Source organism: Pogona vitticeps, chromosome 4 (assembly GCF_051106095.1).
Source record: "Pogona vitticeps strain Pit_001003342236 chromosome 4, PviZW2.1, whole genome shotgun sequence".
Classification (NCBI taxonomy): Eukaryota; Metazoa; Chordata; class Lepidosauria; order Squamata; family Agamidae; genus Pogona; species Pogona vitticeps.
The window spans coordinates 22,224,399-22,501,347 of NC_135786.1; the positions used below are offsets into that span (position 1 = coordinate 22,224,399).

At 41.1% G+C, this 276,949-nt stretch overlaps 1 protein-coding gene, 1 long non-coding RNA gene and 1 pseudogene across 3 annotated transcripts; 1 reads left to right on the plus strand and 2 right to left on the minus strand.

The window, feature by feature from the left end:
• The first annotated feature begins 12,452 nt into the window (after positions 1-12,452).
• KCNB1 (potassium voltage-gated channel subfamily B member 1) lies at positions 12,453-232,807 on the plus strand. 2 transcript variants are annotated; one of them, XM_078392641.1, is made up of 3 exons: positions 12,453-14,546; positions 18,107-18,967; positions 214,404-232,807. In XM_078392641.1, exons 2-3 carry the CDS (start codon positions 18,401-18,403, stop codon positions 216,432-216,434), a joined length of 2,598 nt encoding a protein of 865 aa, XP_078248767.1. In that variant the 5' UTR covers positions 12,453-14,546; positions 18,107-18,400; the 3' UTR covers positions 216,435-232,807. The 2 variants fall into 2 exon arrangements, with proteins under 2 accessions (XP_078248767.1, XP_072852968.1); XM_072996867.2 differs by having other exon boundaries at positions 18,301-18,967.
• LOC144588983 (uncharacterized) lies at positions 146,683-171,491 on the minus strand. Its single transcript, XR_013544782.1, has 2 exons — positions 168,472-171,491; positions 146,683-154,049 (listed from the first exon to the last, which is right to left on the minus strand). It is a non-coding gene; the product is annotated as an uncharacterized LOC144588983 (long non-coding RNA).
• LOC140707105 (U1 spliceosomal RNA) lies at positions 156,438-156,583 on the minus strand (annotated as a pseudogene).
• Positions 232,808-276,949: the final 44,142 nt, after the last annotated feature.

Genomic DNA, 276,949 nt, shown 5'->3' on the forward strand with positions numbered 1-276,949 from the left:
CAGCATGGCTTGCTGGTTGATCTCGGCAGGGAGGAATCCTTGAGACCAAATAGAGCATGCCATTTGTAATTAATTCTATGATTATTCCCAGGGCCATTCACAGGATAAACAGCACTATGAGTGAAGAGCATCGTCAGTGTCCCTTCATCAGTTCATTTCTTTCGGTTGAAAATATCTTACAGTGACTATGTTACAGTATTTGGTGCGGTTAACATTGTGCTTAGCCATGTTACCTCAGAATAGAGCCACGTTTTGCTGATTTTGATCTAAAATAAATGACACAAGACAGGAAACCAATGAACAAATACAATTTAAAGTTAATAGGTAGGACTTTTTCTTTGGGAGCTCATACCCAAACAGATTGAGAAAGTTGAGGGTTGTGGGGGATGAAGACACTAGGATGCAATACAATGGTCAAGTGCCAAGTCACTGAACTTCGCCCCTAGGATGAGTGCTCAGCTCATCTTCCTAAAAAAGATTACCACACATTTCCCCTCTGTCACATCCTCCTTACATGGCATGAAATGGAAAACCAGTGTTTGAAAAAAGTTACTTTTGGCATAGCTTTCCAGTTTCTTTCAAGAAACGTTGTGCTAGTTACAATCTGAAGAACCAGCTTTTTCGTGCTCTGAAATATCAGTAGAATTAAACATCATCACAATAAAAGTACGAGGCAACACACAATCATTTAGCCTGTAAAAATAATTTTAAATCCCTGGACCAAAAAAAACAAACAAAACAAAGCACCACAACTGTACCTAGTACAGAAAGGAGTTAATGCCATTGATGAATTCTGGGAGCTTTGATTTTAAAAAGTAACCTTTCAGAGTCTGAGGAAAATCTTGGTTTCCTCCCCAAGCAAACTTTTCCTACTGTACATTTTGCAATGGAAATGCTCATTTTTTTAAAAGTACTGGAAAGGTTCAGAAGAAAGTTAACCAACGTGAAGTTCAACTTTTCTGAAGAGTCAAACTGTTCTTAAGGCCTTGGTGGTTTGAGACAGAGAAGTATCGTTCAGAGGTGTTATTAAGACAACAACACAACCGATGGGGGGGAAAAACACTGTGGTCTGGACTTAATGAAACAAGTTGCAAAAAAGCCCCTGGAAAGTATATTTTCCCATGTGGACATACTTCTGACTTATTTTTTCTGTTTTGTTCATAAGATGGTACAAGCATCATTAAATATTTACCTAGAATTACAGTTTGCATTTACAGTATTACTTTTCAGCACTGGGCATTAAACTTCCCAAACCATAAGAACAATAACTCAGAAATACCAAGGGGAGGCAAATGTTATGAAAACTGGAGAGTCAGGTCTCATCTCTTAGCTGCCTTCTCTTCACCCAGCTCACAGCAACCATTATCCTACAGAAATCTAAAAGAATCACTGTAAGTCTGATTTACAGCACCATATTTATTGTGAAGCCCTTAAAGGCTAAGTTGTTAAGCCAAATGCCTTTGGGCCCTTGATGTAGTTTTGCCAAGTCCTATTTAACGGAATGGACACAGCAATCAAGATACCATGAGTTTGTTAAGCACTCACGACAATCTGTGACTCCCAGTCGCTCAATATATTTTCTATTGGAGCAGTAGCTTTTTAAAAAAGCTACCGTTTGAAAGATCTAGTATTGTTTGAACAATCCAGTTAAACTATGATCCAACAAACAACTGGATCGGTAACAGAGATCCAATAAAGGTGTTACCTAACCCAGAACTTTGCTTGTTAGAAATAGGGGTTTTTGTTTTTGTTTTTGTTTTTTAAATCCTTTTGGAAATACAACAGGGAGCCACCTAGGAGAAATTCCACTACAATGGGAAAAGGCATTATGTAATATTTAACTCAAATGAGGATTTGATCGCTTTTGACCACTAGGTTCAACTACCAATTTGGCTGTAGTTGACTTTAACCTAGCACAACCCCTAAATTCTTTCTCCTGTTTTGCTGATCTAAAGACTGACACCAGTTCTGTGTTTTTCACTATACGTATCTGAGGTTCCAACCAATGCAATTAGTCCTTCTGGATTGGGGGAGGGGGCAAGCCATTCTCTTATCTTGCAGTCTAATACCACCATGACTCTAAAATTCAATTTGCCCTTCCTAGTAGTCTGACTGCATCATGTCTGGCCCAATTTTTGCATTTGCTGCTTACATTTCTGTACTGTGTTTGGGCAATGGAAGCTCATCTTATATGTAACTTTTTATTGATCTTTTGTATGAAGGACAAGATTGGTCATTGAACGGCAGAGCTTGCAGGTTTGGGCCCTGGCATCTCTAGCTAGAAGGATCAGGTACCAAATGCTGGAGAATCTGCAGCCCTCCAGATGATGTTGGCTTCCAGCCCTCACCAATGACAGCTGTTGATAGAACTTTGATACTCCAGCAACATCTGGAGGTCTTCAAGGTCCCAGCTGCTAAGGTCTCACAGATTGGGGGAAAAAACCCCTCTGGAGAGGCATTGTCAGAGTAAACAACACCAAGGACAAATTGGCACATATTCTGGTTTGTTCTAAAGCAGCTTCCTAAATCATGTAGGCCTAAATCTAATTGTTAGTCCCAGTTGTATAGTAGGCCTGCTGAATGGTCAATCCAGCTGTTTCAATAGGTCTTCTGTACCCTGAAAGGTCAGATTCAGGCACTAAAATTTTTGTCATTGTATGTTATTTTTATCTGAATTCTGCTGGTATACAGGGACAGCCAAGTGAGGATGATAGAAATTCTAGGAGCCCAGGTAGTAAAGCAATTTCTACCACTTCAACCTGTCAGCCTTTGTGCCGTTAAGAAAATTAATTCTGCTGCCTGCCACATGAAGGGAGGTTTTACACCAACTCATATTTTACAGTATTCTATTTACATTGAGATTTTTCTTTTTTAAAAAAAAAAATAGTAGGACAGGCTTCAAACACTGCATCTTCCCAATAGAATTATAAAGTGGTACAGTCCTTCCCAGACATATGGGACTTTTCCACCCCATTTCTATCACGTTCTGTTAAATACAGAAACTATAAAGCTTAAGGTTCAGTTAAGTCCACAGGCCTAATACAACCCACAGAGACCCCCCCCATCTCATCTATGAGGTCCGTGGGCAAGACCTGCCTCTCTATTGACCCCTCCTCTTGGCTCTAGCACTGGGGCTATTCTGAAGGAAATCTCTTCTATCTCTGATTCCTACTGCTAGCAGGCATTCTTTTCCTAGCACTGATACTCTTTGACATTCCATTATCATGGTGCCACCAGAGAAAAGGCCCTCCCTTTCCTGGATTATCATTATCCCCATGTAAATGATGTCACAGCAAGAAGAGTGATAAACTTAATTCTGCCTGATTTTACGAAACTACAATTATACTGTATGTATGCATTTTATATTGATTTGGTTTTACTGGTCTTTGACTGTAATAAAGTATTCGTTATTTCATAGGCACATTGCTCTTCTTCCACATAGTTTGGGCCCATGCCATTTAGAACTTTAAAGACAAGCTACCATGCCTTATATTTGCCTCAGCACTGAATAGGCAACCAATAAATGGTTTGAATGAATGCTTTCATCCATGTGACCCAGTGTGAATTCTAGCAACAAATTGTGTAGCAGGCTGACTCTACTCACAGGAGGCACAGTGGGGAATCGAACTCCCAACCTCTACCTAAACCACTGAGCTATCCAGCTCACCCTTTTTAAGGATAGCCCCACATATAATGGGTTATAGCAACTCAACCTTGTAGATATGGATCACCTTAGTCAGCCAGGGTTGCCAGTTAGCAGCATCCTGGGAACAAGCCCCCCCTGTTCAACATCCCACTGAAATATAGGGATGGTGGTGGTGGCAACGATGGTACCCCACCTCACTGAGTTACAGTAAGAACTTAAGAAAAGGCTACTTAAATTCTCAGTACCTGTATTATGAATATAGTTAGCGTTACACATCTATGCTCAGGAAAGAGAAGTTATGCAACATACTCCTTATTTTGATGGCTCTTAGAAATGCTGATGTCTGGATTTAGATGTAGCTACAGCTAAGTCTTTTGTTACTTCCAACAATTCAGATTCCCTCTAAAGGCCAGCATAACCGCATATTTCTACATAGGATTTAGCAACACTTAAGAGCCATTAGTACTATAGATTCATCTTCATTATCAACAAAGTACAAAGTGACCCTTTCGACCTTTGCAAGGAAGAAAAACCACAATGGATTTGTGTTGAACAAGCGGGTGTTCCTGAAAATGCTGTAAAGGTATTAAATGAATGTCTAAGAAGAAGTGGGGTATAAATCCAGTCAAGCAGCCATTGCTTGGAGTACAATCCTTGGCAAGGATCCTATTGCTAGACTCTCTTGACTCAATGGAATTAAATGTTGAGTTACCTTCCAGCAATTTAGACTAATTAGTCTCTTCTCTAGCAGGAGATACCCATGCTTAGATTTAGATACCTTATGTAGCAGTAAGAGCTATGCTTACACTTAGCAGGTGTGGGAATTTCTTTCCCACAGCCATTTTTCTTGGGGCTGCAGAACGTGTCTCATATGGGATTGGGTGGGACCCTCCTATAAAACTGTGGGCAAAAGTTGGCAAACCCTTATGAACACCACCATGAATTAGTAAGCTTTTTACCTGTGCCCATCCTGTCAGGTTGTGATAAAGATAAAAATTGTGTCTGTATTTATGGGAGAATATAGTATTTAAAACTCCGTGTATACTCTTCTGAGCTGAGCTTGGAAATATTACTTCCTTTAACTACAGCTCCCAAAATAGACCCGCTAGCACAGTATAGGTGGCTGGGTTGAGGGGGATACTGGCAGGTGAAATCTAAAAAAAAAGGAATGAAGTAATGTTTCTATGCTTTGATTCTAAGCTCCTTGGAAGAAAAACGGGTACCAATTAAAGTAAACAACAATTGTTCCATAGTTATGACATTTACTTATTTGGTTTTAAGATGCAGATTTTCATTCCATTTTTATTAAAACATCGAAGATAGTTATAGACAGCAGCAACAATTTGAAAAGAATTAAAGCACAATTAAAAACAGCTTGGAGAGGCAGAGAAAAACCACTAATGTGAAAAAGAGATCAGCCTGATTTATAAACCTGGTGTAGAGCCTAGAAATCTTTCATTTTTCATGGACTGTGGTTTCCAGAACCCTCCAGCCAGCAGGGCCAGGAGCTCTCATGATGGAACAAACAAGCAGAAAGCTTCCGTGGTCACTCTGGAACACAAACAGGGAGGGAGCCAGATGGTTTATTTGACATTCCTCAGTTTGGGTGTCACAATAGAGAAGGCCCTGCCAGTTGGAGTTGGGTTTGCACAAATGGGTCTCTCCAGTTGTCCTAAGTAGAGACGGGCATCAACCAAACTACAAACTGAAAAAAACCATGAACCAGGCTGGTTCGTGGACCCTGTTTTGCTGAAATGAAATGAAGTGTTGAATTTTTTTTCCCCTCTAGCACTTCACTTTGGTTTAGCAAGGCAGATACCCTGCCTCCCTACCAGGTGCTGCTGTTTCCTCCTGTTCCTTCTCCACTGCTGCTGCGGTCTTCAAAGACATGGCCCATTTTCCCATTGGGAGCCAAGCCAGCTGCTTCTGCAGATGTGCATACCTATCAGCTGATGGGCAAGGCTTGTGCACAGAGACAGCTGGCCCAGCTCCTGGAAAGGAAGCTGGTACTCGTTTCCCTGAAGATGATGGCAGTAGAGAAAGAAGAGGAGGTGGCAGAACGAGGTAGGGAGACGACTGGGGCAGTGGGAAGGGGAAGGGGGGTGTTAGGTTCCCCTCTCCCCCAGGCATGAACCAGAAAAAAAAGGAACTATAAACTAATTTTTTTATCCCAGGTTCGTGGGTAGTTTGTGGTTCCTGGGTAGCCATGATTCAGTGTTTTCCCAGTCGGTGCTCATCTCTAGTCCTAAGTAAAAGTGGGCAGATCTGAAGTTTTTCGCAAAACAAGAAACTCTGCAAATCTGCACATCTAAGAGAAGGAGAATGTTCAGAGGGGAGGAGGCACTCTTTTAACTATCCTATTCCAAATGTTGTGAGACTGTGACTGTTATCAGGCCTGGGCAGCATAACCAAATATGAAAGAGGCTGTCAACCAATACGTTGCCCACTCCTGCTTTAAAGCAACAATCAGCACATCGAACTGAGTCCTGTTGACACACTAGCAGCCAACCAAGAAACTAGAAGTAAAGATACTTGTTCCAAAAACTTGGCTGCAATGAACATTTCTGGACTCCTTTCAAAAGCAATATGATGTATAACAAGATGTAGCAATCCAACTTTTCCATCACTAAGGCATTATGGCCAAGGCCAGGTCTGCCTTCTTCAGGAACAGGTAACTGGCATGCCAGCAAAGCTGAGAGAAGGCAGGGCTGGCCATAGCTTCCCCTTGGATGGACAACAGGACCAATTCAAGTTACTTCTCTATCCCAGGCAGGATAGCAAACTGCACCTGTACCTATTCAACCAGGTTGATGTGCATGTTACCTAAACCTAGCTTTGTTGTTTTAGCTAGGAAGCCCCACAAGTACCTCTACCTGTCCCTAAGAGTAATAGTACAGTAGTAAATAAGTCAAACCACTAACCATTTCCTGCCTTTTCATGATATTTGGCATCTGCTATCTGAAATAACCACTGCATTCCTCCTAACGGTAGGACTGGCCCTGTAACAAAATAAAGAATCAACATACAGTATTTATTAATGACTTGGATGAGGGAGTGCAAGGAATGCTAGTCAAATTTGCAGATGATACAAATTAGGCGGAATAGCTAATACTCTAGAAGATAGAAACACAATTCAAAATGACCTTGATAGGGTGGAACACTGGGCTGAAAGCAACACAATGAAATTCAACAGGGATAAGTGCAAAGTACTGCACCTTGGAAAAAGAAACCAATTGCACAGTTACAAGATGGGGGATACCTGGCTCAGCAAAACTATGAGCGACAAGGATCTTGGAATTCTCGTAGATCACAAACTAAATATGAGCCGACAGTGTGATGCGGCTACAAAAAAGACAAATGCTATTTTAGGCTGCATAAATAGAAGCATAGTTTCCAAATCCTACAAGGTCCCTGTCCCCCTCTGTTCAGCAGTGGTTAGGCCTCACTTTGAGTCTTGTGTCCACTTTTGGACACCACACTTCAACAAGGATGCTAACAAATTGGAACAAGTTCAGAGGAGGGTGACAAGAATGATCAGGGGGCTGGAAACCAAGCCTTATGAGGAAAGGCTGAAAATTTGGGCATGTTTAACCTTGAGAAAAGAAGACTGAGGGGTGATATGATCGCACTTTTCAAATACTGTACTTGAAAGGCTGTCATACAGAGAAGAGGCAAGATCTGTTCTTGATCATCCCAGAGTGCAAGGCATGCAACAATGGGCTCATGTTAAAGGAAGCCAGATTTTGGTTGAATATCTAGAAAAATATCCTAACTGTTAGAGCAGTACGACAGTGGAACTAGTTACCTCGGGAGTTGGTAAGTGCTCCAACACCAGAGGCATTCAAGAAAAAAATTAGATAATCACCTGGCAGATATGCTTTGATTGTATTCCTGCATTGAGCAGGGGGTTGGACTTGATGGCCTTGTAGGCCCCTTTCAACTTCACTTTTCTATGGTTTTATGATAGTTGCTCATATGCACTCACAAAGCCCCTTTAGGGGATTTTTACAGTGATACAAACTCTACATGTGTCTGGATGAGCATCTGAATTCATGTTGTTCATGTGGTACTGGAAAGGGGAGGTATTTGAAAAAACAAATATGTTCTAATGCTCATTGACGTGGCTTGATTTGCAGAGAAAGACAACAGGGGCAATAATTTAATCACAGTCCTTGCCAATACTGTCTTATAAATGAGTGCTTTCCCCAGTAAATCTGACTACATGGGAAATACCACATTATTTTCTCCTTTCTCACCAGCCATTATGAAATAATAGTGTGATATAAAATAGATGATTGAGGGTTGGACAATTCAGAACTAAATCTCTCGGGGCATTTTTATAATTTTCATTTCAGAAGTACTCAGATGGTTGACTTTCTGAACACAAGTCACATCAATGAGACTAAAATGGTTGGAAGCTGTGTTGGTCCATTAGGGGGAGAAAACATTCCGTGGAAATAATAAGGTAACGAATGAACCCATGGCAAAATAATGCAACAAGGAGTGGTTCTCTTTAGTTTTCCAACCATTATTGCTGGGTTTTGGCATCTCACAGGAGTATTCCATCCCATTGCCCCCCATTTTCCATGTTCCCCCAATAATCCACCAGCATACTACGACCAAGGAAACATGCTCAGGCTTCATTGTGCTTGGGATTGCTTATTGAAAGCCTGTGAATACTTCACATTTGTCTCCATCCGACTGTTGTGCATGGATTTTAGCTTTATAAAGCAAGCAGAGAATGGGATTGCTATGAAGTAGAGAGGCAAAGCCTTTTGGGTCCCGAGCAACAATGTAGTGGAGTCAGGGTGAACAAAGGCTATGGCATCATCTGCCATTTTGTTTGCTCAGTGAAGTTTACTGCCAAGCACAGGTGCACAGGAACCTTAAAACTGAATAAGGGCAGTCCCTTGCAGAATTATAGCAGTAAGAATGTATATGCCTTATTCTCCATTTGGCAGGACTTGTTCCCAGGTAGGTGGATGTGGGGTAGCAACATTGACCAAATTAGGGCAAAGAGAGGTGCAAAAATGATCTCAAGCTGCACTAAAGATAAATATTTGAGTCTTTTTAGATAGGTACACTTAAGATCGAGAAGCTAATGGGAGCTTGAGAGACCAATTCTATGCATGCTTACTTGGAAGAAAATCCAGCTGCATTAAGTGAGTAAAGGAACTGCACCAAAGTAAGTGCACATAAGGTTACATAAGTGCACATAAACATGGGTGTTATCAAGCTGTAGAGCTCAAATCTCTGAACACTTAATAATGGGGAAGATACATCTTTGGTGCTCCTCCCCACTCCCTTGAGTGAATATTCATACAGTCAAGCTCCAAGTCATCTTGAGTATAATTACACTGCTTACTGTATATAATTGCATTGTTTATTTTGGTTTGCAAAATACAGTTATATCCACATAGAAATTTGCTGAATGTGTCCCTGGTGTTAGTGCATTTTCTTCTTACTGAAAGAAAAGGCAAGAAACTGGCTGTGTCAATCCTGGATACCCATCCCAAAGTTATAACCCTGTCTCCCTTTCATTCAGGATGTGAGTGGGAAAATCTATATTTTCTCTTTATTTTCTTCCTCCTCTTCTTCCTCCTTCTCCTTATTCTTTTTCTTCATTGTCATCACCAACAAAAGCACCAGCATTTTCTATCTGCTCTATAGTTAAAAATGATCCCAACATGGCTTACAAACATCAGTAATAAGGCTGTCAGACTGAGAACAACAAAAAAGGCACATAAAGAAAAAGGGGAATTATTTTATTATTTATTTATTTGTTTGTTTGTTTGTTCGATTTTTTTTTACCCCATCCATCTAGATTTGGGAATTTACTCTGGGCAGCTTACAGAATATTAAGATTAAAAACAGCATTAAATAATGGTTGTTCTGGGTTTTTCAGGCTCTTTGGCCGTGTTCTGAAGGTTGTTCTTCCTGACGTTTCGCCAGTCTCTGTGGCCGGCATCTTCAGAGGACAGCAACCTGTGCTCTGGTGTAGTTGGCTTGGGAGCGCAATAACTTTGATCATAAGAGCTTTGATAAAGAAAACAGTATCCAAGATGGGATGAAGAAGCTATGTGCTGGGAGGGGGGAAGGTCTTGTTTTTAAAAATTCCCAGTGACGGTGCTAGTCGAATCTCTGGGGGTAGGGTGTTCCAAAGATGAGGGGCCACCACCGAGAAGGCCCAGGTTATTGTTCTCTCCTTCCGGGCCTCTCTCGGGGTTAAGCCCCTCAACCTTCGGGTCTGGCTTGATCAAATGACATGAGTAGAGCTAGGTGGGGGCAGGCGCTCTGCCAGGTATCGAAGCCAGAAACCATTTGGGGCTTTATATGTAAGCATTAGTACCTTGAAATCAATGCGGAAATGAATGGGTAACCAGTGTAAAGCCCCCAGAGTGGGGAAAATATGTTGGTGTCTTTTCACCCCAGTTAATAACCTGGGGGCCGTGTTCTGGACCATTTGTAGTGGTCACAAAGGTCTCAAAGGCAGCCCCATGCAGAGTGCATTGTAGTAGTCAAATCTTGAGACTACGAGCACATGGACCAGAGTGGTGAGCAACCCAACATCAAGATAGGAGCGCAGCTGGGCAATCTGCTGAAGATGTAAGTGGTCGGAGCAGACCACAGATGCCACCTGGGACTCCGTGGTAAGCGCTGGGTCAAGATGGACCCCTAAGCTGCAGACCACACTCTTCTTGGTGAGAGTTACCCCCCCAAAAAAGAGAGCAAGCTTCCCAAACCACTGATAGGTGGCCCACCATCAGGACCTCTCTCTTGTCCGGGTTCAACCTCAGTCCATTCTCCTGCATCCATTGCTGTACGACCCCCAGGCAGCGCTCAAGGGACGCAACGGCATCTACTGAGATGGGAAAAAGAGGAGGAAACAAGATGAAGCATCTGTTAGATAACTGTGGATAGCTCAGTTTGGTTGTCTGGCTGTGGAGCCAGAGGTTGGGTGTTCAATTCTGCACTGTGCCTCCTTGAGAGGGGCTAGACTCAATGATCCATAGAGTCCCTTCTAGCTCTGCCATTCTAAGATTATCATTACTATTATCTCATTATCTAATGGCCAGCTGAGATGGAAACAGGTTGGATTGCCCTAGAAGAATGACTGCATATTAAAGACACAGTCCACATAGAAAAATGGGATTATAAGAGAGTGGGGGTAATCATTATCATCATCTAAGCACTTTAGAGCTGGAAGGGACCCTATGGGTCATCAAGTCCAGCCCCAGTCTGTAATTCTCATTTGCTACCCTCAGTAGGGCTTTTAGTTCTTAGAATCATAGAGTAATAGAAAAGTCGTTGGAAGGGGCCTGCAAAGCCATCAGGTCCAACGCTCTGCTCAATGCAGGCATAAAAGAATTCACTGTACAAGTAACTTAAGAAAAAAAAATATTTACCTACAGTTGATATTCAGTTGCAATCAGAAGTTGTTGTTTTTTGTACCAGCCTTTGCAGGTGAATCTCTTAACAAGGGCCAGAATTAACAGGTGGTATTTTTGACCAAATGGTCTGGCAGATGACATGTTATCTTATGCTTATTATGTCCAATCAACAGGCATAGCTACAACTAGTTAAATGACAATTGACTACTCCTAGCCCTATGCAAATGGCCCTGCAAATTGTTGCGGAAATTGGTAATTCACTTTATATTAGCAGAGTATAAAATAGAAAAACACCTTCTGGAGCACAGGGGAAATGTGAAGGAGAGAATAGCAAAAATTTGCAGCTTCCACCCAGTCTTGTTTTGTTCTCACAATGAAATTAGCCCTTTGAATAAAAGAATTCACTGTACAAGTAATTTAAGAAAAAAAATTACTTACAGTTGATCTTCAGTTCCAATCAGAAGAGATTTTTTTAAAAAAGAAAGGAGATTATCCCTCAACCACATGGCTGGGAAAGATCCTGACTGCATGCAGCATGGTTAGGAGCTCAGCAGGGGTTTAAACAAACCAATGAAAGCAAGCAGAAAGGAAGAGGCGGGGTAGTGGCTCACCTCATATTGGGGGTGGGGACTTTGCTAATTGATTAGAAGGAAATGAGACAACCTTTTTAGGTCCTAAAAACCTCCCCTCCCCAGTGATACCCCATGTTACAAAGTATGCAAGATTGTTAATTCCTCCAACACAAATGGCATTTTGCCACTTGCCTGACTGCTAAATATTTGCCCTGGCTCTGGGTTACCATCTTACCTGGTTAGCTGGCTTTTACCCAGATTCCGAATCCATCCAACTCCATCCCCCCCATGTCCCCTCAACTCATCCAGACACATCTCTAGACTCCACCTAACGCAGCAGTCCCCAACTGTTTTGGGACCGCAGGCCGGCTGAGCCTCTGAGGAAGGGAGGGCATCCCCTCACCCTCATGTGGGCACTCTCTCTCTCTCTATCTCTCTCTGGCACATGCGTGAAGGGATGGGGGAGCGCTCACTCTGGCGCTGGCACGTGCATGCAAAGCAGCTGTGGGGAGGCAAGTGCCAGGGTGGGTGGGAGTTCTGTCTCCGTGGCCCAGTCTGGCTCAGGCCATGGACTGGCACCGGGCTGTGGACTGGGGGTTGATGACCTCTGACCTAATGTTTACCTGCCTCACTTTTATGACATTATAAAGCCCAGCTTCCTGACCACAAGTTTAGCCCTGAAATGACAGAGAATGAGACGCTGCAGACTTGGAAAGCCCATAAATAACATTACTCTGCATCTTAAATTCACAGTTATAGCAGTCAGGTCTTCCAGGAATTCATGTTTGAATCTTTCTCTTAAATCCTTCTGCGTGTACATGTGTCTATATGTAAGAGTGGGAGTACAGTTCAGAAAAGGATAGTCAAGTCTGTTTCTATTTTAAACCTTCATTGTATACATGATCCTTGATAGCTCCAATTTACAGGAAGCCACCTTCTTCCAAACGGGCAGACACGCTACCCTGAGGGAATAAAAGGCAGCATGAGACTGTGAGATTTTAATCATTTATCACATTAAATTTGTCTTAATTCTGTCAGTTCTTAAGGTAAAGTCCATTTTCTTTAACATTTATGGCAAGAAAAACTCTGTGGTTATTTTCGATTTAAAATAATATTCACTAAGGCTTTGTTTATTTTTAATTTTTAATTATGAACTTTATTGGTTAAGTTTTGTTTTATTTTGATTGCTAAAACAGGGAGGAGAGCCATGAGGATTTCTAAAAATCCAGAAAAGGTCCATGATGTGGACAAAACGGGAACTCCAGTTTGCTTCCGACTCGGAAAGCCTCCCTAATCACGCCATGAGAAATGGATAATAGAAGTTAAAAACAATGGTGTGCCCTCAAGTCAGTTCCAACTTAATGGTGACACTTTTTAGGGTTTTCTGGGTGTGAAGCACTGGGAAATGGTTTGCCAGTGGTTGTTTTAGAGGGGGGGCTCATTGGGAGTGAGGAATCAAACTCCTGAACCCCCACAGCCAAGGTGTTACAACAAGAGATGGGCACGGACCGAACTACAAATCTGAAGAAAAGATGAATTAGGAGGTTCCTGGCAGGGAAGCCAGTCGCTGCCTTCTGCACATGTGCCCACCTCCCAGCTAATCAGGGTGATCCGTTGGGAGGCCAGGTGCCTGGGCTCAGCAATCAGCTGAACTTGGAAGGCTGCACTGCAACAGCGCTGATGCGACAGGACAAGATAGCCCCCCACCCCACTCCAAAATCCGGCAGGAACCCAAACCAAACTGGTTTGCGGTTCGGTTTTCCAGTTCGTTAGCGGTGGTTCACAGCTAACCACAAACCACTATTTTTTTCAGATTCATACCCATCGCTACTTAACGATTCACTGAGCCTGAATACAACTGCCAGCACCTGCCCTTTCAGCACATTGCCATCGCTGGGCTTCTTCACCTTTTCTCCACCTGGTGGCCCCCCAGAGATGCTGCACTACTACCCCCCATCATCTCCAGCTGGAAAGTGTGAGACTTGTAGGCCAGCAGCTCACGGGAGCCTCACCTTGGCCCTTGGAACTCCGGGATGCGCAACAGGCATCCCCTTCCCATTATCCCCACATATGATAATGACAAAGCAGGTGATTTTTCCTCCTCGCCTCTCGCTATTTGGATTCCTCCTCCTCCTCTTTGACGCTTGCCTTCCTAGCGCGGGGCCGGGAGAGCAAAGCCTCCACCGCTGCCTGCAAGGCCGCCTCTGGGCTCGAGGTGGCGCCCTTCTCTTTTTTCCTCTTCCTTCTCCGTCCCAGTTCCAATCGTCTCCGACCCAACTCCGGGACAGGATTGCAGGGGAAAGCCGGAGGCTTGGACTGGACTTGTTGATCTTCGTTGATAAGAAGCAAAAAAGGGAGAAAGGCGAGGTCGTGGCGGGGGGTTGGAGGAGAGGGGCCCGGTTTCTTCCATGGCTGCCCGGTCTTATTATTCCGGAGGGGCCCGTTTTGGCTGATTTGAAGATGGAGCTTGGGAATTAAAAATTGACAGAGGAGAGAGAGAGAGAGAGACGCTGGAAACACTGAGCTCTCCATGCGAGGATCGTGGAGAAGAAGCGCCTTGCCAAAAAAATAAAAATTAAAAAAACCAAACCACTCAAGCCAACCAACAACACTGCTCTTCGAGAATAATCTGCAGTGTGTGTCTACCTAGGCTTTGGGAGCGTGGGTCTTCTCGGCCTCCCGTTATAACGGCGGGTGGTTCGGACATCCTGGAATTTCGTTCCTGATCTCCCCCCCCCGCGCGCCCCTCCGCCGTTGCTTGCGAGGAAGGATGCCAGCCAGCCAGCCAGCGACGCCTGCCGCCTCCTGCCGCCGCTGCCGCCGCCGCCGCCGCACGCTCGCCCGGCTCGCCCCGAGCATGAGGTAGCTGCCCAGCCGGTGCCCTCGCCTCCGCCGAGAGCCGAAGCCCGGCGTTTCTCTGGGATCGTGGAGAGCGAAGTAAGTGGCGGGGAATGAAGTGGGGGGGGGGCGCGGAGGGAGAGGGGTGGGGGGGACGGGCGGGGTGGGGTGAGGTGGGGTGGGGAGGGCGCCAAGCCAGCCCGAGATCGCCCATCGGAGAGTTCGTACGTAGCCCAAGGAGGGCAATCAGCCTCCAGAAGCTCTGACTGAATCTCCGCCGGTCGGGTTCGGGGGGGGGGGAGCGGGGAGAGGGGGGGGTTGCCCCTCGGGGTTGATCCTGTTCGAGATCCCACCAAGATCTGACCTCCACGCACACCCCACACACCCCGGAATCCTTGCCGGGAAGGAAGGGAGCAAGCACAGCCTAGAAGGCGGAGGGGAGCCGCTTCCCGTCATTTTCCCTTTCCCTGGGATCTGTCTTTCATGGCATCTTGTATAAGCAACAGTGCGAGGAAGACCGCTAAGCAGCTGCTCCTCTTGGCTGTTTTTTTTTCCCCTTTTCATTCCCCCCCCAATTATTAATATTTTAAAATTATTATTATTTGGAGGGGTTAGTTGGTTGGTTGGTTGTTATGACAACTCCTTTTAGTTATTGCTAGGTGATGGTGTGGAAAGAAATGGGGAGAATTCTGCAAAGGCCTCCCACCATCATCACCACCACCGCCACTATCACTCTGGAAAGGAAGGAAAGGCAATGATGGCTCTCGGTCTACTCAATTTGATTACAAACTAATTTTCTCTGTCTTGTCACCATAAGCACCAATACACACACACACACACTTTTCCTTTCCTCCCTATGTCTCTTCCTCCCTTACAAATTTAAAAGAAGCAGGGAACCACCCATTTGCCAATCACACAATTTTAAAGTATTAAACTAGTAACTATAAGACTACAACCTCCCATTTCACCAGAGATATTTTTGAGTCTGGTGTTCAAGTGCACAGGTACCCCTTTCAGGACTGGTTCTGCTTTCAAGCACACCACAGATACCTTTTTCTGATCAACTGTTAAGTTGAGTGATTTAGGAGATTGCCTATCCATATATGTTTCTTAAATATATTAATCACGCTGCCCCTCACACATTCTTTCACTGCATTTGTTCTTGTTGTTGTTATATGCTGTCAAGTCACATCTGACTTATAGAAGCCCTAATGTTTGAGAAGTGGTTTTACCATTTCTGCTCCCCTCATAAACTGAATCCCCTATTGATCTGATCTGATGTAATGTCTTTTTGCACAAGACCACTGCAGACTTTTTGCCCAATTCCTAGGCCACCCTAGTACATGGGAATTTAATTACCCCCAGTTGACCCTTATTTACTGAGCTTTTGTTGAAGTTTGCTCTCTTCTTTGGTGTCACCCCATTCAGGTAGGTAGGTAGGTAGGTAGGTAGGTAGGTAGGTAGGTAGGTAGGTAGGTAGGTAGGTAGGTAGGTAGGTAGGTAGGTAGGTAGGTAGGTAGGTAGGTAGATGACAGACAGACAGACAGACAGACAGACAGACAGACAGACAGACAGACAGACAGATAGATAGATAGATAGATAGATAGATAGATAGATAGATAGATAGATAGATAGATAGATAGATAGATAGATAATTTTATTCATAAACAGTCTGTCACTAGTTGCGGGGGGAGAGAACCCTCTTATTTCAACTGTACAGTAATATTTGCCCTGAATATAATTTGGTTTCATTGTTAACTTTCTCCTTGGGAAGTGGGAGAGCAATATATTTCGAATCAGGGTTTGTAACTAGTTGTTCTCATCTTAACAGTGAGTATCAGACTGTGCCCTGATATCTTTGAATTAATTGATAAACAGTGAATGGATGAGAAACAAGCATGAGGGGACTAATGTCTGCAAGTGTTCACATTTCTCCGAATAGCTGAAAACAAACTCCGGTTGTTTTTTTTAAGGGTCATTCTTAAGCCCCATGGCAGAAAAGAGCAAGGCAAAGAAAGGTAACTAAAGAATACATCAGACAAAGTATATTTTAACATTTCAGGGCAAATGGATAAAAATCAGACACTGACATTCTAGTCCTGATTGGGTTGGAACCATACTTAGCCATGCTTAGAGTAAATCCAGTGAAATCACTAATTGCTCATGCAACTGAATCGCTTCAGTCCTGAATCTCAAAGACCGAAGTAGGGCTGTTAAATGACAAGACCTTTCAGGGTTGCTATATGTTGGAAACAACTTGATGACAGATAACAGAAATTAGTTATGACGAATTTCAGTTGGTTTGCTATAAGAATGACTAAATCTAGGTCTGATTTATTCATTTCTGCTGAATTTATTTTAGAACTTTGAATTCCTAGGGACTCATGCCATAATTTACAAGGGGGAGAATACATGTGGAAGCTTGAGGTGTGGAGCTTGTTACAACATTAGAGAAATAGCTCAGGTTTTCGTCTTCATTTATGAACAGCACTGTCCCGTGCAAAGCAGATTGTGATGCTTACAACATATACTGCCCCGCAGTGCTGAAAGCATTCTCTGGAAGAATTTGATTATAGAGGCTACACATCCGCCGTCCCCCCAAATGAGCTGGGAATTCAATTTGCTGACCTCAGAAGGATGGAAGGCTGAGTCAACCTTGAGTTGGCCCCCTAGGCCCAGGATCGAACTCGGGTCTTCTGATTTCATCTTTCCCCATATACAGTTTTAGTGTCCAGAAAAGACTGATGTTTGAATCACAAAGTGAATTCCTCTCTCCCTCCCTCCTTCCCTCTGTCTGTCTGTCTCTCTCTCTCTCTCTCTCTCTCTCTCTCTCTCTGTGTGTGTGTGTATGTGTGTGTGTGTGAGAGAGAGAGAGCAAAAGACGGGGTAAGTCTGTCATATTACAGTGGCCTTAGTCTTTAAAATATAGTCTATCTTCCAGAGTATTTATAATGCTTCTTTAAAAAAAATGAACACACGTTTATGTGTTTGTACAATTGATCCATGTACCCTATAGTAAGCTGTTTAGACACAGAGGATGACCACAAATTTAAGCAAAAGTTGAGACTAGTGAAACAGAGGTGAGGAGAATTATGGACATGTATTGCTTGAAGCAGAGCAAAATAAATTAAAATGGATGGTCTCCGCATTTTGGATTTGTTAGGCTCATGCAGCTGCTATTGCAAACACAGGCCAGAAGCAGACATTAGAAACTAGAAGAGGGATATTCTTAACTAATGAAGCTGTCTGACTGTCACAGTAGCAGCTTCTGTCACCTCTAGGATTATGTAAAATGACTTGCTTTGTTTGGTGATTGGTCTTTGGGAGTTCAACATGAGATTCCTGTGCAGCATGACTTCACAAGCAAGGAAAGACTGCCTCAGTTACTTCTTTGAAACATGAATATGTTTGCAGCTCTAATTATGGGTGATCGTTAATGTGTCTTGCTGGCCGCAGCTGGCCAGGGGCTGGAAGCCAGGAGATGAGAGAATCTGTTTCAGCACTTTAGGGTGTGGACAGTTCCAAGGATCTCTTCCCCATTCAGATCTGTTCTTTGTGCACTAGAGTTGTGTTAGTCCTGTGTCAAAAAATAAATGCTAGCATCATACAACCCTTCTCCTGTCCTCAACTATCTACTTTTAGACTCTGTTCCATTTCAGCACCAAGGAACTAAACAGCGACCTGTGCTTTGACTGACAGTTTGTCGTCGCAGCTGCTCCTCCAAGCTGACTAACAGACCTGCTTGTACATCTGTCCGATTGCTTGATTAAGCAGGCCGTCCACAAAGAAAATAAGAGGCTCCTCTCTGATTCTCAGAAGTCACTGGAGCTCTTATGGATTCTTTTTCTTGCAGGCATGGAGGAAAAGGAGAACAGATGAAGAGATTCTGCTCAAAAGTGTGAGAGTGTTCCAGGAGCTGTCATCAACTCGCTCCAGCCTTACAGAGACAAGCAATGCCGGCAGGAATGAATAAGAATGGATCTCCATCTACTACCTCTTTGCCTCCAGATCCCATGGAGATTGTCAGGAGCAAGGCGTGCTCCCGAAGGGTCAAGCTTAATGTGGGGGGCTTGGCTCATGAAGTTTTATGGAGAACCTTGGACAGGTTGCCACGGACAAGGTTGGGTAAACTCAGAGATTGCAATACCCATGAATTGCTGATGGATATATGTGATGACTACAACTTAGAGGAGAATGAGTATTTCTTCGACAGACATCCGGGGGCATTTACGTCCATCTTGAACTTTTACCGCACGGGCAAGCTGCACATGATGGAGGAAATGTGTGCCTTGTCCTTCAGCCAAGAACTGGACTATTGGGGGATTGATGAGATCTATCTGGAGTCCTGCTGCCAGGCAAGATACCACCAGAAAAAGGAGCAAATGAATGAGGAGCTCAAGAGAGAAGCCGAAACAATGCGAGAGAGGGAAGGAGAGGAATTTGATAACACCTGCTGTGCAGAGAAGAGGAAAAAGCTCTGGGACCTTCTGGAAAAGCCCAATTCTTCTGTAGCGGCCAAGGTAAAACCTAGATTTTTGCCTTCCTTATCTCTCATGGTTTGGCCTTGGATAGGTTTGGTCAAAATGATGGTTGAAGAAAATTGTGTTTTAAGCTAAAGTTGTGCCCTTACAGTGTTTGTCATCAAAGGAGCTTATGGAAACGGAGCTCCTGTTCTGTTCTATAGAATCCTGGGTCATTTACATAATTAAAAGCTATGTTATTAAGGGAAAGGATCTGGACAAGTGACACCAACATTGATATATTATTCCACTTGCCATTCATTTTAAGCATGATCGTAACAATAGAAAAGGTGGTTATATTAACCAAAACATTGGATAGGAGGTATAAATATCATTAAACCCAACTAAATACCCTGAATCTTCATAGAATAAAATCCAGGGATATAAGAGGCATAAATCATGGGCTGTTTGACTGGAGCTTTGCCATATCTCCATGTTTGGGTTGCTTATACCATGAAGGAGGTTCTTTGTTTTTATTACTGGTGCAATGTAACAGATAGCAATGAATGAGCTACAGACTCTTCCTGCAGGTTTATCCTATGTAATATCATCTTCACATCTTACTGCTCTGAGGGCCTCCTACTTCAACCTTCTGGAACAGAAATTGGCATGAATTTTATTTGGCAATAGCCTTAAATAAGAGACAAGGATGTCTGCAGAGATATAGCTGAAAGATTATCTTTCATCCTATAAGTCAACCTCACAACAGACACTGGTAGTTTCCTAAATATAGGAAGTGACCTGGCAATTAGGTTTGATGCTATTTTTAATTTGTTTTTAAACGTGAAGTTTCGAGCCTTTGGGCCATATTTGAAAACTTTGATTTTGCTTTATGTGGAGTCCATAGGAATCTTCTAGAATCACAACGAGTTCCCTCAGATATTGTGTCTGTATAGATTGTGGTGGGATTCAGTAAAAATCTACATAAATATAAAATGTTTCCAGCCATTCCAATCTTCCTGTTTGATATGACTGCTAAATGCCTGCACATAATGGTTATCATTTGTGATGATTGCAGCTTTGAGGGCTATTTCTCTATATTTAGTAGTATATGGTTCTATCTTGAATTTTAAAATCTTGAACAAGCACGTTCAACAGGATATAGGACAAGTTTGCTTTGTTCTTCAGCTGAGAATTGAGAAACTGGAGATATGCGTGTGCATATCACAATCTGAGTGAGGGAATGCAAGGAAATGGATAATATGCTGATAGTCAACGAGAAGGGTACTTAGCTTGTAGGTGGAATTCCTACTTTGCATGAACATCATGGTGAGTAAAGATGTTCAGCTGCAACTCTCATCAGCCTTTGCCAGCATAGACAAGAGTTGGGTATTGTCCAACAACATCTGGTGGGCTGCGTTTTGACCCGCCCTGATGTGGAGGGTCCAAGGGTTGCTTTTTCGGCATCTCTCATTGAAAGAATCTTAAGCAGCTGTGTTATGCAAGATCTCCAGTGAAGGACCCTCAAAGTGCTGTTGACAGTCAGAATCGAGAGTCCTGGGAAATAAAGACCCAACTGTAAAAGGAAACTTCATGTGTTCAGGGGTGAAGGCATTTGTAGCAGGGTGCAGAGCGAGGGAAAGGCAAGAATGCGTCTGGCTTTGAATTTTTGAGACTTCTTGCACTATATCCTTAGAGTAAGGATACCCAAACACAGCAACATTCTCATCACATTGCTAATGAAAGGTCTGTGGTTGTAGAAACTCTTTCAAGGGTTGATCCTTTCTGGGGCATTGTTTCGATGTACTTTAAAGGCAAACATCAATTTACGGAGTCTTATACAACTGATTTAGTATGCATGTATTTTGTACTTGTACTGGTCTACAAAATATAACATGAAATAGGAGGAATGCATCTTGGGAAAATCAAGTCTCAAAAGAAATTGCCAGTGTACATGTCTGCTAATTAGGTCTTGCTAACAGCATGCCTGCAAGGATATTGGGTACAAGTAAGAAGACAATACATGTGCAACCGGTAGAATTAGAATGAGAAAGCAGAAAATGGTTACGTGTATAGAAATATATGTATAAAGGTCTCATATTAAGATAGCCCCTGCAATGTACTGGGCACCTGTTGGAGTAGGGCTCAGGAAGACCTGGGTTCAAATCCCCACTCAGACTACAAAAACTCAGTGGAGAATCATAACAGTGAACCTCTCCCTGTGTCTTAAAAAACCTATTAAGATTGCGGTCAGTCAAAAGCAATCTGATGGCATATAACAATAAATCAGTGGCTTTCAAACTGAGTTCCAAGGAACACTGGGGTCACTGAAGTATTCCTCAAGCAAAGATCAGGAATGGTAGGAATGTACCTGCTTCATGCCACTGTAGGCCATTGGCCCACACAGGTCAGTGTGTACACGAAATGGTGGAAGTTCCTCAGGGTTTCAGGCAGGAAATGTCTCCAGTTCAACCTGGAAATGTTGGAGACCAAGCCTTGGACTTTTTGTATGCAAAGCATACACTCCACCGATAAGGTATGCCCTCCCCCAAGTTTCCTTGAATAACATCTTATTCACCCTTATCAATCTTTCTTTGCATGGTACAGAAGGAGAGGTGTTATGAAGGGTTTATGTTCACGGGAAGTAGGGTGATTGTGACACCCAAATGCCTTGCACGTGCCTTGGATGAAACAAGTAAACACTGACCGTGCAGTCTTCTGCAATGTGCAGGTCTAGATGTATACTTAGCACGGGGTGCCTCTCAATATGTTCTTAGACCAAAGCTCCTCACCACTGGCCATGTTGATTGGAGCTGATCAGGCCCAGAGTCCAACAACATCTGGAGAACTACAGGTTCTCCATCCTTAGAGTCTTCTTGACAGAAAAGAGAGTTTATGGTTGTTGTTGTTGTTTGGTAGGGAGAACGTTTGAAAATCACTATCATAAACCAAACAGATGTAAAAGTGGAATTGATTGGATTGCTTTTCTACCCTTCTATTCTATGATTTGAAATGGCATATTTTACAAAATAGGTTATATATTTAAGCCTGGGCTGGATTCTACTGCATGAGCATGGGAGTGATAGTAAAAGAAACAGATCGTTTTCTTGAATTCAAGGCGGAAGGACATTATTGAAGATTGAGGGCTTTTTGATGCAATGTGTCAGGAAAAGGAATGTTGTGCACTTTTCAAAAACCAATTGCCATTTCTGTTTCTTGCAACAGACAGATCCAGGCTGCCTTTTCATATATTTCAGATGCCATGGTACTGAATGCAAATAATTTATAAGGTTATTTTGGCATGCGTCCAGGCTCCCAAAAATGTCAGCCTCCAGCTTAGGCTGTCTGTGGCATGGAATCAAAAATCCATTAGAGGCTGTTGATGTTTCATCATTTATTGTATTTGAGAAGGATGCTTCTTGCCAGAAAAGTGACTTTGGTGATTCATATGTTAAATCCAGGTTTGCCTGCTAAAGAAAACACACACACTGTGTACATGTGTTTAGCAATTCCAAGCATCTATAGCAATTTAGATTAGATGGTAAAAGAATGGTGATTTTCCATATAATATTCCATTTCTACGGTTATTACGACAGGGCTACACCCTTCATTCTTTCTATGTCTCCATAAGGGACAGAACCAGGGCAAGCCCTGCTATTAGATCAAATAGGACAGCTGCTCCCACTTGCCAGTACCATGTTAGAGTGGAGGAAACCCCAAGGCATTCCTCCTAACGCCCCCTGCCAGCCTTCTGTGTTGGGGAATATATGCCACCTGGTCTGCCCTCCATGATTTAAGCTTCTTTTCATGGGACATTATTCCATTGCCAATGATGGCACTGAACTGAGTTGCTAGTCCATTTTGCTTCTATATGCAAAATGGGTGGGGAGGATATTGTCTATTGCCTCAGGTAGAAAAATATATTTTCCTGGTCAAAGAGGAAATGTTCCCATTAACTTTCCTTGTGTTGGCAGCTTACTATTTTATATCCCATACTGAAGGGTTTGCCAATTTTAGGGGCACATTTTAAGGTGGGAAGGATTTCCCTGAAGAAGGAAAGAGGAGGTGGGGAAGCCCTGTTTAGTGAATATGAACTCTGTTCCATACATGGAAGGAAAGTTAGAACCCAGCCAGATTTTGGAAATTTCCTCTCTTTTGTTTAGTACAGAGTCTGTAAGAAAACTGGAAAACACATGTTCGAAATTCCGGATGAAATCTACCTATGTTTTTGATTCTGTAAGGGAGAAGGAACAGAAGTTAGAAGGGTTACTGTTGTGAAGCACAACAACTCCTGAAATCTCCAAGCCAGCGTGAATACTGCCATGTAAATACTACCTAGGGGTTTTGGGAATTGTAGTCCAAACTGTTACATTTCTGAGCTCTGGATCCAATTGAACTTATGCGAAAAATGTTACAGTGGTGCCTCGCTTAACGATGTTAATTCGTTCCAGCGAAATCACTGTAGAGCAAAAACATAGTCAAACAGAATGAAAAAACCATTGAAATGCATTAAAACCCGGTTAATGCGTTCCAATGGGCTGAATACCTACTCGTCCAGCGAAGATCCTCCATACGGCAGCCATTTTTTGTGCCTGTATAGCGAGGAATCTGTCCTAGAAAACAGCAGGGGGCCATTTTGAAAGCCAACGGCCATTTTGAAACCAGACAATCAGCTTGTTTGCTGATCGTCGTAAAGCGAAAAATCAGTTCCAGAAACAGGGAACCAATCAACGTGAAGCGAAATTCCCCCATTTAAAACATTGTTTTGCGATTGCAAAAGCGATCGCAAAAACATCGACGTAATGCGGATTTGTCGTAGAGCGGGGTAATCATCCAGCGGGGCACAACTGTATTTTGGTATAAACTGACCTGGCCTGAACTTCTCAGACTGATGTGAAAATTGGGATTCATCTATCTTTTGGATTTTCTCCAGGTGTTGCAATGCAGTTCTTCATAGTTTGAGTGCACCAAACTATTTTTAAAAGTCTGTTCAGAAATATGTATTTTGAATGAAACCTAGTTTAAAGATATGAACTTGAAAGGTTAAAAAAATCCACACATTGAACATGTAAATGGGACAGTTTGGATTAGTTAATGAATAAGAGATGTGAACGGGACCCTTTTCAGATCTTTTACTGAATATGCAACTAGGACTTTTTCATCATAGTGGGTAGATGCTAGAGATGAGGACAAATTTTAAAAAATGGCAATTCACTTTGATTCGTGATTCGTCAATGTTAACAACTCAATGAATATGAATATATGAATATTCTTCGATGAATTGGCAGCCTGGATTCCCTTAAGGCAAGCTAAGGGAATCCAGGTTGCTCTGTGCAAAGATGACAGCTACAGCTTCCCTATCCTAAATGAAGCTGCAGCCACCATAATTGCATGGAGCAGTCAGTCTCCCTTTTTACATGCGTGGCTGGGAGGCTGGAAGGAGACCTCAGCAGCAGCGATTAAGGTAAGGGGCTGTCGGTGTGAGTGGGGTGGGGGCTAAGGTAGGGAAAGGAAGGGGGTTGTGGGGTAGGCTGTTGGGGTGGCTGGCTGTGGGAGGGAGATGGCTGCCGATCTGTTGCCAATCAGCCGATCAGTGGTCGGTAAGCAGAATGGTGTTTTTTGTTGTATTTTTTTATTAGGAAGGGGGTGTTGGTGAGGGAGGGCCAAGGTCGGGAGAGGAAGGGGGTGGGAGGATAGGCTGTGGGGTTGGGTGGCTGTGTGGGGTGATGGCTGCCTATGCCCCACCAATCAGATGACCAGTAGGCAGAATTGGTTTTTGTTGTTTTTATTTTTAATATGAAGGACAAATAAAAATGGGTAAATATCCATCCCTTCATATTTGTGGGGGGTCTCTGGAACCCACGAATATGAAGGGACAAATATTTAACAATTTGGCTATTTTTGTCAAAAAAGCCGATCCGTTTTTATATTTATCCCAATCTCTAATAGACACATAAGAGCCATACCTCATGTCCCTCGCTCTGCCCCCTGCTACAAATGCCTCATGTCACCATTCAATTAAACGTTGTGGAGAAGGTATGAAGTGGAAAATATAAGCATGAACAACTAAATACACATAGAGTTGCCACAGTTGGTAGCTTTGCTTTATCAGGGTTCCAGGTCATAGAATCATAGAATCATGGAGATTGAGTTGGAAGAGGACAAGTAAGCCATTGAGTCCAACCCTCTACTCAATGTAAGAATCCAAACGAAAGCAAATCTGACAGATGGTTGTCCAATTTTCTGTTAACTGCCTCCAGCATTGGAGACAGGAGCTCAGTATGTGGTTCAGCCAAACACAAAATCCTATTCAGCCCTTTGTGCTCATTGTCTCCCTAACAGATTTTTGGGTGGTGTGGATGTTGGACAGTGTTTTGCATGTATTTTCACTTTCCGTCACAAATATAATGCTCCACACATAGGGCTTCACCCTGATAATTGCACTGAGTGCCTGTCCCAATATTCAGGCCATAGCAATACAACCATAGGTTAATCTACTTCCCAGAATCAGTTTGGCTCTTTTCAATGGTTGCTTTAAAAAATGGTCATGTTGAAAGGATTCCACATACTAAATTTCTCCTCTCAAATCCCATATTCATATCCATCATGCTCTCTGATACTTGTCTTGAATTATTTAGACTATCCTGCAACGGGTGAAATCATTCCCTGATATTTAGAAGGCTGAGTACTGAGCTGCGGACAAGATTGAGTAAAGTCAGCCACCTAACCCTTGACACACATAGGTGGCTCAACACTATTTGGGTCAAAATCTTGGATCAAAATAAAACAGTGCAGCAAAAAATTACAGTCCATCAACATCTGGAGCTTCACAAGTTTTCTATCCCTGATGTAAGTTAAGCCCTAGACATTCTGTAGGTAATTGTGTTAATGATATTCAGTGATGATGAGAACATTGCCAGTTGATTAGACTGTATTTGGGGCTAATTGCAACTTTAAAGTGTGTTGCTTATATACCAGCACATAAAGCGCTCGTTGGGTGCTTTATAATTTAAATACGCAAGCTGCACATTAACCACCACCCCTCCAGCAAGCTGGATACTAAATTTACCAACCTTGGAAGGATGGAAGGCTAAGTCAACTTTGAGCCAGCTACCTGGGATTGAACCTGGGTCAAGAGCAGAGTTTTGGCTGCAGTACTGCAGTTTAACCACTGCACCATGAAGTGGGGGAAGGAAACTACCATACATGGGGCAAAACCTGGGAACTTTGATTCCCAGTTATATGCTGTCACAATGAGCATTATAAAAAAAATTACTCTGTGAAGATGGGAACTGTAAACATGTAGAAAGTTGTAGAAACAGTGACCCAGTATCCCAAATAAGAGGCTGTAGTCAGGACATCATGATCTCTTTTCTGAAGAATCAAAACCAGTATCTAATAAAGTTTCAGAGAAGTCACCGTATATTATCCACATGTTATATGACTGTATCAATCACTCTTCGTTATGAAATGAAGCCTACAACTTCTCATCTACTCTTCATTAACTTAAGTATGTGTGCTTGCAATGTTAATGCATTAGATGCTGGACCTCTGTATTAAAAACACATTTATTAAAATATGTAGCCAATCTACATTATAACATGTAAACTGGCTCTCAAGATATGCATGCAGTACTAGACTATACCCTGCTAAGCCTGATGTTTTCAATTATCTTGTCTCCCCATCCCACCCCTTTTGTTGTTTGCGTTGCCCTCACAAACTGTCCCCAAGAAGCTTCTCTATGTGTGTATAAGGAACAGTGACAGTGAATATTGGCTGGATTATTTTATTTATTTATTTATTCGTTCGATTTATATTCCGCCCATCTGGTATATTCTACCACAGGGGTCAGGGAACTTTGTTACCTTTTATCCCCCCCCCAAAAAAAAATATTTATATACACCAACATTACCCCCTTCATTTGAAAGGAAGGATCTCAGTCACGCGCGGCCAGTCGAATGCCATCACAGAAGCCTCACTGCCTGTGCCCGGGCCTCCTTTTCCTCTGGCGGGTGGCTCCCGGGCAGTCGTCAAAGAGCAGCAAGTGACTTGCTCGCTGGGGGCACCCGACAGTGCCTCCCGCTCCAGCATCAGCACCGGCAGCCGCGTCAGGCCTCGGTGTCAGGGCTCCTACGGGCCTCACTGTCGAAGCACCGCAATAGCTGCCGCATGGACAGCAAGAGGCTCCACCAGGACTGGCCAGCCGGTGACGAAGGAAGCCGCATGGCCGGGTGAGCCTGACGGGCTCCTCTCAGAACAGGGCATAGGGCAGCAGCATCCCGGCACGGGGAGGCTGAGCCTGGCCCGGACTGCCGCCGTGGCCATGCCCGCCCCCCTCCACCGCAATCCACCTCTCCAGGCAATGGAAGGAGAGGCTTCTCCTGGCCGGGGCACTTTGGCCACTCGCCCCAGCCTTGCCTTCTGCCATGGCCGGTCCCGCCACTGCTGCCTCGGCTGTCGTGTGCCACCGGCTGGGGCCCGTTGCCGGCCGCCATCTGCTGTGGCTCGGTTACAGCCAGGCCGGAGAAGGGGATGGGAAGGGGGTGATCAGGCAGTCAGGGATCCCCCCTCTGGGCAGAAGAGGAGGAAAAAGAGGAGGAGGAGGGAAGGGGATTAGGATCATGTCCTCATTACCCCCAGGATTTTCATTTTTACCCCATTTGGGGTAATTTACCCCTGTTCCCTGATCACTGTTCTACCACATAATGATTATGCAATCTAATGCTCAATCAAGCCTAGGCATTAATTAGGCCAACTGAATGAAGAAAACAGCAATGATACTTGAGTCCCACCATTTTGTTTTAGATGCCCTGCTAGAAAATGATAGAAATATGCAGAAGAAATTGTATGTCCAAAAGTATCTCACTGAATGAAATACTATTTTCTAAAAACGTTAATCCCTAGACGCTTATCCAGATTGTGAGAGATGATTATGTTGTCGAGTTTAGAATCCATAGGGAAGTGAACAAATTTTGTTTCATGAGGTTATATTAGTTTTACTTAGTGGATTTTATTAAAACTTTAGTCTTGAGAAAGACTCTGTGCTTAGTTTATGTGTTGATAATCCTGGTGAAATTTATTTTTATCTCATTTGATTTACTGTCCTCATATTTACCATCTAGTTGGATTTCTGAGAGTTCTCACTGTTGTGTAAATAAGAGAAAGGCTAGTTGGTTTGAGTGTGAAAAAAATGACACAGTGAAGATAAATGTTACTTTTGTATATCCACAGGATTTAAAATATTAACAACTTTGTCACAACAGTAAACTAAGGAATCAGTGAAAGATTGGTTTTATCTATGTTCAGAGTCTTCTGAAAACTACTTTCATAAGATTTATTGTGGCTTTTGCTAACAAAAATTCTCTCATACTGATACATATTGGGGATGATGATGGTGAAGATGATTACAATTATATGCCATTCAGTCAATTCTGACTTATTGCAACACTTTCCAGGGTTTTCTAGGCACTGAGTAGTTACAAGTGGTTTACTATTCCCTTCTAGTGGTGGGCACTCTGGGGCTGTGCAGCTTGCCCCAGGCTACATAGGCTGGCACTTCTCTTACAAGGAACAGCAGGGAATTGAATTCTCTACCTCTGGCTCTGCAGCCAGTTGCTGAAATCACTGGACAGAGAATACTGATTTATAATGTAGCTATTTATTTTAATAAGACTGTAGTACTACATAGAAGATGCTTAATCTCCACTGGGTCCAGAAGGGCATTCTCTCTCTCTCTCTCTCTCTCTCTCTCTCTGAGTTCAAAGCGATACATGTTGTAGTGATGGGAGATTTTGATTATCCTGATACCTTTTGGGAGGCAAATTCTGAGAAGTATGGCCCTTTCAAGAAATTCCTGGCTTGTGTGGCTGATGATTTTCTCCTACAAAAAAAGTAGAGAAAGAAACTAGAGGACTAGTTATCCTTGACTTGATTCTAACCATTAGAGATAACTTGGTGGAGGAAGTGGCAGTAAGGGGAACTCCAGGTGAAAGTGACATGTTCTTCTAAAATTCTTGATTTCAGAGGAAACCAAAGCAGAGTGTAGCCAAACATGTATGCTGGATTTTTTTAAAAGCCAATTTTAATGAACTCAGAACAATGATCAGCAAGGTCCCAAGGCAGGAGACCTTATCAAGAAAAGGAGTCCAAGAAGTGTGGGAGCTTCTAAAAAAGGAAATTCTAAAAGTACAACTACAAAGAATCCCAACAAGAAAAAAAAGTGTGAGATAGCAAAAAAAAAAAAAAAAGGCCAGTGTGATTTCACGAAAAGCTCAGATAGGACCTGAAAACAAAAAAAAGGCACATATAGGAACTGGAAGGAAGGCCAGGCCGCAAATGAAGAGTACAGACAAATAGCGACAAATTACAGGGATGGTATTACGAAAGCAAAAGCTGAGAATGAGCTGAAGCTAGGAAGAGACACTAAAAGCAACAAAAAAATTATTCAGGTATGTGCGAAGGAAAAGACAAAGAAAAGAAACAGTGGCTCAGCTACTCAATAGGGATGGAAAAATGATAACAGAAGACAAAGAAAAAGCAGAAGTGCTCAATTCCTATTTTAGCTTAGTCTTTTTCCAAAGGACAGACTATAACCCTCCAGACAAATGTGAAGTGCAGGTGGAGGAGAGAAGACTGCCGCTGGAGATTGATAAACAAATAGTCAAAGAATATCTTACTATCTTGAATGAGTTCAAATCTCTGGGGCTGGATGAACTACATCCAAGAGTATTGAAGGAATTGGCTGAAGAACTTTCAGAACCACTGCCCATTATTTTCTTGAAATCATGGGAAATGGGTGAGGTGCCAGAAAACTGGAGGAGGGCTAATGTTCATATCTACAAAAGGGACATAAAGGAGAAACCTGGGAGCCTGACATCAATCCTATGAACAATTCTGGAACAGATTATAAAGCAGTCATTATGCAGACACCTAGAAAACAAAGCACTTATAACTAGAAACCGACATGGATTTGTCAAAAACAAATCCTGCCAGACTGATCTCATTTTTTGATCGGGTAACCTCCCTGATAGACAGAGGGAATGCTGTAGACATCATACATCTTGACTTCAGCAAAGCTTTTGACAAAGTGCTTCATGCTATTTTGATCACCAAGTTAACTAAGGGTGAGCTGGATAGAACAACTGTCAGGTGGATGCACAGCTGGCTACAGAATTGTAATTGATAATTAATGGCTTCTTTTGAAACTGGGAGGAAGTAGGGTACCGCAGGGCTGGGTACTATTCAATTTTTTTATTAATGATATGGATCAAGAGAGATAGGGAATGCTAATCAAATTTGTAGATGACACAAAATTGGGTGGAACAGCTAACACCCTGGAACACAAACAAAATTCCAAATGATCTAGATTGGCTTGAGTACTGGGCTGAAAACAACAGAATTACATTCAACAGGGATAAGTTCAAAGTACTGCGCTTAGGACAAAGAAACCAAACACAGTTACAAGGTGGAGGATACCTGGTTCAGCAATACTACGAGCAAGAAGGATCTTGGAGTCGTCAATCACAAGCTGAATGTGAGCCAAAAGTGTTATGTGGCTACAAAAAAGGCAAATGCTGTTTTAGGATGCAATAAGAAAAGTATAGTCTCCAAATCCTGTGAGGTACTAGTCCCCCACTATTCAGCACCGGTTAGGCCTCACCTAGAGTACTGGGTCCAGTTCTGGACATTGTACTTCAAGAAAAATGCCAACAAATTGGAACAAGTTCACAGGAAGGCAACAAGGATGAACAGGGGGCTGGAAACCAAGCCTTATGAGAAAAGACTGAAAGAACCGGGTGTGTTAAGCCTTGAGAAAAAAGACTGAGGGGAGATATGATAGCACTTTTCAAATACTTGAAAAGCTGTCATACAGAGGAGGGGCAAGATCTGTTCTCGATCATCCCTGTGTACAGGACTCGCAACAATGGGCTCAAATTACAGGAAGTCAGATTTCGGTTGAATATCAGGAAAAACTTCCTAACTGTTAGAGCAGTACAACAGTGGAACCAATTACCTCTGGAAGTGGTGAGTGCTCCAGCACTTGGAGGCATTCAAGAAAAATTTAGACAACCACCTGGCAGATATTCTTTGATTTGTATTCCTGCACTGAATAGGGGGTTGGACCCAATGGCCTTATAGGCCCCTTCTAACTTCATGATTCTATGATTAAAACTCCCAGAATCACATACCCAGCATGACCATCTGCCATGGTGATGTTGGGGGTTCTGTGAACTGACTAATATTTCCAATCTGTGTGTGGCAGTTAATCTAAAATGGCAGCGGAAGCTCCTGATCTCTTTCTACACAGTCTATACCAGAAGAGAAAGGAGGTGGCAACCCATATTCTTGGAAGGAGGGAAGCTAGCCTTATTTTCATAATGCTTAACGATGGTTTAATATTGCATTCAAAGACAGCCTAAGTGTTAAAGTAAAGCAGTCATTTTTCTCTGCTACACCCAATAAGGGCAGAACAGTTGTCCTACACACTATCTTGCATGCGGATTGGGCTTTCGGTGCCTTAGCACCCATGAAAGAAATATCAAAAGATCATCATCACCCAACAGCTGCTACACTAAAATAAAGCATGCTATCCATTGCTCTTGTCTAATGCATGTACAGTGGTACTTTTTGAATGGAAATTCCCAGGCAGTAGCAAAATAATAAAAAAAAACCACGATGAAGGCTAGCAACAAGAAACCTGGCCTAAAAATAGCAGCGCATGTTAATCGGGAATATTTTCTTATGCATCTTTGCAGTTGCTTTTCCCTTAAAGCTTAACACAAAAAACACTCTCCCACCTATTTATTTATACAATCTCTCTATCAGGGTAATTAAACTCAGAGGCATGAGTGAAAGATGGAACCTAGATTTCATTATGAACCAGAAAATGTTATTGCTGCTGCTGCTGGCTGAAGGTGGAGGATTGAATTGGCACAGAAAACATATGCCCAGAACATACTCATTAAAAAGAAGACATTGTTATCTGGCAGGGTTTCCCATGAGGGGTTTGTAGATCTGGGAATGTGCTCTCACTTTTCTCGAACAGGCTGGATTTGAGGAACCTTTGAAGAACATTGCATGATTTATTAGTACCACGTCCTGATTTTGTTTCGCAAGAGAAGTGCTTGTTTGGGTTGAGGCTAAACTGGGCTGATTGTGGTGGTGCATCTAATCCAGGTGAATGTTAAAAGGCAGCAATGTTAGTAAGCACTGCAGGCAGTACAGACACTGTATATATACTGTATCTACTTCCGTGCAAATCTCATAAAGCTAGAGAACTTAAATGAACTCCTCTGAACTATAGTAGAGAATCTAAAGTTGCTCATTAGACTAGAGATCCCAGGATCTGTATAATGAAGCCTCCCTCACAGGGAGAAAGGCAGCCTATAAACGAAGTATTTAAACACACACACACACACACACACACACACACACACACACACACACACACACACACACACACACACAATTTTCAGCTTTTCCGAGAATAGTAGAAATAGCTTATTTTAAAATCTACCTTTCCAATCTCTGCTACAGAAAGGCTATTTCAAAAAGCAGTTGCCCAGTCGTACGGGCACCGGTACTCCTCAACAACTTCTCTGTTCGATCTAACGCACAAACAGTCTTTCCAAGGCAGCCATCTTAATCCTCAGTCATTCAGCATATGGCTATTCTTACCCTGTCTTTCTCCTGCAATGGTCTGATTAGTCACAGCAGGTGCTGCCACTTTTAGCCACGTAAAATACCCATCATGGCACCTGTTACTATTTAAATGTACTGACACGAGAGCTCCCCTGTGTTCCAAAGTCTCTGCTAAGTTCTCCTCTGTCTACCACTTGCAATTTGTCAGGGTGCCATTTTTGTCTCTGGAAAACATGACACGGTAGCAATGTTGGCTTGAGTTTGGAAAATGCTAATTTCTCACATTTCTCATGGGGATTTCTGAGTGAGATGCAGCACTGAAAGTTCCAGCATCTGTTCTTTTTATGACAGAAGAAAGCATGGAAAGGGTGTGAATGTATAGCTTTAATTTGTTGAATCCTATATATTGCTGAATTTGCAAATAGCCAATCCCATCCAATATATTTTGGTAGCTTTCCGTGGACTGGTTCAGGTGTGCTCTCAAGTTAATATGGCATGATTTATTAAGCCAATAATAAGCTCAATATTCTTCCCTTGTACCTTCTGTCTTCTTCTCTTTTACAGGTTGACGTATTGTGGCTTGTTTAAACCATAGTTCCCTGTTACATCTGAGTTAGGTAATGTGGATTAGTTACAGTTTTCTGTCTGGGTGTGTACCAGAAGTTCTTAAGTTTGATATCCAGTCATGGTATAATCACAGTTAATGAAGCTGACATCATTCCATCTCTGAAACATCCCAAGATTTAACTGTCCTGATGAAACAGAAATTTAAGAATAATTGTATCTATGCTAGAAGAGGTCAAAAACTTAGTGAAACAAGTTATAGTTATTAGATGAGAGGACGTATTGTGGATCCTCAGAGCAAGATAAAAATAAAAGCTTTCTTCTGTTGCTTCAGTTAAGCCCTCCAGATAAGGAGAAAAGAAAAGCAAAACTAGAATTGGTTACTGAAGCTCTTAAAGCTGGCTTTCATGCATTGGGGCATGCAGATGGCTCTTATGGAGATAGGACCCCATATTTCACTCCTATCCAATAAACAGTGAATAAAGGTTCTCTGGCTTTAGCAATGAAGGAGGAAATAGACCCAAGAGAAGCAACTACATATCGAAAGAGTGGTTATTTGGACAGATGCATAAGCCTACTTGCTATCTGTCTACCCACCACACCCTCATTTGGTTACTTATAACTTGCTACAGCAGTGTTGGTTTAATTTCAGTTTCCAGCAACATGCTTGGCTTTGTTGGATTCTGCCAGTGATTAATATTTGTTGTCTATTGTAGACTTGGTGTAATTTTGGAAAGCCTCTGTTTTTATCGAATATAAGTAGTAATGAAACATATTGTGAATTTCGTTGTATGTGTATATACTTACAATGACAATAAATTATTATTATTATTAAATGCATTAAGATTAACACGAATCACAGTTGGCATGTTTTTTATTCTAAGCCACATCAGGATGAGAGATTCATCACAATGTCTTAGATCCTCAAAGTGTTTGTTGGATTTTCTGTTTCATATTTCTTTAGGTTATCAGATAATCTTAGAATTTAGATGGGACCCTGTGGATCAACAAGTCCAGCCCTTGTTAAGGAGGCACAGCAGGGAATCAAACTCGCAGCCTCTGGCTCCACAGCCAGATGCCTAAACCACTGAGCTATCCAATATTTAATTATACAGGCTACACATGGCCCCCACCCCACACACTGGGTACTCAGTTTATTGACCTTGGAAGGATGGCAGGCTGAGTGAACCTTGATCCGGCTACCTGGGACTGAACCTGGGTCGTGAGCAGAGCTTTGGCTGCAGTACTGCAGTTTAGCCACTGCATCGCAAGGCTCCATAAATTAAATTCTATGTCGTAAATTATTATGGCATATGTAAAAGCAAAGGATGGGTCAGAACCAGGCCCGAAGCACCAGAACGGAAGGGCTAAAACATAGACATCTATGTTTGTGTTGTGTTTAGACATTTCCATTTTCAAGGTTTTGTTTTGTCACACCTGCTAGATGATCAGGCCCTTTGATCAGCTGGTTTGTATCACCAGTGTCACACATGAATTCTGTAGGACATTGGATTCAATTTTTTTTTTTAAATTGCATTTGGGATTGCCGTCCAAAATTTATTCTTCTTCCAGTGGCAACTCCCAGATTCCACCCTACGCCAACAGGACAGCCATGGCCTATGCTAGTTGAGGTAGTCTGGGAGTTTTACTCCAAGTCAGATACCAAGATCGACCTTTTGGTATCTGACTATTGATATAAAAATTCAAGAACTGTGTGATGATTTTGGAAGGTAAAAAGCAGAACTCATCTGAAAGACAGTTCCAGAACGTCCTCTTCTTGTTTCTAACGTTGGATGCATCCAAGACATTCTTTTCTGTTCACGGTCACCTTAGCCCCCTCTCCTTGCCATGAGGATGGATTTCTGGTAGCTCTGCAGCATTTGCAAGGAATTGTGTTCCCCTCCCCCTGCCCAATACCAGATCTTACTTTGCTGATTAGCAAGTACACGTTGTGTTCCTGTCTATGTTTACACACACAAGGTTATTTTATAGGAGTAATTGAAACATCCTAACAATCCTACCAGATGTGAAGGAAACGTGATCAGCTCAAAGGGTTGGATCAGGCATCAGAAAGCGACTTTGTAATGTTGATTCTGCCTAGAGAAAGATCATGCCGTTTTAAGGAAAGGACATATCTGTTCATAAATCTCTGCGTGGGATGTTATTTAGTGGTCTTTGACAATCACTGTTCTCTTTCCATCACCGTTAGCTAACCCAGATTCACTGCAAATGCGAGAATCCCATAGCTGGTTTGTTTCCAGAATAGGGCACACTGCTCCCCAAAACTTTGTAGTAAAGCAGTGTTTAGTTATTACTTTTTTGGGACAACATCTTATTTGGGGGGGATTTTAAGCTGGTTTTTTTTAACTGATCGGTTTTAGGTGGATTTTCTCCCCAATAAGATGCAAAATGTTAGGAGTAATGTAAGAACTTAAAATTTAAAGATAGAGTTTTACAGTGGTAGTAGTAACAAAGTACTTGGGAAGGTTCACAAAGAATTGTATAATAAATTCCTTTTTTTAAAAAAAAATCCTAGATTTGGTTGATTAAAGTGCCATGGTTTAATGGCCAAAGACATACTTTGCATGCAGAACCGAGGGCCAGATTACAAAATTTGTCAGTACATAACAAGCTGCCTTATATTAGGCCGTCTTCCTTGACACTGATGACACTGATCACATAACTTCTTACTATTGCTGTGCTAAGGCTTATGAGATTTGTAGTCCAAAGCCACCTGGATGGCACCTACCTCTAGTCTGTACTCATTGACAGAAACTCTGCAGGATTCTTTTGCTAGCTGTCATTTCCAGCCCTACCTGAACATGTCTGGAATTGACCATGGAACATTTTGCCACTGGAAAGCTTGCAGTATCTCTCTGAGGTGCTGGAGTGCCTCGGGCAGCTCATGTCAATAATAATGGGCTAGATAGAGCAACAGCCACCTCACTCAGTATATATTAGCCTCGTGGGCTCACTGTGGGTCAAAGACAAGATCACACTGAACCTGTTATAAGAAGCAGGGACAGGTTCAGTCCCAGGACAGGTTCAGTTCATGTGTTTGTTCCAGTATGAGGTTCCTCACAAATTAGTTTGCTTGTATTTGATGGCTAGTCATTGCAGGACAAGCAGTGGCTTCGTTTGCAAGTTCACTGTGCAGACTTGACAGGTATTAAAAAGTTATATTTTTGGAGGAAATACATTTTAGTATCTTCTTTCTGTGAAGCTAGTTTCTTTTAGTTCACCTCGTTTTTATAGGCATGTTGTGCTATCTCTATTGAGCAAACAAAGCATGGGAAGAAAACCTTATCCTGTCCATAGAAAGCTACTGCTTCATGTGCTCTCCCTTCCTTGGCTGAGTTTCTGATGTCTTCCCCACTCTGTCCTGCCCATTCTCCGTTCTCCTTCCTTCATTGCAGCCAAACGTTCACTTCTAAATTGCCTTTCATGTAGACAGAGACAGCAACATAAATCCCTCCTGTAAAGGCCAGTGCTGCTCTCTCAGCAGCCCTTCATGCTTGACTTCTTTTGGGTGCGTCATTTCATGTCTGAGGTATTTGGTCAGCCTTTGCCATCCTTCACTGTGCATCTCATTAGATTCAGATGACGGGTAGTCGGATTTGGAAAGGGAGCGCTTGACTGTATAAGAAGCAGCAGAAGCTTTTGGATTGTTCTGTGTTCTGTGCCTGGGAGAGTTGGGAGATTAAGCATCATTAGCCCTGCAGGCTCTATCCAGTTAAAATGAGTCGTTTTGGGTGAAGCCTTCAGTTTTTGAAGAGACCCAACAAAGGGTGAGGAAGTATACAGAATTGTAGCCTAGCCATGGGAACACCCTGGCATCATAAACAGAGGTGAGGAAATATAGGTGAAAGTCTTTTTCTACTGATTCTTCCCCTTTTCCCTTTTGTGGAAGAGTTCACAAGAAATAGAATGGACAGGCCCAGCTCTGTCATTAGACAGAGTGAGGAAATTGTTTTAGGGGGGCGGATACTGGGTGAGCAGCATGTTCCTGGTGGTTCCTTGAATCAACTACCCTCTCTTTAAGAATGGAGCTCTGTGTATGCCACACAGCCCGCCATGCTACCATCCTCAAATGATCTCTTGCCTCAGGCACCGAGCTTTGAAAAGTTACTTTTTTTGAATGACAACCTCACCCAGTTCCTCAGCCAGCCTTCTTAGGCCAATTCTTCATTTAGCAGCATAGCACACATAGTAGCCATTATGAAAACAGGTGCTGGAACAAAGAGTTTGGTTTAATAGCTGTCGTTACAGTTGAGTTAAATAATCAGTACACAGGCAGGGCTGCATTGGCTGTTTCCTGTGTGAAAGAAATTTGAAACAGGATTTCTCATAGATGGAAGGTCATGATTGACCTGTGTTGTCCTGGGCCATTTAAGTTCACCTCCTTCTGATCTTCTTGTTCACACTGCTTGTATTACTGTAACCTTGCCAAGCACAATAGTTCTGAGTGAGAACAGAGACTTAGAGACATGGAATATTACAAGGAAAGAAACTGGGATTTAGTGTCTCATTGAGTTTTTTAAAATGTCAGCAGCTTTGGATATTATGTTATAAATAGCCACTCAGTAGAGTTACATGAATCCAGCTCAAGAGATTGAAGGTACAGCTAGATTATCGTTGGCAGTATTATGTTATGTATCTTTACTTGGAAACGAGTCTCATTAATATCAATTGGGCTTGTCCTCAAGTAAGTATAAGAACTGACTCCAGATATTTTGGTGCCTGAGGCAAATGAATAAATGAAGCTCCCACCTATTCTAAATGTAGTAACCAATGCAAAAATAAAAATAAAAAAATCCTGACTACGGATGGGACAATGTCTTCCACCACGCTGAAGGGCAGTAAACTAGCTTGAACACTATAGGATTTGCTACATTGTGCCCATGGGTCTATCCTACTACGTGTCAGTATGCATCCCCTCCATCTTCTCTAATGTGAGATGGCCATCTTGGTCACTCTGACTAATGACATGGCTGGTTCTCACAAATTGTCATAAGATTATGTCATTGAAAGATAATTTCTTCCAGCTCTTTATCGAAAGCTGCACTTTACTGGCAGTAAGTATTCACTCTTCTTTAACAAACCTACTTTTAGGTTGCAATCCTGTACATACTTACCAGGGAGTAAGTCTCATTAAACCCAGACAAATTTACTTCTAAGTAAGTGTGTTTTGCATTATGCTGCTTGCTGTCATACTTGTTTCTACCCGTTGAAGATTAGCAGAGTTTTCCGTGCAGTGTCTTCCTATTCTAATTCTGTGACAGATCTTCATTTCTTTGTTATTTTGTCAGAACCTGGTCATGCCATCAGATATTTGCTCTCTCAGGAAAAATATGCTTTTCAGACAACTGGGTTAGTAGTTATTCCTTCCCCTTTGGGCATATTGGGAATTGTAGGTCTACAAGAGGAACAGGGAAATTCTAACAGGTAATTCTCATTTGGCCATCTCATGAGAAGAGAAGACCCCCTGGAAAAGACCCTGATGTTGGGAAAGTGTGAAGGCAAGAGGAGAAGGGGACAACAGAGGATAAGATGGCTGGACAGTTTTCATCGAAGCTACCAACATGAATTTGACCAAACTCCGGGAGGCAGTGGAAGACAGGAGGGCCTGGCATGCTCTGGTCCATGGGGTCACAAAGAGTCAGACACGACTTAACGACTAAACAACAACAAATTCTCATCGCAGAAGCACAATTTCCTTAATTCATTAAGTAAAGCAAAGACAGTTAAAGTGCTATAAAACTAGGTTTGCAGTAGAGAGAGGATTCAAATCGTTAATAAGCTGGCATCCCTTTTACTTTTCCTGTACAGACTGATTGTTAGCATTGTTCTGTTGATGTTGATATTTTCATTGCAAATTGAAGGTGGATTTTGATAAAGTACAATTGTGACTGATATTTTAACTGTTGTTATTATACAGCATTACCCAGTGTGGTTTAGTGGACAGAGTGATGGATGAGGACTCATGAGACCCAGATTCAAATCCCTGTTTGGCCGTGGGAACTCACTGAGGTGGTGGAACTAGTAAAACCATTCCTTATATACCTTGAACTTACCTTGAAAGTCCTGTTAGGGATGCTGTAATTCAGCTCTGACTTAATGGCACTTAGCACGGTTGTATAGTTTATTTTCTTTTATTAGGTAAAGGTTCCCCTTGACAATTTTGTCCAGTCGTCTCCGACTCTAGGCGGTGGTGCTCATCTCTGTTTCCAACCCATAGAACTAGTGTTTGTCCGCAGACATTCCTCCGTGGCCACGTGGCCAGCATGACTAGACACGGAACGCCATTTGCCTTCCCACCGAGGTGGTACCTATTTATCTGCTCACATTTTTGCATGCTTTCGAACTGCTAGGTTTCTTTCATTAGCTGTCTACTAAATGCAAGCGTGAAACGGATTAAGAAGTCTAATGAAGAAGGATTAATTTGTAACTTTTTCCCACTTAAAGTAAATCCCTGACAGGAAAAAAAAGGAGATTATAGTCCTGGCAGGTGTTGAGAACAAACAACTTTTAAAAAAAGATCCTGATATTAAAATGGCAGATACGGTGCATTTGATGTTATCTTTGTTTTATTCAGATTTCCTCTCTGTCAGAAATGGAAGTTCTTATCAAACTTGATCTAAAGAATTTTATATCAAAGATACTGACTCAGTAACACCACAAAGCATATCTGAGTGCCTCAAAGATATAAATTTAAATAGTCCTGTCCCTCTAGTTCAGTGAGGGATGTGTTTGACCAGCTCTACCAAACCAAAATAGAAACGCACAAATGTAGCTAAATGTAGAATAGGGCATGTTTGAGAAATATCCATGCTAAGGAAACAGTATGCAAGACAAGATCAGATTGTTGAAATAAGGACGAGCAATTATCTCAGCTGTAATCCTGCTTCTTGGACAACAGTGTTACCAGAGTTATTCGTTCTAAAAAACTGACTTTATAGCTGGTAACATCATTAATGTTTTTAATGCTGAAGAGTAACATTTTCTTGTTCCTTCTAAAACATTATTTTTAGAAGAATTTTGGGCATTTCAGATCATTTTCAACTGCATTTTCAAGAGAAGTAAGAGAAGTAATTAAAATATTTTTTAAATGATACAATGCAAAAAAATGATTGTTTCAAGGAGTCATAATGTCAACAAGCTACTTCTTACAAGATTTGCTTTTTAAAAAGCAAAATTTCAGTTTCTGAGGAAGACTAAATGAATGCTGTTTTCAAGGTCAGCCCTACCATTATGAAGTAAGGCTAATGATTTAGGCAGAAGATGCTGAGGTCTGTGCCAGTGTCATCCCCAGCACTTTTTCCTGAGTTCCTATCCATTCCTATCAGAGGGCAAATCTTTGTGTACCATCTGGCCTGACCTGTGTTCCCTGAGCCAGACTCTTGCTTGTGATGGAGGACACCACCAATACTGAACTGAAGAGTGATTCAGCTGTCAGCCTGAGCAGGTTCTGTATGTACTTGGCATCCTGAAGCATCAGTCCTACTGAAATCAAAAGCCTGCCTTTTCTCGCATCCAGCAGTGGAGAGGGAAGGATGGGACGCAAGCTAGACTAGACGTCCTAGATGTTTTAGGCCCAGATCTGTTTGGTGAGTCAGAATAAAATATACATAGATGCATGATGGTGTTCGCTTCAACATCTTGAGCAGTGATGAAGCATAGAATCTAAAAGGTCAGAGTAAATGTGACATGAGAGGTAATCACTAGAGCTCCTAATGTTTTATTTTATGGGGGAAAAAAGCAGTTTTGTTATTATGGTAGTGTAGGGATTAGGGTGGTGTTTTGTGGGAATAGGGTAGAGGGGCAGAGCGAGGAGCGAGGAGCGAGAGCAGCTGAGATATTCCAGGGCTCTGGGACAGTCCTGCTGCAATGCAGCGGATCGGGACCCTCTCGCCTAGATGAGGGTAGGAAGGTTCAAGAGAGCACCTCCTGTGCCGGTAGGGATAGAAGATGCTCCCAGCTTTGACTTTCTGACTTCTATGTGGGGGGTGAGCATAGTGTCACTCTCCAGAAATTGTTACACTGTGCCTCACAGTATTCCTCCTCATTCAACATGCTGATTTTAGCTGTTGTAAGATCTGGATGGGTGCACTTTGCCCATCCCCAGTGCAGATTTTGAAATTCAGGTGCTTATCTTACAGACCCCATAAAGCGGTATCTAAGGAGCATCCTCCACAAAGCAAACAGACATGTTATCCACAAATGTGTTCTAGCAGTTTTCATACCCAGCAAAAGTTGGTGTTTTGTTAAGTGGATGGGTTTTAATTACTCATCCAAGGCGCTTTGCTGCGCCATAGGGTCTCTCAGAAGAATACATTTTGGCTGGGAAAATCCATTTTTCCCTTCAGCTACTGCAAAGATTGCACAGAAACTCAAAAGGAACAGGGAAAGCTGAGAGTTAATGATGTCATCAAGTGGCATTTTGCCTCACTTGAGCTCTGGCTTCACTACACACTGGCCCTGTATATACAGCTGCAACTTCCAAATTAGCTATCAGGTAGAACAGATCAAAACACAGAGATGATCTGGAAGATGTCAGAATTCTTAACAGCAGTATGACTGTGAAAAAAAGGGGGGGGGGACAAAAAGCAGGTCGTCCTCTATGCCTGATCCTTCTTACCAAGAAGAAGCAAATCCATGTGTTTCAGTATCCACTTAAGGAAAATAATACATTTGAACAACCCAGGACATCTGTATTTGAAAAAGATTGGCAGAGGTTCTTTTTATTTAAACATTTAATTTTGTTCTCCTGCATGTAAAATTATAAACACACGGCACATCAAGGACTTATTTGCAGGGAAGAGGGGAATAGCATCAATTCAAAAATCTCGAGGCCAGTTTAGCCCAAATGATGATTTGCATCATTAATTAGCTGCACCACCCTATAATTCTTCTGCAGATGATGAATCACATGGTCTTAAAAGTAACATAATGTAAACAAAGACTGGTTCCAAATCCTATTTGGACAAATGTATCACTTGATTATGGAGCAGAAGACCTTCTCTGGGCTTGGTGCCATGAAAGATTAATATTCAAGGCACAATGTTTTCCTTCTGGATAATGTAACTTTCTCATACATCTGTAATTTTGTGTTTGTGCTGTAAGGATGAAAGCTTGTTCTCTGTACAGCAGACAAATCTTTTCTACTGTAAACCCACAATTTTATTTCCTCCATTAGCAAGGAATAATAATTTCACCAATGTAACATTTATTGACTTTTTCATTGGTTCTTGTTTTCCCATGCAATCTCAATCTATAACATTCTTGTGCTTTGCCTCCCAACTGTAATTTGTACTAAGCTGTGGGTGTTTCCCAGCCCCCCCCCCAGTTTTATGGACTAATACACTTGGCAGATTGATCCACATTTGTCACAGTGGTGCAAACAGTGGCTTATGTTGCAGCCAAATCTGTGTTGGTTGCTTTGCATCTTCAGAAAAGCTATCTAGTATGGCATTGCCTAAGTAAAGACAGTTACAAAAAGTAGATCTATGAGAGTCGTATGCCTGCTGACACATGATTTTGCCTCATGCTACTGGATAAATTCAACTGTGGCCAAAGCCCTTCTAGAAGAAAATCACCTGCAGAAAGGCAATCATGTTTTTCCCATCTGGTTTGTCATCTGTGGCATGGGTGAGTATGTGATGACACATGGTCATTCCTGTGACCACTGAATGCAAAGGAGCATGACAAACGGATGGCTGAAGAGATGTGGTTGCTTACCCAGTCAACCTTATGCTACTGTATAAGGCAGTAGCATTCTGTCCCATACATTTAGCACATTTGTAGAGAGGTTGCTTCCTCAGGTGATGAAGGATGTCTGTCAGGGTATCTGATTTTCTTCACCTACGTATCTTGTATTTAGCATGTGTGTTCTGTTATCAGTCATTGGAAGATGTAGATGGGATTGATTTATGACTCCATCTTGGGTTCTGCTGAATCGTGGATCTCTGGGGAATTTCCAGCAATATAGCTGTGTTACTTAGTATTCTGGAACCTTAAAGACTAACAGATTTCCTTTGGCATACTTTTTTCGTGAACTCTAGACCATTTCATGAGATGAAGATACATTTAGCCTCTTTAAGATTCTTGGTTGTGTCTGTGGTGGGAGCAAAATGGGTTAATCATATAGAATATGCATTCTTCTTTGTATCTAGTTTGACCCATGAGAAAGGTCATTTGGAGTTATAGCTGATGGTGAGAAGAATCAGAGTTGGTAGCAGGCAAACCCTTAACTACTGTATGTTCCTTGTCCCTGGTCTATTCTGACTAGGAACCGCCAGCAATTAAAGACTAGGGCATATGCCTCATGTGCATTTTGCTCTATCAAGAAATTATGGACCAATTCAGGAGGCCTGCCTTTTGGCATTCTCCTCCATCAGATCATCAGCAACTTTCATCAGTCTTCTTATTTATTTATTTATTTATTTTATTTATATCCCGCCTATCTGGTCGGTTAAGACCACTCTAGGCGGTTTCAGACCAGTGAGCAAGATATTAAACAAGGTGAGGTTGGGCATTCTTGGGCCTCACTAGAGCTCTGACTGAACTTCAGGGACAAAGTGAATAAAAGTCAGGATGTTTAATCGGGTCTCTAGATCACGCCAGATGACCACTCTCATATGATGATACCAGGGAGATGATAGGCATGGCTGGTATAGTGTTGAAAATAAGGCAATTAAATAAGATCAAGTGATGAAAATGAGAGAATCCTAGGGGATGATAGCATCTATGCTAATATCTTGTGACAAAACCAACTAAGCTTTGTGAGAAATCTAAAAGACTAACACTATCCTATTTTTGTTTTGTTTTGTTTTTGCATCATGATAAACAGAACAGGTTACCATTTAGGGTGTCGGATGTAGATTTATATCCTGCACTGATTCATTCTAAATGGGATGGGCGCCGATCTCCTCACTGCAAGATAACAAGATTGGGTTTTGTTGTTTTTGTTTTTTGTTTTTTTGGTTGTTCAGTTTTAGAGAGAATGTGCCTGTTTGTGAGACCAATTTGTATCAATTGCTTTAAATGTGCAAAATTCCAAATTGTATTAGGAATTGCCTAATATGTGGCATAGATTGTTAGAAACAGAAGCATTGTACAGTGTTTGTGCATCATTCTGAGCAGTCATCCTCTCTCCTCTGTATGTGTGTGTGTGTGTGTGTGTGTGTGTTTTGCTTCTTAAAGGTAGAGATGCAAGAAATTCCGCCTAGTTTCTGCAAAGCACAGAAGGAAGGAGGAGCTCTTTTTGTTTCAGTGTGAGATTACTCATAGGTACTTGAGATTTCTCAACAGACTGTTTCAACTGTAGACAATATTTTCCCAAAATTTCCTCAAATCCTAAGAACTCTCAACATTTTTTAAAAAGTCTTATATTTATGCTATGTTATATTTTTATGCATCTCTTGCGGGGGGGGGGGGGGAGAGCTGACATGTATTTCCTGAGGCCCGGAGCCAAATAGCATAATTTACATTTTCTCCCATGCCCTTTATATAGTGTGGTTCCAGGGCATTTTATTTTTTGCAATGCTCTGCATGAGGCACTAGAGGGGAGAATGAAGTTGTAGCTGCCAATTTATTGTTGCTAGTGAATTCCTTCAGTCAAGGAAGGACCCTCCAAAGTATGCTACGTTGAAGACCTCCTCAGAAGCCAGTTTCTGCAATCTTGTTACTTAAAACATATCCTTTACCCATTGCACAGAATGAAAATTAGGAATATCAAAGGGATATAGCTGAGCAACCTGAGTCTGTGATGAGAAGGGTGCAGCTAAAGTAATTTTAGTGAGTTATCCTAATTAACAGAACACGGCTAGTGGAGATCAAGACAAAGATCATATATACTCTTCTATCCCCAATTACCATGTATCGTTGTGAAAGCTACACAGTTAAGAAAGCTGATGGGTAAAAAATTGATTTGTTTGAAATGTGATGGAGGAGAGCTTTGTGGATACTCTGGGCTGCCAGAAAAATGAACAAATCAAGCCTGAACAGGATCTCTGGAGGCAAATATTATGAAACCGAAACTATCCTACTTTGGGCATATCATGAGAAAGCAGGATTCTTTGGAAGAGACAATAATACTGGAAAAAAGTTGAAGGCAGCAGGAGAAAGGGAAAGGTTAGATAAACCGACTCTTCTAAAAAAACCCCTACAGGACTGAGTTTACAATAACTGAGCAGGACTATAGAGGACAGGACATGCTGGAGATCACACAATAGTAGGGTCACAGTAAGTCAAGAGGTGACTTGATGGCAGTAATGCCAAAACGATAGGGTAGTGATTGTTCCTGCTGTTTCAGATGCTTGGGTTTTTATTGTTTTGTGAATAAAACCATACTTAGTTCTGTTTTTTTTAAATGAAAGAAACCATTAAAAATAACTGCAGAACAACGCTAATAACAGTTTCTCCATAGCATGTCAGGATTAACTTTTCATGTGGGAAATAAAAGTTGAACCAAGTAGAATTTACCTCAGTCTGGCAACAGTGCAGTCCCAGTCGTTGTTGCTGCTGTGTGCCATTAAGTCACATCTAATTTAATGGCACTCGTGTGAGAGGTCTGTGAGAGGTTCAAGGAATAATTTCCTATTGCAAACTCCCAGTTAGTTTCCATGGCCAAGCAGTCGTTTTAACCCAGATCCCCTGTGCCTTAGTCTGATATTGTATTCGTTCCACCACAATGGGCTCTCAGCAATCTGCTCAAAAACAATTTCTATTAACTTTGATGTTTATTGGATTGCACTCTACAACACAGCACCGCATTTTGTTAAAGTTAAAGTGTTGGTCTGTGAAATTTCATGACAAGACGCTTCAAGACTCTTTGTGCGTGTTTTCCACAGAAGACTTACACTTTCCTGCAGAAGACTTGCACATATGTGGCACTGAAAATATTGAAAATGTTCCATTTTGTTAGAAAATACATAGATTTCAAATTAAGTGAAAAATATTTTTTTTTCTTGAGGTCCATATTTGGCTTCCATGTCTCAACATAAATCACTTCTGTACCCCCACTCTCAGAGGCTTTATCTCTAGGTCTCATTTCCTTTCTATGTGCTATTCTTTTTTGCTCTTTAGAAACAGCTTTGGCTGTCTGCAGACCCTTTAGGCTTTCCCAGGGTTACAGCATTCACCCAGGGGAGGAAGAATAATAATTCTCATAATTCTCTGGCTGTCAATGGGTTCATGTATTGGCTAACCACAATGAAAGGCAGGAAGAGGTTCTTTTTTGAAAAACAATTGGAGGGGGAAATAACCACTTATTTCGCCTTATATCCCAGCTCCTACAGTGGTTAGACTCTTACCCCATTTTTAATAAAAGCTCAAGAATTTGAGAATTCTTTGGGACAAAAATCGTGATGAGGTTTACCTAGCTAGACTCCTCTGAGGTGTTTTTGGATAATTGGCACTGTTGGAGGGTACTATAATAAACATGTAAAAACAAGCCCACCCACACAAATATTTTGGTATGGATTGATGCAGAACAGAGGCATGTTAATGTGGATTGTGAGGCAGAAATACTCACTTTAATTCATATGTTCCAGAGAAGAATGCATTACATCTGGATCCTAAGTTTGCCAGTTTCTCTGGCTTCTCTGAACACTCAGTGTCTTGTCAGCCCGTGTTCATTTCCAAAAGAGTAGCACAGTTTCCTATTGTTTGTCTGCATGGGACCATGGAAAAGAGCAGGGATTTAGTATAGTGCAAACAAGAAAAAGGAATGTTTACGATTTCTCTCTGAAAAGCAATGAAGCATTCCTCCCTCCCCCCCCAAAAAAAGTGGATGAAATGCCTCTTCTATCAAAACAGCCAAGACAATCCCTTTGTACTGCAGTGTCTAATTTATAACCTGTCTAAAAAGTGAGGCATTGGATATGGTTCACAACAACCAAAATCCATAGGTTTCAGTCCTTACTCAATTATTCCACAAAACATGGGGAATGTGGCGTCTAGCATCAACGGACAGCTCTCCAGGCATCTGTGTAGAAAAGCAATGCAATAATACTGCATTGATACTGGGAAGCATGGGGACTAAATTCCTGTGTTTGTGGCATTCAACATTAGGAGGTGTGGCAATGTTCTCAAAATAATCTGTCTCAATTTGGTTTATTCCAGAGTGGCTGAATTTCGATCATCATCATTTGCCATCAAGTCAACTCTGACTTAATGGCAACCCTTTTCAGGGTGTTCCATGTAGCAAATGGTAAAGTGGTTTACCATTCCCTTTTTCTGAGGGCGCCCTGGGACTGTATAGCTTGCCGTACAGACTAGTTCTACTCACAGTAGTTACAGTGGGAAATCAAACTCCCAATATCTGCTTCCACAATAAGAATGATTTCAGTCTCTTCCTACATGGGATTTCTTAAATAAGAAAGAACAGACACTTTGTTTACTTGATTTCTTGCAAACATTGGCAACTGGGAAGGGATGTGGTGGCACTGCGGGCTAAACCGCAGAAGCCTGTGCTGCAGGGTCAGAAGACCAAGCAGTCGTAAGATCGAATCCACGCGACGGAGTGAGCGCTCGTCGCTTGTCCCAGCTCCCGCCAACCTAGCGGTTTGAAAGCATGCAAATGCAAATAGATAAATAGGGACCACCTCGGTGGGAAGGTAACAGAGTGCCGTGTCTAAGTCACACTGGCCATGTGACCACAGAAGATTGTCTTCGGACAAAACGCTGGCTCTATGGCTTGGAAATGGGGATGAGCACTGCCCCCTAGAGTCGAACACGATTGGACAAAAAAATTGTCAAGGGGAATCTTTACCTTTACTTTATTGGCAACTGGGGACTCCAAATTTGGGATGCTGTGAAGCCACTTGGGGTTTTAATCTGCACTGGACCCATCCATAAATAGGTGAAGCCTGTAAGGTCCAGACAAAAACTCGGAGCAAATTCACCCCATCTCCAAAATTGGAGTCACTAGCCACCACTACTTACAGAATATCCTTCTGCTCCCACACACCTTCCCCCACATGTGTTCATACATACTTGCACCTGCATTTAGATGCATGAGGGCAAACTGAATCTTTGAAAAGCAGTACACCATAGCCACTGAAAAAGGTATTTGAGCCAAATTCAGTGACAGACAGCAGGATGCATGAGAAGCTTGTATGAGTGAATTTCTCAAGGCCGTCTGCGGCAGAGGTGTGGTGGCAGGTTATTGGGAAGGAATAGCACACAGTGCGTTAAAAGTGACCCACTTGATCTAATTATAGAACTGGCATTTGTGTTATAATTGATGCTTTCAAGTCGAGGTAGATCCACTGGACTGTGAGAATTGGAAGGAAAAAGTGAAATACGGTTGCATATGTTGTGGTTATTGAGGAAGCAACGACTTACATTAACAGTCAAGAGGAAGTGCCAAGGGCACGGATATCACAGGCATGTTTCAAGAGAGAGTCTGATTACTAGATGCCCTCCTAATGTTGTACGTTTGCCCTCTTGTTAGTCTATCCTTTTTGGCAACCTGTGCGGCTTGTACATTATTCATTTATTTATTTTGGTTTGTTTTCCCTTTCCATCTCATTTTTCAGCTTTCGGGAACTTGAAAGTCAAATGCAAAGGGAAGAGAACTTGAAAATGGCCTTCACTTTTTCAGAAATTGTAAGGTCCCTCTATCACCCTTAAAACATATAATACAATTATAATACCATGTAGGTACACTTTATAGGTTATATGACCTATAAAGCCCTACATGTCTATTTGGAGGACTTTTTCTCCCTGTATGAGCCTGACCACGTATTAAGATCATCATTAGAGCTCTTTCTACTACCAATTGATTGATGATTTGTGCTTCCTTTGGCTCTATATTTGTTCTTCATTATTTCAAATTGTGATGATTCAGTACTTATTCTAATTATTATGTATTTAATAGTGTTTTAACACTGTCATTTTATATTTTTTAAAGTTCTTTCCCTAATGATAATGGCGATAGTGTAGCATCAGGATTGAGAATAAAAACAGGATACAATGAAATAATCATCTCAGGGAGTGAATCAGCCATAGAAATGTATGACAACAACACTTGACTTAAACATTCCTGCAATAGCTGTGCATTCTGGCACCCTGACATTGCTTTTTTTTTAAATTATACCCCGCCCATCTAGACACAAGTCTACTCTGGGCGGCTAACAATAAAAATGGAATAAAAACAGTATAATAAAATAAAAAGCAACAATGGTAATATGCTCTAAGCTGGGTAATGAGGCTTTTAAAATATAGAGAGGGATAAACTGATTTACTGTAAGTATGTCAGACTGTATTGTACTGCATTATGCACATATGTTCTTCTGAAAATATAATCCGAAATGATTTAGCACTGTAATCCTGGGACTTGCTGTGGCAGCAAATAAGTATCTAGGACAGGCCATGTGAAAATACGGGGCATGGACTGCGGTGTTATACTGTTAAGTCTTGGGCAGTAGTGTACTGTAGTTGTAAATCTGGAAGTGCTGGAGCTCATCATGGCCATCTCCATTGTCAGCCTTGCCTGGGCCACTGAACGATCCTGAGAAATGGGAAGCTTCCTTGTCTCTTGCCAGTGGAGGGAAAAGAAGAGGAAGTTTTCCACTTCTAAATTGTTTAGTGATGAAAAAAGCCGTTTCAAAGTATCCACAATTTAAAAGGAATGGAAAACTTCCTTTGCATTCCTCTCCACAGGTGAGTGGCAAGAAAGCTTCCCATTTCTCTGAATTGTTAATTGGTTTCAGCAAAGAGACAGACAGCGGGCTGCTTTGGTTTGCTCCCAGCAATCACACATACTGGAACTGAACCAAAGTTAAGTAATCTATGCACACCATAAAAAAAAAGGAGCCCATGACAAGGAACCAGAATGTCGCAATCAGAGGCTGGCTAGTTCATGATGGCACTTACTTCACATAGTCACTGGGAAAGGGAGTGACTCCACTTCTCCTCACCCTGGACCAAACTGCAGAACAAATGGCTGTCTGATTGTACCCTTAGTCAAGATTGGTTAGATATAGTTCAGCACAAAATGGGATAAGGTTTTGCATCTCTGTATTTGCAGCATCCTAAGTAAAGTGTGATACTGTATATGCAATTCATCCATTTCAAGTGACTTGCTTTGACTGCTAGTTACAGAAAAGCTCTTAACAGCCATTGAAATTCTCTGTGGCATTTGTGGTTTTGTTCCCAAGCACAATTCAAAATGGTACAAGTATTAAATCATAGACTTACTGAGTTCAAAAGATCCCAGTGGTCAATTAGTTTAACCCTTTGCCAATTCTGGAAATCTACAGTTGGAATGTTCTTGAGAGACGGGCACCCAACCTCTTTTTGAAATCCTGCAACAAAGAAAAATACAGCACCCTTTGAGACAGTCATCAGGAAGTTCTTCTACATATTTAATCACCATCTCTTTTCTTCTAATTTGCATCAACTGGTTTTGAATCCCGCTCTGTGGAGCAGCACAAATTTTGATCCATCTTCTGTATGACAACCCTTTGGCCTCCTGGCTTTTAAAGTCCTCTCCAGTTTAAGCTCATAGTACCTGAAAGATCTCCTGTCTTCTTACCAGCTTGCCTTTTTCCTGAGGTTAATGTGGAAAATTGTTTTCCAAACGCCTGTGTCAAACACGAAACTGCACTGGGTCACTTTCTTGGGGGTTTGTGTGCCCCCTCTTTGCAATGTTATTTCTCAGGATTGGCCCCTGGGACCTTACATTGTTACTGTTTTGCAGGGATTGGAAGTAACTCAATAATCTTGGAATCATCATCAGCTTAGAACTGCAGAGATGGAAGGGATTGTATGGATCACCAAGTGCAGCCCCTGTCAAAGAGACACAGTGGGGAATCAAACCCCCAACCTCTGTGCCTGAACTACTGTGCTATCCAGTGAGTTACTTGGAAGGATTCCATGTTGCAAGAACTAAGGCATAGTTATGTTACACAATTGCAAATGGATAACTTCATTCCTTTTGTGATGTACAGTGGTGCCTCGCTTAACGAACGCTTCGTTTATCGACGAATTCGCTTTGTGCCCTCTAGGGGGTGTTGAAGGCAATCTTGTTGAAAAGCTCCTGACATGCCCCAAAACCCTATACAGTACCCCATTTCTCCCCCCTTCAAATAATAATTTTACAAGCTGCTATAGGTCTTTTTTCAGTTTTAAAAAATAAAGCAGGATTTTCCATTAAAGATGCATTTTAAAGGGAAAAATAGGCTGGGGAGTGCCAGAACATGATCCCCAGACCTCCTGAGTCAACCCCTATTGTAAAAGCTTCAGCAAGGTCTTGTCATAATGGGTGCAGAATTTATAATCTCTAGAGACAGTCTGTTTTTCCAGACTTGAACATCAAGAATATTCTGGGAGTTGTAATCCAAAAAGGGGACTTTTCTATGTGTAGTACTCTCTAAGCAGGCCCTTAATTACAGTGGACCCTCTACTTACGGAATTAATCTGTATTGGAACGGTGGCTGCAAGTCGAAAAGTCTGTAGGTCGAATCTCCATTGACCTACAATGCATTGATAACCGATTAATCCCATAACTGGCAGGTTTTATTCTATTTTTGTTTCATTTTGGTTTTTTTCTGGTCTGTAGGTCGATTCTCCGGCTGCAAGTCGAACCTAAATTTTGTGGCCAGAGAAATCTGTAACTCGAAAAGTCTGTAAGTCGAGCCGTCTGTAAGTCGAGGGTCCACTGTACATGGTTTGAGGAAACTGCTGCACTGACTCACTGGGTTCTTCCCAATATATCACATATGGGCTGTTTTAAAATATCAGCACTTGTTCTATCCCAGTTATTAGTGTGTGTGTGCGTGCGTTTTCTAAATGGCTGCTTTTACTACCAGGGTGCATATCTATCCATAAGAAATCCCTTCCCCTACCCCTTTCCTGCTTTGTAATCTGTAAGTCTCATTGGGTTCATTTGCATCTTCTGTCAAAAAATGTTAAAATGGCTCTTTTTGTTTCTCGGCTGTCAGACGTGCTTAAAACACTCACATGCACATATTTTAAAAGGGCATTTTTTTCTGAAAGGCAGGTGCATAAATTATGGCAAAAATGATGTCAGGCAGAAGAAAACTCTTTCGTCTGATACCCACTGACGGATTACGGAGACTGGAAAGTATGAGTCATAAGATGGTTTCTTCATTTAGACTTGGCTAATACAGTACCAGGCAGCTCTTGGAAAAATACTCTAGAGGGAATGGTTATGCTCTCTCTCTCTCTCTCTCTCCCTGTCTCCTGTATTTTCTAAAGGATCCAGCCTTTCGCCACTTTTAACGCTTGTCATAGTTTCAGTAAGGTTAAAGGGTGACCTTTCCTAATCTCTTTTTAATCTCGAAGCATTCTTGCTTTTCACAGAGCAGATAATTTGCTGCTATAAGATTGCTGGCTGGATAGCTCAGTGGTTTAGTGATCTGGCTGTGGAGCCAGAGGTTGGGAGTTTAATTCCCCACTGTGCCTCTTGGAAAAAGAGCCACTCTGTGGGGCCGTGGGCAAGCTACACAGTCCTAGGGTACTCCCAGGAAAAGGGAATGGTAAACCACTTCTGCGTCTTCTCTACCTGGGAAACCCTGAAAAGGGTTGCCATTAAGTCAAAACTGACTTGACAGTGTATGGTTATTATTATAAGGTCACATAGTTCTGCTGAAGTCGTTTGAAGCCATCTTGAGGTGATGGACCTGACTGATGGCAGGGATGGAGTAGAGCAGGGGTACCCAACCTTGGGCTTCCAGATGTTCTTGGACTTCAACTCCCAGAAATCCTGGCCAGCACAGGTGGTGGTGAAGGCTTCTGGGAGTTGTAGTCCAAGAACATCTGAAGGCCCAAGGTTGGAGACCACTGGAGTACAGAATTACCTGGTTTCTGGGCTTGCCTATTAAAGAAGCTAGTGCCCTTGAAAGCCCCAGACAACAGAATCCTTGAGGCACAGAGACCAGAGGTCAGACACATTTCTGTCACTTTAGTACAGAGATGTCTGGACTATGAATGTTACCTTTCCAATGTATTTTGCCCAATTTAACCTCCTAATGGCTCCTTAGACAAGGCTGTGATTTCCTATGTAGAAGGAGCGTCCTTTCAGTGGCAAAAAAAGGTGTAAATGTAAAAATACGTTATAACAAGAAGCATGCCTGTCACTGGGATTATTTCCGAGAAGTAAACAGTGGCTTCTTTTGCATGTTAAATTGCAGAGGCATGTATAACAAGGGGATGATGTTGCTAGGAAGAAAATGTTACATGAGCAGGAAAATTTTATTGCCATGGAGATGTGTTTGGCTTCCAGTCGCAAGTCGGAACACCTGGCAGTCATGGTCACGAATTAAGACCACAGTTCTCTTGGCTGAGGAAAATCTATTCCTGTTCTCTCTCTCGCTCTCTCTGTACATTTAAACCCTCTTTTATATTCGTAATAGGGTGGCCACTTGACACAATATCAAAAAATGTGTCCAAAAATGTGGATTTGCATAATATCCGAGTATGCTAATTAATGTGGATATGTGCAAATGTAGAAAGAATAGCTATAATTTTAGTAGAAATGTTACACCTCTCACTACGTAGGCTGAGAAATAAGTGTGCCAGCTCAATATGCTGCCCATATGCTAAATGCTGATGGGCAAAATAAGAGCCTTTATTGTTATTGTTGTTCTTTTTCTTTAAATGGGGCTTTGACCACACTATCTTCAAGCAAAGGCCTATCCCACTGATGGCAAACCCATGGCACGCATGCCACAGCTGGCACACAGAGCCCTCTCTGTTGGCACATGAGTCATAAGTCACCATAGAGAAATACTTACCTGTCCTCCGATCCTGGATTTTGGCACTCCCCTCTGCCAGTGCAATGGTCCAGCAGAAGGGTGCAATGGCGACCATTACCGGTCTAACCCCGTGGGGGATTGGAGGACTGGTAAGTATTTCTTTGTTAATACCGCCTATAGGAAAAAAACAACAGCAAGCATTTAACCCTTGCAATGGAAGAGCAGTTGTTTTTTCTAAACTGCAACTTCAGTATTCAGGTTTTAATTGCAATATTGGCACTTTGAAATAAATAAGTTGATTTTGTGTTGCAGTTTGGACACTCGGGCTCAAAAAGATTCACCATCACTGGCCTATCCTCTGCAAGTTGGGATACACAACCACCTTAGTTTTTCGAACTAATTATTTTCAGATCCCAGTGTAGCCACCCACCCTGTCCAAACATACAGGCTGCAAGACTGATGCATTTCAACAATGGAAGAGCATGTCTTTTGTAAAGTTTATGGGTCTAAATTGCCCATTCAAGACCAAAACACCATCAAATACTTTGCATTGCAATAGGGGTATGCTGTACCTGGGAAACACTGTTTCTCTTATTTCTGCTGAGTGGATTGCTGCTAAGCTCAGAATGAACTGTAAAACCAGGGGAGTGGCATGTGATGTCATAGACTCTGCTACTCAGGAGGTCCTTCAGGTCCAGTCTTCTTGAACCTGGCTCCAGTACAACTCCTATTCCTTACCAGGGAGATGTCAATGTGGCAGCAGGCTAGACATTGCTTCTACAATGTCTAGCCACTACATTAGTAGATGGAAGCCACTAGACATTGCTTCCATCTACTAATCAAGGCAGTAAACTAAAGTAATCAAGTGGTAGTAGGATACTGAAGAATTAACATGAAGCCCTGTGTTTAGCAAACACAAGGAGGGACCCAGTATAAAATATATGTATGTGGTATGCTTCTGTTCAGGGATCCAGACAACTTGTCAACCATGCCCTTTCTGTGAATACTCTTATTTGGCTGCATACATCAGTCTGTTATTTATTTATTTTATTTATTTATTTGATTTATACCCCGCCCACCTGGCCTAAAAGGCCACTCTAGGCGGCTAGCATTCTGGAGCCACAAAGTGGCTTTTAAACTTATTTCTTTCTTAGTTTGTTTTTTTTTTAAAAGGTTTTTATATACCTTGTTTGACCAGAGAAACCACCCCGCAAAATTCTGGGAAATGCAAAAAGAAAAAAAGAAAGCGGCAGAGGAAAGGTGATTGTGATTTGGTTCAAGTGCATCATTTAGGTCAGTTTGTATTTAAATGGCAAACAAACAGGTTTCTCTCCCATCTTTAGGTTCTCTGAAGCCTGAAAATGCCCCCCTCTTTTGCATGGAGCGATGAGATGCCTGATATTTGGAATCACCTGCAATAATACCATGCCCATTCTTAGCTCATTTTCCTTTCCACTTTTTCGGTGGGGAGGAGCAGATGGGGATTAATAAGTCCAAATATCGAGGAATCAGTAATGATATGGAACACAGTCTTGCAAGTTTGGTGTATCTGGAATATTCCTCAGTGTCAGAATGGGGCTTCTCTCCCCCCCCCTTTTTTTTACAGATTATTTATAGAGAAATTTTATCAGTAGATGGTGGTAAAACCACTACTTGAAGTGATTGGACTTTGCACAGCCTAGGTATGGAAGGGTTTCTCCTAGATGTTGAGTATAAGAGACAGTGTAATATAGTGGTAAAAGTGTCTGACTAGCACTGCGGAGACCTGGGTTCAAATCTCTACATGACCATGGAATCTTACTTTCGGGTGCCTGCCATCAGTAAAACCATTCTCCAGCCATACTAGGGTTACCATAAGTTGGAGTTATCTTGATCTCGTGTCACATACAAACATGCCCCATGAAGGCACCAAGCCCAATCCTCATATATTAAAATTGGGGGCAGAATATGTCATTGATTTAGTTTTGTTATTCATTCACTGTACTCTTAGCTTAATTAGTCAATTTCTCAGTGATTTTTAGTGGCTTAGGTGGCTGCTACAATAAGGACTAAGACGGAGACCTTTGGGTAGTGTGGGCGGCATATAAGTTAGATAAATAAAATATGTGGAATCTCATATTTGTGACTAAACCAAGAAATTCCTTAAGAAGTAAGGAAGAAGACGTGGGATAGATTTATTGTAAACTCTTTGCCATTTCGCCCTGCAGAAGCAGCTGTTTGCATACCAACAGAGACTTATGACTTTAGTTAAGCATTACCATTAAAAGATTGATGGACTCTGTAATTGTTCCTAGTTTCAGTTTAAATGTTTTTCTCTCTCTCTTTATATTTGATTGCGATAAACATTGTCACTTAAAGGGAGAAGGGGGAAGATACTCAAAGAGAAAGTTACAGTACAGATGAAATCAATGTGATATGAAGAATTTACATTTGTATTCATTTGTACTCCTACTATGAACACAGTGGCATTTACCCCTGAGTAGCATACATAGGAATGCTCTATAAATCTGTAACAAGGACCACCTGATTTTCAGCACAGCTGAAATCTGCTTAGAATGGTACCCTGGGCCACAGGATTGAGAAGATGCAAGGTATGCTCCATAATGTGTGATTTTTATCTGCATTAATTTGCACAGACAAATGAGAAATGTTAACTGTATTTTTTTTTCCTGATGCTATCTCACATCTTCATGTTGTTTTTCTACTGCAGTGGCAAACGTCACTGGCATGAAAATAAAGCTATCAAATGTATGTAAAATTATAACTTGTAACTTCTTCTACCTTTGTTACAGATGCAAACACTTCTTAGAGACATGTTTTAAATGGTAACCAAAAATAAGGAATTTGCTTCAGGTAGTTCCTTCCTTTTCAAAGTGGAATTCTTCCCCCCTTTTTTAAAGACAGTTCCTTCTGTTTTCTATTAATGGTCATAATCCTTTGCTTCATTCCATGAGTTTGTATCTCTGTCCACATTCACCTTCACTTTGATTGCCGTCCACATTGCTTTGCCTTTTCCCCACCTCTTAGTTTCATCTCATAGATAGCCATGTCATTTCAGCTATATTGCTATGGACTTTCATTGCCGATAAGACTATATTTCTTCTATTTATTTTTGACTCTCCTTGATGATGAGAAGACCTCAACAGGCAGGACCTTCAAGTCTTCCTGCTTCTAAGGAGCAGGAGGGAAATCCTTCTGGCTGTGCAGAGACAGATCAAAATCATTATGTGACCTCTGATAATCTCACTGCTGCTCCCCATTTCTCACTTACTATCTACTTATATTACTTGTGTATCCTGTCTTCCCTCCAATGAGCTCAAGACAACATACAAAGCTCTCTTTTTCATTCTTATCACAATCCTGTGAGATGGGTCAGGCAATGAAAGTGATGCTAACGTAAAAGCAGGTTGAATGTTTCACAGCCACGTGGGAAATTTTGAACACAGCTCTCTAAGCCCTGGTCCAACATTCTAACCACTGCACATTGGTATTCTTATTATATCTTATATTTCCTAAACCAACTCCTTTGGTTTACTTGTCCTGTTACATCATCCATCTCTTGATCTGCTTCAAGACAGTTACTCAGCCTTGAACATTATATAATTCTACCATTCTTTCAAAAAGAAAAAAAAAGCAACAACAGCTTCTTTCTTTGAAAAAAATGTTTAGAGGTATGGAGATAAATCTAACAGTCCAAAGCTTTTTTCTGGCTGAGGCAAAGGACAGACTCTCTGGCCATTGCCTTCACCATCCAGTATATGGGAGAATGTTTATCTGGAAACTTATTCAACACTGGTTACAAGATAGCCTCTTCCATTTTGCTGTTGGTCAGCACCTTCTCACACTGCTGCCTGAGTTGGCTGCCCCATTCTGCATAGTTCTTCTCCTCCTTCCCTACAAACACCAAATTGTCGAGGAAAAAGGACTGCAGGATCTATTGAAAGCAACAGCATTGTTGGTAAAGGAAGCTTGGTCTTGTGTGCTGTCCATATTGATAGTGAGTGCATAAACTGCAAAGCACTGCTTTTGTAAACCCTTCCTAGCGGCCTATTAACACGATGACAACATGATCAATAGCAACTAACACGCCCATGAGACAGAAAACTAAATTAAGCATCAGGCTGGAATTGATCCCACTATATCGTTGTAGGGCTTCAGTGGCATTTCCAAAAATCAAAGTGGAATACCAGTCGCTCTCAGGCTGGTTGATAAATTTATATGTTAACTCAGTGATTTCCAACCTTGGGTCCCCAGGTGTTCTTAGACTAAAACTCGCAGAAGCTTTCACTACTAGCTGTGCTGGCCAGGATTTCTGGGAGCTGTAGTCCAAGGACATCTGGGGACCAAAGGTTGGGAACCACGGTGCTAACTGAATGCCTTTCCTAAGCAGACACCAGTACAGTTTATCACTCTTTCTACTCTGTTCCCATTATTTATTTATTTATTTATTTATTTATTTATTTATTTATTTATTTATTTATTTATTTATTTATTTATTTATTTATTTATTTATACCCCACCTATCTAGTCATTTCGACCACTCTAGGCGGCTTACAACATAAAGGATAACAAGTTCAAGAAAAATTTATAACAATTAATTAATTAAATGATTCTGCAAAAGATGGAAAAAATACAAAATAAATTCTTCTTCTCCTCTTCACTTTTCCTCTCTGCACATTAAAAAAATGAAGAAGAGGGAACATTAATATAGAAAGATTGGTGCATTTCAAGCCACGATGGTCCTTCTTTAGGAGAAATGCCATATTTCTATTGCCAATGGAACCAAGCTTAAGGGAGTTGTGCACGTGTTCTGTTTACTAATTAATCTGTTTGAGCTAAAGAAACAGAAAGAAAAGAAAACACAACCCCATTCACTTCTAAGAACATTTTCTGCAATGCTGAAAAAATCATACCTTTCTTTGGGATGATCTTTTGGCTCTCACTGGCGAAACAAATAGTTTAAAGCATCTGCCCTCATTTGACCTCAGTCTCAGTTACCCTCACTTGCCCCCAGGAATGCCACTGAACAATCCAATTGGGCACACAGGTTAATGATGACATCACTCCATTCACTACATGATCTTTAATGGGATAGGATTAGCTATACGACTAATCCAAGGAGGCGGAAGCAGGTGGCGGGTGGATGAGGTGGGGCGAGTTGTAGCAAAGCAGCAGCAGCAGACAAAGGAAAGAAATGCACCAAATGGAATCGTAAAGCTGGATATATTGATACAGTCTAAGCATTTGGGATGAGAAATTTCTGCCTTACAAAATTTGCCCATTTAATGTATAATTTTGTCTCAGCATCCTTCAGTGGGTTGGCATTTTATACATCAGAAGACCTTGTCTTTCACCTTACTGTACAAATAGGTCCAAAGATTGTCAGTATTATATGGAAATAATCCAGAAAGGTGTGGGGGAGAGCAAATTATGCCTAAATGTTGATGGTGTCAAATATGAAGAAATTTGTGAATTTTATTTGGACAAAAAAACAGGTTTTTTAAAATCATATGTGAGAGAAATGGAAAATGTCAGATTTGCACAACTAGTTGCAAATCTTTGAGTGATGAACTCTGAAATCTGGATTTGAATCCTGTATATTTTAACTACGTTCTAAATTTGGGTTGCCCACTTATTATTTTTTTTCCAGAGAGATGATCATCTCTTTGTCTTAGTACAATTTAGCTATTCTGGGCACTGGAAATAGCTGGCTCTATTGTATTTGGCCAGTGCAAATGAGGTGCCTTTCATTTCAATTCATTTTTGAAGGATTTTCCAAATTTCATAAATTGTACAGTATATTTAAAGCAGAAATAACCCAAAGTGTAAACTTTTCGAACGTGGGAGAAAATGAAACTGGCAGAGCTTCCCACCCTTTTTCCTAGCATGCTATTGATTAGATCACTTCCCCCGCCTAAGTTTCCAAGGGAAAGAGCAATGGGAGTGGATGAAAATGTCCTTGCCACCTTTGATTTGAATGTGCCAGGTTCCTTCTATCACCAGGTTCTGAAGAAATTCAAAACAAACACTTGCGATGCCAAGCATTGTTCAGCTTAGAGACAGCTCTCTCTTCCTCATTCCCTAGAGCAGTTTTGCACAGGGTCACAGCCTTAACTATGTTGTAGTAACATGTCTGGCTCCCAGCTGAATATGGATTGTAGCCAAGCTTGGGGACAGACGCTTAAAGGTCATTGGGGCAGCCCTGGATATGGGAGTGTCAAGATAATGTCATTAAGTCACTGACCTCTTGACTGAACTAGCATTTGATCCTCTGGAATCAACATCTGTTACGTAAACGGGAAAAGTGAACTCGCAATGCGGAACTCCCTGTGACTCCTATTGTAACATTTTGTTTGTTTCCGCTTTTCTGTTGTCACTGACATTTAGGATAAGAAGGGAAGTTTTGCAAAAGCTGAGCTGCATGATCTTCAAGGACTTAATTCCTTTGTTAATTGATTTAGTACCAGCTGTATTACTAGTATAATGCACTATGAGACTAAGACCAAAAGGGATTCTATAAAAGCTATGAAATTTACTAGGGTCCTTGAGGCCACTTGGTTCACAGGGGATTGTACGTGCCTTCTTGAACTCTTAGATAAAAGGAAATATGTAAGCACAATAATTAAATTAATTAAACATGCATAGCTCAGTGAGATGGAACTCCTGGCTGAGGACCCTGGGGGTCAGGATTTCAATTCCTCACTGTGTGTTCAAGGAGAAAAGCAGGCCTGTATTTCTAGGGCAAGCTACACAGTCCCAGAATGCACTCAGAAGAAGGGAATGATAAATCATTTGTAAGTATTGTGTACATAGAAAACCCTGGGAAAGGTTACCATAAGTCAGAATTGGCCCATAGTAATTATTATATAGGGACATGGTGATGATAGGGATGTGCCACCTAGAGTGGTCGTAAATGACCAGATAGGCGGGATATAAATAGAATAAATAAATAAAATAAATGTGGTGGCACTGCGGATTAAACCGCAAAGCCTCTGGGTTGCAAGGTTGAAAGATCAGCAGTTCAAATCTACGCGATGGAGTGAGCTCCTGTTGCTTGTCCCAGCTCCTGCCAACCTAGCAGTTGGAAAGCATGTAAAAATGCGAGTAGATAAATAGGTACCACCACAGTGTGAAGGTAACAGCATTCCGTGTCTAGTCATGCTGGCCACGTGACCACGGAAACTGTCTTTGGACAAACGCTGGCTCTAAGGCTTGGAAATGGGGATGTACACCACCCCTTAGAGTTGGACATGACTAGACAAATTGTCAAGGGGAACCTTTACCTTTACCTTTAATTATTATATTATAAAGGCAATTAGCATTGTGCTGAGTACAGTATTAGTTTTTCCACCTTATTCCAGTACAATGTATAGAGTACTCGGAATGAAAAACAAGAGCAGCACTTCAATATTATTTTTCAATATAGAACATTTGACAACATGGTGTCAGCACATCTTTATGTCCCAATATGATACACTAGTGGTTCTCCACTTTTAGTTCTCCAGATGTTTTGGACTTCATCTCTCCTAGGATTGTTTCTTATTAGCCATGCTGACTGGGGCTAATGTGAACTGAAGTTCAAATCATCTGGAGATCTGAAGGTTGAAAACCAGTGCTACACACATACTTACCTAAGGCTGGGAGTAGGGGCGGGGTTCTTCTTTATTTTGGATTACAACTCCCTAACCCCCCTCAGGCAGCATGGTCACAGCAAGCTCTTCTCTCAGCCCCGTTGAAGAGACCATTTAAGAGGGCTGAGAGTTGATGTCCCTGTCCTGATGGTCAGAAAGCCCTGATACTTTGAACCTGAGAACTTTGGCTTCATCTAACATTGGCCACACCACAGTGGAATGCAGCTCCCCAAAAATCATGTCTTTAGGCTTTCAAGTGCAAAAAAACCAAAACAAAACAAAAAAAGGAAGGATAGCCTTGAAAAAAATGCATTTCTGGGTGAACAAGGTCTACTGAAGTTCTGTATTATTAGAAAGGCCTGACGCTGTGCCTGAGGCACAGTGGAATACCAAGGAACAGTGGAATACCAAAGCCACAGTGGAGGGTCCAGGTGTCTGCAGGTCGGTGTGCTAAAACTGGCAGCATTTTGCTTCCTCTCCCATATATGTCTTACTTTAATATTATATAGAAATGTGTTCCTTGCAAAGTTATATCCCAAATCGTAACAATCATTCCTATTTTCATTGGGATTTAATTTTTTTTTTAATTTTTGCAGAACCTGCATCATCCTACTGATGTAACTGAGTGTCACACTAGATGATACAATTGGCATGTCATTAGAAGCACAGTTCCATTGAGACATAAAAGACACCTACGTTATATTGGCTGTTTGGATAGCTCGAGGGTTTAGGTATCTGGCTGAGGAACCAGAGGTTGTGAGTTTGATTCACCACTGCGCTTCCAGGGAGAAGAGCCCGTCTGTGTGGTTTTGGGCAAGCTGTATAGTACCAGGACACCCCCAGAAGAAGGGAATGGTTAACGACCTCTGTGTATTCTCTACCCAGAAAATTCTGGAAAGGGTTGCCATAAGTCAGAACTGACTTGATGGCACACAACTATGATGTTGTTGATGATATTTCAGTAGGAGGTTACCTCACTCCATGTGCTGCAAAGTAGCTTGCCTTTAGTTTGGTTACTGGAAGGTAAGTGGCATATGCTCTGTCAGTGAGCTGCAGATCCTCCTTTTGTGAAATCCCAGAAAAACTTATATTGGCAACAGCGGGTTATCGGAAAACAGGTCCCAGGAAATGGTGTCCCAAAATCTCTCATGGGGGGTTCTTGTACTTCCCAGTCCAAAAAAAATGTAATAATAAATTTTCCAAGTACTGTATTGAATATAGACAATTGGAGATTCTTCTTGCTTTCTTCTGTGATACTGTCTATAGAATTCTCACCCATCAATTAACATGCCTTGTTTATGATCTCAAGCAGAATTATAATTAATATTACTGCTGCTTAAGGGACAACCTGAGGTGGGCAGGCTGTAGGAGAGAAGCAACATTTCATTGGAAGCCCCCAGAAATGCTCCTTTCTTGGCCTGTGGTCATCCACATAATCAGGGTAGAAAAATCAAACCCAGAGAGACCCTTGTTTTGCATTTCAGTTCCCATGAATTTCCCCAACATCAAAGCTATATTTTTGGACCCTATCATCATTAGCATTTCAAAGTTTCATGATCTGCCATTTCTCTCTAAAGAGCTGTGTTATGCCCTGAAGGCACTTTTGCCAAAGAGGACGAGCCCTGCAAGGACTTTGTTGGCCACATTTTTGACAGTGATGAAACTGAAAATTAATGTGAGCCAGAGCTTTTTGATCGTAAAATGCACATTTCACGCTGTATATCCTTGTGCAGAAAAAGACAGCCTATAGGATCAAGAGGCTTGGCACAACTCTCATGTAAGAATGAAAAAGGGGCACTTTTTAATTAGAAAAAAAGTTGAATGTGCAGGAAAAAAAGTGAGATGTATAGAATAAGGCAGCAATGAGAGAAACTGGATGGGAAGATTTTTTTTCCTTTCCTTCTCTAGTAACTGTAGTCCCCAAGGACATCTAAAGAAGCTGAATGGTGTGAGATCCAGAACAAATGAAAATAGATACTTTTTGGTAAACTTAAACTCAGAGTTAGAGTGAGGGTGTGGCTACACTATTGAAATTAATCAGGAGCTGAATCAGGGTTTTTGAAATCGGTTTAAAATTGCATGATAGTCACATGCTTTGGGGGTCAGATCGTACATTCCCTTGGGACAACATTTAATCTGTGTGTAACGTGAAGTATATCAGTCGAGGGGGCTACATGGGCTTTTTAAAATTAGCACTGTGGGGGCTCCAGCTTCCTGTGCTTCACCAACCCGAGGCTATGCAGTAAAATGTCTGCACCAAAAAAACCTAAAAACTAAAATAAAACCTGCATGGATGTCACTGCAGGGAGATGATCTGGTTGGTGGCACATCATCTTGGAACTTCTTTTGAGATTTTTGTTCTGGGCCCACCCATCCACCTGCTGGATGCCTCTCACAGCTACTCACTGCCTGCACTGCCACTGTCACCTCACTCCCCACATTGAAATGACGTGAGTGGAAAGGACAAAAGCCATATTCTTCTGCTGTGGTGTGATTTGATTTGATTTTTTCCAAACTGGGATAGTGCTAGATCAGTGTTACATATTTTTTTAAAAATATAACAGATTGAACTACAAGGTTACCCTTCCACCCCTCTTAATCTCCCACCTTCCTCAGCCACAAGCCAGCTCCCCAGCTGCTCCACTTCCTGGAGAACGAGAAAAAGAGCAGGCAGGCCAGAAGGAGTTAAAGTGATTTTTCTGGGTCCCTCATCATGATTTAATATTTGTTTTTATCTTTTTCAAACTGGGAAAGCACTAGATCAGTGTTACAGATGGAAAAAAATAGATCAGGCTGAGAGGTTACTTTGCAGCCCTGAAATCTGTCATCCTGAGACCCAAATACTTGACAAAGCCCACAGACACAATTTACTCCAACACAGTCGAGCACACATGCAAAATCAATTCAAAATAAATTGCATTCATAATTGAATTAAAATACACAAGCTCCTAGTGGGTGTTTAAAAATACTCATTTTCTGAACAACCAAAAATATGTTTCCCAACCCCCCCCCAAAAAAAATTCACTGGGTGTAGTGTTAACAGATATTTTCAAATTGATTTCAAGCATGCTAAACCCAACATAGATCCAGGATTATTTTGATGTCTGACTGCACCCTAAGTTACTTTTTTCAGCTACTATTTCCAGAAACCCCTATCAAGTATGGCAAGTATCTATGTGAATTTGGGGAACTATATGGGGAGGGGAAAAGTAATTTTCCCAAGTTCTGGTTAAACTGTGCTTGCTTCTGCAAGACATAACGGAGGAACAGAAAACGTGAAAGGCAGGAGATCCTGCAGGAATTTTCACTGAAGGTGGTTACATAGTAGTATGCTAGCATGATCACAAGCCACTGCAACACACACTGAAATCCTGTAGTTTCATGTAGTAAGTCACAACTAAAATAGTCCTATACAATCAATAGAACTTCGGGTTCCCATTGATTCAAATGGCCCGTCTCTAGTTGCAACTTGCTACACTAAGCACAAGATTTCAACCAAAGATTTTTAGTTTTAAAATAAGAAATAAATGTAGGATGCATGGGACTTGCGCACAGAAACTCATGCAAAAAAAGAGATAATCTCATGGAAGGAATAGCAGGAGTACTATTTAAAGTATTTTTAAACAGAGATGCAGGTATTCTTCAGAGCTGCCGGGGCCTCACTATAGGGAAAGATCTCTGGTTGTTTCCAGAGAAGCCCAGGTCTACATTTTAAAATGCTTTCTTTTCTGTTTCTTTGTTTTGTTTGCGAATGAAAGGAGCTCCTCCTTTGCACTTCTTTATAAGGAAAAAGAAAAGAAAAGAAAAACTTCCCTACCCCTGGAGTACTGGGCCAGTATCCTTCAGATTAATTACTATTCTATGGTATCTGGTCTTCGTTATTTATTCAAGTGCTCAGTAGGAATCCCTGGTATAAGGAAGAGCGTCCAGGCTGACTTGATGCAAATAAAATGACACAGCAGACCAACCAGACGTATAAATAGCCACAGCTGACTGGTAGTGGAGCATGAGAAAGAACATCTGTGTGCACGTGCGTAGTGAGGGGGGGGAACTGCCCCTCAAGAGGCAGGGTCAGCTATAGGACAAGCTAGGTTTTTAAATAGCCCTGCTGTTTCTTTTGCCATCGTTGTTCTCTCTTGCTGTCTTGCATCTCTCTTGTCATAAGGCAAAGTGCAAACTGCAAGCTCCTTCTTACAAGTACCCGAAAAATGCCCCTGCTGCAGTAGGCACTTGAGCCTGTGCAATTTAGGCTTGCAAAAGCAAGTATTCTTACAAAGAAGTAGCCCTCCTTGGTCTCACTGGGATCTCTTTATGAGTCAATGTGCCAGAGAATGGAGTGTGGCTGAAATGCTATTCCAGTTGGCATCCATCAGAATAATTACAGACCTTGCAACTTGGGATCCCTATTTTTGGTTTTAAATCATGTTTTGTTAACATTTCCAAAATAAAAGATGATCAGTGAGCACATTTGTAACTTACCTATTTGCATATATTTACATATCCTTCTAATTGTTGTTTGCGCCCCTTTTCTTTCTTTTTATTCTTTTTTTTTCTTTTTTTTTTTCTTTTTCTTTTTTTTCTTTTTTTTCTTTTTGACGATTTGTATATTGGCCTGCTGAAGGCTCCTGGTTTTGCCTCCCGTTACGGGAAACTTGGGGAAGGGATGAGAAAGATCTCAACTCACAGACCCAGGAGGACTTTGGCCATGTGAAAAGGAAGGCAGCTCAGTTCTCTGTGGTCTGTTTGTTCACATTCTGAACTCTATTCCAATATGACAATAAGCCAGGGGACCCCAGAGATACTTGTTTGTTGAGAATGAGCAGCAGCATGCTTCCAGTCACTTATTGGATCACCTCCAGAAGCAGTGAAGCAAACCATGGGCATTTGATCTAGGATTTGTTGACTGTGATGCCCAAACAGAGCAGTTGTTCATCCAACAAGCTGGAGAAAGGTACCAAGATTTCCTCCGTCTCTCGAGTGTGTTGGACCAGGAAGAAGTGAGGGGCAGGGACAAGTTAGAACAGCTTAAGAATATACTAAATATACTTTGTCTCATGCTCTTATTGGTGCATTTGCCTGGGAGTAGAGATGGGCATGAACTGCTGGTTTGGCAGTTCCGCATGGTTAGTTTGTTGGCCATACAGCTGACCCGTGGTTCTGCATCCCAACCCCTCCAATGGGCGCTCACTCAGAGGCAGTGTTGCAGCTTCCCTGTCTCATCTCCTCTGGGCGCTGCTGACGGGGTACCCACTGGAGGGAGCAGGGTGCCAAGTATTGCTGAATCAGTGATTTGTGCCCCTCTCTACCTGGGAGGTCTACCGCTGATTTAGCAAAGATAGTGAACCTGGCATTCCTTGTGGAAGTACATACCACTGTAGGAACATCAATGAAAAAAAGGAGCCTGCAATCCAAAAGGGTCAACACATGCACCTGTGTTGCAAAGACCAGTGGATTCTGACCTTTGATCACAGGGAGTGCAGCACTACATGGAACGACACTTTTTTCTTCAGGAAAAGGTATTTCTTTTGACTAGAGTTTGAAATTATTTTGATTATAGCCTCAGAAAAATATTACTTATTGAGCCAGCTCTACCATTAGGCAGCATGAGTCTGTGCCTTCTGCTCACGCAACATGGTAAGCCCTGCTGGTTTCCTCGGAGTAATGTGTCATACCTACCCACTCACAGGTGTAGATGAGAACTCAGAAAAGTCACTTTTGGACTTAACATCTCAGAATCCCCAGAATCCCTCAGGATTTTAGGCATCGTAGTCAAAAGAAATACAGTATGTTTTCCAAAGTCTTCTGTAGGTCCTTCTGCTACATTGCAGTTCATACCCGAGTGAAGGCATGGAGTGCTGGAGCTAGAAAGAGATCTGGAAATTTCTGGCCAACCGGCAGAAGAATCCTGCCATCATTTACGTCCAAGTCAGTGTACCCACAACCATTTTCAGAATGTACTTCACACTTCATAAAAGTCAATGGGAAACCTGCCCTCAATATATATCATAGCTGCACTCCAATAAAACCTGTTGAAAGTGCTTTTGGACGGCTTATTTAAACAGAAGTTTGGAAAATAGTTTGGAGTTGGTTTCAAATAGCTTAATATCTGAAGAGATCTTTAACCATTTTAAAAATAGAGGCCTTTTTCTTTCTTGTTATGCTTTGTAACCGAGATTTGAATTTCAAAGACCTTTAACAGCTAGCTCTCTCTCTTTTTTTTTCTTTAACCCTACTGCTCATTGCAGAATATCTCAAATGAAAAAGCTTATGCTTTTCATCACCAGCATTGCTGACAGGACTGCCATCTTTACAGACATAACACCTTTCAGGCTTTCTGAAGCACCCTGCTGCCACCCACATCAAACTGCATAGCAAACTCAGTGAAGACCTGACAGCATAGCTGAGCAGCTGGAGTTTCAAAGTGCTGAGCAAATGGCAGGGAAGGAATAAAGTGAGGGGTTTAGATTTATTTATTTATTTATTTATTTATTTATTTATTTATTTATTTATTTATTTATTTATTTATTTATTTATTTATTTATTTATTTATTTATTTATTTATTTATAGGGGAAAATGAGGGGAAGAGAGAGATGAAACAGATACAGAAATCACTGTACGAGCACCCAGATATGTCAATGATCTTACTATATTGCTAGCAACACTGGGTAAAAACAGTTCTCCTGCCTCCTTCTCCTCCTCCCCCACATGGCTTCTCTCTAGTTTCAGAGCTTTGTCAGTGTCTTGAGAAGTTACTTTATTGTACTGCAGTTCCCAGAATCCCCTAGCCACTATCTGCATTGGGAGTGCAGTTTGGAGACACACCGTCCCTTTCAGGCTCCTCAGCCTGGAAAAACTTGCCTGATAAAGTAAGCTCTGAGCTAGAAAGTCACATTCCACAATAAATGCTTTTTGAGCAGAATCCTATTACCAAACATGGTGAGTAATGGTTCCATGGGCCCAGTTTTGTGTGCTCACCGTTTGATCTCCAAGATGCAGTCATACAAGCTTGAGATTATGTTGTACTCGGCAACAGGGCTTCTGGAAACAGGAGGAGTAGAGAATACCAGATCAAAATGCCAGATGAAAAAGGACCACACGCACGATGAATTGTTGGGTACATAGTAAAAATGGACAGCATTTTCTTTGCTGTTTCAAGTACGTCTGTAAATTAAGAAGATGCACTTGAGTCTCTCATTTTATGTTCACTTAAGTTCAATTATTCTTTTATAGGGAATAGGCTGTTTTGATCTCAAGTATAAAGGAGACTGACAAAACGTGCACATAGGTTGACTTATGGGGAAAATGGCAAGCAAGTTCCTTTAAAGAGTGGCTGCTTTAGTTACACAGTCCTTAATCACATCATTAACATTCTAAATGCATCTGGGACATGGACAGTACGTATTGTACTTTTTGTGGACAGAGGCTTTACTTTATACTTAACAGCTGCGAACAGCACAGATCATCGACTTCATTGACATTCAATAAACCTCTCAGACACCTCTTGATTTGTCTGGGACTGTATTTCTCAGACACAGTTCTTTAATTTTGAAAGGAATATTCATTTTTTAAAAAATCAAGGAAGAGAAGCAAAGTAGCTGTGTTAGCCCATTGCAGGAAGAATGTAAGTGAACAATTTAGTGGTGCCATTTTAATACTAACAATATTTACTTGACATATACCATTGTAGAATGCAAGTCAGTTCACTACACATATCTGATTGAGGTGGGTAGCAGTGCACAAAAACATCTTTCAAGTAAAAGATTAACACATGGTTGTTGTTGTTGTTTAGTCGCTTAGTCGTGTCCGACTCTTCGTGACCCCATGGACCAGAGCACGCCAGGCCCTCCTATCTTCCACTGCCTCCCGGAGGTCTGTCAATTTCATGTTGGTTGCTTCGCAGACACTGTCCAGCCATCTCATCCTCGGTCGTCCCCTTCTCCTCTTGCCGTCATGCTTTCCTAACATCAAGGTCTTTTCCAAGGAGTCTTCTCTTCTCATCAGATGGTCAAAGTACTGGAGCCTCAGCTTCAGGATCTGTCCTTCCAGTGAGCACTCAGGGTTGATTTCCTTTAGAATTGATAGGTTTGTTCTCCTTGCAGTCCAGGGGACTCTCAAGAGCCTCCTCCAGCACCACAATTCAAAGGCATCAATTCTTCAGCAGTCTGCTTTCTTTATGGTCCAGCTCTCACATCCATACATCACAACAGGAAAAACCATAGCTTTGACTATACGGACTTTTGTTGGCAAGATGATGGTTAGAGGTGATTAAATATGGCCTTCCAGATGCTATTGGACTACAACTCCCAATATTCCTCATGATTGACCATGTTGGCTAAGGGCAACCAGGACCTGGCAGTCAACAGCACTTAAAACATAGGCTGAACAGTAGTGAGTTGTAACTAGATTAGGTCCTCTGAATCAATAGAACTTACAGAGGAGATGACTTACTGAATCCCCATTGCTTCAATGGGCTAACATTCACCGTGACATACCTTTGGATTTCAGTTATAAGACAGCTTTGAACACCATACAGGTCTTTATCACACTGTGCGGTGTCCGGCCTAATGATAACCTATATGGCTTTAAAGCTAGCATATGTTTTTGGTTTATTGATGGTACAATAAATGTATCACCTATCCTTGTGTTTGGATTTATTTGCTGACTTGCCATTTGGCGGTTGATTCAGTGGATCTGTTCTATTGGTAACCAAACAACAAATGGACAGAGGCATTTTTGTGCAGAATTTTTTGATGTCAAGGAAATGGCAAGGTAAGTCTGCTAAACAAAAACAACAGAGTTTTGTAGCACCTTAAAGCATAATGAGCTTTATTTGACAAAAGCTTTTGTCTCATGAAGCTACACTCCATGCCTAGTAAAACAGATAAGCTAACTAAGATGCCATGAGGCATCTTATTGATGGACATGTCAGCTCACCCACTGTAGTATGTACACTACATACAGAAGAGTCTTGATGTAGTCACCCACACAATCACATGGTTTCTGCTACCACTTCTCCTCTTCCTCCTCCTCCTTTCTTGAAGTGTTGTATCAGTGCAACATTGCAATGAGACTGGAAAGTGACAGAAACTGAAAGTTTCAGGAAACTGGATGTGTAGCTCTGCTCTATGAAAAAAAAATCAAATTGAACCATAGAGAATTCCCACTTTGCCTTGCCCCATTTGGGATGTATATAAAAAAAAGACCACGTAGATTGGAACTCAATCTAGGGGCATAGTTCAGAGGAGTAAAATTATGGAAGCATCTATGGAGAAAGAAAAAAAAGAGGGTCAGCTTTGGCTCAAGCATAGAGTATGCAGAAGGCGGAAAAGATAGGGGATGGGAAAGTCCTTTGAATCATTCCTAAAGAACATTTACTAGCCACTTAGATGGATAAATTGTTCAAACTTTTATCAGACACTTTCCTAAACAGCAAGGATTGTGCACAGCCTTTGACCTTCTAAGCCAAAGGTAGTTATGCAACACCGTGGACGTAATATATCTCCTGATTTTGCTGCCTGCTTTGGCAATGGGAAAGCTTGTCAAACAGGGGGACCTATCTGCCTCCATGGTTTCGATTCAGGCTGGTGAACCACAAGTTACACAGATCGGGTTGATAAGAGTATCATCTTAAGGATGGATAGCTGAAGATTTTAGAGCTTTAGAATGATACATGAATTACTTTAGCAAGTTGAGAGACAGCTTACAAGGAAGGTCACCCATTATTAACTCCATACAGCAAAAGAAGGATCCAAAGCAGAGATCAAAGCCACTTGCTTCAGGACCAGTGTTGAACGAATGGTGCCATAAAGGTTCAAACTGTGTTTGCTTTTTCACAGCCCAGTTGTTTAACTGTTTCAGTTTATTCATATTTACTCGTAGTGGGGGGTAGGAATTAATTTTGAAATAAAATAAAATGGATCTCTATGGTGTTTCATCAAGGCCAGCCATACCATTTAGCCAAAGTGATCTTCAAAGCATTTAAAAGATGGCATGGATCTCTTGTTTGGAGGTGGAGGGGATCAAGCAAAAGAGTATGTACACACACAGTTCCTGTGGTCTCAGCAATAGCTTGCAGAATACAATTCAAATGAAAATTAGTTGGATTGTGATTTCCTGACTGAGTATGTTGGAAGGAAACACTGCCCACACCATGCCACAGATTTCTCCAGCTTGACCAAGACACAGGAATTGGAGCTGAGCACTGAATCTGGACAAATCACAAATTATTAACTGAATTGGCCAGATCTGGACCAATTTATGTGATGTGTGGATCAAGGCAAATCAGATGGCACTAATTGTTTTGACCAAATCAATTTGAAATCCCGGAAGTGGCCTTCAAATGAGATTGCGGGACCTATGCACTGCCCTAATAAGAACACAGGAAACAGCCTGATAGTGAGTAAAATCATTGGTCAGCATCTATCCCAATACGGACTGTCTAAGGTTTCTGTCAGAAGTTTTTCTTAGCTCTGCTTGGAGGTCCCATGCTAATCCTGGTGGCCACCCATCCAACAGTAATCAAGCCCAATCCTGCTGAGCTTGCAGATAAATTTGTTTGCTTTACTGGTGCAATGAATGACTGTAGCCATAGCGGATTGCAGGGAGTATTGCTTCCTCCAACTTACTTCTTGCAATGTCTTTTCTTCTCTTACCAAAGAGTTACATTTTGTTATCTTAGAACAATGTACACTCTATGATTGACAGCCAAAGGACTCTGTAACAACCCAACATAGCTAGAATTCGGCAATTAGCACTTACAAATAGCATCTGAGATAAATGGTAGCTAAATGGCATGATTAAAAGCAAATTAGGCAAGGACAACAATGAAGTGTAGGGGAGGGAATTCCTGAAACCACCAGAAGACTCATATCTGTTGCAATTGAATTTGCTCTGTTGTGCCACCGAATATTGTTGGAGTGGTGACAAAAAAAGCCACATTTTCCTTCAAAAACGAAGTGCGCATGGAAGACATTTCTTTGCTTTCTACCAGAGTCATATTTCCAGGAGACCTTCAGGATGGTGCTTCTATTGTAAAACAAGGCACACATTCTCTGGACCCCTTGTTTTTAAACTGAAAACCCCACTTTTCTGGGTGGCTACTTGCCTTTTGAAGTTTATGGTATGGCAGCAAATTTGATGGATGTGAAAGATGGTGGATGAAAAAAATAGGTGGCACAGGAAGGCTCATATGTTGCCACCCCTTGCACTGAGTAGGCGAGGTATTGGAGTCTTCATTGTATCAGGAGCAATAGAGGCTGAAATCTTTTCTCTGCTAATTTTTGCAAGATGTCTGGTTTCTGAATGAATGACATCAAAAACCAATTCTGAGCCTTGCAAGATTTAGGGATCTTGTATTGATGGATTTCTGCAGAATGTTTGCATGTCCTGAGACAAGGCAAGCCTTTTGAAACAGTGACCTAACCACAAATGGTCACAGATTGAAAAGTCTCCTCTTTCCAAGCTTTGTATCTTGATATTGCAACCACATGTATGTGTATGTATGTATGCATGCAAACACACACAGAGAAAGAATCTCATGGGGACCAAGAAGAGAGAGGTAATGCAAAATCATATTTCTTATAAAACTGCTAGGAGACAATTTTCTTCCACTGTGTTTTAGGAAATAACTGCAAGAAAAGGGCATTTGCAAGGTTTCCATGGCAGCTGATTCCTGGTCTCAGAGCAGAGAGCTATGACTGGAGGTAATTAAAGCAAGAAAAATTGAGAATGAAAAATGCCTCTCTTTAAAATTTAACGTCTTTCAGATCCCAATATGTACCATTTTGGACACTGCTCCAGACTTCCATGGTGACTGACCACGATCACTCTTTATCTAAATATATATATATATATATATATATTTCCATCCAGGGGCACATCCCCATGCCATATGTACTGTACAGTATATAGTTTAAAGAATATGGAGAGAAAGCATAGCTCAGTGCTGGAGCAGCCATGTTTCAGTCTTGCAATGTCCAGTTAAAACAGGATCAGAGAGCTTGGTGATAGGGGAGAAAAATCTCTGCTCCATGATCTGTGAAACAGTTGCCAATCAGAGTGAAAAGCATGGCTAGATGGATGAAGAATATGACTGATTATAAAGGCTGCTTTCTATGTTCTTGGGCTTGTTTTTTTTCACATGGATTAGTGTGACAAGGTCCGTCTTCAGCCGGGGGGGGGGGTTGAGTAGTAAAGGTGGGGAAAAGACACGGAGGAGAGTCTATTTCTTCCGAAGTAACAGCTTTATTTAAATGTACACTCAACTCAACAGGATCAAACGGATCCTTCAACACTTCATCAGTTAACACCGTGTATCTCTTAGCTTTTATGACGGCTGGGTTCAACTCTTCCCTTACCAGGGAGCCGGGCTGAATCGTTCGCGATCCATTAGCGGTCGTAGTGTGGCACTCCGCACGGCGCATATGGTCCCACAACAGGGGTGTCGGGCCCAATCCCCCTCTGGGGGCTTCTGTTGGAACTCTGGGCCCGGGCGGATAACTCTCCTGCCCCCACCAGGGTAGCTCACCGGGAAAACTGAGACCCTCCATTCTAAGGGCTCGTATGCATGACCGCGTCCGCCTGATAGGGAAGGCTCTGGCAGCAGTCCCCCTCCCTTCTGTAGATTAGGGAAGCCTTGAGCCAGGTCTGCCTGGCCCCTCGCGTCCGTTAACCAGTCAGTCTGCACCCCTTTATTCATGCATCTTCCCAGCTCGCCTTCCCCCAACCAACTAAACTCCCGCGCGTTTGTTCCTTCCCCTTTCACCTCCTCCCACATGATCAAGTCCAGTTCAGCTCCTCCCTCATCAACCAAGCACACTTCCGTTGGTCTCCTCTGTAATTCTTCCTCACGTCCTATCTCCACTAAGATCCCCTCTGCACAACCACTCTCCTCCTTTGGGTCTTTCTCTTCTGGGGACGGCACACTCTGACTTACACCTTCACAGTTATCTACCCTGTAACACTTCCTGGCTTAGTCATATGTGTGTGCGCGTGCGCATGCATGCACACAGAGAGAGTCATTGAGGATGAGAGAGAGAGAGAGATTCATTAAGGATGATGAAAGCACTGTAAAATGCCATTTTTTCAGCATTGAAAAAGACTACATTGGCATCTTCCAGCATCTTCTCCTCTGTGAATGCACAAGTAATTATCTGCATTCCATATTTTTGGTTGTTGGTTAGTACTAACCCTGGGAGTGGTAAATCCTAGTGGATTGATGAATCAGTCTCTGGATAGTGCTTGCCTATCTTAGAATACGAGACTGCAGGAGGACAAGATAGATGGCTGCTCCTTCTTGTCTTGCATCACTTTCGGTAAACATCAAGCCAAGCTAGTGGAGGGGGAGAGGTATTCCAGAAGCAATAGTCCAGAAAACTAATTTTGCTGAGCTTCATTTCCCATATTTAAAAATAGGGTTGAGGGTTAGGGTGAAGCACAGAGAAAAGTAGCTGTCCTAAAAACACATAGCAAAGGTCTTTTGCTGGAAGAGAACAGGTAAAGAATTTCAACTTTGATGGCTTTCCTATTTCATACATGCCAGAGAGATCTTTGTAGCAAGGAAACAATTGCCTAATAACTCCCAGAAAGAGACATACTTGGTGTTTATCTTGTGACATTATAAAACATTAAATTCTACTGTGATTGAACATTGCTTTAGGACAAAACACATAAGACCTGTGAGTAAAGGGTTAATGGATGAAGCATGGAGAGAAACTGGTTTTCTAGATCTGCCCTGATGTTGTGGCCTCTCTCCATGCTTCATCCCCAGGATAATTGTGAATATCTGTCAATGGGAAGATTCTGCAAGTTTTGGTGCATATTTATGTGCTTTCATGAGTTCAGGAACTCTGCTCAAGAACCCCAGTTGCACATAAATGGTCACCTTCACAGATGCCTCTGATCTCTAGGGAGATATTAGGGTTGAAACTGATGTGACATCGGAGAGGGCATGTAATGTTAGTGGTGAGGATAGAAAAGTGAATAGGCTGCGTAAGTGACAAGCCTATTGCCAGAGTGCAGGAAAGTTACTTTTTTAGGACAACGGCTTCCAGGATCCCCCAGCGGGTGCGGTCAAGGGGATTCTGGGAGATGTGGTCCAAAGTGTGATTTTTCCACTCCATGACTCAAGCCAGGAATCAGACAACAGACCCATAATAGTATGTAAATAGACATGTCTGAATGTATTTGCAATAGAAGCCCTCCTAGCAGGGTCTTTGATTGGATCTGTTTTGCTTCCCTCCAGACTTCCTATCAAGGGAAACGTCAGCCATTCGAAGTGGTGCTAAATTATTAAGTAATTGTTTATTAAATAGGCAGCATGCATTCCATGTGCGATTCGAACTGGATGATTTAAAACAGTTTGTCTGTTCAGCTGACATCTAGCAGTCAACAGAGATTAGAGCTGAAAGGGAAAGCATCCAGCATGAGGCAGAAGCAATGGCTTACTAGTGGGTCACTGGAGCATTTTAATCCATTCATCATTTATTAAAGCAACCCTTACAGAAAACTTCTGAAAAAACCCTTGAAGTAAACTTCAGATCCCTCCCGTAGTGGCTTTCAGCAACATAAAGGTGCTTTGAATGTCAGTTTACTTAAAGGATGAGCTTGAGGCTCCAGCCAACAAAGCTGCAGTGTATCGCTTGCGGTTGGCTTACAAATGGAAGAAAATGTACATTTTGCAAGGAGAAAGGACAGATAATGCTCATAACTATTCTGTAGATTCAGGGGCTCACCATGCAAGCATAACATAGAATCTGTCTTGGAAGTCTCATTATCTTAGCTTGCAAGGACGTGGATCTCATTGTGGACAGAGAAAGCCCAGGAACACATAGATGCCCAGGTAACGGCTGAAACCAAAGCAAACAGCCAGGGTTGGGAAGGCTACTGATATCTGCTAACACTTTCCGGTGGCTATTTTCTTTCACCTGCTATTCTATCATAGTGCCTGTCCTTCACTCATTTTCATCATATCTAGAGGAAGTGCCGTAGAAACATATATTCCAAAGGCAAGGTCCATGTTGCAAAATCAACAACTGTATGTAAAATTGATATAATTTGCGGAACTGATACAACACATATCATTCTTTGATATATTTTCTCTTCCCAGCCGATAAACTGTCCCTGTCATTTTTCTCTCTGCTTGCAATCATCTTAGTTTAGAAGAATGTTTGGTTTTGAAATGACAAATCTCACTCGGTAAAATTGATCCTGTTTCATCCACCTCATCTTTCTTCCTGCAGATCTACTCTTGTTGCGGTTAATTGTTAGTGGCATATGCTGTATGCCACTGAATGCAAGTCATTAAAAGACACAACAGAAATGCGGTCTCTTTGGATTATTATTGGCATATTATTTGTCACTGACAGACATGCCCGTGTTTTCCCAATCTGCCAGTTTCCAAAACTTAACCAGAAGGAAGAAAACAATTTCTACTTGTCTTACTCAGATCAAGATACATATTTTATAATTCAATACATTTTAGAGCGTGCTTCTCTTAGAGCGGATTTCAGATTGGATAGCTTGCAAAGGTGCAAAGGTACAGAGGTTGATTACATTTTGAAAGGTATGGATCTAAGAAAATGATGAGATGAAGAGGAAATATATTTGGATTCCCAATGTTGATGTATGACTTCTTCTTGCAGATTGCATGTGTGATTCAAGCAGGACTTCCCCGCAGTACCCAAAATTTCAGAGTGAACCTGCCACATCAGATCACAGGCCACCCTATGCCTTTATAGTGTGTTACTCGCTGTTGTTGTTGTTTAGTCGTTAAATCATGCCCGACTCTTCATGACCCCATTGACCAGAGCACACCAGGCCCTCCTGTCTTCCACTGCCTCCCAGAGTTGGGTCGAATTCATGTTGGTAGCTTCGTTGACACTATCCAACCATCTCGTCCTCTGTCATCCCCTTTTCCTCTTGTCTTCACACTTTCCCAACATCAGGGGCTTTTCCAGGGAGTCTTCTCTTCTCATTAGATGGCCAAAGTACTGGAGCCTCAGCTTCAGGATCTGTCCTTCCAGTGAGCACTCAGGGTTGATTTCCTTTAGAATTGATAGGTTTGTTCTCCTTGCAGTCCAGGGGATTCTCAAGCACCTCCTCCAGCACCACAATTCAAAGGCATCAATTCTTCGGTGGTCTGCTTTCTTTATGGTCCAGCTCTCACTTCCATACATCACAACAGGAAAAACCATACCTTTGACTATTTGGACTTTTGTTGGCAAGGTGATGTCTCTGCTTTTTAAGATGCTGTCAAGATTTGTCATCCACCTGGAGTAGGAACTGGCAATGCCACTCCAGTATCTTTGCCAAGAATGCCCCATGATCAGAAACAAGAACAGGTACATTGTACAATAATAGGTACATTGTTGCAAACCATCTTTGTTATAATGCTAAATATTTGGGAATTATTTGGTCTTGAATGGGTAGTTAAGAGCTATTCACTTTACAAAAGATCCACTCTTCATTTGTTGATATGGAGAGATCCCGCGACCTGCAATTTTGGACAGAGGATAATTTTGTTGAGAGCCCTGCTTCTCAAAGATGGACCTGGTCATTCTAGCTTGGTTTGTCCCACACAACAACCTTAAAATTTCCACCTACACACACCTCCCCTTTTTCCCCATTGCATGCATCAGCTCTGTTGAATTGTAATGCAGAGTTTTAAATCTAGAAAACATTTTTCAGTTGCACTTTCAGAAAGATGATGCATTCGTTTTTTAAGTAAAGAAATACAAAGACTGAAAAAAGACTTAAATTGTATGTCAAATATTGAAATTTGAACATTAAATATGTAGATAATATTTGGGGAATAGTCAGTCATCAGAGTGTGTTTTCTGGAATCCCTAAAATAGCAAGTGGAAGCTGAAGAGCAGGAAGGACGTGGTGTCCTTCAGAGTCTTTTCTTACTGTCATGTTTCAGAAGCTTCCTGTATTGGTTGGTATGGGTGACAGACCATCTGGGCCTGTAAATCTCTCTTTGAATTCTGTCCATGGGCCATATGTCAAACAACACCAAATTCCAGCCCTGTTTGTGTGCGATTTTTCTACCCAATGGGATGAAGAGAAGCAGAAACAATTATTAAGTTTGCTATGACTCAGTAAAACAGATTTGGATCCTCTGTTTCTCCTCACCTCAGCCCCACTTACTTTATTTTCTCTCTGGGAATAAGAGATGTTTGTGGGGCTTCCTTTTGAATGGTTATGAATGTCATTCAGAGCTTTAAAAAGTTACTTTCTGACATGACAACTCCAAGCCACTCCCAGAGAAGCATGCATGGGGTTAGGACTGTAAACGATTGAAGAAAATGGAATTACAACTACTGAAACATATTTTAAAATATTGTACTTCCCTCCTAGAGTCTTCCTGGAACAACATGGGCTCTTCTATTCCAAATGTTAGTGTTTTTCCCCCTTTCTTTTTTTGACAAACTGTTTGCAGGAACCAATTTGAAAATAAAAATCAGACCAGTGAGGTTAGAGTGGCGAGACACAGAGGATCCAAATTCATGTTTTACTGAGCCACAGAAAATTTAATCCATCCGTTCCGTCTCTTCTTATCCCACTGGTTATAATAATCACATACAGACACGGTTGGAGTTTGGTGTTGCTTGACAAATGATCTATGGACAGAATTCAAAGAGAGATTTACAGGTCCAGATGGTCTGTCACCCATAACAAGCAATAACAGGAAGCTTCTGAAACATGAGAGTAAGAAAGGACTCTGAAGGACCCCCATGTTCCTCCTTCCCTCTTCCGCGTTCCCTTGCTACTTTAGGGATTCTGGGAATTGTACTCTGATAATTGACCATTTGCCACATATTCTTTGCATATTTGAAGTTTGAACTTCAGTATCTGGCATCCAATTTATGCTTTCCTTCAATTTTGTATATCTTTAAAGATGAATGCATCATCTTTCTGACAGTGCAACTGAAACTGGTTTAGCTGTGGGTTACATTTTAACAGAGCTGATATAAATGGTGGGAGAGGAGTGGGGGATAGTGCAGTGAGCAAACTCAAATACTGTATTATGGTTGCTGCATGGGATTATTATTATTAAACCAGATTGACCAGCACCACTTTTGCTAGAGGACAACAGTACAGGGCAGGCCTCTCAACAAAGTGTCCTCAGGCAATGGACCCTAGGAAGCAGCCTTACCTAACAGTGATAGCAGAAAGTTGTTGTGTTAATTTTTCTCAGTATCTCCTGTGTAGCATGTCTTTGGGGCACTGCAAGATAACAGCAGGCCCCTCTGACCAGCTTGGAACGGCAGCTTTTTCCTAATCGTAGACAACTGTACTGACTTCTGGGAAAGCTGGTAACTCTCTCAACCTATGGCTCACAGTTTTGAAAGTAGAGAATCAAGATAAAGGAATCTTAGTTTGGCCAGAAAATTATGGCAGTGTAAGTGGCTCTAATGACTGGAATAACAAACAGGATCACTGCATTCAACGGGTTCAGAATGTTGCACCCAAACTGCTGACTAGAGCTGGTGACAGGGAACATATTACTACTTTCTTGTTTCAACAACTGCATTGGCTGCCAGTCCATTTCCAGGTCAAATTCAAAGTGCTGTTTACCTTCTATAACTTGGGTCCAGGTTATTCAAAACACCATATATCTCTATATCACACCCACACCCACAAGTCTCTAAGATCTGCAGGGTAAGGTCTTCTCACTGTCCAACCACCATTGTAGGGATGTTTGCTGAGGATTCGAGAGAGGGCACTTTTGGTGGCTGCTCTCAGGCTTGTTCTCCCCCATACATGGGGCTCAGTTTCCTGTTCCCCCAATTCTTACTGTCCTTCCACTGGCAGGTGAAAACCTTAATGTTTAAACTGGCTTTTGATCTGTGAGTTCCCTGGCAAGACTGGAGTACTGTTGGAGGATGCAGTGTATCCTATTCTTATCATATGTTTTACATGTATTTTAATTTGTTTTGAACTGGTGCCGTCTTTAATACTGTATTGTTATAGATTCAATTGTATTTTAATATTCATGGTCTAATTCATTGCAGTTTTAAATATATGTACACTTTTTAAACTGTAGCACACCAGCTTGAATCCTTTCATCGGGAGAAAAGGCAGGCTATAAATAAGCAAATAAAAATAAGCCTTAGGGACCGGTGACCATAAAAGTCAGGTTCACCAAAAGTTGCAAAGCTTGTCATATTACTGAAAGAGTTGCTTGAAGACATATTATAGGAGAAAAACACAAGAAGCTGTATCTTTTTAAATTTTGTATGGTTGTTTTATCAAGGGTAAATGTTGGGCAGGATGCTGGATGGCTCAGTGAGTTAGGTATCTGGCTGCAAAGCCGGAGGTGTTGGTGGTGTTTATTTAGACTTCTATACCACCCAGTAGTGCCAGAGTGCTCTCTGGGCAGTTTCCAACATATTTATGCAAACATTTTGCCCACCAGTGAGATGGATACCCCATTTACCGACCTTGGAAAATTGGAAGGTGGAGCCAACCTTCAGCTGGCAGGCTGCACAATCCTTGGGGCACCCCCAGAAGAAGGGAATGATAAACTACTTCTGAGTATCTTCTATCTAGAAAACTTTGGAAAGGATTGCCGTAAGTCAAAATTGACTTGATGGCGCACAATTATTTATTATTGTGGGAAGGAAGAAGGTTATCGGCTGGTTGGTTCCTCCATAGATCACCATGATGTGGCCAGCATTTCTTGTGACTGTTTCTGTGCATCTTCCTAGGATAAAGTACCCTAGTTTGAAGGATCCTAGTGGGAGGAAGAAATTCATTGTGATAGACAACAGCATGAGAAACTCTGCACCTTCACATGGGGGGGGGGAATTTCCCCTTCCTCACAAGTAAAACTATTTAGTTTCAGACTCAAAGCCAGAGCAGATGGAAGTGACAACATGTTAATCTCTCCAGAGATACATTTTCAAAGTCCTCATGTTTGCAGAATCAACATGGGACTAATCACAATGCAAAAGCAAGCTAATTTGCTGTGAAAGCTCCGAAGGCTGTTTAGAGGGAATTATTCAGACATAACTTATTACTTAAGCCAGCTGTGCTTTTAATTGTGAAGGAGCCCATTTGTCTGTTTTGGCCTGAGACAAGAATGCAGAATCCACAGGCCACATAAGGTGCCCGGATGGGTGTTGTGCAACTGCCATGAGTCCCACGCTGACACAAAACTTCCTCTTTCTGCCTGTCGGTATTGTTGCATTTGTGCTGTTAATGGCAATAAAAAAGCAGCAATGCTGGTTCCTGGAGATGGGTGGAAGGTAGACCCTCTGAGAGCTCAGATGAGGGCTAGGCCATTTCACGTTGTGAGGCTTCCTCATTTTTATCTGCAGAAGATGAAAATGACTTTAATGTAAAGAACTGCACATTAAACGATTTGTTCATAGAATGCTTGACAGTCAGGTACCTTCGGCTGAGGTGAGGCCTCTCTGTGAGGTGTGGTCTGAGCCAAAGAGCCCTCCCTCCACAGGGCCTAGAGAGGAAGGTAAAGCTTCCTCTTTTCCTAAGCAATCCAGATACCATGGCAATACTGTGTTTGTGCCACTAATGTTAGCATAAAAGTAACAATGATAATCGGGGTCACTTCAAAGAAACATTGGTCTACCTTAATTCATAGTTCTAAACTTTCTCCAGGCCTTACCAGTTGGGCAATATGTAAACTTTTAAATAAACAGTCCCAAAGTAGCCTTCCTTAGCCATATGTGCATTTCTCTCTCTCTCTCCCCCTGACTAGCTGTCAGATAGTTTCCAGGTCTTGAGTTAAGACCTCGAGATGCAGGTATTCGGAGTCCATTTTCTGCTTCTCAGGTTTTAGCCATGAAATTTCAGGGTTTCAGATTTTGCTGATGTTGCTGATGACGTGATGTTGGGGCTCATCCTGGCAAATCCAGAGATGTAACAATGCATCTAAATTTATTCCTGCCCCACCTGTAATTTGAAAAGTGGTGTTGTTTCTTTCTCTTTTACCAATGCACCAGCTTCCCACTGTGCATTGTAACTTCTCATCTGCAAACGTCTCCCAACAGGTAGAGCAAAGCAGACCTTTGGCAAACGACTCCATTGACCCTGAAATACATCATTGTGTCCCCGCATTTGTCTGTCAGTCACATACCATTTGGTTACTGTCACTGAAGAGTCTGCCCCCAGGATATCACATGAGTGCATCACAGTGACATCACAAGGATGTAATGCTAAATACTAGATATTGGCCCTTCAAAAGAAATGGGCTATTGCTCAGCTGGAAACTCTTATCACCAGCTCCCAACATATACTGCCTATGGCTGCTAGTGCTGTAAAAGTTAAATTCCCTATAGCTTGACAAGAAAAGTCAGTTAAAATATTTTTGCAGCCTTAGTCCCATATCTCTGCCTTGTAAATTAATCGTCGCTCTCTTTCACACATTCTCCCTCTCCTTTTATCTTGCGAGGGTTAGAACACGGAATCCTAAGCAACCTGTTCTTCCATAGTTCCTTTTCTTAGCTTCAGGAAATCCCTCAAATTGGGTAAAGAAGACTCCTCTGTGATTCAGAACAGTACTCTGAGCCTATCTTTAGAACGAAATTATGCAGTGTTTGTATTAACAGCATCCCTGCGCATGAAATGCACAAGAGTCTTTCACGTGCACCGTGGATCCCAAGGGTATGTACTGAGGACCCTGAAACACAGTGGAATCCTTGGCTTTGTGTGTGTATGTGCCTGTGTGTGTGCCTGTGTGTGTGTGTGTGTGTGTGTGTGTGTGTGTGTGCGTGCCCGCGCATATGCGTGTGCGTGTGCATTCAAACGTGTGTGTCTGTTACGAATTTGCAGCTTATCACTGTATCTCACTATCCTCCACCTTCTTCTGCCTTCCTCCCTCAGCACCAGAGGCTCTTTGGATTGGAGCTACAGCCTGTTCTTCTCGCAGAGTCAGAGCTCTGTCCTTTTGACCAATTTCTAAAAAGGAATTATTTATGTCTCATGCATATTTCTGGGCTTGACTGCCAAAAATGGCAAGCAGCACTGGGGCGTGCTGATAGCACCAACGATGGAGCGAGAGATTCATTGCTTGTGACAGGCAAACAAACAAAAGACAAAATCGCTGTATCCTTAAAGCCCAAACCCCAATCCTTCCTACCACTTAAAAATATATCAATAAGGATCAAGAGAAGGGAAGTAAGAAAATCCTGGAAAAAGCTTATCTTCCCTATGCTGCTGGTAAAATAATCTTTGAAAGATCTCAGTATGTAGGAAATATGCTGTAATGGAGACAAATCTCCCCCAACCATTATGTGTCAGGCATGGTATCTCAGCATGTAATATGTTTGTTTAACGTCACAGAGATTAGCAGTGAGAACTGGAAAACAAAAGAGTTGCTGCCTCCATTATAGCCTGCTTTTGAGCTTACATGTTCTACTGCTAGAGACAGAAAGGGAATCAAGTTTTGGGATACATTGAGATTGTGAACTTTGTTTCATTTTTAAACAAGAATTTACTAACATTCACAGATCATATTTGGGATGGAAAGAAATTGAGCTTTTAAACATCCCAGTGTGGGAGAAAGCAAAATTAACAGATTTGTGCATGCATCCTCCTTGATGAAGTTATCTAGCCCTTTTTATATCCATTTAATTGTCAAATTCCCAGTGTGGTGTAGTGAAGTCCTAGTCCATCCATAGAATGATGGACTAGGACTCTGGAGAACAGAGTTCAAATCCCCACTTGGCTATGGAGTCTCACAAGGGGAGTGGAATGGTAAAACCATTCGTTAAATATCTAATTTACCTGGAAAACACTGTTAGGGTCACGATAGTGACAGCGGGCAGGCACATGTGCGCATTCACACGCACACAGGTGAAATTACACAATAACCAAAATCCTATTGCATAGTTACACAGGCAGAAGGGAAATGGCATAATTAACAGCAGGAGATTGCCACTAATGATTGAATCCAAACGTGGATTCCTCATTAACTGCTGGTTGGCAACAGCACTAGGAGTCCAAGTGGGGACTTGTTATTTAATGGTATTTGGCAGCTATGAGTTACACCATTTCCATTCCTCTAGCAGGAGACATAGAGGCACCCCATGGATCCCTGGTGTTAACATCTGGCATTCCCATGTCATGATTAGAAGTGAAGAAAGAAAAAGGAAAACCAAGGAAGATATTTGCTTGGCAGCGACAGAGAATGAGAGCATTTCCCTTGCCCCAGAAATGCTTCTTTGCATTTCCTGCTGCAAAGTCATTGATTAAATCATCGCAGTCTTGCGGCCGCAGCATCACTAATTTCAAATCAAGGGAAGATGAGGAGAGAGAGAGAGAGAGAGAGAGAAAAAAAAAAAGATGGAAACTGCATAGAGAAGACTAGATTCCTTGTATTGCTCTTTTAAATATGTTAGTACCCTTCTAAGGTCACTCCTCTCTCCATTCCTTTTTCGCTGCTCTAGGAAGCTACCCTGTTCACTGGTGAGTCTGGGGATAGTGAGGAAAAAAAGAGAAGCAATAAAAATAAAACAGCATCCAGGTCTGTAATTGTATTTATTTTTGTTATTGCCACTGTCCCGCAGCGCCACCACATGGGGACGTGGTGGCGCTGCGGGCTGAACCGCAGAAGCCTGTGCTGCAGGGTCAGAAGACCAAGCAGTCGTAAGATCGAATCCACGTGACGGAGTGAGCTCCCGTCGCTTGTCCCAGCTCCCGCCAACCTAGCGGTTCGAAAGCATGCAAATGCAAGTAGATAAATAGGGACCACTTCAGTGGGAAGGTAACAGCATTCCGTGTCTAAGTCGCACTGGCCATGTGACCACGGAAGATTGTCTACGGACAAACACTGGCTCTATGGCTTGGAAATGGGGATGAGCACCGCCCCCTAGAGTCAAACACGACTGGACAAAAATTGTCAAGGGGAACCTTTACCTTTACCTTTACTGTCCTGACCAAAAGCCTACACCACTCCTTTTAGTTTATCTACACCATTTAATTAATGAGCTGGCTCTGCCATTTGCATATCCCTAAATGTGGCTGGCTGGATAGCTCAATCATTTAGCTATCTAGCTGTGGAGCCAGTGGCTGGGAGTTCGATTCCCCACTGTGCCTCCTAGGAGAAGAGCCAGCTTGAGTGGTCTTGGGCAAGCTACACAGTCCCAGAGTGCCCCAGAAGAGGGGAATGGTAAACCACTTCTGTGTTGTCTCTACCTAGAAATCCCTGGAAATGGTCTCCATAAATTGGAATTGATTTGGCAGCACAGTGTTGTTGTTGTTGTTGTAATATTCTTTTCATGGACACCATGAATCACACAGAAGTCACCATGGACCTGGACTGGGTCACAGTGCTGGGTGGATTCCAGCCTCTGTGCCCTTATTTGGACACAGACCAGGTAAGGGGACCAGTGCACCTCCCTGGTTTCATACTCTGAGATCACTGTGTGCAGATAATGGAGACATAACCCTCTGCTTTTCTCTGAATGATTCCCCTTGCCCAAGAAACAGAAAGAGAGAGAATCTCCACTGGTTCCAATCATTTGAGGGGGGAGGAATCAGGAGCCTTGTCCTCAGTTATGTATCAAATAAGTCATGGTGACCTGTCCCATAGGAGTAAAGGTTATGCACGATAGGATTATAAACAAATTCAACATTAACATATCAGAGAAGCTATTTATAGAAGAACATGATCCTTGCATCAGCATTATATGCAGATTTTTGGAAAAGCTGTAAATTGCATTGGCTGGATCCTATTGCCCCATTTTATGCACGTTATGCTCCATTTTTGGATCTCATGCAAAATGATATCTAGCATCTCTTTGCACAACATGAGCCCCATTGACAACAATGGGAGTGATGTCTGAGTTGTACAACAGCAAGCTGAAAACCACAGAACATCACAAAGAATTAACACTGTCTGCTCCCAGCAATATATTACCCTGCATTGCTTGCATATATCCAAACCCAGAGTATTATTTGTTGCTGTTACTTGCCATCAAGTCACCTCTGATTTATGGTGATCCTATGAATGAGTGACCTGCAAAATGCCCTGTCATCAAGAAGCCTGCTCAGGCCTTGCATACTCAAGGTTGTGACTTCTGTGATGGAGTCAATCCATCTCATATTTGGTCTTTCTCTTCTGCTGCTGCCTTCAACTTTTCCTATCATTACTGCCTTTACCAGCGGATCTTGTCTTCTCATGATGTTCCTAAAGGATGACAGTCTCAGTTTCATCATTTTTGCTTCTAGAAAATGTTCAGGATTTATTTGATCTAGAGTCCACTTGTTTGTTGTTTTTGTGGTCCAGAGCAGTGATCCCCAACCTTGGACTACAACTCCCAGAAGCCTTCAGCAACACCTTTACTGGTCATGATTTCTGGGAGTTGAAGTCCAAGAACATCTGGAGGCCCAAGGCTGAGGACCACTGGTCCAGAGCGTCCACAGAGCTCTTATAGTTCTATTAAAAACACTGATTCTGCATTAGAAGTCATATGTTTTGAACATGACTAATTTGAGGGTTAACCCAAATCTAATGCTTCAAGGGAGAGTGTTAAAGTTAACATTTTCATAGAACTGCTTTAGCTGCTTGGAGTTATGGTTTTCAGGAACAGCAGGAACGAAGTAAATAATGAAAGACCTGGTGCTATACAGCAGGAGGAAGGGATAAATGATGGATAAGATAAAGTAGCAGTTAATTGCTATTCTAAAGAATCAACCAGCCAAGAGAAGCCAGATGTGAAGCATTGGTTGGTGATAAACATTACTCTATAGAAATACTGGCTTCCAAGATCATTTGTTGGCAGACATGAAGATGATATGCTGGGAACAAAAAAAAATAGAAATAAAAAAGGCAAAGTGACTTTCCCCTTTATGTAGATAAGCACTTGATAATCTGATGGTCTCCAGATGAACAGAGCAGTGCAAGGAATCTACTCTTCTACTTACATGTCATTAAAAATAAGGACATGCATCAGCAGTAAAGAAGGACACTGGTTTACATAAAATTGTGCATATTAATTTCTAAGTTAGGTACAAAATTGGGAAAGATTTTTTATGATTTAAACAGAATCACTTGAGTGCGAAACTGAGACCAGGAGACTATTGCTTCTGGTCAGTCTGCTGTCTGTGAATTCTTAACAGGTTTCTTCATCTACCTTCTTCTGATGCTGTCTTTAGATGAGATTTGGACTGGACAGCCCTTACAGTAGAGAACTCCTTCGAATGAAGGATTGTTCTCTGGCAGCCTTTCAAATAGAGGAGTGTCCCTGTAAAAGAGAACATGTGGCCACCTACAGATCCCATAAGATCCAATCAGATTAGCTAGTGAGCAGAGATCATGGGAACTATAATCCAAGGCATCTGAAGAGTATCAGATTTCATATATTTGCCATTAAGAAATGTAATGCATTTGTTGCCATCTTGGGAATGGAATTATAGGCAAAAACAAAATGAAACTAATAGAGCAAACACACAAGACGAAAACATGGAGGCACATTTTATTTGTATGTTTAGTTTAGGTTTACCTATGCTTGCACAGACTAACATGGCTACCTCTTCTACAACTACAACCTGAAACTTCAATAAAACTCACTCCCTCCCTCCCTCCCTCCCTCCCTCCCTCCCTCCCTCCCTTCATTCATTCATTCATTCATTCATTCATTCATTCATTCATTCATTCATTCATTCATTCATTGTATTTACATAATGCCCATTTAGTGGCAAGCCACTACTCTGGGCAATTTACAGAAGTCAGACACATACCTACAACATCAAGACCAAAAATATAAATAACAGTAAGAATAACAAAACCAAACATACATGAAGCATAACGTAACAGAACATAACATGACTCCCCTGACAGATAGCTAGCTAGCTAGCTAGCTAGATAGCTAGCTAGCTAGCTAGCTAGCTAGCTAGCTAGATAGCTAGATAGCTAGATAGCTAGATAGCTAGATAGCTAGATAGATAGATAGATAGATAGATAGATAGATAGATAGATAGATAGATAGATAGATAAAAAGCTGCACATTATGGGTTGGGAAATCTCTCCTGTGTGGGGAGGGGGAATGTTTGTCCTTGGAATAGGCAGTTAAACATTTGCACCTTAGGTGCCAGAGCTCTTTCTGCCCAGTTTGAAAACCTATGTTGGGTCAGAGTTAGTGGAGCCCCTCAAAAATAGACTTTTCAAAATGTGTGTTCAATCTTGACTTTCCTTCTGTAAATAACAACACTTGCATTACCAAAACATAGAGGAGGAGCTATCCAGCTCTGTTGGGATTCTGGGTTCTGGGACTTACAGGCCCCTTCCCCAAAATACCCTGTCAATACCCTGGTTGAATCTTAACTTTTCTTCTGTAAACAGAAGCATTCAGAATTCCCCAAACAAAAATGCATCGACTTAATTTCAGGTAAAACCTGTAGTTTAGTAAAGTTTTTGTAATTAAGGACCCATCAAAAACTGAGGTCCTAGACTGTAAAGATGCCATGTTAATCCGGTACTGATGAAGCCAGGGGCAGTATAATCTTGGGTACTCACATGGAGGGAGTAGGGATCATTTGCCTCTATATCATTTCTTTCTCTCCCAGTATCCTGTACTTTTTAAAATTCTCTGCCAAGTTTATCCCTGCTCCACACCAAGAATGATCAAGTTCTGCAGGCATGTATGCATTAAGAAAATTGGGGAAAAATGGGGGGGGGGGAGGATCACATAATTTATATTATGTGATGTTATGTTCTTTTCTTTTTTAATGCATCATTTGTTCTGCTTATGGCAACCCTAGGACAATAGAAGCAAGTTGCTGCAGAAAAAAGATATTCTTTTCTTGAACCAAGTAATATCTTATGAAGCCAATCATTCAGCTTCAGAGAGCCGAGCAAACATTGCCCATATCTTTCTATGCTTGTATGAATGCATTATTCTGCAGTCTGGTGCCTTCCAGATGCTTTGAACATCTGGAGAGTACCTGGCTGAAAGAAGTTACATTTGATGCTTCAAAAACAAACTGAGAAAGCTACAATTCTGAGACGGTTACATTCTGCGGCTTTTAGACTTATTTTCCCTCTGAAAAGTTAATTTCAGCATGCCCATATGCTTGCTGTTTTAGGATTGTTGATAAAGTGCTGTTTTTACACCCAATGGGATTCAGATCTAGCAAGACAAGGGAGTTTTGTGCCACCTAAAAGGCTTGTAAAAGAGCAGACTTTTATGGACTGCAATCCACTTTACTGTTCACCCATGGAAGTGGGCTGCAAGCCATGAACGCTTATGCCAAATAAGATGAGTTAATTTAGAAGTCTCCGTTGGTTCCTCCCCCCCCTCCGCCGCAATAAACTAGCAAGGCTCTTCACCCACTCCACCACCTTTTTTTTGCAATGGAAAGTCTATAAAAGAGTTCTTGAATTCCCAGGTTTATATATTTTATAAATGTCAAACAAGACAAATTGGCATTTACTTTTTAAATTACACTGGGTATTGACTTAGAAAACTCTATTCAGTGAGCTTCTGAATGAACAAGGTATATTTGAGGGAAAGATGCTGAAATGTCAGCTGACCCTTATCTTTCCCCTTCATTCCATCCTCCCCAACAGCCAAGCAGCTTTCAATAATAGCAGCTATTCATGTTTAATAATCGAAGGGACCCTACTTTGCCATTCATTGTATAACCTTCCCAGTGGGAAAAGAAAGAACTTTCCTGTCTTCCTACAATGCAATTATAATTGCTGATGTTGTTGTTATATGCCAAGACCGTTGCTTCTGATTTAGAGCAACTCTATCAATTAATCAGCTCCTGAAGGTCTTGTCATTGTGACAAACCCAGACCTACTGGGATCTATCACACAATTACTAAGCTGCCACCAACCATTCCCTATAATAAGTCACACAGACCAGGGATGGATTTTTAAACAACAAAAGAATAAGGTTTATTTTAAATACAAACAGGGTAAATAAAACAATCAGGTGAATAAAATAAAGTAACGTGGCTTATTCTCACACACACAAGCATACAGTTTGGTTCACCTAGAACCTTTAACTTAAAGCACAGACCCTGAACCCATCAGTTCTGGCTAACCCACAGACCCCTGAACCTTTCAGGTTGGTACTCTGACACACAGTAGTACCCTGTCAGACACACAGACTCCCACAACAGCTTCTTCTTCCCCAGCTGCTGCTTCGTCCCAACCCAGTGTCTCACAGTCTGTCTCAGCATCTACTCTTCACCACACAGGCATCACATATTTATACAGTACAGCCCCTCCTCCTGATGTCCCGCCTTCCACTCCCCATAGGATGGAACTTTCCCTCCAAACCCATGACAGACAGGTAACATCAGTGCTGTTATGTAACACCTCCCCTCTTTAAAAGTTGTTTTGTAGGGGGAAAGCTAAAAGTGCTTTTCACCAAAAAAACAACCTGCATAAAATACACAACAACATTTATACATACCATATAATACTTACATATACTTACACTCCAAGTTAACCATAGCAAATAGGCATTTCAAACATTTACCATATGCATTACATCAATTTTACCTTTATTAATACAAACCAATTTAAAACCAGGTACATTTTACTTTTTGTCATCATTATATACATATAGTCCATGTTCTTTCGCCGTCTTCAGTCTTCAGGTCTTCTTGATAAGGCGTCAGCAACACAGTTCACTGACCCTCTGACCACCTTCACTTCAAAGTCATAGTCCTGTAAGTTCAAAGCCCACCTCATAAGTTTGCTATTGTGGGTTTTCATTGTCTTTAACCATTGCAATGGTGAATGGTCAGTACACAGAACAAAATGTCTTCCCCAGATGTAAGGCTTGGCCTTCTGGATCGCGTAGACTATGGCCAAACACTCCTTCTCCACGGTTGCCAAATGTCTCTCACCTTTTTGAAGTTTCCTACTCAGGTAGGACACTGGATGCTGGTCACCATTCTCATCCTCCTGGCACAGAACTGCTCCTACCCCGCTGTTAGACGCATCGGTGTAGATGATGAACTCCCGGTCGAAGTCTGGAGCACGCAGGACAGGATAGTTGATTAACGCCTCCTTCAACCTCTGGAACGCCGCCTCACAGTCGCTGGTCCACGGGATGCGGTCATCAGTCTTCTTCCTCGTCAGATCGGTCAGCGGAGCCGCAATCTCGCTAAACCTCGGGATGAACTTTCTGTAGTAGCCCACCAACCCAAGAAATGATTTGACCTTTTTCTTGGTGTTGGGTCTAGGCCAATCACGAACAGCTTCTATTTTGGCCTCCAGGGGTTTTATCATTCCTCCCCCTACCATGTGACCCAAGTATTTTATTTCTGGGCTACCCAGCTGACACTTGCTGGCCTTTACTGTTAGCCCTGCTGCACTTAACCTCTGCAGCACTAACTCCCCTGGGTTAAAGTGCCTCTCCCTGCCTTCCTGGTCATCCCAAGCTTTCTTTCTGACCTTTTGAGCTTGCAGGGTCTCTGCTGCTAGCTCTAGGTTTCTCTTTAGGTCATTCCTTAAAGAGTCTATGTATGTCACAACGTCTTGTGGGTCATCCTGGGTGATCTGCTCCCAATTTTGTTTGATCAAATCAAGGGGCCCTTTCACCCTTCTCCCAAATAAAAGTTCAAATGGACTGAACCCGGTACTGGCTTGTGGCACTGATCGATAAGCAAACAAAAGGGATTGCAGCTTCTGGTCCCAATTGTTTGGATTCTCTGCCAAGTAAGCCCTAATCATGCGCATTAGAGTCCCATTGAACTTCTCAGTTAACCCATTACTTTCAGGATGATAGGCAGTGGTTTCCTTGTGCTTAATTCCACAGATTTGCCATAAGCGTTTCATGAGCTTTGATGTGAACGATGCTCCCAAATCTGTGATTATCTCTGAGGCAAATCCCATCCTGGACATATACCCCACCAAAGCATCGGCCACTGTGTTAGTCTCAATGTTAGTCAAGGGTATGGCTTCAGGATACCTTGTGGCATGGTCCACAATTGTTAGGATGAACCTGTTCCCCCTCTTTGTGGCCTTGGGCAAAGGTCCCACTATATCCACCCCTATGCATTTGAACGGAGTGTCAATCACAGGCAAAGGGCACAACTTTGCTTTGGTCCTGTCGCGGTTATTCCCCTGCCTTTGACACACATCACATTGTTTACAGAACTCCCTGATCTGCTTCCCTATGTCAGGCCAGTAGAAATTCTGTGTGATTCTCTGCTGTGTTTTGTTGACCCCTAAGTGTGCAGCAAACATGTCAGAGTGCCCCCTTTGTAAGATCATGGGGCGATACTTTTCAGGTACCACCAGCTGACTTCTGATCCCATCTCCCCCTTTTGAGATATTCCTCAGGGTTTCTCTATATAAAATCCCCTTTTTCTCCAGAAATCTCACTGGGGTTTCAGGTGTTAGCTGGGCGTCAGTCACCTGTTCAAAACACTTTTGGAGAGTGGCGTCTGCCTTTTGCTCCTGTCCAAATCGGCTGTCTGTGGTTAAGGTTTCCACCACAGCTTCTGAACTCCCCTCTGCTTCCGTCTCTGGCTCATCATTACCCCCCTGAACTGTCCCCGTGGTGGCTTGTGAGCGTGTAATCACTAGCACCCGTTTCACATGTTCAGCCAGGTCATTTCCCACGAGCACGGCTGCTGGCAGAGTCGGTGAAATCGCTAGCCGCCAAGCTCCCCTCCAGCCTTGAAAGTTGACAGGTACCTCTGCTACTGGCAGAGAGATTACCTGCCCCTCAATACCTGCTACCTTTATGCTCTCACTTGGGATTATAAACTCCCGGGGAATGATATCGGGATGGCACAGGGTTACCTGGGAACAAGTGTCCCGCAGCCCCCTATACTGACGGTCAAGTATTCCTACGTCCACCCCGGCTGTCTCAAACAACTGAGAATCTGTTTTTATCAGCAAGCAGCGCTTTACCTCCACAAGAGGACCATTTTCCTCAGCCTGCTCAGCATAGGTAGCTGTTCCAGACTGAGTAGCCATGGCAACCGGCTCCCTCTGTGACACTGAGCCTTGCTCTTTCTGGACACAGAACACAGCTTTTGGCTTGGTCCCACTAGAATTCTGAGGCACCATTCCTTTTAGCTGCTTTAATTTCTCACACTCTGAGATTAGATGACCCTTTCCCTGACAGAAATAGCATTTTCTGGTATATTTTGATTCTCTCTCATCTTGTTTTGGTTTTCCCTCCAAAATCTGAGGTCTTGGTTTCATGTCTGAGGGCTTCCCTTCACCATGGGCCCCTCCCCCTTGCTGGCTTTTCCCTGGTCCCTGAGAGTACTTGCTGTAGGTTTCTTTGGGTTTACCTACAGATTTCCCCTCACCCAAGGGCTTTCTTATTTGGGAGATAAAATCTGCGATCTCTGCGGCTGCTGCCACAGATTTCGGTTTCCTTTCCCTCACCTGGAATTTCAATTCCCCCTGCAGGACTGAATAGAACTGTTCCAGGGCTATCAAGTCTTTAAGCTGCTCATAGGTCTCTATTCCCTCCTGCGATAGCCATTTCTCAAGCAGCCTCACCAATTGGGCCCCCACTTGGGTAAAAGTCTGTTCTGGCTTCTTGGTAAGGGACCTGAATCTTTGTCTCAGCTGCTCTGCATTTATCCCATGTCTCGCAAACACCAGTTTTTTAAACTCTGCAAAATCTTTCATCAATTCCTCAGGCATCTCGGCATAAACCTCAGCCAGGCTACCACTGATTAAAGACCGCATGATGGTCATCTTCTCAGTTTCCCTCACTGAGAAGTCCACAAACGCTCTTTCCACTAAGGAAAAGAACACCTCAGGACAATCTCCCTTGTGGTACACAGGGAATTTCTTCAGGTCAGCCTTAGACAGTTGGCCTCCCTCAGAATCCCTATTATTATTGTTCTGGTTCATCATTTCCAGTTTTCTTAACTCATACGCCATCCTTTCTTTTTCCAGAGCAATTTTCTCTCTCTCCATTCTTTCTTCCCTCTCCATTCTCTCTCTCTCTCGCTCTAATTCAAATGCCATTTTCTCTCTCTCTAATCTTTCCTCCATTTCCCTCACCCTCAGTTCATGCTGTTGGGCTAGGATCAATTTTCTAAGTTCTGGGTTCTGCTCTCCTGTGCTGTCACCTTGCACTGAGCCAAATTCATCCTCAGAACCTTGGTCAATCTGGGGGTCTTTCACTTCACTCATGTCTGCTACTTGGCTTCGAGTCAAGGGCATACCCCCCCTCAGAACAGGCTGCTTTAAAAAGTCAAGCCTCAAAATAAAACGACCACTTTTTTTCCTTCTTGCCTCAGAACCCAGCTCTCCCTAGAGACTGCTGCTGTTCTTCAGCACTACTTGCAACAGTATCGAGTCAGAGCCTACCCCCCTCTGCTGGGCCTCTCAGCTGGCAAGCTAGCTCGCTGTTGCTACGCAGTTTTGCCTCAGCGTTTTCCCGCCAAAACTAGGCTGCCTCAGAGCACCTTAATCTAAGTCTCCCCAGTTGGCACGTTCTTCTACTAGCGCACCTCCCCGTGAGGTACACCTAGAAGATTACCTACGCGCCTCAAACTGTCCCTGACTAGACCCCCCTTGCTCTGGGCACACCTGCCAAGGCTTTGCTGGACCGCTGGACAACTGGACCAGTCGTATCCCACACGCTGGACACCAATCAATGTGACAAACCCAGACCTACTGGGATCTATCACACAATTACTAAGCTGCCACCAACCATTCCCTATAATAAGTCACACAGACCAGGGATGGATTTTTAAACAACAAAAGAATAAGGTTTATTTTAAATACAAACAGGGTAAATAAAACAATCAGGTGAATAAAATAAAGTAACGTGGCTTATTCTCACACACACAAGCATACAGTTTGGTTCACCTAGAACCTTTAACTTAAAGCACAGACCCTGAACCCATCAGTTCTGGCTAACCCACAGACCCCTGAACCTTTCAGGTTGGTACTCTGACACACAGTAGTACCCTGTCAGACACACAGACTCCCACAACAGCTTCTTCTTCCCCAGCTGCTGCTTCGTCCCAACCCAGTGTCTCACAGTCTGTCTCAGCATCTACTCTTCACCACACAGGCATCACATATTTATACAGTACAGCCCCTCCTCCTGATGTCCCGCCTTCCACTCCCCATAGGATGGAACTTTCCCTCCAAACCCATGACAGACAGGTAACATCAGTGCTGTTATGTAACAGTCATCAACAGTAGTGCTCAAATCTTGGAAACTAAGGATGGTGACTTATTGAGCCAATCCCACATTGTGTTGGGTCTTCCTCCTTTCCAGTGTGTGTCATGCTCTGCATGATTGCCTTTGCCAGTGAGTCTTGTGCTGTCATGATATGGCCAAAGTACAAGCGTCTCAGTTGAATCATTTTAGTTTCCAGTGAGATTTCAGGCTTTATTTTCTTTCTGACAGTCCATGGTGTCTGTAAAGCTATCTTCTAACACCACCATTCAAAATTAATGTTTTAATTAATCTTTTCCTCCTTTCTTTCAGTTTATAGATTATGCACTGCATTGCTCAAACTTTAAGGTAAATGGATTGGTTACAGGATAAAAAGGAGACTAAATCTCACAGTCACATATGTTCCTCACCATCCCTTCAAGGAGTTTAGGGTGGCATACCTAAGAATTGTCACATTTCAGCTTCGCAGAAGCCATGCAAACTTTTAAAAAAGGTTACGGTCTCCCACAAGGTCACCCATAGAGGATTATTCTATAGTAACCAAACGCAATGGTTCATTCTTGAAGTCTGCTCCTCTGTCTTCTGTACCACATTGAGTATCTTACAGTGGACTCCTGTTCATATCTACTTAGAAAGAAGCCTCCTTGATTTCAGGGGAATTCTTGGCCATGGAATTGCACCCTAAAAGACATTTTAAATGGTCCTGCCGTATCTGAAAATAATACCGGCAAAGTGGCTAGTTTTAGAGCTTATTTTGACATTTGGGTGATAAACGTTTTACACTGGACTCTGTTATTGGGCTTTCTTTCTGGTCCAGTGGCTCAAGACTAGAGATGGCGGTATTCGTATTCATATATGAATACAGATATCCCCACACAGGTGGAAATAATGCCGCCAGCTCCGTGGAGGCTTGCTATCGCGCTGTTCTCCGCAATGTCATCCCGCCTCCTGCCATGACTGGGTAACCGACTGTGGAAGCCTCTGCAGAGCCGGTGGCAGCAGTGAAATCATGAGTGGACAGTCCGGCTCCTTGTTATTTCCACCTGTGGGGGGATATTTGTATACGAATACCCCCATCTCTACTCAAGATATTCCCTGGGGTGTATAAGCCATGGGACTGAATTCCTCTTCTGCCTCTCTCTACTAGGCAGTCTCTAGCAGTTTATTCTCTCAGTTGTGGCTTTGCATCTGTGAAAATGATAACTAATAATATTGACTTTTTTCCCAGCGTATGAGGATAACCAAATAACATAAGGGTGCTGGAGTACATCATACAGCACTTTAATTTGAAGGACAGAAAACTGCATCAGGCACTGTGCTCCCACTGACACCATCAGGGCATGCTGAGTTTGAAATTAACTTTGAACTGAATTCAGGAGAGCCAACCTACAGTCCAATTTAGCAGATAAGAGTTTGGTCTTTTAGAATACAATTCCAGGACTGACTAGGGGACGTTGTCCATCATCGATCCCCGCAGTTCCACAGAACGTCTGTGGGTGCCGAAAGGAATATGAACCTTTACTTATCTTATTTGGAGATAAGGGTGAGAGAGTGCAATGTGCTTCTCCCCGCCAATGAGGATAGAAAGGAATTTCCTGGCACTCCCTGTGCTGATGCTTTATGCACCAATAGCCTGTTTTGTACCAAATTCAACAATTGTGTAAAGTGTGAGCATTGCCCAAGTTGCTGTTTTGTTTAATTATCTGAAGCACTGGATGGTTTGGTTGTATCATATTTAATCGTCAGCTAGCCCATCTGTGTTGCTATGTGTGTTTGTGATTTGAGGGACCTCACGGCACAGTGGTGAAACTGCAGTACTGCAGTGGGGACTCTGCTCTCGACCTGAGTTCAATCCTGGCTTGAGGTTGACTCAACCTTCTACCCTTACAAGGTTGGTAAATTGAGTACCCAGCTTGCATAGGGGAAGGGGCAATGTGTAGCCTGCATAATTAAATTGTAAACTGCTAAGAGAAGCATAGAGGTAGGAATGCTGAAGCCCTTAACCTTCTCTCTTACTAGCTGTTATTCTGGGACAAATTAGGTTGAATTAATTTCCTTTCTTGGAGTAAAAAATCTGCTCCCTGGTTTTCATTCTTTGATTAGAATATGCCTCAAACTATCAGTGAATAAGATGAATACATTCCTCCAGGTTCTAATTAATAAGGATATGCAGATCACAGTGACTCAGTTCAGCCCACAGGAACTAAAATCTATCCAGATTCTCTTTTATGTTGCTTTGGTTTGGTCCACCTCCACATTCCAAGAACATATTTATCCAAGTTATTTTTAGCATCACGAGGTAATGAGACAAATACCAGCTTACGGTTGCCACATTTAAACAGTGTGTGTGTGTGTGTGTGTGTGTGTGTGTGTGTGTGTGTGTGTGTGTGTGTGTGTGTGTGTGTGTGTGTGTGTGTGTGTGTGTGTGTGTGTGTGTGTGTGTGTGTGTGTGTGTGTGTGTTGACTCTGAAACAAATTTAAAACTGATATATAAACAGCAACTCATGGCTTGAAAGGGCTGATTTGTTGGCTTCCAAGAAACAGATCCAGGCTAGTTTCTAGACCAACGGTTCCCAACACTGGGTCTCCAAAAGTTGTCGAACTAAAACTTCCTGAAACCTTTACCCCTAGCTGTGCAGGCCAGGGTTTCTGGGACCTATAGTCTAAGAATACCTGGGTTACCCAAGGTTGGGAACCACTGCTGTACATTCACCTTGCTACTGTGTACATCTTAGCACCAATGTCATCCTTAAGTGGACTTCAGACTAGACATGGGGACAAATATAAAAATGAATGGGATATTCAACAAATATCCCTGATTCATCAGGTATTCATTGCTTTGTATTCTTGGAGTCCAGAAACCCAGACGAATACAAAGCAACAAATATTACCCTTTTATATTTGTCCCTTCATTCCCTCTCTGCTTATGTCCCTGTGGATCAGCTGTTCCTTGGGGGCATAAGCAGAGAGGGATTTTCCCTTCCAGTGGCTTGCTAAAGCCTGCCTGAAGGGAATCCCACCCCTGGGGCTGGGGGATGTCTTGGGTTTGGCTTTCCCCCTCTTTCTTTGCCCCCAGGGGGCATAGGAAGAGGGAGAAAGGGATCAAAAGGATCCCCCAGCCCAGGATGCTTAGGGTCGGGCTTTTCCCCTCTTTCTATGCCCCATGAAGGCATAGGAAGAGGGAGAGAACAAACAATGCTATCCCCCAGCCCTGCTGCCTTTGCAAAAGCAGTAGCATTGGGGAATGGCTTGGGTGGGGCTTTCCCCCTCTTTCTATCCCTCATAAGGGCATAGGAAGGGAGGGGAAGGATCAAAGCAATTCCTCAGCCTGGGATGGCTTGGGTCATGTTTGCCTATGGTGGGGCATAGAAAGAGGGGGAAAGCCCGGCTCAAGCTATCCCCCAATGCTGCTACCTTTGCAAAGGCAGCAGAGCTGGGGCGCCACTTTGATCCCTTTCCCCCTCTTCCTATGCCCCCATAGGAAGACTGTGGGGGCCAGGGTTTTTGTTGTTGTTGTTTTAGATAGCTTGATTTAGCTGACCGAATGAGTTATTCAATGCCTTCTCTTTGATTTTCTGTAACTCTCCTCCTCACCACCTTTCTCCTTCAGCTCGCCTGTTTCACCTCCATGTGCATGAATGCTGAACATCTTCACTCTATTGAAATCCGTGTTGGTGATTTTTGGGTGCAAACCATTTTTTAAAAATTGCCTTAATTTGCCTTTTTGTGGGGGCTTGATGTTGGTTGGGCAGCTGACTATCTTATGCTCACCAGTGTCTCACACAAGTTATATTTGTGGTAGCTTGTTGCACCATTGGAAGTTGCCACTATCACTGGACATCTGCCAAGTCCACACCATAACAACTGTTCCTCTGCCAGTCCCTGAATCCTCTTGGCCCTGCCACTGGCGATATTTGTGCTCATGTTTATAATTATGATTAAATTCCCTAGAGATTAATCAAGAGGTTTTAGAATGAACAAATGCTGGAAAGAACCATGTAAACATCCCATCATGTAAACCAGGGGTTCCCAGACACATATTCCAAGATGTTGTGAAGATTACAGTTCCCAGAAGCCCTAATTGTTGACCATAGTGGCAGGATGATTCTGGTAGGCCAAAAAAGTAGCATTCCCAGGATCTAATTATACTTCAGCAACATTTGGGAATCAGCTTGCTACTGGTGTAGGCTAGAGAGCAGAATTTACAGAGTGTGGGATAAAGTTATGAATACAGTGGACCTTCGACTTACAGACTGCTTGACTTACAGACTTTTCGAGTTACAGACTTCTCTGGCTGCAAAATTTAGGTTCGACTTGCAGCCGGAGAATCAACCTACAGACCAGAAAAAAAAAATGGAACAAAAACGGAACAAAAACAGCCGGTTACGGATTAATCGGTTTTCAATGCATTGTAGGTCAATGGAGACTCGACCTACAGATTTTTCGAGCTGCAGCCATCGTTCCAATACGGATTAATTCTGTAAATAGAGGGTCCACTGTTAAAGCTAATCTTGGATTGAGCAATGTCAAGCAGGGTTGTGATAGTGGCAACTCTTTGAAGCTTCACTTGTTTTATTTATTTCAAAACTCTGCATTTAGAAATGCATCATGTTTTGAACAAGGAGAGTCTGGACTCTTCTCTAAGAAGGATTAAAAGTATTTCATTAAAAATATGTTTTCATTCTTTCTTCATTTGCTCTTTACTCTAATTTTGTTTTATAAATTGTCATTGGAAGATGTATGTAATATTTTTGTATTATTTTTATTAGTTGTCTACGTCACTGGTTCTTAACCTTGGGTTACTCAGGAGTTTTGGACTGCAACTCCCAGAAGCCTTCACCACCAACTGTGCTGGCTAGGGTTTCTGGGAGTTGCAGTTCAAAAACATCCGAGTAACAAAGGTTAAGAACCACTTGTCTACGTTATTTGGAAGCCGCCTAGAGTGGTCGTATAGACCAGATGGGCGGGATACAAATCAATTAAATAAATAAATAAATAAAATAAAATAAAAATGTTTAAAAGTTGTATTCCTCTATTCTGTTGATAGGATAAAGTGACTCTAAGAGGTGTCTAATTGCAAACCAATTTGAAAGTGTGAACCTGAAGAAGGTGGTGATTGCCCTCTTTCCTATGCATTATGTCTGGAAATGTTCCACCTGGGGCTTTGGCGTCTCCCTAACAGCACTTGCTTGTCTCTTGTAAGCACAACAAGACACTAAGAGAGATAAGGTTCTGCTGGAGTGGAACAGCTGGTTTCAGATCCAAGAAATTTTCTTGGCTCCCAGTCAAGTCCTCTCTGCCAGTTTTTGAATGATGATGATAATAATAATATTGTAATAATGGTAATAAGCTGTGACTCTCTACAGGGAAATGTTAACCATTTATCCACTGTATTTATTGGATCACGCAACACCACATCCGTCATTTCAGTAAGGAAATACAGAAACATTCCTGGACTATTAATTTTATGAAGAAATGGTTGTTGCACACAAACCCACACATGCACATGCATTCATTTTATACAGATATCTGAGAGGGCGAATGTTTCAGCCGTAGGTTGAAGCTCTATTATGATAATACTGTATTTGCTTTTGGAAATGGGCTTTGGGAAATCTGGATTATAGTCTTCAGGAAAGCATAATAAAGCTTACTAGATGACCTTGGGCCTCTCGCCCTCCATCAGCTTGACCAACTTTCTTTAGGGTTGTTGTGGATTGGGAGAGCCCTGAGCTCAATTGGGATATAAATATAAATAAAGAATATATTTACGTAAATAAATGATGACCAAACATGAGTCGGTTACAGATCTTGGACAGCTTTCAAAAGTTCTTTACTTTACCAGCACAAAGAAAAGTGAGATGTACCTTTGTATGACATGAGTTTACACAATCTCTTTCTTCCTTTACTTTCTCCTCCCTCCCCACCATGGCATTGTCAGAAATAAATGTAAATATAACAGAGCATGCACATGGTTTCTTCACATATGCAACAGAACAAGACAGCAAGGGGAGACAAAAGGCAATGGAAACTATCGCTCCCATGTCCCTTCCTCATATATTTACTTTAACCCTTTATTTCAAATATATTATTCAGATATTTTCCTTGTTTGTTAGATCAGTTCAAAGGGAAGAACAGGGCTGCTCTGACTGGTGACTCACTCATAGGAAACGTGCCACTTAGACCCTCTCTTCCCCCAAATAAAATGGTGAATGTCTGTGGGATGGGGGCCTTTCCACATGTGGTATCAAGGGAAGCTCTGAGGATTGGCAGGTGACTGATTGAGCTGACTCCTAGTACCAGGCCTGATTACAACTACCCTACAAGGTGGGGGTATGCAAATTCAATGAGTCTACAAACCAATTCCCCCTCCCCGCTCCCTGGGACCCATCATAACTAAAATTATATTTGAGAGGAGTGCAATGGGAGAGGCTCCTGTTGGCTCTGGGAGCCTGTGAGCAACTCCAGTGCCAGCTTGTTTGATAGAGCGTCCTTCCTCCAGTCTCTGCTCCATAAACTCCAGACAAGAAGATCTGAAAACAACTGAATTTGTTAGAACAGGGAGGGGGTTTACAAGCAATGGATTCTACCAGTACTTTTGAGCCCTCAGGCTTAGTTAAAGGTATTGGTCAGCTAACTGGCTCAATGGTCACTTGTACTCTGCTTCCTTTCACTGGGAGATCTATATTTTCCCCAGCACTCCCGTTTTTTTTTTATCATTGGGGCAGTGGGTGACCCATCAGTTCAAACCCTAGTCCTGAGGCTTTCTGGACAATGACCTGCTTTTAGCAATGAGGATTGGTAAGCCCTCAATGAGGGCAATAATGTGGAAAGTCTCCCCCTGGAGCTCCCCAGCCCCCCAGTTCTTTCCTTCTTTTCCCAGCACAGGCATTCCCTTCGGCGTCTTCTCCGCCAGTGACAGAACTGGGTGACCATTATTCCTCCTGTATTGCACAGTGTGTTTCCCTCTGTTGCTCCAGGTGATCAATACTCCCACCACCACCACCCATAGGATGGCTTATGTGGGAGTCAGGAATATTCATATTTTTCCTTTCTACTTTAGAGACCCTCAAATGCACTAGGACCCCTCCTATATCTTATAGATATAGTTCCATTCCCCAGGGGCTTCTGAGTCTTTCTCTGGAGTCTCCTCAGCCCAATACACCTCCATGCTCCAGGCTCTGAGAGGGAAGGCCCCACTAACTGGAGCATCTTTGTCACTGTCTTCTCCAGGCCACAGAATCAAGTGCTGAGCGCATGCAGGCCACGGGTATTATTACTCCCGTGTTGCAAGTACGGGATGCTGAAGCTGAGAGAACTACAGCTTCCCATAGTAAAATCATGATTTATATTACCGGAGATTAAACCCAAGAACTTCAGAAGCCAGGAATTCCAACTTGCCTTATTTTGGCTTCTCTTAAGAAAATAAACCTGACCCATTGGAATGTGACTTATGCTTTGTTTCTGCCCAAACAGAAATTTAATGTGCATTTCTAAAGCCCAGTCTTTTCTAAAATCCTCAGGGCTCCCAAATTATCTACGGCATAGAGCCATTGTCACTAAACATTCCCTTCAAGATATAACTTGGTGGAGATATAAGATGCACAAGGGGCAAATGGAGAGCTCACTGCAGGGCTTTGCAAAGCTTGTCCATGAGCTTTGGTGCCAGATATCATCTGGGCAAGTGAGTTGTGAGTGGGTGGGTATTGTTTTTGTTTAAAGAACAGAATGGAAAGTTCATATAGTTCTTTTGGCTTGGAAACGTGGAACAAATCCATAGAGTTTACCTCAGAAATCCTCCTGGCAGAATTTCCAGCAATGACACCATAACGTCCAAGACTTAAAACTATACAGTTTTGTTAACTGCAAAACCTGAATTTTGAAGAGCCACTCCAAACTGTGTAATTGGCTGAACTGATCAGGGTTCCAGGTTAACACCCCCAAGCCCACTTCTCTCAAAAGTTATGTCAAAAGGCTGCAGAAAATTGGAATAGATTTTGATTGCAAATGACAATGGTGTTTGGGGGATGACCAGTTGAATTTACTAAAATTTTAAATTTTCTTCAGATTTCAAGGAAGTGACAGATCTGTCCTTTCTGACCCAGGGCTCTGAGGACCTTACTCTTCACGATCTGGATCTGAACCTCTTCGTATTTAAACAAAGTGCTGAAGTAAGGTGGCCACCTCTTTTATTCTGAGAGGGAATAGCGATACCTATTGAAGCTGGCAGGTGCACGTAGAGGAGAATATGATTTCACTTTCCTGTGAAGAATTTATTGAAGATCTTTCTGGTTCAGAATTCTACTTTCCATCAGTGTCTTCTTTCAGGAAGTTTATGGTGGGTCTGAAGGCAACAGCCTTGCCATTTTGTTTGCATATGACACAAGTATATGAGAAAGCTACCTCATGCACTTGACTTTGGCCTTGTATTCAAGTGCACAAACAATTGTACTTGCACTCCATGTAACATTGCAGTTTAAGAGTAGGAAGAGCCAAACAGAACTCAGCTCGTTACTTAAGTGTATGTCGCATTAAGTGTATGTTGCAATAAGTGCATTACCAGGTACAGGGATTTTTTAGGCCAGTGACTCATTCTCTACTTGCAAATTCTTTGCCACCCTAAATGAGAGGACCTAGAAATGCCACTGCTATCCTTTGAGTGCTAACATCTGCTGAGAGGATGCGACACTTATCATTTCTAAATGCTCATTCTGTGATGTATTTCCAGACAGCAGGTTAGGGACTTGTTAAAACCCAGGCAATATTGGATTTTCCCCTTCCTTGTTTGTTACAAAACCAGATGGTGCTAGATCCCTTTGGAATACACAGCATGATGTACTGCTCTTTAGATAACCTTCTGCATTCTTTATTGATATTTGCTTGATAGGCATATATATATGCCTATCAAGCAAATAAATATATATAATCTTCCTGGTATGCAAGGTAAAGTTAAAGGTTCCCCTTGACATTTTAGTCAGTCGTGTCCAACTCTAGGGGGCGGTGCTCATCCCCGTTTTCAAGCTGTAGAGCCAGCGCCTGTCCGAAGACAGTTTCCATTGTCACGTGGCCAGCTTGGCTATACATGGAATGCTGTTTGCCTTCCCACCGAGATGGTACCTATTTATCTACTCACATTTTGCATGCTTTCAAACTGCTAGGTTGGCGAGGAGCTGAGACAAAGCGACGGGAACTCACTCCGTTGCGTGGATTCGATCTTACAACTGCTGGTCTTCTGACCCTGCAGCATACAAAGGCTACTGCGGTTTAGCCCACAGCGCCACCACGTATGGTATGCAAAGTATTGAGTAAAACACAAATGTGGAAGGATCTCTGTCCAGTGTCTGACAAAGGAGCCAGAAAGCTGAGTGGTGTGTATACTAAAACTCTGCAAAATATGAATTGTAGTTTCAACCCCAAAATTAGTTCTTAAAGAATCTCAGGCTGTTTGTTAAAGGAACCGATTGAAAGCCATGGCCTAAAGCAGCAGTAGCTCATGGACCAAGCAAAGCGAGGCCATCACACCACAATTTTATCAGGCAAACGTCTTTCCCCTCTCATGGGCCACCTATTGTCTAAAGCGGAGGGAGTGGAATTATGTCACTAGTCCCATTCCAAATATCAATATGCCCATTCACCACCACCATGACCCCATACTCAAAGTCATGGAATATGGAGAAAAGAGCTCTACTTATGCAATGATCTATGATTCTATGGCTATTCCTCAGTACCAGAAAACCTAATGGGTCAGTATTCCTGTGAGACAACATCTTCTTTTTCATAACACTAAATCAAGTGTGGCAAAGTACAGGTGGCAACCAAGGCTATTTTTATGGCCACCAGCTATTCCCCAAATCCATTGTCTTGACAGAAAAAAAGTGAATTGCTGCTTCTGGGAGTGGTAGTTTATCTTTTGAATAGCCTGCAGGCCCTCCTGCACTCTTTCACACCCTCAAAATGCCCAGTTTTCAAACCCAGAAGCAGAATTCCAGACACTTCCAGCAGAGTTATAGCTAGATACATTGGTGCCCTGGGCTGCTGCCCAGTTGGTTAAGTTTGGTTCCTATGGGACTGGCATACACAGGGAAAGGGTAAAGAAATGGAGGATGAACACTTAGCGCGATAGCCATATTGTTCTGCACTGAGCTATTTTGAGTGGTTGGGTGGGTAGTTTTTTGCTTGGTTTAACATGCCCCCCCTCTCTCCCCATAGGTAGCTCATAACTCATTAAAAGTACACAACATTAGATGTCAAAAACACCATAAAATAATTATAATATGACAGCATTTTTAAAAAACACACACACAATTTAAAGCCAATTTAAAACATTTTAAACTGTTTGTGTTTCTTCCTGCCCAAGAAGCAACCATTGGAGGTAGCATACATGTTCTGCGTGGACACATTCACACTCTTCCAGCAGCAAATACCAACAGGCATACCCCTTCCAGCATACCCTTTATGCCCTATATTTCACCCCAATGGGTTAAAGCCCCACTCATCCCACCCTAGTTATGGCTCTGACTTCCAGTTTCATTTTGTATGTGCCTTCTTTGGCATTTTCGGCACCCAGTGCAATCCACAGAGTGCCATCCTTAGTAGAAGTGATTGTCAGTCAAATGGGCGGTATAGAAATTAAATAAATAAATAAAATAAAATAATAAATATTTGCCTCTGCAGGACCACGGGACCAAGAGGATGGCCTTTTACACATATTTCAAGTTCTACACAGACTTATATGCAACAGTACGGTCTTCCAGATAGCCTAGACTCCAATTGTCCCAGTCCCATATGGTAGCAGGAATCATAACAAAAAGAATACGTAAGGGCTAGGCTTTTGAGCACTGGCTGTTTCATTCATAAACAGCACTTCACTGTAGGACATTGCTAAATTTGGAGATGTGTTAAGAGATGCACTGAGTTGGGGACTATATGTAGAAACTAACCATCGTTTCCAAAGCAATTATAAAAATAAAGGCAGCTATGTTGGTCAATGAAAACAAGATAAGAACAAAACCCACAGCTGGGCAGTATCTTTATTAGGACCAACTGAACTTTCAGAGACATGTTCAAGCTCTCAGGTCTCGAGACCTCTGCATTGGACTATATGGCATTTTAAAAATTAGAAGAGGGAGAACGAAGCATGGAAGCCCCAAAATTTGGCCAGGTCTTATTATAGTCCCAGGGTTTACATTTATATTCATTCTCAAGATGGGAGATTTCAGACTGAATGAGTCACTGCACACTTCTCCATGTTTTCTATGCAGGAATCACAGACATTGTTAAACTTAATAATAGTTACTGGAATTGAGAGGAAATAGAGAGTTAGGAAATGTGGATTAATTTAAAATGTCCTGTATCTGGAATGGGATAGGAGAGTGGACAATACATGAACCAGAGGCTTGTATAAATAATGTTTGACTTTTGTTTAGGATTAATCCAATTGAGGTTCTGCCTCCAGCTCTTTCTTTCCATCCTGAACCAACTTCTATCGGTGACAAACTTCACTGTTTACAAGCATAGATATAAACTAACAGTCTTCCCTAACCGAATGCCATCCAGATGTGTTGGGCTCCATGCCCCTCATCCCTTCCATATCATGGGCTGTATACTGGGAGTTCATGAAAATTATAATCAAAAACATCTGGAGGGTATCCATTTGGGGCAGATGCCTTATAATAGAAAACTAATCTTTTATGATCATATATGCCTATCAGAATAAGAAATCTCCATCCTGGTAATTGCTTTTCCTTCCAGCTCTGTATTAAGGCAACATGCAAGGAGCAGTAGCTCTCTATTTTATCATATACCCGTTTTGTTTTGTTTTTAAATCTCCAAAGGCTTCATTAGAATCAGACTTTCAGAAATGAACACGAATGGCTATATATTTCTTCTAGAATGCTAAAAGAAAGTCTAAACAAGCCCTGTGGCATTATGGAGAATTCAGCTGCTACATTATTTACAGTAGTTTGACTCTTAAGCAGCTGCTAGTAGGAAATATTTAAGCATCAGCTATAATTTTCCACTATAATAATATTGGTAAAGGACCACCGGTGCAGAAAGATGTGATACAATATGCCACAAATGGAGAAAGAAATGAATGCTTTTTAACTTTATTTGGAGACAAGGTTTATGAGATGAGATGCAGTTATGTGTGTAAGATTGTCATTATCATTTTGTTGCTTCTTCCAGAGTTTTCCCAGCAATTTTGAATTACTTTTCTCAAAGGGCCAGTGGCATTCTTGCCTATGGGAAAGTTTATGCTCTTTTAATCTTTGATATTCTGCTTATTATGGTTCTTCTCCCTTGCCTCCCCCTTGTCAATTTGTGCTTTGGTAGAAGTTCAAGTTGTCATTGTTATACATAGAAGTAGCAAAGAATATGTGAATCAAATAGAGGTGTAATTGTGGAGTATGTGTTACAAAAACTATATCCTTAAGGAAAAAAAACACCTTCGTATTATTAACTAAGCAAAACCTACATGTTCAGCGGATGAAGGTTGCCCCATCTCCCAATAATTGTTTAATGTTTGTTAAGCTAGTGAAAACACAGGAGCCCATAAAGAAAGAAAAATGGCAATCTTCATTGGAAGTAAGTGGTGATATATTCCAGAATGGTTATGAACCACTGGAAGACCATGCAGAGGCATCTGGAGTTCTGAGGCAAAGCATTTATTTGGCTTCTCAAAGCAAGAATGGACATATTCTGAGGGCAAAAACAATTGCTCAGGGGCATGAGTATTGCCTGCAGTTACATTTTCCCTCTGGAAAAATTATCTCCATATTTATATCCTTAGACTGCTTTTAGTATGGCTTTACAGTCACATGGCTTTTGCCACTTGAAGAAGCACTGTTTCCTGTAACGGGATCAGAGTCTTGTCTAGCTTTGCCCTGGGTTGTTGGGTGATTGATCTTTGGTAGGAAGAGCATGCTTTGCATGCAGAAGGTTCTAGGTTTAGTCCCAAACATCTCCATTTGAAGGGATCAGGCATCAGGGGATATGAAGGACCTTGCCGAAGGAGAGGCTGTAACCACTCAATAAACAATGTTGAGCAAAATGGTATTCTCATAGAGATGGGTATCACATAACCACCCTGATATGTAGGACGATGCTGAGCTAAAGAAGAAACAGAAACACAGACAGGCATACAAGGCAGGCAGACCCCTGCCCCGGAACAGATTCCATTTGTCATTGGTGGAATTCTCTATGTCTGAGAACTGAAATTATTTGAATAATGGATGTTGATGGATAGTCTGGGAAGAAACAGTGTTCCCTCCTCACTTCAATTTTGCTGGCAGGAGAATGTCCTGTCTATTTGTCCTCTCATTAAGGTTCAGAACAGAATGTAGATTGCTGGCTTTAATGAATTCCAGTATTGACATCTACACTAAATTACTTTAAGCAACCTTATTGAATAGCTCTTCCAAGAATATGATCCCTGTTGAGAGAATGATTAATCTACTGAACTTCTGCCATCCCACTGGGAAGCAACAGGAACAGTGGAGTCCACTAGCCAAGGCTAGGATTTGCATTGATCTTGTTTTTGTTTTGCCTTTGCAGTCTGCATGTCTTGGAGGACTAGCACAGGCCTGAGACTGGAGACATCTCTTATGCTACCTGTTACATAACAGCACTGATGTTACCTGTCTGTCATGGGTTTGGAGGGAAAGTTCCATCCTATGGGGAGTGGAAGGCGGGACATCAGGAGGAGGGGCTGTACTGTATAAATATGTGATGCCTGTGTGGTGAAGAGGAGATGCTGAGACAGACTGTGAGACACTGGGTTGGGACGAAGCAGCAGCTGGGGAAGAAGAAGCTGTTGTGGGAGTCTGGGTGTCTGACAGGGTACTACTGTGTGTCAGAGTACCAACCTGATAAGTTCAGGTGTCTGTGGGTTAGCCAGAACTGATGGGTTCAGGGTCTGTGCTTTAAGTTAAAGGTTCTAGGTGAACCAAACTGTATGCTTGTGTGTGTGAGAATAAGCCACGTTACTTTATTTTATTCACCTGATTGTTTTATTTACCCTGTTTGTATTTAAAATAAACCTTATTCTTTTGTTGTTTAAAAATCCATCCCTGGTCTGTGTGACTTATTATAGGGAATGGTTGGTGGCAGCTTAGTAACTGTGTGATAGATCCCAGTAGGTCTGGGTTTGTCACATTGATTGGTGGCAGCGGTGGGATACGTCTGGTCCAGTTGTCCAGTGGTCCAGCAAAGCCTTGGCAAGTGTGCCCAGAGCAAGGGGGGTCTAGTCAGGGACAGTCTGAGGCGCGTAGGTAATCTTCTAGGTGTACCTCACGGGGAGGTGCACTAGTAGAAGAACGTGCCAACTGGGGAGACTTAGATTAAGGTGCTCTGAGGCAGCCTAGTTTTGGCGGGAAAAAGCTGAGGCAAAACTGCGTAGTAACAGTGATCTAGCTTGCCAGCTGAGAGGCCCAGCAGAGGGGGGTAGGCTCTGACTCGATACTGTTGCAAATTTAGTGCTGAAGAACAGCAGCAATCTCTAGGAGAGCTGGTTCTGAGGCAAGAAGGAAAAAAGTGGTCGTTTTATTTTGAGGCTTGACTTTTTAAAGCAGCCTGTTCTGAGGGGGGATTATGCCCTTGACTCGAAGCCAAGTAGCAGACATGAGTGAAGTGAAAGACCCCCAAATTGACCAAGGTTCTGAGGAGGAATTTGGCTCAGTGCAAGGTGACAGCACGGGAGAACAAAACCCAGAACTCAGAAAAATACTCCTAGCCCAACAGCATGAACTGAGGGTGAGGGAAATGGAAATCAGAAGAAAAGAAAGAGCTGAAATCTGTCAGGCAGAGGCAGATGCCAAGAAAAGGGGAATGGCCATGAGGATAAAAGAGATGGAACTGAAACACCAAATTAGACTGGTACAATTGGAATTGAAGTTCCTAAATAAGTTTATTAACAATTTATCAGGGGAAGAAATGTCAAAGAAGGAAAAGTATGAGGCTCAGGTCAGACAAAGTGAGCAAGATCTTGAAAAATATACTCAGCAAAAAGACATTTTATTCTGTGTACTGACCATTCACCATTGCAATGGTTAAAGACGATGAAAACCCACAATAGCAAACTTATGAGGTGGGCTTTGAACTTACAGGACTATGACTTTGAAGTGAAGGTGGTCAGAGGGTCAGTGAACTGTGTTGCTGACGCCTTATCAAGAAGACCTGAAGACTGAAGACGGCGAAAGAACATGGACTATATGTATATAATGAAAACAAAAAGTTAAAATGTACCTGGTTTTAAATTGGTTTGTATTAATAAAGGTAAATTGATGTAATGTATATGGTAAATGTTTAAATGCCTATTTGAAATGTTTAACTTAGAATGTAAGTAAGTATAATATGGTAGGTATAAATGTTGTTGTGTATTTTATGCAGGTTGTTTTTTTGGTGAAAAGCACTTTTAGCTTTCCCCCTACAAAACAACTTTTAAAGAGGGGAGGTGTTACATAACAGCACTGATGTTACCTGTCTGTCATGGGTTTGGAGGGAAAGTTCCATCCTATGGGGAGTGGAAGGCGGGACATCAGGAGGAGGGGCTGTACTGTATAAATATGTGATGCCTGTGTGGTGAAGAGGAGATGCTGAGACAGACTGTGAGACACTGGGTTGGGACGAAGCAGCAGCTGGGGAAGAAGAAGCTGTTGTGGGAGTCTGGGTGTCTGACAGGGTACTACTGTGTGTCAGAGTACCAACCTGATAAGTTCAGGTGTCTGTGGGTTAGCCAGAACTGATGGGTTCAGGGTCTGTGCTTTAAGTTAAAGGTTCTAGGTGAACCAAACTGTATGCTTGTGTGTGTGAGAATAAGCCACGTTACTTTATTTTATTCACCTGATTGTTTTATTTACCCTGTTTGTATTTAAAATAAACCTTATTCTTTTGTTGTTTAAAAATCCATCCCTGGTCTGTGTGACTTATTATAGGGAATGGTTGGTGGCAGCTTAGTAACTGTGTGATAGATCCATGCAGCAGCTACGTTGCACTGCAACGCCCATCATCCCTTGCCAACACAGCTGCTGGAGCCACAGCTACACTTAGAGAAAGGACTGAAGTTGACTTCAGCTGTTACCTTGTGGTGTTTTTTGTAAAGTACACATTGGTGCCATTTTAAAACTGAACCACGGGTTCTGTTCCAGCCAGTCAGGGCTAGGAGGCTCCCCAGCTACTAAGGGCACCAGGCTTGTGGCTTGTTACATGGGAAAACTGGAGTTGCTTGGAGATCCCTCCAAGGCAAGGACAGTGTCTCTGCCCAGCCCGTGCTATAGAGCAGTGGTCCCCAACCTTGGGCCTCCAGATGTTCTTGGACTTCAACTCCCAGAAATCCTGGCCAGCAGAGGTGATAGTGAAGGCATCTGGGAGTTGTAGTCCAAGAACATCTGGAGGCCCAAGGTTGGGGACCACTGCTATAGAGGCTTCCTGGCCACCTCAGTGCAGGCCAGCTGGTAACATTGTTTTTGCCTGGGTTGGGGCAGCTCCAGTGACTTGTTTTTCTCTGCATGGCAAGTGGGCAGGGCTGCTCCAATCCCCAAATCAGTAGCAGCAGGAGACCACCCACTGCTGGCCAGCTTGTGGGCCAGAGACTGTGCCACATCCTCCTTTACTGCAAAAATTCGCAGAAAATCAGGACCTGTGACACAGACTGTCATGACTGTTTTCAGATAACCCACAGTAAAAAAAAAACAACAACCCTTACTGCAGGCAACTGAAAACATGTAGTTCCAGCCTGGGCATACTGGCAGAGGATCATGGGAAATAAGACTCCACTACAAATCTGGAGGCACTAGGCTAAGGAAGGCTGCCGTAATGAAAGACCATTGCTCGCCTGAAACTGGCATCATCATTTGGTAGTGGCCTTTGTTGCAGTGAAGTGCCTTGTTTGTGGAAATGGAAAGGAAGCACAAATCATTTACCCTGAAATGCATGCCACCTAATTATGGTCTTTCAAATTCCCTTGACAAAGCCCTCAAGAAGACCATAGGAAGGATATGCAAATACCCTAAAGGAATAAGATAAAGAAACCAACACAATGTATGTTCTCAGAAGCATCAGGATGGTCACTATTGGAGATGGAACTCGACCAAGATTGTTTAGGTCTGATTTAGCCCTGTTTGTATGTAGCGGTCTAGAAACCATATCCAATGAAGAACATTCTTCTAGTCCCCCAGGTGTGGAGTAAAGATTAAGGAAGGAGATTATTGACATCATCAGGTATTTGAAGGGGTTGCCATACAGACCATAGAGCAGGGTTAGTAGTATCTGTTGTTCCAGAGGGCACGATGAAAACCAGTGGGTAGAAATTATCAGAAGGCAGATTTCAGCTAAGCATGGACATATGTCACTAAGAGGTGACTGACAGTGGGATTGTCTCCAGTAGTGTTGGCATCTCCTTTGCAATAGGCATTTAAGAAGTGGCTGGGCAAGCCTACCCATCAGAGATAATATAGCTGCATCCTGCCTTGAGCGTAGGTTTGGCTTGATGGTGTCCAAGCAGCAGAACATCATCATAAGCTTAGTTTTTGTTTGGTAACACCACGATCAATTATAGTCATTAGATATGATGTAGAAACCTTATGCAATCAAAGTAAAATAAAGTGAAACCAACCTATTAAATGTGAAATGAAATTGATGACAATTTGCTCTTTCTTTTCTTTCATATATATATATATAGCAATCATAGTTCTAACCTTTTCAGATTTTAGCCTTTTTGCTTTAGAAAGCCGTGGGCCTAGTTGATGTCAATGTAAAATGAAACTTCCCGTCCCCCCAACTTTCTCTCTAGCAGTCAGCCAAGAGATACTGGCATGCTAAAAAAAATAAAAGCTTTGTGGCACTTCAAAGCCTCTTGATTTGACTGAAAAGCTTTGAAGGAACTGGAAAGGAGACAAAGAGAGAACTTGATCTAAATATATGTTGGGGAAACTCATCAACAGACCCACCACTTTGTGTCGAAACTTTTTCCTCTGCCTTTTCTCCTTTTTTTAGCTGTAGTGCAAATCAAGCATCATTTGGGAGCAAGACTAATCAATACATATATTGTTTCCCAGAGTTCAGTGTGTGATCTTGTCTATTACAGAGGAAGACGAGTAAGTTGATGATTGATATGTAATCATATAAAAGAGCAGGTTGTTGCCAAACCTTACATGTGACCATTGTTGCTAACCAGGCCTTCTCTAATGTCTCCCCAGTGGTTGGAGAAACCAAAGGGAATTGAACTAATCATTTTGGTTCAGCCATTCTTCTTGATTAGAAAATGACATAGCCCCGAGGCAAGGCTGGAAGATGTCTGTAGCAGCAACAAAGGTATAGAGACAACCTAATTAACTCAGAAATGCATCTGTGTATTGGTGTTCCAGTAACAGCTTTGATGCTTCCCCTATAAATAGGCAGCTGAAGGTGAAATGTAGAAGTTGAGAATAAAGATATTGGCTTCCATAAAAAAAAGGGGGGGGTGATTGGAAATCCTGTGCACTTGATATCTTACAACACCGAATGTCCTTTAGAGTAGATGCCTCAGGTGATTGGTCAGTAGAACTACAAAAGCTATAAATGTTCTGGTGCCTAGGTCACTGCATTTTTGAATTATATTTGAGTGTTCTCTGACTGAAATGTCGCTGCCTGTCAAAAAATCTCAGGTGGAGTTCTCCTGTTGCCCTAGGCAATGGCCCTACAGAATTTTATTACTTATTCCAGATTTGTTCATTTGTTTCCTATTCTCTCCACCCAAGTAAGCCTGAGGCAGCTGACAAAAATAATGTGCAATAGGAAAACACATTATCTTGTGATTAAAATGTAATGGTAAAAAATAACCCAAGGAAAGATTTTAAAACTCCACTCTCCTTGGAAAGATAATTTTATCAAAGGATATTAGACAGATCTTGTGGGGCCATATTTCACAATTTGTTCTTGTTGCTCTTTTGAGATGTTTAAGATGATGACTTAGGAATGGCTCGTGGCATGTAGAAAAGTCCATCCTTGGACTAAACATAGAAATTCTGGCATGACACTTTTAATATGACAGATATGGGTCTTCAAGTATCCTGGGACCTTCCTGGGGATGTGGGACATTTTTTTAAATATAGGCACTGCTCATCCTGGCAGTCTTGGAGGAGAAGCCAAAGCTACAGACAGTTAACGATGTTCCATTTCAACAAATCAGTTATAGCTGTCTCCACAGGGGCAGGTCTTTTTTAAAGCAAAGGGGTCTTAATTGCCCATTCAAGATCAAGCCACCACAAAACACTTCACTTTACAATATATTTCAACAGAACATTGCTTTCAGGGAAAATCCCGTATCACTCCTTGCTGTTGGGAAGATTGCAGCTAAACTCAAGAGGGGACAGGAAGGCTTGATGGCTGGTGCTGACACATTCATGTACCTGTGGTTGTGACCTCAGACCCTGCATGTCCTGGCCCCACTATCTGACTACCAGAATCAAACTTAGTAACTGAGTCAGTCTTTGTTATGGGTGCCCGATGAAAAATAAAATTATTTAGCCCATTCTTGTTAACACTTCCACTAAATTCCTAAAGGTTCCAAAGAAACTGGTGCAGAAATTTTAGAATGCATTTTAAAAACCAATTATGGGAGTGGGGAGAATCCTGGTCTGTCTTACCTTGGAGGTGACCTTTTGTAGGCATCTTTCAGTCTCAAGAGACTATGGTAACATGCTCTGAACAGAGATCTTGGAACAGCATCTGGTGTGGCTGAGAAGGCCAATTCTAGAGTGACAATCCCTTCCACACTGAAGACAAATACAATTTGTCCCCTGTCCAGCCCCCTGATTTTGCTGGTTTCAGCACTGCCTCTTTGCCTCAGCCTGCTGAACAAGTGTCACTTCAAATTGGGAGAGGCCATGCTGCACCACCTGCCTTCAAGCTGTGGGATCAGATGTCAAGGTTTCCCATCTGCTGAAGTCCATTCATAAGGCCTTCAGATCCTACTTGCAGATATCCTTGTACAGCAGTTGTGGTCTCCCTCTGGGGCATTTTCCCTGCACTAATTCTCCATAAAAAGGTAAAGGTTCCCCTTGACAATTTTTGTCCAGTCGTGTTCGACTCTAGGGGACGGTGCTCATCCCCGTTTCCAAGCCATAGAGCCAGCGTTTTGTCTGAAGACAATCTTACGTGTTCACATGGCCAGTGCGACTTAGGCACAGAACGCTGTTACCTTCCCACCGAGGTGGTCCCTATTTATCTACTCGCATTTGCATGCTTTCAAACCGCTAGGTTGGCGGGAGCTGAGACAAGCAACAGGCGCGCACTCCATTGCGTGAATTCGATCTCACGACTGCTGGTCTTCTGCGGTTTAGCCTGCAGCGCCACCACGTCCCACCTCCATACAGGAGATCTTTTGGAATCTGACCGTCGGTCATTCTTACAACATGCCCAAGCCACAGTAGACGTCACTGTTTCAGTAATGTAGACAGTGGTGACTCGCTTTACGATTGCCCCGCATTACAACGAATCCACTTTACGATGATCTTTTTGCTATCGCAATTGCAATCACAAAACAATGGTCTAAATGGGGGAATTTTGCTTTGCGATGATTGGTTCCCTGCTTTGGGAACCGATTCTTCACAAAACGATGATCGTTAAACAGCTGATCAGCGGTTTCAAAATGGCCACCGGGTAAATAAAATGGCTCCCCGCTGTGTTTAGTGATGGATTACTTGCTATACAGGCAGCGAAAATGGCCGCCATATGGAGGATCTTTGCTGCACAGTGAGTTTTAAGCCCATTGGAATGCATTGAAAGGTTTTCAATGCGTTTCAATGGACTTTTTATTTTTGCTTTACGATGTTTTCGCTTAACGGTGATTTTCCTGGAACGGATTATCGCCGTTAAGTGAGGCACAACTTTATATGTAATATTGTTATCTCGTTGTGTGATAAAGCAGTGGTTCTTAACCTTTGTTACTCGGATGTTTTTGAACTGCAACTCCCAGAAACCCCAGCCAGCACAGTTGGTGGTGAAGGCTTCTGGGAGTTGTAGTACAAAACTCCTGAGTAACCCAAGGTTAAGAACCAGTGTGATAAAGTACTAATCCTGACTTAATTTGGCTTTGGTGTGGGCCCTTGTGTGTCTTTGTGTTTCAAGGCTATGTCAACAGTTTCATTTAAAGTAAACCACATATTTGGGGCCAGTAGTAAGGGTGACTAGAAGTGAGAGCTGGACCATAAAAAAGGCTGACCTCTCAAAATTTGATATTTTGAACTGTGTTGCTGGAGGAGACTCTTGAGAGTCCCCTAGACTTCAAAGAGAACAAACCTATCAATTTTAAAGGAAATCAACCCTGAGTGCTCACTGGAATGGCAGATCCTGAAGCTGAGGCTCCAGTAGTTTGGCCATCTCATGAGAAGACTCCCTGGAAAATACCCTGATACTGGGAAAGTGTGAAGGCAAGAGGAGAAGGGATGACAGAGGATGAGATAGTTGGACAGTGTCATCGAAGCAACCAACATGAATTTGACACAACTCCGGGAGGCAGTGGAAGATAGGAGGGCCTGGCGTGCTCTGGTCCATGGGGTCACGAAGAGTCGGACACGACTAAACGACTAAACAACAACAACAAAGTAAGGGTGACTATATCCTGGGCTGTGTTCTTTTTCAAAGCACAGCTTTGATTGCCACCTCTTATCGCTATTTGTGCTCCAGATGACATATTCACTTTCTCCCCTGTCCCTTGCATTTAAAAGCTGAAAGGAGAAGTGATGAAGCATGAAGTTCTAGAATTAGAGCAAATTTGTAACCTGGTTGCTCAGTGGCAAAAAGAGCCAGAACAATCAGGCAGGAATCTGGGGCAAAGAACTGGGTGCATCAGATTCTGCTTGTTTGGTTTCAGCCAGCAGTGGGTGGTTTCATAGCTGCAAAGCAGATAGGTAGTCCCGCAAGATGAACACTCCATTATGCACACAAAACATCGCAACACACACACACACACTCACCATGCAGAAATGCATGAAGCTTATATATATATAAGCTTCATGCATTTCTGCATGGTGTGTGTGTTATATATATAATCCCCATTTGAGGAGTGGATGTCTTGTGGCTTGCCAGGTTGCAGCCCATCAATACTAGCCAGCATAGTGAGAACTGGTGGAAATTCTGGTTGAACCTTTGGAGAACTGAAGTTGCCTATCCTTGTGCTAATGGGTCAGGAGCATCAGTTGAATGCTTGGTTCTGTTCAGAGTTTGGCTTGTGACTCACATTGTTCCCAGATTTGCAATGCAGCCTAGATTTCGGAGCTTTCAAGGGCTTGAAGCCATCACACAATGCCTTCAGCATTCCCACATGGAACCAAGAATGTGGATTCCAGATTCTCAGCATGCCAGTTTGACCTTTTGTGCTGACCTTGAGTAGCATCGCAAGATAGTAATCTACCACAGTGATTGGTAATTTACCACAATGATGAAGGATAAAGTTTATCTGCTTTATCCTCATCTCCCTTAGTTATTGGAGGAATGAACTAACTGAAAACAACTAAATACTTCCAAGCTTTATACAAGGGCCACAGTACACAGCACTTTCTGGCATCTATTGAAACACCAGATGGTCCTGTAACTTGCCTCTTCTTGGGTTCTTTTACAAAAGCAGCCGAGTCAGGCATCATCTATTTAAATTTCCCATAATGCCTTAGCATTGTCCTAAATCAGCTTGTTGTGGGAAATTTGAATGGTGAATCTCAGTGCTGATTCAGACTGCTGCTGCCACCAGTCATTGCTCCTGGCAGAAATGCCTACTGGAGGGGGGGGGACCAGAGGCAACTTTGACAGCCAGCCTTTTTATGAGCAAAACACATGTGAAATATAAACAATAGTAGGGAAACCCTAGTGCATTATGAGCAGTATGATACAGTGGCATACAGAGAGCCATCGTGCTATGCCAGACTGCCATACAAAAAGATCAGGCAATCACAACGGATATTGACTTCAAATATAAGGTGAACTTGGGCTCCACTCCTTAATGACCTCTGCCAGCACTAGTTCCCAGCAGTGCTTGAGGGATAATTTTGCAGCTCTGCTGAAAATCATGTGTTGTGCAAGCCATATTTTATTTTTCAAGTGGCCAGTTACTAAGAACTCTGAAGGTTAACCTTGCATTGTCCTGCTGGCCAGCAACAATTACTGCTCAATTCTCCTGTTTTCCAGCAACAAGAATAATAACACAAGAAACCTATTAAAGGACCAGCTGTGATGAGTGAATGATGTATATGTATGAGAGAGGGTTTTTTCCATTCTTTTCATCTCACCTCTAGGCCATTTAGCTTTGTCTACAGAAAGCATCTCAGTTGGCATAGCAACCATTTAAAATCTACAGTCTGGTTTTCTTTCTCTCCCTCATTTTCTCGAAACCTTTTCTCCTCTTCTGTAAACTTTATTTTCTGACTGAACTGCGTCAATGCAAAGCTCAGGTTGTTACAAAACCGTCATAGTGAGTTATCAAGTACAGTGATGTCTCGCAAGACGAATGCCTCACGGGACAAAAAACCCACAAGACAAATGGTTTTTCCGATCGCTGTGGTGCCTCGCAAGATGGCTTCTTCTATGGCTGTGCTAGACTTTTTTTTTTTTTTTAACAAGACTGATGCCTCGCAAGACGAAGTTCTATTTTTGGAACTTCAGGATCAGGGAGTAATCCCCCACCCTTCTTTAAGTTAGGGAATTCCTGCATTAGATCTCTGATCTTGCCGGGGGTGTCTCCTTCCTCCTCCGTGGCAACAGTGAACCACTCTTTAAACATTTCAAATACCTCAGAGACCCATTTAGAGTTATCAAAGGTTCACAACAAATTTATGGAACCTTATAACAATCAGCATGGAAGGATATTATCACTGAAGCCAGGTTACACACCTCAATATTTTGTAATAGGTAGAATGATAATCTAATCTAGTAAAAACATTCTGTACTATTGGAGTAAAACCCAGGAAAAGGCCGTGTGGTCCCCAAAACAATACAGATGTGGGAAGAGATGATACCTTTATTGGACCACTAAAAAATTAAAACAAAACAAAAAACAAACCGTGAGCTTTCGATGATAATTCATCTTCCTCAGGCTGTGTACCATGTTCTTGTGGGTAGCTCCAAAATTATACATTTTTATAAAAGTCCCAAAGTCTCATGGCTGCTATTGGGGGCCAGATGTAGCTTCTTAAATGGAAATAGATGTAGTCTGCAGTCTGCATACTGCACACCTGGGGTATGTGTGTGGCTTCAGTCCCCTCTTCAACTAGTGGTTTGGAATTTATCACCCATCTCTCTAAATGAAAGTCAGCCAAGCATTCTGACACCTTTCCTCTCCCCTTTCTGCCTTCTTTTGAAACTCAAAGAGTTTTTATTTGGCTAGAAAGAACAGGGTAATCAGAAGCATGGCAAGCCTCCATCAGATTTGGGATAAAAAAAATTAGTTAAACAACCAGGAACAGCCAATTTCAGCCAAATTAAAGCCAAGTCAGTAGTTTTACTTGGTGGATGTTTTCGTCAGCATGCAGTACTGCTTGTCTGGTGTCAAGAGTCCATGATGTTCAACAATGTGAAAGCTTGCTGGGTTTCTTTTGGTTGTTGTTTGTTTTAGTGGTCCAATAAAGGTATTACCTGTTCCTGAATTTAAACTATTTGAAACCACTTTGGATTCATGACTTTCCCTGCTTGGGCTTCAGATCAGGAAGAATCACCATGTCCAGGAGTTGATATTTTCCACAATGCTTCCCCAGTTCAGCTGCAGAATCCTGTTAGACTGAACGTTATCCCACTCTCCATGAATAATGTCTTCACTCCCATCTTTGGGTGAAAAAAATATCAAGAGCATCACTGCCAGCGCCTACAGTTCCTTGCCAGACTATTAATCTGTCTCTGTGTGATAAAGGTTGAGGCCAGTTCTTGGTATTTTGCTTCCCTCGATTTCTGACCAAGTGTTAAGTGTGGTGAAATTGATTTTGCTACTTGGGTTACAAGGGATTAGCTTATCATGAAGCTGTGCTTGGCCCCACTCTTTCCCCTTTGGACTCTCCCTGCTTTCACTTTGTGGCTCCAGCTTGGAAATCAGAAATGCTTAGCTGTTCTGTGAGTCATCTTGGACCTGTTTCATTGGACTCACTTCTGGTCTGCTTTATGATTACTGGCTCCCCCCCCTCCCTTCCTTCTTTTTCTGCCAGGGCTTTTGGGTCTTTAATACAGTACTGTACTTGCTTTTAACGGCATAAAGGAATTCAGTAGGTGAAACATGACACATGCTTTGTTCCTTTTCCAACAGGGCCACTCTTTTTGGTCCATGCATTCCTTCTTTATGATCCAGTGTGTCCCTTCTTCATCTACTATTCATCTACAATTTTAACCCTTGCTAAATTATACAATATGTGCATTCACATATGTTACTACTATGTATTAGCACATGCATTTATCTTGGCTTAAGTTTAGAATCTCAGTTATTTTGCCAGAGAGAATGATGCAGATTCCGGTTTTATGCTAGTTGGGGACTTAAAAAAACCCAGACCCCCTGTAAGCTCAGTGGGTTGGGATGCCTGGGTGCAGAGCTAGGGATTGGAAACTCAAATCGCCACTGTGTCTTCCAGGCAAGAGGCCAATCAAAGCACCTGGAATATGTGGGGGTTACTCGCCCTGCTGCATGTACAACAAGCTGCACCGTTCCAGAAGAAGGAGCTGGCAAGCCACTTCTGAGTCCTTTATACCTAGAAAACTCTGAGAGGGTCACCATAATTAAGAACTGACTTGATAGACATAACTATTATTAAGATAACTGCAGTGCCTTTCTCTTAGTAGTTTGGTATGGTGTGAATTCCTATAATAAAGCACTGCAATACAATTGATGTTACCAAAGGTTTCCATGTCTTGATTTTGTTAACTGGCTGGATTATTTTAGTTTCGGTAGCCAAGGAGCACATCTACGACATCTCGCTTTGGTACATATGCTCTAAAACAGGCATGTCTTCCTCTTCTCTCTCTCTTTCCCCTCTCATTCTCTTTCTAAATTGGTAAGCAGGCATAATTTCCATACTCTGGGCCTGCTGCAGAGTTAATAAAAGAGTTAGTAGAAAGAAGATGAATACAAGAAGATGGTGAAGGCACCCTCTCTGTGCCAGATTTGTTGAGTGATTCCCAGTAGGAGGTCAGCTGGAGTCTCTGTCAATAAAACATGAGCCACAGCAAAGCCATGATGAAATGGAGGTGCCGATGGGAAGCAACAGAGCAGAGTGCCTGCAAGAGCCGGAAGAGCCATCTCACAAGAGATTGCTTGTACCATCAGTTCGTTAAATTTTTATGGTCAATGCAGAAGGCTGGTGACATTTGGAGCTGGCAAGGTTGTAATTGTTCAGGCCTCTACCTTCCCCAAGCAAGGAATTATACCATGCTAATTAAAGGGTATGAGAGGACGGGGTGCTTTAAACTTATACAGAACATGATGGCCTTTCTGTTAAGAAACATCAGCTATTCTTTAAAACAGCAGGCTTTCGGCTTTCTTCTCTTACATCCCAGCTGTTCCTTGGTCAAAGAACTTGGGCCCTGCTCATAGGAAGACACACACACACCAAAAAAATAATACTTCTTTTCAAAGAGCATTTGTATGTTTATAGCCATTCTGTTTTTATCTTTATCATTTGAAGTAAGATTTCAGGGCATAAAAGTTGCAATAGTATTGTTTGGATGAAACAAATGCAAATAATTCCATTAGTATTTAAAGATTGCCACAGTCTTTGGGATGGGAAGATTCAGAGTTGGCAGATTCTTAGTAATTGGTGTGAAAACCCGGCATCCCATACCAAGGGTAGAATCAAATAGCAATATAGGATCACATTTGATTGCACTGGAAAGGTTTGCTTCATTGGGAGCAATCTCCCCTCAAACACCCCCTCCTGTGCACCCAGGAATCACTCGAATTCAGCTCCAAAAAAAAAGAGAGAGAGAGAGAGAGTAGCCCTGCAGCTGGACAAAAAGGTACAGATTGGGCTTGTTTGCAATTTCCTGAACATCATATGATCACAAAAATGTAGCTTGAGTCTAGTCTCAGATCCGGGCTGTTACGTGCAATGCAAACTTTGTACCATTTTCACTGAGCAAGTCTTTCCAAATTAGACAATCACAGGACTGTCATGAGAAGAAAAAGGAGAATGGTCACCTCTGCCACTTGAGCTCCTCTGAGAAAAGTGGGATTGAAATGCAACTAATAATTATTATATTAGAAGAAAAAATATAGTGGCTAATTGCAGCAAATTAACACGCTGCTGGAATGTATCAGAATTGTATAGACAGTTGTGTGATCAGTCAGACAACTGAGATGCACCCCAGCATCTTGACAATTAGCTGCAATTATCTGCAGCAAATTATGCAAACATGGATAGGATTTGTATTTGCAAAGGTTTCACGGCTGGGACCTAATGGTTGTTGTGGGTTTTTTAGGCTCTTTGGCCATGTTCTGAAGGTTGTTCTTCCTAACGTTTCGCCAGTCTGCGTGGCCGGCATCTTCAGAGGACAACACTCTGTGCTCTAGTGTAGTTGGCTTGGGAGTCCAGTATTTATGGCTGTGAGATAGGCTTTTGTCTTTTTCTGTAGATGGGTGATTAGTGTGTCTTGTTGCGGGTGTATTGTTGTGCTAAGGAGAAGAGATTATCTGTCACTGTGGATAGGATTCTTGACTGTTATGGGCAATGCAAAGCTTGGTGTGGGATGGGGAATGAAAGATGAGTCCATTGGCATAGTTAATTAAATAATAAAAGTTACCTTTGGAGATAATAGACCAAAGTGTGGTTTGCTCATGTTTATCAGTTTCTGCATTTAGCAATCATATCAGAATGGTCTTCAGTTGCTTCTGTAATGCATATTATAAAGTAACAATGAACCATACCATTGCTTTCTAGTTGCCATTTTTCTGTTTTGATTACCAATACAACAGCCTGCACGTATGTTCATTTTATTTCTGCTGTGATGTGGAACAACAGAAAATATTGTATAAAACATTTCTTTAAAATGGAAATAGGAAACATTTGAAGGATGTTTTGTTGTTACTATAACGTCCATAATTCCTGGGCCTATGGTGTACGAAAAAAAATTCCCATCTCTGCTGTGAAACAGCCTCTTTCTTTTCAGACAACCTAATAGCACCATTTATTTTTCTTGGAACTTCCTGCCATCAGCAGGAAGCTCATCATCCTTAGAGAAGCCACTACATTATTATGATTAAATCAGAATAAATAAATGGATGTAAAAATGCATTTATATTATATACCGCACCACAGCAAGGAAGTAAAGGAAGATAAATGAAAAATGATTGCACTGCTCCAATTTTATAGCATTGGCCTAAGATTGATAGTTCCTCTTTTGCCACTATGGCTTTTATTAATAGTGCATATTGGTCTTTCTGCATACGGTATGCAGGCGCAGTTTACTGTACATACTGAAGACCTTACAGGGAACCTAGGAAAACGTGGAATACTTTGTCCATTCTGTTTACATGATACTAGAGCATGTAATGCTGAACTTGTGACTAGTGGACCATATCAACCTTTTATTTTAGAAGATCTACAGTCTGTCATTGTCAGCCACAAAGGTACCCCCCCTTTCAGAAGGAGCTTTATGATGTCCAAGTAAGGGAGAAAAGTGTGCTATACAGAGGACAGTAGATATAGGCACCCTCTTTTTGAAACGGGTGTGGAACGTTACATTTTAAAAGGAACTCACTGAATTCATTACTTCATGGAAGCCAAGCTGCTGTTAACATTATTGTTGGTCTGCTCAGCTATCTAATTTGTTGCACTGTACATTATTAACTGGCTATGTTATCATTGTCTACAGGTAAACAAAAACAAACATAGGCAATACTCTCATATTCTCTGTAAGGGACAATGCTGATATTGCATAAATATCTGATATTTATGAAAAGAAAAAAGTACAGCAGAGAATATGACCCTTGCCACTTAGGATAAATATGGTAACAGAACGGTATAAAACCTCAAAACGTTTTGTCAAAATGCCATTAAAAGTAACTTTTAAAAATAACTGTTACTCATTGTGCATAAGAAAAGTAGGTAGTAATAACACAGCCTTCTAGTAACTTAGGTTTTGTTTACATCTCAAAAGTAATTTTATGACTACCAGTTATATTACACATGGCCCAAATTAACTAGTTACTGTAAATAAATACTTCCATGAGTTGGCCAGTCTGTATATAGATGTAAATATCCTTAAGGAGCTTTGAATTTGATACCAAGGTAGAAACCCAGCAGGCACACAGGCCACCTGATCAGAATCTCCCCAACTATGGTGAGATACAGTATTACGTATTTTGTTCTAGATTCACAACTGTACACATGCATTTGTACATATGCAAAATGTATGCAGCCACCGGCCTTCTTTTGTTGTCTTTCGGGTGGTCCATGTTCTTTTAGGGAATGTGCCAGTGTCAAGGGGAAAGAATGCAGCTCAGTCATTGGCTACTTTGCATAGAAAGTGTCCCACTACATTCTATAGCATTGCCATGTAAGGATAGGAAAGAACATGACCAAAATCCTAAGGACCCATTGCTAGTCCATAGACAACGTGGGACTAGATGGAACAATGGTCTGACCCCATATATATACTACATTCCCAGCTTACTATACTCACCAGCTAAGTACCATATTTCATGCACGCATATACCTCCCAGTTAAACAATACTGAGTTTTGTCAAAGAGAACAATGCAGATTCCTTTTAAAAGCTTGTGACTAGAGATGGGCACAAAAACGAACCACATCCCAAAAAACCCCCGATGAACTGGGCTAGTTCGTGGTTGATTTCGCAACTCTTTGCCCTTTGGAGTTTTGTTTGCTTTGAAAAAAAGGGGATTCCTGCCTGCCCCCTTCCCACTGCCTCCATCACCTCCACCTACCTGTTTCTGCCGCTACCACTGCCACAGGTGCCATTGTCAGAGATAGCAGGCCTGGCTTCCCTGCCAGGAGCCAAACCCAACCTCTGTGCATGTGCCGACGGCGGCGATGGAGGCGGAGGGGGCAGGACCAGGTAGCCCCTCCCGGGCATGAACTGGAAAATGAACCATGAACCAGTTTTCTGTTTCATGCCCACCTCTACTCCTGACATTTTATATTCAAAATATGCAGATGATTTATGCATAATTCCAGAAAGCAAGATTCCTTTTTTCCTTCTTCTTCTTCTTTTTTTTGTACAATGCTTTGTTTAAGGAGATGAAAAAGGAAGCAGTTGCTAATTGAATGCTTCTGATCATTAGATCATCTCAGAGAGTTATCTCTGAAGATACATTTTTTTTGTAGCATGTTAAATTTGATCTGGTAGAAATGACAGATTAGCCTGGCTTTCAAAAAGCAGTTTGTTTATGTAAGATATTTTGATAATTATTTTCCTGCAGAAGGATAATAACATTTAAGAAGAGCTGAAAGTGTACTTATCAGTGTACGTTATAAAAGCATTTGCAGCCCAAAGGCAGGGATGAATAGGTACATCCACTGATCTGTTCATTCATCTCCTTTCCATTGTTTCTGAGCTCTTCAAATAGAATATTAACATGCAGTGAGTACATCATATGTCCAAATAGCAGACACAATCTTAAGCCACAGATTTAGTTGTACCAAAACAACAACAACAACAACAACAACAACAACAACAACAACAACAACAACAACAACAACAACAACAACAACAACAACAACAACAACAACAACAACAACAACAACAACAACAACAAAGAATTGGGTGACTGTTGTGGGTTTTTTGGGCTCTTTGGCCGTGTTCTGAAGGTTGTTCTTCCTGACGTTTCACCAGTCTCAAAAACATGCTGATCACCATCATCACCCTATCTTCCGAAAAGGACAAAAGCTGTTCTCATAGCTATAAATGCTTAACTATACAACAAACAGCAACAGAGCATGGACTGAGTTCCTACTCCAGTCCTCTGAAGATGCCGGCCACAGAGACTGGCGAAACGTCAGGAAGAACAACCTTCAGAACACGGCCAAAGAGCCCGAAAAACCCACAACAACCATCAGATCCCGGCCGTGAAAGCCTTCGAGAATACAAAGAATTGGGTGTTAATTTAAATACTAACTAGTTATATTTGGCAGAAGCTTTTTTGGACAGCAGTTCATGTTATCAAAGGCATCCGATGTGGGCTGAAATCCATGATAGTTAATCCAAGATAGAACTTGTTAGCTATTGAGGTGCCAGAATGTATTATTTCTTGGGTTTTGCTGCAGCAAACTAGCATGGATATTTTTAACAAGCATACTTTCTATAGTATACAAGTAAGAAGAGTTCCAAGCTTAAATTAAAAAATAGGATTTAAAAATATTAAGTACTGTATATGATTAATTAGACATATTATTAGGTCCATGGAGGACCCCTTCATTTTGGAACAAATGCTGCTTATTAGTTTCATAATTAAGGCAATTCATCTTTCAGTTTCATAGCCTTCAAACTACACATTTCAAGATGGAGAGGTTGCTGTTTTAGTGCAGAAAAGTTCCATATGGTAATTTCACACTCCAGGAAGATTTTAATTCATATATTATTCAGCGTTAGCCCCATACATGCTGGTTCTAAAGAATGAGAGGCGAGAATATGTCAACCAGTGGAGACTTTTTGGAACCCAGAGTTTTGTTTTAAGGAATTTTTTCAACACCTGTGGCTCCTTGGGGTTGCCTTTTGCAACTCAACAGAAACATAAAAACTGTGGAGAGAAAGTGTACGGATGCATATCCTTGATTTAATTAGTTCCTGTGGTAATTGGTCAGGTTGGACCTTTGTTTTTGTTGTGTGGGTTACTTGCAGAGGAGCTTACCAGGTACCCACAACATCCAGACTAAAGCTATCAGGCTGGCTTTTTGTGATGGAGGGTCACTTTGGGCCTAGTTGGCAGCAAAGGAAAAGGTGAGGTTGAGGGAGTCACTTTCTCAGTTGTTTTTCTCCTGATGTGTTTCTTATGTAAACCCCTACAATCAAGGGAAGTGGATAAGCAAGGGACCTTACTGGTTTTTTGTTGTTTAGTTGTTAAGTCGTGTCTGACTCTTCGTGACCCCATGAACCAGAGCACGCCAGGCCCTCAATTTCAGAGTGTGCCCCTTTTCATACTTTTCATGTACCAGTGCTTTTGTTTTATCCAAAAGGGGAAGGCTCTTTCTGGTTTCCTATTTGTGTGTCCCCATTCCTGCTTTCTGGCATTAAAAAAAACACCAAATAACCCATAAGAGCTACTCCAAAAAAAGCAGAGGAAGGCAACAGATAATAAATTTACTCCAAAAGCAGATACCAGTAAATGAAAAATTTAAAAAAAAATCATCAGCTCTGGTTTATATTATCACATTCTTCATTATTATTATCATCAAATGTATAGAGGAAGAAATACTTCAGTCTCCACCAACAAATCCAAAAAGCAGTAAAGCACCCCCCAAAATTAGAAAAGATAAAAGAACTATATGAATTGTGCCACCCGCCTAGCACATCAGATACCTTTGGGCAGCATGATAGGCCAGAAAGCAGGCACTGTCTGTCTGTCACAGAAAGACATTCACTCACCAAAGGAACTGCAGGAACAATCATAAGGACCATCTCATCCCAAAGAAGCAAACAGAACCATCACAAAAAGCCCAGAAAAACATGGGGTTATAATTGAATAAATACACAGCAAATGAACCAAATAACAATTTTAAAAAATCAATAAAACAGGTAAATTACACCTCACAAGGGAAAAAATAGCAAAACAAAAACATTTCCATTCCCCCAAAGGAAAGAAAACAAAGAGAGAGAAAACAAGCAAATCAAGCCAGAAAATAAAGGCAAATTAAAAAAATTAAAAAAGCAAAAAGCAAATTAAAAAGAGGCAAAAAAGGAAAAGATCCAAGATGGAGACATAGGAGGCATTCCAGCAGTCAATAGCCCAAGATGGAGGGTACCAAAAACTCAGTACACAGCAATCCAACAAGGAACAAGTGAAGCAAAGAGTACTAATGATGGATTCCAGGCCCTTTTTCTAGATTCAAAATTCCTGGCTTCCACCCCACCCCACCCCAGATGTTCTGATTGGCTGCTGACAGCCCTCATTATGCTATTGGATAAAAATTTCTGAGGTAGTTTGACAGAGAAAGAAGCATCAAAAGTTATACGCAAGGGGGAACACAAAAGAAACACAGAACATTAATATACCTCTCATTTGTAAATGCAAATCATTTATGTTTGAGAGGCTGTGTTTCGGCAGTCTGTGAAAGAACATGAATTATGCTAAAGATGGTCTCGTTTGTGTTTTGGATTTTTTTTGTTTAGACATGAAAAATCCATTCCTACCCACAATGTAGAATTCTTTACTCTGGGACATTGGTGTGTGGTGTGTTTTTTTTAATTATTCTTCCCCTTCCCTTTGTGATGACAGGTTGAACCACCATTGTTGAGTTGTTCAGTTACTCTCATGTTTCTTCCTGAATAAAACTAAGAGGGGTCTGTGATGCTTTTTAGTTCCCACAATGGTTCCATCAGGGTAGAAAGGTGGAATGTAAACATTTAAATATGCAATTTGAAAAAAAAATACAAAGATGTTTAGTTTTGCTTCCCAATGCTAGACTGTTCTTTGGTCTCATGCAGAACGTCTGAGGTTAATCTACAGATCCACCCTCAAAACTATGAAGCTTCTTTTCCAGGCCTACAAAGAAAACCACTGGTCTTTTTTCTTCACTCTGCCTCCCAACTCTTCACAGCCTTGTCAATGAAGCATGTTTGTTTACAAGAGGGACAGGCATTTTTGTGGCCTATAAGACCACTCCTCACCACCTCAATGAACTCCCTTTTAGGCCAGAAAAGGCCTGTTTCTGATGTTAGAGATTTGGAAAGAGTACCTTTTCCCAAGACCTAACTTTCTGTCAGGATCACTCCCTCACCAAAAAAAGAGTACCTTTTCTAGGTCCTTCCTTCCTTCCTTCCTTCCTTCCTTCCTTCCTTCCTTCCTTCCTTCCTTCCTTCCTTCCTTCCTTCCTTCCTTCCTTCCTTGTCATGGCTATTTCTGACCCCTTTCAGGCCTGCTGTGGCCTATGGTGAGATCTGGAAGCAAGGATTTGGCCCCCACATCCACTGAGATTGCCAACCCCTGGATTGCAGCTGTCTCAGAAATACTCTCTTTCCAACCTACACCGAGTCAAACCATTGACTGACTTGCTCCATGTTGTCTAGACCAGTGGCTCCCAACCTTGGTTCCCTAAATGTTCTTGGACAATGACTACCAGAAACCCAAGCCAACACAGCTATTGGTAAAGGCTTCTGGGAGTTTTAGTCCAAAAACATGTGGGGGTAGGCACCCAAGGTTAGGAATCAGTGATATAGACTGACTGAAAGCAGTAAGATTTCAGAAAACAATCTTTCCTCTCTGCGGGTGGAGGTGATTAAACTATGGGCCTTCTGCATGCTAGTCATGTACTCTGAACATTGGCCCTCAAACAGGGTAGAGTCTCTGAAAACCTAGAGGATAGGGCTCCTTGTTCCAGAAGTTCTGGTAGTGGAAATTTTGGCACTTCATCCTAGGGAATTAGGAAAGTTGGATCTACAAATATCACTTCTCCTAGTTACCAAATATATAGAAACTGCATCTTGCTTTGCATCTGGCCCCCATACATCCCCAGCTACTCTAAACACCTCATTGGTGCCTTGCAGGATAAAATTAAATATCTGTTAAAAACAACAGTTTCCATAAAGACGTGTTTAGGGTACTGATCTGCACAAAATCATTGCATTATTCTTGAAGAAATGCTTCACTGCTGATCATGTTTAAAAGGATGATTCACAGCTGTGATCGATTAGGCCTCGTATAGAAACAAACACACTGATCTTGGGCAACAAAATTTTTAGTAGCACTATGCACTAAAATATATTTTATTTGTATATTTAAAATGGAATTGTGCAATAATAGACCTGTATAATACTCAAACATAAATCTAAAATCACAATTTTCCCCCAAATATTCTGAGTGATGCATTAGGCACATAATAATACCAATAGTGTTACAAAGCAATAAGCCTAATAGAGAAAAGCCAACATCTTGCACCATTAAACACACTGCAAAGAAATGTAGCTCCTGCTTCTTCTCCTTAAAAAGCTAATAGAGAATGGCATTGATTAACCTCACCAGGGATTCATTCTGTTACTCAAGCCTATTACAGAAAAGGTTTTAAAGCCTGAGTCCAGAACCCAAAATATACAGAGTGAGAGTAGAGGATATAAATTCTAATCTTATCTTTACATCTACAAAGGGGTGCTCTTGGTGAAATAGCTTTGTTCTAAGGCTGATGTGCAGAATGCAATATCTTTTTTTTTAAGCACTATGATGCATATGGCAGAACTTCATGTTGTATATAATTCTGTGTTTTTTACTGTGAAGAGGTGGCCTTGCTATTCCCATATCTCAAGCATCTGGAACAAATGAACAGATGTTCCATGCATCATTAAAACGTCTTCTACTACAGTAGTAGTCTCCTGGTCAGGCTCTCCATGGCCTAATCGGCAGTTTTTCCGCTGCCACTACTACTAGCTGTTTGGCCAGGGGTTTTTCCAATGTTTGGGCCTTCCTTGCATCTCAGGCAACAAGATGACATAAGATGACATCACTTTTGATCCTAATTCACCATGGCCTGTTGGAGCATGCCTTCACTTTTTCCATTGCTGCAGTATAGAATAAGCATTTCATTAAATCAGTGTTTCTTTACTACTGTGTTTCCCCCAAAATAAGATAAGGTCTTCTATTAATTTTTGTTCCAAAATGCATTAGAGCTTATTTTCAGGGGACATTTTTTTTTTCATGTACAGCAATCTACATTTATTCAAATACAGTCACTTCATCTTTTTCTGGTTGCTGCACAAGGATGGAGGGTGGGGTTTCACTTAATTGGGGCTTATTTTGGGGGTAGGGCTTATGGTAGAAGTCCAATAGATAGATAGATAGATAGATAGATAGACAGACAGACAGACAGACAGACAGACAGACAGACAGACAGACAGATAGATAGATAGATAGATAGATAGATAGATAGATAGATAGATAGATAGATAGATAGATAGATAGATAGATAGATAGATAGATAGATAGATAGATAGATAGATAGATAGATAGATAGATAGATAGATAGATAGATAGAAATACTAGGTCTTATTTTCATGGACCTGCCCATGACCCAAACTAGTATTCCTAATAAATAAACAAATCAGCCTTATTCTTAAAGGATTTGTTATCCCTGTTGTTTCCTTTTCATTTCACAAGGAAGAATGTGTTTTTAGAAGCTATTTTTGGGCTGCAGTCTAGCAACGCTGGACAAATCAGACCTGCCTGCTTCCTTTTGTGACGTATGTATGTATGTATGTATGTATGTATGTATGTATGTATGTATGTATGTATGTATGTATGTATGTATGTATGTATGTATGTATGTATGTATGTATGTATGTATGTATGTATGTATGTATGTATGTATGAGGGCTATGCCATTGGAATTTTTGGACTCCAATTCCCATCATTATCCATTCTGGGAGTTCCACCTGACAGGCCCACACATAAGATAAAGATTCCCCTTGACATTTAGTCAAGTCGTGCCTGACTCTAGGGGGCGGTGCTCATTCCCTTCCAAGCCATAGAGCCAGTGTTTGTCCGAAGACAGTTTCCGTGGTCACGTGGCCAGCGTGACTAGACATGGAATGCAGTTACCTTCCCACCGAGGTGGTACCTATTTATCTACTTGCATTTGCATGCTTTTGAACTGCTAGGTTGGTAGGAGCTGGGACAAAGCGACGGGAGCTTAGGGAGCTCACTCCGTTGCGTGGATTCAATCTTATAACTTCTGGTCTTCTGACCCTGCAGCACAGAGGCTTCTGCGGTTTAACCCACAGCGCCACCACATCCCTTAAGACACACACATACAGAGACCTAAATTTTGTTCACCTGGAGAAAGGCCGAGCTCCATGTCTTCACAGCCAGGCTTCATGGCTTACCTTTGACCTTGCTACCTGTTAAAAAAAAGAAGATGCTCTGGCACTGGCACTTTATCCAAATATGCAAGCAGTAATAAGTGTCCTCCGCATACTTTACTAGGACAGCGATCAGGAAGATTATTTTTTGGGGTTGCAACTCCAACAATCTCTTACAATCGAAAGAAGTTTTTCCATGCTCTGTTCTGGGCAATGACAGGGATTTATCCAGAGGAAAAGGAGAAGTAGAAGGTGATTGTTGCTGAGAGCAAGAAGCAGGGATGGGAACTCGAGTTGCAGGACTCACTGTTGAGTAGGACTTAAGTCACACCAGTGTCTCAATTCAGACTCAACTTGGTGGTTGGTTGGTTGGTTGGTTGGTTGGTTGGTTGGTTGGTTGGTTGGTTGGTTGGTTTTAAATGGCTCAGACTTGACTTGTGACTCATAACCCACCCACCCCTCCTTTTTTTCTGGGGGGAAAAGCTTGTTTTTAATAAGAACTCAGACTTGGGGCTTGGAACGTGTTACCAAAGACTCGGTCTCAGACTTAGACACAAAGGCTTGCCAGCATCCCTAGCAAGAAAGTTGCCCTGAGGAGGAAAGGAAGCCCATAGCAGGGTATAGTGACAAAGCTCCCTTCTCCTGAGAAAACACTGGGAAAGTATAAGAGTATCATATTACAATTTCCATGTGACAGAAATTGAAGAAAGCTAATCTTTGCCTCTAGTAGTAAATAAATAAAACAACACATTGACTGAGGACACCACACCCACCTGTTCATCTTTTTTTTATTTCTGCTTCAGAACATTGAAACTTCTGAATAGAATAGAGCTTCATGTATAGAAGTCCTCTTCTGCTTGTTTGTGGGCTAATGGTGGAAGGTTGATGTGTTGGTTTAGTTGGGCAGTGTTTGGTTCTCTCCCAATATTATACTGCTTAGACTCTTTCTTGTACAGGCAAGCAATATTCAGGATGATCATATTTGTGCTGAGCGTCTAGATTTTAAATCCAAATTTTATTTTTTCTGCAAGAGCAGCCACTAAGGAACTTCATTCTAAATGCTCAGGCATCTCTTTAAATGTTAGAGTTGAAAACCAGAGCTGTGGCCTCACTCAGGGTGCTTCTGGATGAATCTTTTATTGTGTGAATTCCCTTGTTCACTAAATGTAACAGAGAGTCCAAGTGATGTCATCCTCCATTTTTAACCCTCCTGTTTTTCCCCACAAGATACTATAAATCTTATTCCGGGTTGACGGGAGGAAAAGATTAGCTTCACAATTACCTTGTGGGCTTACCTGTTAGCACACTGTGCACCTGGGTAGGAGAAGAAAGAGGTAGGTAAATGATTGTCAATAAGAACTGTAACTAATAAGAACTCTAAAATATTTGTTTCTCTGGAAACAGGAGAATCACTTGTTCCCTCTGTTCAGTTGTCTTAGGAAGGTGATACAGTACCTCTTTTTCCCATAAAGGGAATGCAAAGCCACATTGACCTGTTGCTGCTTAGTCTATAGACTTGCCAGGTCTCAAAGCACTTCTGGTCTGCTGCCGCTTTCTCTGTTGGTTTGCTAGGTCTTTAGGCACTTTGCTGAAGTCTCAGGAAATTCCTGTGCTTCTCAGAGACTCCAGGAAGCGAGACATCTTATGGTTGAAGCAGCGTCTCCGACTCCCTTTGAACAAAAAGAAAAGACGAGAATTCATCATTAAAAATTGAAAATAATTTGCAGAGAAAGTTTCTGTCCTCTAACCTTCCTCTAACATGTTCACTTTCCATGTGCAATAAATAGTTTACAGGGAAGAAGGAATAGAAGTAAAGATAAGCAGGATAGAAACATCAAACTAGGTAAACATGCATTCTTCCCCCCCCCCCCCCAAATCACCGCTGCAGTCCTATTTGCCATTCTGAAGTGGATCCACATGCTTTTTCCAGACATTTGAATTAGTTCCTAGAACTGCTGGTTCAAGGTGCAGAATTGGAATTTCAGTTGTGACATAGATCCATATTATTAATGTTGCTAATTTCATCTGATTCCTGTCGCCACTTGTCAAGATTACAAAAGTGATGGACTGTTTTGTGCTTAATCAGTCTTGCCTATTAATAATTGATTTTTGGAAGGTGGTATTGGCAGGCAGCATCCTTGGAGGAAATGTCACTATTAACTGGGGAGTGGGGGAGAGTTTTCTTCTGGCATGGTGAAGATTACGTAGTGCATTTTCAAAGCATTTCTTCAAATCTGCACAAAAAGTAGGTCACTCCAAAGGTCCTGATTTTTCAAGAAGGAACAGCTTAGCATAATACACAATGGGTGTAATTATATAGCGGGCTGATAGAACTTCAGAGCAATTCATATTGTAAAGCACAAAAGAGAATATTTGACTGCTAGAATTTCATCTCAAAGTGCTATATTGGACACGTAATAAGCCTGACACTGGGGAGCCGTCTGTTCTGCCTTCTCCACATCTTGTGCTGCCTGCTGGGAATCAGCTGTATGATGGCTGATTCTTGTGACCAAAGAGGAAAATATGCACGTTTTAATTATTCCATATAAAGAAATGATATTATCCTGCTGTGTTGTCATTACAACAACTTGTGGCAGTAGAGTTCTGTGGCTGCACAGATCTTCCTGACCCATACTGAACATTTTCAATCTATCGGCCTTCTCAAACCTTGTACCTCCCAGTTCTTTCGGATTACAGTTATCAAGATAGCTGGAGCTAGTGGGAGTTGACATTCAAGATGTCTAAAGCAGTGGTCCCCAACCTTGGGCCTCCATATGTTCTTGGACTACAACTCCCAGAAGCCTTCACCACCACCTCTGCTGGCCAGGATTTCTGGGAGTTGAAGTCCAAGAACATCTGGAGGCCCAAGGTTGGGGACCACTGGTCTAAAGGACTCCAGGGTTAGGAGTGCTGTTATATACTCTGATTCACACTGGCTCTCACTGGGTTGAGTAGATCTGGCCAGTTCTTGAGTTCTCTTCCATTCTCTTCATTTTGGCCAGCATAGTCTGTGTCTTTTATGGACCGTAAATGCTCGTAAAGTTAGGAAGCTCAGAGCTGCCTGAGGGGCAGAGCAACAACTTGACATATCCTCAGTCTCTCCAGATTAGTTTAACAACCAATTTTAATAGACTATTTTTAGATCTTCTTTCCAACACAGTTTCAAAAATAAATGAGAACAAGGTTCTGGCACATATGTTGTTTCATCAAGTTTCCTCCAATTAATGGTGACCCTATCTCCAAAATGTCCTGTCCTCAGCCACCCTGCTCAACTCTTGCAGACTCCAGCCTGTAGTCTCTTTTAGAGAGTCAGTCCATCTCATATTTGTTCTTTCTCTTTTCCTGCTTTACCCAACATTATTGTCTATTCCATAGAATCCTTTGTTCTTATAATGTGCCCAAAGTAGGACAGCCCCAGCTTCAACATTTTTGCTTCCAGTGATAGTCCAGGCTTGATTTGATCTAAGACCCACTTTTTTGTCTTTCTGGAAATCCAGGGAATGCACCACATTTCAAAAATTTTGGAATTATTTTTTCCTGTTGGCTTTCTTAACTGTGCAGCTTTCAAACCCATACATGGTGATCAGAAATACAAAAGTGTAGATGGTCTTGGACTTAGTCTCCAATGACACATTCTTTCACATGATGACATTTTCTAGTTCCTTCGTTGTTGCCCTTCCTAGTCCCCGTCTTCTTCTGATCTCATGGCTGCATCCTCCAGTTGGATTGATGATGAACCAAGGTAAAATATACATCTTATCAATAGGTAGAGCTACAAGCCTTCCATATAGAATAATGGATCTCCACTTTATTCAGCTAAATCCAGTATCTTCCCATTGTTGCAGTTTTAGGAGAGGTATCCATGTTAGTCTGTACTAGCATCTCAAATAAAGCAAAAAAAAAAAAATTAAAATAAAGACAAAAATGTTGTGGCGCCTTAATGCCTAAACACTATATTTTAATGTGAGCTTTCATTGACAAGTCCACTTCTTCAGACCGAAGTTCACTTATGGATGACATGACTCACAGAGGGTTGGTGCTAACACATACACAGTAGCAGGACAGATGAATATACAGTGGTGGTTCCCAACCTTGGGTAACCCAGGTATTCTTGGACTGCAATTCCCAGAAATCATAGCCAGCACATCTAGTGGTGAAACCTTCTGGGAGTTTTAGTCCGAGAAAATCTGGGGACCCAAGGTAGGGAACCGTTGGTCTAGAAGCTGTAGCCTGGACCTGTTTCTTTGAAGCCAGCAAGTCAACTGTTTCAGCCATTTATAGGACCAATTTTAAATTTGATTCAGATACACACACACACACACACACACGCACACACACACGCACACACACACACACACACACACACACACACACAAAATACAAGTACCCAAAGCCTGAGCCTGAATAGATGAATTTATTTCATTTCCTCCCACGTTTGATGCTTAAGAAAAAATAATATTTAAACACCATACCACACAATGTTTTTAAGTATCATATCATATACCAAGTATATATCTCCTTTCCTAAGCAACTCTCATTCCAGGACAGCAAACAGATGGAACTAAACCTCAAATAAACAAATAAGTCATTGCTTTTCACATTACGCCACAGTTCTGCTCTAGCACTATCTGGAATCTTAATATCTATTATTTTTATAATTAGTATGGTGAATAAGTAGATATCAGCTTAAATAAAACATGTCTGGTTCAACTTTTCCCTTGTGACTTAAGATATCAGAAGACAGTTTTTCCATAATAGTCATAAACCTATTTAACATGGTCTTTGTATAAAAGGAAGTTAACCCTTTCCTATTAACTCTCCCACCTCTGGGTGTCCTATTCTAATTAACATTTATGTAATGATTTTAATACATTTTCTAAAATCTGAGCTGAAACAGACCAAAAACCTTTTTGAGACCAAACTTTGGCCCAAGTGTCACACAACAGGGCTTCTTATAGGTCTGATTCCCAACTCATTTTTAGTCCTTTTGTAGTGGTTACTGCTTTATTAAGGAGAAGATTGTATAATCTATGTATTAGTTCCTTGGCATATCGTTGATCAGGCATATCCTAATCCTGTTGTGGGATGGGAAATGGGTTAATAATAGGGTGTGTGCATTCTCTGTAACAATAGGTTTGATCCTGAAGAAGCGCTGTGGTAAAAACCTTGAGAAATCATTGTAAGGCAATGTAGAGAAAACTCATTTGTGCCAATCAATTAGGCAGCTTCACATAAATTTTTTGAATATCACATGGCAGGGTGCTGTGCCCATTTAAAACCAAAGTACAGTAGTATATGCACCACTTTGCTACATATAAGATCTCTGGCTAGCTTTGGAAAGCTCTGTGACAAAACCATCACTTCTAGAGACACTCTCCTGTAGATGCAAGAATCATGAAAATACCTATATTCCTCAGAAGAAAATAATACATTCTATAAAATGTTTTGCACTTTGGCAGATGACTTGCACTTTTTCACCTTTTTCCCCTCAGGGGATCCATCTACAAGACCAAACCATCACTCATTGTTTATATAAAAGCTCATGTGGCTCTAAGGGCTTTTAGATACATCTGCTGTCATAGCAACTAGGTTGCTTCCTCTTTCCTTAATGCACATCTTTATTTTTTTTCTTCTTTTCAAAATGTGGCTATAATTGCTAAGTGACGCTTGGAGATCAGACAGTAGAATCAGCGTTTTCCACAAGAACTTTCAGTGGAAGACCAGGAAGCTCTCTCTTTTCCTTGTCACATCACACATTTGTTTCTATACAGTGTAGAAAAAAGCAGTGTTAACCTATTTTCCACAATAGGCCAGGAGTTAGCAACTTCTTGGGGTTAAAGAGCACATTTTCTCTGCTAGCAGCCAGCCCCCTGTGGGAGTTCCTTCTGCCACAGTTTTGAGGGCTTTAGCCAAGAAATAAAAATCCTCTTGGGAGTTTGTAATCACTTATAGCTATGGAATAAAGGCTGCATCTTAGCCATGAAGATATCTTCATGAAGATGAAGGACATGACTGGGAAGGTCAAAGCTTTGTGGGAGCTGCAAGGCATTACAGGTTTAATGCTGCTCTGTTAGAAAAGGCACAGGGGACTTTCAATCTACAAGTTACAGACAATCCACATGTATTCTGCAGTGAGCTTGCCCAGTTTCTTTCCAAATTGGCATCCTCAGTCCCAGTTGATCAGAAATAAGAGCTTTTTGTTGAGAATGTTAGCATTTTTCAGTCTGCAACACTAATCAGTTGCTGATCAGAGCTAATAGCTTTTCATTGCCATGAGAAGTGACAATGCAGGGGAAAGGAGCTGGCAAAGTGGATTGGGGCACACACACCCATTGGGTCATACCATAGACTGGAGATTCCCCATGCCTGCTCGTTACAAACTGCTGAATGATTCAGTCCCACTTACTTCTGAGATTCGTCCCACAGGGGCTTCATTTTGCTTCTGACTAGACTTTTAAAGGTTTGTTCTAGTCTCTTCTGATTAGCTATATAGACACTTATCTGGCACACTATATGAAAGTAATGCTGTGTTTAATGGTCCAGCAATAGTGGCTATTAGTCATGAAATCTATATACCGTATTTTTCCATGTATAAGACACCCCATGTATAAGATTCCCCCCCTCACTTTTCTAACCCAAAATTAAGAAATCTAAGTAGGGCTTAGCAAGTATGGGGGGGAGGGTACAAAGCCACCCAGGGTAGACTATGTCTAGATGGGCGGCATATAAATGCAATAAATAAATAAATAAATAAATAAATAAATAAATAAATAAATAAATAAATAAATAAATAAATAAATAAATAAATAAATAAATAAATAAATAAATAAATAAAGCGCTGCAAGATCACTTTGATCCCTCCTTTCTCCCTTTGTGCTAAGCCCTGCAGAGCTTAGCAAAAGGAGGGGGAAAGGGATCAAAGCAATCTCGCAATTGCATGATCATTTTGATCCCTTTCCCCCTTATACAGCCACGGAATTGCTTTGATTCTTTCCCCCCTCCTTTTGTTAAGCCCCATGGGACTTAGCAAGCAGAGGGGTGAGCAGGGAGCAAAGCGATCCTGCAGCACTTTGATCCCTGTTTTCCTTTTGCTAAGGATTACCAAGTGGAGGGGAAAGCAGGGATCAAAGCCCTGCAGGAACAGTTTGATCCCTGCTTTCCCCTCCCCCTGTTTTTGTACTCTCCTCAGCTTACTTATAAGACAACCCTCAATTTTTAGTCCAAAAATTTTAGACAAAAGTATAGTCTTATACATGGAAAAATATGGTACACTGTCCAGATTTTGGAGACAGTGCCTACCAAGAGTAGGTGCTGAGAAGCAATAGCAGTGTGAATAGGGTTCTTGCTTCCATGTCTTGTCTGTGGAATCCAAGTCACATCAAACTAGCCACCAGAAAAACAAGGATATTAGTCTAGATGGGTCATTCATCTGATTTATCAGAATTTGTGTTCATACAGTATTGACGAAGATATAGAAACAGCCTTGAGGAATAAGGAAAAAACCAGTTGATCCAGCTCAGTGTCTCTGGGAGCTCAAAAACAGCAGCCCTCTTGTGTATCATCAGCAATAGTTATTCAGACTTATTCTGCACATGGAACTATGACCACTTATAGCTCCATGATAGCAAACATTATGACACTCAGTGGAAAACAGCTTCCTTGTTTCCTATCTAAATGGTGTGTTTGCTTCCATTACCCACTTCACCAATCCTTCGATAAAGGACCAAAGTCCAGATGCCAGACACCCTTTTTGTTTGTACTGGACATATGAATCCAATCAAGAAGAAAATTAAGTAGTTGTTTGCCTGGACAAACATGATGAATGTGAAGATGTACTGTAGATGTATTTGCTTTAGTGTCAGCAAAATTAAATGAACGTTTTCTTAAAATGCACATAGCTGATAGCCATAAAGATAATTATGTATACTTTTTATGATCGTTTTTGTCCATTGATGACATAATTACTCGGATATCTGTAACTGAAACATGGCTGTTTAAAAAGCCATATATAACGTCTGTCTGTCTGTCTGTCTGTCTGTCTGTCTGTCTGTCTGTCTGTCTGTCTGTCTGTCTGTCTGTCTGTCTGTCTGTCTGTCTGATTTCTGACCAGATGTAGGTAGACAGGTTTGGGCTTATTCTATGGCCAAAATTCTAATAAGCATAGTAAGTCACAATTACAGTAGACTCATTTGAATCAATTAAATTGATGGTGGAGTTCATTTACTAAATCTTCATTAATTCAATTGATCTATGCTAGTGCAATTTACTATTGTAAGCAACAAGATTTTGGCCTATATATTAATTCCAAGAAAATGGGTAATATAGTTTTAGTATTTCTAGCACAAATACAGTAGAGTGCTGCTAACAGGTTTTGCTGTCCTCTACTATAAACATAAACCTTTAGTTTAACAGTCATGGGCCTCATGACTTCAGTACAAAATAACTGATGGCAGTTTTGTGAAGATCCATAACATTTTATTCACAAGTACATAGCTTGCTCTGTCAACAAGATACCGATGGCCACAAATTCCTCTTTTCTGGTAGTAAATGGTGATTTTCTAAAGGAATATCCCAGTAAGACCAAGGCTGTACAGTGGTGCCTCGCTTAACGATGTTAATTGGTTCCAAAAAAACATCGCTATGGGAAAACATCGCTAAGCGAAACACGTTTTCCCATAGAGATGCATTGAAAACCGGTTAATCCATCCCAATGGGAACGGATTGCTGTCCTTAAGCGAAAATCCCCACAGGTAACATCGCTAAGCGAAACAATGTATCCCCCATTGGGATGCATTGAAGCCTATTCAATGCATTTCAATGGTTTTGCGATGTCTGTTTTTGCAATTTTAAGTTTGTCTTAAAAGGTTCAAAAACGGTTTTATATGCTTGGAATCATTAGTGCACCTTCTAAAACGTGTGCAAACTTAATTTGGCTTTGTTCTGACTCTTCGTTAATTTTTGGTGAATTTTTTTCCCTCCATTGAAAAGCATTGAACCCGATTTTGACAGCTGTCAAAATCGGGTTCAATGCTTTTCAATGGGGAGAAGAAAATTCACCAAAAATTAACAAAGAGTCAGAACAAAGCCAGATTAGGTTTGCACATGTTTTAGAAGGTGCACTAATGACCCAAAACATTTAAAACAGGTTTCAAACATTTTAAGACACTTTAAAAATAGCTTTTGACAGGTCTGTTTTCGCTATTTGTTAAGTGTCTTAAAATGTTTGAAACCTGTTTTAAATGTTTGGGATCGTTAATGCAAAAATTAACGAAGAGTCAGAACTTTTTAAGAAACTTTAAAAATAGTGAAAACGGAATATCGCTAAGCGAAACAGGGGACCTAAAACTGTCATCGCTAAGCGAGGCAAGGTCCCAAACATCGCTATGCAAATTTTCCCCATAGGGAACATCATTAAACGGAGCGCAAAATCACTCCAGAAACCTCATCGCTAAGCGAATACATCGTTAAACGAGGCAATCGCTAAGCGAGGCACCACTGTACAAGGATTTGAACACAGGTTCAGCCCCAACACAGTTCCTGTCCACTGTGGCATATAGAACAGTCCTGTGGAGTAGGAACCATCACTGCCCCTGCTCTACCAGGCTCATGCTGTCCAGGGCAGAAGGTGTGCGTGGTGAGGCCTTTTACTTTTCTTCTCTCTACATCTATGTTGCCTCCAAGGCTGTGTATTTTGCTTCCTCTTTCCAGTGCCACAGACAAAAAATAAAAGTTTCAGATGTAGCCTTCTCCAGTCACCCCTCACCAACACTTCTACACAATGACCCCTTTTGTGCCCTTCTTGCCCATAGACCAGTGGTCAAAGGATTTCTGCGGAATATTAACACGGAGGGAGGAATCAACAGCATGCCGATTGTCCTTCAACAGAATTTGGAAAAGTTGCTTTTCTGTATCAGAAGTCCAAAAAATTCCCAGTCAAAGCCATGCTGACTAAAGAATTTTAAAAGGTGTGGAGGAGGAAGAAGCAACTTCTCCGTGTACTGTTGGGGACACCCGTAGGAATGCATTCTAAATGCACTTGGAGTTGCCTCTCCTCTCTTATAGACTAAACGGCAGTCCTGCTGCTGCTCCCTTGGGAATGGGTCTCACAAAACACAACACGCCTTGTTTTTGAGTAAATATCCAAGAGCTTACACTGCCTGATTATAATCATATCTCCTCTTCCTCACGAAATATAACTGCTATGTAAACATGTCTAGGAGTATGCAGTTAACACACGCAGCATTCCCACTGATTGCCCTTGTTTCAAAATGGCTGAAGAGCTTATCCTTTTTCCCCTCTCTCCTTCCTTTCCCTGTGTGGAAATCCTCTTGAATCATTTGTTGTTTTAAACACAGAACAAAACATCACTTGGGCTGGCAAAGCAGTTCTTTTCTCCTCACCAGTGGCCTCGGGTTGATCCTTATTTGATGGATCAAATGCTAATGCAATACTGTGATGATGCTATTAAAAGGCCTTCACATCCCCGTTGTGTTGAACTGGAAACCCAGCTTCGTATTTGCAAAGCAGGCTCAGGAACTAATCACGTATACATCCCCTTAGATCACGCAGCAGTCACATAACCTTTATTTAAATCAGTTGGTAATGCATGACTGATCAATAATGCTGTTCAATTATTAAAGATTAAGCATGTATTAATATCCCTACGAGTAGAACCCAAGTACTGTATGTGTACTAAGGAGCCACTTCTACTATTTCCAGCTCTTCTTTCAACTGCCTCTGCATTTTATCCGTTTGTTAAAATGTTTTACTATTTGAAGTGACAGAGGTGCCAATAGAACAAAAAACATAGGCAGCCCTACCATTAATCAAGGTGAAAGAGATTCTGAGGGTGCACAGAGGACAAAACTGTTTATGCCTCTTTGTGCTCTTTCGGGGGGGGGGTGCCTCTTCTGTTTTCATTTTTTGTGCATGTGTCTTTTCATTTTACGTGAAAGGCAAAGCCTTTTGGGGTCATTTGCTTCATGGTTTTTCTGGCATTTAAAAACTACTTTGAAAAAAGTAGAAAGTCAATTATTCCATTTCAAAAGCAAGCATCAATACAACCACACAGACCAGTGACATACTGGCATAGTCATGAAACCCATTGCCCTGGCCTAGAGATGGGGATGAATATAAAAATGGATCAGCTTTTTCAATGAAAATAGCCAATTCGTTAAATATTTGTTGATCTGTATTTGTCAAATTTTAAGCCGTTTTTCAATTTTTCCCCCATTTTTATTCATCCTTTGTAAATTAAAAAACCAAACAAAACCATTCTGCCTACCAGCCGCCAATCACCCACCTCCCACAGCCTACACCCGCACCCCCTTCCTCTCTCTACCTTAGGCAGGCTAAGAGAATCCAGGCTGCCCTTTGCAAAGATGGCAGCTGCAGCTTCTCTATCCTAAATTAAGCAGCAGCCACCATCTTTGCAAAGGGCAGCCAGTCTCCCTTTTTTACATGCTGTGGCTGTGGAGACCAGATGGAGACCTTGGTGGCAGCAGTAGTGATTATGGTAAGGGGGTGTTGGCATGGGTGGGGAGGTGGGGGATGGAGGGGAGGGGGTGGCGTGGCAGTGGAGGGGTGCGGTGGCAGCAGGGTGGAGGGGAAGGGGTGTGTTTTTAAAAATAACTCCCCCTCCACAGTAATCATGGGGGCACCTTCGACTCACCAAAATGGTGAGTCGTCCCCATCTCTACTCTGGCCCACCCACACCCTACATAAACAAGCAAAATAGTTCCTTAAACCCCCACCAAAATATACACCATTAACAGAATAAATACAGGGTAAATTACACAGTTTTTGTGTATGTCATTTAGGAAAAGAAGCATTCTGCCACTATGTCAGGCCAAAACAAAATTTAAAAAATAAAGATGACATTGTGGCACCCTAAAGACTAAATGCTAAACAGTATTTTTATGTGAACTTTCATGGACAAGTTCACTAGTTACTCATCCAGAATACTGTTAAAACCAATTACAGCCCAAATTGAACTAACTATGATGGGTAACTGAAAGAGTACATAGAGGTGCTCATTTTGAAATTGCTATTTCCCGTATTCAGAACTTCATCATTGGTATTCCCAAACTAAAAGCTTGACGACATGTTGTAATACTCCTGTTTTTGAGTTTAGCACACTAGAAATTGATTTAAAATATCCAACTATATGACATACTGCTAAGTGAGCATTTTGTAGGGGAGGAAAGTGGGTCTTTTTTTAAAAAAAACACCATAGATATTTACATTTATTTTGGCCACACCTTTCAAAATAGATTGTAGGTTTTTTCCTATCTGTTTCTACTTTAGTGCTGCATCAATCTATTGCTGTGCCAGTTCAAAAGTTATATTTTAAAAATTAAATATTAAAAAACATGAGGAAACTAGGGAAGGCTGCTGATGCTGTCACCCCCACAGCTGTGCTAAAATGCATACATTTTTCTCCCCCAACCTCCTCTGGTGCAGTGGTGAAAGAAGCCCTAAAGCTGCCTCCTCTGACATGGAGTGTGGGTTGCTTTGTGATGATGATGATCACTGTCTTAGAACTGGAGAGCTGGAATGGACACAATGGATCATCAAGTCCAGCCCCTGTCTAGGAGGCGCAGTGGGGGACTGAACTCCCAACCTCTGGCTCCACAGCCAGACACCTAAACCAGTGAAGTATTTGTGTCTTGCGGGAATGGGCTCTCCTCCGCTCATCTCCCTGGATTGATGCCCCTTCCTGCAAACTCCCCTGCACTGGAACATGGGACTGCATCCCTTCCACTTGGCTTCACAGAGTTCTTATCAGATGAAGAAAGCCAACTTCCATGAGGACGCACACATCAGCACAAAACCACAAATGGTTGAACCAGCTTGCAATTTAAATCAACAGTGTAGTCACACCCTAAGTCATGCCACGTGTACTAGTGCTAAGCTAAAGTTGCCCTGTGGTGTTTTTTGGAAGATACTGTCAACTGGTCAAAAATGCAAGCAAACAAGAGCATTACTTGCAGAGGGAAGCAAAATATATTAATTTTTAGGACCAGGGGTTTGAAGTTCCATTCAAGTGACCTTATGTATTTATTTCAGTTACATTTTGTCTCATCTTTCTTCCAGTGTGTTTAATGTAGCAAACACGGCTCTCCTCCATTCTGTATGCACAACAACTTTGTGAGTATGATGTCTCTCTGACAATGCGCAGCTGTCTAGATCTTACTCAGGGAGCTTCTTGGCTAAGTGGGAACTAGATTTCTGATCCTCCAGAACCCAGACGTGTATTTGAACCACTGTTCCATAGTGGCTCTCACTAACTGCCTTTCGTTTTCAAGTAAGGCTAAACTAGATGATATGTTGCATTCACGAAGGCTTTCACGGCCGGGATCTAATGGTTGTTGTGGGTTTTTTGGTGAAACATCAGGAAGAACAACCTTCAGAACATGGCCAAAGAGCCTGAAAAACCCACAACAACCATTAGATGATATGTTCATCACATTTTTAAAAGATGAGCTCCCCCCCGCCCATGGTAAAACAGATCTCCAGTGGTTGTAGTATGTGATTGTACTAACCTGCATGTGCCTTTAGTTGGCTTTGTTTTGTGATTGTTCATTGGAAAATAAACACAAGCTTAATTTGTAAGTCTGCTGGGGCACATATCTCTCAGTAAATCCCATTGTACAAAGGAAATGTTCATCAGAGGGAAAACGTATTCCCCTTAACATCTAATCTCATCCTGTAATATTGTTGTCATAGCCTCAGCTGGCAGTAGAACTGCAATCTGCAACCCAGCAGGATTTCTGTGTGTTTCTCTGGATTGATATTAGAAGCCTCCCCCATCTCCATCACTGTTATTGGGCAGGGTTCAATCCAATATTAATGCAGTCTGGATGGAAATAAACTCTGAATATTTTACTTTTTATTGAACTTGCCTTATCAGTGACCAGAAGAGTTGAAGATGGTACTTTGTATTTCCATATTGGATTGGATTGCATTGGATTTTAGGGAGATTAGAAGGAAAATCTCTGAAAGAAAACTTGAATCTAAATTTCTGATCCTATACATCTGTACTGGCCGCACAAAGAACAGCAGCTTCCTGTACCTGACAATTAGGTACAGAGACTAACTGAGGTAAAATTAATGTTGGGATGCCTGAGGCAGGAAAGTAAAAATTTTGTCAGTTACTGATACATCTGGATCCAATCAAGTTTGCTACAAATGCAAGGCTTCAGGGCCAGGAATACCGGTGAGATAAGAAACTCAGGTAACAAGGGATGGACTTCACAGAGGGACAAATGGAACTGATCACAGTGGTACAGTATCAGGGTTTTCTTATTGTTGTTACTAACAGAAATGGGAATGAACTAGCACAGAACATGAGCCTCGTGGCACAGTGGTTAAAACGCTGTACTGCAGCTAAAACTGTGCTCATGACCTGGGGTTCAAATCCCAGGTAGCCGGTTCAAGGTTGACTCAGCCTTCCATCCTTCCGAGGTCGGTAAAATGAGTACCCAGCTTGCTGGGGGGGCAATGTGTAGCCTGTACAGTATAATTAAAATTGTAAACCGCCCGGAGAGTGCTTGTAGCGCTATGGGGCAGTATATAAGTCCAATAAATAAATAAATATAAATAAATAAGTGCAATTTCTGGAGTGGGGAGATGAGAGTAGATAATTTAAGTTGTTGCTGTTGCTGTTGTGTGCCATCAAGCCGCCTCCGACTCATGACAACCTTATGAATGAGCCATCTGCAAAATGTCCGTCTTCAACAGACTGTTCAGCTCTTGTAAATTCAAGCCTGTGGTACCTGGAGTCAGCCCATCTTGTATTTGTTCTTTGCCTTTTTGTGCTGCCTTCCGCCTTTCCCAACATTATCGGCTTTTCCAGAAAATCCTTTGAAAATCCTTTCAACATTTTTGCCTCGAGAGATTGTTCAAGCTTGATTTGATCTAGGACTCACTTGTGTGTCTATCTGGTAGTTCAGGGTATCTGCAAAGCTCTCTTCCAGCTCCACATTTCAGAGAAATCACTCTTTTTTTTCCTGTCAGCTTTCTTAGCTGGCCAGCTTTCACACCCATATATGGTGATCAGAAATACAAGAGTGTGGATTATCTTAGTGTTGGTCTCCAATGTCACATCATTACACTTCATGATATTTTCTAATTCCTTCATTGCTGTTCTTCCTGGTGTGAGTCCTCTTCTGATTTCTTGGCTGCAGTCTCCATTTGGATTGATGATTGAACCACAGAATACAAAATCTCTAACTATTTCAGTTTCTTCATTGTCAGTGCTAAAGTTGTGTAGTTCTTCTGTAATCATGACTTTGGTCTTAACATTCAGATGCAATCCTGCTTTGTCACTTTCTTCTTTCACTTTTCCTAAAAGCAATTTCAAGTTATTACTGATTTGTGCCAGTAAGATGGTATCATCTATACATCTTAAATTATTGATGTTTCGTCCACCAGTTTTTCACTCCTCCTTCACCTGAATCTCATCTAGCTTTCCATATGATATGTTATGCATTCATACTGAACACATAACAGATAAGGGGGGGACCCATTACCTCAGAGTAAGCCCAATGAGTGATACCACTTAGTCTTATTATAAAATAATAATGTATATAATTGCACTATGAGACTATATTCCTGTGCGCAATTATTTGAGAACACATCTTGTTTGAACTCATTGGAACTTGCTTCAGAGTGTATATGGATAGGAACAGACTACCTGTATACTAATTCATAGCTGGAGGTGTGGCTAGAATACGGAACATAAAAGAGATCAACAAGATAATCCAAGATGCACAAAAATTATTACCAAGACAACATTTAGGTGGCATATTGACCAACTGTCTTTCAGTTTGAAGCTCCTTTTCCTTTTACACCTTTTGTTGTGTTCATGCTTTATTCAGCTTCAATTCCAGTGCTGAAATTAGCCCAGATCCTATTGCTTGATAGCTTTAATTACATGGCTAAAGAACTCCTTGTAGAACTAAGTGATCTAAATTAATTATAGGATTGCTAAATTATGCAACATGTTTGCAAAGGCCTGTTTGGAATTTACCTCCATTTATATTCTAGCATCATGGTGGGAATTTTCTTGAATATCTGTTATATTTCTCCAGCACTTTCTGCCAAATCAATTTTGTAGGGAGTGGGAGGTATATGATTTATGGATCCATTTATCCAAAGTCAGGTATGAAACAGAAGATAAAGGGAAAGCACACTGCATTTGCTGTAGCTTGATAAAAGCAAGTACACCAGTTCTAGCTCCAGTGTTGCTGCTAATACTAATGTTAAGCATTGACAATGAGGTACGAGATATAAATTGTCCTAAAGGTACACGAGCATTGAACTATAAGAGTACTAGGTCTACACATCTTTATTTATTTATTTGTATCAGAGTGTTGCACAATTTAAAATTATAAACATACATGAGATATAGGTAAAAATTGTTAGGATAACTAGACTGTTTATACAAACGAAGATGTAGTAAATTTACAGTGCAACACTTCTGGAAGTGAAAGATTGGCCAGTTGTATGTCATTACCCTGGGGACACCGGAGTGTATGCAAAATGCTTTTCCACTCTTCATGGAGGCTCCTTCTATGTTCCCCAGGTTCACATACGTAAGTTCAATTCTCACTGTTGGAGATGGGTCCATAAGTGGACACTCACAATAACAGTCTAAGCTAGGATACATCAGAAATATGTTTAGTACTTAGTGATCACTGAATTATGAAAAGAGATGTACACTTCACAGAGGTTTTAGGAAACGTGGGATGAACCAAATAGGGGTTTATGGACTGCAAATACTGTCATCAGAGTGGCTTTTCTTACAACATTTCTGCAAAGCATGGAAGGCATCTATATATGACAGGTGAAACAGGATTGCCTTGCAGAAGGAGGGAAATTGTGTAGGGTGAATATCCTTGACTTCTGATACACTTGCATGAACAAGTACATATGAAGGTAATTGCCCAGTGGACCCAATTCCTGTTTTAAGAAGTCTTGCTACAAAATGTTCTGCTGTGTCAGTGGTACCCCCATCATACATACAGTACCTGATATTGGCATCCAGACCATAATTAGCAATTCTGGCATTTGGGCCAAGAGCACCATCTTCCATCTTCTCTGTTCTGAGATGGAGACACAATCCACAATGAAACAAAAGAGGAGGAGAAGGTGGTGCCCCCTTCAAAGAAAGAGAAACGTTATGCTCCAGAAGGAAGGGAGGGAGGGAGGGAGGGAGAGAGGAAGAAGTTGCTGTTTGTTTTTGTAACTATGCCCACTAGTTCTAGATTTTGGTGCATTAATTGCCCTGCTTTAGTTACAGTCCTGCTGGCATTAATGTTGTGATGAGTACTTTAAGGTGGCTTGGAACTGTTATATCAAATTATCCACAGTGCTCGTGATACAGTGACAGTCCAGGGCATTTATGGAAAAGATTAAATGCTGACTCCTATTCAGTGGGCATGGAATGTCCAGACAGAGATGGGTGGGTACTGAATAGGCATGGAGAACCTGACAGCCACCCAAGGATGCCATGTGGCTACCCTGGTCTGTTTCTTATAATATATCTCAAGCATGCACAACATACCCATACAGTGCACACTGCTGCTAATACTGCCAATCCAGCCCCAGTGGTGCTAATACTAATGCTAAGCATTGGCTGGCTTTAGTTAAACATATAAAGTACTGGTTTCTTTTTCCAATGTTAAAAAAAAACTACTGCCTGACAATGCTGCTCAACTTCTTAGTTGCATTATTGTCTTAATTAATGAGGAAAAAATCCAAAGGATATTTTATAGTCTGCCAGCATTCTACAATGTTCTATAGCTCAATAGATGTGAAATTGCAGAGTAATAGAGAGTAAATGAGAGAAATATGCAGTGCTTCCAGCTTCTCAGGATAGCTTACCAGCTGTTTCACATCCTTGAATGCAAAATATTTAAATTCAGCAAGAATTTCAGGATCTGAATTGCAAGATCTGTCTTGTCTGTTTTAGTTCTTTCACTTAACATGATTGGCAGAGGTAGGCTACTCTTTTATTACATTAGACTTTATATGGTTTCTTTCCCCTTCATGGATTGCTGCCTTGTCGTGGTGAAGGGGCTTGAGCAATTCACAGAAGCTATGGGTGGAGAATTCTGACTAAACGCGATCCACCTGGAGCAGGAACTGGCAAGCCACTCCAGTATCTTTGCCAAGAAAACTCCATGGACAGAAAAAAAAGGCTAAAATTTATGATGCCGGAAGATGAGTCCCTCAGGTCAGAAGGCATCCAACATGCTACTTAGGAACAGCGGAGGACAAGTACAATTTGCTCCAAAGCAAATGAAGTGGTTGGGCCAAAGCTGAAAGGATACTCAGCTGTGGACACGCCCGGAAGTGAAAGGCATGTCCGATGCTGCAAAGAAAAATACTGCATAGGAACCTGGAATGTAGGGTCTATGAACCTTGGTAAACTGGATGTGTTCAAACAGGAGATGGCAAGAATAAACATTGACATCCTGGACGTCAGTGAATTAAAATGGATGGGAATGGGTGAATTCAATTCAGACGAAGATCATATCTACTATTGTGGGCAAGAATCCCATAGAAGAAATGGAGTAGCCCTCATAGTCAACAAAAGAGTGGGAAAATCTGTACTGGGATAAAATCTCAAAAATGATAGAACGATTTCAATAAGAATCCAAGGCAGACCTTTCAATATCACAGTAATCCATGTTTATGCACCAACCACCGATGCTGAAGAGTCTGAAATTGATCTATTCTATGAAGACTTACAACACCTTCTAAAACTGACACCAAAGAAATATGTTCTTCTCATTCTAGGGGATTGGAATGCTAAAGTAGGGAGTCAAGAGATAAAAAGAACAACAGGAAAGTCTGGCCTTGGTGTTCAAAACGAAGTAGGGCAAAGGCTAATAGAGTTTTGTCAAGAGAACAAGCTGGTCATCACAAACAATCTTTTCCAACAACACAAGAGGCGACTCTACACATGGACATAACCACATGGGCAATACCAAATCAGATTGATTATATTCTCTGCAGTCAAAGATGGAGAAGCTCTATACAGTCAGCAAAAACAAGACCTGGAGCTGACTGTGGCTCTGATCATCAGCTCCTAATAGCAAAATTCAAGCTTAAACTGAAGAGAGTAGGAAAAACCACTGGGCTAGTGAGGTATAATCTAAACCAAATCCCTTATGAATATACAGTGGAAGTGAAGAACAGATTTAAGGAACTCAATTTGGTGGACACAGTGCCTGAAGAACTATGGATGAAGGCTCATAACATTTTACAGGAGAAAGCAATAAAAACCACCTCAAAGAAAATGAAATGCAAGAAAACAAAGTGGCTGTCCAACGAGGCCTTACAAATAGCAGAGAAGAGAAGGGAAACAAAATGGAAGGGAGATGGGGAAAGTTACAGAAAATGAAATGCAACTTCCAAAGAATAGCAAGGAGAGACAAGAGGGCCTTCTTAAATGAACAGTGCAAAGATATAGAGGAAAGTAATAGAAAGGGGGAAACCAGAGATCTGTTTAAGAAAATTGGAGATATTAAAGGAACCTTTTGTGCCAAGATGGACATGCTAAAGGGCAAAGATGGTAGAGACCTAATAGAAGCAGAAGACATCAAGAAGAGCTGGCAGGAATATACAGAAGAATTATACCAGAAAGATCTGGATGTCCCGGATAACACAGATAGTGTGGTTGCTGACCTTGAGCCAGACATCCTGGATAGTTAAGTCAAGTGGGCCTAAGAAAGCAGGGCTAACAACAAGGCCAGTGGAGGTCATGGCATTCCAGTGGAACTATTTAAAATCTTTAAAAGATGACACTGTTAAGGTGCTACACTCAATATGCCAACAAGTGGGAAAACTCAGCAGTGGCCAGAGGATTGGAAAAGATCAGTTTATATCCCAATCCCAAAGAAGGGCAGTGCCAAAGAATGCTCCAACTACCATACAATTGTACTCATTTCATACGCTAGCAAAATTATGCTCAAAATCCTCCATGGAAGGCTTGAGCAGTATGTGGACCGAGAACTCCCAGAAGTATAAGCTGGGTTTTGAAGGGGCAGAGGAACTAGAGATCGAATTGCTAACATGCACTGGATTATGGAGAAAGCCAGAGAGTTCCAGAAAAACATCTACTTCTGCTTTGAGTATGTGGACCACAGCAAACTATGGCAAGTCCTTAAAGAAATGGGAATGCCTGAAGGGGGAGATATGGAGGCAGTGACAGATTTTACTTTATTGGTCTCCATGATCAATGCAGATGGTGACAGCAGCCACAAAATTAAAAGACGGCTGCTTCTTGGGATTTCAATATCTCAATATATATGGAAGCAACCCAAAATTTTTGCAACGCTACAAAAGTACCAATAACAGGTGATTAAAAACAAAAGTTAGATTGCTTGTAAGACAACAAGACTAGAGAAATTTAGATTTTACACTGGTTGATCTTACTTCAGCTCAACCTAACTGACCTCATGGAGTTCTTGTGAGAATAAAGTAGAGAAGAGGAAAACCTTGCAGGCTTTACCTTCAGCCCACTGGAGAAAAAGCAGGGCATAAGGGTAATCAACAAAGAGATGATAGTTCATTCTGTATTTTATAGTAAGTGAAATCTGTCTCCCTCTGTCCATATAGCAAGGCCAGCCCAAGACATTTTACTGCTTAGAAAAAGTAATAAATGGGACCATTCACCCTTCAGGTGATGATATATATGATACCCAAGGATGACTTTAAGTTGTTTTAATACCTGAAGTAGAAAATCCCACAAGTGCCTTTATCACCTTCAGCGGTAAAAATGCCGTAAAAATTAACTAATTTACTGCCTTGTCATGAGAGCCAGGATCAGATGACTGATGCCCCTTGCCTTGCTGAACCAGCTAGAGTCTAGCTAATGGTAGAGCTGGCCCTGACTCCCAGAAACAGCTTCCTTGTGAAGGCTCTGAAAGCTGAGCTGTAGAACAAGGAGGTGAGTGGAAGTATCCAAGCCCCTGAGGGCAATAAAGTTGTCTGTGTTTGTTTGAATTGTTATGTGCCATAGTTCTTTTGACTCTTGTTAAGATCCCCTGGAAGTTCATTAAACAGAAGGGCCACCCTGTCAAAAACATTTTTTTTCAAAATAAATGAATGTTAATACCCTCTGTACCAATGACTACAGAGAGGGAAAACAGTTTCCAGAGGCTGTCTTATGAAGATTATTCTGGGCTAGCACCCCAAAATGTGTTGCCTGAGGCAGATGAGCAAATACCCTCCACACACCCACAGGTGAAGATGTACAGCATGAAAGACAGCCAAATAATGTTGATACTATTGGCAGAAATTCCCAGAAGGTCTTCTGCCATACCTAGTAGTAAAAGAAAAAGAGAAAAAGTTTAAAAAATAAAAAAGGTGGAAGCCATTCATACATTAGATAACTCCATGCTCCATTCAGAATCCCCTGCTTAAGGCAGCCACCTTTCTGCCTAACGGTAGGGCCAGCACTGCATCAATGTGATACTTGAAAGCAATGGTTTAGAGCAGAGGTGTCCAACCTTTTATTATTATTATTATTATTATTTATTTAATTTATATGCCGCCCACTCTACCCAAAGGTCTCTGGGCGGCTTACAACAATTAAAATTCAATGAAATAAAATAAAATGATTAAAATACAATTAAAATACAATTAAAATACAATTAAAATACAATTAAAATTTTACCTTCCCTGGGCCACATTAGAAGATGAAAATTTGGTTTGGGCCACACATAAATTTGGTTTGGACCACATGGGGGGGCAGCCCTAGCCGTCCTCCGCAGCCCCGCTCCAAGTGCACTTACCGGCAGCTGCAATCTCAGACAGCAGAGGCTGCCAGCTTCGACTCCAGCGCCTTTATGGGGCTGGGGGGGTCCACCTATTGATGGGGATGCCGCAATGCAGTCATGCAGCCCCCCTCTCCCCTCCCCTCCCGCTCCTTCCTTCCTTCCCTTTCTCCCCCCCCCCCCACCATTGTGACGTGCCCCAGCCGCATTCCGGCTGCAGGTGCCGGCAGTGTAACTTGAAACTTTGGAATTTCTTTTAAAATAAAAAATTGCACTGGGCCGCATTATGAGCCGGCCCTCAGGCCACATGCGGCCCTTGGGCCGCAGGTTGGACAAACCTGGTTTAGAGTCTCTTCCTAAGCACTTGTTTGCTGCCTCCATAGTAGCCTAAAAGACTGATGCACAGAAGTAGTTGCACACAATGTGCTCAAGGAATGACAGAGTGCCAAGTCCTGTATTATCTCTTTTGCTACCTATGCTGGTTCAGTTCACCTTTCTTTTTAAGCAATAGGAACTTTGGAATCACAACAGTGACAGCTAAATTGATAGACAACTGTGTGTGTGGGGAGACTTTAAATTATGTTTTACTCTTCAGAGATGTGTCAGTTTTTTTTTAATGCTGCTTATCAGTCTCTGCTTCAGATCTTGTTTCTGAAGCTTCAGGCTGAACTGCTAACAGAATTTTGCAGGCTAAAAGCAAAGCATTTTCCTTCCCTGGTTATATAAGTATAATCAATTGATATTATAGGAACTTCTTAAGCCCTGTTCTTTCTTATTCTCTTAAAGCATCATCTGATACATGACTACTCAAGCGTAAGTCTCCCCAGGTTCAGTAGACGAAGGGTGAATGGGTATAATGCTGCAACTTTCATCTGAACAATTGCCTTAATTTTCACTGCCTTAAGAGTGTGGCTTCAGGAAGTTATTTCCAGAACACAACCCCCCAAATACCACAGTCAATATGGCAGTGGGATCCTGGGAGCTGTAGTCCCCCAAAAGTGACTTTCCTAATTTTTGTTTTAAGAAACAGTGTTGCAACTGTTCTCCTTAAATCCGGGATCACAAAGGGTAGCCTGTAGGCTGCATGAGGCCTCCAAGGGCCCCTCCTGTGGCCCCTCAAACACGAAAATTAGAGAATGATTAAGTACAAAACAGAGCACAAGGTGATATTGAGATTTCGTGCAGAAAACTAAGCAGGGGGAAATTATACCTCAGCATTCTGCCGAATATTAACATGGTATTATACACTGAGTCACCAAATACTTTCATCTAATGAGCTTTTGAAGTGGAGCACCATACGGTATCCGCTTCAGAGATGTTAATCATACCTTAGTGTGGTGTATAGTACATACTTCATAGTAATATGTGAAGCCTGGAGGAGTAGAAAGCCCATTGTCAGGTTTAACTCAAGCCATCAGCTAAGGTGGCAGTCACTGAGTAATAACTACCACTGTGTGCTTGCAATAAGAGAACACAGTGACAAGCTCATAGGAGCCATTGTTCTTTGGGTCAGTATTTTGAAATGCCTGTATTATAAGGTCCAAACTTGAGGGTTTTTTTTTCAAGTGGGGAGAAACGCAATTTATCCATGGGGAAATTATGTTGATTCCTGTACGTAGCAGGAGCCGAAATCTATTTGTGTGGTGAAAACCAAAGACTTTTTTTTTTGGTGGTGGTGGTGGTGGCCTCGTACCTTTGTAACTTTCTTCATCATGGAGTAAACAAGTAGCCCCATCTACAGGTGGGCCTTTATACATTGTTTCATACTGCATTTCACTGGGTGGGGGGCTATGGGCTATTTTAATTACCATATTTTTTGCTCCATAAGACACACTTCCCCCCCAAAATAGTGGGGGAGAAAGTATGTGCGTCTTATGGAACGAATACAGTAAACAAGGGGTTCAACCACCACCACCCAGAAGCCCCCCACTGCCATGCTGGGAGGCCTCTGAACTAGCAGCAGAGATTGCTTGCTGTTTGGACCTCACCATTCTGCACTGCTGGCTTTCTAGGATCTGCTTCCTGGAGCCCACCTGGAAAACCAGCAAGGCCAACAGGCCTATGGCAGCAGGCAGAGAAAACAGCCAAGGACCAAAGGGCAAAGAGTGATTCTAGAAAAACCAGGGGAAACCACAAACACAGTCCCCCACTTAAGCAGTTGATTTTCCCATATTTGGGGAAATCACAGGGTGAGCACATCCAAAGTGCAATAGATGAGCTTCACCCTGGGAAAACCACTTTGATGATCATGGTTGCCAGGTATGAGTTGGAATGGCCTCTGAACCTCCTCCCCCTTTCTGTGCCCCTTTCTGTGCCCTGTCCCCCAAAGGCATGGTGACCCCCCTGCTGCACCTCCTGATCAGAGCAGGGCTGCACAGCCCCAGTCCCGAAAGAGGCCGAGAGAGAGCTACTCAGTGTTTTGGGGTGCCCCACAGGACCCCCATCAGGGGCTGGATGTTCCTCCCACAATCCTCCAGTGCACAGATATTAGCATACCTAATATGCGGGGAAGGCAGGGAAAGCAGGGAAATTCAAACTTTCAGTTAGTGAAGAGGCTGCTTGTCTGCTTCCCTGCTAGTCCAAACAGTTAGAGAGCTGGGAGAGAGACCTGGGACTGCCTGGTATTGTCGTTTTAAAATGTAAAATTTAGTTTAAAAGCTGTTTGTTTGGGGTTAGTGCTTGGGTGAAAAGGTGCTCTGTTTGAGTTGAAACCTGCTTGTGTAGAAATGTGTATACTTGCTTTAAAAGCTGCCTAGGAAGTGTTCAGACCAGCGTCGATCAGCTGTTAGGTGGGGAGAGGAGAGGGGAAAGGAGCAGGAGTGGAGAAGAGCACAAAATGGCTGCCGTCTGCCAGCTGCCTGCTGGCTTTTAGCTGTTTGGGGCTCTTTTTTGGCTGTTCTGGGGTCTACTAAGGCACTGTGAAGAGCAAGGCTCAGTCTACAGTACTTGGTAAGTGACTTTCTTTTAAGTTTTTTAAAGTTTCTGACCTTTTTCCCCCCATAAAAATGCATTAATTTTCAATGCATTTCTATGGGAAATTTGGATTCAACTTGCAAACTTTTCAACTAGTTCTGGGCATCTAATAGAGAATGTATTTCCAAAGGGTGTTGCAGCAAGGAAACTAACTGTGCCTCGTGACTTCTAACTGGATTACAGTACCTGCTTCCTGATTTCAACTATTATAGTTTGTATTCAGTTTGGGTTTTTTGTTTTTTTGGCTCATCAAGAACATTGTTCATGGCTTTGTGTGGCCTAACCTGTTGTGCCTTGCATGCTGTAAACATTCAATTATGTCAGAAAATGGAGATTTGGTCTTATGCTGAGCATGTGCTACTGCTGGTGAATGGGATCAGATTAAGCTTTGTGTTGCTGTTCTTTTGCATAACCTAAAGTAAATAAGGAAAACCAGCTGTTAAATAGTTTAATCCCACTATTTATCCTCCACACAACTAAAAGGGACCTCTCAATGCAGTGCCAAATCAGACAAACCATTTCTAACTTAATATAGGCTTGAGCTGTAGCTAGGCACAACAATCTCATCTGTCATTGAGACATTTCTATAAGCATGGGGAGGAGGTGGATGAAAGGAAATGTAAAATATAGGTAGAGTCGTATAGGTCTTATCACTGGCTGATAATGGTCTATATCAGTGGTTCTTAACGTGGGCGATAATGCCCCCCAGGGGGCGATTTCATTTTTCAGGGGGGTAGTAGAACGAAAAGGGGCGGCAGGGGGGCACTGGAGCAAGCCAAACCTGTGAAGATGGCTGCAACCTTTTTACAATGTGCATGAATATATATTTTCCTCCAATCTTAATTTAGTTTCAGAGTTTTCGCCTTGAAATTTTTAGTTCCTGCATTGCGGTTTGTTTTTATGCTTTTTTATATTAATTTTTCTGTCTTAAAATTCGCTTGCAACTAAATCATTAAATGTTACTTTTGGGGGGCATTTCATTTTCTTGGAATTGAATTTTGTTTTCAGGTGTCATTGGATTTAAGTATCTTAAATAATAAACAAACAAACAAACAAACAAACAAACAAACAAAAAGATATCATCGCCACGGGGAGGGGGGCGATGATAACTTCCTCAATGGCTCAAGGGGGCATTTCTTTCAAAAAGGTTAAGAACCACTGGTCTATATTAATGCCACTGTTGACTGCTGTTCACTTTACATGGTTCAATTGTTATTGTGTTATAGTTTATTATATATTTTATTACACTATTTGGTTCAGAATATATTTTCCTTGTGTTCCTCCTCTAAAAATTAAGTGCGTCTTAAGGTCAGGTGTGCGTCTTATGAAGCAAAAAATATGGGAGCAACTTTTAAAAAAACACTTCAGAGGTATTCTTGATATGTTTTTAAAAGTCTTGGATAATGCTAAACCAAATATATCAGAGTCTAAGTGATAGAGCTAAAGACTGTTCTCTTGCTCCATCTTCATTCTGTGCTCACTAGTCACCAGAGAAAAATAACAGAAGCATTAGTAAAGCTGCAAGCTGTTAAATGGTCTTCCTTTAAATGATAATTAGCTGGACTTAATAATGAATTAAACATCATTAGCTTTCTAATTCCTTTTTTTAAAATGCAGTTAATTGTTCTTAAGATGAATATATTGGCATTGCCCAGACTTCCTACTTATATTAAGTTGCTATCACTCATGTACAATAGATTCAGAGTGTAATAATATTACTTTGGAAGGCTACAAATAGTCGAGCTGGCTGTGGAGTCACCATCCATGAAAGAAACTTTTCCAGACTCTGGATATGTTACATCAAGTTCTCTTCATGTATAGCTTTGACCAGAGACAAAACAGATGACTTTATGCTCCACATCCTTTGCTTTGTTGGCCATTCCACAAGACTGTTTCTTTAAAATCCTTCCTAACATAACCCACATACATAGATACACAAGGTCTGTTTGTTAAGACTTGTCGTACATTGTCAAACCATACTGGAGCATACAGTGAGGCAAGGTGGACACTATCCTTAGGTAAAGTGGGCAGCTTCTTCAAGCGGCAGATACTGCTGAATAGCTCAGTGATTTAGGTCTCTGTCTGTGGAGCCAGAGGTCAGGAGTTTGATTTCCCACCGGGCATCCTTGACAAACGGCTGGACTCAGTGACCCATAGGTCACTGAGTAGACATAGAGTAGACATGGTCTAGATGGGCGGGGTATAAATTTAATAAATAAATAAATAATTAGGGTCCCTTCCAGTTCTCCAGATCTAAGATTATTATTACCGTACAAGAAATGGCTATAATGTTATGCAGCCTACCTTGCACCTCTGAATTTGCTGTCCTAAGTTGGGGTCCAGTATTCTGCCCCAGCGCCAAGCTTTAAGTCAAGTTCAGCTGTCCCCTTGATTATTTTCTCTACGTGGAAGGGAGGTGCTTGTCTTAGGTCATCCCTGCCATGAGAAAATTAAAAATAAGGGCATTTTCCAGACAAACCAAAACACTGTGCCATCCTTTTCAGTGAAAGAGATTCAAGAATGAGCTTGACGTTGATACCAAAATCAGTGGCATTGGGATTCAATGTTGGCCTTTATTATGTGTACCATGCATACCACCTAATTTGTATTGCAGTGCACAATTAACACAGACATTAATACGGTTCCAAAGAGGAGACTACATTAATCCGTTGTAGCTAAACCTACAAATAATCTTGTCATACCAAGATTTAGTACAGCATGGAAACTTTGTGGATACACAGCTCACTTCCTCAGACTGCTACAAGATATGCAGTACATTTGGTTGGCATGAGATGTACAGTGGTGCCTCACTTTATGATTGCCCCGTTTAACGACGATACCGCATTATGATGAATGTTTTGCAAACACTTTTGCAATCGCAAAACGATGTTTCCTATGGGGGAATTTCGCTTTGCAATGATCGGTTCCCTGCTTCAGGAACTGATTCTTCGCAAAACGACGATTTTCCAACAGCTGATTGGCGGTTTCCAAATGGTCACTGGGTAAACAAAATGGCCCCCTGCTGTTTTCTGGGACGGATTCCTCACTGCACAGGCAGTGAAAATGGCCACCCTATGGAGGATCTTCGCTGAACAGTGAGTTTACAGCCCTTTGGAACGCATTAAACAGGTTTTAATGCGTTTCAATGGTTTTTTCTTTTTGCATTACGACGTTTTCGTTCTACAGTGATTTCCCTGTTTTCCCAAAAATAAGACCTAACCTGAAAATAACCTCTAGTACAATTTTTCAGGATGCTCGTAATATAAGCCCTACCCCAAAAATAAGCCCCAGTTAAATGAAATCCCGCCCTCCATCAATGTGCAGCAATCTGAAGAAGATGACATGACTATAAAAGAAAGCATCCCCTGAAAATAAGCCCTAATGTGTTTTTTGGAGCAAAAAGTAATATAAGACCTTGTCTTATTTTTGGGGAAACACGGTAGCTGTTAGAGCAACTTTAAATGCAGAAACTGTAGCAGTGACAATTACATTAACTCCCAATCTCCAATTTTCTTAACATGGGACTGTTCAAACTAACTTGTCCCAGATGTAACAACTTTTCCAAGACAAATTCAATGTGACACATACGGCTAGAATCGCATTGCCTATCACTTGCATTCCAGTTAATGTGATTAATTTGTACATGGTGGAAATCAGATGAGGCAAAGTGGCAGGACAAGTCTGGCCCTCAGCTGTGGGCATGGTTTACCACTACCTAAAATTCCTGCTCAGTTCTCTACTTTTACTACAGTTGCTTACTTCTGCCGTCTTTGCAAGCACGAGGCAACCTGGTTGCCTCCTGTTTGATCACCAGTACGTTTACAGCTCAGCAAGTGCAGCTGGCAGTAGATCCAGAACTTCACACTTAATAGTAAATGTCACTTTTACTGTTGATGGTGTGAACTATTCATGTCATACCACAGAGAACTGTTCCATAAGGACACATTCCTCCAGTGTCGTTATCCTTAAAAGCACATACAGTCTAGCTCTTCCTTTGAAAAACAAAACGGAGTGAGAGCTAAAGATAAATGGGTCTGCTCCAAAGCAGCAGTCACCAAAGTAAGTTCTAAAACCAGACTGCAGAAGCCCCACCCAATGCAATTTATTAGTAAAACCAGTTTCTTAACAGTACTAATGTTAGAACCCAATAAGTGCTAAGTTTCAGAACCTAGAAGGTTTGAGCACCTTGGCCTCACCGTACAGCTTCACCATGGAGTCACAGGGCAAACCTAAACACTTTGGTAACTGTTCTCAGTCCTCTCTATAAAATAGGAGTAGGAGGGGCCTGCTCACAAGGCGACTGTGAACAGTTGGTAAAGGACAGTCTCTTTTTGAAGGTTTCTGCTATTTGAAGGACTGTCTTGTTTATCTCTGATGGAAAGAGAAAGAACTGTAACAGACCTTGAAGTAGCCATCCAGAGTTAGGAGCAAATGGTAGTAGCCGGTTCTGGGGAGGGGAGTGTCTGGTTCCCCCAGACACCTGTGGTGCTGATGTTCATATTAATATTCCTCAGGATACAAATATGAATATCCTATCTCTAATAATTTCTGTGTTTTCATCTGTGCATATAAAGGGAACTGACTTAGCAAGACATTATTATTACCATTTATAATTGGCCACACTAATTATAATTTGTTGCTGTTATAGGTACATTTTTTTGCAAAAGCAACTATTTACATTCCCAAAAATAATTCAAATTGTCACTTTGTAGCTACTTTTAAAACGCTGAATTGGTCTGTGGTATAAAACACAGTTTCTGCCTATTAGACTTGGGGGAAAGTGCACATTTGCAGTAGCCCACAAAAAAAGTATTTACTGAAGTTACGAGCAAGCAGGCACAAACCTGCTTGTAACAAACATATTCTACTTTACTGGAATTTATGGATGTGACACATTCCCTGCTGCCTCTTGAAGGTTTTCCGTCCACTGAAAGGGGGTGGCCAAGCAGCATGAGGTGCCCCCTCTTCCTCTGAGCAAGGCTGCCTCCTTGATCCTTCATGGGGGATGCTGACATGCCCCTAGGTTCTTCCACCTTTGTCTTTAATTTTACAGGAAAAGAAGGAGTAGGAAGAACCCAAAGGGCATGTCGGCATCCCCTTCAGACAGAGAGAATTGAGGGGCAGCCTTCCTTCAGAGGAGGGAGTGCCCCACACTGTTCCTCCCCTCTAAGGCTTACCTGCTTCCTCACCTGGCCAGCTGCAAGCCCTACTGTGATTTTTAAAAGAGTGGTTTGGAGAACATTTTAAGTTTCAGTAGGTCTTGCATCATGTGAAGCAACAGACACTGTTTATCGAATTCCATTTATTTCTATTAGGTGTGCAGTTTCTTCCCTTGTCATCACACAGAGGAAGTTCATGGAGTGAGTTGGGAGATGCCTCATTCGAAAGTGGCATGAGGTACCACATACTTGACCAATGGACCATCCATTGAAACATCTTAGCTCCCATCACCCAGAACAGAGCACAGTGGGGGGTCTATATTTAAATGATCTGATGTGTCTCCTCCACTATGAAGCTATAAAGGTAACTGAAACATTACTGTTATACCCCAAAGGAATCTAAGTTATCCCTAACTCAGTTACATTGTCTGTTATTAGGGGGGAAAGAGAAATAATTATAAGGAAGCAATTGTTTGTAATTCAATATTTCTGAACTCTAGTCTAATGGTAGGACACACACTTGGGAAACAGACCACCTCTTGAGAGCATAAGGGAATTATCTGCTGCTTCACAACTGCAGCTCTCACACTAGTAGGATTTTACTGAAAATTGTACAACAACAAAAGGGAATTTCCAGATGTCCAAGCTCGTTTCTGTCAGGGTCAGGGTACCTGTGATCACGTTGCAAATGTTTGATAGATAATGGAAGAATATTATGAACATCAAAAGAATATCTACATGTGCTTATTGATTATGGGAAAGCTTTTGACTGAGTTGACTATGACAAACTATGGAGAGCTATAGAAGACTCTGGGGTGCCACTACATTTGGTGAAATCACTGTATGAAAATCAGGAAACCATTGTATGAACTCAATATGGAGACACTGACTGGTTTAAGATCAAGAAAAGTGTGTGGCAAGGTTGCATCCAGTCACCTTCCTTATTCAACTTGTACACTGAAGTGATCACCGGAAAGCTGGAGTTAGAAGAATCAAAAATTGGAGTAGAAATTGGTGGAAGAAACATCAATAACCTTTGATATGCAGATGATACAACCCTCCTCTCAGAATCCCAAGAAGGTCTAAAGTACTTGATCATGAAAGTCAAAGAAGAAAGTGAAAAGTTTGGCCCATTTTTGAACATTAAAAAGACCAAACTCATGACAATTGCAAAGAACAGAAACATCAAAATAATAATTGGTGGGGAGAAACACGGTAGACCGTGCAAATCGGAACTGTGAACCTCAGTTTCTCAACACTGAACTCGACCACCTGAATTGGGCCCTACAGGCAAATGGCTACTCCAAAAATGAAATCACAAGAGCCATCAAACCAAGAAAACAACACCGAACTGAAGAACAAAAACAGCCACCCACAAACAAAGTATTTCTGCCATACATCAAAGGGGTCACAGACCGCATGGGGAAACTTCTGGAAAAACACAACTTACAAACAGTATTCAAGCCCACCACAAAAATACAACAAATGTTACGGTCAGCAAAGGACAGAAGGGACCCCCTCACCACTGCAGGAGTATACCGGATACCTTGCAGTTGTGGCCAGGTATACATTGGAACCACAAAACGAAGCATCCACACCAGAATCAAAGAACATGAGAGACACTGCAGACTAAAACAACCAGAAAAATCTGCAGTAGCTGAACATGCCCTAAAACAAACTGGACATGAAATTCTATTTCAAAATACTGAAAGACTGGACAACACCAGCAATCATTACGTCAGACTGCACAGGGAAGCCATTGAAACCCACAAGCATCAACAAAACTTCAACCGGAAGGAGGAAAGTCTGAAACTCAACAAAACCTGGCTCCCAGCTCTCAAAAACACAGAGTGCAAAAGGTCAACGAACTCCACCCAGCCACAAGGTCAGGGGATTACTACACACAAAAGACCAGCTAATGGCACCCATCAACCGCAGGGACAGATAATCTCCCCTCCTTATCAAAACAATACAGCCACAACAAAACATACTAATTAACCATCTCCTGATAGGACAATAGCCTTCTCACAAACAAGCCTTCTCACAGTCATAAATACTCCACTCTCAAGCCTTACCCAGAGCACAGTTTGCCGTCCTCTGAAGATGCCGGCCACAGAGACTGGCGAAACGTTAGGAAGAACCACCTTCAGAACACGGCCAAGAAGCCTGAAAAACCCACAACAACCCTTAGAATTAGTTATTTCGGCCATGTCATGCGATCAACATCATTGGAGAAAGACATTATGCTCAGAACGGGCAGTGGTAAAAGATGACAACGACACCAGAAAGTGCATTGGTTGGATGTAATCAAAGCAGACACTGCCCGAAATATAAAACAGCTCAAAGAATCTGTACAAGATCAGAAATCATGGAGAGAGCTGGTTCATGAAATTGCCAAGGGTAGGCTAATTCAGTTCAATTCACAACTGCAAGCATTCCTGCTCAAATTCTCATGTCATCCGGAGGTCCCAGTTGTTCTAATTCTGCTGCTATTCTCACTTTAATGTCTTAAGAGTCATCAGAGAATTGCTCACAGGGTTTCTCCCACACATCCCATCATGTAGAGTTAGCCTTGCAAAGGAAACTGGGTTGCCTATTGTGAGGTTATATCACTGTGCTATAGCCCCACATTGATGGTGTTCATGTTTCTCTGTATATATAATGTACTCTTCTATTCCAAGTGGAGCAGTTCATCTGGTGATTCATGATCTACCGTTTTAGAGCAGACAGCGCAGAGATATTGTGAATAATAGTTCTGCTTGCAGAGAGCTGCTATACTTCCCAGCTGGGTGAGGTTTGCCTGAATTCCAGGCATCCTACCTAGTGTGTATTTGGGCTATCCTCTGGCCTAGATTTTTAGCTTTCTTTTCCATTTTCTTTTTTAAGCGAGTCTCTAGCCCTCAAAGAACCTTATAGAGAAGATGTAACCTGAAGTATCCAGTCACTGTTTTGTCCAAAAGTTTTGTGAGAAACAGACTGCTCCATGTGAGCAGCCAGTGGTTTAATTAACAGGGTTTTAAGTCCTGGGTAAGCATTGTAAATTGGGGGAAGATTGGCCATAGCCTCTTTGCAGACAACTGAGGTTTGTTTCATAGAGATGTTTGGGGGAAAAATTAAATCAGTGAAGCCATAGGAATGAATGGGGGAAGGGTGTGCAACCATTCAAAAAATACCTGTGCAAAGCAGAAGTTTTTAGTGGCTTAATAAAATTTAGTATTTAAGGTGCTACCGATTCTGTACCTTTTTCTACAACAGACTTGATATGGCAATATCATGCACAATTTGGAAAAAGTTACTTTCCCAGACTACAGTGTCAATATTATCTTGGAGGTTTTGGGAGTCGTAATCCAACAAAGAGACTTTTCCGAGTTCTGTATTATGAATCTTACTGGACTTCCAGGCAGGGGGGAATCAGGATACGTTTTATCCTCCAGAAATATCTGAAATCTTAGCTGGATTCAGGGCCTTTACTCATTACATGCTGTTCTCAGAAAAAGTAGGCTTTTCATTCTGTCATGGTAAGACTCAGGACAGTTCTTTGATAGAGCAATTCGTGGGATTAGAGAAACAAATGGTTGAACACTTCTCATGTGGGGAAATATTCTCTGTAAAATGAAGCACGTAACTAAACTAGTAATGTGCATTCAAATTTGGAAATATACGTAATTCATCAAATAATCCCATATTCGGATGGTTTATAATATAGGTGAATTGAAATCTGATAGTCCCAGATATCTGTAATATTCATTAGGCATACTTCAGTCTCTAAAGACTATGGTAATGTGCTCTGAATAGAGGTATTTGAACAGCCTCTAGTGTGGCTGAGAAGGCCAATTTGAGAGTGACAATCCCTTCCACACTGAAGACAAATCCAATCTGTCCCCTGTCCAGCTCCCTGATTTTGCTGCTTTTGTGACTTCCTTTTTGCCTCGGCCTGCTGGACTCCTATAGATTAGAAAGCAAAAGGCTAGGTTTCTGCTCCCTAGAAGAAAAAGTGAAAGTGAACCTATTTCTCAGGCATTCTGGAGTGATTTATTGAGAAATGAAACTGTAAAAACAATCAGGCACCAAGAGTAGTGTCTCCTCATTGGGGTTGCCATGAGTTTCCCAAGGAAGTGGGCCTAGGGTGAAAGCAAAACCTATAAATGAAGACCCCCTGCACCAATGAAATCTAGAAGCAGGCTCAGGCACCAGAAGGTAATTTGTCAGATTGGAACTTTCTAATTGAAAATTGGGCATAGATGCTTATATATCCCCTAAGCATTTACTGTTATGATATGCTCTGGTGCAAGCCTGCATTGCAACAGTTTTCTTTGTGTCCTTCCCCCTCCCCAATTTACGTTTACATTCTCTACATCTCATTGTATATTACAGTGGTGCCTCGCACAACGAGTGCCTCACACAACGATGAATTCACACAACGATGCCTTTTTCTGTCAAATTTGCTGCCTCACACAGCGATGTTTCCTATGGGGGATTTTCACACAACGATCTCCCTTTTCGCTCCTGTAAAAGTGTCTTACAATGTTTGGAAGCTGTTTTAAATGATTGCAATGGTTAGCCCACCTCCTGAAACCTATGCAAACTGATTTTGGTGTTGTTCTGACACTTCGTTAATTTATGATGATTTTTTGAATTTTCTCCATTGGAAACCATTGGATGGTCTGCCTAATGGTTTCCAATGGAAAAAACAAAAAATCATCATAAATTAACGAAGTGTCAGAACAACACCAAAATCAGTTTGCGTAGGTTTCAGGAGGTGGACTAACCATTGCAATCATTTAAAACAGCTTCCAAACATTGTAAGACACTTTTACAGGAGCGAAAAAGGACTTCGCAAAGCCATTGGAATGTATTGAGTCGGCTTCAATACATTGCAATGAAGGAAACATTGTTTCACACAGCGATGTTTCCTATGGGGATTTTCACTCAGCGATGGCAGTCCGTTCCAATTGGAATGGATTAACCGGTTTTCAATGCATTCCTATGAGAAATGGTGTTTCACAGAACGATGTTTCACACAACGTTGATTTTTTTGGAACCAATTAACATCGTTGTGTGAGGCACCACTGTATTTACTTAACTGGATACACCTTGTTTAGGAATAAGATTTAGGATTAGTAGATTCAAAGATTAATGTGTTATAAATCAACAGGGGGGTGTTATATCAGGTTTAAGCCCCTTTGAGGTATATCAGACAGAGGGGTTAAGATTTTCTTAAATATAGACAAATATATTAAATTAATATATTAATATTTTATTTCCGTGTGTGTTTGTATGTGATTTTCATTGGAAATGTTTGTGTTCTTCAGCAAAAGTAGATACTGCTCTTCTTTGGGTACAGTTTGCAGGCAGTATGAAACTTGGGTGTGATACTGAGAAGAGTGGAAGAGCGAGAGGAAAAAGTCTAAAACTGCTATTATGACCCACCCCAAAAACATCTGTCACTCAGATGCCTTGTTCAGCACTGACACTAAGAAAGAGTAGCAGGCAGCGGTGCAGGATGTGTATGACTCTTCCAAGGAGGTGGTAGAGAAGCCTCTGGTTCAAGGTCGGACAGATAGGAGTGAACCTATCCCTTGGCTTACTGGGCAAAGAAGAAGTTGGTTTGGGGAGGTCTGGCCAAGATGACAGGTGGCGCTGCTGTCTTGTCTACCAACTAGTGTGCCCAGTGAGAATACCCACACAACTCAACTATGCTGTACCCGATGCTGTTGGCACAGTTCCCACCCACCGGATGCTCCAATCTGCCTACCAGTGCTCAGGGTATTTGTCCACTGTGTGACCTATCCTCTGATTTCCCCACTACTTCTGGCATTTCCTGCTGTCATCCTCGCTGTTCAAGGTTCAATCAGTATGCACATTTCCTAATATTTAGACACTGCTGGTTGTTGGTGTACACTCTTTCTGTTTGCCGCAATCACTGGGAAACTGTCAGAGGACCTGGATAAATCCTTTTAAAATGTTTTCTTTGTGATTTTTTTTTCCAAAGGGGGAAATAATCTATAGCAGGGGTGTCCAACCTTTCACCTTCCCTGGGCCACATTAGCAGATGAAAATTTGGTTTGGGCCTCACATAAATTTGGTTTGGGCCGCATGGGGGGGCAGCCCTAGCCATCCTCTGCAGCCCCGCTCCAAGCGCGCTTACCGGCAGCTGCGATCTCAGACAGCAGAGGCTGCCAGCTTTGACTCTGGCAGCATTATGGGGCTGGGAGGGGGTCCACCTATTGATGGGGACAGCACAATGCAGTCACACAGCCCCTTTCTGCCCTCCCCTCCCACTCCTTCCTTCCTTCCCTCTCCCCCCACCCCCATTGTGACGTGCCCCAGCCGCATTCCGGCCGCAAGTGCCTGCAGTGTAACTTGAAACTTTGGAATTTCTTTAAAAATAAAAAAAATTGCACTGGGCTGCATTATGAGCCGACCTGGGCCGCATGCAGCCCTCGGGCCGCTGGTTGGACAAGCCTGATCTATAGTATTCATATTGACTGTAAAGGAGTTCCAGGTATCTGGAAATTCCAAATTTTTAAAATTCCAGATTCTGAATCCAAAGCGCTGTGATTCAAAATTCCAAGCCCAAGTTCCAAACCTGAATTTTGGTGCGAGTGCAAATCCCTATTCTAAATACAATTCTACATGCACAAGCCTGAATTTTAACATAAAGACCAGAGCAGTGATGGAGAGAACAATGGAGAGCAGGGCTTGCAGTCATGGTTCAGGTTTTCTTTTTACAGAATAGTATGTTATTTGAAGGTGGCAGCAGCACCTACAAGTGAATGTAAAAGAATCTGTATGGTGCTGATGAAACAGCAGCAACGGCAGAAATGAAAGATAGCTGAAGAATACATTAAATTCAGTGAATTTGGTTGTTCAGAACTATGGGCTAAAAATAACTGGAAACAAAGCAATGGTATTATTGATGAGTAAGAAACCTTCTGTTCCAAACGATACATACAGTATATTGGAAGTAAATTTTTGCAAGCAGAAGACTTTAAATCTCTGAGATGCCAGGTTATACAGAGAATGGAAAGTCTACAGCAGAAATTAAAAACAGAAGTGTGATATTTTATAAGAAGGAACACCTGGCTTTCTGTTCAAGTGCTAGTCCCAATGGGATTTGTGTAAATGCTAATTTACCATTCAGTAATTTATTCAGTGGGTCTACTCTAGCTGGGACTAGCAATTGGATTTAGGCACAGGTGGTAAGGCAGTGTATTTATCTCTGGCAGTAGATTCCATTAAAAAAATAGAGTGGCCGTGCTTATTGGGAAATTCTGGGAATTACGTATAGTCTCGGAACACTGCTTCCAAACTTTGGGTCCCCAGATGTTCTTGGACTACAGCTCCGAGAAATCCTGGCCAGCACAGCTAGTGGTAAAGTATTCTGGGGATTTTAGTCCAAAAACATCTGGGAACCCAAGGTTGGAAACCATTGTCCTAGAAGGTAACTTTTCCAAACTCTGATAAAAACATTCCTATGGACAGAAAGGGAAATACAGTAAAGAGGTGTTGCAGAAGAATGAAGAGTGACATGACATGAAGAACAGGGCATGTAAATTATGCAGAGGTGGAAAAATCTGTGATACTCAAGATGATTTGGACTACAACTCACACAGTTCTATATCTCTAGCAATATAGGCTATAGATTCTGAGAGGTCTAAAACATCTGGAGTGCCATTGATTCACCACCCCAGTGATAAGGCATCTTTTAGCATAGCAGTGGGGAACTCCTGGAAGTGAGCCTAGCTTTCTTGGAATCCCAGTCCAACCTTTTGGGGATCTCCACATAGCCCTGCACCCTTGCCCATCTCACTGTCATGTGGCTGGTTTCCCAGCTTTTCCATGATTTTACCTTATTCTCAAAGCCTCTCCATAAGAGTTACTAGCAGTTAAGAACTTTAAGCTCATACATGCTGACATTTTTCATGCCAGCTTTTTGCCTTCAGCTCAGTACACACCAGAACGCAACACCCAAGACATTAAATTCAACCCTCGGGCTGAAATACATTCCCATCCATAGTCTATGTTGTGGTATTTCTCACCACAACGATGAACAAAAATGGTCAATGCTTGCTGGAGTTTTGCTCTTATTATGGCCTTTGTGTCAGCAATACGTTCTTTAATACAAAGCTTCAACACAGAGTCTCTTGGAGACATCCAACATTGAAGCGTTGGCATCAGCTCGATTTGACCCTCACTAGACGTTCTAGCCTTCCTAGTATTATGCTCACACACAGTTATCAGGGTGCTGATTGTGATACTGATCACTCCCTGGTGTGTAGCAGAGTAAAACTGCAAATAAAGAGATTGTATCACACGAAAAAGGAAGGAAGACCACGTATTGACATCAGCAAGATGGGAGAGTTGGACAGCGAACCAACTTTAGCAGAAATAAAAGCAGCCTTGGAATCCCTCGCTCCTGGCAAGGCACCTGGGAAGGATAACATCCCTCATGAAGTGCTGTAAAGAGATCATCACCACTGAGCTGTATGAAATATTTTGTCTTTGCTGGCAGATCATAAAGAAAGAGGGCTGTGTTATAGGCAAGGTCAAGTTTCATACTTGGTACTCCTGGGGATCCCTCGAAAAGGGCATTGGCAAAATAGAAGGGGACACCAAGAAGAAAGGGGGGAGCCAAGTATTGAGACTTTTTAAAGTCTCCTTCCTGAGGGACCTTTCTTGTATTATTCCTGTTCAATAGATTTTCCTTCTTGTTGGACCATTAAGAGAAAACTTTTTAAGTGGTTGGTACTTAATGGACTAACTAAGCAATTGGAAAGTAATTGTGTAAACCACCTAGAATTTTATTACTGGCTTTGGGATTGATTTTTTTTTCTGCCCCCAAAAAACTGACACTGCACACAGTGGGAAAATGAGAATTTTAGCCTGAGTTACAGCCTAGATGGCGAGCAAACCAACTAACTGTATTGTGCACCGCAGTGATCCTCTAGTGCTGTTTTTATCTTTTGCTATCAGGTACGCAAGAAAATCAAGAAAAAGAGCTGTTATGATTATGAACATTTTAAAAGATAAAATAGTAACTTGGGGTCGATATTTTCTCGGATCCCCTTATCTCTTTACTACAATACAGTATTTGAAGGATCATATCACTGTATGTGAGCCTTCTCGGCTTTTAAGATCTTCTGAGGAGGCCCTTCTCTAGGTTCCACCACTTCCCAAGCTCACTTGGGGAGGACACAAGGGAGGGCCTTCTCGCTGGCTGCTCCCAGGCCTTGGCATGCATTCCCCGAAGAAGCCTGGTTGGCCCCTTCCCTTTTGCCCTTCCATCATCAGGCAAAGACCTTCCTCTTGAGGCAGGCCTTGAAGCAGTAAGTTATCTCTGGAATGCCGGCTTTTAACTTACAGATTTTAAATATTTTTAAAATATTTTTATATTTGTTTGTTCTAATCTTAATCTTTAATATTTGTTTGTTTTAATCTTATGTTTAATTGTTTTTTAAAGTGATATTTATATAGTGCTTTCAAATTTCATCTTTTACTTGTTGGGAGTCATAAAATTAAAATAAATAAATAAATAAGCACACAGTCCTGCTCTAGTTATCATACAGTAATAACTGAAGAAGAGGCTTACTTCATACTGTAGGTGGACAAATACTGTACGGGTCTGTGTTTCTGGCTGACTAGAGAACACAACTGAAACTGAAGCTGAAAAAGAGACCCAATGAAAGTCCAGGGGGCAGAGTCTAACTGTAGCCCATAATAAGATGATCTAATATATAACTCTTCAGGGGCCCTGCTTCTATACAGTCTGATTTTCCTCCAGGATCACTTTAGGAATTAGGATAATTGTGATAATGAGCAATCAAGGGAAGTCTTGAGTGGGCTGACTTTTGCAAAGCTCTTCCAAGTGAATCTTTAGTGTTGTACACTCACTCTGTCTTACTCACTGAATTTTTCAGACAGTCCTACACGTAAATAACTTCTCTTCTTAAGGGGGCTGTCATTATTTAAAAGGAAGATACTGTATTATTATCTGCCACATCACATATTTAAAAGATAACCCCCTCTGTGCAGGTTCTTGGAGGGGGGGCCTTGATCTCCCCCCCCCATAAAACTGCTCCAGATACATTTTCTTGCTTAAAACAACCCATGTTTATTAATAGGAGCCCAACAGAAGCAACAGGCACATAATTCTGTTTGCAACAATACTTCATACCCCAACAGAGGGAGGAAAAAGTTTCCAGGAGCTTTTCTATAGTTAAGGGGTACCTCCTGTTTGAACAATCCAGGGGCTTTCCCCTGGATTGTTCTCTTGTCCAGATGTGGATTCTTGTGGCCACAGCACCGGCAGCAGTGGTAATGACTCTTGCCTCCACCACTCCTCATTATTCTGGATCCTCCAGGGTTCTCCCAGGCCTTCTTGTCTGACCTGGAACTGGTCTCTTAGAGGGGATTCTCTCTTCCACAGCCTCTCTTATTTGATTTTTATACCACCCATTCTGGCTGCCAAGGCCGCTCTGGGCAGTTTACAACAAGATAACAATAACAGTAACATAGCGACAAGGATCAATAACAACAAGTCGCTTAGAGTGGTCTGGTAGTCCAGATAGGCAGGGTATAAATCAATCAATCAATTAAATAAATAAATAAATAAATAAATAAATAAATGAATGAATGAATGAATGAATGAATGAATGAATGAATGAATGAATGAATGAATGAATGAATGAATGAATAAATAAATAAATAAATAAATAAATAAATAAATAAATAAATAAATATTAAAAATACAAAATGAGTAACAGTAAAAATACACAGTAAAAACATAATAAAATTAAATTAAAATGGAAACATGGTGGATATTAATTTATTGAGGCACTATTGTGTTATGTTGTTTTAAGATCCGAGAAGGCCTGTCTGAATAGCCATGTTTTTAATAGCTTTTTGAAGGCTCCCAGAGAGGGGGGCCAGGCAGATTTCAGGCTAGAGAGTGTTCCATAGTTGCAGGGCAACCGGTTTCTAGTACTGTATTTTTCCATTTATAACATGCCCCCGTTTATAAGACGCCCCCTACTTTTCTAACCCAAAAATTAAGAAAACTTAGCTTGGAGTATTCAGCCTCTGGGTTCAGAATGCAAGGACATTAGGAGTCCCTGTTGAATCTGGGCACTGCCTACAGGCTCCACCTCCAAGGAGATATGTTCCAATTGGTTTGTTCAGCATCAGCTGACGTCAGTTCCAAAGGGCTCGTGATTGGAGGAAGGTAAGTCTCCTGACTGTAGGAAGCTAAGCCTCATAACTGGAGGCAACCTCTTTACAAAGGCAAGATAAGGGCCATTTTGTTCTCGCCATGTTCTCAGCATACTTCCGTGTATAAGACGCCCCTCAATTTTAGTGTTATTATTTTAGGAAAAAGTAGCATCTTATACAAGGAAAAATATGGTACCGTAGTTGCTTTTCAGGCTTCTCTCAGGGTCAAAACTCTCAACTTCCCTGCCTATGATGGTCTTATAGGATGGGCTGATCTAATCGGAGGGAGGCACTCTGCCAGATATCGAGGTCCTAAACCATTTAAGGCCTCTTTAGGCTTAGATGATATAACATTTGGGGAGACTGAGACTGATAGATTTCTTCTCTTTGTTTCTTTACTGTCCACTAAATTTTATAACACCTATGCCTTGACAAGAGCTCTGGAGACCTCAGACGTTTGCCTTATTAGTAACTTTTTAGTGATGCAGTAAAGGCATGACCATGATAGTAGCTCCTTCTGTCACCACCCCTTGTATACATGCAGCTCTTGTGGGTGAGCTGAGCTGCCAGTCATTTGAAAAAGTCTTCCCTTTGTACAACTCCTACATTAGTGATACATAAGAACATAAGAAGAGCCCTCCTGGATCAGGCCAAGGGCCCATCTAGTCCAGTTTCCTGTATCTCACAGTGGCCCCACCAGATGCCTCTGGGAACACATGAGACAACTAGACACCTGTCTCCTGATACCACTCCCCTGCATCTGACATTTTGAGGTAACTTCCTTTTAAGCCTGGAGATTATATATCCCTATCATGGCTTGTAACCTGCGATGGACTTTTCATCCAGGAATCTGCCCAATCTGCTTTTAGAGGCATCTAGTCCAGATGCCATCACCACATCCTGTAACAAGGAGTTCCACAGACTAACAACACGCTGGGTAAGGAAATATCTTCTTTTGTCTGTTCTCACTCTCACAACACTCAATTTGAGTGGATGTCCCCTGGTTCTAGTATTGTGTGAGAAGGAAAAGAGCTTCCCTCTATCCACTTTATCCATCCCCTGCATAATTTTATATGTCTCAATCATGGTCCCCTCTCAGGCACCTTTTACTCTAGACTAAAGAGCCTGAAACACTGTAGCCTTTCCTCATAAGGGAGGTGCCCCAGCCCAGTCATCATTTGAGTTGCTCTCTTCTGCACCTGGTAATCATACAGCATTGGGAGTATAATTAGCAAGATGCAGTCTGGCCTCAGCCTCCTCCTCCTCCTCTTGTTTATTTTTATGCCACTTTACCATGGTAAAACTCTCATCAAAATACTTTACAGTAACATCAGAAATGTTACATAATAGAAAACAGTAATACTGCCAGATAATTAAAAAAAACCCATTACAACTCAGGATTTAAGTAAGTATGAGTTATGTGCTGTCAAGCTGCATCCAGCTTACAGCAACCCTAATAGGAGTTTCAAAGGCAGGTGAGATAGTTTTATCAGAGCCACCCCCATGACTTCCCATGACAGAGTAGGCATTCAAACCTAGATCTGTCACTCTATCCACTACACTACCCTAAATAAACATACAACAGGCTAAACATATAAAAGTAATACATATGTATTATTTGATGAAGCACTCCACTGACAGTTCACTTTAAGACTTAACAAAAAAGAAATACCAAATTAAAAAAAATCTGAATATCAGTAGTAGCAATATGCATCTTTCCTAAAATAAATCTGAACCTAAACACAAACCTTAAAGAAGCATCTGCAACAACATTGATAGCATGAGTCAAGAAGACCCCACCTTCCTAGGCCCGGTAGAAATGGGACAGGCAGAGATCAGTTTTTGAAACACTGAAGCTTGGTGGTCTCCAGATCCTTCTCAAGCTTTCACTGAACATAGAATGGGGACCTCTTACACACCGTCTGGAGTGTCACAAGGCCAAATTAGACCGTCCAGTTAATGCGTCATTAAAGTTAAGACTTCAAAGACTGCTTATTCTCATGCCTTGAGCTGCATTTTAAAAGCTAGATTCCTTTTATAGTTTGGTCATTAGGTGGTAATACAGGATTCATCTGCATGTCTGATTTCTCAATCAAGTATCCAGAAGAGAAATGTTGTTAGAATAGGAAATAAATTTCCTTTCTTACGTTATCTGACCCTCAGTTTAAAAAAGGTTGAATGTTCATATTTTTGTCTCAAGAGCTGGAACTTACAAGTGCATACAGCTTCCCCCCACCCCCCAAACTCCTTCATTGTCTACTGATAGAACTAAGAATTAATATGAGCTGGATACTTTTGTTAGCAGCTGTGAGCTGAGATCATCATGAGATTCACCCATTAGCAGAAAGAACAAGAAGAATAGAACAATTCTATAATTTAATTTATTGGGACCCATGGCACAGCGATTAAATTGTAGTATTGCAGTCAAGCCTCTGCTCACAACCTGAGTTTGATCCCAGTGGGTTCAAGTAGCTGGCTCAAGCTTGACTTAGCCTTCCATATTTCTGGAGTCTGTAAATGAGTACCCATCTCACTGGGGGACAAAGTGTTGCTTGCTTAATTATGTTACTCTAGCACTGTGGGGCAGTATATAAGTTGAAATTATGATGATGAGGAGGAGGAGGATGTGGATTATGTCCTAACTGCCCACCAAATGGTGGAGGCCACATATACAAGAACAGTGTGTAATATTGTCCTTGCTTTCCCCTGTCTGAAACAAACAAGGAATTGTCTACCATCTGCCCAGCAGATGCTAGTTGTTGTCATATGTCGTCGAGTCAACTCTGACTTATGGCAACCCTATGAATGAGTGACTTCCAAATTGTCCTTTCCTCAACAGCCCTGCTCAGCTCCTGCAAATCCAAGGCCATGGCTTCTTTTATGGAGTCAATACATAATGCTAACCATAATATAGATGCTATCCAGCCCTAAATTACAGAATCAAACTTTATGAGCATCACACCACTGCAAATAGTCTCAAGGTTATTTTGACTCAGGTTCTAGCATATGCTCCATAAATGGATGAATGCTATAAATCAGTTTTTAAAGAATAAAATTGGACAAGCTGAGAGCTGAAGTATGCCCCACCACGCTAGTGTCTCAAAGGAAGGCAGCATATAATCAGGGCTGAGAATGGTCTGGAGTTCTATGCAAAGACAGACAGAAGTGCAGTACTGAACATGCTTTAAGCATGCCTTAAACTTTTTGCAAACATAAAGTCACATAGAATAGTTTTCTAGTCTATGTGAAGGCAAGAACATAAACTGGAGGATTGCAACCTAAAATTTGCAGAAATTATTGATGTCTTGCATGGCTTTTTGTTCTCCCAATATTAACACATGCAGGGAGGCGGGGGTAATATAGGAAATATCAAGAAGCAACAATAAGTTGTGCAAGTTCTTAATTTGCATCATTTCTAAAGGTCTTAAATACATTGATAATTGGCACAGAATTGAGGTTTCCTTTTAGTGTGGGGCACATAAAGGTCTTTTTTGTTAGCTCTTTATAAGCATAACACTTCAAAGGACTCAACAAAGCCTGGCTCCCAGCACTGAAAAACGCAGCGTACAAAAGGTCAACAAACTCTACCCAGCCACAAGGACCAGTGATCATTGCACACAAAAGACCAGCTAATGACATCCATCCATCACAGTGACAGATCATTTCTCCCCCTTATCACAACAATACACCCACAACAAAAAACACACTGATCACCATAGTCACCCAATCTCCTGAAAAGGACAAAAGCTGATCCCACAGCTATAAATACTCAACTATCCAACAAACTGCACCAAAGCACAGACCGAGTTCTGACTCCTGTTCTCTGCAGATGCCAGCCACAGAGACTGGCGAAATGTTAGGAAGAAAAACCTTAAGAACACGGCCAAATAGCCCGGAAAACCCACAACAACCAAAATTGCAAACATTAATATTTTAGATTGTATGGCCTTACTTACATATCTTAAGGCAATGAAATTTCAGGTTTTTGTGTCAGATCAATTAAAAAAGACAGCATTAGAGTCTAGATGAGAAAGGATTGTGTTTTAGCTGGAAATAACACCACTAAACATGACCTAATATCCTTTGACATTTTTCCATTTAGGGATTTGGTCCTTAGAAAAAGTTGTTCTTTTCAAGCAAGCGTGTTTGTTCAAAGGCTTTTAATCTTTCTCTTCAGTTGTAAAGTGAACGCAGAAGAGCTTTCAGCTTGTCACAAAAGGAAAAAAACATTGGGAGAGAGGAGGGGAAAACAAACTTAGGCACTAGTTGCAACATTCTTATGTTATTCATTCATTTACTCATTTAATATCCCCAAACTAGGACCCAAGGAGACTTATTTTAAAAAGGTACTACTAAGGCAGATATGTTACAATGCTAAAACACAATTAAACATATTACTTTTGGGATGCAGTAAAGCACAATTTTAGAAAGTTATGATCCAGGCTACAATTCACAGATTCAGCCATCACTATTTGTTCTTCCAAGCTCTGACCTGACCTATTTAGATGCCTTACCTCTGCCAGTTTGCAGGTATCGAGGATAACAAATTTTGGGAAAGCAACATAACAAATTATAATGCTTCCCTGTATATTTAGTAATGTTTAATGTTGAAGGAGTGGTATACTATGGTCACTCCAAAGTGGGTTTCCGTGGCTGAACAGAACTCCTGGGCCCCATTCTGTCCACTACAGCACAATAGCTCTTTCAAAATGCACTTCAATTTACTATTCTTTTCTATTTTTTGAGGGGATGTGGTGGTGCAGCGGGTTAAACAGAAGCCTCTGTGCTGCAAGGTCAGAAGACCTGCAGACGTAAGACTGAATCCATGTGACAGAGTGAGCCCCTGTCGCTTGTCCCTGCTCCTGCCAACCTAGTGGTTTGAAAGCATACAAAATGCAAAATGCGAGTACATAAATAGGTACCACCATGGTGGGAAGGTAATGGCGTTCCATGTCTAGTCGCGCTGGCCACGTGACCACGGAAACTCTCTTCGGACAAACACTAGCTCTGTGGGTTGGAAATGGAGATGAGCACTGCTCCCTAGAGTCGGACACGACTGGACAAATTGTCAAGGGGAACTTTTACCTTTACCTCTCTTTTTTAAGTGAAATATAAGCATAGATCTAACTTTATGTGGGAAGTCTCTTCCCTAGGGAGATACTCCAAAAGTTCTCTAATTCCATGAGGAAATTATTATTTTCCTATGCATCTGAAGTCCCACTCACTCACTCTCTTTCTATTGATACAGCTGTTTACCCAGAGACTATATTGAGGAATTGTTCACAACTTCTACCAACCTACATTAGCCCAGAGTGTTACCTGTGCTGTAAACGGGCCTTATTGACTTGAGTCAGTCATTGTTTGGCACCCCTGACCTCTTCAAACTCAGAATGCACTTTAGGTACCAACACTGAGTCTTAGAGGCTATATTTCAATCAATATTGCCTCTCTTCTGTTCTGTAGTTTTGTTCAAACATCAATAATAGGAAACAACAGGACCTGTGTGTGCTATTTGAATTATTCAATCTAACATTTGGCTGATTATTCCATTAATAAAAGCAGTCCAAATTTACTACCCTGCAATAGAAAACCTACTTTGGAAGTATTAATCATCTAGCTGTATTCCATGCAAAATGGACTTTATTGATGTTGAATTACACAACTAAGTTCTCCATTCTCATGACAGAACCTCAGGATGATTCTTCATCTCATAAAAAATGGCCAGAATAAGGTGTCAACGATTTATTGAAAGCAATATTTTTTCTCATATTTACTTCCAATAGATTTCCATCTTAGGTTTGATGTTACAGAAAATAGATATGTCACTGCTATGGCTGTGTCTTAGGCCTGAGAAGAAAACTGATGGAGTGTAATTTATGGGTAATCATTCATAATGTAACAGCAGAACTTTTAGTTACTTGCCTGTGTTTTATTGTCCGATTTTGTATTGGAAGCCGCCTAGAGTGGACTGGTAGTCCAGATAGGTGGGGTATAAATCAAATACAGTGGTGCCTCGCATAACGTTTGCTTCGTTTAACGTTTTTTTTGCTTAACGTTTATTTTTTCAGAGTCAGATTGTGCTTCGTATAACGTTTTTCCCTATGGGCGATTTTCGCATAGCGTTTTTGGGACCATGCTTCGCTTAACGTTTTTTGTTTTAGGTCCCCTGCTTCACTTAACGATGTTTTTTTTTTCAATTAAAAAAGTGTCTTAGAAGGGTCAAAAACGGTTCTAAATGCTTGGATTCGTTAGAGGACCCCTTAAGACATGTGCAAACCTGATTTGGCTTTGATCTGACTTTTCGTTAATTTTTTGTGAATTTTTGTTTTTTGGCCCATAGGAACCAATGGACCTGTCAAAATCTGACAGCTCCATGCTTTCCTATGGGGGAGAAAACAATTTACAAAAAATTAACGAAAGTTCAGATCAAAGCCAAATCAGGTTTGCACACAACTTAGGGGGTCCTCTAACGAACCCAAGAATTTAGAACAGTTGCTGAGTCTTCATTAATTTTTTGTGAATTTTTTCTTCCCCCATAGGAAATAATGGAGCTGTCAGATTTTGACAGCTGTCAAAAGTTGGGGGAAAAAAATTCACCATTAATTAACGAAAAGTCAGATCAAAGCCAAATTAACTTTTGCATCCGTTTTAGAGGGTGCAGAAGCTAATCCAAGCATTTAAAACCACTTTTGACCCTTTTATGACACACTTAATTTTGCAAAAATTGACTTCGCAAAGCCATTGAAACATATTGAGTCAGCTACAATACATTCCAATGGAGGATACATTGTATCGTTTAACGATGTTTCCTATGGGTTTTTTCGCTTAAGGATGGCAATCCGTGCCTATTGGAACGGATTAACCGGTTTCCAATGCATCTCTATGGGAAATGGTGTTTCGCATAAAGTTTTTTTCGCATAAGGTTTTTTTTTTGGAACCAATTAAAAACGTTATGCGAGGCACCACTGTAGATAGATAGATAGATAGATAGATAGATAGATAGATAGATAGATAGATAGATAGATAGATAGATAGATAGATAGATAGTAGTAGTAGTAGTAGTAGTAGTAGTAGTAGTAATAATAATAATAATAATAATAATAATAATAATAATAATAACAACAACAACAACAACAACAACAACAATAACAATAACAATAACAATAAAAAACTGGTCAGTAAATTGAAGTTTATCTGTTGAGGAAAAGCTGGATGTAAATATCATAGTCTCTATTTCCTCCAGTGACAGCAGGAATGTTTTCATATTGTTAAGAGTTAGTGATGTTTTGTAATATCAGCTTTTTACAACATTCGGAAGGAAGGAAGGAAGGAAGGAAGGAAGGAAGGAAGGAAGGAAGGAAGGAAGGAAGGAAGGAAGGAAGGAAGGAAGGAAGGAAGGAAGGAAGGAAGGAAGGAAGGAAGGAAGGAAGCGTTTGTGGACAAGCAGTGCTATACTATTTCCAAGTAGGCAATAATCCAGCATCTCAGTAGGCTAAAAAAACAACAAAGCAAAACGACCCCAAACCCCAGTAACCTTATGCAGGCTGGCTATAGCCTGATTTGGATACCCAAATGGCACCCAAAATCCCATGTGGGGAGCTAACTCTACCATCACAAATCTAGCATTTTTTCCAACCGCCTGGATGGTTTGCCCATGCTGTCTCTCCCCCTAACCCCTGTTGCAAAATTCAATTTCTCAGTTAGTATCAAAGCTTGGAGATTGGAAAAATGAGGAATGTGATTCCTGGCTATGTGAATCAGAATTTTGTCACTTAAGTCCAGCACAGCACTTGGAATTGCATTTTGGCAAGGCATACTCTGGAGCACTAGTATAAAGAATATTCTGGGTAAATAGGTCTGCCTGGAATCCCTTCATTACCAGCTGTGTTTCTGAGCTGTCACCAAGAGGTGACAGGTTCTTGGTGATACAGAATTCTTAGCCTCCAGATTATGAAAGCATGATTGGGAGCCAGTGGGTCTAAATGTAAAAGAAAAAAAAACCTACAGGCCGCCTTCTTGCAATATGGGTGCTTTTGACTGTTCTAGAAATATGCAGTTCCCAGCATGGTGACAGACCAAGGCTGTGATAAGGGAAAGACGAACACCATGAATATGGTGATATGATCCCTGAAGTGGAAAACCCGCTCATTCTTAGTAAGACAGCTTGTCTTCTTGACATAGAATCATAAAATTGTGCAGCTAGAAGTAGGACTGCAAGTGTAATTGTACCGAAACCCTTATCAAAGCAGAAGATCCACATAAAGGATCCTGACTGATAACCACCAAATTTCTAATTAAAAACCTCCAGCGAAGGTGAGTCTGCTATCTTCTAAGGAAATTAGTCCCACTGTTGGACAATTCTTACTGCCACGAAGTTCTTCCCAATGCTTAGTTGAAATCTTTCACTTGGATCTTACTATCATGAAAAAACAAGGTTGCTCCATCTTTCAAGTATTAGAAGATGACCATCATAAAACTTCTTATTCTACCCCTTTCTGGCTAAACATCTCCAACTCCGTCAGCTATTCTTCTTAGGTCTTGATTTCCAGACCCTTTATGATCTTGGTCATGGCCCCGTGGACATGTTCCAGCTTCTCAATACAGTACCTTTTTGAAATTGTGGTGCTGAGAACTGGGCATTGTTGTGTGGTTATTTTTTCTGTAATTTGCAAAAAATATCTGTGCGAGCCTGTTGTCATTTCCACTAAGGATGCAATACACACAAAAACACAGAGAATGAGAGAGAGTCAGAGAGAGGACAAACATGAAGTGAGTGGTTGATTGAGTGGATTTTTAAAAATGTATGTTACTGCTTTGAATGCATCTCTGTGTTGCTTTTGTTTAACTTTTTTAGTGTGGTATTCATTTGATCTTTTTCAGTGTTTGCATACAATAGGAACGCCGTATCTGCAGCGGATCAGTTCAAAGCCCCCTGTAAATGCTGAAAGCCACAGATAATAGTGAACACTAGAGATGGAGGTATTAATTTTGTATATGAATATGAATACCCCTGCACAAGTAGAGATTATGAGGGTCGAGCTCCATGGGGCCGGACTCTCGTTATCTCCACCTATATGGATGTATTCGTATACGAATATCCCCATCTCTAGTGAACACTATTATAATATCATGGTCTCTGGCTCCCTTTAGTAGCCAGTTCTGGTAATTACACTATAGAAATATGTATTTTGGGGATTTTTCTTTTATAATATTTTTAATATTTTCAGACCATGGATAAGTGAAACAGCAAATACTAATCCCATGGATAAAGGGGTCCTACTGTACTTACTGTTTTTGGCTTCTAATATTGTATTTTAATGATGTAAACTGCCTTGGGTCCTTTTTAAGCAAAAAAGTGGGGAAAATATTTTAAATAAATAATAAATTGATTGATGGAAAAGATGCTAACAATCTAAATGATGTGTATGATTTTAAAACTTCATCCTAACTTCCACAATTGACACACACACACAAAATCATTCTTTTGAAGGTGACAACTTTTGTTGAGAGTGCCCTCCAAGTTCTCCTAGGTGAGGAGGAAAGTTCTGTAGCTTCATATTCTCGCTCTTGAGACAAGGAAGTGTTTACATTCCTTCCATGAGGCTGGTTGAACACTGACAAAGTAAATGAAGGCAATATAAATGGGCTGGCATAGAGAACAAGGATTCACTTAATTGTCTCATTTACAGCACATCAATTTGGTTGTAGGGACAGGTTGGAAATAAATAGTATTTGCTGGTCATAGCAAACAGGGAGCTATAGATTTTTTTTCTGCCCTTTTATCACCAAAATACTGACCATTTTGGCTCTCCCTATGGGAATTCGTTCCCCCAGAGAGAAAGCCAGTTTTCTTGCCATGAAAGAAGCTGCTTCGGCTGGGACCATTCTATTAAAAATAATGTCGGCCTTAATAACAGCACCAATTTAAAACCTCCTATTACTTTTGACAGCTACAATGATGTAAATAAAGCAAATAACACAGATGTTAGTGAGAAAGCTTTCAGCACAGTCATGCTTTGCTAATAATATCTGGGCTAACAGCAGGTTGAGGCAGGAGCGCAGAATACTTTGTGTGCCCCCTTCCATGATACCAGCTAAAATATATTCATTTCTGTGAGGATATAGACAGTGTGAGGTGAGGATTCCCTGCTCCTAACCCTGTCCACAACATGCTCTGGGATATGTGGACTCATTCTATGTTGTGTCCAAATATTTCGGTTCCTGTGGGAAAGTTAGCCACAACCATTTATGTCCCATTGGTTTCACTGGACCTCAGGAACGATCAACCTAAATCTGGATACATTCCATTAGCGTGTATAAGGATTGGCAATACTTTTGCCTAATCTATTGTTCAACATCGGAAGAACCAAAGTATCATATGCATGACCACCATATGGACAGATTTTTTAAGGATATTTTTTCTTTTTGTATATTCCACTGTTAGAAACACAAATTAAGGGGGCTCTTTTATTAGCAAGAATGTGAATAATTCCTTGATTGATTGATTGATTGATTGATTGATTGATTGATTGATTGATTGATTGATTGATTGATTGATTGATTGATTGATTGATCGATCGATCGATCGATCGATCGATCGATCGATCGATCGATCGATCGATCGATCGATTGATTTGAGTATTTCTATACTACCCAATTTAGTGAAGAGCACTACTCTGAGTAGTTTACAGCCAAAACCAAAACCAATCATTCCTCGGTTTTTAGGGTCAAAGCACCAGAGCTTCTTAATTAGCAGGGGCCGTGATATCATCATATTCTTCCTTATTCTTCCAAGCCCAGCACAATCCCTGTAATAGATGGATGGGAGAAGGGGATCCTAGCAACAATGGTATTGTACAATGACCTTGATATAATGTAAAATATTTTGGGGGTGGCTCAGTCTTTCAGGGGTAATTGAGAGCCATTGGTTTCACAATATACCTGCTCGTGGTGGAGAGGGAGGCTGCTAAGACTAGGTTTTAGATTTCCCTTTGGAACTGGGTATTGGGAATGCCACCATAAGCATTTGTACTTCGAAACTGAGCCACCAGAATCATGTTCAGAATCCTTTGTCAGATCCTTTAATTTTAGCAGTTTCCCTCACCAGAATCCACTATGAGCTACACATACACATATACCCCAACAACTGTTTGTCTTGTTTCAAACATGGGTTATGCTTCTGAAGGCTTCCAGGAGCCACTGTTCCCCATTTTATGTGTTAGTAGGGAGCTCTCGAGGCTGCAAAAATGTGAATCGGCCACATACATGAGCCACCCTGCCTCAATTAGAAGAACAAGGCATGTAGCTTAATTCCTTATCACAGTGTTGTACCTCGGAGGTTTCTTGTGAAAAAGAATGAATGGTTACTTCTATCTGCCTTAGAGAGCCTTGAGGTTAGCCAACGTTGGCACAGGCATATTGCACAATGACTCCTCGGTGAAACAGGCTAGCCCCGGTGTCAACCCAGTGTCAGTGTTCTTGGGATTTCCTTTGTTCATCTCTTTGTAATCTCTGTTCGTGCTGAGAAAGCAGTGAGAACTCTTACCAGCATTACTAAGCAGATTAAAGTATAAGGGACAATGGGCACAGCCTGAGTGACCATGCATTTTCCAAGGAGAAGCTTAAAGTTCTCTCTGTCATGCGAAAGTAGAAAGCTAACAGGTGCAGTGCATTAGAATGGCATTTGTCCAGTGGAGATACATGGACTGGCCAGACAGTAGAAAATACAAGAAAAGGTGAGCAGAAGATGGAAGAATTGTAAACATAAAACAGCAGACTGCGTCACAATTGTCAGAACCACTGATAATTGCACTGTTTATCCTTGAGAGATTTAAATAATACGCAACAATATGAGTAGATGGTTTCCAGATGACCAAATGAGAATTTAAATGGCATACGTTTTTTTGTTGCAAAAAGGTCAGGCAAAATGTAATTTTGCTTTTCTAAACACACACACTTCAAATTAAAATCCAGGACATATGGACCTGGCCATCGTCTTCGGCAAAGCAGAAGGATAATTAGTTCGTAATATATATTCAAGAGACTGACAGTGCATAAGTGAAGACCTTCAAGGAAAGTTTACAGTGAAAAACAGTGGTTTAGATTCCAAGATAATGGAGGTGAAGTTTTGTGGCTTCTCTCGTCTCCTTACAACTGCCTATACACCCAAAACAATCTTTTCTGTCTGCTGGATGTACTTTCATTTGGATGAGAAATCAGTCGAAATATATGGCCAGAGGGCCTTCCATGGTTGCAACTTCAGTCAGCTAACTCCAATTATGAATGCTCTACGCTCAATCTTCCTCTCTCATGCATTTGAAAAATCCCAGTTTCATTCCCTGGAATCTGTAGGTGAGATTGAAAAAGACCCCTGTTTGACAAGGTACTGTAGAAAAGACTGAACCAAAGAAGTCAATGGTCTGAGTTACCATAGGCTACGATCTCCTATTTTTCTAGTAGGGCAGGGCTTGGGTCCCCCGATCCATTTCAGGACCTGATTTGAACCAATGCAATCCAGACCGTTGCTAGTCCTAGCCTGGGCTCTGATTGGAACCAATGTGCAGATTCTAGATCTTCCCCTTAGATGGGAACCTCAAACAGCTGTAACATGGGGTAGAATTTACACATGGATATGAAATATGACAAGGTGGTAGAACACAAAAAGGGGATGCACTGCACCAGATTGCAGCTCTTCTGGTTTTGGGACAAGACACCTACAATATTCCTTACTTGTTCTTTTTTAAATGATGGCTTCCTTGACATGATGAATGAGGAGTGTGAAGAAGAGAGGCTCCTGTTTGCATGTAAGCTCTAAACCCTGGATTTTTCCCTTTAGCTGCATGTTCAGGAAACAGAATACTGTAATGTCTAGAGCAGGGATCCCCAAATCGCAGTTTGTGGGCTTTATAGGACCGGGCTGCAGAGACAGATCTCACCCCCACACGCACGCATGGTGGGCATGGTGTGCTTGTTTTGCATGTGTGGGTGAGTGGGCAGGCTCACAGGTGGGCACGGAGCGTTTGCACTCATGTGCGTGCACACCCCATTCACCTGTGTGTGCACAAACCCCAAGCATGCGCACAAGCATGCCACACCCACCCACGAGTGTGCCACACCCATCCGTGAACATGCCACATCCACCAATGAGTGCAGGGGTGCCCCCACCCCCGCACATCCCCCCCAATCGGTCCACGGTTTCTAAAAGGTTGGAGACCATTGGTCTAAAGAAAAGGCTAGTGGCTCTTACATGGAATTTTCTCTATGTGGACAAAGTCGAAGGCAACCCAATATCTGCAGCAGCAAGTTTTGTTTGAATATTGCCATGCTGAAAAACCCAACTCCAGCATGGTAGAATCCTAGTGGGAAATGCCAGAAAGAAACTCCCAAACCCAGAAGGAAGTTGATGGGGGCGGGAGAGGAACCAAGAAAGACAGACCATACTATGCTAAAGCTGAAACCTAACCATGCAAAACCCAAACAAGAATGCAAGCAGCCAGCACAGTCCCACACATGCTCAGCTGTAAGGTACAGACATACCTGGGTTTACGAATTTAATGCGTTCTATGGGACATTACATAATGCGAAAAATTCATAAACCAAAATGCGGATTGCCATGGGAATGGGGGCGGCACTATAAACCTCCAGGCACAATGCATTTTGGGTAAACTTTCTTTCTAGTACTCCGGAAAATAACATCAACCGAGGCATTATTTTCAGTGGATTTTGCTTCATAAACTGAAAATTACGTTAACCGAGGCGTTCGTAAACCGAGGTACGACTGTAAGTCACAGTGCTACAAAATCTACTTAAGCCACTGTACGAGGTAGCCCAACCTAGCTAAGTGTCTAAAGAAAATGAGCAGATACATGACACAGAATATAAAACCCCCATGTTTTGATGTAGAGGCCTTGCCCACATTCTCAGTGATTGGAAAGATCTGGAAAAGTCCTTTGCCTGCTGGGGAGATGAGAGGTGAGATAAAGTTAGCAAAGCCTGATCCCCACATTCATCTGATATGTTAGCTCCTTCCTTATATGGTATTACGTAGCCTTTCTATTCTCCTCCTTAGCTTCTGTTTCTGTTTTTCTGGTCTTCTGTGATTCTTCTTATTTTTTTTAACTCTCAGAATGCTGATTCTTTCCAGACTGATCCAGGTTAGGCCCAGTTTGCAGCAGAACTGGGCTGGAGCTGCCGATTTCAATCCTAGCCATTTCCATTTGAGACAGATAATCCCAGTTTGACTTGAAATTTTAGATTTAGCCTAGGATGGTCCATGGCCCTAATTCCTAGATATGTGGTTTATGTTTCCATAGTGCATGACGGAGCAGTTGCAAAAAAGTATGTTCTTAACAGTAAGCTCAAAGGCTTAATTAAGCTTCTAGTGTCCTTTGCAAGGTTCATTTTACTGCTTCACAATTGGCATTTTAGGATAAGCATAATAGGATTACAATTGCTATATACAGTTGGGTAAACCAGGAAGTCCTCCTAATGGAGCTTTGCATTGTGGGAAAGCTTTTTCAAAGGACCGTTTTTATATAGCATACATTAATACATGCATTATAGTTGGGGTAGCCCATAAGTAGTATGTAATGCTAAATTTTCTCCCATGTATATTCAATATTATAACAAGTTAATTTGTCATTAATAGCTGTATTCCAAACATCTTTACACCAATCAATTCACTGAAAATCGTACTCCCCTTTCTAATCCTTTGCTGTCATTAATCTTGCAGCTGTTAGTAAATTAGTTATTAATTTCGATTGCATTGTATCTTCACAATATAGCAGACCAGATCTTCTCACTTGGTTACACTGGTATGGTATGGTCGTATACATGGAAAAAAATACAATACATGCCAAGTTAGGATAATTCAGGATGCCACTGATAATGTCTTCTGTGATTTCTTAACTTGAGGCTATTTGTGTCAAAATGTTACACGATTTGCATAGTTGTGCAAGACAATTTTGGCCATTGTGAAATATCTCGTTGAAAATAATAATGATAACTTACATTAAAAATGTAGAAAAATTAGCACATCCAGCTAAAACGCCTGACTACAGCAGACTGTCAGTTGTTGAAGGCCTGCCTGAATGCAAATTTATTTAGTTACAGTGGACCCTTGACTTACAGACAGCTTGACTTACAGACTTTTTGAGTTACAGACTTCTCTGGCCGCAAAATTTAGGTTTGACTTGCAGACTGGGATTTGACTTACAGACCAGAAAAAACCCAAAATGGAACAAAAATGGCCTGTTACGGGATTAATGGGTTTTCAATGCACTGTAGGTCAATGGAGACTTGACTTACAGACTTTTTGACTTGAGAACCGCCTTCCAATACGGATTAAGTTCTCAAGTCAAGAAAGACCCCACTGTAGTTTGTTATACGTTTCTATACCACTGACAGTGTACAACCCTACTCTAAAGCAGTTTACACATAAAAGCAATAATCCAATATGTCAACGAAACAAAACAACTAAATAAACCCCAAATGAAGACGGACTGTAACGAGAATGCGTTTTAAGGGATGATGCCCTTAACAGCTTCACAGAACAATAGAATTTATTTTTTTCGGTACTGTAAGTGTAACCCTTGTGGACTATTCAGTTCAGCCCAACTGGTGGGGAAATCCTTGGAAGGAGCTGTGATTTGAGATTTCAGTAAGAAAGAGCTGGAGAGACAGGATCTGCTGCTCCCATGGTGGATGATAAGGCCTTTACAACCTTTAGATACTACAATGTCAATATGTACAACAGTATGTACAGGAGGTGCATGGAGGGGGTGGATCCACACAGTGATATTATACATTTGCATTTGTGCTTGTCTTTTATTTGGGGGCTTTCGAAACTATGCTTGGAGTTATTTCCTTTATGTTGTGCATCTCCTGCCTTGATTAATAATTATATCTGGGACTTTGTTTTTATTTGGCTTCACAGAGACATTTGCATTCTTGCCGATTTCTACAAGCAATTCCAGCCCTGGTGCTGCTGAAAATAACTTGGGGTTAGAAATTGTAGCATCCAGTTCGGGAGTGTGCTTGTATCATTGTTACCATCATTTAGTTGTATATGTGTATATAAATATTTTTTTTTAAGTTTGGGTTTGCAATACCTATTATAGTATATATGGAGAAAGGCAAGGTAGAAATGCAGTATTTTGAATGAATGAATGAATGAATGAATGAATGAATGAATGAATGAATGTTCCCTACCTTTCATGCTGGGCCTTGAAAGCCCAGGAATGGGAGGCTGCAAACATGGTAACCCTAACCCTGAATATTCCTCATCCAAGATTAATCAGGATTTGAGACCTCAGATTGAAACTGGCTATATGTTCTTGGTGCAGCCTTTCCTTCAAGATTAACTTAGGTCACTTTGAAGTAAACGCAGGAATAGTTTTCTTCAGCTTCTTTATGGGGAAGCCATGACAGTTGCACTGGTGTAAGGGTTGAATAGGTTTGTACTGTAATCATAGCCCTTGCTTTTTTCTATAATAACCCATAATATTTTAGTACTCTGTGTCTTATAATTTCCTTCCTTCTTGGAACAGCTTTTTTCCCTCCAGATAAGGTCAACTGATAGACGCCTGCTGGGGGACTGTTTTTTTCCCCTCTGTTTTTATGTCACCTTCATTATATGTGTCAGCTGGCTCTGCTACATCCTGTCTGCTAAAACTCAATGGGTGTGAAGTTTGGGGTGGTGCGTCAGCCATCACATGCCTCTGTACCAGTAGCTACTAGTCTGCACAAACAAATAAGAGCTAGCACACCAGAGCTGGCAGTAAAAAAAAAAATCAGCATTTACATCCATGTAAGGTTGTACGGGGTTAGATTTCAAGTGACTGGGATGTATTCGTAATGAAAGAACAGCGAGCAAAGAGTGTAGAGTTGCAAAAAATAAAAATAAAATTTAAAAAATTCCAGAACGTTGAGAGATTTCTGGAGATCAAGATTATCTTCCACACATTTCAAAATGCCAGAAATAATAACCACAGACCTAAACTAGCAGAGGCATGTTTCAAAAGGACGTGTGCAAAGTGGGTATGATCTGATGCTGATCTTAAATCTCAGACTTTCAAACACCCTACAGTACTATTACTGTATCACCCATCGGGTATGCCATAATTAGGGACCTGTCAGTTTCCAGCATTTCCTTTTTACACACTATGATTTTCAAGACCATATAATTTAACCCAAAGTACTTGTTCTGGCAGTGCATCCCTCCTCTCCTTGGGTTTCTTCAAAATATATTTAGAGCACTCACAATTATTGACATGCACTTATTGGCTCGGTGGATGGGTGGAGGAACTCAATAATGATCAGAGCTGGGAAATGTTACATTTGAAACTATAATACCCAGAATTCTGCAGCCAGAAGAGCCATTCTGAGGATTGTAGTCCAAAAAGGAATTTTTTTTCAAGCTCTGACAATGACTAAGATCACATTGCCAAACATGGCAAAGAGTCTTGTGGCATTTTAAAGGTTGATAAGTGTTATTTGACACAGCCAAGAGGGACTACAAAGAAAACACTTCAGACTTTGGAGCTCTGGGAGGAAACCCAAGGACTTTGGGGCCAGATAGTCTTCTTGCCTATCCTGCCAGTGCTCAGAACAGGAATAGAAAGGGAAGGTGAACAACTGACTTGTGCCAACATGAGGGATTTACATTTTGGGACCTTGGGCTAGGCTTCCTGGAAGATAGGCTGCTGGCAAGTGATGGCTTGCACTTCACAAGGACTGGGAAGTATATGTGTGGCCACAGCATGAACCTCTGCTTCATCATTTCAACTGAATTGGAAGAGGGAGGGAGATGCAACCTCAGATGTAAAGATATATGAAGGCTTATGCACAATAAGAGGAACCGACCAAACAGCTGTAATAGAGCCCAATAGTCTTCATAAAAATGTAAGAAGAAAAGCAGGCCACGAATCATATAATCTTTGATGTCTATATATGAATTCCAGGAATATGAGAAACAAACAAGGACTGGAAAATGTTAGTTTAGGAGGATAAATCTGACTTGATGGGGATAAATGAAACTTGTGGGATAACTCCCCAACTGGAATACAACAATTGAAGGATATAAATTGTTCAAGAAGAAGAGAAAGGAAAGTGGAGTAGCAGTATACAGTATGCTAAAAATACATATTCCGGCACAGAAATACTGAAGGATGAACTTATTTGTCCCACTCAAGAGCATCTGGATTAATATAATTGGGATGAAAAACAAAAGGAATGTGGTAATTGGAGTCTATTAGAGACTACCCAATCAAGAGAAAAAGATGAATATGAAACTTTTGGAAAAATAAATTGTTAGGAATGTCAAAGAGACACCATGTAGTAGTATTTGGAGATTTCAATTATCCTGATATCTGTTGGGAGGCAAATTCTGCCAAATACAGTATAGCTCCTCCAACAAATTCCTGGCTTGACTAGATGATCATTTTCTCTCCCCCCCCCCCAAAAAAAGTGGAGGAAGATACTTGAGGATTGGCTCACCTTACCTTGATGGAGATGACTTGATGGAATTAGCAGTAAGGGGAACTCTGAGGGGAAATGACCATGTTCTATTTGGGTTCCTGATTTCAAAAGAATTAAAAGCAGAGTTTAGCCACATGTGTATGCTGGATTTTAGGGGGGATGTTTGTTGTTTGTTTTTTAATCTTGTTTAGAATTATTAATTAAATCACGATGCCACAGGATAGGAAGGGAAGGACCCTTGCAAGCAATGACAGACACTCTTTGTTTTCTGAGCTGGTGAAGACTAAATGCATAGTCCCCCCACTTCCTGTCACCCCTTTAAAAAAAAGGTTGTCAAGCATGAAGCAAAATAATAATAGTAACCAATAGCAACAGGCAATTTGCCAGCCACTTACCTCTTTTGGCCAGGTGTCAAGGAAAGGATTATAGATAGGGCAAAAAGAAAGCAGCACCCCACTGTGACAAAAGGGAGAGAGGAAAGACTGAAGGACATCCTTTCCCCATCTATTACCGGGGAATGGTTGGTGCATGGATTCAATCTATGCCTTACCCAAAGGCTACTGGGAGAAAGAAAGGCCTGGGAGAAAGAAAGGTCTAAGATGTGTGGGAGTTTCTTTAAAAAAAGAAACTCTAAAGACACAACTACAAACAATTGCAACAAGAAAAAATGGGTGGAAGACAGCAAGAAAGACCAATGTGGCTTCCCAAACAGCTCAGAGAAGCCCTGAAAATAAAAAAGAGCACATATATGAAGTGCAAGGAAGGCCAGGCCACAAAGGAAGATTACAGACAAGAAGCAAAGAATTGCAGGGATGGTGTTAGGAAAGCCAAAGCTGAGAATAAGCTGAGGTTAGCAAGAGACCCTAAAAGCAATAGAAAGCATTATTCAGGTACATGCAAAACATAAAACAAAGAGAAAAAGTAGTGATTCAGCTACTTAGTGGGGATGATAAAATGATAAGAGTTTAGAAGCATTGCTGCACTGAAGATGACAGCAACACCAAAAGCTTATGCTAGATTTTAAAAAAAATTAAGTATTTGAAAAGTCACAAGACTCATTATTTTTGTTGCAACTGATTAATAAACCTCCACTCCAACCTCTAAACATGTCCAGATATTAGTATCCATATGCAGATGGAGTCTTACTGCACACTTAGTTTTCAACCATTCAACAAAACTTCCCCCCCCCCAAAAAAAAATTAAATATATAAGCCCTCCGGTGGCACACACTCCTTTTTTTTAAGATTCACAAACTGTGTACATCATTTGACCACAATCGAAAGCCAATTTACAAATTCACTAATCATCTTTAAAACACACATACACACACAACATACCAACAACATTTTTTTAAAGCAAGCCACTTCCTCTATTTGGCTGTCAATTACTGAGCACATGTAGCAAGAGAAGACGAAGTTATGCAAGCACAAACCAGCCCATAATCTAGTTAGTTCTGTCTGTCTCAGTCGAACCTGTCTCTCAGATTTGTTATGAGGATTATGCTGGTAATGAGATAATCATGTCTGTCACTGTGAACTCCTAACAGGAAGCGTGGAAAGTAAATGTAATAAAATAAAGTACTATAAAATACATAGCAGTGAATTTTCAGTTTAATGCTCAGCTCCTAATTTATGCCAGGCATAAATAAGGGCTTAACAGTGAATAAAATTATCAACTATTTCAAATTGGAATTTCGCCAACCTTTATGGGACATTTGTAGAAGCACACGTACTTTACAGATTCTGTGTAGAAGCATACTGATGGAGGACAGATATGTGGGTGATAATCCAGCATTCACACATTAGTAAATAGAAAAAAGAAACATACACTATAATTTCATTACCACAGAACGAGGTACCCAAAATACATAAAATGTGTTTTTAACCCAGTTTGGGAGAGAGTGGCTGATGGAATTAAAAGCCTGATGTGAACTCCCCCTGCTGTTTGTTATCTGTACTGCAGGATTCTGTTTTACTACTTTTAAAAATAGACCAATACAGTAAAGCATAACATTGAATTCAATTTTCCCAAACTGCATAGTTAAAACCTTTGCAATAATTGATGTCTCTTTGACTCGCACAAGATTTTGTCCATGAACTAAATCAAAGCTGTGAAAAGGTTGCATAAGATGTTATATTTGTCCATTCAAGATGTTATTTGTGGGCAAAGCTATTTTGTAAAAGTAATTGGTTACAATTATTGTTCCAAGGACTTAAAAGTAGTTAGTTGCTGTTATCGTTTTTTTAAAAGGTCACTCACAATACCCCCATTTCTCACAAACAATTGAAATAGTTATGTTTTAGTTATATTAAAAAATCTGAATGTTACAAAACCACCATCTGTAATATGAAATATGGTCTCCTCTCATCTACCTTATTGTCACCAACACTTTACTGTATCACAACTCTCAGAAACCCACAAAAGAGCATGGAGCAACAGCATAAGGCACAGAAATGGGAAACATTTAAGGAAGCTGGGAGTGTCAGTTTACATAAAAAGACTGAGTATCTTTAAGCAACCTACATGACATCAAAACTGGAGAGATCAGTGAAGTCCTCTTCTCTGTATATCCTGATTGCTCTATGTAGTGAGTCACACATGAAAAGTTGTTCTTTTTATGGAAATCTATAGCCAACAGCTTGACCAGAATCGCTTCCTGTTCCATAAATTATTCCTGCATAATGATGACATCACCAGTAGAGGAAGACTGCTGGGACTTAAAGAATTCCTATTTTAATCCTGACTTTTTAACCTGATTTGTGTGCAATGAGATTGCTTTCAGACAAATTGGGTGAACTCTGTGTTTGAAGCAGGAACTCTAACTGCTGGCTGGCTGTCCCATTGGAGACTTCATTGGAAACTTTAACTGGAGATGTTTGCTTTTCATTTTAATTGTTAGTAATATATTACCAATGTTTTGAAGAGGTTTTTTTTTAAGTTCTGTCAAAGCATCACTTACTTGTTGTGTTAGTTAACAACCATTAAAAACAAATGCTAAATGTTCTGTCCCTTCCCCGCCAAAGGTGAGTGGTAAGGAAGATTTAAAGAGAAAGTTTCCCGTTTCTCAAGATCCTGCCCACTCTATTTCGGCCAAGCCTGTAATGAATCCAGGTTGAGGCCACACCCATGGAACATGCACACCGAGTGAAAAACAATTTTGAAATGTTTCTGAGAATGTAAGATTTTTCTAACGCATAAGCATTTCCTATTCCTCTTATGCAGCTGAAGAAGCTTCTTTTTGCTTCACTGCCAATTTTGACAAAACAGCTATTTTCCCACAAAGATAAAAAGAAAATATTTTGGCATACATACTTTCTCCGCATAGTCATTTTGCTCATCAGTAATCTACTAGTGTGTCTTTGTGTTTGTCTTAGAAAACAAAACTGAAGCCTTGCAAATCTGTTTATTTTATTTCAGTGGTACATGTTAGAACATGATCTGTTCTAGAAGGGTTTCCCCCCCCCGCCTATATGTTGATACAGTGAATGTGTTTTCACATGTTGGAAAAACCACTGGTTGTCCATGGAAACTGTAATGTTTTACCCATAAGAGACCATCATGGCAATTAATATGGAACAGCTATCTTCCCCTAGGTCCACACTTAATAGGGCAAAAAACTTTAGGAATTCAGTCAAAGCACTTCTTCTCTCCTACTCTAAGGGTTAAATGTCACTTTCAGTTCTAGTTGTCTACCTTGAGCTCTATCTGTTGTATAAATCTGGTGACTCAATAAATAATTTAGATGAGCATAGCCAAGTGCGAAAATGTAGATTATTCCCCATTCCTCCTGTAAGTTGTCACTGTGGCATATTTTACATTTATTTGTGAGTTGTATAGAAACTCCTGGCTAGAATTCTGAGCATAACAGGTCCATACTTCAAGAGCTCCATCCTGGCTCATCTCCGTTTCCAGCATGCATGCCAGCAGGTAAGGTGGAACTAACCTGCTTGAAGTGATTGGGGTTTCCACTTGTGCAGGGGGTTTGGGACGTGGTGGCGCTGCGAGATAAACCGCAGAAGCCTGTGTTGCAGGGTCAGAAGACCAAGCAGTCGTAAGATTGAATCCACGCGACGGAGTGAGCGCCCGTCGCTTGTCCCAGCTCCCGCCAGCCTAGTGGTTCGAAAGCATGCAAATGCAAGTAGATAAATAGGGACCACCTTGGTGGGAAGGTAACAGCGTTCCGTGTCTAAGTCGCACTGGCCATGTGACCACGGAAGATTATCTTCAGACAAAACGCTGGAAACGGGGATGAGCACTGCCCCCTACAGTCGAACACGACTAGACAAAAATTGTCAAGGGGAACCTTTACCTTTACCTTTAGGGGGTTTGCAAATACCCCTTTGAATGAGTGGCGGCAGCAGAAGAAGAGCTGCATGATAGGAAGACCTCTTGCTCATAGTTACGACCAGATAGGATACTGGGTCTTGTATTTTAGGGTGGTCACAAGCAAGAGGAAACTGTTAAAAGAGGACACAGATTCCGTATTGCATAATATCTCAATTTACTACAAACTCTTAGTTATATCCACTAGTATGGCACAATCTCTGTAAATCTCCACAGTGCACTACAGGTTAAGAAGTTCGCCTAAGCATTTGCAGTAGGCAACAGCAAATACTGTGCCTACTTTGACTTTTTAACTTGTGCAAGTTAATTGCTGAGATTTGCACCAATTGACCTATACCAGGGATGGGGACTCCAGTCATGGGATTCACTCTCAAGTCAGTCTTAAGTCACGCCAGTGACTTGACTCAGGTCCCCCACCACTACCAATGACTTGGACACAACTCAGAACCCACCCACACCTCCCTTTTTTTCTGGGGGGGAAGCTTCTTTTTAATGGGGACTCAGACTTGGGGCTTGAGACTTGGGACCTATTTATTTGTTCGTTTAAACCTATACCGTGCCCATTTAGTGGACAAGCCACTACTCTGGGCAGCTTCCAGAATATAAAAAAGTATACAGAATTTTTAAAATGAACATATAAAACAGAAAAAAGCAGCAAAATCAGGGAGCTGGACAGGGGACAGAGTGTATTTGTCTTCAGTGTGGAAGGGACTGTCACTCTTGAATTGGCCTCCTCAGCCACACTAGACGCTGTTCCAAGTCCTCCATGCAGAGCACGTTACCATAGTCTCTTGAGACTGAAGGATGCCTAATAAAAACAGAACCCCCTTTGGCAAACCATGGACCACCATAAACTTCCTACAGAATTAACATTAAAAAGGGGTGAGGGTTGTTAAGGCCTGGGTAAACAGCTAGGTGTTCACTTGTTTTTGGAACCTCAGGAGGGTGGGGGCCAATCGCACCTTCACAGGGAGGGAGGTCCAGAGTGAGGCAGCCATTGCCGAGAAGGCCCAGCTACTGGTTAATGATTTCAGGGTTTTGGTACCAAACCTGGACTTGGGCCTTGGTGTCAAGGACTCCTGAGTCAGACTTGGGACTCTAAGATCTGCCAACATCCCTGCCTTATACCAGCATAAAATTACATTGGGGTCTTGACTGATAGCTTTGATTTTGAGTACAGTAGTCTCACTATAGTGGGGGACACTGACCAGTCAACCTCTGTGGTTGCTCAGCCTGCCCTCCATGTGCTTCTTGCTGATGGGCACTTTCAAGATCCATAATATCTCACCTTATGGGGATTTATCTTTAAATCATATTTGAACTGGACAGCTCTTCGGGCACGGCTCATCACTGCAATGTCTTCCTCAAGGGAAAAAGTTAGTTTCAAAGTCTTGGTTTAGGGGTTCGTTGCACATGAAGCATGCTTTGCAGCCTTCCCCCACTCAGATCCTCCAGTTTGTGTTTCTAGCTCTGTTTCAAACCCATAGAAAGAAATGGAACTTAGGAAGGCTGCGTAGAAGCAGAGACGATAACGGCATGAAAGGGTTTAAGCACTCCATCTCTTTTGCACCTTTTGAGTGCAGATGCCTAGAATTTACATGGGAAGGATAGGCAGCCTCTTGGGTTATACCCTTGTAGTTATGTGAAAGCACTTGCCATTTAACAGTAATGCTCTTTGTGAGAGAACGTGTTCAAAAGAGGTGGAGAGAGAGAGGAGAAGGAACAGAGGAACGGCCTGTCTTCCGTCCATTTTATATTGAATGAATGGCAGCTCTAATGATGCTGACTGCAGTGCAGTAAAGCATAGGGTCTGATGCCGCTCAATCACACCGAAGCCCCTGCTGGCATGCTGCTTTGTGTTAAAGAGATGGCTGCGGTCTTATTGACTTATTTGGGATGGAGGGAGAGAAGTGCAAAGATTAACCAATATTGACTAGCATTTAAGATCCTCCGGTCAGCTGGAACACAACTGTGATCATGTGTATTTGTTTACCGTTTTTGTTTTGCTTCTTATTCGTTATCTCACATCTTTAATTGATAACTGCCATTCTGACTGGACAGACAACAGAGCAAAATACAATCGTGTGCCGTGGGAGACCACTTAGACATAGTTCTGAATATACTTTTTTTCGTTTCTGTATTGTGCTCTGCAGACATTTGACTGACTTTCTGTTCACAAACTTATTATGAGATTGGTTGCTTGGTCACATGAAATGAGATATTTCTTTTCCCCCTGGAGAACTGAAATGCAAAAAGCAGTTGGAGAATTTTGCCTAATAATGATTTTGGAATGAGCTGAATGGAACTGTGAAGCAATCCAGTTTCTCCTGACCAGTGATGTAGTGGAGCAATGGTGGCAGAGTTGAAACACCAAGAGGGTTACATAAAAGGTGTGCATGTTCATTTATATGCCTAATAAATTTGGAAACTAAAAATATACTTAATTCATCGCAGGAACATAATGATGAAGTGACTAATATACCTGGTCAATTCTGCTGTCCAGTTCCAAGGCCTCTGGGTCTATGATTGTAAGATTCTTTGTAGTGTTCTTTAACATCAACCCAGACACAGACCAGTCAGCTCTTCAAAGAGAGGAGTGCACTGCCCAAAATAGACCACAGGCCCAGCATACTCATCCACCAGTCTCTTTTCCCTCTCATTTGCTGCAGAAAAAGAAGATTTCTAGTTTTGTTTCCCCAAAACAAAGAGGCAGAAATGATCGCTGAGGTGGGGAAGACCAAAACAAAAACAAACAAACAAAAAAACAGGAAGAAAACAGTTCAGTTAATTAAGAGGGAGGCTACAAGGAAACCAAAATAAAGTAGGGAAAGAAGGAAAGAAGCAGGAGTGAGAGCCACTGCTGAGTAAGCCTAGCAGTACAACAGTCTGTTCATCAGTGTATGTATTACAGCCTTGGCACACATAAGCCTGAATCCATTTAAGGTTCAATGGGATGGGGGCATAGAAACAGATCCTGAGTCCCCCACTGCACCTGCATGTTTAAAGTAAAGCTGAGTAAGCTTATAGCCTTGGTGTGACTGGAAGTCCTCCTAAGGCAGAGCTCCGAATCACAGTGAGTGCCATGTGGATGTTTGCCTGCTGAAACTTGCAAAAGCCAGAGAGAGTCTTCTGGATGGGTCTAGCAGAGGTACCTGGTCCTTGGGAGCTGTTGAACAATCAATGCCCTCTGTAAAAGGTTGTTGCCTGGCACTGAGTTTGGAAACATGAGTTTGTAATCCAAATTTGTACTCTAGGAACTACAATTCCAGTAGCCCCAGATCACCTGGCTCTTATCTGTGCTTGGTGGTGGTGGTGGTGGAGTGGGGTTCTCAGAGCTTTCCAAAGCAGATCTTCACAATAGATCAATTATATTTGCAAAAGAAGCATTTTGGTAGGTTCAAAAGACAAAAAAAACAAAGCAAACTGATGTGCAAACTAGAGGAGTTATGAAAAGCTCCTGTAGCAACAAGCATATACTGTATATTTCAGTACTTGACAAATTACTTCTTTTAAACACAGCACCTGAAAAGGCTCATCATAGCTCAGAATTGACTTGATAGCACATGGCTATTTTAAGCACAGGTTATCCATGATGTATAATTTGGTCCCAAATCAGTAGAAATGCTTAGTTCTGGTTGAAACACACACTCTAAGCATTAAGACTTCAAATCCTGTACAAATATACCTGGGACTGAGCCCCACTGACTGTAGTGGTGCTTCTGAGTAGCCTGCATAGGATTGGACTTTAATGGTAAAACTTGCTCCACCTTCTTGTGCACGCTTAACAGAGAGGAAGTTCCACTGAATATGAACAGACTCTTCTGAAACAAGACATTTGGGATTGTTCTGTAACTAAAACCTCCAGAAGTCTCATTCTGGAAGGAGAGAATACTAAAAACATTTTATTTAAGCTACAGAACGTAACAGGTTTTACTCAGTTTTTTACTCCATTAAATATGCCTTTTGGTAATGGGTTTAGAGTTGGTCATCATGCTTGGGAACACTCACAGATAGAGAGAAAGGAATTGTATTGGAAAATGCAATACAAATTGCAGGGATTTAAGACTTGTGATAAACAACCTGTGATGGATGTACTGGTGGCAGGATAACAGCTTTCAAACATACAAAAAGCAGCTGTAAGCTTGAGAGGTTTTGCCTAAACAGCTGGCTGAAAGTACGCTCAGAACTAATGGGTTTATAGTTGTCTTAATAAATTTTGCAGAGGAGGGGGCAGCTTTTAGGATCTTAATGGCAAGAAGGCAAAAGTTAAAAGGAGGTAGAGAGATTTATAGGACATGTTGAATATTAAGAACTGAAACTGATGGAAAGGGGATCTTTTTAAGGGAGATGCTTTCTCCCTTATAAACTAGATGACAATCCTTGTTGTCTCAGAGGTGTCTAGAAACTACCATCCATAATCCTGGTTTATTCTTCCCATAGGCAGCTGTACTCATACACTTCTGTTATTGTTAATGTTATTGTTACAGCCTTTACCTTGTCCTTTCTTGGGTATCTTTAAAAGTGACACTGTGGGTATCATTTAATTTGAAATATTGTGGACTTCGATGCAGAGTAGCAAGAGAGATCATCTTACATAACAGAAAGAGTCCGGCTAAGGAAGGCAGAGGAAAATATAAAACTGGAGGAGAAAAGACAAATTTTTATTTTGCTATTGTTAGGCAGGTCATTATTGTTCCATTTAAACATAAGGGGAATACATGAGCTTACCTAAGGTTAACCATCTGCTCCATGTGTTGAAAAGGAGATTCAGACTCATCTCCTGAAGTTCATGTCCAATGTTTTTGCTAGTCACTATCTTTATATAATGACTTCCTCTCCTTGCTTCCTCTTTCCCTTGGGCATCTCCCCATCTTTCCAGGCCTGTAAAAAAAGTCACTTTCAAGGATGATACCTCCTAAAATGGACTGTGCTGACTGAAGGATTCTAGGAGTTACAGTCCAAACTCTGATGCATTCTCTTGTCACAGGATGGTCTCTTAAAAAATAGTGAAACAGATTACCTGTGATTGAAGGATTGTGCTTTTCTCTTAGTTTAAGCAAGTTTAAATCTTTCTGTCCCGCTGGAGGACTGAGATATTCTTTTTTGTCTTTGCTGTTCAGAAGGTGGTTCTCAGTTTATCCATCTCTTGAATCTTTTAAGAGAATATAGACCAGTTCTAGGCTTTGCTTGGAAAAGGAAAGTTCAGTGAAGAGCTTGGATAATTCCAAGATTTGGTCTGAAGTACCTGACAGTGTTAATGAGAGATCTTTTTCTCTCTCTCATGGTACACATTCAGAGTAAAGCAGTGTTTCTGTTCACAGTGCTTAAAGCACTCTCTTGGAAGTTTGTAATTTAATAATACAGAGTACACATTGCCGCCACCCCAGCAAGCTGGGTACTCAGTTTTACTGACCTTGGAAGGATGGGAGGCAGAGTCAACCTTGAGCCAAGTACCTCAGGCTCCTTGGGAATAAACTCAGGTCATGATGAAAGTTCTAATTGAAGCACTGCAGTTTAACCGTTGTGCCACAAGGCTCCTAACAGAACTTTCATGAGGGGCTTTTGTATGACCTTGTATAAGATTGTAGTAACTGCTGAAGTGGAAGGAATACTTTGATTCTCATCCAGCCAGCCTGGCTCGTTGAATCAGAAGTGGTACAAATTGAAGAAGTAAGAAGCAGAACTGATTTCTGTGTTACCGAAACATTAAAAGTCAAGGGCACAATCATAGCATCAGAGCTAATTTCTATCTGGAAAGGCATATCATTTCCAGTCCTCTAGTGTTATAAGGTCTTATTTTGACTGTTGTAGAGGGGAAGGCTTTATAACGTTGGGAAAGGCTCAGTTTTGTCAATTTTCTATATAGGCTCCATCTGAAGTCTACATATTGCTGCTTTGTGACCTTGAAGCCAGTGTTGACCCAAGATGTTTTGTTCTCTCAGACAGAGCAGTAAATAGCACCCCTGACCCATTCAAGTCAGTGTACACATTATCCAAAAGTCAGCCAGGTTATTTTGTCATATGAGGTAGAAAATAAAGGAATTACTGCTCCCCAAATCTGGCAGTATGACTACAAAAGTAACATGTTAAATAACTAAAAATGTACTACATGACATTCAAAACCTACAGCCTGAGGCAGATACTTTACTCTGTCCAATGGTAGGACTAGCCCTGCTTGTGGCATTGGGGGCCATTTCCACCACTAATACTAGAGGTATTGGAGCAGGTTCCACGTGGACTACAAGATACACTTTATTGATGTCTTTGCATTTTGTGAGGCTTTATTGAATGCCGAATAACTTGGTAAACTATCCAAGTAGTTGTGATGCTGAGATAATAATAATAAAAAAAAACCACATGTTTTTCAGAGGGAAGGAACTTCTTAAGCTCAATATTTCCAAAAAGAGAGAGAGAGATAGCTTCTATTTTTATTTTTACATTTCCACTGACGTCACCATTTGTTTGGTAAATGGAGCACCATAACTGGGCTTTAATGCTTTTCTGGCTTCATGAAACATACTAGAAATCAGCCACAGTATATGCATTTCAGATAATTTTTGATCTTCTATAAGTGACGTGAGTGTACAAAGAGACTTAATGTATTCTTAGTGTGCAGCAGCAAGAGCCTCTAAACCAGAGATGCTTAGGCGCCAATAACTGCTAAGCAAGATGAAGACACCCTGTTTGGATATTGTGAGAAGCAAGCAAACAGTTCAGGCACCGTGGAGAGCTTAATGCAAAAGTGAATATTTATACATGGCTGAGAGCAGAAGCTTGAAGTGCAAATTTCTTGTGCTTTTGGCACCAGAGAACTGGATCCGTTCTTCCCACACATACAGTATGCTCTGGTTTTCTATGTACAGCAAGATCCCTCAAAAGACTGAACATGCAAAAAAAATGTTTAAATGTGTTTCTTGATTATCTCAACATCACAACTACTTGGTATTCCCTCACCTCTCCAAAAGCAGCCGGTTCTGTCTGTGTGGTGTTGTGCATATAGAACAACCTTTCCATATGTGCTTGAAGACTGTGTCACCAAGGACGACTGTTTTCAAATCTGTTTAGAAATGGGGGTTGGAATCCAAACGACTATCTCTAGCATCTTGTGCCATTGAATAAATAATACTACATTCCTTTTGAATTACAAAGTATATCACACCATTAAGATGTTATAGGTGTGCTGAGTGGTAATATTTATACGTTAATATTAACTAAAGAAGATGACAGGGTCTGGTTACTGTATATGATGAATGATTGATGAAATGGTCCGTAGACTTCTTCAATAAAATTGGACCTACTGACTGATTGGTTATTAGATTCCCTCATTGATTACCAGATTTTAGTAAATAGCAACCTTACTAGAGAAGGGAAGATTCAGAGCAGACTTACAGGGGCTGATGAAAATCGCCCTTCTCACCCCAAGCTACTATTTCCTGGTCATGTACAACAGTGGTCCCCAACCTTGGGCCTCCAGATGTTCTTGGACTACCACTCCCAGAAGCCTTCACCACCACCTCTGCTGGCCAGGATTTCTGGGAGTTGAAGTCCAAGAACATCTGGTGGCCCAAGGTTGGGGACCACTGATGTACAATGTAGATGACATACAGTTGTGTTCAAAATTATTCAACCCCCACTGAAATTGAATGTTTTGGCCATTTTGACATTGATTTTAATCATTCTGTCATCTTGCTTACATTTACATGAAAGAGGCACTTGTAGGTCAGAGAAATATAACCTTAAGTTTATAATGAAATAACCACAAATGTCTTTTCTGTGCTCACATCATTATTAGTTTTTATTCAACCCCCAAGTGACATTCAATCTTAGTACTTAGTACAACATCCTTTTACAGTTATAACAGCTTTTAAACATGAAGCATAGCTTGACACAAGTGTCTTGCAGCGATCTACGGGTATCTTCGCCCATTCTTCATGGGCAAAAGCCTCCAGTTCAGTCAAATTCTTAGGCTTGCGCACTGCAACTGCTTTCTTTAAGTCCCGCCAGAGGTTCTCAATCGGATTTAAGTCTGGTGACTGCGATGGCCACTCCAAAATGTTCCAGCCTTTCCTCTGCAACCATGCTCTAGTGGACTTGGAGGTATGCTTGGGATCATTGTCCTGTTGAAAGGTCCAACGTCTCCCAAGCCTCAGGTGTGTGACGGACTGCATCACATTTTCATCCAATATCTCCTGGTACTGAAGAAAATCCATGGTACCTTGTACACGCTGAAGCTTCCCTGTAACTGCAGAAGCAAAACAGCCCCAAAGCATTATTGACCCTCCGCCATGCTTCACAGTAGGCAAGGTGTTCTTTTCGTCATATGCCTTGTTCTTCCTCCTCCAAACATAGCGTTGATCCATGGGCCCAAACAGTTCTAATTTTGTTTCATCAGTCCACAGAACACTATCCCACAACTTTTGTGGTTTGCCCACATGACTTTTGGCATACTGCAGTCGACTCTTCTTATTCTTGGGAGACAGCAAGGGGGTGCGCCTGGGGGTTCTGGCATGGAGACCTTCATTACGCAGTGTGCGCCTTATTGTCTGAGCTGAAACTTCTATACCCACATCTGACAAATCTTTTTTCAGTTCCTCAGCAGTCACACGGGGACTTTTCACCACTCTACGCTTTAGGTAGCGCACAGCAGTCGAAGTCAGCATCTTCTTTCTTCCACGACCAGGTAGCATTTCAACAGTGCCCTTTGCCTTGAATTTGTGAATGATGCTTCCTATGGTGTCTCTTGGTATGTTTAACTTCTTTGCAATCTTCTTATAGCCATTGCCCTTCCTGTGAAGACAAATCACCTCTTCTCTTGTCTTCCTGGACCATTCTCTTGACTTCACCATGTTTGTAACCACACCAGTAAATGTCTACAAGGAGCTGAGTATCACAGTCATTTTAAAGCTGCCTAATTGGTGCTTATTATGCTTGATTGGTGCTCGGTGACATCCATAGGTGTTTTCAATACCTGTTCGAAAACACCTGAATGAACCTCTCTTCTTCAGAGTGGTAGTCTTTAAGGGGTTGAATAATTGTGGCAATGAAGAAACCACAAAAGAAACATTTACTACTGTATTACATAAACAATTGATGTTATTTTAGTTGCATTTGGTTCTTTAAAATGTCCTTGTAGGATTTCATTCTGAATACAATTCCAAATGTACACTATAGTCCCTAAACCCCTTTACAGCATTGGGGGTTGAATAATTTTGAACACAACTGTATTCAACCTCAGAGTTTAGATCATTGCTTTGTTGCTTGCGTTCTTTATGGAAAACAGTTCAGGCTGGACTGAAGAGGGGAAGGTTCTGTTGTATGCTTTACTAAAGTATAATTGTCCTGCCAGGGGACCCACTCTGTTGCTCCTATGATGATTTTATCAGAGCTTGGAAGGAACTAGTTACCAATAATATGGTTACCTATAGCTATTTACTGGGGGGCAGCAAGTAATATAACAAGTAGTTGCGCTATTATAGTAAAATACAGTAACAATCAACTTCAGAGTTACTTTTTCAATGTGATGAGTAACCCTTTCTGTTTACAATTCAAAGTTACTTTTAAAGAGCAGTCAAAGACTTAAGAAGCATTTTGGCAGGATTGGGGGGGGGGGTTTACAGCACCCTATTATCAATCCTATGTGACACTCTATTTTCACTCCTATCTAGCAAGTAAAATTGGTTTTGTCCTTTGTATTTTTGTAGATATTTGGCGTATTCCTCGTCTTTTTCTGGCCTACTGGTAATGATAACACATTACATTACTAAGGCGCAACACAACAAATTGTTTGAGCGCGCTGATGATACGATCTGGTTTCAGACAACCAATCAGTAATGCAAAAAGCACCTTTTAGAAAGTAAAGTGCCAACATCTGGACTTTATTCCCAGGAAATGTGAGAAGCAGATGCTTGTACTTTTTCTGGTATCTAGAATGTCTCATTGCTCTGCTAACAGGGTGCTCCAAGTATTACAACAAGTGTGGGTAGCTGCTTCCCACACATTCTGCTCTGTAGTAAAGAAAGTTTTCTTTGGTGAAATAAAGAAAGTCTTATTTTTTAGTAGAAAATAGAACAGAATCCACCACCACCGAAGCCACTTTATGTAAGAATCATAATCACTAATGAGTAATCTTATCCAAGCATTGCTCATGTTAAAAACTAAGGGATATTACCATTAAAAAGGGACTTCTTTGGCCCTAATTGCACAAAAAGTAACAAGAATTATGAAATATTTTTTAGGAAGTTACTTCAAATCTGTCTGTAAGCTAGGCACAAAGGTTTTTCCTTACAATACAAACTGAAGTTTTGATGGCCAGTTTTCAGCAGGAACACAGCATAATAACCCACAATTTCCCTGTGTTGTAGTTTGATTTGAACCAACTCCAGCCCACTCCAAGGCCCCATGCTGCTCTGTATTGAAAATTTGAAAGACAAGGGTTTTACAGTCAAATCCCATCATTTCATCACATCAGTCTCCTAGTTGCCACATATGTACTGGTTTTTTGTATTACTATACCTTTTTTTTTTTCTGGGAACAGAGGCACACTGTTGACCTGGAGATCCCTATGGGCAGAGTTTGATGCTTTCATCTGTAAAGGCTGATATACCATGGATTCATAATAGGGGCAGGAGTTCCCTTCAGTCTTGTGTTTGAAAGTAGTCTGATTTCATGTGTAAAATCTTTTCCTTGCCCTGCACCCATGGACAGCTCTGTGTTGACAATGGCATCTTCCATGACAAGCAATTCTTATTAGGCAGCAATTTTTTAAAATGTCACATGGTTAGACTGTACATATGGATCTAGAACATGCAGTTCAAATCCTGTCTGAACTATACACTCAGTGAAGGAAACGATCATATCACAGTAACTGTGATTCTTTTTAGACAAAGGATTGCCACTGTCTCAGCATCTCCCTACCCACCCCATTGTGCCATATTGAAGACATGCAGACTGAACCAGGAGAAATCCCTAGCATACACAGATAGAGCTAGGAAAAACTCTTGCCTGAAACTGTGGAGAATTGATGTCAGTCAAGGTAGAGAAAACTGATCTCAGTGTACTAGTCATTTCACCCGCCTGTTCCTACTTTGGTTGGCCTCCACTCCCATGTATATAATAAGTGTTTGAAAGTAAGAGACTTAGATCTGGATTCTAGTCCCTCCATTTCCATGAATTTCATGTATGGCCTTGGCCAAGTTATAGTTTCCCTCTTGCAGTTCCCGTTTGTTATACTGGAAAATATAAGCCTATCTTGTTGGACTGTTGTACAGTAACACTGAAGACAGATTTCATTGCATATGAACAATAAATGCCAGGTTTTTTAGTAAAACATTCTGGACACGGACATAAAGATTTGGGAAATCTTTCCAACGCCTAACTAGTGCATCCATTTCTGAATCATCTTCTCTAACAGTTCTCATTTTATCCGGACACATATCTTGCAGCTCTGTTCATTCGTCTTTACAGCTCATTAATATTCAAAAACAGATAAATCTTTCAGTATACCAAGCCCTACCTTCCACTACCATGAAAATTCCAGCTAAAATGGAACGCCATGGGCAAAGAAAAAAAAAAGAACTGTATGTACTGATTAGCATTGCTGGCTTCAAAATCCAGTTGATGTTTTCCCTTTTCCCCCCTTCTGATGCAAAACAATTTAGATTTTTTAAAATCATTGATTTTTATCCACTCTGTTTGTTTCTATTCTTTTCAAGGAATTTACTCAAATATTTTCAGATGCAGAAGAAGAAGAACACAAATTGAAAAACATTGAATGCAAGAAAAAATAAAATGGGCAGAGTTTGCCCTTTTAACACACAGAAAAGTCACATACAGGCACTTTGCCCTTGTACGTTCAAACCATCTTGTGGGAAGACTGAATGTGAGACCTTATTCATACCAGTCATATACTGTTGTCCCCACAACTGTTTTTAAACAGGCATATCTTGCCTTCCAGTGTTCATAAGTGTTAAAAATCCTGCCCCTTTTTGAGGAACATAAAAATCCCATGCTTCCTTCAAAGTGGCCTCCTTCAATAAATTCATCTGAAATCTGAAGTACCACCACTAGGATTAAGAGGGAAGGGAGAGATGGATGACATTGGTCATTTTTGCTTGCACCACCACCACCAGAATAAAAAAGAGTTAGGCTTTGACTCAAGAGAGTGGTGGGTTTGGTGAGGGTAAATTTAAGGGGGATATTCATCGTTGCAATGTCCACAAACTATAACTCTACAACATAATTCAAAGATAAATTTATTTTTTTATTTATTTTATTAGATTTTTACCCCGCCCCTCTAGACAATGTCTACTCGGGGTGGCTAAAGATGACAGGTACACGATTTTCTGTTCTAGGATGAATCAGTAAGCTGAATCTTACTGAGAAAGAAATGAGTACAGTGGACCCTCGACTTACAGACGGCTCGACTTACAGACTTTTCGAGTTACAGACTTCTCTGGCCGCAAAATTTAGATTCGCCTTGCAGCCGGAGAATCGACTTACAGACCAGAAAAAAAACCAAAATGGAACAAAAATAGAATAAAAACTGCCAGTTATGGGATTAATTGGTTTTCAATGCATTGTAGGTCAATGGAGATTCGACCTACAGACTTTTCGACTTGCAGCCACCGTTCCAATACGGATTAATTCCGTAAGTAGAGGGTCCACTGTATACAGTTAGTTTTCCTATTTTCCGAATAAGGGATTAAAATATTGAATTTTTTTTTTCAAACAAGCACCTCCCTTGAAATCCTGGCTTGCCATGCTGCTTGAGAATCATTGGTTTCTAACTCAAAAAAAGGGAGTTCTGATGAAAAAAATTGTTTTGATCATGACAATTTGTTTTGTGGTGAATATCATCAGCGTGCTGTTGCTGTTTCCTCACAATCTAGCCATTGAGTATCACATCAGCAACTGTATTTCGCCTCCCAGCACATATAATTATAACTTCGGGTTGAAGTGTTTCATAACACTGCTGTTTTCCTCCAGTTTTGAAGGAGGAAAAAAATGCACAATATAGGATATAGTAATGATGTTATGATTTTTCCTCCACCTTTCTTCAGGGAAAATCAATTATTTCCATACATATTCAGTAAAGGAAGGCTTCTTCTGCAATCAAGCTAATAGTTTTTGCTTAATTACTTTTAGTTTATTCCAATCTCTCTTGGCGCATTGCTGATTTGACTAAGCCATCCAAAAGCCACCAAGCACAAAAATGTTGTACACAATGTTCTGTAAGAAAAGAAAGAAAAATAAAATGAGCAATCAAAACAGCTGGGTATAGCAAACTTTTATAGAAGTGTTATATTTTTGTGTCGAGATGCTAAAAGCATAGAGCACCTTGACATGAATTGTCTTCACAGCTGCGGAATAGTGCACGGCCTTCAGCATCTTGTGTTTTTTACCTGTGGAGATTGTGACTCAGATGAAATAAAAGGGCAAACACAGATACAGCTGGGTCTAAACAGGGACTTTGGTCTCACCTTTTGTTTTTACTGGCAGCAAAAGAAGGTGTATATTTTTCCTGTGTCTTTTGACTGTACTCAGGGTCAGAACTAAGAGCATAACAAGGGCAGGGTGACTGGGGCTGTGACTCAAGGCACTGAAATTCAGAAGGCACAAGAAAATGTCAGCCTGCCTGCTTCAACTGTATATGTCACCTCCAGATGCTCCTTCCTGGACAGAAGGATAACAAAATGGGCAGGTTCAGGATGATACCAATGTGTCTGTTACATGCTTAGAGGTAGGCATTTGTCTCCATTCCTCGCTCCTTTTCCCATGGATGCCAATCTCATTTAACCCAGATTAAAACCACAGGGTACCAACGTCGCAGATCGGTTCTGTTTTGTCACTGCGACATTAAAATTGCATTTAAGCAATTCAGCAAGAGAAATGTTTCAAACAACCATTCCCAGTCTTTCAGATTTTTTTAAAAAGTACCTTTTAAAAAATATTTGGGTAACACACTGTTGTGTTATTGTACCATTTAGCATTATGTCGTTAAAAATTATAATCTGGGTTCTCTTTATGGAGAGAGAATCCATTTCTTAATATACCTTGTTGTCTATTTACTTCAGAAATAGGCAAAGTGTGACCCATGCATGGGCTGCATAACGCTCTCAGGGATATAGTTGTCTCCCAGACCCTTACCACCATCCCTTAAAAATTGCTCAGAAAGCCTCTGGTGGTAAAAGGTTGTCCTGTGTCCCACCCAACAGCCTTGGGATCCCATCATCATCAGTAGAGATGGGCACAATGCACAACAAAGTGCTTCGTAGGAAGCCGACTCCCCCCACCTCACCCCAGGCCGGCTGGCCCACTCGCCATTCTTTGCACATCAGTGTGCTGATGACACCCAACTCCATTTTTTAAGATCTTCCAAGAGGCCCTTCTCTCAGGCCCCAGGGTGTGGTTCCCCCCCCCCATTGCCTTATACTGAGATGGCCCCATGCATATAACAAATTGTTAGGAGTTGTACTTATCACTTCGTTAAGTTCGCACAAGTCATATGGAACCAAGAATTTTGCACATTTGCTCACATATCCCATGATCCATTGCTTATTGGGATGTTTCTTTACAGGCTTTCTACTACTCCTTTCTACTACTCCTGTTTTCTTTTTCATTCGTATGGAGATGAAAGTGTATCACATCAAGATGTGAATAAGATCAAACTGTGGGCACACTTAGGCCAATAAAATAGTTCAGTCTCATTCCATCTAAGGAGGCACACAAAATCGGTACCTTTGTTTACAAACGTTAAACAGAAAATAGCGTGTTTTTAAAGAGCCCAATTCTTGAAAGCTGTTGATCATTCAAAAGCTTTATTTACAGTGATTCCTACAGTAATTAATGTAAGTGTACTTAGGAGAGAAGAATGAAACTGAAATGATTAACTAATGATTAGAAACAGCAGCAAATGAGCTTTAAACAAAATCTCAGGGCTCATATTGTCCACCCAGGAGAACCTGGCAACAAATCCAGAATCTCCAAGGAGGATTTGCCTGAAATCTTGGAGAGCCATTATCAGACAATGGCAACTGTACAGGGGCCAAAATAAGTCATTTTCCTTTTTCGGGGGGGGGGCAGGAAGGATGAGGTTGGAGTTAGCAAAAAAAAGTCACTGGAAAGCAAGGTCAAAATCATGCATAGCATGTGAAAGGAAGACAGTGAAGAAAGACAGGGACAGAAATCAAGTTATTTGAAATGTGGAATTGGTAGAGATACTAAAGACAGCCAGAAAAGCAGAAAAGTGGGTGCTAATTTATTTTATTTATTTATTAGATTTTTACCCCGCCCTTGTAGACCGTGTCTACTAATGAAGTCAAGCCTGAACTCCCACTCAAGCAAAATGAATAACATGAGTCGATTGTACCATGGACATATAATTGAAATGTGAACATTCTAGATGACTGAACTATTTGTATATCATAGCATTCTGACCAATCAGAATGTGTCTGGAGTCATTGCTATGAGCAGAAATGGGGCCTATAGCTGGACAGTGGTTTGGGGATCATCCTAGTTAAAAATCATGTGAATCCATGAGGATCTGTACATCAGATTCATATTTTGCACCACTGCAAAACCATGCACTGGGGGAATCAATGATTTCTGTGGTGTAGTCTGTGGGCACAGATAGGCCTATGTTTGGAGAGTGGTACGAAGGTCACCCTGTGTAAAAATCATGTGGATCTATGAGGATCCATGCTTCTGATACATAAACATTGGTTAGGGACAGTAGCGTGTAAAAAGCATATGAAATCACGTAGATCCATAAACATATGAGTAAACCAGGTAAACTTACTCAGAAGTAAACCAGGAAAAATATGAGCTGAGTTATTTAAAAAGGCTTTGATTTCAGAAGTTTTAGGGATTAAAAAGCAATACTGTAATTTAAAGGTCTGAATTAGACCCATAATTGCCTCAATTCCTGTGGGTAAAGAAAAAGAGTTTAAAACTGAGATTTTTCTCCCCTGCTGTGCAAATTTTATCTTATCTACTGCCATCTCTTTTAGCTGACCAAATGGTCACTTGGTTCTGCATGGATAAAACACTGTAACTTTTTTTAAAAATCACAGCTTGAAAACCCTTTGGTACAGAGCAAATCTGGTGCTGATCTGAGGTCCAGTTTCATAGTTATAATTTTTGGGGGGGAGGGGGGAGAGCACACCTATGTTTTGATTTTGCTTGTTGACTCCTGTTTACTGTTTTTATGCAGAATATATGGCACAATAACCCTAGAGTAACCTGTCTGATGGGAGGATACTACTTGTCAGAGGGGGGAAAGGTTTTGTTTTCCAAAGAGAGCAGTTCTTGTTTCTCAATATAATGAAGTCTCTGGACAAGTGCTGTATTGGCCTGTTGCTTTCCAAACTTTAGAATAGAATCAGAAGGCATACCCATGGATCTAATTTTATGTTGACTCACACCCTCCATCTAAAGTTAGTGCTATTTTTGATTCCTTTAGTTACCATACAATTACAGTATTTCTGTTTCATTGCACCTGGCAGATTTCATGCTCAAGCACAGGAAAACTACACATGCTTTGTGCAGACAAATACTTGGGATACGTATGCATGTGGTGTGTCTGATTCCTACAACATTTTATACTGATTGTCCTTAAGTTACTTAATGCTAATAAATTACTGGGAGTCTCAAAAATTCAGTTGGGAACGGCTTCACCCACATTGGTGGGAACAGTCTAATGTGGGAAAAAGCTCTTCTGGAACCAGCTGTCGTTCTGACTTCCTGGAACCCTGCCTGTATATATTGAGTTACATTCCAAGACGGCAATATCGTTAACAGCCAGTACCTTTTGGCAGTGGCCCAATGAAGTATATAGTGTTGAACTACAAAATCTATTCTCCACTTGGGCAGGTGAATTGTAAGAGCCTGCCATCAATCCAACATGTAATAGGAAGAAACTCTGAACATTGTGTCACAAATCTCGTGAGAATAGCTCGACAACACAGAGTTGTGGGGTGAACACCATGTCAGTGCTATAAAACCGGTGTCATGGCAGGAAGACATGTTGAGAAACAAGAAGCAGGGAACTCCTTACAGCTTTCTCTTTTGGTTTCTCAGTTGTTGGTAGCTATTGATTGGGGCTCAATAGTTGCCTTTAAAGTTCAAAATGATTTGCGGTCTGTATTCCTATAAGTCTGTCTCCTCCCATATCAGCATGCCCATATCCTAAGATATGATGATATGTGCATGGTTGGTTAAACAAGCAAAAATGGTCTTTGTGGTGTCTGACCAGAGGCTATGGAGGTTCATTTGGTCCATTCAATTACTCTTTTTCATTGTTTGTGAACATTTCCCTGTTTGTCCTGTTAGGTTAGATGATAATTTGATGTCATGGATCTTTGTTTATGGCTTTCAGTATTTCTGTATTATTTTGTGCAGTTGCTTTATTATGTTACTGTGATCCTTTCTTTACCTGGTGTGAAAAAAAGTATAACTGCAGTATTTTTAACAGCTGCAAGGTGCTTTAAGAAATGGGACTGCTGTGGAAGAGCAGAATATAAATATACTTCTAAATAAATATGTATTGTTTTCTACAAGTAGAAAAATATGAAACAAAATAATAATAGTATCAACTTGTGGTTTCAGTATGTGGAATGCTTTACAACAGAATTTCAACGTGAGATGCCTCTCTGTTCAGAGAATATATTGCAGTTCTCTAGCCATCTCAGCCCATTGCTAAGAAAGAAAGTTTTCTTTACCCCTTAGTGTACAGATGATGTGCTTGAAAGCATTCAAAGACATTACTTAGAATGGGTTACAGTGTAACATTAATATTTCATTCTTGATTACATGTTTATTGCTTTATGTTTTTACTAATGAACATCTTGTCAGAGCAAACGTCATGACTTGATGCTACATATGTATTCTACTCTGTGACACTAACCACTTTCTGTTCTCTTTGCAGATTCTGGCAATCATTTCCATCATGTTCATCGTCCTCTCTACAATTGCCTTGTCACTCAACACTCTTCCTGAACTCCAAGGCACGGATGAATATGATCATCCCACAGATAATCCCCAGCTAGCCCATGTGGAGGCAGTGTGCATTGCATGGTTTACAATGGAATATCTCTTACGCTTCCTCTCTTCTCCTAAGAAGTGGAAGTTTTTCAAAGGTCCACTGAATGCTATTGACTTACTAGCCATCTTGCCCTATTACGTCACCATCTTCCTCACAGAATCAAACAAAAGTGTGCTTCAATTCCAGAATGTGCGCAGGGTGGTTCAAATATTTCGTATCATGAGGATACTACGAATTCTGAAGCTAGCCAGGCACTCCACTGGTTTGCAATCCCTGGGATTTACCTTGAGGAGAAGCTACAATGAGCTTGGACTGCTCATTTTGTTTTTGGCCATGGGCATTATGATCTTTTCAAGCTTAGTGTTTTTTGCAGAAAAAGATGAGGAAGATACAAAATTCAAGAGCATCCCAGCGTCCTTCTGGTGGGCAACCATAACTATGACAACAGTGGGCTACGGAGATATCTATCCTAAAACACTCTTAGGTAAGATTGTTGGTGGTTTGTGCTGTATTGCAGGGGTCTTAGTGATTGCCCTTCCTATCCCAATCATTGTAAATAACTTTTCCGAGTTCTACAAAGAACAGAAGAGGCAGGAAAAAGCTATTAAACGTAGAGAAGCACTTGAAAGAGCAAAAAGAAATGGAAGCATTGTGTCTATGAATATGAAGGATGCTTTCGCCCGTAGTGTAGAACTAATGGACATCGTTGTTGAAAAGAAGGGAGAAAATGCAGGCAAAAAGGATAAGGTTCAAGACAATCATTTATCCCCGAGCAAGTGGAAATGGGCCAAGAGATCGCTTTCTGAAACTAGCTCTAACAAATCATTAGAGACAAAAGAGCAAGGGTCACCAGAAAAGGCTCGCTCTTCTTCTAGTCCTCAGCACCTGAATGTTCAACAGTTGGAAGACGTGTACAACAAAATGGCAAAAGCACAGTCACAGCCCAACCTCAATTTGAAGGAGCCAAGTCAACCCACCAAGCAAAAGGAGGAACTAGAAATGGAGGCCATGCCTGGGCCTATGGTCCCTTTGCTAACCACTCGGGCAGATGGAATAGTTGATATGAGGAGCATGTCAAGTATTGACAGCTATATCAGCTGTGCTACAGATTTTCCTGATTCTGGGAGGTATTCTCATAGCCCATTAACTGCATTGCCTAGCAAAGGTGGGAAAAATCCACTTCAAGATCCATGTAGGCCAGATGGAAGTGGAGCCAAATTCATGGAGATAAAACCACATCGAGAAAGTGGACATTGTTCTACTTTTTTCATAGAAAGCCCCAGAAGCTCCATAAAAGTCACCAATCCTCTCAAATTAAGATCTTTGAAGGTTAATTTTATGGAAGAGGATGCCACAGGATCAACAGCATCAAGTGTCCTAAGAATATATCCAGATTCTCTCAAGAACCGAGGAGCAACTGGTGCTGCTACAGATAGTTCTGGACACTCTGACCGGTCTTTAATGAGTCCAGAAACTTCTGTCTATACTACTGCAAGTGCTAGAACTCCCACAAAATCACCTGAGAAGCAGACAGCAGTAGTTTTCAACTTCCATGATGCTGGGATACATAAATATATTGACGCCGACACTGATGATGAAGGTCAGTTGCTGTATGACTCAAGTCCTCCCAAAGCCCGACCAGGAACTACAAGCCCCAAATACAGTATTTCACACAGTGGCTACTTAAGGCAGAGGGACAATGTGTATAGAACAGAGAAGAATCACTTAGAGACTACTGCTTTGCCCTCTTCCCCCAAGCTTGTAGGGCAAAACTGCCTTTATTCCATGGAAAATATCACTGGAAGAACCCATGGTAAACAGGAGGCTATCAAACTAGATAATCACATTTCACCCAAGATTCACATATTGCCAGGTGGAGGAGGACATGGTAACACACAGGATCAAAATATCTGATGCGTGCCCTGGGACTATTGTTGACAGCTGAAAAGGAATGCCTTTATGCTCAACACACAAAGAAGAGCTTCTGCATGGCATGAACTTTTGACCAAAATCACCCACCTGTTTCACAAAGACAAGAGGATGCTCTCAAGGTGGGTTTTGGGATCAGATCTCCTCTTGATCCATTACTGCATTGTTGCCCCCAGACTAGCTACAGCCATCAAGTGAAATGAAGATTGTGCATCTTGGTTCTAATTTGATCTCTTTTCACCTTCCTTTATCAAAAGCAGCGTGACCAAATACTCCGTTCACTCTCCCTTTTTGGCAGACTCATTTATGGCAATGCCAGTATGTGATTAGCATTACCCACTTAAAGGAGGCCGAAGGAGTCACAGTCAAATACAAACTCGTAGATGTGATGTAGTAATCGAAAATGCAGCTGGTTTTGCTTAGGGGCAATTCTTCCAAACATCCCCATAGAGTATATGCCTTTTTCTCTGATGGAGGCAAGGTCTAAAGGTAACAGGGCGGGCATGGTAGGTTTATGGTTACATTGCAAATTCAGTGACTCAAGAAATAAACTTGTTAAATTATCTGTGTGTGCTTAATATTTCAAGCTTCACTTAGGGTCTGGAGTTTTATTCTTAGAATATCATCAGGGTGAGTTGCACCACTTGTATACACTAAATCCAACCAACCACCCCCCTTCAAAATGTGATTGAAAAATTGCACATTTGACTCTGCTAAAAGGCACACAAAATATGAGCTCAGGAGATCAGTTTTTAATCTGGAACTAGGAAAAGGAATTTTCAAAGCAAAAGACAATGGGGTGGATAAACAAGGCATTCTGATGTTCATGTTAGCAAGGCAAAGTTAGTATTCTTGAAAGTAAATAAATGAGTTGGATTTCATCCATTTGTGTGGTGGGAGAAGATATTCTTAGTTGGGTACTACCCGAAAACCAATGATTGTGTGAATAAATGGAAAGTGCAGCCATTGGTAGCCCATAATGGAAATGCCAGCAACTCTAGCACTGAAGAATAGTATGAAAAGGTGTGTTTGCTCCCTGAATTATCTGCACATCTTTTCAGGGCTTATATCAAATCTGTTCATCAAGCTAGAGGACTCTTTCTAGCATATTTTGCACTTAACTGGTGTAGAATGATGAGATATGCAAGTTTTAAATATAGAAATATGCAAAAAATAAGGAAGGAAGATTTTTCCTAAACAGGGAGCCTGATCCTCCTGTTGTTGGGATAGATATAAACCTAGGGAGACTCCGCCGGAGTGTCAAAGGTGTCAAAGGCATATAAATGGGAAAAGAATCAAGGCCAAGACCTTGATAGGTTTCAACCATTTCTTTTTAACTTGACCGTTTTAAACAAAACCATAAGCAGCAGCAGCTTGAATTTATAACTTATACTGTTATATCAAATCTGGTATCTTTACATTTTTTTGTTATTGAAAGCACTTTATATGATTTTTCGAGCAAAGGTGGAGTAGAGAAACAGCGAATGTATTTTAACAGAATCTAGCACTTTAAAACAAGCACTGTCTTGATTTGTGCCTCGTCACATCTGTGATTCGTTACACATCTGGTAACGGACTGTGTGGTACCTGTGATACTAACACTTAATACTGTGTCCATTTTTACTGTAATATATGTATTACTGAGAGTTTGATTTCACTTTCAGAGTATAGTGCTCTCTTATGTGAGACACGTGTGTGGGCTTAGACTCAGTGTCCCATGTAAGAGGTAAGTGGTGTAAGCAGAACCCTTAGGTCACTGCCATCCAACAAGGAGCATTAACACATACAAAATAGACTAGCTGTTGAATAAGGCATACTCTAAAGCTTAGAGCAGCCAGGCTAAGTGTAATGTAGACAATCTTGCCAGTATGGTTTGCTCTACAGTAGAGGTTCCAGTCCATCCCTTCTGGAAGGAGACCTTCTGAAGGAGCTTTCATAGGGAAAGAAAAAGATAGGTAGATGTATACAACATTTTCACTGGCTCTATCAACAGGCCAGGGATTAAAGAGTTGCAAACAGTAGTGTTCGGCTTTTTTGTCCATTGTATAAGATAAAGCATTTTCCCCATGGCATTACATGTGGAGTGCATTGCACCTGCTATATTTCCATGCAACATGTCTTGGCGCATAATTCTGAACCAAAACTTTAAAAGTTCTACATTTCATCCCTTCAAACAATTACTATCTACTTTCCATGTACAACTATTTTCCCAAGTAGCTCTTTTTTCTGGTATAAGAGAGCTGTTGGGTTGGACCTGAATGTCATTCTTGTTTTGTTCAAGCTGCCCTGTAGTTCCGCCTTTAATGCATGCAGCATGCATGGACAAAAGCAATAAGCACACATGCATATGAAAAATTGTTAGGGGCTGTACTTATCACTTCGTTCTTTGCAAAAGTCTTATGGAAGCAAGAATTTTGCACATTTGCTCACATGTCCCATGATCCATTGCTTATTGGGATGTTTCTTTACAGGCTTTCTGTTATTCCTATTTTCTTTTTCATTCGTATGGAGATGAAAGTGTATCACATCAAGATGTGAATAAGATCAAACTGTGGACCACTTAAGTACCTTTGTTTACAAAAGTTAAACAGAAAATAGCGTATTCGCGAAGGCTTTCACGGCCGGTTGTTGTGGGTTTTTCGGGCTCTTTGGCTGTGTTCTGAAGGTTGTTCTTCCTAACGTTTCACCAGTCTGTTTTTACTAATGAACATTAGAGACTGGCGAAACGTTAGGAAGGACAATCTTCAGAACATGGCCAAAGAGCCCAAAAAACCCACAATAACCAGAAAACAGCGTGTTTTTAAAGAGCCCAATTCTTGAAAGCTGTTGATCATTCAAAAGCTTTATTTACAGTGATTCCTACAGTAATTAATGCAAGTATACTTAAGTAGAGTGTACCGAGTAGACGTTGTCTAGAGGGGCGGGGTAAAAATCAAATAAATAAATAAATAAATACTTAGGAGAGAAGAATGAAACTGAAATGATTGAATAATGATTAGAAACAGCAGCAAATGAGTTTTAAACAAAATCTCAGGGCTCATATTGTCCACCCTGAAGAACCTGGCAACAAATCCAGAATCGCCAAGGAGGATTTGCCTGAAATCTTGGAGAGCCATAGTCAGACAAACTGTACAGGGGCCAACTCAGCATAAGACAATTTTCCATATTCCTATCATGTAGAGTTACGGTCTTTAGCATACTTACTATGAAATGAGGTTATAATGCTGAGGACTAGGATGTAGAAGAGGGATATGAATTGTGCAGCCCAAGGTTCATATGCAGGTAGCAGAGCTCTCAAGTGTAGCTTCCAACCTTCCCTTCCATGAGCCCTCCCCCTAAAATAATGCCCAGTCATGTCCTCGGAAACCTCAACAGGGATGACTGAGCATTAGACACTTTTTCAGGTGTGGTCTCTTCCAGTTTTGATAAAAGATGCAAGTGTGGCTCAGCAATGTCCTGGGGTGAAAACACACCAACTGCAGCCTCCAAACCTTGGTGGCTGCTCACTTCTGCTCTAGAGGTACTGGTAGAAAGCCATTTGCATCAGCTAAATTCATTTGAAATCTAAGTGAGAGTGAGTTAAAACTGTCTTGAGTTTGGGAACTGAAGAGAGCTAAGTGTAGTGGCCTGATCCAGAAAAATACTGAAAGAGGTCATCTGCAGGTCAAAACCCTCAACTATTGTTGTATGAGTCTGTCATGTCCATCATCAGCACAAGTGTTTGGTGTTTTTAAACAAAACTTCAGGGGAAAATGCTTTTGATAAAGTAGAGTAAATGGAAATGATCTCCATACTGCATATTTTAATCATTACTCTTTCGTGTATTTTTTCCTGAAGTAATTGTATTTTTTATAACAGGAAAGGAAATATATTTAAATGTAGCCAAATAGAGATATATTATTTAGCACATCAGGTATAATAGGTGACAGTCCAACAAATGGTGACAGTTAAAAACAAATCTGGAAAATCAATTGGTGCAACTCTCCTTGTAACCAAAGGGAAATACACATCCCCCATTTTATTTTATTTTATTTGCCACTTTTGACAATTTGGTTCATTAGAAGATCTACCTTTCACGTGTGAATCGCCAAAGTCGTATAGGGTTTTTTTTAAATAGAAAAGGATAATTAATGGTGAGCAATATGCTCAAAAAGTGTTGCTGTGAGCTCCTGCTTGGTTCCTAATGAAAAATAAAATATGGGTGTCTGGGACAAGCCCCCTTGATATGAATGAGAACTGCACAAAATGATGGCCATGCTACTGTATCTATCATTTGTTTTGGTGTGGCTTGTACCGCAAAACTTCCTACCCTGTTTCCCTGAAAATAAGACCTAACCTGGAAATAAGCCCTAGTAAGAGTGGTCCTCACCCGACCAGATAGGCGGGATATAAATAAAATAAATAAATAAATAAATAAGATTTTTCAGGATGCTCGTAATATAAGCCCTACCCCAAAAATAAGCCCCAGTTAAGTGAAACCTGGCCCTCCACCATTGTGCAGCAACCAGAAGAAGTTAACATGACTATAAAATAAAAGATCTCCTGAAAACAAGCCCTAATGAGTTTTTTTTGGAGCAAAAATTAATATAAGACCCTGTCTTATTTTCAGGGAAACACGGTAGGATTAATTTAAATTAAATTGTGCCTGACAATCAAATTGTCTGTACAAAACAATTGTAAATGTATGAACAATGGGAAATCTACTTTGAACAAAAAAGCATTTGAAGTCGAGATGACTGTGCAAAGAATCATGGGTCTGTTGGTATTCATCACAAAATTGAAAATAATACATTGACATTTTTTCAAAAAGAGTAAGGTGAAGAAAAACTCCATAGGAACTTAAATGATGCCTCTCTGTAATTTGCTCACTTGTGAGGTGCATAGTCAACACTGTCTCTAGGATTGTTTAGGCTCATCCTGTCAGGAGTCGGTTAGACACGGTACCGGTAGCATGCACACATGTTGAAGAGTAAAGTTGTTAGTGTGGAGCTCAGAATGAAAACTAACAACCTGAAGTCCATACTGTGCATTTCTTGGTAGGCCATCATGCTTCAGATTGCCAATGAGGGATTAAAGGTTTTGGACTTGAAGTAAAGAAATTGAGGCTATAAATCCCCATTCAACCATGAAACTCGTTTGACAATCTTGGGCCTTTCATTTCTGTGAGAGCCAGTGGGGTTGTCATGGTTACAGTGCTAGATGGGGAGCTGGGACATCCAGGTTCAAGTCACCTTTCAGCTATGAAACTTACTGGTTGACCTTGGATCAATTACTTTCTCTCAGCTTGACCTACCTCTCAATTAATGAAAATGGGGAGGAAAGCCATCTTTGCCACCTTGATTTCATTGAGAGAAAAAAATGGAATATAACTGTAACAGACAAAATATTTCTCAACCTACCTCACACAGTTATTGTGATGATAAACTGGAGACAGGGCAGCCATGTGTACTGTCTTGAGTTCATTGCCGGAAAGATGGGATAGAAATATAACAAATAAGTTTCTAGCTCTCCTTTCACCTCACATGCAAGTTTATTTTACTGTTTTATGCTGAGAAGTAATTCAAACAGTCTTCAGCATTGCCTAAATGGTTCATTTTCACTTCCCCTTGGCAATGAAAACTGCTCAGTGTTGAACTCACTTTATCAGTGGACTCAGTTGGATTTAATGGCAGCACTGAACAGGACCAATGTGTGGTAGCACCTAGTGGCTATTTTCATTTCTTATAACCCACCCTCATACCAAATGAGCATTGTGTTTGGGCATTGTCAGAAATCAATTAATGTCCTACTGAATTAACAGTACATCAGAAATTTGAATTGTGGTTACACCCAGATATTTGCACTGCTCGGAAAGCAGCCAAGCAACACAAGAACCAGGATTCTCATCTCCATTCTTGGTAGCTACTTAAACATATGGAGATAGGGGGGGAAAGGGGGAGAATCCAGCAAAAGCAAATAAATTGAAGAACTGAGAGAAAGTAAAATATATTGACCTTGGAGGTGAATCGTTAAATGGGATGGTGCGACTATGTTACCAGGACCAGAAAGCCTAAACTGGCCTTCGTTGTAAATGTGAGAGGTTTTTTTTATGAAGGGAGTATGATCGGAAAAACCCACAACAACTTAGTAGCAGGGAGAATGGGAGTGTAACATAACCTCTTGCAGTTTGGTCATTAGTACTGTGTTGATTATGCATCGTACATCAAGCAAGCCTGCAACCAGATTGCAATTTCAGCATGCAGTGGGGCCTTGTCTGTCTCTGCCAAGGTTTTTGTTCGCCTTTTATGCAAGTGGCATCACCACGTGAAGTAATGCGCTGAAAAAAGCACAGGCCTTTGTATTTAGCTTGGAGGCAACGTTTCTCTCCTAGTTCTTCAGTATGTTTCCAAAATGTTATTTATGTATTATTTTTATTTTGCTTTTTAGTGAGAAAAGTAATTGTACTTGTGACTGTGGTAGATTTCTCAGTGCCTTTTCTTAGAAATGTCATGGAAGCACACTTTGGGTAAATGAAGATTAAGAGTCTATCTGGTAAATATCCACATCCTAGGGAAGGCACAAGCAAGGAAGAATCTACTATGAAATTAATGAAGTTTAAGCCCTATTCCCAGAGGGGGGCCAGAAGCAACTTCAGTCCGTACTTTTAAAAAAAAATTGAAGAAGATAACAGTGGCTACCCAGCCCTCATTACTGGTTGCAAAGGAGCCCTCATAACACTTCAAGCTTCAGAGCCCCCAAAAATATAGGCGACTGAGCTCAAGAATCAGTTACTGGAAAAGAAGAAAAAGATGATGTGCATAGTACATGTTTCCTTTCTGAACAGACTGTGTGGCAAAAGGCCGGCTTGTTTTGTTTTTTCCTCCCTGTGGATATCACATTGCATTTAATTCAGGACGAGTTTCCTTAGCAACTACAGCTATCATAAACTGTGGTCTTTCTTTGCAGCTAAAAAAGCTACAGTATTTCTAAGCAAAACCATATTTTCTTCTGTTTTTTTAAAAAAAGCCCATGTCATGTATTGATAATATTTGTACGTATTATAAATTTATGTCTTAACCAGATGATGACGGTACTAACTTATGGTTCATACAAAAAGGGCATTTGAAGCCCACGTGGAAATCACTAAAGCCACATTCTCTTGACTGATAAGAGTCCACATGATATTTGGAAGAACAGAATAATCTTCCAAAACACCCACATCATGCCATTAAGACAATTGCTGCGGAATATAGCACCAATATCTGGATATTCAACAAAACAGCTGCTGCACTGTATGGGGCCAAGGGGTGGTTTCACACCGCCAGTTCACAGAGGATTGACTTGTTGTAGGTTAGCTTCCCTCCATGCTGAGGTGTACATACTTGCAACACTATGTTGCTTTGCACGTCTGACTTGCAGTGGTGTTCAGACAGGGAAAAGAGGTGAAACTGAGCCACTTCCACTGGGTGGAAGAAACCAGTTAGGTGCAGGTATTCCCATCATGGCACTGGGGGAATTTTCACCTGTGGAACTGCCCCCCACCCAATTCACAATGTAGCAGCCTAATAACAGTCAGCTGACAACCCTATTCTCTGTTCACCTTCTGAAGCAGCTGGCCAATCTAAATTTCATATACTGTATAACTCTCATAAAGTGCTAGGAAGATTCTATACAATATGTTATGTCTGAATGTGGGGATGAGAGAATTCTGTGAAATGTCCCAAGGTGGGCATTCTCTTCACACCACGTTGGTAGTTGCTATTGCCCCCACCAAAAATATATATATATCTTGTGTGTTATTAGAATCTGCTCTCCATGGGACAAGAGCATTAGAGGTTTCAGTGTTAGGCTTTTCCTTTGTCAATTTTTTTTTCCTGAGCTGTCAATTGTTATGCTTATGGATAGTAACCAAAACAAAGCAAACAGTAGTCATGTAGGTTGCTTTATAAACAACCTGTCAGGGAGAATATGGCTTTAATAAAGTTCTTTCTGGTTGAAAGTACAGGTGTTTGCTGTACCTCCGGTTTGCCATTGTGTTGGCTCTGTAAGTACTGATATTGGGAAGGTCACGTGACTTTCATGCATTCCAGAGTAGTCTATTTTTCTGTTCAGATTTTAAAAAACTATAAAAATATATTGCTGTATTTTTAGCAAATTTGTAATAGGGCAATCAAATCAAATTCTTCTTTTGTATTACAGAATAAGATATTGGAATCTTTATTGTCATCCATTTCCACAGTTGAAATTCTGACGTTGGTGTGTGTCTCTGTGTGTGTGTGTGTGTGCGTGCGTGCATGCATGTGTGGAAGGAACATTCCAATAAAGGAACATTGCAATATCTGTCACGGAATTGTGTCTGCAAAGGGTCACAGAGTCTGGCATTGTCATATTTTTATATTCCCCTTATCTGTCATATGTTTTTTAACTGCAAATGAGAGTTAATGTGTTTATATCCTCCTGGGGGGAGGGAGAGTCACAACGGCTCAGAGTCTGACATTAAGTGTAACACAGACATGTAATCCATTTAGTTCATGCTTTGACCTCTGTGAGGTTGTTCCAGATGTACATCAGTTATAGTAAGATTAAAATGAGTTGGAGTGCACAGATGAGGGGTTCAATATTCTGGGCAAGATAAAAAGCCTGTTGAGAAGATGTTGGATCTGGTGTTTCTGTGGCAGCTAGGAAAATCTGTTTGTGTAGTTTTGGAAGCCTAGCATTCAACCGGTAATAGAAAAGCAGAATTAAAGCACACACCCCAGGAAAGTCAAGAGGGGTGGACAGAATCCACCTCAGCCAAGCATATTTCTTGCCTGTGCCAGGTTCTGAGTTCAGGAAAAAATATATTTTTGGACTACAGTTGCCCCCCAAACCCAGCCAGGTGGCTTAAGGCATTGACCCTGCTGTCTGGGGGATTCCAGTAGTTGTAGTCCAAAAAAAGAGAAACTTTCCTAAATTCTGGGATTAGAGTTTCAGATCAGCTTGTCTATGCTTTTTTTTTCTTACAGTAGACATGTACAAGCATCATGGTGATCTGACACCTCTTCTACAGTGCCTCAAAAAGTATGCTCTGTGAAGACATAGCATCATTTCAGAGATATTGAATTTGGGGTAGGGGAAATAAAGACCCCTTTTAAAAAGATGGTGGCAACCATTAACAACTTTTGGACCAATTTGTTACCTTAAAAAATGCACCTACAAGCTGCTCACCCATTTGTTAAAGTAAACTCCCTCCATGTGTCAAGAAATTGCCCTGGATGCAGAGACCTGTATAGCTAACAATTCTCACAGCCAGAGTGTATGAGTATTCAAATATTACATTCAATACATCCATAGGCTGAAGTCTTGTTGCATACAGGTAGTTACATGGGCATAATAACTTGATGTTACACCAATGGTAGCTACAATTATGCCAAGAGAGAAGTGCTATCCACAGAGCACTTTCCCTAAGACATCACACAGTTGGTTGACATACGAATCATATAACTGATTGCACAATTAACTTACGCTGCACCTGATGAACAGAATTCTGGCCAAGGTCAGCATAAATATGCATATAGATCATTGTTTTGTATATTCACACAGTTACAAGTCAGACATGAATGCTAACACTAATAAACACAAGCATCTGAAAGGTACATTCTGTGTGAAGCCATGTTTAGCATAACATCCCTAATGGGTCAGCAAAACTAAGGCATAACCAGCCTGCTGAAATTCAATATGATTCATCATGCAGATATCAAAATAGAAACTATTCTCTCCATGCACACAGATTTATCCACCACTTTTCCTCCATCTCCATGCCAATCCCCCCCTCCCATCACACACTCTCCCTTGCCAAACTACTGTAGCTAAAAGTATAATTACACCATCTGGAGAAGGAGGACATTGTATGGGAAAATGGAGCCCTCCTGATGCTAAACAAGAGTACATAGAACTCTAATTTGGAGAATGAGTTGCAGTGGATAGGGAGACTACAGGCTCCACAGCCCACTTCTGCTTTGTAGACCTGCCTTCAGAAATGATCATGTGTCACATATCTTCCATTGCAGATGGTTGCCTTCATAATTGCATATCTACTAGTTGTGTGCAGTTTGTGTTCTTGAACTACCAGGATTCACCTGGGGAAATCTGCATAACGCTATTACCTACTGATTTCACTAGTGGGTTTTGTCTGAGTATAAACTAAGCAAAGTGTCCATAATTTGTCAAAGTAGTACATATCATTGTTGAAACAGGCGTATTAGAGTATGTAATTCATTAGATGCTCTAGGCCAATGTTTCCAACCTTGGATTCCCAGATGTTCTTGGGCTTTAACTCCCAGAAGCCTTCACCACTAGCTGTGATCACCAGAATTTCTGGGAGTTGCAGTCCATTTGGGGACCCAAGGCTGGGAACCACTGCTGTAGGCATATGCCATTCCTCCAACCTCATTCCTTTATAATAAAAGTATGGTTTGATTATTATAACATTAGCAGAGCCACACAGTGTAGAATTTTTTCTGAAGCCCTGCTGAAAACATGATCTAATAAGAAATGTTATGAGATAAGGAAATGCCCAAATTAACTGAATAATTGGAAGAACTGGAGTCAGATATTTAGCACCAGGAAAATACCAGATACAGATAAATGGATGGCTATATATGTGAGATTTTAACAAAGCAATATAACTGTCAAGTTGTAAGGATATGTTTGTCTCATGTTCTAGAACAAAATTGCACCAGACAGTCTTTCACAACTTAAGGCTTTGAAAGCCAACTGCTCTGATTATCTAGTTTGGAAAGTTTTTAGAGAGGTAGCCATGTTAGTGTGTTTCTGCAAAAGTAAAGCAAAAATAGAGGTATTGTGGCAACTTTAAAACTAACAAATTTATTTCAGTGTGAAGAATCCATAACTGCATATAAGCAAGTGTATTGTATCTGAAATCTCACACTGAAATACAGTTTGCCAGTCTTAAATCTGCCATAATGCTTTTGCTTCAGTTTGTTTCTGTTTTGTTTTTGCAGTTCAGAAAAGTGAGATAGAAGTTTGATAAACAAAAAAAAGTGATAAAAGTCATATTGGTAATTTGCATTTACATAAGGGAAATCACAAAAATGGTGCTGGCAAATTGTCGTTCATTGCCAAGATGCTGGTTGCATTTCTCAGCACATGTCGATAAACACAACCAGCAGCTTATTAATAAGCAGCAATTTGCTGCCATGACATGAGTTTCCCTTAATCAAGGCAATGTCAACAATAGGATTCTGGCCAGTAAATAAATACATTAAAATAAAATAACAAAGCAAACGTAATGTGTTTGTCTTCATTCGTCCTTTCTGTGCAATGGATTCCTTCAGTGAAATGGAACCCTTTGGTCCATCTACTCTTGTTTATCCACTCAGATCTACCACAATGGGCAGCCACCCATCATGGCTGTTCCACACAGAACCCTTTGCAATCAACTATAAGCAGTAAGATTTGTAAACCGAAATGAGAAGGATATCTGTCAGTTGGATTCAGCGCCTTTATCCTTCTCTCTAAATAAATCTCTCTTGCACAATCCCCGGGAGTTCTGATAGTTTTTGGTGAAGCTGCTCAGTGCACTGATTAGCTAGTTCTGAACTACTACAGCAAGACCCAACAAAAGTTATTTATTTTCATTTTTAAAAGTAATTGACCTTAATCATGTGAGAGAAAGCAAAGATATGCTCTTGAGAACAATATTGCAGTGTAGGCTAGATGCCAGTTGTATGTGATATTAAATGTGCTCATTTAGACTTGCAGCAATCTGTACATCACATGTTTGAAGGTTCAGAACTGCATAGTTATGAACATTAGATTTGTATCTGATGGCTATGCTTATTCCGTTGGCCACAGCAGTTAATAATTAAGAGAATCAAAGATAGAATAAAATTAATCCTTGCTGTGATCCTGTGAAAAATTGCTCACACTGAAGCTGGCATTTTAATTAGGGAAGAAATTCCTCTACTGGCGCCATTTTCCTACCAACAGCACCTTCACAGGAGAATATTCTGCAGCAAAAGGAAATATTTAATTGCCTTTCCATGCTTGCTGTGATCCTATTAATCATCACCTCTTCCCCATCCTCCCACTGGAATAAGCAGCAGTATTTTTAAAACCCTCAGGTTAGATGAAAAAAAGCAAGACCAGTTTAGTCTTAACTCCACTCATGATGGTGGATAATTACCAAGAGGAAAAACTCAGACAAGTGACCACAGGCCTGAAAGGTTATTTGCTCATATTCATAAATCAAATGCATTATTCCAGAAATTCTAAAGTCCTGCTTCGGACCAAGCATGCCAAGTACAAAATGGTTGTATTATAGTGTAGTAAGCAGCAGTGTAAAATTAAGGCCACAGAGTATGAGATGCCAGGTTCGCTGCTGTTGGGTGATAAAGTATTATCCCTCCAGAGATACATTAGTCAAAGCTGCCATGTCTGCACAATCAGTATGGAAATAAAGTCCATTGTTTCCTACCTCCTGATGACCAAAGAAAAGCAAGCTAGTTTCAACTTGTAGGGCTACAGGAGCCCCAGAATGAGATAACTAGATGCCCTTAAAGTTTGCCTCTAATGCTGAGGGTAGCATCTCATGCACTCTTGCTGCTAGACTGTCTTTCTCAACTACCTTGACTCATTTTAAAAACTCAAATGCTCTATCAGGAATGACACCAAAAAGGGGTATGGGGACTTTAGAGTTGGCCCAAAATATTTTGTTGCCTAAGGCAAAGGGCAGGATGACATGGTCTGATGGAAAGCTTAAAACGTGAGCTTTCCTTTGGATATCATCCAGCTTTAGAAACAGGCACTTGGAGAAGCAGATGGTATTCATTTCTGATAATGAGTACCAAAACATGTGGTTTAAAACATGAATTAGTATACAACAAATGAATAACATTGCCACATGTTCTCTAAAGACTTTTTCTTCATTCTGGTACCCTATAGCTCACAGCAAAGTGGTGGTGCATTTTTTTATATACAATATCTTCTGTTGGAAGGGCCATATTATGTCACAGGCAGTGTTTCAGAGGCCACACATCAGCAGTGTGTGGGACCGCAACCATTGGTGGATGAAGCAGAACCAGATGTTGGGACGAATTCACTTTTATTTATTTATTTCAAATATGTTTATCCCACCTTTCTTCTTTAAAAGGACCCAAGGTGGCTTACCTCATTAAAAGACAACATTTAAAGTTCACAACAGTAACTATACAAATGCTGGAAAGGATCTTTGAAACTCCCCATACTCACTCCTAAGGAGCTGACAGGAAAAGGTCTGGTTATCTTAAAAACTTATGGAAGTTCTGACTCTAAAATTATTGCTGGGAGGTGGCTTTTGAAATTATCCTTAGGATCACATGGAATTAAATCAGGGATCATATTCAACGCATTGCCCACTCTGGTGACAAAGCAGGTGTAAGACACCTAGGAAGTCCTGGGGTTGAATCCAGCCTTTCTGAGGTCTCAGTCTGTCATTTCTCAGATAGCCATGGCCTCTTCCACATGTCACCATAGTCTGTTAGCTTCTCCATTGTTGTGATTTCCCACCTACCCCATTCTAAAAGGCTAAGCAGTAAGCTAAAACATATTTTGGACCACTGTCCTGCCTTTGGCACTGCCCACCACCCAAATATAGTTTCTCAGAACTTCACTGAAATTGTATTCACCCCTTGACCTGAAAGAGCTTGTCTACCTTTGTGGCAGAGTATAGTGAATATGATTTCTGCCAGAGAGAACTGGCACTTCCTAGTCCTATGGAGAAAAAGACAAATCTGCACACTAAGCCACGGCAACAAATCTGTTTGGTCAGAATTTCTGTGACTAGAAGCAGCAGCCAGGATCCTATCGCCAGTCCCAACTAGAATAAACCCATTGACTATACATGAGTTAACATTCAGAAGTTGATTCAGTGTGTCTGCTCTCTTACTAGACTAACAATAGCATCCTAGCCAGCATGTTATAACAATGTTAGGTGGGAATGAACAGAAACAGGGTTTCCAGCAAAGACAGTCTAATTAACTACTGTGACCCAGTCCATTTGGCAACGCTGATCATTTTCGTTGATGACTTTGCTGTCAAGGGGCTATGTTCATCAGTAAATTGGAGGTCATAGATTAAACTTCCACATTGCTTCAAATGTGCTCATATACAATTCAACTGAGTGTCTGGACATGACATCCATGCATGTGTGAACAGGCCACCTTGCACAGTGTATAGTCCTTCCTAAACTAGAATTGAGGCCTTTTTACATTCGAGTCAGCTTTGCCAATGTTTCATTTTAGGTTAGCATCCTTCCTTTTCTTGCTTTCTGCTTTCTTCAGAAATACCTGTTGCAACATGGTCTTCTTAGCCATTGAGCATTGTTTCTTGGAAAGAATAATCTTAAACCAGGGGCATTGCTAAATACCATTTCCCTCTTTTTTTAGTAGATACAGAGCTGTCTTCTTTGTTCCCTTTGGTTCACTATAACTGGAGCATACTTCATGCTGCTGTGAATTTTTTAAGCCATTATGAGGTCTGCATCTAAAATCTGAGTGGCTAGCTATGGCCACACATTTGCACTACTAAAACAGTATCAGAAGAATGATAGCATCTTTCTTGGAATAACCACACTTAACCTTGGCTCAGGTATTAAAGTGACACAATCCTGCTTGGTAGTTTGTTCTGCTTGAATGTTCTTAACATAGGAAAGTGATGCACTAGCTACAGCTCAGTAGCATAGCACTTGTTGAATTGGCATCTCAAAATAAGGCAGGAGAGGCCTCCTGCTGAATACTGAGAAATTTGGAAAGCCCATCTGCCAATTACTACATGTGATGGCAACTGTAAAGCCAAAATTTGCCAAAATCTAAATAATAGGTGTGATCAAGAACCAGCTATATTTTGGCATTGTTATTTTTAATACCTGTTACATCCACAGACATCCTATTCCAGATTGAGTACCCATCTGCCTCAATGAGGGTTCTTTTTCACCATAACCATTTGCAAATATAAAAATATGTGCAGTGGGAGAGGAAATTAAATTGCTAGCATCACCATTAAGGTCCCAATATAGACTGGCAGCAATTTGTATTTTGTTAATTGTGCATATTTCAGCTTGCACGTAAGTCTAGTTAGGTCCCCAATGTAAACCATACTGAGTTGGGTGCACCCTTGTTCTCATTTGGCTTCAAGCTGTCTCATAGGGATCCCCAAATATAATCTTGGATGCACTTGAAACATAGCTCCACTGAGAACATCATAATGCCAAGATGAAAACAATTCAGCATGACTTGAGGCTTCTATGATCTGAAGTGGGAGAATCCATTTTGATTTAGGATGTTTAGCCTATTCACAGTTCTGTGCATTCAAAGACTCCTTGTTCTGTGAACAGCACTGTTTCATATACCGCATGCTTATATCCCCCAATCAGAAAGGAATACAGTTGGAGTATAACAGCCTCTAATAACCACTACCAGTATTTGCACTCAGTGCTCTCTAACCTGAGCATCAACCACATGCTGGCACATAGTCATTCACCAAGAGATTGCAAAGAGCAAAGTAGTTGGGTTGCTTCCACAATGGGAAAAGGCTTTAGACAGTCTAGTTATGGGGTCCTCCCATGATGTCCCTTCCATGCTATCAGCAATACAACATGTCTTGCTAGGCCTCCTCATCATTCTGACTTATGTTGTTGTATCATTCTCATTCTCATTGGACAGAAACATTGCTAAGCCAACAGCTTGTTTAAAGAAATAGGGAGGTTAAAAGCAGTAGTCTTCAAAGCAAGTAAAAGAAAACGGGGAAAACATAGTATGAATGTGATTACAGATGTTTAAAATGGATTAAAGGGAGGAATGGCAAAGAGAGAAATATAGCTTTGGCTCTTTTTATTGTAGACTGTACACCCCAACAAAATGCAGAAAACAATGACTCAAAGTCAGAAACCTGACCTGTAGAACAATCAGCTGGTGTACAACAGCTACTAGTATACTAGTCTGTAGTTGGCTTCCTTACTATGTAGCCCATACTCTCAAGCCTCAATGCATCAAAAGATGGTTAAACATTTGAGAAATAAAATTCCCACATGTTTGGGAAGAATTAGGATTCCATTAGCCATATACTAGTGCACTTAGAATCTTACTTTTTTAATATTTATTTTTCTTAACTTTAATTTAAACCTTAATTGTTGAAGTTTATTGATCTCTCCAATCGTTTATGTAAAAAAAATCTTTTAACAAGTGTCTTTATATGCATGTAGTGATATGAAACTGTGATCATTGTGTGACATTCAAAAATTGTACTGTCTTGTAAAATATGTCCAAATGTCTTCAGATTTTAAAGCAATGGACCCTCCCTCCAGATTACAGAAATAAATAAAAAAGTATGGTTTAAAATGAGCATGGGATTTGTTTTATATTTAGTTTGTGTATTTTCATTTAGATGCAGTTTTTTCTGTAGTAACTTGACCTTTTCTGGAAGCTTAAAGGTGGTGGCAAGAAATAATAAAAAAGCAAATAAACAATGGTTCCCTGTGGCAAATGTGTGGAGTCTATGTAAAGAAAAATAGATGCAGACCAAGGATACAATATCATAAATATTGTCTAACAAAACCCTTCCTTGCTGCTCTGTTCCCCACTCAAATAAATTCACCATTCCCACCAAAACATGGAAGAATACATTTTTTGGATTACAGATCCCAGTGTACTCTAGTCACCTTGGCCAGTTGTTTATTTCCAACCATTTCCTTCAAAGATAAACATAATGAAGGAAAGCCAAAAAATATTGGAAAGGGGTTGAAATGCTTTCGCAAGGGGTTCTAGAGAGTCCGATAACTGTAACCACCAAATTTTTTCTTCTAAGCATAATTCCAGAATCAATAGAACCAGTGAAAACTTATATAGCCATCCATATCTTGACAGCTGCAAGAATTCTCTTTGCTCAACATTGGAAAGATCTGGAGAATCCATCACAAGATGAGTTAATAGCAAAAATTCTGGACGCAGCAGAAATGGATAAATGATCAGAATGGTTAGATCCAACAAGAAAGACAAAACCTTGAGGATTGTTGGCATAAATTGTATGAATAGCTCAGAAATAGAATGCAAATTAATATTTGATAATTGAAAGCCTATGATCAATTTAGAAAAAGAATGTATATTATAATTAAGTTATACTGGGAACTTATGTATCTATGAAATGTAACAGATGAGAATGAGTATTTTAAAATGTTTATGTTGATTTGCACCCCCTGTTTATCCCATGCCCCCCCTTCCCCCCATCCCTACACGTAACCTATTAAAAAAAAGCATAATGACATTGGATGCTGAAATCTCTCACCAAAATGGACAGACTCCCAAATGTAGACATTCTTGAATGGTTCCCAGAATGTAAGAAAACAATAAGGGAGCCCCTTCTGGATCTGTCTTTCCATCTTCAAAGTAGCCACACCCCACACACTAGCTGGAGAGCAGTTGAAAGGGGGGGGATTATTACCTGTATACCTGTTTTACCTGTGGACTTCTCAGGAGCATCTAGCTGGCAGTAATGGGAACAAAGATATGAGACAAAATGGACCCTTTTTGTGTACTAGCTGTAATAGCAGGGAAACATACAACAACTCAAAACGTTGTTTGACTTCACCTCCCGTCAGCCTTTGCAAATGTACCCATGGGCGAGGAATGCTGGATGTTAGGGTCCAGCAAAACCTGGAAATCCACACATCAGCTTCACTGAATGCCTGTGTGAAATGCATGGATTTTTAAATTACAGTTCCGAAAATATGCTGCTAAAATATTCCAGAAGCTGTGGTCGTAAAAATGCAACATGCATTACTGTTCTATTGTAGAAGGTAGAACAATAGCTGAAGGATCAGGAATAGTTCTTTTCCACCTTGTAGCATTAAGAAGGCATGGGGGTATAGGTGTGCATATGTCTGCACATGCTGGCTATGTGGTACCACAGTAGAACTGCATCAGCAGTTGCCTCCATTGCATAGTCATTCCTCTTTTACATTTGAAGTTCTAATAATGGGACATCAGCAGGCAGTGCTGCTTAGTCCCAAGGCATCCATTTTATGCACATGTGGAATAATCCCATTGAATACAAGGGGACTTACCCCTTGCATTCATGCACAGTAAACATGCAAAGAATAGAACTTTTTTCATTCATATATACAGGATCACCTTGTGCAAGTGAATCATCCTTTTGTGTGCTTTAATTGCTTTAACTGCTCTAATGTTACATTTTGGATATTTTTAGGGTGGGTACTCATTACGCCCGGTACATGAAATCGTACATCATGTCCTAACATGCATTCAACTGACAAGGTCACCCAATGTTCCAAAGTAATTTCTTAACGTACTTTTGTCATTCTGTAGTGTTTACAGAAATATGGTTTGTAGCAGGGAAATTGAAGGTGTCACTTGGAAATGCTTCCAGATGAACCAGGCACTCTACAGATGAAGCGGGAATATTAAAATGGTCTTAGCCTAACCAATTCCTGTGGCACAAGAGGGAGGGATCCTGGAGAGAGAAAAAAAGGATTGAGAAGGGATAAGATTATAGATAGCTCAGTGGTTAAAGCCAGTGGGAGTTCAATTCCTCACCGTGCTTCCTTGACGAGCTCGACCCATAAGAGTCCCTATCAGCTCTACAGTTCAAAGAAGATTATTATATCCTCTTAGATATGGGGCGGTATATAAGCAGCACACTTTGCTTCACTTTTACATATATGAAGGCTGTTAGTCACATGTAAGAGAGTGCAAGCTTATGTTCTGCTGCTCCAGAAGACAAAATCTGATTATAATAAATTACTGTACAATAAAAGAGATTTCCGCTGACTTTCCGAATGGTAAGAGCTCTGGGATAATGGATTGGTCTATCAGACAGTAAGCATGTAGCATCCTGCCACTGAAGAAAACAGGGATATCCAAACAAAAAGATAAAAATCCTTATGGTCTACTTCACCAGTCAGACATTAAAGCTCCAGATTAAAACTGCATGCTTCTATGCCTTTTATGATTTCACCCAGCTCAATATTTAAATGAATTAAGAGTGCTTTATTTTTGTTATCTCTAATATGAATTATCCTGATGTCTTTTATGTCTGGAGCTTTCACAGAAACTGTTTCAGAATGTAAAGTATATGAAAAAAAATCTCCCTCATTTTATCTAATCAATTGGCATGAAGCTTTGGTAGTACAGTACTTTGAACTGCATGCGATATTGTTAATTCAAAGATATTTTACTGAACCCATAGGCCTTCATGAAGTACGTATTTAATCTGAGCATTGGAAGAGGCAAGTATGAATTCACAGGACTGATTTCTCTTCATTCGCCCTGATTGTTCAGAAGTGTGTCCTATGTGACACATGACTGGCTCAGTCTGAAGAGGGTCAACTCTACACTCAGCAGATATCTGGTATGGAGATAGGAAAACTGACTGAGAGGGTTCCCATCTGATGTTGCACAGAAGGCAGTCTCTTCAGACTGAGCCAATCACACATTGGGAACATATCCACAACATACATTGCTGTCAATTGTGCTCTCACTTGCATTTTCACATGCTCAGTACTCATAGGTACCAAATACTCGTACCTGGACAAATTTTTAGACATTATACAGTTACATATGTGTTCTAGTGCTCTCTATATAGTTTTCTTCACATCATCTGGTTCTCATACCAAGAGAAGAATGTAACTATTGGACCTCTAAATTCTGAGTTCTTAAGTTCCTGAGGACTTGATCATTCCCCCGTACCTCTGCTGAGAGAGGAACTTATTTTACTGGTTTATTTGCATTTAGACATCAGGCTTGATCCCGATTAGAGGGCTACTTTGAAATTATTGTGGCTTATTCACATGCATTGAATGAGCCATCACACAGAGGGTCCACATGGCTTTATCATCTATTTGTAATCTCACATTTTCCAAATTTACTCATTTATTTATTTAAAATATTTTTAACTCACCATTCTCCTTAAAAGGACCTAAGGTGGCTAATGCTGCTTCTGTTCTTGTTTTTTAATTCTAGAAAATCTTATATTTTGCTTTACTTTACTTTGAAAGTGACTAAATTTCAAGTACTGCAATCTCAATAAATTTAGGTGCCTCACCATTACTTTCAGTCATTTTAAATTCAGTGAACTTGTGTAAGCAAAGAATCTATCATATAGCTCAACAAATATTCAGAATGACTTTCAATGGGTGCCATTTTGTCACTTTATTTTTATTACTATACAGTACCTATATTTAAATTAGATTAGTTGCAAAATACCAGTTAAATCTGAGACTATACTTTCTAGGACCTTCATACAGAGGAACTTCATAGAAAATATTTATGAATTGCAAAGGGGCTTGTTCTATTTTAGCAAATTGGCGAAGATAAATGCTTGAAAAGATATTATTAAAATTAGCATACTAATACCACCATAAACAATCTACCAGTTTCATTGCTATAAAGAAGCTTTTAAAAGGGTGATTAGCATTATAGAGATTCAGAGCTATAAAGTTCTAGTGCTATAATACAATTTTTTTAAAAGAAAATTAAACTTTTCAGATTACTAAACTAGTGGTGATTAGAATTTTTTTTTATCACCTCCTATAAAAGAGAGTGTATGCACATTACATGGGCATAGTAAAATAAGACAAATTTATTTAAATGGTGTTTAATTGGTATTTCACTATTAGTTTAATTTTATTTTTAAAAATGATCTGGAAGCATTTCCGCACTACTAAAGGTCAAAGAAGTGAGTGGTTAAAACAATGTCAATTTCAAGGACTACCAGGATTTTGAAAGAGCCCTCAAGCTCACTATTCAGGTCAATGCCACACCTCTTTTTTTAAAAAAATTGAAGAGTAATCTAAGGGTAGTACTTAGAATAATGTCTAGAATAAAGTGGGATATACACCGAAGAGTAGGGAAAGTAGTAGCTGAGATATTGCAAATGATCCAGTGCAATCCTACCTGAAACTGGAAAAGCAATCCTTTATTAGTACTGGCAGCTATCTATCTGGAAGCACTTTAGGAAAGTATAACATCAGCAACATATTTCACCCAAAAGAGAAGAACATGACAATTGTAAGGAAAAATTACTTTTTTACTAGGTATTCCAGAGTCTGTGGCCAGGGCATGTTTAGTAGCCTTAATGCTCTACCTTTCAATCAGTAGACCTGCCTCTCTGGAACATAGCTGAACAGTAGTTATAATTTGAAGATTTCAAACTCCTGCAGGGTTAGATCTGAGCTTGCTCTTTTCTCCAGGTTCCAATTACATTTTACTGACAAAACCAAAAGAAAAAGAAAAAATAAAGAAGACAATAAGTTTGTGGCACCTTAAAGATTTACTGCCGTATTTTAACGTGAGGTTTTATGAACAAGTCCACTTTCTCAGACTTATCCATGAAAGCTCACATTAAAATATATAGCAGTCAGTTTTTAAAGTGCTACAATGTTTTTGTCTTCTTTATTTTCCTTCTGTTTTGGCCTGATATGCTAGCACAGACTAACACGGCTACCTCTTCCAAAACATAGATGTGCTTGTTTCTCATCTGCTTTTAGAAAAGGCATTCAAGATGTACATATTCTCTGTTCTCTGCATCTTTGAGAGACCAACATTTGAAATTTCCCAGCTTACAGACACCCAGGAAACAACCCCCTATGTTTCTTTCTCAAAATAACAAATATTAATGTGAATTAACTATTCCTGATGGTACAGAAGAGGTTAATGTACAATTGGACCTAGGCTTAGAGTCAAACTAGACAATATAGTCAACACTACCTGAGCAAAGACTTTCCTCAGCTCTGCATGCTGCAAATCCACTTGCTTTTGTTTTGTGATTGGTCATTGGGAGGTAACTTATTCTTTGGCAAGGCCAGTTCCATGTTTTCGCAGTCCCTGGGCAAAATGCTGTCTTGCTCTAAAGCAGGCTGCAGTTCAGTTTCCCATGTCTCAGAGTGACACTGTATTGGTGCAATTGTGTACAATTTAAATAGCAGCTAAAGTGAGGGCCAACTTTTACATTGCAGATGCCCGTCACTGGACAAGGTAAATTCCTTGAGAGCCGAAAACATCCAATTCTCACAGCAGGATGTTTCACATGTCCTGAGGTTTGCAGATTAATATGCTTTGGTTCATGATTATGTATTGGCAGAAAAATACAAGGACCATTGTTGGCAAGGACCATTCATGAAGGTCTGCCTGAATTATGTCTCTGAACCACTAATGACTTTTAGCTTCTGATGACAACTCTAATGTCTAGGTATGTCTCCAATTGTCAGGTGGTGCTCCTCATACCAGGAAAAAAAATTGAAAGGGGAAAAATAGGGAAAGGTCATGGATGGTTTTAACTAGGGCTATAAGCAGTTGGAGAAGGAGTCCAAACACTGACTTAGTCTCTGCTCTCAGAAGTCGTTGCAGAGCTCTAGTAAAATTTCCATCTTAGGGCTTGCCTTTATGGCTCATTTGGAGATAGCTGTTGCAGTCTAAATAGGGTTGCTTCAGATTATGTAGAGATTCAGTATGCCATGTGGTGTGATCTTTGCATCCACATGGTATATGTACCTCAAGTGACACTATTTGGTCTCTCCCCATTGAGAAGAGGAAAATCCCTCTTTTTGCCCCCCTCCTATCCCCTCCTGCTTCTGGGAGGAAGCTTTCAAAACAAAATTATTGTCTCTAAGAGATATTGCATATTGGCAGTGCATTAACTGGGATTTTAAAAAATGCTTTTAAAGAAGTTTTTTAATTTTTTAAATTTCCCAATGTCATTAAGTGGTTAAGTTGTCTGTTTAAGCCACTAATGTAATTTGAAAATTGAAACCAACTGGGAAATTTGAAAGCAGGAAACTCCATTTTGGTTTGACTCCAGCAATTGCATATGCTGGAAACAAGTCAAAATGGACTGATTCTACCCATACTTAAGACACAGTAGCCCCCTAACAGGTATCCAGAAGGGTCTGAGTAAAACACTCTGGGGGTAAGCTGGTTTGATCTAAAAATTATGTTATCTGATCACTGACAAAAGGAGTAAACCAGCCACACCAGGCTGAATGGGGTAACAAATGCCCCATATAGTCAGTTTTGTTGAAATGGAACAAAATATGCCAATAATTCCTTCAGCCACTGAAATTATTAATTGGAAAAAGCAAAAGACATGTCTGCTCCCTAGGCATCACTCCAAGATGAGCACTGAAGGGGCCTTTAAGGTTCTTCTGGAATGTGTCCCAGGGTTTACAAATAAATTGAAAGATGGCCACGAGGCAGATTCAAGCACAGACTGACAAATCATGTCAGATACTAAGACAGAGTTGGAACTGATTCTGTGCCAAACCCTGTAAAGGTGACAGATAGGAATAACTGTTAAGACAAGGACTAATCCAGATAAATGTAAAAATTTGCATTCTTTTATAAAAATTAATCTCCATTAGTTGGGTTCCTGTTATGGCACTCTTTGAGGATCCCATCCACAGTGCCAAAGGTTGCAGTCCATTGAAGGCATTAAGATATTAGCTGTGAGGGCCAAAAAAATTAGAATTTTAAACATTTTTTATGTCTTTTAAACCCTACAAACATTGGTTTCATGTTGTGGGCTGCTGCTGGTACTCAAAAACATTCCTTTCTTCAGAGAGTTTGACTATCTACCTATAATAATAATAATAATAATAATAATAATAATAATAATAATAATAATAATAATAATAATAATAATAATAATAATAATAATAATAATAATAATAATAATAATAATAATAATAATAATAATAATAAATGTGCCTTCAAGTAACTTATGACAACCTTTTTTCTGAGTTTCCCAGGTAGAGAATACTCAGAAGTGGCTTATTATTCCTTAGTTCTGGGGGTGCACTGGGATTAGCTTACACAAGACCACATAGGCTAGCACTACTTGTAGGAGACACAGTGGAGAATCAAACTCCCAACCTCTGGCTCCACAGCAAGATACCTAAACCACAGAGCTATCCATCCAGCAGCCCCAAAGGTACTTCAAGGCAATTCTGATTTATGGCAACTTTTTTCAGTGTTTTCCAAGTAAAGAATATTCAGAAGTGATTGGTTGGTTGGTTGGTTGGTTGGTTGGTTGGTTGGTTGGTTGGTTGGTTGGTTGGTTGGTTGGTTGGTTGGATGGTTGGTTGGTTGGTTGGTTGGTTGGTTGGTTGGTTGGTTGGTTGGTTGGTTGGTTGGTTGGTTGGTTGGTTGGTTGGTTGGTTGGTTGGTTTAACTTATATGCCACCCACACTACCTAAAGGTCTCTGGGTGGCTTACAACAATTAAAATACAGTAAAAAAGATAAAACCATTAAAATACAATTAAAATATATACTCTCAAAATTGCCATCAGGACCCACAGTTGATTTTATTTCAATTAAAAGTCTTTTGGAACAAGAAGGTTTTGACCTGTCACTGAAATGTCATCAGTATTGGCACCAGACAAATCTCAATTGGGATGGTGTTCCATAGTTTGGGGGCAGCTGCTGAAAAGGACCTTTGTCTACAAGCCATCCCTCTTACCTCCTTGAGGGATGGCTCTTTAAGGGCCCCCTGGCTAGATCTTATCTGCCAGGTAGGTTCATATGGAAGCAAGAGGTAGAGCTGAGTGTCATCAGCATATTGCTGACCCCTCAGCCCAAACCTTCTGATGACCTCTCCCAGCGGTTCCATGTAGATGTTAAACAGCATGGGGGACAGTATCGGGCCCTGAAAAACTCTGTGACATAAACGCCATAGGGCAGAGCAACTGTCCCCCAGCACCACCCTCTGGACACGGTCAACCAGGAAGGAGCAGAACCACTGTAAAGCGGTATCCCAACTCCCAACCCAGCCAGCCTATCCAGAGGGACACCATGGTCAATGGTGTTGAAAGCTGCTGAGAGGTCCAGGAGTATCAACAGGGTCACACTCCCCCTGTCTCTACCAGCAAGGGTCACGTACAGGGTGACCAAGGCAGTGTCCATACCAAAACCCGTCCTGAAACCCAATTGAAATGGATCCAAAAAATCCGTTTCATCCAGCAGCGCCTGGAGTTGCCCAGCCACAATCCACTCCAACACTTTGCCCAAATAAGGGAGGTTCACTACTGGTCAGTAGCAAACCACCAGCCTTGGATCCAAATAAGGCTTTTTCAGGAGTGGCCTAATTACCACCTCTTTCAAGGCGGTAGGGACCACTCCCTCTCTCAAAGAGGTATTCACAGCCTCCTGGACCCAGGTGCAACCCCCCCCCCGGCAGACCTTCCAATTAGCCAAGGTGGACAAGGGTCGAGCAGAGCGGAGGTAGAACGGATAGATCCAAGCACCCTGTCCCCATCCTCAGGGCTCAACAATTGAAACTCATCCATTAATATTTAACCTAAGCACGGTACACTGGACACATCCTCTGATTCTGCAGTAACGGTGGAGTCCAACCCACTGTGAATCTGAGCAATTTTCCCCTCAAAATGAATGGCAAACTCATCACAGTGAGCTCCACCGGATTTCCTGGTTGAGGAAGATCCCGGACCACCCGAAACAGCTCTGCTGGATGACATTCTGAGGAAGCAATACAGCTGGAGGAATATTGCCGTTTTGTCAGCCATATTGCCACGAAATAGGCCCGATAATGGGCTCTAAGTCATGTGTAATCGGACTCCCAGCAGGATTTTGTCCACCTGTGCTCCAGCTGTCTCCCCTCTCGCTTCATTGCCCACTAGAAGTATACCAAGGAGCTGTCTGGGCTCTGCATGCAGGGAGAGGGCACTTAGGCACTATCGTGTCAATTGCCTAGGTCATCTCCCTAATCCATAGGGTGACCTGAGCTTCGACAGGAGCACCAACCATATCAGAACGCCCCCAGAGCGTTCAGGAAACCATCCAGATCCATTAGTCTCCAAGGGCGAATCATCTTAATTGATCCCCTACCCTTGCAGAGAGGAGAAGAAGCTAATAGACTAAACTTGACCAGGAAGTGATGTGACCAAGACAATGGGGTCACAACCAGGCCTTCCACATCCAAACCACCATCTTCCAGTCTTGTTGTGAAAACCAGGTCCAAGGTATGGCTCTTCTCATGTGTCAGGCCGATGACACATTTAGACAGCCCCATGGTTGTCATGGCGGCCATGAAGTCCTGAGCTGCCCCAGTCAAGGCAGCCTCGGCATGGATGTTGAGGTCCCCCAGCACCCATAGCCTGGGAGTCCTCAACACCAGGTCTGAGACTACCTCCGTCAGCTCAGGCAGGGAGACTGTTGGTACGCAGCAGGGTTGGCGGTACACCAACAGAATCCCCAATCTGTCTCGTAAGCCCAACGCACAATACAGGCCCTCAAGACCTCCTCTCAAATGGATAGGAAGCCTAGTCAAAGAGAAAGAAGTCCTATAGACTATAGGAACTCCCCTTCCCCGACCCTCCAAACAACGTTGGTGCTGGACCGAGTACCCAGGGGGACACAGCTGGGAGAGGGGAACACCACCCTCCTCTCCCACCCTGGTCTCAGTAATGCATGCCAAGTCAGCACCCTCATCCAGAATTGCATCATGGATGAGGGCAGTCTTATTTTGTACTGACCTGACATTCATCAACAGCACCGTGTGGCTCAAGGGTTTCCTGATATGGTCACCTGATACCATCTGGTTGGGGTTAGGACTGGAAGAGGGGATAGATGTAAGATATCTAACCTCCTACGTGGGTATGTTCTACCTCCACCACCATTGTTTCCCCTACCCAGCACCACCTTAATGGCTGCCCCCCTCCAGCACTCTCCCCCCTTCCTCTTCCCTCAGATCCACTATGGGTCTCTATGTACGTAACCTGATGGCAATTGATAATGACAATAAAACTGCCTTCTAAAGACCCTTCTAAAACCCCTTCCCCCCCCCAGCCGGGGGGCTGATGTTGAGGAGGGGGTGGGGCAGTCAGAGGCAAGGAGGGCCCAGTCCCTCAAGGCCAAGGGAATTCGAGCCAAACTCCCCCGGGAGGGCTGGCAACCGGCAGCACCACAGCCGCACTGTCTCTCACTCAGTGCCTGAGGGAGGGCAGATGATGGAGACTCCCCCAAAGGCAGGAATGTTGGTTTACTATTCCATTCTTCCAGGGGCACTCTGGGACTGCTGCTAATTTATTAAAATTAAATAATTGGGGAATAGGCTGTGGTTCCCTGGGATCTTAGGGAAAAGAGAACAGGTTCCAGATTGATCTGTGGGGGAATTCCCACCACAATCCGAAATCTAGGCTGCAAATTTTAAATGGTGAGTCTGAGCTTCCCGTCTGAGAATATAAACACTATCACCTCCAGAGACCAAGAAGATATTTCTTAACCTCTATAAATGTAGTTTATACTGAAATATCATTTCAAGACCTGCAGAAACATCGGACTTTACATTACATAACAAGAGATGGGAGGGGCAAGGAAAGAGAAAAGTAATATCCCAAAATCATGTTGGCCCCATATTATAACAATGGTAGAGAACATGCAGCCCCCAAAGTACTTAAAAGCCTGCCTCAGATCCAAATCTGTTCCTTTTGGGGAACTCTTCCGTTAGCATTGCAAGTCTCCATGTTTCCTTGTCTGAAAAGTTGGTTCTGACACATCTATTTACAAAAATGTATGGGGTCACGAAGAGTCGGACACGACTAAACGACTAAACCACAACAATGACAAACTTGCTGTAGAACACGTTTGAGTTTTTTAAATATTTCTCAGAACTTCACAGAGTGTTTGCATAGATTTAAAAAGCCAGATCAAGAAAAGCACAGTAAAACAGGAGACAAAGCTAGATTAAAATAATGAATAAAAAATGACATGGTGAATGACAGCTTGGTGATAAACAGAGTCAGATGTTCAGAACAGAGATGAACACACGAGGAGGAGAAGCACTAAGCATGTAAATCTTCACTTGTTCTCACAAGACCAAAAAAAAAAAAACCTGGCACATTCTTCTACTCACCTACAGAACTGGCTGTTTTCTGCTGCCCTTGCATCATTCTTACAAGAGTGTGTGTGCGCGCGCGTGCGCGGGCGTGTGTGTGTGTGCGCGCGCGCGCGCGCGTGCAAACAGAAATTTCAACTGAGTTGCATAAAGCTCTCCTGACTGCTTCTTAGTTTTAAGAATGTTTGACATTAATTGTAACAAGATGAAAGTTTTGCATTAGGATTGCATTTTTCATATAATTGGCCAAGTCACCTGTGCTTGCTGTGGTTGGGTGATTTCTTCCTAGAAAGGAAAACATTGTACACAAAATAACAGGGGATGTGGATTCATGAGTTGAGACTTGCTGTCAAGTCCAACTTAAGTCAACCTGGTGGCTTGACTCATACTTGACTTGGGTTTTTTCTCCCCAATGACTCGCACTTGAATCACAACTCAGAACCATTTTTTCCAAGTTGTGGGTTGAGCCCCTCCCCCACTGTCTATCTGCTCCTGTCATCACCACAGGTCACTAGCCTCAAAAGCAAACAGCAGGGTTGCCTTCTGTTCCAGGAGCCACGCCTGCTGCTTCTGGGCTTGCTCAGCAGCAGTGAGCCTGGCTTCTGGAAGCGAAGCCAGCCCTGCTGCTTGCTTCTCAAGGACAGCAGCGTGTGGTGGTGGTGGCGGCAGAAGAAGGTAGACACTGGGGTTGTTTGTGGCATGGCTGTGGTGGTAGGAGCAGGTAAGCAGCGGGGGAGCAGAAGCCAGGCCCACTGCTTCTGAGTATGTGCAGAGGCTGAGGCTGGCTCCAGGAGAGGAGCTCAGGCCTGTCCTCTCCTGGCCTCCGTCTGGGACTTGGGACTAAAGATTTAGGACTTGACTTGAGTCTTGGTACCAAAGACTCGGACACAGACTTGGGTCTGAAGACTTACCAACAACCCTGTAAAATAATATCATAACTGTGCACCTTCAAGTCAATTCTGACTTACGGCAAGCCTTTTCAGGGTTTTCTAGGTAAAGAGCAATCAGAGGTAATTAACCATTCTTTTCTTCTGGGGGCATTCTGGGACTGTCCAGCTTTGCCCAAGGGTACAAAGTCTAGCTGTTCTCCCAGAAGGCACAGTGAGGAATTCCAACCTCTGGCTCCACAGATGGATACTTAAGTCACTGAGCTACCTAAATAAAGATGCTACAGAGTCCCAAGGTGCCTCCAGAAAAAGGGAAAAGTAGACCATTTCAGAGTACTCTTTACCTAGAAAACTCTAGAAAGGGTTGCCGTAAGTCAGAATTGACTTGACATCACATAATTACACACAAAATAGACATTAAATAAGAAAATATAGGTTTCAACAGAAGGCAAAGAATCTCATCCATCTATCTCTCCTTTCCACCATTCTCCCCCTCCCAACCTCTTCAGTTTCACCTTACTTCTGAAGGCTTGAATAGAACTGCCCCCAATCTGCTTCTTATTAAAACAAGAAAGAAAAGGGGTGCCTCGGGGGTTGATTAAATGCAGCTCATCCCAGTAGAACATATAACAGCTCTAAATGAACTCCCATCTATTTCAAGATGTGTTGGTACTGATTTTAAAGGGTGATCATATTGGCCAATAACAAAAGGCATAATTCAATTTTTTTGTTGTCTTTAATTTCTCAAAACATTGAAAGTGACATTAAAATATACCATCTTACTCATGTTTTATGGATTCTGGATATGTGACGATTTCATTGTCAGCTTTTAAAATGACAGACTGCAAGTAAAATGTCAATGTAATGTCCCCAACAATAAAAGTTCTCTCATTTATTTCAGTCCTATATTTATTTTCCCATAACTACTACTAGAGATTTTTGTGGGATTTATGCTCTTACTAACACAGCACAAGACTGCTTATTTTATTTTGCCACTCTTGGCCAAATGCCTATTCCAAAACCTTGCTGAAGATAAAGGTAGCTGACCTGCAGCTATATAAACAAAATCCAGGGACATCGTGCAAAGAAAATGTGTTGTATATTTTCATCAACCTCAAGGCAGGAAATTGTCACTGCTTATCTCTGTGACGGGGACGTACATGAGGCAAAGCAAGAATTGGAAGCCTGAGACTTCCTATTGGGCCATGAAACTCATTGAGGGCAAGTTGTTCTCACTCATTTTGGCCTTCTTCACAGGTTGCTGTGAAGAGTACAGTATATCAATGTACATGAGGTCACTGGTGGGATATGTGTGACTAATCAGTCTGTCAATACATTGTTGTTGTGATGGCCACCGGCCTGCAGAGTTTTAAAACGGAAATTCATTACAGATAAGAATAGGTAAAGGTAAAGGTTCCCCTAGACAATTTGTCCAGTCGTGTTCGACTCTAGGGGGTGGTGCTCATCCCCTTTTCCAAGCCATAGAGCCAGTGTTTCTCTGAAGACAATCTTCCGTAGTCACATGGCCAGTGCAACTTAGACACAGAACGCTGTTACCTTCCCACCGAGGTGGTCCCTATTTATCTACTTGCATTTGGCATGCTTTCGAACCGCTAGGTTGGCAGGAGCTGGGACAAGCGATGGGAGCTCACTCCGTCGCGTGGATTCGATCTTACAGCTGCAAATCTATAGACCTTAAAGCACAGAGGCTTCTGCGGTTTAACCCGCAGTGCCGCCACGTTTCCCCTGGTTGCTCTGACAGATAAGAATACTGATAGCAAATAATAATGATGATTGTAAGTCAGAGTCTCTCTCTCTCTCTCTCTCTCTCTCTCTCTGTGTGTGTGTGTGTGTGTGTGTGTGTGTGTGTGTGTGTGTGTGAGAGAGAGAGAGAGAGAGAGAGAGAAAGAGAGAGAGAGAGAGATAGGGAGAAATCTTCACTATTGGGGCAGCACTGACAATTTGTGACAGTAGTAGTATCACTCCTCAACATTTTGAAGCAGGGCATTCCGCCATCCCCATGATACCCTACCACCCCCACCCCAAAAGAAGTATGCCTCTCAAGACCAGCTGCTGGAAAACATGAGCAAGAGGGAGTTGAGCATCCTTATGCCCTGCTGGTGGGCTCCCCCTAAACAACTTGGTCACTATGTGGACAGAGTTCTGAAGTAAAGAGACATTTTGAATGAGGCAGTATTATTTTTGAATGGATCTTATTTTTCTCTACCCCTTGTCCAGGGCTTAAATTAGGTCAGAGCAACCAGGACTTTGCCCAAGGATGCCAAAATGTAAAGGTGTTGAAATTGGCGGATAAATCAGCTGATGAGTGGTAAGAGTAGAAACAGCATCTCCCAGACCTCTTCACTTTGTTATCTTACTTTTTTTAAAAAAGAAAGGTATTGACTTCCTCTTTGTTGGGGGGGGGGTACCACTTTCTCCTTTGCTCTTGAGAGGGCTCACACCCACACCTCATCAGGTGCCAAAATGTTATGGCTCGATCCTTATCTTCCCTTCCCATGTGTTCTAATGCAAAAGAGACATTGGTACATACCTAGGTGCACTTACTGTTAATTCTTTTTTTTTTTAAGCTGCTCATACAATACTGCAAGAAGCTCATTGAACACAGTTTGGCTCTGTGCTTCCTGACTACCAAGGAGAAGAGTTTCTCTGTTACACCTCTGACTGTGAATGTCTGTCTCTAAGGCCAGTAAGGCTAGAAGACTATACTTGACACCACTTTCATGTCATTTCATTCCCAGGCAAACACCTTTCTGTTTCCCTAGGGTTTTTAAAACCTGACCTGTTTTATTTCTGCAGAATTGCTTTTCTGTTTTTTTTTTTGTTTTTTTTTTTTTTTTGCAGTCATTGAACAAAGAAACTTCAAGGACAGATTCCAAAGAGAAGCTGATGAGCAGGAACATGTCAGGAAGTTCAGCACACCTTATCTAGGTTTAAACAAAAAGAACTATGGTTTCTTGTGGCATTCTGTATATAATCTAATCATCTGAACCTTTGTCGTCCAGTCAGACCCAAATCACCACCATTGTGATGGTATTAATCACTTCCTATTCTCTCTCAAAGAACAAGTTTTAGTTCTTTAAGAACTAAAGAACAATTGGTAGGGAGGACTGTTGTTGTTGTTGTTGTTGTTTATTGTATTTATACCCCGCCTATCTAGTCATTTCGACTACTCTAGGCGGCTTAGTAAAGGTTAGTAAAGGTAAAGGTAAAGGTTCCCCTCGACTTTTAATCCAGTCGTGTCCGACTCTAGGGGGCAGTGCTCATCCCCGTTTCCAAGCCATAGAGCCAGCATTTGATGCCATTACCTTCCCAACGTCGTGGTAGCTATTTATCTACTCGCATTTGCATGCTTTCAAACTGCTAGGTTGGCTGGAACTGGGACAAGTGACGGGAGCTCACTCGGTCATGTGGATTCGATGTTATCACTGCTGGTCTTCCGACCTTGCAGCACAGAGGCGTCTGATGTTTAACCGGCAGTACTGTTAGTAGCTTGCAACTTATTTATTTGTTATTTGTATTATTTATATGCCTCCTTTCCCCCATAGACAACCCAAAGCAGCTTACAGCAATTCAAACTATACAATAATAACAAATTGAAATACAAAATACTGTATTTTTTGCACCATAAGACTCACTTTTTCCCCACAAAACAGGGGTGTGGAAAGTCTGTGCGTCTTATGGAGCGAAGAAAACAGATTATATTTTCCTGTTTTCTTCTCCTAAAAAAATGGTGCGTCTTATGGAAAGGTGCGTCTTATGGAGCGAAAAATACGGTAGCTCACAACATTATACTCTCCCTCTCCCCAGCCCCCTGAGATACAGCTACTTTACTAATCTGAAGATATTTGCCTGGACAAACAAAAGCTTGTGAAAAATTACAACTACTTGGTTTTGTAGGTGCTGCATGACTTCTGATTTCTCTTTTACAGAGGAGTTTGATTCAAAAAATTCCTAGTGATTCAATGGGCCCACCCTAGTTGTAACTAACGATGCTAAGCAGCACATTTGAATCAATACCAGATTTTTTCTACATAGTTAAATGAAATACACTAATATATAGATGACTGTGACTTCAATAACCACAGGGTTTTTTAAAAGCCAGCAATGTTTATTTATCTGTATGACAGTTCCCATAACGTTCTTCGAGAAAGCGCTGATCTCCAAGAATTATTAAACTGCCACCACTATGTCTCTGTGGAATTTAGAGTATGCCAAGAAGTTCTTAACATGCCTCTATGAAATGTTTCATATTTGAAAAGATGACATTAAGTCAGATTACTCAGTCACTGAGGAAGCTCGGCATCTGCCTTAGCAGCTAGCTCTCAACGACTTCACGTCAACTCACTTAAACGTGAATCATTTGTGACTGATTAAAGGATGATCATTCCAGAATTTTGCTCTCTTAACCATGCTGTTTTGACAACCTAGTTAAGAAGCTGTCACTTTAATTATAAGAATGCTTGCTGATACAAGAAACCTGTAGAAGCTTCAAAAAAGATAATCCCAGGTCATTAAAAATTGAATTTTTAAGTAGATCAACATTACCATTGCATGGGAATGTGCAGTATTTTACATACTGCTTTTGTAGGTTCATACTACAGAGTTAACAATGACCCCTTGTTTGTGTGGAACAGTTATCTGAGGTTCAAACACCACAGACAAAGTTACAATCTGACTTTTTTTAAAAAAAACACCTTTCATCGAAATAGCATTGGGCAATGTAAATAGTTCCCTCTGTTGAAACCAAATGCACCACATCTTGTAGTAAGTATTCTAAACTGGATGAACTGGAGGTTGAGGGAGGGGGAGGGGGACAGATGGCTTTAGGGACTTTGTCCCCTAATTCATTGACATGTACATAGATTTATTTTCTCCTTCTTCTTTGATATCAGTAATTCTCATTCCTTCTTATCAGAGCAAAGAAGCACAAACTGTCTATGATGGCTATCAATATACCCCCCTGCACTGAAGGCACTGAAGTGACTTCTATAGATCAGTTTAGGATTCTTCCTACAGCACCATCCCTGAATAGATTTCTTGAAGCAATGGATTGTGGATTTCTGCAATGGATTGTAGAAATTGTGGATTTCTCCAATAGATACTCCTGTTCAATAGCTATTTGCTCAGCAGAGACCTCAGCACTTGGCTAGCATAAATATCAAATATTCTTACACTTCCATCATCTGTTGGATCCTCACTTGCTGAATAAGGCTGAAAAGTAGTCAGGATTGCCCAGTTAACTTCACGGCTGTGTGGGGACTGGAATTTATCATGTTCCAAACTGTAATAGTCCTGATCTAACATTACACAAGATCTTAATCTCTAATACCTTAACTTTTAATGAAAGTAATTACTTAGTAATTCTCAGGTGATGCATATGGGTATGTGGATCAGTAGAGCATACATCAATGTATGTATGGATTGTTTTAGACTTTCCAAAACCCTACTCATTCTGTCAAAGTTTACCAAGCCAGAGTTGGGTCAAATTCATGTTGGTAGCTTTGATGACACTGTCCAACCATCTCATCCTCTCTCATCCCCTTCTCCACTTGTCTTCACACATTCCCAACATCAGGGAGTCTTCTTTTCTCATGAGATGGCCAAAGTATTGGAGCCTCAACTTCAGGATCTGTCCTTCCAGTGAGCACACAGGGTTGATTTCCTTCAGAATTGATAGGTTTGTTCTCCTTGCAGTCCAGGGGACTCTCAAGAGTCTCCTCCAGCACCACAATTCAATTCTTCGGTGGTCAACCTTCTTTATGGTCCAGCTCTCACTTCCATACATCGCTATTGGAAAAACCATAGCTTTGACTATATAGACCATTGTCTGCAAGGGGATGTCTCTGCTTTTTAAGATGCTGTCTTGGTTTGTCATCGCTTTCCTCCCAAGAAGAAGGTGTCTTTTAATTTTGTGGCTGCTGTCACCATCTGCAGTGATCATGGAGCCCAAGAAAGTAAAATCGGTCACTGCCTCCATATCTTCCCCTTCTATTTGCCAGGAGGTGATGGGACCAGTGGCCATGATCTTAGTTTTTTTGATGTTGAGCTTCAGACCATTTTTGTGCTCTCCTCTTTCACCCTCATTAAGAGGTTCTTTAATTCCTCCTCACTTTCTGCCAACAGAGTGGTATTATCTGCATATCGGAGGTTGCTGATATTTCTTCTGGCAATCTTAATTCCAGTTTGGGATTCCTCCAGTCTAGTGTTTTGCATGATGTATTCTGCATATAAGTTAAATAAGCAGGGGGATAATATACAGCCATGTCGTACTCCTTTCTCAATTTTGAACCAATCAGTTGTTCCATATCCAGTTCTAACTGTTGCTTCCTGTCCCACATATAGATTTCTCAGGAGATAGATAAGTTGGTCAGGCACTCCTATTTCTTTAAGAACTTGCCATAGTTTGCTATGGTCCGCACAGTCAAAGGCTTTTGCATAGTCAATGAAGCAGAAGTAGATGTTTTTCTGGAATTCTCTGGCTTTTTCCATAATCCAGCGCATGTTAGCAATTTGGTCTCTAATTCCTCTGCCCCTTCAAAATCCAGCTTGCACTTCTGGGGGTTCTCGGTCCACATACTGCTGAAGCCTATCTTGTAGGATTCTGAGCATAGCCTTGCTAGCGTGTGAAATGAGTGCAATTGTACAGTAGTTGGAGCATCGTTTGTCAAGGCCCTTCTTTGGGACTGGGATGTAGACTGATCTTTTCCAATCCTCTGGCCACTGTTGAGTTTTCCATGCTTGCTGACATATTGAGTGTAGCACCTTAACAGCTGTTAAGATTTTAAATAGTTCAACTGGAATGCCATCACCTCCACTGGCCTTGTTGTTAGCCATGCTTTCTAAGGCCTACTTGACTTCACTCTCCAGGATGTCTGGCTCAAGATCAGCAACCACATTATCTGAGTTGTCTGGGACATCCAGATTTTTCTGGTATAATTCCTCTGTCTATTCTTGCCACCTGTTCTTGATATCTTCTGCTTCTGTTAGATCCCTCCCATTTTTGTCCTTTAGCACGTCCATCTTTGCACAAAAGGTTCCTTTAATATCTCCAATTTTCTTAACCAGATCTCTGGTTTTCCCCTTTCTATTATTTTCCTCTCTTTCTTTGCACTGTTCATTTAAGAAAACCCTCTTGTCTCTCCTTGCTATTCTTTGGAAGTCTGCATTCCATTTTCTGTAACTTTCCCTATCTCCCTTGCATTTTGTTTCCCTTCTGTTCTCTGCTATTTGTAAGGCCTTGTCAGACAGTCACTTTGCTTTCTTGCATTTCCTTTTATTTTCGATAGTTTTTGTTGCTGCCTCCTGGACAATGTTACGAGCCTCCATCCATAATTCTTCAAGCACTCTGTCCACCAAATTGAGTTCCTTAAATCTGTTCTTCATTTCCATTGTGTATTCATAAGGGATTTGGTTCAGATTATATGTGACTAGCCCAGTGGTTTTTCCTACTTTTTTCAGTTTAAGCTTGAGTTTTGCTATAAGAAGCTGATGATCAGAGCCACAGTCAGCTCCAGGACTTGTTTTTGCTGACTGTATACAGCTTCTCCATCTTTGGCTGCAGAGAACATAATCAATCTGATTTCGGTATTGCCCATCTGGTGATGTCTATGTGTATACAATAGTTTCCTCTTGTGTGTTGGAAAAGAGTGTTTGTGATGACTGGCTTGTTCTCTTGACAAAACTCTATTAGCCTTTGCCCTGCTTTGTTTTGAACTCCAAGGCCAAACTTCCCTGTTGTTCCTTTTATCTCTTGACTCCCTACTTTAGCATTCCAGTCCTCTATAATGAGAAGAACATTTTTCTTTGGTGTCAGTTCTAGAAGGCATAGTAAGTCTTCATAGAATTGGTCAATTTCAGCCTCTTAACATCATTGGTGGTTGGTGCATAAATTGTTAGTTTCTTTTTAAATGTACTAACTCTGTTGAATATCAGAAGAATAAATAAAAATTGGTTCAGGATAGAATTGCATATTTCAAGTTCAAATACTAACTAAAGAAAAAAACTTAGTCTCAAGGTTAAGGAAATCTCTCCCTTGTCTCTCCTCATATGACAAGAGAAGTTGTTTGCATCTTGTGAACCTCCATTTACTCTAGTTCTTTAGCAAGAAAAACAATGGAGGAAAGTGGGAAATACCAAAGGGTCAAAAATATAAGGCATTGTTTTCTGGTGCTCCTATGAAATTCCATGGATCAACCAAGGTGAGTATAAAATCAAACCTCCATAGGGAAGCTGTCTTGAATCCATGAATATTTTCATAAAATTTGAGGCCTGAAGGAAGGAGGTAACTCTAGACAGGACTCCTGAGAGACTTCACAAATTCCTAAGAAAGATTTCACTTGAACATTACAAAGCCAAACTTTGAAAGCACATTGGCTTAAGGAGAGGATGGAAATGGTGCTTTTAATTTAATGGCTCAAATTCTATTGCTCTGTTACACAAGTGGAAGGCAGAGTCACTGCTGCAATTCTTTCACATGCACTTGAGAATTCGAGTGGAGACTCTTTAGTTGCCAGCTGAAAGTGAGTGAATTTTGTGCCACTTGCCTTTCACCTGTGTAACAAAACAACAAGATTTCAGCCAATATGTTAACATTACAGTTATCACTTTTGTGTTTGCTTTTCAGACATTAGGTGCATCCATTTACGGACCTTCCTGCTTACTGCAAAAGGAATGATTTTAACATGGACACATGAACTTTTACATGTTGTTTCCATGGTCTGGATTTAAGAGGGTCTTTTAGAATTTAACTCTTTTGGTGGACTTCTGGTTACATGTTATCGGCTTCACAACTTTCTTACATTCTGATGACTCAGCTCTGATTCAGGTGAGGCTTTCCAAACTAGCCAGATTCATAGGGTTTGTTCCCCAAATTCCACATACATAATCTTTTCCAATCCTTTTTTAGCTCAAGGACAAACTCTGAGTCTTTCCAAGGCCAGCATCTGTTTTCAAGCCGATCAGAAAACTAGTAGGCTACAATGGAGATACAAAATCTGACCTGAAGATTGAGCAGTAGTAGTGAAACATTTTTTGTATGCCACTAAGGCAGAATGGTCAGTTCTAAACATCTGGTTGACCACAGTGACCATCATTTTCAACTGGGGTAGGAGTAAGCAAGCTGTGCCAAGTACCATTCTTGAAAATCAAAGTCATAAAAATGTTGGTTTAAAAGTAATTTCCATCTCTCCATTGGGAAACAAGCAAACAAGCAAACAAGCAAACACTGGACATTTTTCATTAAACTAGGTTTCTTTTTAAAAATATATCCAAACACCCTTTTTCCTTGCCCCAATTACCATGGAAATAAAATAAAAAAAGTAAATTCCATGGCATTCTGGGCATATTATTCTACTGTGTAATTTCTTTTGGAGAAAATCCTAATTAACTGTGCATGTCTGTGCCTATCCTGCCAATTGAATAATTTAATAATTTCTGAACAGCAGCAGAAAGAATCTCTGTGTTATTATTTGGAACTGGAACTGTCCCGCTATAATTAAGTATGTGCAAAGATGAAAGTAAGAAGCCTATCCGACTCTTCCTTATTAGCATAGTCAAGTACAACAGTGATGCTATCTACATGTCTCAAATCTTGTCTAAAATTAATTCTCTTAGGCTGCAATCCTCTTATCTGGGAGCAAACCTCATTGAACGTGGTGCAATTTACACTGAGCAGGCTTGCCTTGGATTTCAGGTTAATTAATGTTGATCACTTTAGCATTTCTCCTTTCTGAAGGTCATTCACAAAAATGGTCCCAAATCTCCAAATACAAGAGTACTCAGTTTTGTCACTAAATGTTTTCCGAACCAATCAACAAACAGGGATTGGTATCTCTGCACTCCTGTGATAAATTTACAAGATTTTCCCAGTATACATACTGCATGCAGGAATCCCTTCTCAAAGGCATTTGCAGTAGGGCAGAATCTTCACAGAAAAGTTTGAAAATTTCTGATGTGAAAGATTCAAAATTAACTTGCAAGAATGTGGTTATTTCAAGGGCATTTGCTTCAACCTCTTTTTTATTGCCTTATAAAGAGAGGCGAGCGTATGTTCTATTTCTAATATATTTATCTCCCGCACCTGTTGAATTTGTTTTGCTTTATTAGTTTCTTTGTTTGTTTGTAATTTCGTCTTAGTGTAGTAACTCAAGTGAAAATTGGAATAATAACCAGGGCATATGTAATTCAAGGAATAATCATATGTGGCCTAAAACACAACACTGGTCATCTATGCCCCCTCTCATTTGAGCTTCACTCTTTACATGTTACAGGATTTTAAAAAGTTACTTTTTAAAGAACTCATTTTCCCGGTTACATATTACAGTGATAAAAGGTAACTTGTTAACTCATAACAATACAATACTGAAGAAATGTCTTCTGTTACTTGTTGCACTGCTTGCTACTTTTTTATTAGTTTCTATAATTTAATATTTAAAAATTAGTATGGATAAGAGAATGGCTAAGACTTGAAAAAGTCCTATTTAAATGCTTTAACATTGCCATAAAAAACAACTGCTGAAAGTAAAAATGTTATGTGCTGTCAAGTCACTTACAGCTTATGGTGATCCTATCAATTAGCAATTTACAAAAGGTCCTATTGTTAAATTTGCAAAGTAAACAGAAAACTTAATTTGCTGAATTTGTTTTTTCCTAAGCATGTGTAACTTTGTATTCACGAAGGCTTTCACGGCCAGGATCACGGCTTGTTGTGGGTTTTTTGGGCTCTTTGGCCATGTTCTGAAGGTTGTTCTTCCTAACATTTCGCCACTCTCTGTGGCCGGCATCTTCAGAGGACAACACTCTGTGCTCTGGTCATATAACAAAGTTATATGTAACTTTGTTATACTTTTTTGAAATGCAACTTTGTTATATTGTACTCCTGTTTAAAAAGTTTTCAAGTATCACTAACAAAGCTGTTCTCCAACAGATTTCATTAGTGTTTATTTAAGACCATACCCCTTAGCTGCTAGAGAGTCCCAAAAGTCAAAACGCAACAAATAAGCTGATGTTAGATCTTCTCCTTCCCTGATACATGATTAGTACTTCTGTCTTCTGATAGTACATCTTATAGTTTCTTATTTCCTGACACCACCAACAAGTATACGCTTCAAGTTCTTTTTTTGTATTCCTGTCAAGTTCAGTACCATGTTTGTTCAACCTTACTGGCAAAGCCACACACATCCTAGCACAAAGGTTAGCTCTGGGCAGATTAACACAGTTGCATTCAATACAGTATTAGGTCTAGCATACAATTTGCGTATTGATAATTATAATTGTTTCCACACCCTTGTTGCCCCCAGAAAGCAACTAGTTAGAGGTAAGTGCATATCTGCCTCTTACGACTTTCAAGTTCTAATTCTGTCTATTTGCATGGTGGAGGTCATAGAATCATAGAATAATTGAGTTAGAAGACCTGCTCAGGGCTGAAATCCAAATCAAAATATATTTAACAGACTGTTGTCTAATTTTCTAAAATGCCTCCACCACTGGAGCACTCTTCACCCCCTGAGGTAATTCATTCCATTGTTGTACTGTTCTAACATTACAAAGTTTTTCCTGATATTCAACTAAAATCTGGATGCCTGTAACTTGAGCCCATTATTACATGCCCTGCATATAATAATGGGCTCAATTAAGAAGAAATTCTGCCCTATCTCTGTGTTTCAAGTATCTGAAGATTGTTATCATATCTCCCCTCAGTTTTCTTTCCTTAAGCTAAACATGCCCAGTTCTTTCAGTCTTTGCTTGTAGGACTTGATTTCCAGTCCCCTGGTCATCCTTGTTGACTTCCTCTGAACTTGTTTCAGTTTATCAGCATCCTTCTTAAAGGACGGTGTCCAAAACTGGACATAATACTCAAGATGTGGCCTAAACAGTGCCAAATTAAAGGGGTACTTTGCAGAATTTGGAGACTATACATCTCTTAATGCAGTCCTGAGTCTACTGATAGAATTAGTTCCTTCTAATAAATGCCAATAACATATTTGCAAATAAGATTAGTATGAGAGGTAAAAGAGTATTGGAAACAAGTATACATTATTTCAGCAGTCTGAAAACGATGGTGGGCGGTATCTTTATAGATCAGCAAAATCTCAGAAACAAACAAGCTTTTCAATCTTGTAGGACTCTTCATCAAGCTGAACATTTATAGAAGTAACAGAAAAGTTCCAAAAATAACCCCAAAAACCCATCACAGCTAGATGTTGAGGTGAGGGTCTCTTGTTTAAAGTAACTTGCAAAAGAGAGTCTGCAGCTTTGTAAAAGCAGCTTGAGCTGGTATGTTTCCATTTTTGCTGATCTTCCCAATCTTATTTGATTGATGGAGTCATCAGAATTTCAAAGAAATCATCATAGAGACTATTTATAGAAATGGGGTTTCAAATGGAATAAATCCCTGACAAAAACTTTCAAGTGCACAGAATAATTATATATGCATTCAGCATTCCAGAAAATTGCACAGGCTAAATTTCAGCACTCACATACATCCCAATAAATGGTTTAAATACACTCATTAAAATATTTGCAATCACACATGTGCTTGCTAATATACAACCAGGGTAGTCAAAGCTTAGATTTCCAATTATAACTGTTTAAGAAACCATTTCAAATGCAATTTAAAAGTGTGCACACAAGAAGCCATTTGTTGAACAGATGGGAAAAGGTAAGGTCTTTCATGACTTTTTAACAATTAAATTTATAAATTACAATGGAGACCTGTGTGGGTGTGGGCCAATTGGTGAGATCCACCTGTGTAAAAGACTTAAAGGTTGAGTGAGATTTTCTGGTTCGTTGAATAATAATGATGACAGTTAATGCCCCATCCACATAAAGGAAAGGAATTTTTCAATACAGGGCCTCAGATGTAGCAACCTGAGAATCATGGATGGGAAGTAATATTCTCCAAATGTTTTTGGATTGCACTAGTCAAAAACCTTCACCATTGGCTATGCTACCTAGGACTGATGGAAGTTGTATTCTAGCAATATTATAAGAGTTAAATGTTCTCCATATCTGCTTCTAATAATTCAGTTTATTTAATTGCTTTAAAATGTGTGCCTCCATCTTTTCTTTTCTTTATTTTGATCAATCCACAGTGGCTATCCATTAAAACAATAAAAACAGCTGAAGTAATGCAGACTATAAAATAGGCAAGATAAAAACTAACTTAATAATAGCAAGAACAAGGCACTAAATATTTCAGACAGCTAACAGAATAAACCAGCAGGACAGAACACCAAAACGGTGCCCACAGTAATTTATCTGAAATACCTTCTGAGGCAAAAATGAAACAAAGCAGGGTTTAGCTGGCCATCTGAACTTATTCTGGATAAACACAGAAAAGTAATCCGATATATACACAATATTTACAACCAGGTTGAATTTTTTTGATGTAAATGTTTGTTTCAGTCACATGGATAGGATGGGACACTTACAGTAGGGGGGGTGACATTTAATTTAATTTATAGCACCCGTTATTTAAATTCCATTAACAAACATCACTGAATGTTTTAACTCCTCCTTAACATTGATAGCAGATGCTTTGTTGCTGTTCAATAACTCTTGGTATCCTTCTCTTCAGATAACACCATAATAAACATTTCTATTAATTGTTCCCAACGTTTTTAGTCATGGCCCCTTTTATAATAAGCAAGGAACCTACAACACCCTCATCCCCACCATATTCGCATAAAAAGCCATTTTTAATGGGGTAACTTCATCCCTTCTCAGAAAGCAGAGGCTTCTTTTTCTCTGCCCATGTATGTTTCTTATACACCCATGCTAACTTTAATATCCCATCAAGAAAGAAATTATTAAACAAGGGCTACAACACATATAAAGTGACCAATAATCCCCAGACAACACTTTGTGACACCCTTGGGGGCCACAACCCCCACCCCAGCCCAGATTGAGGAACACTGATTTATATGAACATTCTACCTGTATGATATGTAGCATCCACCCATGCCAAATAGTGCAGACCCTTAATAGTCAATTGGTCAAGCCTTGAGCTACTGATGTTCATATACTGGAAAAGTAATTGTGATAACAACGGCAATGCAAAATTGATAGAATTATTTCCTCATGGCCACAACACCTACCCAAATTTTTGAATTCCCCTACTCTGCCCCCCCCGCCTCCTCTGTCACCCCTTGTTAGCCTCAGGTGAAATCTGGAGGAACAGAAAGCTCACACAGTTCTGTGGCACCAGTGGATTTAATGCCCACCAGTGGATTTTGTTTTGATTTGGTTCTTATGGACCAACATGGTTTTGTTTCCTATTCTTTGATCATGATTCTTTCACATCTCACCTTTCCCTGTATTTTTACTGTGCAAGGCTTTCCAAGTAAAGATTACCTCCTGCCATGTACTCTGTTCTCCCTTGAAGGGTTTTGTTTGTTTGTTTTCCTGGCAATATACTGTGCCTTTTTAATTCTGTACTGGCTGTGGATAAAGATTCCCTAAGACTCCTCAGGGGGTGGTGAATGATTGTTTCAAAGGATTTACTTGAAAAGAGAATAAGTCTTCCTACTGATGCCCATTAGCCCCTTCTTTCTACAATTAGATAAATGTCACATTCAGATTTTCAACATCCTGTCCCAAATGATAAACAATTAGGAATAAGTGGAAATATTTTTAATTGGATAGATAGTTACTACTAACATTGGGAAGAAAGGAATAAATCACACAGAAGAATCCTTTCATCAAGCTTACTGATTAGAACAAAAGCTAGCTTCCCTGGGTTCATCTGCAACCAGCTTGAGATGCTGTTTCACTGAGATGGGATGAAGGAGGCAATTGAGATGGGGAGGTATTTTGATATATATTCATATTTTTTCAAAAATGTTTTCAGTGTGTGTATATTTAAAGTCTTGATTTGTTTTAGTTTATTGTTTATTGTTTATTTTATTTTTTTCCATGCTACTTTGGGAAGAAAGGCAGGATAAAAAAACAAATGAATATATAAGTAAATAAAATAAAATACTGGTTACCAGTTTTGACTGATCCCAAGGCCTACAGAACCGCTATCTAGCCTTTTCTGGATCCCCAGAACCACCTTTACACATAAAACAGGAATCAAACTCCCAACCTCCAGCTCCACAGTTAGCTATCTAAATCAGTGGTCCCCAACCTTGGGCCTCCAGATGTTCTTGGACTACAACTCCAAGAAGCCTTCACCACCACCTCTGCTGGCCAGGATTTCTGGGAGCTGAAGTCCAAGAACATCTGGAGGCCCAAGGTTGAAAGAAGAATGAAGAAAGCCCAGGAAACGTTCTGATACTGAGTCAGATCACTGGTTCATCTAGCCTTGTCTGCTCTCTGTTCTTTCCAGGGTTTCAGACAGGTTTCTTTCCTGGAGCTTTCCAGGGATGTTAGGGATTGAAGGTAAGGTCTTGCTGCATCAACGAGCTACATCCCCTTATCATCATCATCATCATCTTAGAACTGCAGAGCTGAAAGGAACAGACACTTAAACCTTTGAGCTATTCGGCAGTTCGTTCAGTACAGTACCTGCTGTTCCCTGGCGGTCTGACATGAAAGTAATGCCTCCCTTCCCAGATGAGCTCAAGGGGTTGACAAATTAGGAAAAGGCTTCATAATGAATAAGACCACTGACCCAACTGCCTCAGTATTGCCAACTCTGACAGGGAGCAGCTCTCTTACAATTCAGATCTCCAGCCTTACCTGGAGATCTGTCCTGTTTCCTGGTGGTCTCCCACCTAAGTCCTAACCAAGCATGAGCCTGCTTAGCTTGCAAAATCAGATGAGATCAAGTGTGTTCAGGTCATCTTGTCCTCCAGAAACCCCAAAGTTGTGTGCTGCTGTCAGATTGTAAAAACTCCAGAAGTCAGCTAATCAATATTCATAAAACATCATATAATAAATAACATCCATTTCAGAAATGTGGGAATATAAACAGTGACAGGCAATTTCAATAAGAAATGCAGCCCCAGTGGCACACAGTTCCCTTTGAGCTATATGCCACTTATTTGAAAGTAATATAGTTGCTAAGAAAAAATTATTTGTGCATTCAGGAATCTGGTCTCAAAGTACCTTCAAGTGAAAGATTATTAATACTCAGGTATCAGCTTACTACTTTTGTCCAGGTATTTTTCAGTTTATTGTTGGGAAGTACAAACACTGCACTCACTTTACATTCTTAAATGAATTATTAATGCCTGTTATGTTATTGCAGGTTTTGTATCACATGTATTACTCATGTTTCATTTTACAGCATTCTCAAGACCTTGTTTCAGAGAGTGTTTTCTCTAAGTTATATTGGATGAGGGCTGTTAGGAAGGATTTTCAAATACCCTATAAACTGTTGAATCTCTATAGGATAGTTCTTTTTCTGATTATTTTTCAGATGTTTGTTCTAAGACGTTCCACATGAGAACGTGGGTGGAAAGAAACAGTGAGAAAGGGGAATGGAGGCAAGAAAAAGATGACAGGTTTGCAAGAAACAAAAATGAAGAATAACAAAATCCAAGTGTGGGAAAAGGGGTTGGGAGTTGGATTCTTCGCGGTGCCTCCCTGACAGATGCTGGACTTGATTATCTGTGGGGTCCCTTCCAACACTGCAGTTCTATATTTTTATAATTTAGGCAGCAAAATTTCTTTGGCTCGCACTGTTTCTGTGCCACAAAATGTGGCATCCTTGGCACTGTTTTCAAACTTCCACACAAGATCTGCTGCCTTTCCACTATGTGTACCTCCACCCCCCAAAAAATCCTCAACTTCTGGTGGTTATAATCTAGAGACTCTAATGGGTAGTTCTTCATTTCCAGCATTGCTTTTGCCTTCCATGTCTGAGCAGCAGCCCAGAGGGAAATTTCAGAAGTGCTTTGTTATGAAATGGATTGGCTGTTTGCTGTTCCAAGGAACAAGTTAGATGTCCTACAAGCCCACACCACACATCACTTTCTGGACTGTGGGGATCATTACTTCCTGTACTACATCTCCCATTCTATGGACTTGCATAACAGTGACATCCTGATCTGCTAGACCAGATTTTGAAATCTGAATCAAATTGCTAACTCCTGCTGTAAATTTTGTTCCGTACAACACATTTCCTAATAAGATTCAGCTCATTAGTTGCAAATGGAACGTTCATGCTATTGAATTTGTTATTCTCATTTCATCTTATTTTAAACACTGAAATATTGTTGGGCTTTCCTCCAACTCAAACCCATCCAATTTTATTTGTTATTGCATCTATTTTCAAGTTGTATAACAATAACAATAACAATAACAATAACAATAGCAATAGCAATAACAATAACAATAGCAATAGCAATAGCAATAACAATAACAATAACAATAACAATAACAAAACAATAACAAAACAATAACAACAATAACAATAACAATAACAATAACAATAACAATAACAATAACAACAACAACAACAACAACAACAACAATAACAATAACAATAACAATAACAATAACAATAATAATAATAATAATAATAATAATAATAATAATAATAATAATAATAATAATAATAATAATAATAATAATAATAATAATAATAATAATAATAATAATAATAATAATAATAATAATAATAATAATAATAATGTTAGTTAGGCATCCTTCAGTCTCGAAAGACTATGGTAACGTGCTCTGTATGGAGGACTTGGAACAGCGTCTAGTGTGGCTGAAGACGCCAATTCGAGAGTGACAATCTCTTCCACACTAAAGACAAATCCAATCTGTCCCCTGTCCAGCTCCCTGGTTTTGCTGCTTTTGTGACTTCCTCTTTGCCTCAGCCTGCTGGACAAGGATCTCTTCAAATTGGGAGAGGCCGTGATGCACTGCCTGCCTCCAGGCTGAATGGTCAGATGTCAGGGTTTCCCATCTGTTGAGGTCTATTCCTAAGGCCTTAAGATCCCGCTTGCAGATGTCCTTGTATCACAGCTGTGGTCTCCGTCTGGGGTGATTTCCCTGCACTAATTCTTCATACAGGACATCTTTTGGACTCCAACCATCAGCCATTCTCACAAAATGCCCAAACTATGATGATGTTGTTGTTGTTGTTGTTATGAAGAAGAAGAAGAAGAAGAAGAAGAAGAAGAAGAAGAAGAAGAAGAAGAAGAAGAAGAAGAAGAAGAAGAAGAAGAAGAAGAAGAAGAAGAAGAAGAAGAAGAATGTTTTGTTTTGTTTTATTTTAATTTTTGCCAAGTGAGGATTTGAGCCCTGGTCTCCATAGTCCTTGTCTGTCACACTATCCACTACACCAGTGGTCCCCAACCTTGGGCCTCCAGATGTTCTTGGACTATAACTCCCAGAAGCCTTCACCACTACCTCTGCTGGCTAGGATTTCTGGAAGTTGAATTCCAAGAACATCTGGAGGCCCAAGGTTGGGGACCACTGCACTACACCATACTAGGTACACTGAGATATAAGTCACATTTAATTTTATAGAATATATATTTGAGTAAATAATTGAAGTAGAGCAAGTACCAAGTAACTGTAGTGTAATCAATAGAGGGTGGGACTACAATGCAAAAAATCTGGGCTCAAATCCCCACAGCCATAGAAATCCACTCAGGGTGTATATGACAATTATAAACCCCTCCTTGAATACATCACACTTCTGGAAAACCCTATCAGAGGCACTATCAGTTGATAGCACATAGGAGCAAAAAGTAGTTTATTTTACTTTACTTTTACTTTATTTGGACTTATACCCCGCCCCTCTAGACAAAGTCTACTCGGGGCGGCTTACATGTGTGATAAAACATAATAAAATAAAATACAATACAATAACACAATACAATAACACACAGAATAATAAAACCTACTAACAGATGCATATATAGATTATCAAGATGAGATAATTGAGAAACAAAGAAACATTCCAAGACATATGGAATTAGTTGGAATTAGTTCCTTGTAGATGATATTAAAATTTCTTTGTCAAAAACTGCTTGAAACATTTTTCCAAAAATTTAAAATTCACAGCAATCATAAGCTCAACAAGAATTCAGGAAAGTGCAGAGACTTTTAAATGCCTCACCAAACTGTAAATTCAAGGATTCTGTAGGGCAGTGGTCCCCAACCTTGGGCCTCCAAATGTTCTTTGACTACAACTCCCAAAAGCCTTCACCACCACCTCTGCTGGCCAGGATTTCTGGGAGTTGAAGTCCAAGAACATCTGGAGGCCCAAGGTTGGGGACCACTGCTGTAGGGCATGCAGTCAACACAGCTTAAGTAGTTATTACAAGTAATTCAGTGGAGGAAAAACCAGGATGCAACTGGACAACATGCAATAATAAGCAGAATGTATAGTTTAGTCTTGAGAGTTAGCAGAAGGCTGGATGCATTTCAAGAGGCAGCATCTGACTGAGGAAAGTGCATTATGGTTTGATTCTGTCTGTTGATTTGTAAACAAAGAAATATTACAGAAATACCTTGAGCCTTACAAAAACATAAGACCCCTGCTGGAGTAGACTAAAAACAGATCTGATCCAGTATTCTGTTCATACAGTGGCCAACCAGAAGCTGAACATGAGTACAATTGCACCCTCTCACTCATGCTCCCCATCAGCTAATATACAGAGGGACATTGCCACTGGAATTGGCAGAAATATATATCCATCATGACTACTAACCATTGCTATAAAGCTGTACAATTCTCATTTAAAACTCTCCAGGCTGGCGGCCACCATCATATCTTTTAAGACCATTTGGTATTCATGCTGGCAGAGTACAATGGGCTAGTATGGAGCTTATGGCCAGGACTGGACCCACCCAGAGGGTCCCTTCCAGCTCTGCCATTCTATGGTAGATCTGGTTATAAACATGGCTCTGAGGCTTCCTAAGGGCCAAGACATAGCTGGAAAAACTGGGCAGAACAAACAAGCCAAACCATTGGGGTAGCTAGAAGAAAGATGTTTCAACCACTGCCACCAGCTTCCTCCTCCTCTTTTCATGAGCATGGCATGGTGGGAGTGAGGGTGTTTCTGTGGCATTTCTCTTCAGGCAGCACCAGCTTCAGCAGTTGTGCTGGTACTGCTTATATCCATTAGAGAGGAGTTACATCTCTGGGAGACTCATGTTTAGTTAAAAAGAGAAAACTTATTACCTCAAGAAATTGATTCAGAGATCATTCAGAAGGAAAAACATGGAACTTTTTTTTTCAAAAAGCCCTAAATCTAGTTTCCACATATGGAGCTATGCTGCTAGCTATTGTGGAAGAGTACCCCTAAATGGCTACCTCCATAAAAAAGGAAACCAGCAACATTTTCTTTTGAATGAAAACAAGGAAGTAAAACAATTGACAGATGATTAAATGGCCACCGAACAAAGAGCTAGGGGATAAGATGGCCAAGTCCATCTAGTTATTTATCTGCCTATTCCCCACCCACCCTCATCCCGCCACCTCAAACTCACAATTCAGGTTATTTGTTACATTTGTTGATTTACTCCCAATATATCTTTTGGTAGCAGATTCCACAGTGTAATTATCAAGAAGTTATTTCTTTTTGCCTGTCCAACAGGTGTCCCAACATTCAGCTTCAGTGGATGTGTGTGTGTGTTTAGTCGTTTAGTCGTGTCCGACTCTTCGTGACCCCATGGACCAGAGCACACCAGGCCCTCCTGTCTTCTACTGCCTCCCGGAGTTGTGTCAGGTTCATGTTGGTTGCTTCGCAGACACTGTCCAGCCATCTCATCCTCGGTCGTCCCCTTCTCCTCTTGCCATCACACCTTCCTAACATCAAGGTTTTTTCCAAGGACTCTTTTCTTCTCATGAGATGGCCAAAGTACTGGAGCCTCAGCTTCAGGATCTGTCCTTCCAGTGAGCACTCAGGGTTGATTTCCTTTAGAACTGATAGGTTTGTTCTCCTTGCAGTCCAGGGGATTCTCAAGAGTCTCCTCCAGCACCACAATTCAAAGGCATCAATTCTTCGGCGGTCTGCTTTCTTTAGTGGATGACCTCCAGGTTATAATATTATGTGAGACAGGAAACATTTATCCTAATCCATTTTCTTCAACTGTGCATAAATTTCAAACACCTCTGTCTTGATTCCCTTTACTCACTTCATTTGTAAGCTAAATATATCCCAGCATTGTAACCTTCCTTTACAGTGAGGTTGTTCCATTCTCTCGTTCATTTTGGATTTACCTTTTCTTCTCCTTTTCCAGCTCTAGCATGCTTTCACCTAAGGAAACCAAAAACTGGTGAATGTCAGTGAGGGTTATTTATTTATTTATTTATTTATTTATTTATTTATTTATTTATTTAGTTAGTTAGTTAGTTAGTTAGTTAGTTAGTTAGTTAGTTAGTTAGTTAGTTATTTGCTTGCGTGTTTGTTTGTTTGTTTGTTTGTTTGTTTGTTTGTTTATTTATTTATTTATTTATTTATTTATTTATTTATTTATTTATTTATTTATTTATTTATTTATTTATTTATTTCTATCCCGCCTATCTGGTCTTATTCGACCACTCTAGGCAGCTTACAAATCGACAGCAGTAAATTCTAAAAGCATTATAAATAAACAAAGATAAAGGTCAAAATAATATAGAAAGAAAAAGATCGTCAGGGGTTAGCTGTTGGGAAGGCCTGCCTCTACACATAAGTGTTTGTAATTGTTTCTTGAAAATGCCCAGTGAGGGAGCGGCGCGAATCTCAGGAGGTAAGTTGTTCCATAGCCGAGGAGCCACCACCGAGAAGGCCTGATTTCTGGTCTTCTCGTTCCGGGCCTCTCTCGGCGTCAGACTCCTCAGCCTCACCTCCTGGCTCGCACGAGTGACCCGGGTAGATCTTGGTGGGAGAAGGCATTCCACCAGGTATTGAGGTCCTAAACCGTTTAGGGCTTTATAAGTAAGCATCAATACTTTGAAGTCGATGTGGAATCAGATGGGCAGCCAATGCAATGCGGCCAGGGTGGGGGAGATATGTTGGTATCTTCTCACTCCACTAAGTAATCTGGCCGCCGCGTTCTGCACCACCTGTAGTTTCCGCAGCAGCCTCAAAGGTAGCCCCACGTAGAGCTGAATTCCTCTTATCATGTTACACTGTTTATTAATTTATACAGAGTACCCAGTGTGGTGTAGTGGACAGAGTGATGGACTAGGAGTGTCTAAGACTGCCTGAGTGTACGTGCAGTCTTACAGCAGTTCTGACAGCCGATAAGGAGCCAGCAGAGAAACTCAGTGCATTTTTCTGTTTTCACTGCTGAAGATATAAAGCAAATAAAAGTAATATTTCCAGGAGAAATACCACAACGCTATTAAATCTAATTTATATGTGATCTCCAAAGACTACACTTAGACCCCAGAATTAGTGAAAAGGAAACTGAAAAGAAATGTAAAAAGGGTGAAAATTCTCTGTGATGCCATATTAACAGAGGCTTAGCTATAATAAATATTGCAATCAGGACTGGAATTAGAAAGGACAAGAAGTCACAGCATGGCTGTCAAGGCAGCATGCAGGAAGCTATTCAAGAAAAGATTAGAAAATCTTACACACAGAAGGCAAATGTATAAGAAGAAAACTTGTATGAAGGGAATTCAAGGAAGCACTGAGGAATACAGAAAAGGATTTCTGAGAAGCATATCACTAATACAATTCAGAATAACCATAAATAACGATTTAGATGCTTCTGGAGCACGAAGCCAGCTCGGGCAGCAGTTGGATCATTCAATGATAATGAAATTAAGTTCTGACAGCAGATAAGGAGCCAACAGAGAAGCTTGGTGCATTTTTCTGTTTTCACTGCTGAAGATATAAAGCAAATAGAATAATATTTCCAGGAGAAGAGAGTAAGGAGCTGAGATGAACAGTGGTGACAAGCAAGGATGTTCTGGGTCTCACTGAAAGATGCACACAAATAACCAGGGTAGGACAGCATCCATTCGAGGGTTCAAAGAAGTCAGATGTGGAATTGATGAGTTTCTGGACCTGTTAGCATTAGATATTTGTTACATGCTGTTCACTAATTTTTAAATGATGGCATCCGCTATAGGGTTTTCAAAGTATGTGAGATGTTCAAGGAGTGGTTTACTGTTGCCACGTGCACCCATGAGTTTTCATGGCGAAGCGGGGATTTAAACCAAGGACTCCTGAATTCAATACTCTATCCATTATGCCAGCTCTTGGGAGAGATTTGATTGGCTTCAAAGGAATCCCATGCTAGTCTTGTGAACCAAGAATACTCGTAAAACAAAACAAGATAGTTTATGGATTCTAGGAATGGAATGAAGCTCCTGCCATGATGCTGACATGCAGTCAGCCCTAAAAGATGTTCCTCTTTCAGTGATGGGCTGTTAATGACATTTTTTTCCAGCTCTTAATTGTATTATCCCATCAGTTGCTAAGGAACACAAGCTGAAGTTTGCAGTTGTACTCATGTCCTGTTGATGAATTTCCTGTAGGCAACTGGTTGGTCACTGTGTGAGCAGAAGAGTCTGGTCTGATTCAGCATGGGTTTTATAACACTGTTAAACTTCCTGGAGCTTTAAAAATAAATGACAAGAAGACAGGACCCTGTTCTGAGTAATATACAGTGTAAAATAAAGACAACTAAAAAACAAAAAAGAGGAAGGGAAAGTTAAGTGTTAAAAATATTTGTTCAATTCACATAATTATTCATAGACTTTATTCCATCTGGGACGGAGAGGTGGGAACACAGGAGCTCTGAATTTACAGAATTATATTATCTGGGCTGATTTAGTGTAATAGCGTTTGCAGGAAAGTAGTTCACAAAGCACCCTGTGGAAGGAACATCACTTTATATATTGACAGTAATGACTTCTGTGTCAAACTGGCCACAGACAGGTTCCCTAGCTGTCTTCATTAAAGGCCAGTCTTCAATCATACTCCTATTAACACACTTCACCAATGTTTTTTTCCCTATTATACCACTGTGATGGATCTGCAGTTTATTCAGAAAAAAAGGTGAAAAATAACTGTTTCTTTACAATTGTGAGGTAGCCCCTAGAGTTACAGCTTCGCTGGAAGAATTCAACCTGCAATACAGTAGATGCTAGGTTGTGTGAGGTCATCCATCAATGTCTATCTCCCACCCTTTTGCAGTCATTTTAAAGGTGAATCAGTGGCATTTGTAACTGTTGTCTATTTTTTAAATTACTGTGACAATGACTGGCAACATGTCTGGCATTTCTAGGAAGAGAGGAAATGGCAGAAACCATTTCTGTGATCAAAGTCTTCTGTACACAACAACTTAGCAACTGAGAAGAGGAAATGAAATTTTCAATTACTACAGGTCACTAAAATGGCATCATGCATAGTCGGGCACCAATGCTCTTCTGAAGTGATTTTGTTAGACGTTGCTGATAAAGATGTTAAGCACAGTCTGATACTCATTTACTTCAAAGTGAGTCCCCTTCAGTTCCACTGAGCTTATTTCCAAGCCATCATACATTCTGTGTCTGAGAAAGACCTTGGGGTCTACTTCACAGAAAAGAAAGAGACCCTAAATAATCTGGGCCTCTTCCTATCACTGGAAAAGTCAGTTTTTAAGAGTATGGTTCCCATAACTCCTGAAAAATTTGGGGGAATTATAATTTTTTTAAAAAAAATTTTTTTCTCCATGCTGTGCTCTTGGCGTATTAGCTTTCACCACATGGGAAAAAAGCTTTATATAAACAATGCTATATTATCTCTTATGCCTTATCTCTTATACCTTATATATATATATATAGTCTATAAGAGTTCTCAGTTTCACATGCTGATTAGCAAAAATCTTGGCACTATTGGAAAGGAAGGAAATGGCTGGCTGATGACAACTCAGTTAAGCTTTCAGAAATTCACACATTGGAAGCTGCTCTGTTCAGGAAATAAGGCATTGTCTCAGTTGAGACTGAGGCAGCCCTCAGCAGCTGCCTTCCTCCTTTTACCGTGCTGGATGTTCAGGGCCCTGCTTATGTTCCCTCTTGCTAAATTCCCAGCCTCATATTCCATATGAGTATGTCTCGGAAGCAGCAAAACAGAAAAGGAGAGGATGAAAGCAGTAGCAACAGTTCATTCCAGTTTGGGAATCCACAACAAGTTTTAGTCTGCACTTCACTGCAGCTTTCCAAGGTGCTCACCTTGGAAACATATGTTCAGCACCTTGGATAGTACAGACTAAAAGCCAGACTGGATGCACAGCTCTCTTGAAATTGGAGTCATCATTAACCACCACTGGAAGGAAACAGTGGTACATAAGAACATTTCTAATTTGGGGGCAAAGTGTATTATTTCTCAGCTGAATTGTGAAGTGAATGAATGAAGTGAGGCTGAAGGAGCGCCTCAATGAATGTGTATCTGCCCCCCCATGTGTGTGTATTTGCCCTAGGTTTTGCATGCACCATGGGTTATTGTGTCCTCTGCCCCACCAACTATAGCAGGTATCAGTTACCATTGAATTGCTGGTGAGAAAAGATTATGACAGTGCTGAAATTTTGCCCAAGTCTTTATTTGAAATAAGGGAATACTATCCCAGAGCCTAACCATTAGACCCCTGCCCTCTTCCAAATTGCCTTATGCATTCAACTTTAAATCAGGTAGCATTCACTTCACTTTAGATGTTAATATATGAATTGCAGAGTCAAGGAATAAATGAAAAATTGGCTGATTTAAAATAAGGATAGCTGTGAACAGAGATAAATCTTGGGTCCATTAGCTCTGGCATTTCTCCACACACTCCTTCCAGTAATTCAATAAGGCACAATTATTGTTATGAAAAGCCACAGGGTAAAAAAAAAACTCTCAAGTAAACAAGCACTAAGCACCTAATGTAGCACTAAATTCCATGACACTGGAAGATATAAATGTTGACCTTAAACCTGATTAGATCTGTGTGTGTCAAGAACTTCTCCACCAAGAGAAAAGACAGAGCTTCCTGGAACAGACAACGTTTGATGCATTAAACAGGATATTTTGTCAGAATACAGCAAGGACATCTGTTGCACTGATTCAAAGAGGATCATTTTATTGCATAGTTCAAGCAAATAATAACATACGTTGTGTTTGGTCCCAAGTGTCAAAGTTTCCACATTTTAACCTCGCTTAACAACAAGGAATTTAATTGCAGAAATTAAGGTGTCAAATGGAAAAAGGGTATTTTGTGTATGGTCCATCCCCAGCCTTTTTCTATTTTTAAAAATTGAACTTCTTTTTATCATGTTCCTCCTGTCAAACAATTATGGTTTTATTTATTTATTTTTATTTATTTATTAGATTTCTATCCCGCCCTTTCAGAGGAAGTCTACTCCAGGCAGGTTCCATCAAACATTATAAGCTAAAACAGTTAAAACAATTAAAAACAATTCTAAACAATAGTAATTAGTAATGCTTAGCAGTGCTCAAGATGGGAAAATAGAAAATTATAGTAAAAATAAAGTCAAGTATTGACAGGAGGGAAGGCCTGCCGAAAGAGCCAAGTTTTTAATTGGTTCTTAAATTATTTACATAGTTTCCACTATGTAAATAAGTTGAAGAGTGTTTGGGGATACATATGCTTCTCCTCTTCTTTCTTCTTCTTTCATGTGCATGATAAGGAGATTGGATGTTTCTGCATCCCATTTTAAACAAACTGTCATTCCATATGACATCTGAAGTCATGAACCACTGATTGTTTAAACTATGATTAGTGAGAAGAAGCCAGGATCACACTGTTTACTTCAGATTTAAGCTTACACTGAAATCACAGTTCATACAAACTAGAGATGGGCATGAATTGCTTTGTGCCAAGTTGTCTAAAGATGTCGGTGCAGCATTCCCTGCCCCTATCCCCACCCTCACCCCTCCAGCTAAACCACTCACAAGCCAGTGCACACTTCTCTTTCCCTCCTCTTTGCATGATCCTCCAGTCCATCAGCCACCCACTCAAGAGCTGTGTTGTAGGAATTCCTGCCCTGCCTCCTCATCTGAGTGGGTGGCTGCCAGAGGAAGTAGAGGAGGGCAGTCCATGCTCCTGCCAGAACTGGAAGATCGCACAAAGAAAGAAAGAGTACCACATGCCGGCTTGTAAGTGGGAGAGCTGACCATGGGGTGGGGCAGGGAACATGCAGCACCTCTAGTGCTGTGCTGATGATTTTAGATAATTTGTGCTCATCTCTAATACAAACCCTTGATGTGAGCAGAGTTATTAATGAGAGGACATTTTGGAAGTGACTCATTCATAGGGCCACCATAAATCAGATTACATATAACAACAACAATAACAACAACAACAAAACACAGTCCCCCAAATTTGGATGTAACAGGGAACTATAATATATTTGAAAATCTGAACTTCTTACAGCCACAAAATGGAGGATGATTACCAAATGATGAGGTTTAAATACCCCTACGAAGTTCGTCAAGGCCTTCCCTCAAATGCATATACATGCAGTGCACAGAGAGGCTGGTGAACTGGAAACCTGTTTGAAAAGGAGACTTATGGCTGCCCCTGTCCCAGAATAGGAAATATTTAACCTAAAAAAAACAGGGGGAGGGAGTTTTACTGCTCAGATTATCAAAAGAACTCAAAAGACATGGAAAAAGAAAAGAAAGAAACTCTGAACAATCCAATGGAAAGCAGTCTGCTCCTAGAATGTAAACGGTAGAGTCAGTAAAAAAATAAATATGTATACCCGCAGGAAAGTCCACTCCTATGTCTTAGGAAGTCTTAGGACTTGTCGACAAAAGCTCACATTAAAATTTAGCAGTTAGTCTTGAAGGTGCCACAATGTTTTTGTCCTCTTTATTTTTTTTTATTTTTCTTTTGTTTTTGCTTGATACCCCAGAAAAAAGTCTCATTTCATAGATGTAGAAATCCAGCATAGAAGCAACACAACTTGAATTGCCTCATTTTGTTACATCCACAAAATATGCCTGGAAGTCAGCAATGAGCCCAGTGTGTCCAGCTCTTTCTTAAACAAAATGTGCCCAAAATATCCCTCCAGAAAGCCCAATGGATCACTTAGCTATTCAATTATCCTTTGATATAAGAAGCAGCATAGATATTAGAAAGGATTAGATGTGTACAGGTGTGTAGGAGAAGGCAGACACAATGTGATTGACATGGGAGCAGTTACTTTAGTCAACCAGCATAAGAATCACATTAAAAGGAATGAGACAGCCACGTTTTCTTATTCTGTTCTTTGCCTCCAACCCTGCCTGCCTCGTGCTCCTCAGGCAATTTTCATTTGAACTGAAGGTTTGATATATCCCAGAGACCAGGCCTAGCTGAAACTTATTCTCAGCCCTCAGAATCCAGGATTTGGCCATTGAATCCTGTTAGCCTACATTTGTCTCCTAAATTTCTGCTTCTGGCCTAAGACCTTTGTTATCCTGTTCTCTCTTTGGACCTTGACCCAATATGTCCCTTTCTTTTCCATTGTGCCAGCTGGAGTTACGAAGTTTCCCAGCTTTAAGACAGACTAACGAGTTTAAGGAGAGGTAATTTATGTTGACCTAGGATCTATCTTCAAGAGTATTTTCTCCATTCATTGATGGCTTGGCCCATCTCCTTCCCTCTTTGTGTGTGTGACATAAATCCTCTCTTATTTTTATTGATGAAGCTCTGTAATCTTTGCATTTCACTAACACAATCACTGTGAATGTTTTAATTTCATGTGTGCTCAAAATTCCATTGTTGAATAGCTGCATGTGTGATTTAGTCAGCTCAATCTGTGTTAAAATGTGCTATTGCTATGGTTCAAAGCTCTATTACAGGTGTGTCTCAGAACACATATGATTTCTTATACATATTGTATGCCCTGAGCCTACTAGATAGCAAAGTTAGCACAGATATTCAATATTCAGGACACCTTATTTACAGAGTAGGGGCACATGGGTTCCCAGATATTTTACTGATGTGACATCTTTCTCCATTACCACAGGAAGAGATGGGGAAAGGTGGGAATAAGCTTTATTGTGCCTTTCAGAGTAAGTGTAATACTCACTGAACAAAAATCTTTCCTTGTTAAAAGAAACAAGGGGGAGGGATCTCCTCTGTTCCTAATGTTCTTTCCTTGTATTAAGCCATAATCTTCTGTTTGTACCATCACAAGGCTGCTATCTCCACGGCAACAAATTATATTGCCTCAAGCAGGCTGCACAAGGCCTTCACAACAATGCTGAGAGGAGATCTTTGCACAATGGTTGCCATTTTCGACATGCTTTTGAATAGAAACTAAAAGGATTGGGTGGCCAAGGAATCATGACCTCCTCACGGGATCAGCAAGCTTCAACAGCAGCTTGACAAAACATAAATCTGATTAAAACTTTGGAGTGGGGGCTTGTGAAGCTGAATAGTGATTGGTCTCGATCCCACAGATTGTTAAGCTTGTGTGATGATTCATAGGACTGGGTGGTTAAGCAGCAGAAGGCATTACGGAGCCCCAACAATAATAGCACGGTAGGATTGATTGGCACTGTTGTACCAACAGTTGTCTCCAACATCACATACAAAGCTGGGAAATCATTTGTTGGAAATTAATTTGCTAGCCCATATTCTTCTTAAAACCATCATTATTTTAATCATGGTTGGAGTAATTATTAACTCTTCCCTTTATATTCCTTTTGTGACATTTTGAACTCATTTATTGGGCTTTCAGTAACATAAATGGATTTTTGATAAATTGAAAAGGTACACATCAATAAGGATACATATGATGATTTAATTCTATAGGTTTCACTAAAATGATTAACATTAATAAATTAATTTCCAGTGCAATGTTCATGCTGAAGTTTCTAAGCTGAGTTAAAAGCCTTCTCGTGAGTCCTCCGGTACAAGACCCGTCAGCAATAGTGCAGAGGGTAGGTGGGCAGAACCTCCTACTGTGCTGTCAGTGAGACTTCCTCAAATCTCAGCAGCCGTTAGAGTCTGTAAAAACTCTTACAGTGTCATATACACCAGTGGTTCTTAACCTTGGGTTAGGTGTTTTTGAACTGCAACTCCCAGAAACCCCAGCCAGCACAGCTGGTGGTGAAGGCTTCTGGGAGTTGCAGTCCAAAAACACCTGAGTAACCAACCCAAGGTTAAGAACCACTGATATACACTATAGGTAAGCTTGAATGGGACACCAGCCCAAGCAGAAATGCCACTGCAGTTGCTGGATGCACTTTACAGCCTGCCCAGCTACCAAATGATTGTCTGTTGTTGATAGTTTTGCTCCTGACTCTGGGTTGCCATATTACTTGGTTAGCTGGGCTTTATCCAGGTACTGGGTCCATTTCCCTCAATTCTTCTCATGGCTGTTTCCACAAGCTGGCCCTGAAGCAATTGTGGACCTCCTCCTCACTCTTGGCTGCTCTATTTATATGATTCATGAGGACCTCAGAGAAGGGGATGGTGCTGACCAGCAACTGTAGGGCCTAACAATGAGAACAGCCTGGTGCTGGGCCTCAGTCAAAGAGGGCAGAGCTTCTCCAGCACAGTTCTTTTCATGGCTTTGAGGGTTTTTTCTACAATGAGCCTGCATACAGGTTCAAAAAACAAAAATGGCAGCCATTGTGAAGCTGTTACAGAGAGCAGGTTAATTGTTAAATGAAGAAGGAAATAGCTTTCAGCTGGCAGGTAGTGGATCCCACACAGCAAGAATCTTACCTGAAAGTACTTAAGAGGTTCGTCTCAAATCTACATCCACTGGACATTCACTCACACATTCAACAAATGCATTAAGGAGGAGGCAGACCACTTGACTAGGTCACTCCCACCCACCCATAGCAGCCAAGTATTTCACATTATTGTGAAAGGAGCAGAGTATAGGAAAGTTACTTTTTTGGATTACAACTCCTAGAACCTCCTAGAATGATTAAACCTTCCTCCCAATTAATATGGGAAAGGAAAAAATGGCCCACAGATTGGCTAAATTCATACATTCCAGTCTCCAAGAAGAGAAGAAGTGCAGTGACTATGGGACGATTGCTGTAATTACCCATGTAAGCAAAGTGACTCTCAAGGTGTTGCAACAAAGCCTTTTCTCTTATATGGAACAGGAAATGTGAGAAGGAAGAGGCACTCAAGATCATATTGCAAACATCCACTGGCTACCAGAGAGCACTAAAGAATTTCAGAAGAAGATCAGTTTATGCTTCATAGATGACAGCAAAGCCTTTTATTACATAGATCACGAAAAACTATAGGTTGTTCTGAAAGAAACAAGAGTGTCTCAGCACTTGATTGTCCTAACGTGCAACCTATATTGTGGACAAGAACCATTAAGACAGAATATGGAGAGACAGAATGGTTTCCTATAGGCCAAGTTGTCAGATAAGGATGGGTTTTGCCCCCTTATTGGATCAATCTGTATGCAGAACATATCATAGAGAAAGATGGACTAAATTCAGATGAAATAGGAGTGAAAATTGGTGGAAGAAACACCAATAATTTAAGATATGATGATGCCATCTTACTAGCAGAAAGCAACAATGAGTTGGAATGAATTTTAGTGAAAGTAAAAGAAAGTGCCAAAGCAGGAATGCAGCTGAACATGAAGACAAAAATCAATACTACAAAAGAACTACAAAATTTTAATGTCAACAATAAAGAAATTGAAATAGATAAAGTTTTTGTATACCTTTGTTCAATCATCAATCCAAATGGGCAGTGCAGCCAAGTAATCAGAATAAGGCAGACACTCAGAAGGACAGCAATGAAAAGATTAGAAAACAACATCAAGTGTAAGGATGTGTCACTGGAGGCCAAGACCAAGATCATTCATACTCTTATATTTCTGATCATTTCATATGGGTGTGTAAACTGGACAGAAA

Coding starts and splice junctions, on each gene's coding strand:
- KCNB1 (XM_078392641.1), top strand. CDS start 18,401: ATGCCGGCAGGAATGAATAAGAATGGATCTCCATCTACTACCTCTTTG. Junction 18,968..214,403: donor ATTCTTCTGTAGCGGCCAAG/GTAAAACCTAGA, acceptor TTCTCTTTGCAG/ATTCTGGCAATCATTTCCAT.